The 255,275-nt window shown below is 43.4% G+C and overlaps 1 protein-coding gene across 2 annotated transcripts; it reads left to right on the plus strand.

The window, feature by feature from the left end:
* The first annotated feature begins 93,922 nt into the window (after nt 1-93,922).
* Nucleotides 93,923-233,079, plus strand: RARA (retinoic acid receptor alpha). 2 transcript variants are annotated; one of them, XM_033918476.1, is made up of 9 exons: nt 93,923-94,031; nt 137,896-138,423; nt 197,682-197,830; nt 198,424-198,565; nt 200,192-200,352; nt 200,469-200,645; nt 201,778-201,982; nt 221,116-221,274; nt 230,137-233,079. In XM_033918476.1, exons 2-9 carry the CDS (start codon nt 138,246-138,248, stop codon nt 230,328-230,330), a joined length of 1,365 nt encoding a protein of 454 aa, XP_033774367.1. In that variant the 5' UTR covers nt 93,923-94,031; nt 137,896-138,245; the 3' UTR covers nt 230,331-233,079. The 2 variants fall into 2 exon arrangements, with proteins under 2 accessions (XP_033774367.1, XP_033774368.1); XM_033918477.1 differs by lacking the exons at nt 93,923-94,031; nt 137,896-138,423 and adding an exon at nt 161,576-162,321.
* Nucleotides 233,080-255,275: the final 22,196 nt, after the last annotated feature.

The raw sequence follows: 255,275 nt of genomic DNA on the forward strand, positions 1-255,275 counted from the left end.
TATCTCCTCTGTGTAAGACACCAAAAGTAAGTTTGGTTTAGTTAGTAGATCCAGTGCTAACAGGAGTAGATTTAAATGTTATTAGGAGCATAAATCTCTTACAACCTTACAAAAATACTTTGGTACATAGTTGTTTCTTCTACCTGGTCACCAAATACAATGGCAGGGACCAACAGGGGAGTTTACTCCCAATACTCCTTTTGCTGAGCAATGACTAGCACAATATGTACATATAATCTCTGCCACCGCACAAACTGAACCCATTAAACATGTACAAATCGGAGATTAAAAAGACATTCCTTCAGTGGTAGAATTCTCACCTCCAGTAGAGTGATTTTTTCCTGTTGGTGGTTCCCATACTCCTAACCGCTAGACCATATGGGAGTTAGAAGTTTTATGGGGACCTATAGCAAACAACCAATTGCAGACACAGTGGTCCTGGCAACATTTTTATAACCCTTTTACCAACCTCCCACTCCTTTCCACGGCCAACTCATCACAAAGCTGAATGTCTTATTTATCACTACCTCAACAATCAACTCTACTGTTACCTCACCAAACTAGTACACAATAACTTTCTCCAAAACAATTACTGTACTGATTGGACACAGCACGTCTCACACTATGTGATAAGGAATTCCAAAAGAGTTCCTAAAAATTGCTTCATTTTCCAAGATTTGATTCATCAGTGTCCATTTTTTCCATAATCAATAGTGTATCAACTGAGAATTACTTTGAGCTGAAAGTATCCAATTTAAGAAGATACATTTTATGGTCAAAAGATGTTTTTTTTAAAGAAAACACCAGCTGCCTGGGAATGGTTCTCAGTCAGCTAAGTACCATTAAGCCAACTAACTGCCGATATTCAGCGGAAGATAGCTATCTCCTGTTGAACATCCCGTTCAGCAGCTTGACTGGTGACTGGCTATATCGTGCAACATAGCTAGTTACCAACAATATTCAGCGACTTGCCAATGAAGGCGCATGGCCAGATAGACCTGCCTAAAAAGAAAGTCTACGAGTATCTACAGTCACTAGGCCTTAGCTGGCTAGCCAATGAATATTGACTTGTTGGCTAAGTCTGCGACACTGAAACTTAACCTGGAAATTCAACACCAGTGAATGGATATGGCCTTGGTATTTGAATATTTGGGATTCCCGCTGACTGCAAGAGGTAGCGTACAAGATGCAGGCTATGTTTATTTTTATCAATTATTGATTGCGGTTAATATTACCACCTTTTCACAAACCAAGGGACCCGACAGGGTCTGTGTTTTGGTTAACATGCCTTCATCAGCTATCTCTATTTGTTAGGTGCAGAAGAACTGGTATTTAAGACTGGCGCTCAATAACACGCATGCAAACCCAGCATAACACAGCAAAGCAGTTTAGACATTTATTGTAAATTATATATTTAAATCATGTTTATTGCATATTCAATATACAGTGCTCTCCCGGTCATTCGCGGTCCCAGTTATTCATGATATTTTCCAATCACGAAGGAGGCAGGAGGGGGCAGCCGGAGTGCCGGCGAGTGAAGGAAATCACTCGCTGTATGCTCTGACCGCCTCTTCCTGTACTAAAGTCGGGCCTCATCAATCAGGAACTGCGTGGAAGAGGCGGTCAGAGCATACAGCGAATGATTCCCTTCATTCACTGGCGCTCCGGCTGCCCTCTCCTGCCTCTCCAGCTGCCCTCTCCTGTCTCCCCTGCCTAAAAACCGTATTCACGGTTTTTCGACATTCGTGGGGGTTCCTGGAATGGAACCCCCCGCGAATATTGGGGGAGTACTGTAATTCAACTACACAATCATTACCAACAGATGCAAATACAAGTTAATTGCAACCCAGTTCTATTCATTAGTCCAAAGTATCCACCAGCCCACACACATTTTGAGTATAACAAACCTATTCTCCCTCCCAAGTTCTTTCCCTCCCTTTTTTTGGTGAACAAATTGACCTAATAGTGTCCTCTTTGTGAGATCTATTGTCCACTATATTCAATGATTCAAAATCCAGCTCCTTCCTACATTATTTATTATTTATTATTATTAATTTTTTTTTTTTTAATATTTTTTATTCTTTTTTTAAATTCTTACATCAAGTGAAATACATGTAATACATTCAATTATGAAAAAACACTTGAAATTATTATTAAATGTTCTTACAATGTGAATTAAATAAACCCTTTATCAGAATTTTATATCATATTAATATTACAATAGTTTTCCCTCCCTATCCCTTCTATATGTTCTATACATGTGTTATTATATCTGATCAATAGAATAATTTGTCAATGGTCCCCATATTTTATTAAATTTTTTAATATAACCTTGTTGTAATGCCAATATTTTTTCCATTTTATATATATGACAAATTGAATTCCACCAAAAAGTGTAATTCAATTTAGTGTAATCCTTCCAGTTCTGAGTAATTTGCTGTATAGCGACCCCTGTTAAAATTAATAAAAGTTTATTATTGTTAGCTGAAATCGGACTTTGTGTTCTCATTGCTGTTCCAAATAATATTGTATATTAATAATGTATATACTGAATAAAACTATGCGGTTTCCATATCACATACATAAAATCTTGTTTCCCTCCAATTATCACATATAATAACATAGACATGTCAAGACAACATTGTTAATCGTCCCTGTTATCATAGGGATAGAGCACAAATTCAATCAATTCAGAAGTATAAACAAGCTTTAAATCATACATTGATGTCCAAAAAAATTCTAAAAGGCGATTATCAACTGCCCCATTCCCACAGATTCCTTCCCCATCCTTGCTGCCTCAGCACAGACTCTGTCTTCATTTGCAAAAGCATTGAACACTTATGATTTTATATTTACGGTAAATCTTTTTATTAAAGTATAAAAAGGGACAATATTCTATTTATAAATCACAAATAGAGCCTTCCATTTTCAATGTGGGTTTGGTACAACCTTCCCAAAGATGCAGTTACCTATGTTTTTTTACATCATCTGGGAAGGTAATTGGATTGTCTTTCAGACATGGGTGTAGAAGAGAACCTAAAACTGCATAGTGGATGAACAGAAAAATAAGAGATGATTAAATGCTGGAAATGTTCCTTGATGCTAGCAACAATGGATCAATCTGTTGCCGTAACAGTAAAATGCTTGAGCAGCTGGACACACGATGGAAGGATGCCATAGCATTGTATATTAGAAAGCAAAAAGATGTTATTGTTTTTAAGAGGCTTTTGAAGAGACATCTTTTATGCGAATGAAGCATGGGTGTTGAGCAATTTCATTGGGTAAATTATATGATATGTTGATGAAATGTATACATGTGTCTTATGACTGTTTGTAATGCTCACTGTGAATGTGGTTTTGTAATCCACCATGTTAAAGGGGGTCTATAACTAAATTAAACATAAACCATGTTGCAGATGGTAGGAGTCTGATCAGCAGACAAGACTCTTGTTGCTACATCAAAGGCAGACAAGACACAAATGATGTCATTTAAACCAGTAGTCTCAAACTCAAACCCTTTGCAGGGTCACATTTTGGATTTGTAGGTACTTGGAGGGCCTAAAAAAAAAATAGTTAATGTCTTATTTATTTATTTATTTTAAAAAAAAATTTATATACCGTTTTATTCCCAAAACGGTTTACAAATAGTTACATACATAAAATATTATAAAATTCAGAACAAGGTTAGAACAAAACAAACAGATTCAATCCTTACATAAAATCAATTCCTCAAAGAAATGCATCATAAATAATTGTGTTCTCAGCATTTTCCTAAATGAGCTCTTATCTCTACATTTTCGGATTTGACCAACCAGGATATTCCACAACTTAACCCCTGAACATGTAAAAGTCATGGCATCCGTTTCCACATATTTAGGGTTAGCTTTCATTTTCAGCAATGCTGAACTTTCAGAGTGCGATGAACTTAATGATTGATACTCTGACATCAAGCCTTTAAAAAATTCAGGGATCGTACCATATAAAAATGGGTGACATATCATAATTGCTTTGTATTGAATTCTGAATGCAACTGGCAACCAATACAAATTGTCAGAGATATGGAGTAATATGCTCGTATCTTGATGTTGCAGTTATCATTCTAGCCACAGCATTCTGTACCACCTGCAAAGGTAAAACTCTTTCTAGTTTATAAATTTTTCCTTTTGGCTAAGTCTAAATAATAATATTGTAATATATAGCTAAAGAGATATATGATCAATAAACTGTTTTATTTTACTTTTGCGATTATGATAAACATACCGAGGGCCTCAAAATAGTACCTGGCGGGCCGCATGTGGCCCCCGAGCAGCGGGTTTGAGACCACTGGTTTAAATCCAAAAGCAGCTTCTGCAGTTTTTTTTTTTAAAATCATTGAATTCAGTTTGCAATTGTCAAAGATGTGTTAAGTTTTTACATATTCATACTAGTCTCAAGTTTTTAGAGAATGACATGGGGAAAAAGGTTTGTCCCTGTCCCTGTGGGCTCTGCCCCTGTCTCCATCCCTGCAGACTCTGTCCTTATCCCCACCCTGTGGTTATCCTTAGGTACCTGTCCCTATGTCATTTTCTGTCTACAAATGGAGTTCCTCTTCTTATTATTTTAATTTTTACATTTGTATGTTTTTATCCTACATAAACTGCGCTGAAAGAATTTTTCTCTAGGTATATAAACTTGAAACCCAGATAAGCCGGAATTGGGCTTCTAGTCTCAGTACTGCTCTAGCTATGTCTTATTTCCTTTTACTTAAAAGTTACACTGAAAGCAGCAATTGCTAATATACGAGGGGAGGAGTGTATAAATAACTTCGGAGTTTAAACTAAATAGTGAGGTATCCTCAGTGTGAGGTAGTAAGCAGTACGGAGCAGAGTATTCAAAAGAATCACAGCCAATGCTTAAACTCCCAGGCTTTTCTAAGATAAGCAATCACTCACAATTCAGCCACACACCATCATAGATATACACCATGTCTGTCTACAGTGAATAAACTCAATTACTGTGATTTAAAGGATATAGCTCCTCCCTCGTAGCAGCCGCACAGAGTATAATGAATGAAAAAATCACGGGAAGAGCTATACTTAGCTTGTAACAAAATTAATGTCCAACGGCATGGCTTACTAGAGAAGTGAAAGAAGCCATAAAAGAAAAGAAAGACTCCTTTAAAAAATGGAAACGCACGAAAAGAACCGAAGCTTGGAACAAACACAAAGATGATCAGAAGAAATGTCACAAGGCGGTGAGGGATGCCAAAAAGGACTATGAGGAGAAAACAGCGCAAGAGGCCAGAAATTTCAAGCCCTTTTTTAGATACATAAAAGGAAAAAAACCTGCAAAAGAGACAGTGGATGACCAGGGAAGAAAAGGGTACATCAAGGAAGACAAACAAATTGCAGACAGACTAAATTCCTTCTTTGCGTCTGTCTTTACGAAGGAGGACACCGCAACAATACCAGAAGCAGTGAAAGTGTTCAAAGGAATAATAGAGGACAGCCTCACCACACTAGAAGTGTACTTGGACCAGATATACTACCAGATCAACAATCATAAAAGCGACAAATCCCCTGGACCTGATGGAATTCACCCAAGAGTCTTAAAAGAACTGAAGGTTGAAATCGGAGAGCTTTTGTAAAAACTTACCAACCTGTCAATTAGAACTGGACAGATACCGGACGATTGGAAGATAGCGAACGTCACAACAATTCTCAAAAAAAGGATCAAGAGGAGAACCGGGCAACTACAGACCTGTGAGTCTTACGTCTGTCCCTGGAAAGATGGTTGAATCACTGATTAAAGATAGCATAGTCCGGCACTTGGATACACACGACCTGATGAGAGCCAGTCAACATGGCTTCAGGTAAGGGAAATCATGTTTGACAAATTTACTTCAATTTTTTGAGACCGTGAACAAACAAATTGATAGTGGAGAACCGGTAGACATAATATACTTGGACTTCCAGAAAGCGTTCGACAAGGTTCTACATGAAAGACTTCTCAGGAAACTACAAAACCATGGAATAGAGGGAGATATACTAAGATGGGTAGGCAAATGGCTGGAGAACAGAAAGCAGAGAGTGGGCATAAATGGGAAGTTCTCAGACTGGGAGAAAGTGACTAGTGGTGTGCCCCAGGGCTCAGTACTTGGGCCCATCTTATTTAATATTTTCATCAATGACCTAGAAGAAGGAACATCCAGTGAGATCATCAAGTTTGCAGACAACACAAAGCTATGCCGGGCAATCAGATCGCAGAAGGATAGCGAGGAACTCCAGAGTGACTTGTGTCAGTTAGAGAAATGGGTGGAGAAATGGCAGATGAAGTTTAATGTGGAAAAGTGCAAAGTAATGCATTTAGGCAGAAAGAACAAGGAACATGAGTATAGAATGTCAGGTGCAACTCTGGGTAAGAGCGAACAAGAAAAGGACCTGGGTGTACTGATAGATAGGAGTCTGAAACCGTCGGCACAATGCGTGGCAGCAGCAAAGAAAGTAAATAGAGTGTTAGGCATGATAAAGAAAGGAATCATGAGTAGATCGGAGAAAGTTATAATGCCACTTTATAGGGCAATGGTCAGACCACACTTGGAATACTGTGTCCAACATTGGTCTCCCAACCTAAATAAGGATATGAAACTGCTGGAGAGGGTGCAGAGATGAGCAATGAAGCTAATAAAAGGTATGGAGAACTTGGAATTCGAGGAACGACTTAAGAGACTGGGATTGTTCTCCCTTGAGAAAAGGAGACTGTGAGGGGATATGATCGAGACTTTCAAAATACTGAAAGGAATCGACAAAATACAGCAGGAAAAAAATTATTTACAATGTCCAATGTGACATGGACAAGAGGACATGGACTGAAGCTAAGGGGGGGGACAAGTCCAGGACAAATATCAGAAAGTTCTTCTTCATGCAACGAGTGATGGACACCTGGAATGCTCTCCCAGAGGAGGTTATTGCGGAATCCAACGTTCTAGGATTTAAAAGCAAACTAGATGCACATCTCCTTATGAGAGGCATAGAGGTGACTAAAATTACGCCAGGTGTACACCTGGCTGGGCCTCCACGTGTGTGGATCGCCAGACTTGATGGACCGAAGGTCTGATCCGGAGATGTTCTTATGTTCATCATGGAAATTTAAACTAGAGAATCAGGAGTAGCAATCTTCATCCGAAACTCTCTCACTTAGAAGAAGCTCTATTGCTTTGGCAGCTCTAGCAAACATTTGCTTTGCAAATAGAATTTAATCAATTTGAGACATACAGCAGATCCAGGTGCACTAGATGCATATGTATTTTTTTAGATATTTGTATTCCACTCGATTTAAACCATTCTCTGTGGATTCTGCTTTGAAATCCTTGGCATACAATACTCCAAGCATCTACTAATGCTTTATAGAGATAAGACAACCCTTTGTTCCTTCCCATTCCTTCTTGAGTAGAGACAGATCTTTTATCTAGGCATGGATCAAAGAGTAGATTGAAATCTTCCACTAAAATCATGAGCACACCTAAGGATTGTGAACATTGGCATACCAGTGCAGCGAAGAAGGCATTCTCATAGGTGTTAGGGGCATATACCATAGTAAAGATCATGTCCCTGCACTGCGACTTTTGCAATTAAGAATCATCGTTTGGGTCCTTAATAATTTGATACACTTTACATGTTAGCACTTTATTACATACTGTAAAATAGCCATGCCCCCTTCCTCTCTCCAGATCAAGCATACACTACCTCACCCACTCGCTCACACCTTAGTTTTCAATGCTCAAAGTCAATAAGTCTGGCTTTCTGCAAGCACAGAGTATTGTAATGGGAGCGATAACACTAGACGCATTCCACGATATTATATGTATACAAATTCTTGCTATCCTTTAAGCCCACATACATATTGACTCATAGGTGTTTCTCTTATAAATCCTGACAAGCCTCTATCTTTACCAATACAGCTATTCCATAAGGACTACTGAAGAAGATGTCACATACTCCTATTCTTACTTCCCAAGCTGCTGGGAAGAGTATTGAAATGCCATCTTCCTCCCCCTCCTTTTATCTGCTCTTCAATTTCACCCCCCACATTCTGCACCCACTCCCACATCCATCTTCTTCTCCACATACATACATATGGGTCTATGTCCTACAAATGTTTGCTAGAATTGCTAAAGCAATATTCGGATCTCTCAACATTTCAGATGATATCCAAATGTAAATATTGTTGGACGGCTTAATGAGAGATCCCATATTTCACATATTTGTAATTTCCAGATTTGATTATTGTAATGTTATATAAGCAAAGATTACCTAGACCAGTGGTCTCAAACTTGCGGCCCGAGGGCCATATGCAGCCCGCCAGGTACTATTTTGAGGCCCTCGGTATGTTTATCATAATCACAAAAGTAAAAGAAAACAGTTTCTTGATCATGTGTCTCTTTAGCTATAAATTACAATATTATTATTAAGACTTAGACAAAAGGAAAGATTTATAAACTATAAAGAGTTTTACCTCATGCAAAATTGTAGTTTCTTTAATAAGACATTAACAATTTTTTTCTGAGGCCCTCCAAGTACCTAGAAATCCAAAATGTGGCACTGCAAAGGGTTTGAATTTGAGACCACTGACCTAGACCAATCTCAATAGACTACAGTCTTTCCAAAAGACAGCTGTTTGTTTTCTCTGTAGGGTGAAAAAGCGTGATCATGTTATTCCGTTATTCCTTCAGTTACATTGGTTGTCTAGTATTCAATTTAAGATAATAATCTTGACCTTTGAGGCATTGCATTATGACATCTCTAGCTACCTATCCTCACTTGCAATTCCCTATGTGCTTCACATTCCCTTCATTTACCCAGTGACCACAGACTAGTTCTTCCTGCCTCTCTAGTGCTAAATGGGAATCAACCCTTAATCATGCATTCTTCTTTTTAACACCTCACCTTTGGAATGGCCTGCTTCTTTCCCTTAAATCTGTGCTCTCATATAAACCTTCTAGAACCCTATTACAAACTCGTTACTTGAATATGGCGTTTGTTGAGCCACTGGGGGTCTAGGTAATTGGTCCAGACTGTTCATTGCATTGTAACTGTTTATATGTCTCTTGGTTGCCCATAACTTTTCTATTACTGTTATGGAGTTCCATTCCTTTTCCTGAAACTAGATTATATACCGCTTTGACTTGCTTTGTACAAATGAAAGTAAAGAAAGTTTTCAATAAATGATAAATAGCAATCACACATGATCCAAAGCAATCTGTGCAATAGAAAGGCCATACACTCATGTATAAAGAGCCATTCCTCTACTCAGCTCCACCACACATCTACTCCTTCTTCCATTCACACACTCTCTCATGCTTTAAGACAATGTCCTCCATCTATATTGACTGCCTAGTTAAACTAGTCAAGTACCCAAATTATTTCTACCTCCAGGTGTCTTTTCACGATGGAAGCAGCCAAGTCTCTATATTTTCACAGCATTGATGGGCGTTTCCAACCACACTGCTGTGGATTCTGCAGGTCAGCTCTACAATGGCCGATTCACAGTGTCTTTCAAGCTTTCCAGATGATTGGCATCATCTTGGACAAACAATGAGTCATGAAATCCTAGCCAGGATGGTAAAGAATGATCTCACTGTAGAGTCAGTCAGTCTTGTTTAATGTATAATCAAAATGGTAAAATGAGAATGGGATACGCCTCCAATCACCATATTATTAATAGTTAAGAACTAGCTTAGTTAACATACCACTAGGAAAATCCAACTTGCAGAGAAAAGATTTCATATAAGGTTACAACCAAGAACTAAACCAAACAACTAGAAAAGCATCCAGCAGAACTGACAGCAGTGCCTTGTCTCCAAAATCAGTAAGAGGAACCTCCCTCTCCACTTCAGTCAAAAATTCAGGAAGCCAGTACAGATGAGTCATGTATCTCAATCTGTGATAGTAGGGTTTTGGCATCAGTTCTTTCACATATTGTATACTTACCCTCATGGTACAATCTTAATACCACTGGATAGTGTAGGTAAAGCTTATGGTATTTGTTTACCATACAATTCACTACAATAAAAGGACCCCTCAATATCCTTACTTTCCTACTCTTGTTCCTTCTTTGTTTACACCCTATGCTCTCTATTGAAATGTTTTATTGCTATTCTTTTTTTTTTTTTTTCTTTATTGAGTTTTTAATGCCAACAAAAAGTGCAATACAATTTATATACAAATAATGATAATCAACCAAGCACTTATAATCAACCATAGTTTCTGTGGTTATTTGAATATTTTTATGTTGTAAATTGTCTATGACTTATGTTTCTTTTATTCTTGCTGTACACCACACTAAATAAATAAAGTGCTGCATCTTTATCACACCCAACAGAGCCTGGAAATTTTATGGAATTACTCAAATATATATAATTTAAATAATGAAAAACCATATTTTACCTCCACGCAAAATAGCTTCCACACACATTGACCTCAGCTAATGAAAACTGAAACGAAAGGCCACAGTGCTTTCACAATGGCTGACTTTATGCCACATTTGGAGTGACAGCCGATGTCATATTTCCACAGAGAGGCTAATTCTTAAGGAGCTTGTCATCCCAAATTTACAGACTTAGGATCTGATTCTAAAAACAGTGTCTAACAGATCAATTTGGATGCATTTTTTTAAAAAAAGCAATGAGGCGAACAAAGCCTACAATGTAGGCGTTGTTCACATCCATACAGAGACGTATAGACACACCTATAGATGTCTAAGGCCTGCGTAGGCATGGTTTACACTGGAAATGGCCTTAGGCGTTCATAGGTGTGCCTAGGCACTTCTCGTAGGCGCGAGTCGGATGCCTTAAATGTAGGCCTGTGAAATGCTGGCCTACATTTAAGGTGTCTGTAGAAGACAGTAGACACGAATCTGGACAAGGCGCCTACCAGTGATTGACACATGGTAGGTGCCCTTTTTGCAGGCACAATTTCCAGAATCAGGCCCTTAGATTCCTGCTAAAAACTGTTCTAGGCTTATGTAAAAATAAAGGGGGGTTGATGTTTTATATGTTTGTGCAAGTACAATGATTCCCCACCAAGAATGGTAGATTGCACCTTTTACATTTTTTATTAGTTAAATAAATAGGCTTTCCTGTCTAAACTCTCTTCTGTATCTCCTTCAACTCTCTCTTTTTATTTTCTTTCTTTTACCCTGTTTTACTGATGTTTAATTTTGGTTGCTAACCACATAGTTTAAAAAAGGCTTGGACAAGATCCTGGAGGAAAAGTCTATAGTTTATTGAGACAGACATGGGCGAAGCCACCGCTTGCCCTGGATCAGTAGCATGGAGTGTTGCTACTATTTGGGTTTATGCCAGGTATTTGTGACCTGGATTGGCCACTGTGGAAATAGGACACTGGGCTAGTCTTATGTTCTTATAGTTGCCTTCATTTGGCTCCCTTGTGGTATATCAAGTGTTGTGAAAGAAAGAATATATCTACCATGCCCTACAAACATGATCAAAAAACTACAGACCGTTCAGAACACAGCTCTCAGACTAATCTACTCCCTCGGAAAATATGACCACATCACCAACGCCTACCTAGACTCTCATTGGCTACCAATTAAAGCCAGAATTCAATTCAAACTGTACTGTCTAATCTTCAAAGTTTTCAACGGTACTGCACCTGCCTATCTAAACGATCGCCTAAAACGTAACCTTCCACCCAGAATAAGAAGAACACTGACACCATTCTCATACCCACCACTCAATGGCACTCATCGTAAAAAGCTCTATGATAACCTCATAGCAACGCATGCAGCAAAACTCGAACCCTCCATCACTAGATTGTTAACCTCAACATCTGACTTCAAAGCATTCCGTAAAGAAATCAAAACGCTGCTCTTCAAAAAGTATTTACAATCTACCTAATCTCCCTCCCCTCTTCCACCAACCAGGTTTGATCACTCCCTGGCAACATACCATCAATCGACAAAAAATACATATATATAAAAAAAATAAATAAATAAATAAATTATAAAAAATAAAAAAATAATAAAAATACCTGGAACCTAATTCACCCTACCGAAACCGATCCCTACCAACGTATGGAAACAGAATATTTGATATGTATAGTAATGTAACCTGATTTATCTTCCATTGTTATTATGTCTACACACTCTCTCTGTCATTAGTCTATACCCTCAATCTGTATTCTCCAATGTCATGTACCCTCCTGGAAATGTCCAGCTCTCTTCTTATGTAATCCGCTTTGAACCGCAAGGCACAAGCGGAATAAAAATCACTAATGTAATGTAAATAGACAAATAACTAAATCCTCAGCTTCCTCAGCATCTTCTTTCTTGTTGTGCTCCTCAGGGTTCACTCGTAGCTCCCCATCATTATTCCATATCTTTCTAAGTCACCTCACTGTACTCTTCTACAATCATGGAATCGGTGCATTCTGTTGCACGGATGATCTCTTTTTAATTGATTACATAATACCTCACACATCCAGATCACTAAAATTCAGTCCTGCTTAGATACCATTTCAATGTGGCTTTTTGAGAATCGCCTGGTGTTAAATCTAATCTAATCTAATCGTCCACTTGTGTGTCGCACTATCCTAAGCAGGCTCAAGGTGACTTACAGAGAAAAGGAGGGAGAGGAGAAGGCAGGGAAGGGACAAGAGAAAGGACAAGATGGAGAGGTCCTAAAGCGAGAGAAGAAATAGGCAATAGTATCAGTTGTCAAAAAGAAGAGTTTTCAGTTTCTTGCGGAATAATGTGCAGCTGGTTTCCGTCCATCCATCTAAAATCCATCTAAAACTGCAGCTGCTTGGCTTGCTGATACACCCATATCTCCTTCCGTAGATCCAAGTGTAGACAACGTTCCTATTACTCTTGTCACTTACTTTAAGTATTTAGCTGACCTTTGAAAATCATATTGCCGCTTTGGCCAAGAAAAAATGAAAAAGCTTCTGGGCCCTAGGGGAACTTCATTTGTGTTTGATTCTGCCTGGATGAACCTCCCAGAAAACTTTGCTTCATGCTTTTAATAATATCAGATTAATGATTACAATATCATTTATGCCGGACTACTTCATTACTTAAATACTTACAAAATTTACAAAACACAGCCATAAGAATATTCAATCATGCAAGAAGACAGAACCATGCCATTCCTTTTTTGATCCAATATCACTGGTTATGTGTAACATCACGGGCGATATAAGATTCTTACGCTGGTACTTTATAAGGTGACCCGTCAAAAGCGCGCTGGACTTTGGCAAACTGACAATCCCACGGTAACATTTGTACACCTCCGCTTCCACCACTTTTAAGGCTTTCTGTTAGCGCTGTAAGGGAGTGTGTACATTTACAAGTCCTCATGCTCCCAGGGCAGGATTAATTCGTCGAAGGCCCCTAGGCACACAAGTACACTGGGCCCCCTGCCCCGCCCCACCCCACCATGCGCCCAGGCAGAAACAGGAAGCTGCGTCAGAGGGAAACTTTGGGCAAGCAGCACCGCTTGCACAATTACAGTTCCCGTTGCCTTTCTTACCCGCGTTGCTTGCTTGTCTTACTTTCTGTCGATGGGGGAGGGCTGCGTTGCCGATTGGGATGGGGCTCATGTTGCAGTTCGGGGGGGGGGGGGTGGCTGTATTGCCGATCGATGCTGGAGGGGCCCATCGCCGTTTGGAAAAAACAATGTAGATGCCCTCCTTCATCAGGCCCCACTGACCATTTTGGGCCCTAGGCACGTGCCTACTTGGCCGATTGGTTAATCCTGCCCTGCACGCTCCCCCTTCCACTACACTGAAAACTCCTGAACAGCAAAAACGGAAAGAAAAATGGGAGTTTTAAGTGTACTTGGGGGGATTCCACCCCAAACCCCACCAACGGGAGCGTGAGGACTTGTAAATGTAGTGGGGGTTTCCCCCCACGCCCCCTCACAGTGCTAATGGAAAGCCATAAAAGCAGTGGAAGCGGCAGTGCGCAAATGTCACAGCGAGATTGTCAGCACGCCAAAGTCCAGCGTGCTTTTGACGGTGTACCCTTTATAAAGGCACTCCAGCCTATCTGATGACGGAAGCTAGATGTGATGACTTTACACACTCAGTTCAGAGCATTGCATTCCTTACTTGACAGGTGACTATCTATTTATTTAATTTGATTTTGATCCTGTCCTCCTGGGAGCTCAGAATGGATTACAAGCCAACATTCACAGTATATTACATTGGACAGTACGTTTGGCAATACAATATACTACAATACAATCTAAATAATGAAATGCTAAGCGTGCATGCGCACTCTTACCGTGTGTTTCCCTGATCCCTGATCTGTCGGGCTGTGGCAGCAAGAGTGCGCATGCACTACACCAGGACTCCAGGACGCCTTCGGTTCTGCGGTGGCAGGGATGACGGAAACATTAGAGAGGCGGCTGTCAGCTGTTGGTTTCAGGCGTGCGAGGCGGTGCGGAGCGGCGGCTGCCGGGAGGAGGGCTTTGAGGCGAGGTGGCTGTCGGCTTCAGGCGCGCGCGGTGGCTGTCGGCACCTGCAGGCCACGGCGGCTTGAGGTGACTGTCAGCGGAGGGTAGATACGAGAGGAGGTAAGGGGTGCTGCTGGACAGGGGAAGAGGTGCTGACGACAGGGGGGGGCAGAAAAAGGAAGGGAGGCCTACTGCTGGACAGGGGGAGCAGGAAAGAGGTGATGATGGACAGAGGGGAGGTAAAACAAAGGAGGAAGTGCTGCTGTTGGATAAGGGGAGCAGTGAAGGGGTGGTGGTGGTGGACACAGGGGAGGTAAAAGGAAGGGAGAATGGGCAGGGGGAGCAGGCAAGGGGTGGTGGTGGACAGCCAAGGAAAAAGAAAGACAGAAATACAGAAAGCGGCTAAGGAGAGAGAGAGAAAAAAATAAAGATAGACACACACACATATATGCTAGCACCCGTTAATGTAACGGGCTATAAGACTAGTACTATATAATACAGTAACATAATGACAAGGCTGGGCAGTGCAGTAACTTAAGGACAGCTTGGGGTGGGGACATTCATAGGAAATTCCTGGGGAAGTATTACAGTAGATTGGACCAGAGGGTCACCAGCTAGTGGTTGTTGGTGGGAGAGAATTTAGAGGGGATTGTTTGCGGCTGGACTTTTACTTGAAGGGAAAGGTCTTCACAGCTCTTCGGAAAGTCATTAATGAGTTCTATGATCTGATTTGAGGGGAGAGTTGGTTCTAAAGCTGTGGGATGAAGTGGCTGTAGGAGCGTTTACGGGCAGTTTCCATCAGGAGAGATCTTCTCATCCAGATTTGATACATCAACATACATTCTTGTGTGCACCTTTCTACTGTGGAACATTTTGTCTTTGTCCCTGCGAATAGAGCCTTGTTTTCTAACATTTAAAACACCTTTGGAGACCTATCCATTTCAGCAGGCCTTCAATCTTTAATGCCAGCCATGACAGATGATCCTGGAGCGAGTTACCTCGGCTTTCTTGTCCTAGCATTTCTATTTCCTGTTTGAAGAGACATGTTCCTTTCCTACTTCGTTGTTGTGCTCTGTAAACTGCTCTGTCGTGTTCTTATGAAGAGTGGTATGTATTAAGCCAAATAAACCATTAATTATAAGCCAGCACAATTCTGGCTCTGTGTAGGTAAACAGCTGATCCAGTTATTCTGCCTCCCCTCCCCCCCGTCCTCCTTCCCGGATCTTAGGGAACTTGGTTACTTGAGTGAAATCCCTTAATTGAAGTGCAGATACACTGGACTGATCAAGTTTCAAGTTTATTTTAAAAAAATTATTTTAAAACGCTTAATCAAATTTCTAAGCGGTGCACAATATATAAAATTTACATAAAAACAGATTAAAAATCAGGGATACTAGATACAACCAAGACATCTTAATCAAAACACATAATAAGACACATGAACTTACTCCAAACAATAGGAAAGAAAGAACATAAAAGGAAAATACAGTAGGTTAGAATAAAAAAACGATAAAATTTGTTTTTGGTTTTGTTTTGTTTTTTTGTCCTTAAGAGGACAATTATTGTCCAAAGGCGTCCTGGAACAAAAATGTTTTAAATTTTGATTTGAATTGTTTTATTTCGAATTCACTGCGCAAATGATTGGGCAGTGAATTCCAGAGAGTAGGGGCAGTGACAGCGAAATTATTGGAATGCAACGTGTTGATTAATCTTAAGGAAGGTATGACAAGAAGGTTTTGTGACATTGATCATCTGAGAAGGCCTTTCATGGGATAGTCCACCCAGAGGCACGGTGCTAGCTCTCCTGCACTGCATGAGTTCTCGGCCTGTGAAATAATACCTACACTCTTGTTTCTTGCCCTCCAAGTGAAATAAGATTTAGCCAAATTATCTGCTACGTCTGCCATGTCTATGCTAAGCTACTTCAGCTCCTATGGAACATATGTGTTAGATTGTACAATTAGATAAATTGCTCATTCTGCACACCCTGAATGCAAAGTGGTAACCCCACCCACTTCCAAATGGTAACCCTATGTAATATTTATTGTAATCCTATGTAATGTTATATTGTAACACTGTGAATGCTAAACTGTAACCTGTTCTGAGTAGAGGTCTGCACGGGAACGGGGATCGCGGGAATCCTGCGGGTCCCGTGGGGGTCCTGCGGGAATCCCCCCTAACCCACGGGACTCCCACGGGAACCCCCCTCTAGCCAACGGGACTCCCACGGGAACCCCCCTCTAGCCAACGGGACTCCCACGGGAATGGAAGGCTTTGGAAGTAGGGTTCATCCATGTAATATAATGGACACGTCAGCCTTAGTAAAAGAGGGGGTTTATAAGTTAATTACCTGAACAGAAAACAAAAAAAGGGTTCCACCAAAGAGATTTCACAAGGAAAACAGCAGCAAAAACACAAAAGAAACTGTGGAATTGATGATCCTGTCAGAAGTAATTGCTGCTTTTTATGGGGATGGGTGGGGATGGAGGTAATTCCTTGCGGGGATGGGTGGGGACGAAGAGGATCCGGGATTTCTGTCTCCGCGCAACTCTCTAGTTCTGAGCTCTCTGGGGAGGACGGGATATAAAACCAAGTAAATAAATACATACACTGGCATAGTGAGGGTGGGAGGCGCCCGGGACGGTGGAGCCCCCCTCGCCGTCCTCCCCACCACCCTGTCACGCACGCACCCTTTCCCTTCCCCCTTACCTGTTTAGCTTCCCCAGCACGAGCAGCATCTCCAAATTGCTGCTGGCACCTGCTCTCCCTCTGATGTCACTTCCTAGTTGCAGGACCCAGAAATGATGTCAGAGGAGAGCGCCGAGGCCAGCGTAAGCAGCAGGTTAGAGCTGCTGCTCGTGCCATTGAAAAGCTATACGGGGGGGGGGGAGTGATGGCACATGCACAGTGGGAGGAGTAGGAAGAAGCAGGGAGGGAGAGGGCAGAGAGGTGCCAGTGAGATGGTGCCAGGGTTGGAACCACCCCCCCACCCCTTATTACATCATTGAATACATAAATAGTTTGATAAAATATGGGGAATCTTGCCGCCTGATCTCTGCATAGCCTATTTGAATTATCTAAGAACTTTCTTGGTAAAAGTTGGGCCAATATTCCATTTTGCAGTCAGTGATTGGCTTAGTGCTGACCACTGCAAGCAGAACTTGACTTTGATAGTCAAGCCTCGACCTAATCAGGCCATTGGCTTTGAATCTCCAGCTGCTCTGTTATCTGGGTGCCGGCTGATATTCAGAGCAAAAAGATCTCATTCATATTTATTGTGGAAATCTTGAAAAGCCAACTGGGCTGCGACCCTCAAGGACCACGGTTGCCCTGGCACAGACTGTAGGTTCTCATGGACCTCAGGGAACTGACTTTTGTATCTGCTTGTAACTCACCTTGAGTAGAGAATGACACGGGGACAAATTTTTCCCTGTCCTTGCGGGAACTCATTTTCCCGTCCCGTCCCCGTGAGTTCTTTTCCTGTCCCTGCCCCATTCCTGCAAGCTCTGTCCTCATCTGCACAAGCCTCAAACACTTTAAAATCATAAGTAGCAACATTCTAGAGCTCAGATTGTGATGTCACAATGCCTCATTCCACCAATGCCTAAGCTCTGTCCTCATCTGCACAAGCCACAAAAACTTTAAAATCATAAGTAGCAACATTCTAGAGCTCAGATTGTGATGTCATAATGCCTCATTCCACCAATGCCTAAGCTCTGTCCTCATCTGCACAAGCCACAAAAACTTTAAAATCATAAGTAGCAACATTCTAGAGCTCAGATTGTGATGTCATAATGCCTCATTCCACCAATGCCTAAGCTCTGTCCTCATCTGCACAAGCCTCAAACACTTTAAAATCATAAGTAGCAACATTATAGAGCTCAGATTGTGATGTCACAATGCCTCATTCCACCAATGCCTAAGCTCTGTCCTCATCTGCACAAGCCTCAAACACTTTAAAATCATAAGTAGCAACATTCTAGAGCTCAGATTGTGATGTCACAATGCCTCATTCCACCAATGCCTAAGCTCTGTCCTCATCTGCACAAGCCTCAAACACTTTAAAATCATAAGTAGCAACATTCTAGAGCTCAGATTGTGATGTCATAATGCCTCATCCCACCAATGCCTAAGCTCTGTCCTCATCTGCACAAGCCTCAAACACTTTAAAATCATAAGTAGCAACATTCTAGAGCTCAGATTGTGATGTCATAATGCCTCATTCCACCAATGCCTAAGCTCTGTCCTCATCTGCACAAGCCTCAAACACTTTAAAATCATAAGTAGCAACATTCTAGAGCTCAGATTGTGATGTCATAATGCCTCATTCCACCAATGCCTAAGCTCTGTCCTCATCTGCACAAGCCTCAAACACTTTAAAATCATAAGTAGCAACATTCTAGAGCTCAGATTGTGATGTCATAATGCCTCATTCCACCAATGCCTAAGCTCTGTCCTCATCTGCACAAGCCACAAAAACTTTAAAATCATAAGTAGCAACATTCTAGAGCTCAGATTGTGATGTCATAATGCCTCATTCCACCAATGCCTAAGCTCTGTCCTCATCTGCACAAGCCTCAAACACTTTAAAATCATAAGTAGCAACATTATAGAGCTCAGATTGTGATGTCACAATGCCTCATTCCACCAATGCCTAAGCTCTGTCCTCATCTGCACAAGCCTCAAACACTTTAAAATCATAAGTAGCAACATTCTAGAGCTCAGATTGTGATGTCACAATGCCTCATTCCACCAATGCCTAAGCTCTGTCCTCATCTGCACAAGCCTCAAACACTTTAAAATCATAAGTAGCAACATTCTAGAGCTCAGATTGTGATGTCATAATGCCTCATTCCACCAATGCCTAAGCTCTGTCCTCATCTGCACAAGCCTCAAACACTTTAAAATCATAAGTAGCAACATTCTAGAGCTCAGATTGTGATGTCATAATGCCTCATTCCACCAATGCCTAAGCTCTGTCCTCATCTGCCCAAGCCTCAAAAACTTTAAAATCATTACTGTTCAAGGTTTGTGCGGTTAAGGCAGAGCTTACAGGAATGCGGCAGAGACGGGGACAAAACTTGTGGAGACAGGACGGGGAAATTGAGTTCCTGCGGGGATGTGGATAAATTTGTCCCCATGTCATTCTCTAACCTTGAGCTCAAATTTGAAAAAGACAAGTTATACTGTATATCTCAAATTCAAATCCAAATATCCCAGGGGTCAAGCAGCACCATAGGTTCCTATTCTTTTTTAAGGCTGCCACCTCCACCTGATCATTACAAGAGCCTGTCCCAGTCCTGGTTTTGCCCAGTGCATATGGGACAATGCAGTTCCTAATTTGCTCCAGGGGGAACTGGAGCTGCATCAGCTTGCATACATTACAGTGAGCAAAACCAGGACTGGACACTGCAGGTCATGTATGAAGGAGCAGTTCCCTAACTTCCCCTACTGAGCCTTCTGTGGGAGGATGGCTGGAGTTGCCAGCCAGCCAGAGCCTTGTTCCAAAGATCATCTGTAAAATTTAATCCATCATCCTCACTTCCAAAAAAAAATCCTAACTGGGAGGAAAGAAGGGGGAAGACCGCAGACAGGAAGTGTCTCAAGTTACCAGTGTCTGCGGGACAGCAGAGGGCGATGGCAGAATTATTAGGGGTGATATTTAAAAAGGGGTGGGCGCTGCTGGGGGGGGGGGAAGTCCAACTCGCAGCAGATGCTGTGTGTACTACTGGCACATCTGTACGTGGTGAGGGGTAGAGAAGCCAGCTGCTGTGGAAACACTGCCCCACTTCCCATCATATTGTTTGAATTTTGCCTTGTAAAAGAAAGTTGAAAGAGCCCATAAAATCTGAACCCTCCCCTCCTCCCCCCACCCTCCTTTGCAATCTCAAGCCCAAAGCACAGTTTAAAAAGGACGAAAAATAAATACACGAGCAGGCAAGTGATTTTGAGTTAACCATCTGTGTGCTGGGTTGAAATGGGTAGCTGGCGGGATTATTGTCCTGAAACAGCGGTCTGAAACTCAAACCCTTTGCAGGGCCACATTTTGGATTTGTAGGTACTTGGAGGGCTGCAGAAAAAAATAGTTAACTCCTTATTAAAGAAATGACAACTCTGCATAAGGTAAAACTCGTTATAGTAACTATAACAACTTTTACCTCATGCAAAGTTATCATATAGTTTAGTTTATAAATCTTTCCTTAATTGCTTCTGAATATTTCAGCTATACATAGCTGAAAGCAATGCAACATGCAGAAAGTGAAAAACTCTCAAAGTATCAACTGCAAGAGACAAGATGCCTCGATATTATAAAAAATGATTCTTTATGGAAAACTTGTGCCTTAAGTGTCCGGTGGTTGCGTCCACAACCGCCTTCAGCTCTCACCTCCTCCAGCACCGAACACATGCACAAGCTGTGCCGCCAATGGTTACCTTACGTTCTGGAACGTTGCCCGCCTCACTGCTGTAACCTCACGCAAACGCTTTCCTACGTCTGCACGCGATTGGACTCCACAATTGCGTACAGACACAGGAAAGCGCTTGCACGAGGTTACAGCGACCGCCGGACACTTAAGGCACATGTTACTGAGGGCCTCAAAATAGTAGCTGGTGGGCCACATGCGGCCCGTGGGCCACAAGCTTGAGACCACTGTCCTAAAAGGAGAGCCTATGGGGTTTATAAACAGCATTCCAGCTGTTCAGAGTGGGTAAGGACCCTGCTATTGGCACATCCATCACAGTGAGTTCCAGTTGTTTGACTCTTTTAACCTTGAAAAGCTTTATCTCCACAGGGGCCAACGCGGGTGCCACAAAAACCCTAATTAAGAACATAATGTAAGAGTTGCCATACTGGGACAGACCGAAGCCATTAAGCCCAGTATCCTCTTTGCCACAGTGGTCAATCCAGGTCACAAGTGCCTGACAAGATCCCAAAAGAGTAAAACAGATTTTATGCTACTTGACCTAGAAATAAGCAGTGGATTTTCTCAAGTCTGTTTTAATAATGGCTTATATATTTTTCTCAAACCTCTTTTAAACATTGCTAAGCTGACTGCTTTCACCACATTTTCTGGCAATGAATTCCAGAGTTTAATTACCGTAAATGTTGAGTGGAGAAATATTTTATCTGGTTTGTTTTAAATTTACTATTTAGTAGCATTATTGCATGTCCCCTAGTGCTAGCATTTTTGGAATGAGTAAACAAATGATTAATGTCTACCCTTTCCACTCCACTCAGTATTTTATAGACCTCTATCATATCTCCCCTGAGCTGTCGCTTTAGCATTTCCTCATAGGGAAGTCATCCCATTCCCTCTATAATTTTCATCGTCCTTCTCTGTACCTTTTCTAATTCTGGTATATCTTTTTTGAGATGTGGTGATCAGAATTGCACACATAGTATAACGAGGTCATTAGTATTAAAACGAGGTCATAAAATGAGCACTCTGACTGATGCACAAAATCTAGCGGCGACTTCTAATGACCCAAAATTACTGACAGGTTTGGAGGTGCCAGTAAGTGTGTTACCGACAGGTCTGCCATGAAATTGGAATACAATTTATCATCATATGGGAGGAAAGCCCCTTTTGCCTCAGCCAGCTTCAGGATCCAGCGGAACCCCCCCCCCTCCCCACGCCTCCAACCCATCTTTCCATTCCTTATTCAGAAGACAGCAGGAATCATGCCCACTTCCTCTTGCCGGCAGACTCGCCTCTTCAAAATTGTGGGCCTAAGACTTTGGCTTCCTCTGCCGGCTCTGGATCTGTGATGAGCTGATAGGGTCTTCCCCTGCCAGCTCTTGCACCGGAACCCATAAGGAAAGCTCCAATCAGCTGATACCGGCGCTAGAGCCGGCAGGGGAAACCCTGATCAGCTGATCATGGCTAGCCAGTAAAGCAAGACCTGATCAGCTGGGGCTCCAGAGTTGGCAGGGGAAGGTATTTCTTTTCTTATTCTTCCTCCATCACTGTCTTAGTTTAGTGTTACTTTAACTGGATCTCTTCCCATCTCTTGAAGCTCAACAAGCAAAATACTAAACTTCTCTGGATATGAACAGCTTTACCTATCTAGCTACGCAAAAGGAGACCTTGTGCTGACTGAAAAGGTGTTTTGGAAGCTGACAGCTCTGAAGGGTTTGATTTTGTTTTCACCAAAATCAATTTCAAATGTTGATTCAAGCCTATATTGTAACAAAACTTGATTATTGTAACTGACTTTACATGGACTGTTCTTGAAAAGTTATCCTTAAATTACAAACTCTTCAAATACTGCCACCAAATTGTTACGTCACTCAAAAAGGTTTGAGAAAATAACTTCTTTTCTTTGTAAATTACACTGGTTACCAATTATTGACAGGACAGTTTGTACCCCACCACCTTTTACAAAACTGCAATAGCGGTTTTTAGCGCAGGACGGCACACTAAATGCTCTGCGCTGCTCCCGACAGTCATAGAGTTCCTTTGAACGTTGGGAGCAGCACAGAGCATCCAGCAAGGGGGTAAATATAAAAATATATTTTCACAAACAATGGGATATCAAGCAGCCTTAATTTGAAATACACTGCCATTGGAAATGAGATCTCAGGATAACTATATGATTTTTCATAAGAAGTTAAAAAAACGTATCTTTATAAGAAATATTTACTTGTTTCATTATGTTTTAGATTTGATTGTTTAATCTAGGCATGCCTAATTCTGCTTGGTGATCCACATAAGACCATTTCTTTGTAGTTTGTGGAATGTGTTTTACTAGTATCGTACTGTATATGTTAAATTCAAAATCATAAGAACATAGGAATTTCCACTGCTGGGTCAGACCAGTGGTCCATCGTGCCCAGCAGTCCGTTCACGTGGCGGTCCTCTGGTCATAGACTAGCGCCCTAACTGAGACTAGCCCTACCTGTGTACATTCCAGTTCAACAGGAACTTGTCTAACTTTGTCTTGAATCCCTGGAGGGTGTTTTCCCCTATAACAGACTCCGGAAGAGCGTTCCCGTTTTCTACCACTCTCTGGGTGAAGAAGAACTTCCTTACGTTTGTATGGAATCTATCCCCTTTCAATTTTAGAGAGTGCCCTCTCGTTCTCCCTACCTTGGAGAGAGTGAACAACCTGTCCTTATCTACTAAGTCTTCAGTACCTTGAATATTTCGATCATGTCCCCTCTCAATCTCCTCTGCTCAAGGGAGAAGAGGCAACTCCTCCAGCCCCTTAACCGTCAGAGAAGATATCATTATCATAAGGCAGAATGGGGAGGTGGAAGAGGGAAAATGACAGAGCAAGATACAATAAGGAAAGTGCCTTCAGATAGGGGCGGGAGGTAAGGACATACCATTAGCTGGGTGGAAAGGTCAGGATGATGTAACGCATTTTCAATGCTTTCTTAAATTTAATGTTAGAGGTTCCTGCATGAATATAAAGTGGGGCTATTACATTAAAACAGCTATGTCATTTGAATGTACCTGAAGAAGGGAGGAGAGAACCAGGAGATTTTCATGAGTAGAGTGAAGAGGACATGAAAATTTGCAAGGGATCAGGAGGCTGAATAAGAATGAACTATGGACAGCCAGAATAGAAGGATTATGGGTTAATGTGAAGATTTTAAAAGGAAAATGTCACATGATAGGGAACCAGTATTGAACAGTGAGAAGAGGAGATACTCTGTTAGATTTTTTGGCAATATAAAGTAGTTTCACAGATCAGTTCTGTAATAGTCAAAGTCATCTAACTTGGGTAGGGGGGGGGTCAGCCTTGATACAGGGAATTGCAGTTATAAGCAAGGAACGAATTAGAAGACAGAGGACAGACTGTTTAAAAAAGAGCATACAATGCCCAATTATTTAAAGGGTAAAAAAAAGTTGTTTTTTTAAACCAAAATTGGAGATCTGTGTATGAAAGGTGAGGGGATTGTCAGGAATAAATCTCAAAACTTTAACAGAGACTTTAAGAAAGATAGGACTCCCATTGATGGCAAGAGTGAACATTCCTTGTAGGGTCATGTGTCAAGAGAAAAAGGTCCCCTTTATCTTCCCAGAATTTAATTTAAGACCATTTTTGCTAATCCATGTGGATATGTTGCCATGTTTTGCAGAAAGAGATGCAAGAAATTCAGGTGACATTGAATATCATTGACATACAGACAACAGGAGAGTTCTAGAAACCATATGAGAAGAGCAAATAGAGCAAGAAAAATATTAAACAGCATTAACCTAAGACTCGAACCCTAGGAAACTCTACAAGGCAAAGAGTGAGAAGAGTAGAAAACATCCTTCCAGTGAACTGTGAAGGATCTGTTTGCAAGATCGGAACAAAGCCAATGAAGAACTTTACTAGTAATACAGTTCTGAAAACCTGTGAATGTTGATGGATTTATCCACAAGATTCTCTTGCCAAAGCCTTAGAAACATGATGGCAGATAAGGGACAAATGGCCCATCCAGTCTGCCCATCCACACTAACCATTATCTCTTTCTCTCTCTAAGAGATCCCACATGCCTATCCATGCTTTCTTGAATTCAGACACAGTCTCTGGCCCCACCACCTCTTCCGGTAGACTGTTTCACGTATCTATCACCCTTTCTGATATTTTCTTAAATTACTCCTGAGCCTATCACCTCTTAACTTCATCCTATGCCCTGTCATTCCAGAGCTTACTTTCAAATAAAAGAGACTTGACTCGTAGGTATTTAAACATATCTATCATATCTCCCCTCTCTTGACTTTCCTCCAAAGTATACAGATTGAGATCTTTAAGTCTGTCCCCATACGCCTTATGATGAAGACCACATACCATTTTAGTAGCTTTCCTCTGGACCGACTCCATTCTTTTTATTTCTTTTTGAAGGTGCGACCTCCAGAATTGTACACAATATTCTATATTAGGCCTCACCAGAGTCTTATACAGGGACATCAATACCTACTTTTTCCTACTGATCATACTTCTCCCTATGCACCCTAGCATCCTTCTAGCTTTCGCCATCATCTTTTCAACCTGTTTGGCCACCTTAAGATCATCACATACAATCTCACCCAAGTCCCGCTATTCTGTCATGCACATAAGTTCTTCACCCCCTAAACTGTACCGTTCCTTCGGGTTTTTGCAGCCCAAATGCATGACTTTGCATTTCTTAGCATTAAATTTTAGCTGCCAAATTTCAGACCATTCTTCAAGCTTTGCCAGGTCTTTTCTTCATATTATTTGCACCATCCTGGGTGTCTATTGCAGATTTTGGTATCATCTGCAAAGAGGCAAATCTTACCTGACAGCCCTTCAGCAATATCGCTTATAAAAATGTTAAAAAGAACAGGTCCAAAAACAGAACCTTGAGGCACACCACTGGTAACCTCCCTTTCCTCAGAGCGATCTCCATTGATCACTACCCTTTGTCATCTTCAACTCAATCATTTTCAGGCGCAGCGCGTTACTTTGGGCCCACTCAGTTTGTTTATTATCAGTTTGTTGTCTGTGTGGAACACTGTTAAAGGCTTTGCTAAAATCTAAATACAACACATCTAGCACCTTGGTACCAGTGGCGTAGAAAGGAGCTCAGCTTATTGCTTAAATATCAAGCCTTGTTTATTTAACAGCTCAAAAATAAAATAAAAAATAAACTGTGCAGAATATTTCCCCCTCCCTTTCTTTTGAAAAATCCTCTTTCATACTCCTTGGCCTGTATTTGTGGTCTTATTCTTTGACAAAATACTTTTGATTTCATGGTTTTTTTGTGCTTACCATTCAATGATATTGGTGAGCATCTATCAATATGGCAGTCCTCCCTTCATGCTGACTGAACATTTCCTTTATGCTCATTCTTTTTAATTTTTTTTTTCTCTATGTATCAGCAAGTTGGATAGTTCTGGCATTGAGTGGGGAACAAAGAGGCTCCCCACACCTTTGCTTTGCACGTTTAAAAAAAATATCTGCTCATAGGGAAGGTTTTGTGCCCAGTACCTTGTGTCCTGAAATGAATGACAGCAAAGCCTAGGGCAGAAAATGAAGAGACTATCCGTGTTACAACACGGAAGCACGATTCATCACATTGTGCAAATACCTCAGTGACCTGACAAGACCTTATTCCCAGCAGCATCTGCATTGGTCTTAGAGAAAATCAGGCTCCCTTTAATTTTTAGACCCATCATAGTCTTATCATTCATTCCAGCTTCCTCAACCAGTCCTGCTGGAAAGTAACTGCAACTCCAATGGGTCACTCTCAGACTTGTGCCTGGGGCAAAGGCCCCAGAGCGCTGCTTTGTTTGGGGGGGCGGGTTTAGGAGCACTGCCCTGGCACACGACCTCTAAACAGCTCCTGAGTCCCGCACCCACCTCCTCCTGGCGTTTTAAATCTTCAGCAGCCGCTTCGCAGCGTCCACGAGCAGGCCTTCCCCCGGAAGTAGAATGAAGGGTTCCGGGGCAGATCTGCTGTCTGACGCTGCACGGTGACTGCCCGAAGATTTAAGCAGCACCACAAGGAGAAGGGTTAGCGGGAGGGCCCAAAAAAAAAGTGACCGAGAATTTGGGGGGAGGCCATGGCCCCTGTAGCATCCTTCATTCCGACACCTACGGCCTGGGGCAAAATGTTATTTCATGCTCAATAGTTGTGATCCAGATTTCCACATCGGTCTTGCCCATCTGCAGGCTGTGCCACCTTTTAGCACACCTCACTAATCACTAATGTAGGAATTATCTAAAGGGGGCTAGACAATTTTCCAAAGCACTTGCAGCTCCTTTGTATGGAAACAGTGGGCGTGGTAGGGCAAAAGTGAGGTGCATTGGAAGAGCTGTGAGCTGGGGAAATCACAGTGCTGGATTATTAGGGGAGTTTGTAGGGCAGGAACGATGCATTGGACGGGTTGTGTGTGAAGATCTAAGTACTGGAAAATCAGGGGGGGGGTTGCAGTGGGGCAGTCTCTTAGAGCAGTGGTTCCCAACCCTGTCCTGGAGGAACACCAGGCCAATCGGGTTTTCAGGCTAACCCTAATGAATATGCATGAAGCAAATTTGCATGCCTATCACTTCCATCATATGCAAATCTCTCTCATGCATATTCATTAGGGCTAGCCTGAAAACCCGATTGGCCTGGTGTTCCTCCAGGACAGGGTTGGGAATCACTGTCTTAGAGGACCACATACAAAATAAACTTATTAACGTTTAAAACACTTACTTCCAAGGCCCCCTCCTTCATAGTCTTCTTACTCAGATTGAATGACCAACACTTATTATCCATTCCTTCTCTGAAAGTTATTAATACAAGACGTTATAACATCACAGCACCTCAATTATAGAAATCTTTACCAGCTCACTTAAGAGAAGGAAGTTCTCTCGATCAATTTAAGGGTAACTTAAAATGTTTTTTTTATTTAAAGACGCCTTCGATTTATAACTCCTTGAAGTTGATTCCATCTAATACAAATTAGACATCCACCCCTTTCAGCTCCCAATTTTCTCCGTTATTTCCTAGCCCCTTCCACAATGTTTCCCCCTTTTTTTTTGTTTTCTATCCGATCGTAATTGTACTTCACCCCTTTTCACCTAGTGGTTCTGTTTGTCTGTCTCTATTCAGATTGTGAGTTTTATCAAATATGTTGTCTTGTCCCTACCTTTTTAACTATTTTAATTTGTTCATCGCTGATAAACGATTTAATTAAATTTTAACTATAACTTGAAACTTGAGTGAGGTGTACCGAAAAAGCTCTAGGTAATATAGGAAGCTCTCGCTGAATTGCTGTCTCTGGATCACCACATGGATGGAAGAGGGAAGCAGAAGGTAGCTCTGATGGGGGCTTTGGTGATACTGGGATTAAGCCTCAGGGGACAGAGATGAATGACTGCCTATTGCCTGGGTTATTGCTATTCATTAAAGCATAGTGGAGACAGGAGACAGATTCTTCGCATTATTTCAGGGCTTGCTTTCCGCAGTAGTATTACTTACAGGCAGAGGCAAAGAACACCTAATAAAACTTTATCTCTGCATTGAAAAAGCTCTCTCCGGTGTCATGAGCTGTATTTCATCGACCTTGACAAGTCTCTGATACACCATGGGAGGTGCGAGGGTGAATCTTTTGTTGCGGATGAATTTGGGCATAGCCATTCGAATTAAGACCCAGCTAGGCTGTCTGTCACCCTAACAAGATTCCCCCCCCCCCCCCCAACACACATTTTTTTTTTTTTTTTTTTGGAAAATGTCAAATTCAAACCCCTAGGGTCTAGGCAATATCTTTTGTCCCCTGCATTTATGAGACATTATGGAATGATAACGAATATCCTCTTAAAAGGAATCCACAATTTCTAGTAAAAAAAAAAACCAAACCAACCATACAAAAAAAATCTATAAAAGTAATCTCAAGAGGTTCACATAGGGTCTATAGGGACAAAGCTTCAAATTCTGTCCTTAGTCTGTGAAGATATTTTCTATAGGCTGAGAATGGGGATTTCCCTTTTAGAATTCCTTGTGGTGAAAACATGACAAAAAAAAAGAAATCCCGTATAGGGAATAGGTTAAAGAAAATGTCAGTCTATTCTCTCCCTTCCCTCTGGTTTATAATGTGTAACTTTCAATAGCCTGAGTAGATATAAATTTCACAGGTTCCTAATTTTCAAAGGGAAAGTGACTGGGTAATTTCCCTTTAAAAATCAACTAGAATATAGTATGTGTGCTAAAAGCACCCTTGTACCTTGCATACGCTATGTGGGTGGCCAGCTGAGGAGAAAATAACACTCATACCTTTGAAAATGGAGCATGCACATGCCTTTCTGTCCTTTTGAGGGACATCTCTTTTTAATCTTGCTAAATGATGTATTCTATGGAAGTCTGTGTTTGAGGGGAATTTTCAGCCAGATCAGTTGGCTCTTAATATAGGGCCACTGCCAGGCTAAATGGTGCCCTCTGATGATGCTGTAAGGGAAAGGGAATTGCATGATGCCTTTTTGTGGTTAGACATTCAAAGTTGTTTACATATATACAGGTACTTATTTTGTACCTGGGTCAATGGAGGATTAGGTGACTTGTCCAGGGTTACAAGGAACAGTGCTGGGATTCAATCCCATAATCGCAGGGTGTTGAGACAGCAGCTCTACCACTTGGCCACTCCTCACCACTAAGCTCAGGCAAGTCTCTCTGATGACACGGCCACCTCATGGGGCCAATCCCCTTTCGGTGATGTGGCTGCACTGGGGATTACTTCTAAGTTTCAAGTTTTCAAGTTTCAAGTTTATTAATTGGCTTGTTCAATCGCTTAATCGGATTTCTAAGCGATGTACAATAAAATTTACATAAGGAAACAAAAACATTACATACACTTAATTAATTATAATATGAACAAAAGGTAAGAGGGGATGAAATACATTTTTTTATAGTAAAGAAAGAACATACAGGGAAAATACAAAAGGAAGTTGTAAAAACCAAAAAAAAAAAAAAAAAAAAAAGCTGAATAATTCACTAAAATAACACTGGTAGTGGTGGTGGGCTGCTGGGGGCAACCAGCCACTGTGAGTCTAACCACTAGTGTGCACAGTATACTGCTTGTGCTTGTGTGAGTCTTGTGAGATTGCTAGACAACAATTTTAGCTAAGAGAAACAGAAGCAGAAGGCAGACAGGGAAAATAAAGAGTGTGAATATTAGAATCCCAGTGAGGATTTGTACATGTGGAGGGGCAGAATCAAAACAAACGTCTATGTCCGGTTTGGGCCTAGGGTGCTAGTCACACAAAGTTAGCAGCGTCCAAATTCCATTCTCAAAAAGTACGTCCCCCAATTTTTTATTTTTTTTTCCAAAAATCATCTACTTCTACGTCCAGCCAGGGCAGGACTAATTCGTCGAGGGCCCCTAGGCATACAAGTACACTGGGCCCCACCATGCCCCCACCCTCTGCCCCGCCCCCATTTATTTACCCATTTTCTTATTTACTTCTTTATTTCCACTTTATTTCTTTTATTTTAAAATTCAAAACAAACAACAAAGATTACCAGTGCCAGTGTACAGTTTTTCTTCTATGCAACCTCCAAACATCTTTGAACAAATCTCTCCTTCCTTCCTAGAGGAAGAGATCTACAGCTGGCAGGGCTTTGGGAAGTCCACCAATTTATATTTTGCATATGGGTAGGAGGCATGGGGCAAGAAAATTTAGTGACCGTCATTTTATTGGACTAATGCATTTCTCATTTAGCTTGCAGAGGTTAAAACCTTTTTCTTACAGTATCCCTATCCTGATCTGGGGAAAGGAGTTATGGTCTCTGAATTAGTATAAAAATGTATTAAAATTAGGCCAATAAATTGGATCACGTTATTTCCATTTTCTAATAATAAATGATTATCAACACAGCTACAATAATACTTTATCCTAAAACAAAAAGAAATAAATAAAACAAACAGAAATTTTTTTACCTTCAACTTCTTGCTCTGCTCAGGAAGTAAGTGACGTCAGAGGGGGTAGACCGGCAGACGCGGAGAGCTGCTGCAAGATCCCGCGATGACTGCGTCTGCCAGTCCACCCCCTCCGACATCACTTACTTCCCTGAGCAGAGCCAGCAGACGCAGTCATCGCGGGACCTTACAGCAACTCCCCGCATCTGCCAGTCTACCCCCCTCTGACGTCACTTATTCCAGACACACTGCCGTCGATACTGGGGAGTGTTGTTGATCTCCTGGGAGGGGCCCGGCATTGTTGATCTCCCAGAGGGGGAGCCAGGCCCAGCACTGCCAATCTTTCCTGAGTCCTCTGTTTCTTCAGTGGGCCCCCCTGACAAATTCGGGCCCTAGGGATATGCCTACTGAGCCTACCCATTAATCCGGCCCTGCGTCTAGCCATTTGATTGTCCAGACTGCTAGTACATCTATCTGTATACTACATTCTCGTCCAAAAAAATTGTCTTAGTCCCAAATGCCTAGGACAAGACCTTTTGAATGTGGGAGGGGCCAGCAAAATGATGGACTGGCCACCTAGACATGGCAATAGACTAGTAGGGCACCTTATAGGGCACTGCTGTGAACTTCACAAAAAGGGTGCCACATAAATATCTCACCAGAACTCCTGAGCCCCCCCCCCCCAAACACCCCTAAAACCTACTCTACCTACCTGTCTACAACCCCAATAGCCCTTATGGCTGCAGGTGGCACCTGTATGGCAGTACAGTAGTGTTTGGGAGGGGAGGGGGGTTGGTGGACTTACATTTTCTATCATGAATGTATTGGTTAGAATGCCTTATGGGCCTGGGTCCTCTTCTCTATGGTTCACTAGCCCAACCCCCAGACTACTTAAGCCACCTCTGTGCAGCTTTACTAGGCTTTCCTATGCTAGGTGTTGATGTTCTGAAGGCAGGTATGTACATTTTTATCCCGATTTTTATGGCGGTGTGTAGGGATCAGTGATCATTGGGGGAGCGTGTGGGGGTCTGTACTTTGTGTGTGCAATGGTTAACTGGTCACTTTGGATACCTTCTGGGCACTTAGACCTGTTTTAGGATTGCCCCTCGTAACATCATCACATAACTAAACTTGCAAACTGTTAACCCCAACCCCTAATCACTAACTACGATCACTCTATTCAAGTCACGGAATATTTCTACTTCTGAGCAAACAGCTTGGCACTTCTGGGCCTTGCAACACACAAACTGTTGTTAACATTATTAATATTATCAGATGTAGACTGCTATACTCTTTAATTCATTGTACGTAAAGCTTCTCTTTATTGTATTTACATTTTCTTTTATTATATTCACAATCTCTTTTACTGTAAACCGCCTAGAAGTCGCAAGATAGCTGGCGGTATATAAAAATAAAGTTATTATTATTATTATTATTATTATTAAGTTCCATCCAGGCAGTTTCATAAAATTTTCGATTATCCCTGAAGTGCGACTAAGTCTAGGTCGGCCCATATCTCACCCTAACCACTCCTTCAGAAACACCCCTTTCAGCTCTGGGCGCACAGCAGAATTCAGAAGCCTAAAAAGTCTCTGGATGCATCTAAAAACCCGTTTCAATTATCAGCACTTGGACAACCTGTCTTTTAGGTCTTCCAAGTGCTGATTTGGGTGGGTTTTTAGACATATTTCTGTTTCAATTATGAGCCCCATATCTAATCAAGTTTTATTATTAAGTTCAAGTTTTATTAGGATTTTATCTACCGCCTATCAAGGTTATCTAAGCGGTTTTACAGTCAGGTACTCAAGCATTTTCCCTATCTGTCCCGGTGGGCTCACAATCTATCTAACAAACCTGGGGCTGTGGAGGATTAAGAGACTTGCCCAGGGTCACAAGGAGTAGCACAGGGTTTGAACCCACGACCCCAGGGTACTGAGGCTTTAGCTTCAATCGCTGCGCCACACACTCCAGTAAGTCCAAAAGAGGCACCAGAAAGAATCCAGAGTGTTTTATCTTCCTCTTTAGCGTTGCTAACATTTAAAATTTTCATCCATTCTTGTATCAGTGCCTCCTGCTTAGACTATAGCAACCTGTTTCCCACTGCAGGGTCAATGTTAGACATTCAGGGGCCCAGAGCAGAAATTTGGGAGGAATCCCCAAGGTCCAGCAGCAGTCTGCACCTCCATCAGTTTCAGACAAGTGTGGGACCCCCCTGTGGCAGGGTGTCTAGAGCAGTTGCCCCTCCTACATCTCCCCAACACCAGCCCTGTCCCACTGAAAGCAGGCTTCATTTCATCCTATGCTCTCTCATTCATATATTTATTTGTTTATTTATTTCGTTCATTCATTCATTTTCTATCCCATTCTCCCCAACAAGCTCAGAACGGGTTACAGGTTAACATACATAATATACAGTTAATGGGTTACAATTTGCCAGTGCAATATTTTATGCCACCTAGGTAGTCATATATTTACCTTTTACTAAAGCTGAAACTACATGTTCATAGATGCAATGGGGTAAAACCAGGACCCACCTAGTTTATAATTAATGACCAGAGTTCTTGAATAACCCTACTTCTTACATTAAAGATAATAGGTCAAAATTTAGCAGAAGATTTACCTTCCTATGATGTTGCTACAAATATGTAATCCTTCTCCTGAATTCACTACATTAGCTCCCATCAGCTTCATTCACTCCCCCACATCTTATTACCAATCTTCTCTTTCCCTACATTCTTCCTCATACATTCCATTAACTCAACATGTTGCCCTTATCTGTGCCCATCACCAGCTGCAAATCTTGCAGGTTCCACTTTGCCGCACTGCACCCCCCCCCCCCCTTCTATCTTCCAGGCGCCTGGGCAATAGAAGGCCGCGAAGCAGCCTGTCTAGATTGCTGCTGATGCTGCCAGTTTGTTACAAGGTATTTATTTCGGTCTCGCGGTTTGGATGGGAGGGAGAGATGGGTCGGCGGGGAAGGGGGTGCACACGCGGCAGAGGAGGGATAGACAGTTGCTACACGGGGGGGATGGAAGGAAGGGAGGGATAGAAGCTGCAAGGGTTCTGCTGCACAAGGGATGGGAGGGAGGGATAGAAAGATACCGCACAAGGGGATGGGTGAGAGAGGAGAAAAGATGCACATGTGGGGAAAGAAAGGAAATAGGAAGAATTGGGGTGGAGGAGAGGAAGGGAGAGATGATCATTGTACATGAAAAAAATAAGACATCCCCGAAAATAAGACCTAGTTCCTTTTTTGGGCCCCAAATTAATATAAGACAGTGTCTTATTTTCAGGGAAACACGGTAGTACAAGCACTGATATTATGTAAGTTAGACTATTATCCTGCTCTCTATGCTTGTTGAGTCTTTGAGGCTGGTTTTCTATATTGTTATAAATATATGTCACACCCGCAGCAGGAAAGGAAAATAATAAAATACACATTAGTTGATTTGTATAATTGCTAGTTAGATTATTGAGAAAGTTGTGCACTGTCCCAAATCAGAGATCTTTTCAACTGATTTGTTAATGAAAAAATCTAAGTGAATTACACCTTGATATGTGCATTTCCATTGGCTTCCTATGGAAGCTAGGATTGATTTTAAACTTTATTGTTTCATATTTAAGATCTTGCATGGTCTGGCTCCAATTTATTTGGATCAGTTTATGGTGTTTTTTCACTCTAAATTTGGAACTTGTAATCAATTGAAAATAATGTCTGAAACGGACAAGATTCGTTTCTAGGTCCCGAAATAACATTCTGTCATCTGGAGGCAATTCCCCCCAGAAAGAAAGATAGATAGCCAGTATTCTGAAGAGATTTTTGCCTGATTTATTATGAGTCTGCAAAACATTTATATATCTGTTACATGGGTCAGTGGTAACCATCACAACAAAAGGGGGATGGACAAGAGAGGGGAAGGGGTGCGTGAGCAGGATATGTACTTCATTGTTTAAATCTTAAAGGTGTTAAGAGCTGTGGGGGGTTGAGCCTTCCTGTCTCAGACAACTAACCTAGTTAACATAAATTAAATGACCTCTTCCCAAACCATTAAGAAAGTAAACACCCAACATTCTACATTTGATTACTTCCAGCACAGGCAGGAACAAAAGACATAAAATATGTGTGTCCTTTTCAAATGTGTCCTTTCATAGACAGAGACAGAAAATCTATCCTTTCATTACAATCCCCTCTTACGTCATGAAAATGACGTCATAAATGCACAGCATGAGCGTGGAGGGAGAGATATTCTAGATATGTCTCTTGAGGAGGGGTTTTAGGGGCTGCAATGAGTCAAACAGCACAGGAACAGTCTAAAAATTACATAAGCAACAAGAGTGCAGATAATAATAAAGATTATAACAATAAGAAGGTCTAAGTTCAACATTCTTATTGATAGTAATAAGGGACTCAAACCTAGCCTTAACCTGGTCTCGGGCCTTGAATTCATCTGGGACCCCTATCTCATCTATGTATAGCTAAAGTGCACTGGCCTATCTACTGGCTGAGTAGTTTAATACGGAGCCGGAGGTCTCCACAGAGCCAGTAAATATCACCTAAAGAAAAATCTAATCCTGCAACAGTGAAGCATACCTATAATTTCCAAAAAAGAATACTAGGCTGTAGTTAAATTTCCAGTATGCCTCGGACAATAGTTTCTGATTAATACATTAACACATTTTAGCTAATCATGATTTAATCAGGACTACTTGAAACCGTCTTCCTGCCCTCAGGGTCTATCTGCATCCCCATGCCAGAGTCAGATTGATACAATTTCCCATAGGCCTTTGGTGACACCAGCTATGCCAACCGAAAATGCTGAACGCCTGTGGTACCCTTAGCCAGCTTGCCTCGCTTATGCCTTGCCAATCTCTAACAGTATATCATAGCTGTCCTCCAAGCTATGAAGATGAACAGTTCCCATTATGAGTTCAAACCTCTGTCTTAGGTTGCATAGATCGTATCTATATCTTACCCGTCGTTGAGCGAGTGAACGTGCATAAGGGTTGTAGGAAACTTTCTCAGGAGGCCCAGGCAAAAAGATACAAAGATGTCATAAGAGAGTATGTAAGTATGGGATAATATTATCTCTGACCCTGGTAATGGTAATGCAATAGGCCATGCCAAATTAAAACCAAATTAGAACCAAATTAGCAAGTTGTCAGAGAAGATACTGGAAATTCATGTATAACTGCCTTAAAAGCTAGAGGGAACTTTGTGAGAAAAGAAATGTACACGTGTTTCACTCTACAGCAAAGGAGAATCATAACAATACATAGCAAAATTTGTAGAATAGTTAAGATAGGATGAATTAAAACATTTGCAGTGGGCGAATACTCAAAGAAAAGTTCCAAAGCTTGAGACATGAGCATCTTGGAGCAAATTTTGTGCAATCTGTCCATTTTCAAAAGTGATAGTATGATTCACTTCTTTGGAGGTTTTCTTAAGTTGTTCAATGTAAGTATGGAGTTCAGTAAAGTTCAGCAGCTTTTGGAATGTCTCATTCCCCATTCCAAGAGGTAGTGGATGTACAGCATATGAAATAAAGTCTGAAATGTCCATAGAATAGGTTAAATAGGAGGAATTGTACAGCAAAGCGTTCTTAGGAAGGTGGCTATCTCCGATGAACAAGAAACATTGTGTACAGCATGTATGGAAAAGTCTTTGCAGTCAGGGTGCAGGAAGATGAATTACAGTCTAGCAGGAACCGGCAGTCTCTTTAAACTGGTGAGATGCACACTTGGGATGAAATGATGTTTGCACAGGATCTGTTGTTTGCACAGGATCACTGGAAATTAGTGGTGTTCACCCTTGAGATGAAATGATGTCTGTGCATACAGGGAGGGATTTGAAAAGAGTCCCGATATCATTCAGCAGCTGTACTCCAGTGTGATAGAAAATGGAGGAGAAACCATGTTGCCTGTACTGAATGTAGAGAGAGAGAGAGAGAGAGAGAGAGAGAGAGAGAGAGAGACCAGGTTGCCTGTACTGAATGTGGCAACATGTGACAATATTAATACATTTACTTGCTATAATTATGGCAAAAGAGAGACAATATTCAAGTACTTAAGGTTCTTAATCAGACATTTCAAAAATATATGTTTTTGTGTGCTGCATATAACTATTATGGCAATTCAGAGAGACCATAATTCTGTACTGAATGTATTTAAAAAATTATGTCAGAAATGTGTACTGAATAGTTCATATCAAGTGAGCACCATAGAATATAGATATAGAATAAAACCTTTTCTTAAAATATAACCCCTAACTAAGCTACATTTAGCATATGCAAATTATAGGGGAAAAAAAAACATTGCGCATTTGGACTAGTAAAAAGTGGGAAAAGAGCTTGCTCTAGAAATGGCCAATATTATGTATCCTGGGGTACCCCCTAAACAAATAGACAAAAGACAGACCACATAGCACAGACAACATAAAACACAAATTTTGAGGCGTCGGCATTATTCTTCCATCTGTCAAGTGTTCAGGGCTGAATTTAACTCTGCAAATAAACACATTGTTATAGAAAAACACAGCAAAGATGGACCCCTGAGTAGTATAAATAATGCATATCATAACCATCTCATATTTAGAAAAGCTAATGTCTCTTTGGATCGTCTTTATCTCTGCAGTGACAAAGAGGATCCCTGGAAAACACCAGAAATATCCTAGTGCCAAAACTGGGATGGGCATGCATACATCCGAACCGCTGCTAAGAAAAAGAAAAGAAAAACACATTTTAATTTTGCAACATCCTAATTTCAGCTAAAACAATAGGAAGGAATTTTTTCCATTCACAAATGTGCCAGCTGTGGCTTTCCAGATTTTATCTTTAATAGTCCTATTCATGCGTTCCACAATACCGGAACTCTGTGGGTGATATGGGAGATGAAATTTCCACTCAATGCGGAATGCGATAGCTAAATCTTTGCATACTCTGGCAGTGAAAGCAGGACCATTATCTGAGTTGATGTGTGTGGGACATCCCCACCTAGGGATGATTTCGCGAAGTAAAATGTTCACCATAGTCTGAGCAGTTTCATTTGTAGTGGGAAAAAACTTCAGGTTATTGGGAGAACATGTCAACAATAACAAGGGCAGCTGGTATACAGGGTTTCCCCTCTTTGCACCAAAGTCCGTCCAAAGGGCGGCTTTGGGCACCGGCCAGATGGGCATTGATTAAGCCAGTAACCAGGGTCTCCGCAATTAAAACATCCAGTACTTCTAGATGGATTATTACCATCTCAATCGGAGACAGGGGCCCGCCCGCTACGAAACCCGTGACCCCCTCTTCCGCGAGGAGCGGACAGGCACGGTCCCCAGGTAGGTAGCTGGTCCTAATAATGCAGGATTTCCCGAGGCTTAGAGATCTCAAAGCGTAGGAGAGTGTTGCGTAGTGGTTAGCGCTACAGCCTAAGGAACCTGAGGCTTGGGGGTTCAAACCCCGCACTGCTCCTTTTTTCAATCTGAAATTATGCACGAGAACTAGTGGGCCATTCTGAAATCATTTGTTTGACCAGAATCTGCAAAGGAGAACGGAGGTTAGAAAGGAAAGTCTGAATAAGTAGGGAATCCATATTTGCATGGGCACTAAGACTCATTAAGCCTCTTCCACACCTATCAAGCTCTGTCTGCAATCCTGATCGAATCACATTGGATTCCTGTTACTCATCGCATTACCTTTAAAATCCTACTTTTAGTTTTTAAAACACTGTCTTTGAACGAACCCCAATTCATTAATAACTATTTACTCCCCATAGTATATCACTTTCTTTAAGATCCATTAATCAAAAACTCTTAACAATTCCATTCTGAATTAGTTCTCCCACTGAATTAGCTCTTGGCACCTGGCACTTTGGTCTGTAGGAAAATTTCTGTTTAGTTTCTGGACTTCCCTTCTATCTCAGGGGTGAGTGTGCCACTTTTCTCACCAAGATATAAACTTGTAGGATTAGAAACAATTATAAAGAATTATTGAAGAAGAAAATGACCTAAACCATTTTAAAAGCAATCTGAAGAGCTTCCTTTTTAAAGACGCCTTTAATTTATTTATTCCCTATTCCTATTGCCCTCACCATTCACGTCTTCCCTTGTGTTCTATTAATACAATTGTAGTTCTGCCCTTTCTTCCTTATGCATCTGTTAGTTTGTATGTCAATATGTCAGGCTCATGTAATTTACTATAAATAAGCATATGTGTACACCTTTTGTTTTTTTTATGATCATATTAGCACTATAATTAAATCTACATTTTACAGATTACGTAGGATACGATCTATTGCAAAATTCCTATGTCAGAACATATCCATTAAACTCATCACTAAGTCTAGAAAATATGACCACGTTACACCCCTTTTGATAGATGCACATTGGCTTCCAGTTAATTTCGGATAACGTACAAACTCTGTCTGCTTGTTTTTTAAATCTCTTCTTCATAAGACCCCAGCATTCATATTTAAACATTTAATTCCTTATCATTCAAACAGAACCCTGAGGTCTAATGAGCAAAACTTATTAACCATTCCATCACTTAAAATTATTAACACTAGACGTCAATTTATTTATTTTTTCTGTAACTGCTCCTCAAACTTGGAACGATCTTCCCATTTATCTGCGGAATGAGCAGGATTTAGGAAAATTTATTTTACCCAATGTTATTATTTAAAGTTTGTTTTTGTATTGTATTGTCCTTATTTGACTATATTTTAATATGTTCATCGCTTAGAATTTGATTAAGCGATTAATCAAGAAAAATAATAAACCTGAAACTTGAAACTTGATTTGTAAATCGCTTAGCAAATTAAATTAAGCTATTCAATAAGTTAAAAATAAACTTGAAACTTGAATCTCACAAATTTCCATATTTTTCTTGCTCTATCTGTAAAACTAATTCTGGCACCTGTATTAATTAAAGTTAATTTATCCTGACCCTCTTTAAGACAATTGCCTCCAAATTATTCAAAATACTGCCATTAAAATCATTTCACCTTAAAAGCTCAAAAATTTGATCATGTCACACTATTTTTGATTAACTCCCATTGGCTTCCCATAGATCATTGATTTACTTATAAAATAATGTTACTGATACATAAAACCATAGCTTCCGGTCTACCTGATTTCATCAACAGGTTATTAATCTCCCACAACCTGCATCGCACATTACATTCTTCTTATCAAAACCTGTTATCCATTCCCTCTTTAAAACACCTTGGCACCGTGCATACTAATAAAGTTCATCACTTGATAAATTTAAAACTAGCTTTGAAGGCCTTTCTTTTTAAAGACGCATTTGGAGTATAATAGTCCTTTTAAGGACTGTAATGGGACTTTGCTCCTTGCTTTTCTTATTCATTTTAATCTTTTCTACAAAGTGCTAGATTATTTATTTTTTGTTTCCTCCCTTTTGTTTTCATCCTTCTCTCTTTCTTTTTCATTATAATTTGTTTTGCTTTGTTTTTAAATATATGCCTTTCTGACTGTCTGTTTTAATAATTACACAAATGTATTTCCTACCCTTTTTCATTTTGTTTCGGTAAGTTCCCCAAACAAACCTGAAACCTACTGGCCTACAAACAGTGCTGAAAACTAGTCAGCCTGCTTGTCACTACAACAATGGACAAAGACTGCCACAGAATCAGCTCTAGGACACCCACTGCAAAAACCAAACCTGATCCAATACATATTGTGACAGGGAAGTGCCTGTCAGCAGTTTAAACCCGGTTTTAAACCCTGCCTTGCAAAGGGCTGTCCCTATTCCTAAGCCCAGGAAACTGCCCAGCAACCCTGTGCCCATCACCAAGAGCCAACAGGTAGGGCAAGGCAGAGAGGCAAGGACAGAAACCATAGCGTTCTTTCTCCCTTAGTCTAACTGTGAACTAGTATGAATAAATTACTTGCCTGTGAAGATAGGGAAGGAGGTGAGAACCTGTAATTAACCTCTCCCGAAAGCCCACATGGAACCCAGAGTCCCGAGAATTCCCAACCCTTAAGAGCAGTCTGAAATGGTTGGGTAATAAAGTTCCCTAACCCCACCCTGGGAGCCCGGGGCAGTGGGGGCATTGGGCTTCAGGTGGGACAGTGCCAAAGTTTCCCAAAGATCTTTCAAACAGAAAAAGCAAAATCAGGAGAAAACGTTTTTGGTTTTATTTTTTGGCTTTTCTGCCTGGACAGCAGGCTGGACTGTATGAAAGTATGCTTTTGTCCAAGTCTCCTCAACACAGAGGGACTGCTGGAACCCCAGTGCTGCAAACTGAGGGAAATAAAGAAAAGCTGAACTTTACCACTAACGCATCCTCCACTAATTATTTCACTGTTTCCCAGTGGGAATCCTCCTGGGAGCGCCTGGTCCCCACGCCTGGGGCGGGAGCTGGGTTGCCAGCGCTAGGCTTAACCCCGGCCCCGCCACAATATATGCAGACGACATCTCCATCCTAACAGCATAACAAATGAAATCTCAAAATACATTACTCATATAATGACTGAAATAGAACATTGGACAAGCAACTTCAAACTGAAACTTAACACAGAAAAAACAAAAATCTTCCTTGCAAGCCCAACGGATAAAATTACCAATTCAACGCTACATATAAAAGACCATGATTACCCAATTACCAACACAATAAATATCGTTTATTTGGGTATCATTCAGAACTCAGCTGTCCGCTTGATATATGGATTAAAAAAAAGAATGACCATGTCATCTCCCATCACAAACCACTGCACTGGCTGTCAGTCGAGGCAAGAATATTATTCAAGTTCTCCTGCATATGTTTCTACAAACCCAAGCATAACCAATTGTAAATACAAAACCTTTCTGGACAGAACCTTCATGCTCCAAGCAAATAAACCACAACATTGGCTAGACAGTCACATTAATAAAGCCGAACTGACCTACAATGCCTTTAGAAAACTCATAAAAACTACCCTATTGGACAGATACGTCACCTAAACAGAACCTCACCAAGTACTCTTTTTTTTTTTCACATTGCTCTCTGAAATCCTAATTCTTGCTGTTTCTGAATCTCTAAACAAACTGTACATTGTAATTTTTTCCCTTTTTTTTTTTTTTTTTTTCTCAGGAAAGCTGTGATTTTTCTTTACAGGTCAGCTCCGAAATTCTTAGCAAACATTATATTTTGTAATTTTGATTCCTAATAGTCTGTGTACTCTGTACTCCCTCTACATATTGTAAATCGCTGAATGTTCAGCTCTCTTAAATGCAAACCGCCCAGAGTCGCAAGATTGTGGCGGTATAGAAGAACAAAGCCATTACCATTATTATTATTATTACTGAAGCGAACAAAGTCTCATCTGTCTAGGAGGTGGAAAATCCTAAGTGTCTTTATGACCCATTAGAAAAACAATATCACAATGCAGGAATTTTTTCAATAACAAAAACAATATAACAATGCAGAAATTTTCGCTTACCTTACCTTATAAGCGAGGTACATTAATAATATACAATATAATCTTATACTCTATAAAATCTTATCTAAGCAATAGACGAGAAAGCGCATGCAAAGAATAGCACAGATGACAGAATGCGCAGACGTTTCTATAAATCCACAATAGAGACTTTCCAAAAGTCTTCACTTAATTTCATTCTTCCCGAAAGAATGGCAGCTGCTTATTTTCGCGGCAGGAATTTACCGAAAACTCCACATTAATATTTGTCCTTACCAAAAAGACAATAACCGCGGCGGGTTTACCGAAAACCCTACAATTTAAATAAAGGGTTGGAACATGATGCCAATACCTGTGAGTATTAAAGAACAGAATTCAAAATTCAGAAATACTCACAAAATATTGGTAATGTCAAGTCCATCCCGGACGTAGCCCCCAAATTGAAACGGACAAGATTCGTTTCTAGGTCCCGAAATAACATTCTGTCATCTGGAGGCAATTCCCCCCAGAAAGAAAGATAGATAGCCAGTATTCTGAAGAGATTTTTGCCTGATTTATTATGAGTCTGCAAAACATTTATATATCTGTTACATGGGTCAGTGGTAACCATCACAACAAAAGGGGGATGGACAAGAGAGGGGAAGGGGTGCGTGAGCAGGATATGTACTTCATTGTTTAAATCTTAAAGGTGTTAAGAGCTGTGGGGGGTTGAGCCTTCCTGTCTCAGACAACTAACCTAGTTAACATAAATTAAATGACCTCTTCCCAAACCATTAAGAAAGTAAACACCCAACATTCTACATTTGATTACTTCCAGCACAGGCAGGAACAAAAGACATAAAATATGTGTGTCCTTTTCAAATGTGTCCTTTCATAGACAGAGACAGAAAATCTATCCTTTCATTACAATGTCCAGGCATTAAAAAGATACAAGGAGATTAACAAGGTCAGCATCTATGAGACAAACTTGGTTCTTTTTGTTACATAGAGTTTTTTGGACCCCAGTTCGTTTACAAAAGTTGGATAGCTCTAGGTCTAATAGATGATGGCATTGTAATTTAGATGCTGGGACTCTAGATCATTTACTTTTTTTCTGTCCCTTTGTCAATGCTTTTTGGAAGTTAATTTGGTCCCAAATGAATTCAATGTTAGAAAATCATGTTGCCCTATCCTATGATATTATTTTATTTGGAACGTCTATGATATTCAAGAGTCAAATTTCAGCAAATAACAATAAACTTTTGTTAATACTGACGGGGGATGCCATTCAACATATTACTGGAAATTGGAAGGACTATACTAAACTTAATTATACCTTTTGGTAGAATTCAGTTTGTCATATATGTAAAATGGAGAGAGTGCTTGCTATACAACAAGGAAATTATAATAGTTTCAAAAAGATTTGGGGGCCATTGATTGCATATTGCACACCTTGGACACATTTTTATTACATAGGACTATATTTAATGTGGGGACGGGGGAGGTATGTTATGTGATTTAATGGGTTTATTCCTGATGAATGGGATTTGCGGGGGAGGGGTCTTTTTTATATGCATTTGACAATAATTGTTAGAATGTCAAGTGATTTGTACGAATTGTTTCATTGAATTTTGTACACTTGTTGCAAGAGTTAAAACTGAATAAAGAATTTAAAAAAAAAAAAGAAAATAATGTCCAGAGTGGGGGGGGGGGGGGGGAATATTTCATGATTTCTTTTGCTTATGAATAATTGTTGGGCATAAAGGAGGGGAAATATTTGATGAGAGTTTGAATTTGATGATATATTAAGTGATGTTAAATTATAGAATGATTGTATTTTATGTTACACTTATTGTGAGTTTTATAAATGAATAAAGATTTATAAAAAAATAATAATGTTCCCTTCTGTAATGGGTATTAGATTTTTTTAAACATTTTTCTACATCTTTTTCTTATTGTGCAGCCAACCTGTGGAAGCTCCTTCCCAAATTCTGTTATACAAGTACAAACAAGTAATTATGTTCAATTTCAAAAAGTAATTAAAATTATTTTATTTCAGAAATGAATGCCTTGTCTTAAATTGAATATATCTGTGATAGGATATGGGGGCTATCTAATATTGCTTTAAGTTTCTATTTTTATGAAGGATTGTGTGTATTATACCATTGAACTGTATCTGTATACTTCGGGGATTAATTGTTCCTGCTTTACTAATCCACCATGAACCTGCTATGTGGTGTAGGCAAAATATACAAATTGGATAAAGTGAGGTAAAGAAATGATAATAAGCAGTAGTAGACCTAGAAATCTGATGTCTGGGTTACCAAATATACAGAAGGGTTAGCTGTCTTTGTCCCTTAACTCTGAGGGGTCTGATGCTGGAGGGATTGAAGACTCTCTTTATACCAATGAGTCATTTGCAGTACTACTCCTTGGGTCTTGTTTTTGATGGCTCCGCCCTTTATCTCAGGTTCTTGTCATTTACATGGCAAGGAAAAATCCATTTATCAAAAAAATATACAAGCTGAATATCCAAAAAATCAAAAAAATAACCAACAAATATTCAAAGTAAAGCTGCTACTAGTGGAAGGTAACAGGCTGAAAGGCAAGCATCTAACATGGAGAAAAAGACCTCAGTGTTTCAAGGAAAAAACCAAGAAACTATATGCTCAGTTATAAACTGTCATACAAAACACATCCCAGGTCAAAAAACTCCATGGAAAAGATATATAAAGTTACAGTTTAAAATACACAAGTTAAACTGCAAATAACAGCAAAAAACTGTAAAAACTTGCACTTATCTTCCATTCATCTCCCACAGGCAGTGGAATTAGAAATCCGTTGCTCCAATACGGAACCAAACACACTTTTCTGAACTCAGTATTCCCGACAGGCCCTGTTTCGCCAAGTGGCTGAGTCAGGGGAATATCTGAAAAGACAAAAAAATAGTCAGTTATGGAAAATATACAAATGCATAGAGCTTTAAAAGTTAAGGTTACCTTTAGAAAGAGAGCAACTGCTTCGAAAAATCTTCTGCGGGAAAATGGCACCCCGGCATTAGTCAAGAGCTTTAAATCCATACGTGCTGACGTAAAAGGAAAAATCCATACCAGTTGGAGCTCCAAATGTGCTCAGGGTTTGGTCCCGAAACCAAAACAAAAGAGACTGTGGAAAGAGATGCTCCTGATGCAGGTTTATTTATTCAACAATCCACATACCGTAAGACTTGAAAGGAGCTGGCCCAGGGGTTGGTCCCCACATCTAATCTAATCTAATCTTTGGTTTATATACCGGGTCATCTCCCAGTGGAGCTCGACTCAGTTCACATACAATTAAGACTAGAGTACATAGCAGAAAACATAGGAGAAGGAAGTACTAATTAAAAACTACAGTACATAAGAAAAATAACTATAATATTATCATTTTGTTGAGGCTGTAGTTAAACCATTTAAAAATTGCGAGAACAACAAAGTTTTCAGGAATTTATGAAATAATTGCAGCTGACCTAAAAGCCTAATGGTGTTGGGAAGTTCATTCCAGATCTCTACAAACTTGAAAACAAAAGATCGACTGAGCTTCCCAGCAGATTTAATTCCCTTAAAGGAAGGGAAGGCTAACATATCTTTGTGTGTTTCTCAAATGGCAAAGTCTAAGGGTATTCCAATATAAGGGGACAAGAGGATCAAATATTCCACAGAGAAGCTTGAAGATTATGCTTGCGCATTTCAACTGGATCCTAAAGCGAACTGGGAGCCAGTGAAGCTTTATCAACAAAGGGGAAACATGATCATACTTTTATTTCCCAAAAATGAGCTTAGTCCTGAACCGTGTGACTACAACTCCTTGACAGCTCAAGTAAAAAGTGAAGGTGATTGGAATGTCCCATATTCAGCATTATGACAGTACAATTCAGTACTAAGAGCTAAGGCCATTGGAGAAGCTGTATTATTTATGCATTTATTGTCTGGGTTGTTTCTTCCTGCGTCTTTGTTGTTTCACCTGGGCTTAGATCTAGCACTATGAGCTTTCATCTGCAACTACTTAGGAATTTTTCTTCCATTTTATCCCCTTCCAACTTACTTTAGTTGGGTCATTACAGCCATAGTCCTTGGGCAAGGGCCATACATAAGGTGACCATACGTCCCGTTTTCAACGGGACAGCCTCGTTTTCGGGCTGACCGTCCCGTTGTCCCGACCCACCGCTTCGGGACACCAAAAATGTCCCGTTTTCAGGGACAGCGTCCCGAAGCTGTGCACGGGGCACCAGGACAGCCGATCACTTTCCCTCCCTGCCACACCGATTGAAACGCTGAGCCGCCACCGCTGCTTCTTGGCTTCTTCCCGATGTCAATTTTGACGTCGGAGAGGAAGTTCGGGCCAGTCAGGCAGCGATTGGCTGGTCCTGAACTTCCTCTACGACGTCAAAATTGACGTCGGAAAGAAGTCAAGAAGCAGCAGCGGCGGTCCAGCGTTTCAATCGGCATGGCAGGGAGGGAGGCAGACTGGCAGGCAGTGGCGGTACTTGGGCGGGCAGGCAGGGGGTTTGAATCCGCAGGGGGAGAGTGTTGAATCGCGGGGGGGGGGGGGTGAATCTGCAGGGGGGGTTGAATCAGGCACTGGAGAGAGGGAAGGAAGTAGGCAGGCAGGCTGGCTTCGGGGGGAGGGACAAAGGCAAGAGAAGACATAGGAAGGAGGCATTGGGGGGCACTAGGGACACAGGGCAGGCACTGGGGATACTATGGACATGGGAAGGAGGCATTGAGGGCACTATGGACATGGGAAGAAGGCACTGGGGGCACTAAGGACACAGGACAGGCACTGGGGGCACTATGAACATGGGAAGGAGACATTGAGGCACTAAGGACAGAGGCACCGGGGGCACTATGCACATTGGAAGGAGGCACTGGGGCACTAAGGACACAGGACAGAGGCACTGGGGGTACTATGTACATGAGAAGGAGGCACTGGGGGGCACAGGACAGAGGCACTGGGGGGCACTATGGACATGGGAAGGAGGCACTGGGGGCACTAAGGACATAGGAAGGAAGGAGGGAGGGAATAGAAAGGGACCATTGTTGGGCCTGAGTGCAGAAATAAATGAAAGAAAGGATACACAGTTAGAAGGAAACACAACCAGAGACTCATGAAATCACCAGACAGCAAAGGTAGGAAAAATGATTTTATTTTCAATTTAGTGATCAAAACCTGTCAGTTCTGAGAATTTATATCTGCTGTCTATATTTTTCACTATATTTGTCTATTTTTCTATAGTTACTGAGGTGACATTGCATATTTTAAAGTCATTTGCCTTGACATCTTTGAAAACCCCAAATGATAATTAACATTTTCTCTGCATATAGTGTGTTTTGTAGTTTTTTTTAATTTTGAGGTTACCATTATGAATTAATATGAAGATATTATGTGTACATGAAAAATGAATGGAAAAAATTTGGGGCAGGATTGGGGGTGGGGCTAGGGCATGATTGGGGCGGGACTAGGGTGGGATTGGGGGCGGGACTGACAATTAATAGATGTCCCCTTTTGATGAAAAAAATAAATGGTCACAGTAGCCATACAGCAAGGCTTCTCAAATTAACTCTGCAATCATAAGCACTAACTCCAGCCACTAGGTGTCACCATTGCAGGATGACTATCATTGCCTTCCTCGGAGGCTGTCAGTGACTCATGGAACTGGATCTGAGCCAGGTATAGAACCCAGACCCCTTCACATGGCTTTGTATGGCATTGCCACTGAAATACTGGGCCAGGCTGATTCGTTCCTGAGTTTTACTCCATTTTATGCAGGTGATTTGTAATATCAATGTTTTTTCTTCTACTAAAGCTTGCATGGTAGCCATGTTAGTCCACTTTTAAAATTAATAAATAGAAAGAAGATAACATTATTCCTTTTTCATTAGACTAAGAATACATTTTTTTTTTGTCTGGCTTTCAAAGGCCATACCTTCTTTGAGCCAGAAATGAGTCATCTTTTACACATTGATTGATTTTAATAATGTGATATACCGATTGTTAAAGCTGTATAACCCCATAGACATCATATACCTAGATTTCCAAAAAGCCTTTGACAAGGTGCCTCATGAACGTCTACTCTGGAAACTGAAGAACCATGGGGTGGACGGAGACGTACATAGATGGATCAGAAACTGGTTGGCGGGTAGGAAACAGAGGGTAGGGGTGAAGGGCCACTACTCGGACTGGAGGAGGGTCACGCGTGGTGTTCCACAGGGCTCGGTGCTCAGGCCGTTGCTATTTAATATATTTATAAATGATCTAGAAACAGGGACGAAGTGTGAGATAATAAAATTTGCGGACGACACCAAACTATTTAGTGGAGCTCGGACTAAAGAGGACAGTGAAGAATTGCAAAGGGACTTGAACAAACTAGGGGAATGGGCGACGAGATGGCAGATGAAGTTCAACGTTGAGAAATGTAAAGTATTGCATGTGGGAAGCAGAAACCCGAGGTACAACTATACGATGGGAGGGATGTTATTGAATGAGAATACCCAAGAAAGGGACTTGGGAGCAATGGTGGACATGACAATGAAGCCGACGGCACAGTGCACAGCGGCTGCTAAGAGAGCGAATATAATGCTAGGTATAATCAAGAAGGGTATCCTGCCATTGTATCGGGCAATGGTGCGCCCGCATCTGGAATACTGCGTCCAATATTGGTCGCCGTACCTTAAGAAGGATATAGCGTTACTCGAGAGGGTTCAGAGGAGAGAGACACGTCTGATAAAAGGGATGGAAAACCTTTCATACGCTGAGAGATTGGAGAAACTGGGTCTCTTTTCCCTAGAGAAGAGGAGACTTAGAGAGGATATGATAGAGACTTACAAGATCATGAAGGGCATAGAGAGAATAGAGAGGGACAGATTCTTCAAACTTTCGAATAATAAAAGAACAAGACAGCATTCAGAAAAGTTGAAAGGGGACAGTTTCAAAACGAATGCTAGGAAGTTCTTCTTTACCCAATGTGTGGTGGACACCTGGAATGCGCTTCCAGAGGGCGTAATAGGGCAGAGTATGGTACTGGGGTTCAAGAAAGGATTGGACAATTTCCTGCTGGAAAAGGGGATAGAGGGGTATAGATAGAAGATTACTGCGCAGGTCCTGGACCTGTTGGGCCGCCACGTGAGCGGACTGCTGGGCACGATGGACCTCAGGTCTGACCCAGCGGAGGCATTGCTTATATTCTTATGTTCTTAGAAAATGAGTCAAAAATGAATTAACAGGAAGGTCATAGCTTCTTTATTTTGTTTTATTTATATTTACATAGAAACATGATGGCAGATAAAGGCCAAATGGCCTACCCAGTCTGCCCGTCCACAGCAGCCTCTACCTCCTCCTTCTCTTTAAGAGATCCCACATGTCTGTTCCATGCTTTCTTGGAATTCTTTCTGTCCACCACCTCTACCAGGAGATTATTCCATGCATCTACCACCCTTTCTGTAAAAAAAAAAAAAAATATTTTCTTAGTTTACTGCTGAGCCTAGCATCTCTTAATTTCATCCTATGCCCTCTAAGAACATAAGAATTGCCACTGCTGAGTCAGACCAGTGGTCCATCATGCCCAGCTGTCCGCTCACGCGGCTGCCCTCTGGTCTAAGACCAGCACCCTAACTGAGACTAGCCCTACCAGCGCACGTTCTTCTTCAGCAGAAACTTGTCTAACTCTCATTCATTCATTCATTTATTTTGTTCATTTCCTATCCCGTTCTCCCCAACAAGCCCAGAACGGGTTACAGGTTAACATACATAATATACAGTTAATGGGTTACAGTTTGCCATAGTTACAGTACAAGTTTTTATCCTAATTTGACACATATTTGGGATCTAATACAAATATACATAATATATAGTTTAAAATTGCCATTGTTATATATAGCTTAAATTTGCCATTGTTATAGTGCAATCTTTTCTTCAAAGGTCTCCATCATATCTCCCCTCTCCCGCCTGTATATTTACCTTTTACTAAGGCTGAAACTACATGTTCATAGATGCAATGGGGTAAAACCAGGACCCACTTAGTTTATAATTAATGACCAGAGTTCTTGACTAACCCTACCTCTTACATTAAAGATAATAGGTCAGGAGTTTTTCTGTGATTAGGGACAAAGCACAGGCCCTACCTAGCACCTACTAATCTCTGCTGGAGATGAATCCTGCACAGCCCATCATACCACTTCGGCCTTTTGACTGTGACCTAAATGTGGATTAAGAGCTTTGTGCACCGGTGTCTAGATCTCAGCACTGAAGTGTGGTGTGCGTAATGGGCTGGAAGGAAGTTTAGCCAGTATGCACTCTGTGCACCTTCCTGCCACAGATTGGGAGGTGAAGCGTTACAGCCAGGCCTGGGGAGACCACATCTGTGAGTAATCTGAGACATTCCTGGAGGCTTACGCCATGGTTTGTGATGGATTCAACCTGACGAATCCCTTCTACTGACAGCTACGAAGAAAGGATGAGGGGGGAGGGAGAAGAACAATAGCTCAGAGCCTGTAAAGGCTTTCGGAGATACAGCCAGTGTTTTTAGGAGTCTCTATTCTTGATGCTGGTTATAAAGATTGCTGGCCTGTGGTGCGGGAAGAGGTAGGGCTAGTAGAGCAATGGATAATGCTGGCGGAGCAATGGTTCATGATGGTGGATATCCAGCAAAGTGATGGTTAGCACCGGCGTTGGAGAGCAGACATACAGGGCAGGATTAAACAATAGGCCAAGTATGCGCGTGCCTAGGGCCTGAAACGGTCAGGGGGTCCGATGAAGGAGGGCATCAACATTGTTTTTTCCAAATGACGATGGGCCCCTCCAGCATCGATCGGCAACGCGACCCCTCCCCCTCCCCCCCCATCGACGGAAAGTAAGACAAGCAAGCAACGGGGGTAAGAAAGGCAACGGGAACTGTAATTGTGCAAGCGGTGCTGCTTGCCCAAAGCTTCCCTCTGACGCAGCTTCCTGTTTCCGCCTGGGCGCATGGTGGGGTGGGGCGGGGCAGGGGGCCCGGTGTACTTGGGTGCCTAGGGGCCCTCGACGAATTAATCCTGCCCTGCAGACATAGGGCTCCTTTTACGAAGGTGCGCTAGGGCCTTAACTCGCGGAATAGCGCCACGCGTGCTAGCCGCTACCGCCTCCTTTTGAGCAGGCGGTAGATTTTTGGCTAGCGCGCGCGATAAAACCGCTAGCGCATCTTCGTCAGAGGAGCCCAAAGGGATGACAGTGGTTGCGGATTTGATGGTGATGGTTTCTTAGCTCTAGTTCTTGATGGTTCTGATCCCCAGCACTTATTTTCCAGGCACGAGTGTTGTCTTTATGGGCTGTAATTCGGTGTTTCTCGACTCGGTCCTGGAGTACCCCCTTGCCAATCAGGTTTTCAGGATATCCACAATGAATATGCATGGAAAAAATGTGCATAGAATGGAGGCAGTGTATGCAAATCAAGTTTATGAATATTCATTGTGGATATCCAGATCGAGTTGAGAATCACTACTGTAACGCACAACTAGTCCTCTCCAACCAGAGACAGTCCTTGTATATCAAGTCTGTAAACCTGATAGTAAAGCATACAGAAGAGACAAAATCCAGGATAAGTAACTAGTGCATCACCCTTTCATTCTTGTCCAATTGGGAAAACAAGGATTAGCATTTGGCATGCAGCATAAGGGCGGAGGTGGGGGGGGGGGGGTGGATACAAAGATTAACCTAGTCTTGTTCAAATTCAGTCCTCCGGGGCTGTAACCAGGCCAGTTTCTCAGGATATCACTAATGATTATGCATGAGAGAGATTTTCATGCCCACTACATCTATTGTATTTATTAGGGTTATCCTGAAAATCTGACTTGTATGAGGACCTTGAGGACTAGGACAAGCTTGGATTAACCTCTCAGTTTAGCTTAGTTTATTTGTTTGGATTTAACTCACACCTTTCAGGGTAAGTTACCGTATATCCAGGTACACAAGGTATTTCCCTGTCCCTAGAAAGTTTGCAACCTAATCTTATACCTGAGGCAGTGGAGGGTTGTCTATGACGGATTTAGGAGTTTCCAAGTTTATTCAACACTTGATATACCATCCATCATCTAGTACCTAGACGGTTTACAATAGAGTGGAATATTAGCGTGGGGTGGTGGCGCCCTCTTCCCCACCCCACATTGTGCACACACCCTTCCCTTCCCCTGTACCTCTTTAACTTTCCCGGCACAAACAGCATCTCCAACGTGCTGCCTGCACTAGCTTTGGCTCTCCCTCTCATATGGCCTGCGACCAGGAAGTGATGTCAGAGGGAGAGCAGAGGATGATGTGAGCATCAGGTTGAAGCTACTGCTTGCGCCGGTGAAGAGCTAGAGGTACCCGGGGGGAGGGAGGGGAAAGTGAAGGCACATGGGGGGGTGATGAGGTATTCCCCATCCCCCATTACTACACCACTGCTCCTCCACTCCATAAGTGCTCACTCTGCCCTCAGACTGCCCACAAAATAGCCATCTTTGAGTCTGTGGTACTAATCGGTTAAGTGCTGCAGGATATCAGCAGATGGCTCCGTACAAACAACTTAACTAGTCAAGAGGTGCTTCTGGCTAGTGCTGCCCGATTCACGATTCAAATTGATTCACTGATTCACTTCTGGTGAATCGATTCGAATCAATTTTTTTTTTTTTTTTTTTAATTGGCCTGGCCAATTCAGTGACTGACCCTTCCCCTCACCCCCTTAAGCAGGAGGGAGAGATGCTGGGTGAAAGGGTGGTTAAGAAAAGGAGAGATGGTAGTTCTAGGGATGGTGGGGTCCATCGTTAAGCTGTGGGGATGAAGACAAAAAAAAGGAAACATGCCAGATCTCCGGGAGAGGGAAGGGAAATGGAAGGGGAGGACAGAGATGGAAGATGGATGGTTAGCACGGAGAAAGAAGAAAGAAGGAGACCCTGGCAATACAAGTTATCAGACGACAACCAGAGCCTGGGACCAACATGATTTGAATAATGACCAGACAACAAAAAGGAAAAAAAAAAAAATTACTTTCTGTTTTGTGATTACAATATGTCAGATTTGAAAAGTGTATCCTGGTGTTAGACCGCAAACGTGAGCTAGGATTTAACAGAGAGAGGACAAGTCTTTTTTGTTTGTTTATTTTGTTTACACCACAGCGCCAGTGTGGGTAGGAGAGGGCAAAGGGGGTGAAGAGGCTATAAAATAAACCCACCAGGATGTTTGAAAAAAAACACCCAATTGGGCAGGAAAATCGAATCGAAAAACCAATTCAATAGGCTGAATCGAATCGAGATTTTTTTCCCTGAATCGGGCAGCACTAATCACATTGAATATCAACCCCAGTTGTTTACACAGGGCCTGAATCTATAAACGGCACCCTAATCATGGACACCTAGTGACGCCTAACTTACCCCCTTTTACAAAACAGTAGCGCGGTTTTTAGTGGTAACAGGAATTCTATGAACGTTGGAGCTGTTACCGCTGCGACCAGCACTAAAAACACTAGCGTGGTCTTATAAAGTGGAGGGGGCTTAGTTCTGCATGCAACCTAATTGTTTTTAATTGGCTTAAATGATGTGGTAATTGATCACACCATTAAAAACCAATTTTTTTAAAACATTATTTTAATAACCAATTTAGGTGGCATGAAGATATCAGCCCAGCTCCAAGCAACGCCTAAGTTGAGGCGCTGTCTGATGCCTAAAGATGCCTACCTGAAAAGTAGGTGTGGTTAGGGGGGTGGGGAATAGGCATGGTTGACTTATTCGGCACTAAGCGTTGTAGGTAGGTAGGAAAACCCTGGCCTAATATACCGGTGCCTACCACAAGGATGCCTAGGAATGACTAAGCATGCCTAGGTACCACCAGGTATGATTCTACAGAGGATGCCTAGTGTTTGATTGACAACCGCATGGAACGTCACCTACAAGTTAGGCACCATTTATAGAATGAAGCTCACAGTGTCCAGTTCATGAGGCATGCCACCTTCTTGTGTCTTACTGGATACAGACTTCTGATATCAGCATATCCCAGCAGTCTCAAACTCAAACCCTTTGCAGGGCCACATTTTGGATTTGTAGGTACTTGGAGGGTCACAGAAAAAAATAGTTAATTTCTTATTAAATAAATGACAACTTTGCATGAGGTAAAATTCATCTTAGTTTATAAATCTTTCCTTAATTGCTTCTGATAATTTCAGCTATGCGCAGCTGAAAGCAGTGCAACATGCAGAAAGATGCAGGAAAGCGCATGCATGAGGTTACAGCAGTGAGGCGGGCAACATTCCAGAACAATGGTAACATACCGAGGGCCTCAAAATAGTATCTGGCGACCCACATGTTGTCCCCGGGCCGCGAATTTGAGACCATTGGCATATCCCAAGCAACAAAGGAGAGGGAATCAAAAGCATAACGAATAAACCACTACAGGAAAAAAGCATGATGGGCCTGAAGAAGTGGTGTGAAGGAGAAAAAATTATTAAAAGACTTGACACTTGCAAATTGCCTGCGACAGTTGGAGGTATACACCAAAGCTCAGGAAATCGTTCAGGCAAATAAAAGAGACAAAATAGTCCAATGTCTTTATAAAAACTTAAGGACACAAAAGTTTTTGGTCAGCGAAGTAAATATTATAAATCCAGCTAATATTCAACACTATTTAACCAGCCAGAAATGGCGCTGACTGGTTAAATAGCACTTAACTGGCTAAATCTGAATATTCAGCGCGAGGTAACTGGTTATCTCCACTGAATATTGTTGGTTAGATGCTAAATGCCATAATAACTGGAAATTTTCAGCGCTGATTGGCCAAGTTTAGCAACCATATTGGGCCACACAAATAGCAGTCCAATTTTTGGCTACTATGAACTTAACTGGGCCATTTTGAAGAGGCAAGCCCTTTCGACAGAAGGGAATGGGAACCCCTCCTCTCAGTCTTCAAAATAAGGTATGGGGGAAGGTTGAGGGGGTGTCAGGGGTGTGGGGAAGTTCCCAGCCCATATGGAGGGAGGGCTGGGTCCTTTAGCTGGGGGGAGGGAAGGGCCAGAACTGGTCCACTAGTGTTCTTCAACCTTTGTACACCTGTGGACCGGCAGAAATAGAAGAATTATTTTGTGGACCGGCATCGGTCTGCAGACCGGTGGTTCAAGAACACTGGACTAAGTCGTGGGCAAGATCCCACCCATCTCTACCAATCTCCACCCCAGGCCTCACCCCCATAATAGTACTAATTGTAACACTATTTTTTCCATTCATTTTTTATAGATACACATAATATAATCTTATTAACAACACATAATGGTTAACCACAAAATTAAACTACACAAAAGCACACTGACAGCAGATGTAAATTCTCAAAATTGACATAATTCAATCACAAAATTGAAAAATAAAATTATTCCCCCTACCTTTGCTGTCTCCCTCCCTCCATGCTATGCCTTACCTTCTGGCCTGCTCCCTCCTGGCCATTTTATGCCGCCCCTGGTGTTATCTTCAGGCCGGCTCCCTCTTCCTCACTGACGCAGTGCACAAAGCTGCGGGCAGCGGCTCCTTGCGTGTCCCGCGCCTCATCTGGAATCTTTCCCTCTGACGTTGTGAAGGCTTCCGGTTCAAGCACAGGACGCGGGTAGGAGCCAATGCCCGTGGCTTTGTGCACTGAATCAGTGAGGAAGAGGGAGCTGGCTCGAAGATAACGCCGCATCGATCACACCATGAATCGGCGGCTGAAGATCACTCTTTTGGGCCTGATGCACATGCCGGCCCTGTGGACCGGCAGGAAATTTCTGTGGACCGGCACCGGTCCATGGACCGTTGGTTGAAGAACACTGCACTTGGTCATAAGCGATTTTGTGTGTATGGAAGGGGGGGGGGTATTTTTGGAGGGCTGGAGGGCTCAGGAGCATCACTTGGGGCCTCAGAGGCAGCAGGGGTTAAGGAAAATACCTGGGATAGACGCACAAGAGTTGTGCCTCTTGCGGGCATGTCCTAGGAAATTCCAATCATTTAACGACAGATACTCAAAACCAAGAGCATGCATATAATTTGCATGCTGTTAGTGTTCAGCATCTGTCACTAAAATTAGTCTGGTGTTTCTCCGATGCTGTAGCTTTACAAAACCTCCACAAAGCCTCCTCTCTTCTTCCGGATGAACTCCGGCCACATCTGGAGGGCCTGGAGTATGCGCGGTTGTGTGCGACATCATCCGTGCATGCTCAGAGGCCCTCCAGACACGGCCGGAGCTCGTCAGGGCTTTCCAAAACCCGGACAAATGCCAGGTTTTGGAAAGTCCATCCAGGAGCCTGGACTGTCCTCTAAAAAGAGGACATGTCCAGGTTTTGGCAGATGTCTGGTAACCCTACACCCACCACAGGAGTTAGCCAGCCAGCCTCCCGCAGTCTGAATATCAGCTGGAATGTACTCGGCTCCTTCACAGTCTCACACAGGGATGTGATGTGTAATCCTTTCCAGTTCAGTGCTGTAGAATTACTATTTGTCTTTTTACTATATTTTTTTTTGTTGGCTGTAAAACACCTTGGCTGGCCTCCACTGTTCTGTGCTGCAACAATCTTCCGGTTTAAATTGGTGATGGGACAATCGCGCGCCAGACACCAGCGCGCCGACAATCGAGCGCTGACAATTCGGCGCAAGACACATGCGCGCCGCAGGAAAACTTAGTTTTAAAGAGCTCCAATAGGGAGTGTGTGGGGGGAAACCCCCCCACCACCACCACTTTACTGCATACTGTTCGCGCTGCCGTTGGGGGGGTGTGAGGGGTGCAACCCCCCACATTATAGAGAAAATGGAACTTTTCCTGAAAAAAATCAGAAAAAGTTCTGTTTTCTCTATAATGGAGGGTTCCAACCCCCCAACCCCTCCCCCAACAGCAGCGCAAACACTATGCAGTAAAGTGGTGGTGGGGGGGGTTTCCCACTCACACCCTGCTTCGGAGCTCTTTAAAACTAAGTTTTCCCGTGGCGCACTGGTGTCTCCCTGTAACTTAATCGACTGTCCCCTAGTCTTTTTCCATTTTTGATGGAGTAAAAAATCGATCTACTTGTTCCTGTTCTACATCACTTAGGATTTTGAAGACTTTCCCCTTTTGTAGATATTCCCCTCAGCCGTCTCTTTTCCAAGCTGAAGAGCCCTACCCTCTTTAGTCTTTCGTCATATGAGAGGAGTTCCGTCCCCTTTATCATCTTGGTTGTTCTTCTTTGAACCTTTTTTAGTTCTGCTATATATTTTTTGAGATAAGGCGACCAGAACTAAATGTAATACTCACATCATGGAGCAAAACAAAGGCATTATAACATTCTTTAGTCTTGTTTACTATCCCTTTTCTAATAATTCCTAGCATCTTGTTTGCGTTTTTTTGACCACCACCGCATATTGGGCTGAAGGTTTTAGCATATTGTCTACAATGGCACCCAGATCTTTTTCTTTGGCACCGACCCTCAAGCATTTGGTAAGTATGATTTGGGTTATTCTTCCCAATGTGCATCACTATGTATTTATCAACATTAAATTTCAGCTGCCATTTGGATGCCCAGTCTTCCAATTTCTTAAGGTCTGTCTGCAGTTTTTCATAGTCTGTATGCCTGCAAATTTAATCACCTCACTCGTCCCCATTCCCAGATCATTTATAAATAACTTAAATAGCATTCCACTATTTACCTTACTCCATTGAGAAAAATAGGCATTTAATCCCACCCTCTGTTTTCTATCCAATAACCAATTCCTAATCCACAACTGAACATTGCCTCCTATCCCATGACTCTTTAATTTTCTCAGGAGCCTCTCATGAGGAACCTTGTCAAAAACTTTCTGAGAATATAGATACACTACATCAATTGGCTCACCTTTATCCACATTTATTCATATCTTCAAAGAAGTCAAGCAAATTGATAAGGCAAGACCTCCCTTGGCTGAACCCATGCTAATTCTGTTCCATTAAATCATGTTTGTCTATATGTTCCACAATTTTCTAAATTTCCCCTGGAACCCTGTTTAAAAATTGACTTAACATTGGCAACTCTCCAATCTTCAGGTTCTACAGATGATTTTAGTGACAGGTTACAGATCACTAATAGCAGATCAGCAATTGAATGTTTGAGTTATTTCAGTACCCTGGAATGTATGCCATCCGTTCCAGGTGATATATAATTCTTTAACTTTTCAATATGACTTAGTACGTCTTCCAGGTTCACCAAGATTTTTTTCAGTTCCTTCGCATAATCACCCTTGAAAACCATTTTTGGTTCAGGTAGATCTCTTACATCTTCTGTAAAGATTAAAGCAAAGAATTCATTCAGTATCTCCACTATGGCCTTATTCTCTATGAGTGCCCCTTTTGTTCTTTGATTATCCAACAGTCCCATGGATTCTCTCACAGTTTTTTTTTTTTGCTTCTGATGTACCTCAAAATATTGTTAGTTTCTCTTCATATTCCTTTTTTTAGCTTTCTTTATCAATGCTTTGCATCAAAATTGCCAGTGCTTATGTTTCTTCTTATTTTCTTTATTTGGATCCTTTATCCATTCTTTTAAGGATTTTTTTATAGCTCTTATAGCCTCTTTCACTTCACCTTTTAGCCATGCTGGTTCTTGTTTCCTCTTCTTTCCACCTTTGTTAATACATGGAATACATCTGATCTGGGCTTCCAAGATGGTATTTTAAAATAACGTCCATATTATCGTTTTTTAATTAATGTCCATATTATCATTTACTTCATTGGCTGCCTTTGGAGACAAGAGTATTATTCAAATTTTCCTGTATCTGCTTTAAGCTGATATCGGGATTGTCTCCAGCTTACCTTTTTCCTCATTTTGTGTTGCATAGAATATCAAGAGAAACTAGAAACTGCTGCTTATTTGCTTATCTAAAAATTAATGGGTGTAGATATAAGACCTTCTTAGATAGGACCCTAGCATTTCAAGCTGGTAGGCAACAATCTTGGTTAGGTAAATGTATTCAGCAAGCTATGTTATCCTATTGCAGTTTTCGGAAATTAATTAAGACCACTTTGTTCGCTAAGTTTATTACTTAGTGAGTTTTATTACTGAAATTCTATTTTACAAATATTTGTATTTTTTACTGTATTATTGTATTTCGCTGATTGTCCAGCTCTTTTTACTGTAAACCGCCTAGAACTTTTGGTTATGGCGGTATAAAAGAATAAAGTTATTATTATTAGACTCTTAACTTTTGCCACCAATCCTTTTAACTTCTTTTTAACCATTTTCCTCATTTTATCATAGTTGACCTTTCAAAAATTAAGTGCCACAACAGTAGATTTCTTTGGCAACGTCACTCCTGATATCAGCTCAAATTTGATCAAGTAATGATCACTGTTTCCCAGCAGACCTGGCATACTATGTCCTGCATTCCGCTAAGGACCAAATCTAAAATAGCTCCCCCTCTTGTCAGTTCCTGGATCAGATGCTCCAAAAAGCAGTCATGTATGACTTGTAGGAATTTTACCTCCCTAGCACTCCCTGATGTATTGTAACATTTATCCAGTCAATATTGGGGTAATTGAAATCAAACAGTCTTAAAAATGACATACATATTTCAGGATGTGTGGGAGCCATTTACAAAATATTGTACCGATTAGATGACATTTTATTTTTTTTTTCCCCTCAAATTTACAAGTTTGATTGTGAAGGGGGGAAGGGAGGGTAAATTTATTGTTACATATTGTATAAGGTATTGATTATATGATAAGAAAGGGTGGGAAGGGTGGGAGATAAGAGCATATTATTTGTACCATTGATGATTATTAAGTGTTACACTTATTGTAAATTTGAAAATGAATAAAGAATAAAAAAATAAAAAAATGACATACATATTCAGCTAAATCAAGGTGTTGATCCATAAGCTTACTCTTAACAGCCAAAAAATATTGAAGGAGTAACAGAACTTAATCACTAGATTAGTACTGTTGAGTGACTAAAGAACAATGCTTGGATATGAAAAAGTCACTTCATAAAAAATCACTTCATGAAAGACAATCATGAAATTTTAAACATTATACTTGTCAATATGTATATCGAATGAAACTCTGCTCAGAGACATGAAGGCATAATATTCCGCCTCACCACAGTGTTCAAACGAATTGCTCCAGGTTTCCCTGACAAGTACTGTATAATGTTTAAAATTTCATGATTGTCTTTCATGAAGTGATTTTTTATGAAGTGACTTTTTCATACTCCTAACAGCCAGCACTACCAATAATAATTACAAATACAAATGCGAAAAAATTAAAGGAGTGTTTGTTTTTGTTTTATTTTATTTCTAACCAGCCTTTCACAAGACAGCTCACAGTATAAACATGCACAATAAAATATACATAAAATACATATATAAAACTCAAAACAAATAAGCAACCAGCGCTTACACCATCACAAAAGCCTTAATGCCCATATTTCATGTTACAGAATAAGTGTCTTTTCAGTAACTTCTTATAAACATCGAATTACTGTGCTCTGCTTTCGAATGTACAGAGGTAACCAGTTCATTCCTGGGGGCCCCTGCAAGAAAACATGCTTACACGTGAGGTATTCAGTCTCAATTCCTTATTGAGTGAAGAAAAATACCCCAGTTAAGCGTCATGGGTCTGAAAAAAACTCTACTCCTCAATGAAAAAAATAAATAAAGTATGGCTGGCATCTAGGAGAAGGCTTGGAGAACTCACTCACCAACAACAAAATTGAATACAGCGACACTGAAGACCACAAGAACTCAGCTGCGTCCCCAGCAAACTGTTTCTCTAATATCCTCCTCAGATTCACTTCTTTATCTGGATGCTGCAAGTACCCAATACCGAACTGCATCCTCAGTGAACCACTACTTTAATATCCTCCAGAGATTCGCTTCTTCATCCCGACACTGAAGCACCCAACATGGAAGCTGCTTCAGGAGTTAATATCTTGTTCCAAACTTGTACCTGTTGGATAAGAATGGGTGCTAAGAGCTTAGTGCCCATCATGTTAAAATAAAGGGGACATCCTACACCCCTCTTATCTTCCTACGTGTTTCTTGACTCTATCCTCGTAAACTGATCTTATTCTGTATTCCCATTTCCTTGTATATTTTTTCTCAAAGACATTCTTTATAATATTTTCAACTCTTGTTTGGGAGTCTGAACCATAGTGCAAGACCTCTGTTGAGCCAAAGTATGACCTTCCAATAGGTATGAAGGCAATCCAACTTTGGGTCAGAGCTCTATGGTTCAGAGAATTAGAAACTGTAGTGTTCAGTTTATTTGTACTCATGATATAATAGTAATTGCCTTCCATAGCACCCAACATGGAATCTCCATTTCGCCAGAGGCTGCTTCAGGAGTTAATATCTTGTTCCATACTTGTACCTATTTGATAAGAATTGGTGCAATTATATCAACCTGGTTTACTATATTTAGTACATGATATAATATAATACAATAAAACACAGAAGAAAAGAGAATTAGGACTTGGGGAACAAGTTTTGACGTAACCACTGTTATTGACACCTGGAGCTTACAAACATAGAGCATAAGTGCTGAATTTCTGAACACTGCGGTATTCCCAAATCCTGAGAGTAAAGAGGGAAACTGCCAAAAGATAAACCAGAAAATGGAAGCAACAAGGAGTTGGCTACAGATGCCAAGTGATAAGCTACAGGAATCAGTTGTCAAATCACAATTTTGTTGTATGACCTGACATGGATCGTGTTTCAGCCTTTGCCTGCATCGAGGGATCTGTGCGTGATGGTAGTAAGACTAAACAATAACCTTTGGCATCTTCTACTATGTGATCAATTTGGTGGCCAAGGTTTTACTCCTAATAAAGATATTTTCAAATCTTGGCCTTGCCGGGTTTTTGGCTTATCTGATTCAAAAAGACTTTAAAAGTTTTTTTTCATAGGGCAGATATTGTGCGTGTGTAACATTAAAAAATGTTTCCTACCCCAAACAGATGAGTGGCAGGAGGCTTCCCCTTCCAGCTCTTTGCATGCGTGCGAGTCGCTCCCACAGCAATCTATCGGATGGGAGAGATGGGGATTACGGTGGACCTCCATGCGAATCATTTGCAGGCAACATTTTTAGTGCATCAATAGCTCTTTTAGAATCAGCTAAAAATCACCCACACAGTCTTACCAATCCTGTTTAGTGCATCTAGCTCCTTGTTTCTTCTGTTTTGTGGAATATAAGCAGAACAGGACTAGTTTTAGAATCCGTTAAATAGATGAGATCCTGAATTCTACACCCTGCTAAGTCCAGGATTTTGTAAGGAAAGAGTTGGGAGCCACTTTCCCTTGCTTTGCCTCAGGTTTCTGTCCTCTGTGCCGGCCCTGGAGAAAATTGTTTTCTGGGCTGGATGAGATAACTGACTAGTGAAGTAACAGAAGTTTCTGAGAGTTGGTACATGCAGGGCAGGATTAATTTGTCGAGGGCCCCTAGGCACACAAGTACACTGGGCCCCCTGCCCCGCCCCGCCCCACCATGCGCCCAGGAAACAGGAAGCTGCGTCAGAGGGAAGCTTTGGGCAAGCACCGCCGCTTGCAAAATTACAGTTCCCGTTGCCTTTCTTACCCGCGTTGCTTGCTTGTCTTACTTTCCATCAATGGGGGGGGGGGGGCGCGCGTTGCTGATCGGGGGGGGCACGTTGCCGATCGATGCTGGAGAGGCCCATCGCCGTTTGGAAAAAAACAATGTTGATGCCCTCCTTCATTGGGCCCCCCTGACCATTTTGGGCCCTAGGCACGTGCCTACTGGGCCTATTGGTTAATCCTGCGCTAGGTACATGAGCTTTGGTGATCACATACACACTCCATCATTCAACTGTAACTTTTCATTAGGGCAGCTGCACAACTTCACCAGCCCTGAGGGGCCCAAGGAAGAAGGGGCTCCAGTGACAGCTGCTCTCTCATCTTCGGTACTGGGGTTTAAGAAATGATTGGACAACTTCCTGCTGGAAAAGGGGATAGAGGGGTATAGATAGAGGATTACTGCACAGGTCCTGGACCTGGTGGGCCACCGCGTGAGCGGACTGCTGGGCGCGATGGACCTCAGGTCTGACCCAGTGGAGGCATTTCTTATGTTCTTATGTTCTGAGGTGGGGACCTCTAATTTAAACTTCTGTCAGAAGAGCAGATTATAGCATCTGTGTTGGCAACCAGTTATTCTGAAGTGCTTTCATATGCTGTTTATAAGAAAATGGCGTCTTTTATTTACTTTTGTTTTGGAACATGCATTTTTAACAAGTGCAGCTCCAAAGCAGCGGGGCCTGAAGGCAAGTCCTCAGCCACTTTTCTGTCACACAGCCAACCCCCGAAAAGGCTGACTTGCTGCATGTGGGGACTGTGAGTGGTAAAGTGCAGCTTTCTTGCTGGCAGGAGCCCAAATCAAACAGGTGAGGTGAAGAGAGAAGCTGCTTAGACAAGCAGGGACTGCTGGGAAGAGTTCTCCCTTGCACAACCCTCTGATTGGGACACACCAAGACGTGTTTTCAGGGCCTCTGACTTTACAGGATGCATGGCTCACTGTCACCGCAAGCCCCATTCATTTCCCCTTCTGGTGACAGCATTGGGAGGAGGGTTCGTGGCTGGCCTCAGTCTAGAGTGGGGGGGGGAGGTGGCTTTCCTAAGCGCTGTGCACCACAATTGGTCCATCTTCGGTCCTTGACCTGTGGCTTGTGTATTCTCCCAGGCATTCTGTTAAGCAAGAAAAACATCCTGAAAAATACACACTGAACATATGTAGCAAACCCTGACACACTAAACCAGCCACAGAAACCACTCGCTAACTTGAATTTCACACCTCTGTCTAGGGGTGTGCATAGAAAACAGGGCCTGTTTTGCTTGACGTTTATTTTCAGTTAGTGAAACTTTTACTAAGCATAACATGGGCACTCCCAAGCATGTATTTCTTTGGATTTATACAAGATCATGAAGGGCACAGAGAAGGTGGAAAGGGACAGATTCTTCAGCCTTTTGGGAACTACCAGAACAAGGGGGCACTTGGAAAAATTGAAAGGGGACAGGTTTAGAACCAATGCTAGGAAATTTTTCTTCACTCAGAGGGTGGTGGACACCTGGAATGCGCTTCCGGAAGATGTAATAGGACAGAATACATTAAGAGGATTCAAAGAGGGATTGGACAAGTTCCTGAAGGATACGTGGATTGAGGGATATAGATAGAGACAGAGATAGGATGATGAAAGGGTATTGAAAGGTTTTAGACAAAGGATCACTTACAGGTTATGGACCTGATGGGCCGCCGCGTGAGCGGACTGCTGGGCGTGATGGACCCCTGGTCTGACCCAGCGGAGGCAACTTCTTATGTTCTTATATCCCGTCCTCCCCAAAGAGCTCAAAACGGGTTACAGTTTACATTCACAGTGTTACAATATAGGGTTGACATACAGTGTGTTGCAATATATCTTCATATAGGATTGCCTACTGCTGCTGGTGAAGGGTTGAGGGAGTGACTAGGCAAAAAGGTAGGTTTTTGCAGCTTATCTAAAATTAAGAAGTCTTTTAAGGGCTCCGATATGAGGAGGTAGGCTGTTCCAGAGGGTTGGTAAGAAATGGGAATAGGATTGTTTCCAGGCTGTTTGGAGTTGGAGAGAGTGTTCTGATGGTGTACGTAGGTGTATTTCATCTTGGGAGCATAGCATCATTCATTAGCTTTTACACGCACTAAACATGTGGTAATTACTTTTGGGGGGGGGGCCATGTCAGAGGTGGATAGTGGATGTTCCTGCGCTAACCAGTTAGCAGCGGAGTAGCGAGGGTAGGAGGAGCCTGGGCTGGTGGTGCCAGGCAGTGGCCTAGCAAGGGTAGGAGGCTCCCGGGGCAGTGGTGCTCCTCTGCATCCTCCTCTCCACCCTCCCCACTCCTTTGCACCAACCCCTTCCCCCCCCCCCGCTCCTTTCATCTCACCACTCCACACTCACGCCCTCCCTTACCACCCCTGTACCTCTTTAAATCTTCACCAGCGCAAGCAGCTTCTCTGGCCTGCTGCTCATGCTGGCATTGGCTTTCCCTCCGATGTCACTTCCTGGCCCCACAACCTGAAAGTGATTTCAGAGGGAGCCAGGCTAGCGCGAGCAACAGGCTAGAGTAGTTGCTTGCACTGGTGATTATTTTAAAGAGGTATGGGGGTGGGGAAGGGAGGGCGTGAGCATGGCCTGGGGTGGGGGGGGGGAAGAGAGGTGTTGGCCAGTAGCTCAGGATGAGAAATGTATGAAATAGTCGAGGTCTAAACTGTTTAAGCCTTTTCTTGAAATTTATTATTGCAAAATTTTTTCCCAAATTAACTATTTCTCTCTCCTATAGTGCTGTGGTCTGAAGAGGAGATTTTTTCCAAAGTATTATTTACTTAGTTTAATAATTTTCTTTTCTTTTTCTATTTTGGAATTTACTCTGTATTACTAGAACGCGTGTTATAACTTGTAATAACTGAATAAAGTTATAAAAATAAAATAAACTAAGTGGCAGCATCTTGTTGGCTCCTTTTGGTCCATTAGCCTTGTTTTAGTTTGGTGGAAGGTCCATTGTCCCGTCTCACTTGCTTCTTGCTCCTGCTCTGATTGCGTGGATTCGTTTTTTTGCTGAACTCCCTGAGTTTTTTCCCTCCTGTGTAGGGTTACCATATGGCTCCAGGAAAAGCAGGATGCATTGAGACATCTAGGTTTTACTTCCATTGAATGGGTGTAAAACCCGGATGTCTCAATCGCTTCTCCTTTTTCTGGAGCCATATGGTAACCCTACCGCACCTGTTGGGTTGTCGTAGTTGAGAGGGGCAGGAGGGCATTTTCAAAATGGTGCTGGCCAATGCTAATGCTGCTGCCATCTTTATAGTATGTGGCCGTACAAGAAAATGGTGCTGGCCACAAAGCAGAGAGGGGAACAATTGGGAATCACTCCTATTTCATTTCAACTATAGAGACATTGGTGTAGACTGGAGATTGGCATCTCAGTGGGTGGAGGAGCATAGGGCAAGGCCTGGGAGAGCTTTCGATTTTTAAAGTAGGTGAAGCACAGTTTTTTTTAATCCTTATTTTGAAATAAAGGGACATAAATCATTTTGTAGAATTTTTTTTTCCTTTCATCTTCTAACAAATGGGAACAAGGATTTCCACTGTTTTTCAGGAAACAAATCCACATCCTTCAGTCATTCACACAGCACATATACAGCTCTTTACTCAATACAGATTAAGGGACCACAGACTAGAATTCAACATGTGCAGACATGATCTGAACTAGAAACCCCAAGAATCCAGATGCTGCATGGAGTGGAGAAACAGACATGCATTTCCCCCTGTGATGTGCAAAATACAAAGAGAGATAAGACACACATCCCAAAACTAACAACGAAAATTAAAGCGTTCCCATAAAATCATGAGCAGAGAAAACTGTATAGTCCTGGAACTAAACAAAGGAGAAACAGCAGCTGTTATCCTGCTACCAGGCCAGAAATGGAAGCAGTCCAGGGAAAACACGACCAGCATCAGAACCCAAAAAGCGTCTTAATTATCATTTTGTCCTCATTTTACTTTGACGGTATTTATTTGTTCATTTACTCTGGATTTTACAAAGTCGCGGTAGAGGTTTCTACTGTGGGCCAGTGAGGTAAATGCTACAATGCTCGTTGAATTTACCTTGCTGGCCTGCGGTAGAAACCTTTACCACAGCTTTGTAAAAGGAGCCCTTATTTATTGGGATTTATTAATTGCTGTTATGAAGAGATTCACCCAAGTATAACTCAACATAAACCACCTATATTGTATCAACAGCATAAAGGCTCGGATTCTCAAATCGGTGCCAATTTTCTAGGCGCTGGTGGGTGCCCATACTTCCGTTAAAAACGCCATACAGTTTTTAGGGGCTCCGACGGGGGGTTTTGTTGGGGAACCCCCCCAGTTTACTTAATAGACATTGCGCCGGGGTTATGGGGGTTTTGGGAGGTTGTAACCCTCCACATTTTACTGTAAACTGAACTTTTTCCCTAACCCCCACAATGCCCCCACAACGCGGCGTGATGTCTATTAAGTAAAGTGGGGGGTTCCCCCCCACGCCCCCCCCCGTCGGAGCGCTAAAAACAGTAATTTAGAGCGGTGCGCGCGGCGCTCAATTGTCTGGGCGCGCCTTTGTCCCAGCACGCTTTTGACCTGACACCAAAGATAGGTACCAGAAGTGTAGGCCTGGCAAACCCTGGCCTACATTTCCGGCACCTATCCTTCACCTTGGCACAATTCTAAACCCGGCGCCAATGCATGATTGACACATGATTGGCAGCCGCTTTTAAGGCTGCTGCCGATATTGGCACCGGTTCAAGAATCCAGGCCAAAATGTCCAAATGTCAGCATAATTCACAGAACAGTGCGATAAAGTGGAAATAGGCAAATTAAATCCCAGTAGTAGAATATAGCACATGACAGGTAAGACAAAGGTACTGGGGTGATTAGAATTGGGAGGATAAATTGAGGATAAATTATATGTACCGAATGTATGGAGCTGGTCAGGGTGGGTGACTGAATAGCCAGCCATCACAGCCATTAAAGGCCTGGGAGAAGAGCCAGGCGTTTACCCACTTCCTGATGCGTCTTGAGAGGACCTTAGAAGCCTCAAAGGATTAAACTATTTCTTAGGAATTGCAGCCCATGTCATCTAAGGTCCAGAGACCCAGATAAATTTGGCCTTATGTGTCAGAAAGAATAGGTGCATAGGGGTATATAAAGGGAAAAATACTTAAGAGTACTGATTACTATTCAATGTATTGTAAACTGCTTTGGGTGAATCTCTTCATGAAAAGGTGGTTAATAAAGCTAAATAAATAAATATTTTATAAAGTGTGACCATAAAGTTTCAAACTTGCCCCTGCTGCACCTATAGTCTACCCTAAGAACACCTATACATATAGCAGATAATTCTGCTAATTAGCACCTGGATGTACATACCACATACGCAGGGCCGCGGCCCTCCCCCCTCACCGCAGCTGGCCTGTGAAGCTGCACCCTGCCGGGACAGGGCTCCAGCATCAGAAGAGGGAGGAGGAGGAGGGAAGCTGCAGGGTAGCTTACCGGATAGGTTGGTGATTTCATGGCCTTGGGCGTTTGGCATCTTTTAATGCCGGTGCCCTGAGCCAGAGCCTCACATGGTCAATAGGCTAAGCTGGCCCTGCACATATGCATGCCACAGATGCTAATAACTGGTAGTTATGTGGAATAAGTGCTATTCAATAAGGTAGTGTCTAAGTTCTATAATGCATAACTGCAGGTAGAGCATACTATCACTTACACAAGTCACATGGCGCATGTAGGTGTGCCGATTTACACCTGTCATTGACATGGCGTAAATAGTCATACCTAAACTGAGGTGCACCCAAGACAACTTATGCTAGCATTCTATAATGACATCTCGGTGCAAGACGCCATTAGAGAATTGGGGCCTAGCTCACAGCATCGGTGTACCTAAATTGCCTCCATACCAAGTAAATTTAAATGATATGTTGTACAACATGTGTGGCAACATCTATGAGTTGAATACATGCTCAAATAATTAGAATAATGGCACATTCTGGCAATAATGTGAAAGTTCTAGAAACATGATGGCAGATAAAGGCCAAATGGCCCATCCAGTCTGCCCCATCTGCCTAAGTATATCTTCCATAATGCATATTTCACAGGTAGGTGGACACATGGGCGGAGCCTGGGTGGGGCTCTCCCTTACGTGTGTAACTTTCCTAGGAGACCTGTTACAGAACTGCCCTCTACGTGTCTATGTTCCTACTTCACACATGCGTATACCCCTATGCAAGTTTATGCATAAAACACTGCTGATTGTGCTCAATCCCCTTTATTTTTCTTTGGGAGATGGGTTGGGAATTAGTGCAGGTTGAGACTGCAGGATTGTAGATAGGAGGTCGTAAGAATCCAGACCTTCACTGTCATCATGTGTGTAGAGTTGTGATTATGATATTTCTATTTGGAGTGGAAGAGTAGTTTATTTCTTCATCTATTGTTGGAAAATATTGACACAGATTATTGTTATTGTTGCATTGTTCTCTGATTTGTAAGAATCGATGTTCTTTGGCATCAGTAAAAAAGAGTTTCCTCAAAATTACTCTCTTTGTGTGTTACTTTGCCAACAAAAGTGAAATTATTTCAGCATGGAGGAAAGGCCTCATAGTTAGTACAGTGGCCTGAGCACCAGGAGAAATGGGTTTGTTTCCTACAACAACTCCTTGTGACCCTGAGCCAGATACAAAACAGACTGTGAGCCCTCTAGGGGCAGAGAAAGTACCTGCATGTAATATGTAAACCGCTTTGGTTGTACAAAAAAACGCTAAGACAGTTACAGTACACTGGCTGGAGGCTGCACACTGACCAGGCATCATGCAATAGAAGTCTCACTGGGGTAACAACTCCCCCCCCCCCTTCCTTCAACTGACAAGAAGACAGCACAGAATCAACACCGTCAGTGGCATTGTATTCTTAATTGCCATAATTACCCCCAGTGTGCCTGCTGCAAGTCAGGAGCATATTGGGGCATTATAAGGAGTGTACAGTAGTTGATGCAGGAAGTCCTGTGCTCCCTTAGTTGAAAACCCAAGGTGTTGCACACAGTGATGCTGTCATACTAAATATCTCAGAGCTCTTCCTATACTGCTCTCCATAAACTGAAGACCAGAGGGGAGCTGATGGTTGCAGCAGTGGCTTCAATTGAGGGATAGACATCCCATCCCTGAAGCAAGCCCTCTCCCTTTCCAGCCTCCCCATGTTGAGTTCAGGGCTCTTTATAATCTTGCCCTCATGCTGGAAGCATCTAACTCTACAGATAAAAGCTGTCATGTTTCTAACCCCGAGGTAGTGAAGAACACAGGCTGGCCTGATTTGAGAATGGGGATGCATCCTGAGCCAGTATGAGGTGCAGAAAAGGAGTGGAGCCAGAGTCTGCCATACTTATGCCACCTGAGGATGGACCAGATCACAAATCACATGGCAGTCAGACTCATTTGCAAGGCAGCAGCCGCAGATAGTGAAACAGAGAAGTAGGAGAGACTGAAAAGAAGCAGCAGGACACTGGGCCCCCAGATTCTCTAAACTTTAATGCCGTCGCCAAACTATTTTCCGACGGTTTAGCCTGTAGCGGTGGATTATCTTTGTCTTTAGCGAGGTTTCTAGCAGTCTATGATAATGACATGCAAAAGGGCTCTTCAACATTGAAATGAGCCCTCTAGGGATTCTTATAAATTGCCGAGCCATTTTCTAAAAGCGGCATCAGCTTTTAGCTACAAAAATAAGTAACAGGTCCAGGGGTGCCGGTACAGTGACTGCACTGTTTTAAACCCCGGCATGGCAGTGTAAACTGCTAAAAAGCCGTGTTGTGCTGCAGTGGGAGAGATGCTCATTCTCTCCCCTTGCATCACAACACCCCTCCCTAGCAGCGGTGGCGGCAACCCCCCCCCCCCCGCTCCCTTGCAATGGGAGAGATACTGATTCTCTACCACTACCAACCAACAACCCCCCCAGCAGTGTGAGAGATGCCCAATCTCTCCCGCCACAAACATCCCCCACCCCCTTTGCAGTGGCAGCAACTCCCCCTTGCAATGGGAGAGATGCCGATTCTCTCCCACCGCAAACAATACACCCTCCCCCGCAGTGGGAGAGATGCCCACTCTCCTCCACTGCCAAACAACACCCCCTACCTCCGATGCCCCCCTTACTTCCATGTAGATAAGTGACCTGAGGGATGCAGATTCCCTCCACCCTGCTGGCCTGTGTCTTCCAAAATGAGCCTTCCCCTCTCTGGTGCATCTTGGGATGCACCGGGAAGGGGCCTGAGGCTCTTATTGGTCCAAGTTGTTTAAGACCCTTCCCATGGGAGGGACCTTATACAACCTGGGCCAATCAGAGCCTCAGGCCTCTTCCCAGATGCACCGGGAAGGGCCTATATGGCCAATCAGAGTCTTAGGCCCATCCCAGACCAAAACAGGACATGACATCAGAAGAAGGGCATAACCACAGCAGAGGGAACATGCAACAGAGGCCAACGGCAGACTGCTAGAATCACTACATCACCAGTGATCCTCTGCAGCCGTAATTAGTTTTGAAAGTGAGACTGGGAGGCCAGGGGGATGGTGGAGAGAAGGGGGACACATGCTGGCCTTCGGGTGGCTCCCTGGTATAGCTATTAGAAGTACATGGAGGGAGGGGTCCATAGAGAGGGGCATATGCTGGACTGAGGATGGGGGGAAGGGGAAGGGGAAGAAATAATGGGTCTTAACAGAGGAGAGGGAGAGAGATGGTGGATATTGGAATGGAGGGAGGGAGGAAGGGAAAAGAAAGGGAGAGAAGTTGAGCCCAAGGGATGTTGTGGAGGGAGGGGGGATTGAAATGCTGGATGGGGGGGAGTAGTCATTAGAGAAATGCTGGACTGCAGGGATAGAGACTAAAAAAAAGGAGAGGTGCCAGCCCTCGGGGGGAGGGAGAGGAAATGGAAGGGGAGGACAGAGATGGAAGATGGACGGTGAGCATGGAGAAAGAAGAAAACGTCAAATGTGCTGGAGACCCTGGCAAGCGAGTTAACAGAAGACAAACAGAAACCAGAGCCCAGGACCAACATGATTTGAATAATGACCAGACAACAAAAGGTAGAGAAAATAATTTTTTTTTCTGTTTTGTGATTACAATATGCCAGATTTGAAATGTGTATCCTGCCAGAGCTGATGTTAGACAACGAATGTGAGCTAGGACCTAACAGAGAGAGGAAAATGTTTGTTTGTTTATTTTGTTTACACCACAGTGCTTGTAACCCAATCTGGGCTCTTTTGGGAGGACGGGCTAAAAAACTGAATAAATAAATAACATAAATAAATAAATATATGTATGTATGTTTGTATGTTTGTATAGTGCAGCTGTTGGAACTTTTCTGCCATAGAAATATATTGGCTTTAATGCAATACCAGTATGTTAGTTGTCAATTCTAACACCAACCCTTCTTAAATGATAGCAAAGGGTAAACAAGGTTGGAATATTCAAAAGTAAATGGTTTTCTAAAATACCTCAGCCCCACCACTCCACCGCTATGTTTGCTTCAAAACAGCGGGAGATTTACGTGGCAACTCATCATAGGTATTAAATTTTTTTTCTAATTTCTCAGTGGTGGGGCTGAGGTATTTTAGAAAACCATTTACTTTTGAATATTCCAACCTTGTTTACCCTTTGATAGAAATATATTGGGGCATTTTTTTGGAAGGGGTTTATTTCTCTCCCTCTCCTTGACCTAGGGTTACTATACATCCTGGAAAATCTGGACATGCTCTCTTTTTAGAGAGATGTTTTTATTAAAATGGGAAGTCTTTCAGGGTTTAGCCGACTCTCCGAATTCCCCCACCTACCTCCACCCCAGCCCCTGTAATTCACTCTTCAGGTAGCCAGCAGAATCAACGAGGTGAGCCTGTTGCCACTGGCCAGCCGCAGAAGTTGCCTCTCTGCAGGTCCCACCTACACAGGAACAGGAAGTCGCTGCAAAGACAGGCCAGTAGCAGTAAGCTCTTCTCGTTGCTGCTGCCAGCTGCCTGAAGACTGAATTACAGCGGATGATGTTAAATATTTCTGATTTGCTTTTGGATGTCCAAGTATTGTAATATATGAAGAAATCTTAATAAAAATAAAATTGTGCACAATTGTAGTTTTAAAAATGAATAAAGAATTTATAAAAAAAGAAAAAGAAAATTTTAAAAAAGAAATGTTGGCCCCCCTCCTACATGCAAATGGCTTGTTTTGGATGTTTTTAATTGGGACTTTTTTTTGATAATGGCAAAAAAATTAGATATCTAGCTGGACAAAATATCTAGCTGGGCCATTTAAAAAAAAAAAAAAAAAATAGATGTCTTATGGTTTTGAAAATGGACATGTTCTCCACCCAATTTTTGGACGTTTTTCTCAGAACATCCAAAATCAGACTTAGACGTTCTATCGAAAATACCCCCTATGGGTCCTGAGGGGGGTGAGTAATTCTGCAAGCGCAGAATTCCATCAGGAATAATATGAGACAGCCGGCCACATAAACCTGGATAGTCAATACCAGCAGAGGCTAAGAAAATGCTGGCTGAATTTTGACCTTTTAATTTCCTTAGATCACCTCTTCTCTTCCTGTGACTAAAGCTGATTCCAGTTCTCCAATGAATCTCCACCCCCAGTGCCTTCCCAGTGGCTGCTAGTTACAATTGGTGCAGGTAGGGCAGTCTCACTCGGTTCATAGACAACGGCGCGAAAGACAAAGGCGCGCCCGGACGATTGAGTGCAGCGCGGAGGTGCGCACCGCTCAAAATTACTGTTTTTAGGGGCTCCGACGGGGGGTTTTGTTGGGGAACCCCCCCACTTTACTTAATAGACATCGTGCCGGCGTTATGGGGGGTTTGGGGAGTTGTAACTCTCCACATTTTACTGTAAACTTAACTTTTTCCCTAAAAACAGGGAAAAAGTGAAGTTTGCAGTAAAATGTGGGGGGTTACAACCCCCCCAGCCCTCCACAACGCCCCCACAACGCGGCGCGATGTCTATTAAGTAACGTGGGGGGTTCCCCCCCACACACCCCCGTCGGAGCCCTAAAAACAGTAATTTTGAGTGGCGCACGCCTCCGCGCTGCGCTCAATTGTCCGGGCGCGCCTTTGTCTTTCGCGCCGTTGTCTATGAACCGAGCTTTGGATTCTTACCCAGAAATAGCTAAGAAGAAAAAATTAAAAAAATTTACATTGAATCAGGTTGGGCAGACTGGATGGACCATTTGGGTCTTTATCTGCCGTCATCTACTATGTTACTAGGTTACCAGTGTGCCTTGTTCTATCTTCCAGCGTCATTTGCTCTGTCAACCCTTGCATAGTAATGTGGTAAATGATGGCAGCCAAAGACCAGCATGGTCCATCTAGTCTGCCTAGTAAGGTGGTTAGAAATTGTACCCTGCAGGTTACTCCCTTTATGTCTTTACATAGGTTTGTATGTGTGAAAGTAATTTAAGCTTTTGCTTTGGGGAGGAGACTCAGAGGAAACAAGAACAGATATTTAATTGGCTTCAAGTAGGTGCTAACAGATATTCAAGGTAAGGGGTGACCCAATGAGACACTAGCTTGGGGCGCTCAAGTTTAGGGGCACTGAAAGGCTGTTTCACCAGCTTGCCTTAACATAAAAACTTAAGAATTGCCATACTGGGACAGACAAAAGATCCATCAAGCCTGATATCATGTTCCCAACAGTGGCCAACAAAGGCCCAAGTACCTAGCTAGATCCCAAGTAATATACCAGATTTTATGCTCTTATCCTAGGAATAAGCAGTGGATTTCCCCAAGCCATCTCAATAATGGCCTAGGGACTTCGCTTTCAGGAAATTATCCAAACCTTTTTTAAACCACGTTAAGCTAACTGATTTCACCACATTCTCTGGCAACAAATTCCAGCGTTTAATTACATGTTGCGAGAAGAAATATTTTCTCCGGTTTGTTTAAAATCTACTACTTAGTAGCTTCATCGCATGCCTCCTAGTCCTAGTATTTTGGGGGGGGAAAGAGTAAACAAGCAATTCACATCTACCTTTTCCACTCCACTCAGTATTTTATCATTATCACCTCTGAGCCATCATTTCTCCAAGCTGAAGAGTCCCAGCCACTGTAGCCTCTCCTCATAGGGAAGTTGTCCCATCCATTTTATCATTTTCATCACCGTTCCCTGTACCTTTTCTAATTCTGCTATTTTTTTTTTTTTTTAGATATGGCAACCAGAATTGCACGTAGTATTCGAGGTGCAATTGTACCATATAGTGATAACAAGAGCATTATAACATTTTCATCTTTGTTTCCCATTCCTTTCCTGATAATTCCTAACATTCTATTTGCTTTCTTAGCTGCCGCCGTACATTGAGCAGTGACTCCTAACGTGGAACCCTGCATCAGGTAGTTATATTTCAGGTTCCTCTTTCCCACATGCATCACTTTGCCCTTGCTCAAATTAAATGTCATTTGCCATTTTGATCCCCAGTCTCCCAAGGTCCTCTTGCAATTTTTCACCATCCTCTTGCGATTTAACAACTTTGTGTCATCAGCAAATTTAATTATCTCATTAGTTATTCACATCTCTAAATCATTGATAAATATGTTAAAAAGCAGCGGTCCCAGGACAGACTCTTGGGGAACTTCTCCACTGAAAATATTGACCATTTAAACCTACTCTCTCTTTTCTGTCTTTCAACCAGTTCTTAATCCATAATAGGACATTACCTCCTATCCCATGACTTTCTAATTGCCTTAGAAGTTTTTCCTGAGGTATGTGGTCAAATGCGTTTTGAAAATCCAAATCCACAATATCAGGTGGCTCACCTTTATCCCATATTTATTCACGCCTTCAAAGAAATGCAGTATATTGGTGAGGCAAGATTTCCCTTTGACTGAATCCATGTTGGCTTTCTCTTATTAATCTATGCTTATGTATAAGTTCTGTCATTTTGTTCTTTATAATGGTCTCTACCATTTTGCCCAGATCACTTCTGGAACCCTTTCTAAAAGTTGGGGTCATGTTGGCCACCCTCCGGTCTTCTGGTACTCTGCTGGTTTTTAATTCTATCAGCACTCTTGGATGTATACCATCTGGTCCAGGCAATTTGCTACTGCTCAGTTTGTCAAATTGACCCATTACATCATCTAATGCTATAGAGATTTATTTGAATTTCTCTGATTCATCAGAATTGAATACCATTTCAGGCACTGGTAACTCCCCTACATCTTCCTCAGGGAAGACTAAAGCAAAGAATTAATTTAATCTCTCCGTTATGGTCTTGTCTTCCCTGAGAGTCCCTTTTATTCCTTGGTTGTCTAGTGGTCCAACTGATTCTCTTCTCAGCTTCTTGCTTTTAATATACCTAAAAAAGTTTTTACTCTGTTTTTACAAGGTCTCTCTTTGCCTTCCTTATTAGCACCTTGTATTTGACTTGCCATTCCTTGTGCTATGGATAATTATTTTCAATCAAAACCTTCTTCCACTTTCTGAAGGTTTCTTTTTTAGCTCATTCCCTCTGTAGCCCCTACCCTCACTACCTCTTCTTCCCTTGTTTGCCACTTCATCAGCACCATATATTGATCCACCCTGTCCTGTGTATCTGTCATAACTTAGATTGTAAATTTAATGTTTAATGTACAGCACTACATGCATCTGAAATAATAAATAATAGCAGTAAAAGTAGCTCTAATAGCTTCCTTTACCTCACTCATTAACCACATCGGCTGCCATTTAGTCTTCCTTCCTCTTTTTTAAATACATGGAAGATATCTAATCTGGGCTTTTAGAATAGTATTTTTGAATAACATCCACTCCTGGTGTTAATTTTTGACCTTTGCAACAGCTCCTCTTTCTTTTTTACCATTCTCCTCATGTTATCATACTCTCCTTTTTTAAATTAAATGCTGCTGTACCAGATTTCCTGTATGAACTTATTCCAGGGATTATAGCAAATCTGATCATGTTATGATCGCTGTTATCAAGTGACCCCCCAATACCATTTTAAATTGAAATTAAATACTGAAAAACTAAATTCTTTTTAGCAACGCCCAACGAAAAGATAAAAGTAACTACGATTCATGTGAGTGGGCTGGAATATAACATTGAACAATCCATAAAAATATTGGGTGTAATTCTGGATAAACATCTGACTCTGGAAAACCATACAGATTTACTGTTTAAGAAATGTAGTTCTATAAAGTTGCTTCTGAAACTATATCATAGCTCCTCTCTGTTCCCATTTTCCCATCTTTCCTTTTTCATGTTCTCACTTATTTTATTAGATTTCATTTCATTTCATTTATTTATTTATTTATTTGTCTTTTCTTCTCTTTTATCCGTTCGATATGATAAATTGAGGTCCTACTATATTGTGCCTGTAATTGACATATCTTGTATTGTTATATTTTGATACAGCGGATTTATGTTTCCTTATGTAATCTTGAAAATAATTCAATAAAAAGTTTGAACTAAAAAAAAAAAAAAAAAAGAAATGTATTTCGGTTCTCTGGAAGCGCTGCACCATCAAGAAGTTTTTTGATGAAGTCTCTTTTCGTTTGCTGGTGCAGTCATCCATTTTGAATATTTTAGATTACTGTGATATTATATATCTAGGGGCTTATAAAAAATACTCAAAAAACTAAGACTGAGCCAGAATACTGCTGTTCGCCCCATTTTTGGATTACAAAAATGGGAGCACATTACTCCTTTCTACCAAAAACTTCACTGTTTGCCGGTAGAGTCCAGAGTTCTGTTTAAGTTCTCCTGTATTTGTTACAAAGCAGTTTTTGGTGTGCTAACAGACTCTCTTGCTTCTCACTTTTCCTTGAATTATTCCAATAAGAGTACACAGAGGATAAATCTACAAAATCCTGTCAATATAAAAAGTTCTTTGACAGAATTTTTTCATTCCAGGCCCCTAGATTGAATACGTGGCTTGGAAAATCAATGTTAGAGGCTACTTCCTATTCTGATTTTAGAAAATTGCTTAAGACACACCTGTTTGACAGGTTCATATCTTAATTGTATTCCTGTTTTATTCGTCCAGGTTTCCTAATTGATGTATTTCAATTTTACTAGTCTGTTGTATTTTATGCTATTTCATCTACAGTGTATGTATTGTTTGTTGTGAACCGCTTTGAACCTTTTTTGGTATAGCGGTATAGAAAAATAAATTATTATTATTATTACCTCCTTCACCATTTCATATGCTCCACTAAGAACTAGATTTAGAATTGCTTCACTTCTTGTCGGTTCCTGAACCAGCTATTCCCTGATGTCACATTTACCCAGTCAATATTGGGGAAGTTGAAATCAGAAAATATATAAACAGCAAATACTCGACTCTCTTCCACAGGGAGGGAACAGAATGACGCTGCAAATTTAGCACAAAAAGTGGAGAAAAAGACCTCAGTACATCCTGCACAAAACTAATATAGCATAAGCTAAAAAAATGGCAATTGCAGCCTAATCATAAGTCAAAAAACTCCACTCAACAAACAATTTGTAATGCAGCAAAACAGTCTGAAACCACCCTCGGGCAGATCAGAAAAATAGTAACACTGTCAAGTTCATAAAGATGCAGGAACCCCCCTCCCAGCACTTATCTTAATGGCAAAACCAGCCATTCCTCTTCTTAGCACTCAAATCCTGCACACTGTATCTCGCCAGGAGTACCCTGTTTCGCAATTCACGTCTTCAGGAGAAATCCACAAGAGAGAACTGCACAGCAACAACTGTTTCGCTGCATTAAAGTTGTTTGCTGAGTGGAGTTTTTTTGACTTATGATTAAGCTGCCATTGCTGTATTTTAGCTTATGCTATATTAGTTTTGTGCAGGATGTACTGAAGTCTTTTTCTCCACTTTTTGTGCTAAATTTGCAGCGTCAGTCTGTTCCCTCCCTGAGAAAGAGAGTCGAGTATTTGCTGTTTATATATTTCCATTTATTACCTACTCTTGCTTCGAAGATATTTTTCCGGTAGTTGAATCACTCATTATTATTGTGTTTCCCAGTTTGTTAGCCTCCCTAAATTCTGATATTTCAGCATCTGTCTATTCATCCTGGTCGGGCGGACCTATCGCTATCCTTTTCCCCCTTACACATGGAATTTCTGCCCATAGGGATTCCAAGGTGTGTTTCTGCTCCTGTAGAATTTTCAGTCCATTCGATTCAAGGCTTTCCTTAACATACGCCTCCACCGATTTGATCCACCCTCTCGCTGCGATATAACTTGAATCCCGATATGACAGTGTCCCATTGGTTATCTTCCTTCCACCAGGTCTCGGAAATGCCTATTATATCTATCTTTTCATTTAGGGGTTCTTTTACTAAGGCGCACTTGCTGATTTAGCGTGCGCTAAATCGGCTAGGGTGCCTCAGTAAAAGAGGGGGTTAGTGCAATATATTCTAACTCTCCCCTCTTGTTTCGTAGGATTCTGGCATTTGCATTCAGATATTTCAAACGATGTTTGTCTTATCTATTTACAATGTGCTTAACAAAGTAACATAGTAGATGACGGCAGGTAAAGACCCGAATGGTCCATCCAGTCTGCCCAATCTGATTCAACCTAAAATTTATTTTTTTTCTTCTTAGCTATTTCTGGGCAAGAATCCAAAGCTCTGCCTGGTACTGAAGTCTCCGTCAAAGCTCACTCCGGCCCATCTATACCATCCCAGCCAATTGACGCCCTCCCCAGCCCATCCTTAACCAAACGGCCATATAAAGACACAGTACTGGCCTTAGTTCTTAGCAGTCGGTATGCCAGGAGCTCTTTGCACTGAGCACACACATAAGACCTCTCACCACCTGAGAGATAATCAAACATGGAACAGTGCAAAAAATTGGATAGCCCCCATCTTGCTACTGGACTGCTGCCTGCATCTTAATATTGGCGATTTCTTTGTTGAGTTGGAATATGTACTCTAAGGTCCCCCAAGATTGCTAGGTATATGTTAGGCTATGATAATTAATTTTTCACTGAACAAAAGTGAATGTCAACTCCTGTACATACCCAAATCAACCGACACCACTCCCCACCCCCTCAGAACAGTCCAGGTCTTCAAACCAAAGGAAATTGAGTAACAAGCATACAAATGAAAGAATGTCGTGACTCGACTTGACATGGGCCGTGCTTTAGCTAAAAAAAAAACCTGCCTCAGGAGTCCTGGAGTCTATAATTAAAATTAAAATTATAAACTCAATATTTGAACCCTCCAAGTATTTCTTAGACTATTTCTTAAGCGCTAATGACTGGCTAATAGAGATTAGCTAATTACTTCAAAGCAGGAGAAGCACCTTCCTTCAACTGGGCCACCTTGCAGTGCTGCTGCTGGCCCCTGCCATTGTAAATTGGGGAAAACAAACACTTCCTGTGTATTGCAAGAAACCGGAAGTGCATGTTTAGGTGTATGTTTATTTAAAATTTGATATACATACATTTCTGGAGCACAGATCGCAGCATTTTACACAATAAAACCAAATGCCTAGGGTTACATGAAAGAACGCCATAAAATGGTAAGACAGAAATCACTTGTAGAACATACAGAAGTAGAAAACAAAAGTGCTTGGTTTTCTCCTTTTAAAAATACTGTGAGAGTGTGACACTGCAGAAGCCTGCGGATTGGGTAGAGTGGAATTTAGAGATTAGATTTGTATGTGTGTTGGGGGGGGGGAGGATAGAGGAGCAAGATTACCAAGGGAGCGTGAGATGGAAAGAGAAAGGGAAAAGAAGCTTTAACTTTTGGTCAACCACCAGTTAGAAACATGATGGCAGATAAAGGCCAAAGGGCCCATCTAGTCTGCCCACCCGCAGTAACTCCATCTCTTCCTCTCTCTAAGAGAGCCCACGTTAGAACATAAGAGTTGCCATACTGGGACAGACCAAAGATCCATCAAGCCCACTATCCTGTTTCCAACAGGGTTCAACCCAGCGGTCACAGGTACCTGGCAAGATCCCAAAGAGTAAAAAAAAAATTTATGCTGCTTCTCCTAGGAATAAACCGTGGATTTTCGTAAGTCCATCCCCGTAATGGCTTATGGACTTTCTTTTAGGAAATTGCTCAAACCTTTTTGTTTTAATCCTTGCTAATCTAACTACTTTCACCACATTCTCTGGTAATGAATTCCAGACTTTAACTACATGTTGAGTAAAGAAATACATATTTTCTCCAGTTATGTGCAGGGCACTTAGGAGAATGGGGGCCTGTGTGGTCCACCTCTGTTGCCAAGCCCTGCAGCTTCTGGATGGGTAAGTGTATGTTTGTGGGGGGGGGGGGGGAAGGGGGTAGCAAAAAAGCCAGCTCCTTTCAGAGCAAAACTAATCCTGACAGCTACACAAACTCAAAGAACCATCATCACATAGTTTTATCTGCAGATGGGAGGAAATAGCCCATTTACTTCAGCAGATAAGTTTTAGAAATACCCCTCCTTGATATGTACCATACATATAAGACAAAGTTTAATATTTTTTTTTTTTTTAGTATGATGTCCAGTTTTGTATTTTATAGAATTATTTCAGGATGTTCATGGTTGCAGAGTTTAATCATCAAAATTTTGAGTGGAGAGCAGATGAATTAGGGACCTAAAATTTAACTGGGGGGGGGGGGGAGTCCTGCCTTAGAAATTAACTGAGGATTAGGAAGATGATGGTGGCTAAGTGATTGGGTAAGGGGTATGAGACATAGTACAGAAATATGGGAAAGGGACTAGGAGGAGCTGGGAGGTAATTGAAAAGGACAAGGCTATGGAGCTGAACATGACAAAGGAAGAGGCAGGTTGTTGATGGAGGTAAGTGAAGGTAGAAATGGGGAATCTGGTAAGGAATAAGACGTAAGGAAGAGACTGGAGGTGGATTGGATAAGTGAAAGGAGGGAATCTAGGACCGATGCTGTGATAAGAGGCAGAAAAAGGTCGTTGAGGCTGGGAAAGGAATGAGACAGATGTGTGGATTGGGAGGAATAGCAGGTAGATAGGCAGTGGCATCTCTAGACCATGTAAGTTTTCAAGTTTCTTTATTCTTTGATATACTGTTTATCAAATATGTACCTAAACCATTTACAATAAATAATGTTAAAATAAATAAAAATAAAAAATATTAAAAAGGGAGAGCAATACAAACGGACTTACTAGAACCAATGTGGAAAAGAAGGTTAAAAGAAACCATAATATGGAGGGAAGAGTGGGGAGGGATAGAAACAATAGGGTAGGGGTTGCTTCTAAAGAAGTGTTTTGATGTCCAGGGATCTCAAAGTCCCTCCTTGAGGGCCGCAATCCAGTCGGGTTTACAGGATTTCCCTAATGAATATGCATTGAAAGCAGTGTATGCACATAGATCTCATGCATATTCATTGTGGAATTCCTGAAAATCCGACAGGATTGCGGCCCTCAAGGAGGGACTTTGAGACCCCTGAATTGTAGTATTAGTAAGACCATGGAAGGACTAAATTCAGTCATTGGAGTTTTCACTAAAAGCTGAAGACTTTTTTTTTATATGAAACTGCCTAGAATATTTTGTTTTAAGTTGATTTAATGTGAATCTTGACTGGTCCACGTATTTTCCCATAGATTATGTATGCTTTCTTACAATTGTAAATCACCTTGAACCTATTTGATATTACTGCAATTAACAAATCGTGTATTAGAATAGATAAAAATGTATGGAGTAACAACAGGAAGGCATGCAAAGTATTGGGGGAGGCAAGTTAAAGTCATAATTCTGCACATGATGCCTATCGTCACATCTTATACCTGTCGCCCCCACTTTTAAATTAACAATACAAGACACCAGGGCTTTCTATGCATAAAGAAAACCATCTCCCTTCAGCCAGTTTCAGCTCATCACAAAACTGGTCCCAACAGCAGTAGGAGGTGACATCTCATTAAATGCATCTCCTGCTGCACAGAAATAATGGCTGGAAATTAAACATACCAAAACAGTGCCTTTACTATCTCCCTGGTGTAATTCCTGTACTTCACCATGTCTAAGAACTATTCATGGAACATAGGTTCCACTACAAGTGTCACACTGGAGAGTCATTTATCTCTTCCTGTTCATATTTCACAATTGGAAAGGAAATCTCTTTCTATGCTCAACATTCAGCCTCTCTGGTTTCTTACTCATTCTCATGTAATATCATGTTTAGACTATTGTAATCAGTGGCGTACTAAGGGTGGGGTGGGGAGGGGGGGGGGAGATCCTCCCCAGGTGCAGGATGCTGTTCCAGGGTGGGGGACCAGCAGAGCCAATGACCACAGGAGGTCAGGTGCCTCACTGATTGTAATTCCTTATGACTGGGTTTACCCTGGATTCAACTCGGAAGACTGCAATCCCTACAAAACAGAGCGGTGAAATGAATCCATGCTGCAAAGCAATACGATAGAATTACCCCACTTCTTGTAGAGGAATATGAGCTTCCTGGATTCTTTTGCATCAAGTGCTAATCTTGACATACCAAAGTTTCTGCCCAGGCCTTTCATCTTTTCTCTTCGCTTCACTTGTTCCTTACATTCTTTTACGTTCTCTGAAATTATCCCACCAGTCTACTAGTCATGTGCTCTTATTTTCACATACAACTTAACCAGTCAATCATGTTTAAGTACTTCCATTTGATGTTAATTTTGGGAAAACACCTTTAGGAAGTTAATGGAATCTTAAATCCCATCCTTTTTCATATGAAGGGCCACAATATTTTTTATTTATTTTATTACTAATATACCACTTATATCCTAAGGGGTTTACATTCAGGTATTTTATCATATTTCCCTCTCTGTCCCAGCGGGCTTCAACCTGGACGTACTCCAGCCATAATCAAAGCTTTCCTAGAGGGAACGTAGAAGTCAGTGGTTAGACCTGTTTGAGTTGAATCTAAGTTCCACAAGGGTACCCAAAATAATAAGAAGATCACTGGAGGATTTAAGGCATGACCTCCCCTCCATCCTTACTCCTCCATTGGTCACGACCCCCTCCCACCACCCAAAGAATGAAAAAAACCAAAAACCTTAGGCTTCCCATCAGCTGATTGTGGCAGAAGGAATCCCCATCAGCTGAGCCAGTTTCAGGGATTCTTGGCAGCTCATCTGATGGGGTCAGCTGAGCCGTCACAGTGTCCTACACCCCTCCCCCTGACACCCCATGACATCCCCCTGCCCCCCCCATTCCTGTGCCCCTCTTCCACATCCACCAACATTCCTGGGCTCCCCTCCCACCTCCCCAATACCTTCAGATGAGAAAACAGCAGGAGTAAAGCTCACTCCATCCTGCCTACAGGGCTGCATGCTGCAAATGACGGGGCTTCCCCATCCCAATGCATCTTGGGATGCAGTGGTAGGGGCTATCAGGGGGATGTCGCAGCTGTCAGGGGGAGGTTTGGGGATGTCAGGGGGAGGAGTGTAGGGTTCCATAGCTCTGCTGATCCTGGTAGGGGGAATCCCCATCAGCTGAGCCACTAGGAATCCCCAAAATTGGCTCAGCTGATGGGGATTCCTTTTGCGGTGATCAGACAAGGTAGTTGGTGGGTATGTCTATAAAACTTGCTTTTGTATGGTTTTCATGTGGACATATTTATTTTTGAAAATGGGCAAAAACGGTAGATGTCCTAAGGACCAAAACGTATACCTAGCTCATTTTCAAAAATAAAAGATAGATGTTTGACAGCTTTGAAAATGGACACTTTTCTACTGGGTTTGTGGACATCTTGCACAAAACGTCCAACCTCAGACTTAGGCACACTTTCAATTATGTCCCTCTCTGTGTTCAATCCCAACCCGCAATCCAAGAGTTGCAGAAATCCAACACTTTTCTGAGCACATGCTCCTCCCCCCTTCGATCGAGAGCTAGTAACATATCCAGTTTTAATTTCTGCAAGCAAACTGCAGAAGTCTTTTGTAGTTGCTCTGCTTCTTTTCTTATTTTTTTTTCGCTTCAGGTTCATTTTGTTCGGTGGCTTCAGTGTCTTGAGACCCCTTCTGGTGGTCCCCTGTCGGAGGAAAGGGCGCAGTCCCGCGGAGCTGGACTTCTGCTTCATAGAGAAACTCTGGTGGATATGTGGAGCCAGCTTGCTGTATGCCACCCTTCCTAGACTTGGGGTCCATTCCCCTGGGAGTTTGCTTGCCCGCTGACATCGTCACGGGTTTTAAGTGCAGGCTGTATGCGTCTGGAGTGAAACCTACCTTGGGTTTCAAGGTGCAGACTTGGAATCCTAAAGGGACTAACAGAAAGAAGATCATCGAAGGTATCCAACCACTGCGCCACACACTCCTCAGTAGCAAATTCCATAAATGAGACACCTGCGTAACACACTTGTTTGCAGTTACAATATCAAGTGATGGGTTAATATGAAATATTGATTCTACAACACAAATAGGATATATTTAAACTCATTTAACTGTGGCTTGTCAACTGTAGCAAATATCATTAAGGAGTTAACCCTTTCAGGACCATAAGGATCGTAGACCAATTTTTGTGGTTTTGACGACATTTTTATGGTAAAAAGGGCTTGCAGATGCCAAAAAATTGATTTTTTTTGTGAAATATCATTATTTTTTTTTTTTAAAAATCACACTTCTGGCTTATGGACAGTGTGGCAAGTGAATCTTCTCGTCAATCTGGCAACGACGCTAATGAATGAATGTCGGAACCAGTTTGTTTACATAAAGGAATCCGTACATATCAAATTTAGAACTGTAGACTATCCCAATCAACATTTATAGGATTTTAAAGTTATGGGACAAATATGTCCCTTGGTCCTGAAAGGGTTAACAATGTCAGCATATTGTTTAGCAGCATAGCAAATCATGGCTTATAATCTGTCTTCCACGTTCGTAACAGACTTAGACTGTTTTCAGTTAGTCTGTTTCTCAGTTTTCACTTTAAAACATTCAAGGTTGAAAAAGTCTGTTCACACAGATAAGTGGAGCCAAAATATGAAGAAACTTTCCTGTACATATACAGTATCTAAATATGAATCTTGGCCTTTGACCTGTCCTACGGCCTTACGTACTTATTAGAGAATGACATGGTGGCAGTTATCTGCGGCTAGCCGCGGATAACCCGCAGAAACGGTGGGGGGAGGGGGGGGGAAGTGCTCACTGTGGGCATGGGAACAAAGCCATCCACTGCCCCATGGAGCGGTGAATGGCCTTGTCCCCACAGTTAAGGGAGGGAAGGCGCACAGTCACCGATCGCGCACGGCCCCCCTCCCTCTCTCCCTCCCTCCGGCCAAATCTATCGCCCTCCCTCCCCCTTACCTTTGCGGCGCTTTAGTAAAGAAACTTACTGAAGCCGGCAACGTCAGAGGAGAAGCTTCCGCCCACACAGACGCGGCTGCAGGCACAGGCAGGCAGTCTCCGCCGACTTCAGTAAGTTTCTTTACTAATGCGCCGCAAAGGTAAGGGGGAGGGAGATTCTCGGGCTGCTGAAAGGCGGTGAAGTGGCGAGAGGGAAGGGTGGATTCTACAGGGATGGGGCGGTGAAGGGGACGGTGGTCCGTTGACGGGGCAGTGAAGGGCACATACAGCACAAGCATAGTAGGTCTTATGCCTGCCCTATGGCAACCTACATACAATCCCGGTCTATAACAGTCTTTATTTTGGATATTTAGGAGGAAATTCTACATATAAGAGGCACCTAAGATTAGATGCCACTAGAGCAGGGGTAGGGAACTCCGGTCCTCAAGAGCCGTTTCAATGCATATTCTTTGGGGAAATCCTGAAAACCCGACTGGAATACGGCTCTCGAGGACCGGAGTTCCCTACCCCTGCACTAGAGCCTGGATTCTCTAAACAGCACCGGTAGGCATCCATACTCAGTATAAAAAAATGCTATTGAAACAATGTTTTTAACTTTCAAGGAGTGTACTGACGCCTGAATAATCGGCGCAGGAATCGCACCTCCGTAGGTGCTTTAGGCTGCCTAATGCCACTGAGGTCGTGGCTAATGCCAGAAGTGGTGTTAGGCGGCCTAAAGTGCCTGCGGAGGCACGATTCACATCTTAGGTAGGCACCGGAAATGTAGGCCAGGAAAACACAGGCCTACATTTCCAGCACCTACCTTTGCTGGAGGTGTGATTCTGTACCCGGTGCCGTCGTGTGATTGACATGCAATTAACATAGAAACATAGAAAAAGCGGCAGAAAAGGGCTATAGCCCACCAAGTCTGCCCATTCCAAGTATCCCCCCCCTGAATTTACTCCCTTAAAGATCCCACGTGAGTATCCCATTTTTTCTTAAAATCCGTTACGCTACTGGCCTTTATCACCTGGGGTGGGAGTCTGTTCCAATGATCCACCACTCTTTCGGTGAAGAAGTACTTCCTGGGATCGCCATGAAACTTCCCTCCCCTGATTTTCAGCGGATGCCCTCTGGTGGTTGAGGGTCCCATGAGCCAGAAGATATCATCTTCTGACTCGATGCGTCCCGTGATGTACTTATACGTTTCAATCATATCTCCCCGTTCTCTTCTTTCCTCAAGTGAGTACAGCCGCAACTTCTTTAGTCTTTCTTCATACGTGAGATCCTTGAGCCCCATGACCATCCTGGTGGCTGTTCGCTGAACCGACTCGATCCTCAGCAATTGACGGCCACTTTTAAGACTGCCACCAAACACGGCACTGGTTACAGAATCCAAGCCTAGGTACCTACCTTGAGGACACCTAACTTAAATCCATGGATAAGTTAATTGTTTTTTTAATGGGTTAAAAAAACCCCATTAAAAACAATTATTTTAATTGTTAATTTGGTTAGTGTGCGGTATATCATGTGGCACCTAGCAAGGCCTAAGTCAGGACACAACAATGCCTACCTGAGAAGTAGGCGTAGTTAGGGGTGGGGAATAGGCATGGTTGATTTAGGCCCATTGTTAGGAGAGGTTTTTTTTTTAATATTTAAAGTTTTTTATTAGATTTTCAATCTTAATTACCAAGCATAACTTGTACAGAAAGCAAAATTAGACATATCAAATCCATCATATAAAACAATATCAAGAAAACAAAAGTAAATTTGACAAATTATGCTCAAGTCCTCAAATTGAATCCAAGATGTTGTAGAGCTCCTTTTACGAAGCCGCGTTAGCGGTTTTAACGCAAGCAGCTTTTCAGCGCACACTAAACCCACGCTACGCAGTTAGAACTCATGCCAGCTCAATGCTCGCATTAGCGTCCAGCGCAGCCGGCAGTTTAGCACGCGCTATTACACACGTTAAGCCGCTAACGCAGTTTCGTAAAAGGAGCCCATAATCTAGCGAGAAAAACTACAAAAATTCCATTAAGATTAAGGCTGGCCAAAGCATTGAGTTAGGCGTATATTCCATCAAAATAGGGCTCAGGATTGTTCTTGTTCCAAATGGGTTAAGGACAAAAAGGTTGTCAACTGGTTTGGTTCATAAAAGACATATTTAACAGCTTGATTTTAGAACAATACATTTACAAGGGTACCACACGTAAAAAGTAGCACCCAAAGATGTAACCCCAGCCTTCAATAACAACAATTCTCGACGACGACGCTGCGTCTCTCGTACTAAGTCAGGAAACATTTGTACTTTTAAACCTATCAATTCTTTTTGCCTATTTTTGAAGAAAAGTTTTTACAACCACGTTTTATCAATTGAAAGAGCTACTGATATGATCAAAGTGGATGGCACTGCTGCCTCTTGATCAGATATTTCCAACATTTCAGATACATTTAATGAAGATTTTTGAACTTGACTTTTTCCAGGAAGGTAGTATACTAAAGAAAATGGAGGCAAGATTTCCTCTGAAATGTCCAGCATTTCTAGTAAACATCTTTTAAGCATTTCCCTAGGGGTTACAGACGTAAGCCTAAGGAAATTAATCAATCTTAAATGATTATACCCTGAGTTGTTTTCAAGCATTTCTACTTTTCTTTTAAGATTAACATTATCTTTTATCAAATTCTCATGCAATTGCTTAAAAGTTATGTCCTGATCATGTTTCTGAAGCCAAAGATTAGAGGCAGTCACTTCAACTTTCATATCTTTTAACTCTTTTGAATGTTCCAATAGTTTCCTTTCAAATTGCTGGAGACTGGGGCTCGTGGCCTTCACGAAACCAGCCATAAGATCCCATAAAGACTCCAGGGTTACCACTTCTAGTTTCTCAGGTAATATCAAAGGTTTAATAGTAAGAACACTCTCACCAGTCTGTAAACCTTCCTGTTGTCCGCCCGCTTGGCCCAATCCATCCTCCGGTGTTATCATAGCCTCAGATGATCCAGCTGGAGTCCCTAAGATTGGGGTTCCAGCTTCCAGGCTCTCCACTAGGATATCACTCGCCTCTAGGGAAGAGAAACCGCCAAGTTCCGAGGTTTCCTCGCCCCTGGGGGAGCTAGTGCTCTGAGGCTGCGGGGGCAGGGCCCTAACGTCGGAGCTCAAGGTTGTTTCTAGCCCAGGAGGAACTGCAGCGGCCTTGCCTATTCCCTGCGTCCTCAGCAGGCCTGCCTCCCGACTCCACCGACACCTGCTGCATACGTCGTAGTAGTTCATCAATCGTGCCGACAACGGGCACCCCGGAGTGCCGTGAGGCGGCAGCGGCGCTTCGGCCCCTCCATTTCGTCATATCAGCTAAGAAATCTTCCTTCAAAGCAAAGCGCTAGGACGGAGCTCTCAGTGCACGTCCAGTCAAATCGCCATCTTGGATCTGGGTGATTAACCTGTTGGGAGAGTTTTCTTGGAATAGCCTGGGAATGTTCTATAGTCCCCTCTGCTTTTCAACCTCTATATCAAACCAGTGAGAGACATTGGCTTAAAAAGCCAAATAAAGATCCACTCATTTGCCAATGACATACAACTATACCTACCACCAGGCTTAAATCAAGATGCTCAAATCTCCAAGCTACACAAGTACTTCTCAGAAATAAAAAGCTGGATGACCCAAAACAAGTTGCAACTAAATGCGGCGAAAACCGAGCTCCTCTGGATACAGAGAGATGACTCCAAACTCACCCGCCCGTCAATCTGTTGGGAATTTGTCAAAGACAAAGTACGCAGACCATGGGTGATCTTGACAACAACCTTTTGCTCTCTGACCATATCTTCCAAGTTGTATCCGCCTTGTTCTACTACCTTCGGCAGCTAAGGAAAAATCAGACGATACTTCTTGGAACCAGACTTCGCTCATCTACTCTATGCCTTTGTCCTCTCCTAAATGGATTATTGTAATATGCTCCTAAATGGGATCACTTACAAAAAACATCCTTTGACTACAACAAATACAAAATGTCGTCATCCGACTCCTAACGAATCTTCACATACGAGACCCAATCACCCCAGCGCTGCCTACTGCCCACTGGCTGCCGATCGACAAACAATGTAAATCCAAAGGCCTAATAATGGCCTACAAACTCTTCCATGACATGGTACCAGCCTATATGGCTTCCAAACTTCCACGCTATGCCCCAAATCGACCACTTCGTTTGCAAGAAGAAAACCGATTACACATGCCCTTAGAACGTGCCCTCCAATTTGAGACTGCCTGGAAAAGATCTTACTCACAATACTTACCACGCCTCTGGAACAAACTACCACCCACATAAGATCATTAGAAGGTCTACTGCACTTCAGGAAGGCAATGAAAACTCACTAGAGGAGTGTGTGGCACAGTGGTTGGATCTACAGCCTCAGCACCCTGGGGTTGTGGGTTCAAACCCCGTGTTGCTCCTTGTGACTCTGGGCAAGTCACTCAGTCCTCTATAGCCCCAGGTACGTTAGATAGATTGTGAGCCCACCGGGACAGATAGGGAAAATGCTTGAGTACCTGATTGTAAAAACCGCTTAGATAACCTTGATAAGCGGTATATCAAATCCTAATAAACTTGAACTTGAACTTCTTCCCTTGACCCTCTATGAAAGTGCACCAACCCACATTTCCCGGACCTTATGAAAAAGGGCACCAACCCTACCATGCCATGTACTGTCACACTTTGTATTGCTCAACATATAATGCTCTACCGTACCAAGTCCCCACCAGTGACCTAATGTATAGCCTCCACTGCTATGCAAGTCTCACCATACTATGTACTATGTCTGACCAGGCCACGTTTTGTCATACAGTCACCATTTCTCTCACACATCGTATTTTCCATATGATATCTGCTATACTATGTCTACCATGCTATGATTGCTCACGCTATGTCTGCTACACAATGTTTGCAGTTCCATGTCTACCGTGCTAGGTTTTATCATGCTACATGTCACACTGTCGTGTCATACTAGGTTAGCCATGCTTGTAATACTATGTTTTGCCATCTTTGTCAGACAATGTTCGCCATGCCATGTTTACCATCACTTTGTATAAATACGCTTTATTAAGTATGTAAACTAGTGGTGCCTGATTCAGGGAAAATTTTTTTAGATTCAATTTGATTCACTTTTCCTCCTTGGAGCGGCTGGGGCACGGGCAGTGTGTCTGGGAGGGAATGCATGGATGGGAGAACATCTCAGGGGAGGAGACATAGGCATCCTGGGACTGTCGGCCAAGTCTCTTCCCTGAAGAAGCCCTTTCTGGAAACGTCAATCGCTCCTCCTAAACTTACTTGCTCCACTTCATCACTTCATCATGCTTCTATTCTTTTCTCTCCTCTCTTCTACCTTCCAAAGTATTTAGATCAATGCTGTCTTGTTAAAATGTTTATTTTTCCTCTAACTCTACTTTTCACTTCTCTATTACCCTCCAGGTACTTTAGTTAGATTGTGAGCCTTCGGGACAGTAAGGGAATTTTTCAAGTACCTTTCTGATTTCTAATCTTAATGTATATTTTCTGTAAACCGCTTAGAACCTAACGGATGTAGCGGTATATAAGAAATAAATTACATTACATTACATTACAATTGGGCTTTTTTAAAAAAAAAAAAAAATTTAAATCCTGGTGGGTTTATTATGTAGTCTTTTCACCCATCTTACCCCCTTTGCCCTTTCCCCTTTCCAATCTCACACCAGTTGTAGTGTAAACAAAATAAATTTTCCTCTCTGTTAGGTCCTAGCTCATGCTTGCTGTCTAACACCAGCTCTGGCAGGATACACATTTCAAATCTGACATTATAATCACAAAATAGAAAATAAAATTATTTTTTTCTAGCGCTGCGTACGCCTTTCAGCACTAGAGAAATTATAAATAGTACTAGTAGTACCTTCCACTGCCATATCCAACATTTGTTTCTTTCCCACTGTCTACCATCTTTCTATCTCTCTCTTTCTCTCACCCTGCTTTGTGCCCTGGGTCAAACCTCTCTATTCCCCTCCATGCAGCATCTTTCCTTTCCTCCCCTCCATTATCACGTGCAACAGTTCTTTCTCTCTCCCCATGCACCATCTCTCGCTGCCCTCCACCTTATGTCCAATAATTTCTCCTTCTCTCTTCTCCATGCATGTCTCTCTCCCCTCCACCGTATGCAGGATTTCTCCCTCTTACCCTTTTCTAACTCTTTGTTTCATCTCGCCCTTCCTCTCTGCCACCCCAATTCTTCCTCTCTCCTCCCCCCCATGTGTAGCATCTTTCCATCCCTCTCTTCCATCCCCCTTTGCAACAGCACACCACTGACCCTCCCACCATGAGACCCAACATGCCTCCAGGCCTCCAAAAGCAGCAACAATGGTGGCGGTGGCCAGCCTTGAAGAGGCTAATTGCAGCCTGCCTTGCCAGGGCTTACTCTGACGCATCATGGGGGGGGGGGGGGGGAGAAATTGGTCACTGAATCGGTGAGTCTGATTTTTTCATACAATGAATCGATTTAAATTGATTCACTGAAGTGAATCGGTGAATCAATTTGAATTGGCGAATTGGGCAGCACTAATGCAAACTTGTAACCTGTTCTGAGTTCTTCTGGGAGGATGGGATCTAAACCCAAATATATAAATGAATAAATATACTTTATTGAATCAATTCAAAGGCAAGTATGTGTTCACCGTCAAACACATAATTAGCCTGTGATAATGTGTTATCTGTATATTTGTGGACTGATTTGGGGGAGGAGCAATGGCAGGCAAAAAGAAAAATATATATTTTTTTAAATCTCCAGATAACAACAATTTTCAGTGACTATCCATCTAAATTATACATTTAGTTTAGCTACCTATCTGGATAGTGGTGCTTAATATAAAGAGGAGGTGTTGGCATAAACGTAATCCAATGATCGTGATGACTGCAAATTATACCTGTATCTGCACAACTCCTGTTGCAAGGTTGGCCCATAAGCAAAAGTTGTCTCAGGGCACCACAACCTCTTGAGCTGGTCCTGCAACCAATGGTAACCGAACAGGGACCTTTTCTCCACTGCAGTTAAAGCGGAAGATTGATGCTGCCCTATGCCCCTGATGAAAAATGGGGGAAAACTCAAGGAACCAGTGACAGCAACCAAACCCACAACAGAATCTGGAAATGCTTGAGACTAACCTACTGTGTGGTGTTTAGGAGAAATGAGGTAGATCTTGGAGCTTGAAGGATTGGGGGGGGAGGGGGGAGGCTATAAGGCTGCTGGTATTGATCTGGAGACACAGGTGTCAAAGTCGGTCCTCAAGGGCCGGAATCCAGTCGGGTTTTCAGGATTTCCCCAATGAATATGCATGAGATCTATGTGCATGCACTGCTTTCAATGCATATTCATTGGGGAAATCCTGAAAACCCGACTGGATTACGGCCCTCGAGGAGGGACTTTGACACCCCATCACAATATCTTACTTAACCAAGGTGTTTATGTTTATTTAAGATTTGAGATACCAGCTCCTGCATTTTACTGACCTAAGCGTTTACAATGTATAAAACTAAAATGAAATTAGGTACTTGAGAAAAACTACCCTATCTATCCCGAAGGCTCACTATCTAGCTAAAACAGTGGTTCCCAACCCTGTCCTGGAGGAACACCAGGCCAATCGGGTTTTCAGGCTAGCCCTAGTGAATATGCATGAAGCAAATTTGCATGCCTATCACTTCCATCATATGCAAATCTCTCTCATGCATATTCATTAGGGCTAGCCTGAAAACCCGATTGGCCTGGTGTTCCTCCAGGACAGGGTTGGGAATCACTGAGCTAAAATATCTGATAAACTAAAAAATATATAATAGCAGTCCGACAGAGGCAGAAAGCCTTAAATGCAGACCCTTGAACAGTGTGAACGCCTGCTCCACTCCTACAGCTGCTGGCGGCCGGCGGAGAAAGGGTTAAGGCAGGGCTCCGCCCCGCCCCCGGGCAGCGATTGGCGCAGGGCTCTAGGCGAGGCGGGGCTTGGCGCGGGCCGGAGCTGCGGGTAAAGTTTGGGAGCACATGAGCGTGTGTGATCGGAGCGGAGGTGCCGGGCCGGAGGCGCGGGTGAGTGCGGACAGCTGTCTACGCGCGCGCGCTGCTTCCCTGGGCTTCTGGCGTGGGGGGGGGGGGGGGGGGTCGCTCAGGATTGAGCTGATCGCTTTGGGTTCGCCGCGGGAGAGGGGAGCTCTCTGTCCCCGTGGCCGGGTGCTATGGGAAAGGCGATGCCCCCATAAGTGCGTTATGCTTCGAGGAGGAGCCCCCCTCCCCCACCCCCAACGCACATTTACCTTGCCAACTGTTGCAATGCTGATGAGTTTGATCTCGCGCGTGTAGTGGGAGCTCTGCTATTCTTTTTTTCTCCTTCCCCCACACTGAGAAGGTGGGGGAAGGAGGAGATCTCCGCTTTAGATAAGAGATTCTTCTGAACTTCCTTAAAGGGCTCCTTTCTTCCAGCACAAAGGCAAACGTCGTCTTCGGTGTAACACTTAAAACACAAAACAGTCCTTAACCCTTTCAGGACCAAGGGACATATTTGTCCCATAACTTTAAAATCCTATCAATTTTGATTGGGATAGTCTACAGTTCTAAATTTGATATGTACGGATTCCATATGATACTGCCTTTAGGTAAACAAACTGGTTCCGACATTCATTCATTAGCGTCGTTGCCAGATTGACGAGAAGATTCACTTGCCACACTGTCCATAAGCCAGAAGTTTGATTTTTTAAATAAAAATAATGATATTTCACAAAAAAAAATCAATTTTTTGGCATCTGCAAGCCCTTTTTACCATAAAAATGTCGTCAAAACCACAAAAATTGACCTACGATCCTTATGGTCCTGAAAGGGTTAAAGGCTTGGGGGGGGGGGGGGGGAAAAATATTAAGGGTGAGTTGTGATTTCACTTTTTTTTAAACTCTTGTCTCGTTTTTATATTGGAAGAAGGACGTGGGGAATTTAGAAGCAGAATATTCTGGGAAATGAAGCTATTAAGGCCCATCCAGTTTGCCCAGATGGCAACTGGGAACACTGGGTGCGTTCATGTGTATTCCAGGTGGTCTTGGCTGATGGCCTTAGTTTCACTAGGCACAAGATCCTGGAAGTGGGGGGGGGGGGGGGGGGAGTCTCCGGGTGGCATCTTTTACTTAAGGTACAGACATGAGCACAGCAGAAAAGAGTAAATGAGTCTGGATTGCGATACAATAGGAGGCTGAACTCCTTACAGTTGATATGGGGGAACCTCGGAAATGGATACTCTGAGGCTAAACCTAGAAACAAGTCGACTCATGGCTTCTCATGTCAGAGAATTGAAACTGAAGTGATCTGACTTGTGCTCACCCTACTTGTTTTAAAGTGATTTCACTTTTCAGGGAGGGTATTGATGAAGAACAGGACCTTGGATTAAGTGGAATGGGAGGAATTATTTATCAGCTCCTGAAGGGTAATAGCAGTGATCTTATACTTCAGGCAAGGGCAAGCTGAAGGAGGTGGGGGGGGGGGGGAGAGAATATTGCCTTTTAGTGTGTCTGTTAGGTTTATGGGCCTTTTTTTTTTGGTTGTCTGACTCAGAAACAGAAGTCCCCTGTTTATTCTATAGACATCTAAAGATTTACTGGCTTGCTGTTTCAGCATGATAAAAGCAAAACCTCACTCTGCCAATATTACTGTGCTTTTTCTGTCTGCCTTGATTATTACATTGTAAGTTTCAAGAAGCTGGTATTGTTTATCAGATGATGTCATTGAGAGCTTTGCACACCTGGTGGGAACGTTTGAGGATTCTGAATGGAAATATCAGTAAAATTTCAGTATTTATCATTGCTTGGAGCAGAGTTGTGGCTAGATAAAATATTATAAAGCTTAGTTTATCTCCATGATCTAATACAGTGTTCTTCAACCACCGGTCCATGGACCAGTGCCGGTCCACAGAAATTTCCTGCTGGTCCACAGGGCCAGCACGTACATCAGGCCCAAAACAGTGTTCTTCAACCGCCGGTCCACGGTGCGATCGATGCATCGTTATCTTCGAGCCAACTCCTTCCTAACTGATTCAGTGCACAAAGCCACGGGCAGTGGCTCCTACGGGCATCCTGCACCTGAACCGGAAGCCTTCTCTCTGACGTTGCAACGTCAGAGGGAAGGTTTCCAGATGAGGCATGGGACGTGCAAGGTGCAATTAGTACTATTATGGGAGTGGGGTCTGGGGTGGAGATGGGTGGAGTCTTGCCCATGACTTAGCCCAGTGTTCTTCAACCGCCGGTCCACGGACCGATGCCGGTCCCACAGAATAATTATTTTATTTCTGCCGGTCCATAGGTGTAAAAAGATTGAAAAACACTGATCTAATATATAGGATAGCCTGGGTCTGTCAGTCTGTCTCTCCCTCCCTTATAAGGATTATTACATCTTGTAATAGATGTTGTTCTTGCTATTTAGGATTCCTTTTACAAATCCGCGCTAGGGCCTTAATGCATGGAATAGCATGCGCTAAATTGTCGTATGCGTTGGCCGCTACCGCCTCCTTTTGAGCAGGCGATAGATTTTCAACTAGCGCGTGCTACAGCGTGCACTAATCCGGTGCTTGTGGTAAAAACGCTAGTGTGGCTTTGTAGTGGAGCCCTTACTGTATGTTAGAGAATGACACTGGGACAGAGCCCGTGGGGCAGGAACAGGGACAAACTTTGTTCCCATGTCATTCTCTAAAAACTTAAGACTAGTTATCAGTATGTGAAAACTTAACACATCTTAGACAATTGGCAACTGAAATCAATGATTAAAAAACAACAACCTGCAGAAGCTGCTTTTGGATTTTAATGAACTACTGTTAAATGATATCATTTGTGTCTTGTCTGCCATCTGCAACATCCTTCAATCATGTGCCCAGCTGCTCATGCATCTTAATGTTATCCATGGCTGCTGGCATCAAAGAACATTTCTACCATTTTAATAGACACTTATTTTCCTGTTCATCCGCTACACAGTTTAGGTTTTTTTCTACACCCATGTCTGAAAGACAATTCAATTACCTTCCCAGATGATGTAAAATCAAAGGCAATCTTTGGGAAGGTTGTGCCAAAACCAGATAGAAATGGAAAGCTCTATTTGTGATTTATAGACAGTGACAGAATATTGTCCCTTTTTTATATTTTAATAAAAAGTTTTAAATCTAAACTCGTAAGTGTTTGAGGCTTGTGCAAATGACAGTCTGCAGGAGTGGGGACAGTGCTTGGGATGGGCAGGGACGGAGATGGTGCCTATGGGGACAGAGCTTGCGGAGACGGGGCAGGGATGAACTTTATCCCCGTGTTATTCTCTACTATATGTCACCTGAAGCTTTAAAAAAAATATATTGTTCCTGCGGCTGCTAGATTTTGAGGCCTTCCAAGACTTTATATTCACCAAAGTTGCTATGATTGGAAACTCACTTCTAGGTAGCTGGGTAGCCTTAGCAGTAGGGAAACTGCTCACTAGCGCCACCATTTAGAGGCTGGTGAACTAAACTTTTTGTTTTTCCTTTTTGGGTCTGTGGGGAAAATGCATAGAGACTGGTTAATGGAAGAACAATGCAGCAATCACTGCTTCACTACAGAAAAGGTACAATAAGAGCAACGGACACACATGTTGTACCCAATGTGGACCACATTAGAGAGTTGCGTGGGGACAGAAATCCCACCCGTCCCCACCAGTATCCCATCTGTTCCCACCTGTCCCCGCCAGAATCTCTTCTGTCCCCACCCGACCCCATGAAGAATCCCCTCTGTCCTTGCCTGCCCCCCCCCCTAAAAGTTACCTGTCCCCATAAAAAGTAGCAATTACTTCTGACAGTTTTGATTTTATTTTTTTTTTAATGTCTTAGTTTATTTAAACCAGCAATAAAATACAATATAAACAAATAACAGTGAACAGAAATAAGAGATGCATACATCACCGGAAAGAAGAAGAATAGACATTACGTCATATGACTGTAGGGTAGATGATTTCTTGTTAAAAAAATAAAGAGTTGGATTTTTTGGCAATATAAAGCTCATATCTGTAGAGCAAACAAATCTGGATCCACCATCTGGCATAGGTAACTTGTGAGAGGTCCTTCCAAGATTCACAAATGGTTTTTAATGCAGCAATGAGTAAAGAATCAAACAATACAGCATCAAAATCATTTAAAGCCGAATTGAGAGAGGCACTTTTCAGGACAATGGTTGCATAAGAAACATGTGCCAAAACTGAACTGGAAACATAAGAACATAAGCAATGCCTCTGCTGGGTCAGACCTGAGGTCCATCATGCCCAGCAGTCCACTCTCGCGGCGGCCCAACAGGTCCAGGACCTGTGCAGTAATCCTCTATCTATACCCCTCTATCCCCTTTTCCAGTAGGTAACTGTCCAATCCTTTCTTAAACCCTATTACCGTACTCTGCCCTATTACGTCCTCTGGAAGCGCATTCCAGGTGTCCACCACACGTTGGGTAAAGAAGAACTTCCTAGCATTCGTTTTGAATCTGTCCCCTTTCAACTTTTCCGAGTGCCCTCTTGTTCTTTTATTTTTTGAAAGTTTGAAGAATCTGTCTCTCTCCACTTTCTCTATGCCCTTCATGATCTTGTAAGTTTCTATCATATCCCCTCTAAGTCTTCTCTTCTCCAGAGAAAAGAGACCCAATTTCTCCAATCTCTCAACACATGAAAGGTTTTCCATACCTTTTATCAGACGTGTTGCTCTCCTCTGAACCCTTTCGAGTAACGCCATATCCTTCTTAAGGTACGGCGACCAAAATTGGACGCAGTACTCCAGATGCGGACGCACCATCGCCCGATACAACGGCAGGATAACTTCTTTCGTTCTGGTCGCAATACCCTTCTTGATTATACCAAGCATTCTATTCGCTCTCTTAGCGGCCGCTGCGCACTGTGCCATCGGCTTCATTGTCGTGTCCACCATTACCCCCAAATCCCTTTCCTGTGTACTCTCATTCAATAATATCCCTCCCATCGTATAGTTGTAACTTAAGTTTCTGCTTTACATTTCTCAACGTTGAACTTCATCTGCCACCTCGTCACCCATTTCCCTAGCTTGTTCAAGTCCCTTTGCAATTCTTCGCAGTCCTCTATAGTCCAAGCACCACTAAATAGTTTGGTGTCGTCTGCAAATTTTATTATCTCACACTTTGTCCCTGTTTCTAGATAATTTATGAATATATTAAATAGCAGCGGCCCGAGCACTGAGCCCTGCGGGACACCACTCGTGACCCTCCTCCAGTCCGAGTAGTGGCCTTTCACTCCTATCCTCTGCTTCCTGCCTTCCAACCAGTTTCTGATCCATCTATGTACATCTCCTTCCACCCCATGGTTCTTCAGTTTCCGGAGTAGACGTTCATGGGGCACCTTGTCAAAGGCTTTTTGGAAATCTAGATATATGATGTCTATGGGGTCTCCTCTGTCCATTTGTTTGTTAACTTCCTCGAAGAAGTGCAATAAGTTCGTTAGGCACGATCTCCCCTTGCAGAAACCATGTTGGCTGGTTATCAGAAGTTCGTTCCTTTCGAAATGTTCATCGATGTTTTCTTTTATCAGAGCTTCCGTCATTTTTCCCGGAACCGAGGTCAGACTCGCTGGTCTGTAGTTTCCAGGGTCACCTCTTGATCCCTTTTTAAAGATGGGCGTAACGTTGGCTATCTTCCAATCCTCCGGGATCACGCCTGTTTTCAGGGATAGGTTGCAAATTTGCTGTAGTAGTTCCTCTATTTCCTCCTTTAATTCCTTCAGAACCCTTGGATGTATTCCGTCCGGACCCGGGGATTTGTCAGTTTTTAGTTTTTCTATCTGCCTGCGTACGTCTTCAAGGCTCACTTCTATGGATGTTAATTTTTCTGCTTGACTCCCATGAAAGAATTGCTCAGGTTCCGGTATGTTTGATGTGTCCTCATTTGTAAATACAGACGAAAAGAACATGTTAAGCCTTTCTGCCACTTCTTTCTCCACTCCCTTCCTGTCTCCGTCATCCAGTGGTCCTACCTCCTCCCTAGCCGGCTCCTTCCCTTTAACATATTTAAAGAACGGTTTGAAGTTTTGTGCTTCCCTGGCTAGCCTCTCTTCGTACTCTCTTTTGGCTTTTCGAACCACACGGTGACATTCTTTTTGATTTTTCCTGTGCTCTTTCCAGTTCCCCTCAGTTTTGTCCTTTTTCCACTTCCTGAATGAATTTTTCTTATTGCTTCCTTCACTATTTTGGTTATCCACGCCGGGTCTTTTGTTCGACTCTTTTTGCACCCCTTTCTGAACCTGGGGATATATATATTTTGCGCCTCGCTCACCATGCCCTTGAAAAAAGACCAGGCATGTTGTACCGTTTGCCATTTTTTGGAAGTATTCCTAAGTTTCTTCCTTACCATTTCCCTCATTGCCTCGTAGTTTCCTTTCCTGAAGTTAAAAGTTGTCGCTATGGTTCTCTTTCCTTTCGGTATTCCTACCTCAACCTTGAACTTGATCATATTATGATCACTGTTTCCCAATGGTCCCACTACTTCTACTTCCTTTGCAGGTCCCCTTAACCCATTTAGGATTAGATCCAGAGTGGCATTTCCTCTCGTCGGTTCTCTAACAAGCTGCTCCATGAAGCAATCCTGTGTAGCTTCCAGGAATTCTGTGTCTCTAGCGCATTTTCAGCTTCCAAGGCTCCAGTCTATCCCGGGATAATTGAAGCCTCCCATAATAACCGTGTTGCCACTTTTACATTCTCGCTTCATCTCAGCTTCCAATTCTTCATCGATATCTCCGGTTTGCCCGGGTGGGCGATAGTATAGGCCCACCTTTATTTCAGGTCCTTTCCTTCCGAGTATTTTAACCCATAGCGATTCCAGCTTGTTGGTCGTCTCTGCTGTGTCCATTCTTGTCGATCGAATGTTTTCTTTTATGTATAGGGCTATTCCACCTCCCTTCTGTCCTGATCTGTCCTGGCGATAGAGCTTGTACCCCGACAGTGCTGTATCCCATTTGTTTTCCTCATTTTACCATGTTTCAGAGATTCCAGTGATGTCTATGTCTTCTGCATTGGCCATGGCTTCTAGTTCCCCCATTTTGTTTCTCAGGCTCCTTGCATTGGTATATATGCAATTTAGATCCTGGTATTTTGTTGTCTTCATTTCCATTCCTGTGCTTCGGTCTTTAGTTTCTTCTCTTTTGCTACAGTCTTTCTAATCTCCTCTTCTGGGTTAGTCGACTCTTGCAATTTGTCCCTTGCTTCTTCCTGGCCTTTTTCCCCCTCAGTATCTTCACAGGATACCTTCTTCCGAAACGTCGACGCTTGGTCGACTGTCGGCTTTCCTCTTCTTGTTAGTTTAAAGCCTGTTCTATTCCTCTCCTGACGTTGTTTGCTAGAAGTCTAGTTCCTTCCATGCTCAAGTGCAGTCCATCTCTCCTGTAGAGCTTGCTCTTGCCCCAGAACGTTGTCCAGTTCCTCACGAAGTGGAATCCTTCTTCCTCACACCATTTCCTCATCCACGCATTTATTGATTGTAGTTCTTCCTGCCTTTTCACATCTGCCCTTGGTACTGGTAGGATCTCTGAGAATGCTATCTTCTGGGTCCTCATCTTCAGCTTCCTTCCCAGAATCTTGAACTGTTCTATCAGCGTGCTTCTTCTGTAGTCTCTCCTGCTGACATCGTTCGTCCCGATGTGGATCATTATTGTGGTCTCTTCTGTCTCCTCTCCGTCCAGGATCTTTCCAATGTTGTCCTCTCTCCCTCCTGCTATGTGGCTGTCCACATGCCTCAGGATCGAGTCTCCCACTAGGATCGCTGATTTTCCCTTCTTCAATTTTCGCTTCGGTCTCAGGTCGATGTCCTTGGTGTGCTTCGCTCTTTCTTCTTCTGGGCCTCGACTAGCCAATTTCTCCCCTTCATGCAGTATCCCTCTGTGGATGTCTTCTTTGAGGTCATCTGCTTCTTGTTCTCCCTTACCCCCCAAAACAAACTCAGCAAATACCTCATTTTGTACTAAACATAATTGGTGGCATAACCATGAGAGGGGGCTGGGCCTCCCAGTCTGAGTTTAGACCCCCTCAAAATGAACATCTCCCTTGCAAAAGCTGGAGGGATATTTTGTTTTTCCATCATCTTGATCCCAGTTTCTGCTTTTGCCTATCTTCAACTAATTCTCTTTCCATGCCTTGGGGACCCCAGTTCCATCTCTGTGGGAGTCCCGTAGACCTGAGAGGGATTCCCGTGGGAGTCCAGTAGACCTGAGAGGGATTCCTGCGTGACCTATGGGATTCCCTCAATCCTCGTGCAGACCTCCATACCACATATCCCATCCAGCAGCAGTGCTTGTTTCATTTGACATCTTGGAGTCTATAGTTCATTTTTAAACTTTTTTTTTTTGGGGGGGCACCTGACATATTTGGGAGTCGGAGTAATCTATTCAGTCCCATTACTGAGTCACTGAAGGTGGTAACTATGGTATAGTTTCTGCCTCGTTCCCCGGAGGAACTAAGACTTCCTTTAGTGGAAGGAGCCTTTTCAGCTTCCTGGAGGGAGAGTAGAGCTATGCCAGCCCTTTCTCTGTTCTCTGATGGCTCATTCTGGGCAAGCACTTTTTTCTTCCACATGTGGGAATGGTCTGTTTCACGCTCTGTTTATGCTGTGTCAGTCATCGGCTGATCAGTGCTTTTACTTGTATCCGGGATAACTCTGTTTACTTGGCCTCCCAGACAATGCCAGGAAAGTGTGTGTGTTTTTATGCTGGATGAGTCTATAGAGGGGAGATTGTTGCTGGGGGGGGGGGGGGGGGGCACTGGCACTTATGTGTTAGAATCCAGTGGCTTCACTCCTCTCCAGTTAAAATCACTTTCCTTAGTCACTTAAAGCTTAATTATCCTATCTCAATTGCATGGGACTGAAGTGACAGACCAAGGCACACTCTCACCTCTTTTCTTTTAGAAGTGGAGACAACTGGGACACACCTTGAAGGGGCCTCCTTAACTTCATCTGTTTACATATTGCAGGTGCTATACTGACTGCACCTTGGACCTGCTGCAGAATCTGGCAGTGCCTGGTTGCTGGCTGTCCTCCAGTGAGAAAGGAGATCCAATTAATGTTATTTGTTGGCCTAGATGAAGTCTCATGATATGCTAATGACTGGGTCTTGGAGTGAGCAAACTACTTTCTGAGTTGGTGGCAGAGGGGAGTTAAGCGCTCCTGAATGACAGAGCTGTGTCTTGGGATGTTCTAATTTTTCATGCTGTCCCCCCCCACCCCCCATTCTAGGCAATTGTTCCCATTCTCTGAAAACAAAAAGACCTTTGCACAGGGCTGGGTGTGAGCAAGATGCAGGTAGTGGTGATATGAGTGCTTGGCTTAGGCTTGACCAGGAATCCTCATAATGCTGGTTAGGGTCCTTCATATCATACTCACCTCTGAGTAATCCCCACCTCCTGCCACCAGCGTGAGCCCTTTCAATTATCTGTGGCTGGAAAGGTAAAAGTTTGTGTATGCTGCTCACAATTTTCTGTATTTGTGGGGGCCTAGGTTTTGCACATATGTGTGTTTTTATGTCTGTTTATGTGCCCTGCTGTCTTTTTTTTTCTTTTATCTTCTTGCCTTATGCTATAAGAATAGCTTTAATGAGTCAGACCAAAGGTTCATCTAGCCCAGTAGCCCATCTTCATGGTGGCCAATCCAGGTCACTAGTACCTGGCAAAAACCCAAATAGTTATTTTTTTTGCTGTCTATCTTTCTCAGTTTGTCTCTGTTCCTTTTTTTCCCCCTTGCCCCCTATCTATCCCTGTGCGCCTGTGTCTGTAAATTAAAGGAGAAAAAAAAGTCATTTCTGGTTGTCTGTCCTGTGCTGTTACTACACTGCCATTAGTGCTGATGGATGGATCTGCCCCTCAGATGTTAACTGCTCTGCCACTGGAAATGTGATTACCCTTCTGCCCCCTGCCTAGCACAAGAGGAGATGCTGCTAATATTTCTCTGTAAATGGAAGGGAACACATCTTCTGCCGCTACCTATTTAACACCTCTCCGCATGTGCACAGGGTAAGTGGACGAGGGTGAGAGCACAGCACATTTTAAAAAAGGGCCATGCTGGGTCAGACCAAAGGTGCATTGAACTCGACATCTTCTTTCTGACAATGGCCAGTTCAAGTCACTGGAAGTACTGGACAGATCCCAAGGGGGATACTTCTGCCATGTTACTTAGAGCAAGATTCTCAAAAGTTTTAACGCTGTCGCTAAACGGTTTTCTAGCGGTTTAGCAGCAGATTATAAAAATGGATTATTTCCGTCTTTAGCGAGGTTTCTAGCAGTCTCCGACAGTGACATGCAAATGGGCTCTTCAACATTGAAATGAGCCCTCCGGTGGATTCTTAAAAAAAATGCCGATCCATTTTAAAAATGTGGCGTCTGCTTTTGGCAACTAAAAAATAGACTGATCTAGGGTGCCAGTCAGTGTCGGAGACTGCTAGAAAACCCATCTGCACTGCCCGACTTGACCCGAACGTGCTCCCCTTCCCCACTGCAGGAGAGATGCCCACTCTCTCCTGCTGCAAAAAAAAATAAAATTTAAAATCCTACCTAGTGACCCCCCTCCCCCTTACCTGACAGATGAGCCGGCAGGACGGATATGGACATCCTCACTGCAGCTGCTGCATCGTCTAAACTCCCCGGTGCATCTTAGGATTTAAAGCCCTCCCTGGGCCAATCAGAGCCTCAGGCCCCTCCCTGGATGCATCAGGAAGGATCCTAAAGCTCTGATTGGCCCAGATGTCTAAGACCCTGCCTTTAGGGTGTCTGGGCAAATCAGAGCCCTGGGACAATTCCTGATGCATCCAGGGAGGGGCCTGAGGCTCTGATTGGCCCAGGGTGTTTAAGACCCCCAACCATAGAAGGGGACTTAAATTCCCTGTGTCAATCAGAGCCTCAGGCCCCTCCCCGGTGCAACCCAAGATGCACCGGGGAGGGGAATACCCAGTTTAGACGACACAGAAGCTGCTGCAATGAGGATGTCCATCTCAGTCCTGCTGGGTCATCTGTCAGGTAAGGGGGAGGGGGGTCGCTACTAGCAGGAGAGAGTGGGCATCTCTCCTGCTGCGGGTGGGGGGGAGGGCGTTCCGGTCAGGTAGGATTTTTTTTTTTTTTAAATTATTTTTTTTATTAGCAGCAGGAGAGAGTGGGCATCTCTCCTGCTGCCAGGTGTCACAGCCAGGATGTTAGGGAAGGGGTGTTGTGCTGCAGCGGAGAGAATAGGCATCTCTCCCGCTGCATCACAACACAGGGCCAGCAGGAGAGTGTGCTTTTGTTTTTTACAGATTTTTTCTGTGCATGTGCCCATCAGTGATGGACACATGCAAATGTAGGAAACCTTTGTTGCTGTCCAGTGGTCGATTTTTTAAAGAATGTCTCAGGTTTATAGATTCAGTATCAAAACGGCTGCTTTAGCAGACCCTCGCTTTTTAACACAGGTTTTTGAAAATCCTGGCCTCACTCCAAGGCTAGTGTAGATAATCTGCTAATTCCCACAATGGTTCAAAGTGGATTACAGAGATTACCGTATTTTCACGTAGATAACGCGCACACGGTTATAGTGCGTGGGAAACCGAAATATATGTAAAAAAAATTTTGTATACCGCGCACACCCGTATACCGCGCATGCTGCCCTGACTCTCCCGTCGCCGCCAGACTCTCCTTTCGCCAGCCCCGACTCCCCTCTCCCCCTTGAAGTCCTGTCCCCACCCTGAAAGCCTGATGCCCCCCCCGACATCCAATTCACCCCCCCCGCAGGACCGCTCGCACCCCCACCCCGAAGGACCGCTTGCACGCACCCCCACCCCGAAGGACCGCTCGCACCCCCACAGCCTCCCGCCCCCCCCCCCCATCATGTAGAAGCTCCTACCGGTGTCCTGCTGCTTCCTCTTGGCGGTCCCGGCCCTTCTGTGAGCCCTGCGCCTGTGCTGCTTCCTCTTCCGGCGGTCCCACCCTTTCTCTGACATCAGAGAAAGTGTGGGACCGCCAGAAGAGGAAGCAGCGCAGGTGCAGGGCTCACAGAAGGGCCGGGACCGCCAAGAGGAAGCAGCAGGACACCGGTAGGAGCTTCTACATGATGGGGGGGGGCGGGAGGCTGTGGGGGTGCGAGCGGTCCTTCAGGGTGGGGGTGCGGGTGGAGTGCGTGCGAGCGGTCCTTCAGGGTGCGGGTGCGTGCGAGCGGTCCTTCGGGGTGGGGGTGCGAGCGGTCCTTCGGGGTGGGGGTGAATCGAACGTCGGGGGGGGGAACTATGTAAAAAAAAATTTGTACAACGCGCTCACGCGTATAACGTGCAAGGTTATGCACGGTTTGTAAAATCGTGTATAACGCGCACGTTATATGCGTGAAAATACGGTAACTAGTTATCACAGGAAGTACAAAGACTTTAAATTAACCATGCTGCTGTTTTTAAGATAAATCTGTAAGAATATTTTGAAAATCAAGGTTCTAGAGCTCCCATAAAATCTTTCAAACAGGAGGATCTATAAAGAGTGATGAAATGGTGAATCGTTCTCCTGCTTGTATATCGATTGTAGAAAATGTTCCATATCTGAGTTGCTTAGTAAGAAAAGGAAGTGGTTACTGTATAATCTTTTTTTTTAAATTACAATTTTTTTTTATCTGGAAACGGTAGAACAAGATGGCCTTAAGATCTTAAGGATCTGGTTCCAATCAGATAGGAAATAAAATATTTAGGGTGGCTAATATAACTGTTAATGGGTTGTCCTCCTGAAACCTTTTTCAGACTTGGTTGTTCGACTCATCGTGTTCACATCTTCTGACAATAAATTCTACTGTGTAATTGTGTGTTGATTGAAAACATACTGTATTAAATCTGCCACTAGCTAGTTTCATGGAATGTGGCCTAGTGCTAGTACTGTTCAAAAGAGTAAATAACCACTTCCTATTAACTTGTTCCCCCTTCCGCATGGACCTGAGGAGACTCCGAACAGGAGGTTAACTCTCTATAAGGTGATCTAGTTCCTTCCTTGCACCCAAGCAAACTCAGGTAGATTGTGATCACTCATTCTCCCACCCCATCCAGAGCCCTAATGAGTTATTTGGTTGCAAGAAATGCCCAGAGCACTTTGCTGTTAATGCCCTACCTAGGGATGTTTTGTTTCTTGAGCTCTACCTTGAGGAGATTAGTGCTCATTTAAACTACAATCTATTTGAATTCTAAAGATATGCAGGATTTTTATTTTTGTGTGCTAAAACAGAACCCTAAAACAGTTGAGGGATTGCAACTTCTGCTCCAGGAGCATTATCTGGTGTTGCAGCCAGTTGGGAGTATGTTCTGTGTGGAGCCTTTGATCTTGCCCTATAGCAGGGGTGTCCAATGTCGGTCCTCGAGGGCCGCAATCCAGTCGGGTTTTCAGGATTTCCCCAATGAATATGCATTGAAAGCAGTGCATGCAAATAGATCTCATGCATATTCATTGGGGAAATCCTGAAAACCCGACTGGATTACGGCCCTCGAGGACCGACATTGGACACCCCTGCCCTATAGTATCATTATATTTTCTGTTGAGGGAAAGCTGCTAACACAGCTCTGGGATGTGTTCTGAGCCCTTTTAAATCCACAAGGACAAAACATGTTGGCTTCTGGGGTTTAGTTCAGCATGAAAAATAGAGATAAACTACACAGGAGCCTGGCCCAAAGGATTACATTACATAGAGCAGGGGTGCCCAAAAGGTCAATTGCGATCAACCAGTAGATCACAAAGGCAACACGAGTCGATCGCGGAGCCGATAGACTCACATTGCCTTTGCATTCTGTTCTCCCTGCTTCCCTGACACCAAGCCAAGCGTGTACAAGCGCCGGGCCTCAGCCTTCCCCCTCCCCCTGCCATCAATTCTGACATCGGAGAGGAAGTTCCGGACCAGTCAATCGCTGCCTGGCTGGCACGGAACTTTCTCCCCAAAGTCAGAATTGATGGGGGGTGGGGGAAGGCTTGTGGGCCCAGCACTTGTACGCGCCTGGCGTCTGGAAAGTAGGGAGAAAACGGTGACGGTACTTTGGTGGGGGCAGGGAGAGAGACAGACAGACAGAAAAGGGGGGCAGGGAGAGAGAAAGAAAGATGGGACTCATGGAAAGATAGAGATGTTGGTTGGGGAATGGAATGAGGTCTGGAGGAGAGGAAGCATGCAGGAAAGGCAAAAAGAAGAAATATTGGATTTACAGTCAGAAGGAAGTGTAACCAGAGACTCATGAAATCACAAGACAGCAAAGGTAGAAAAATGATTTTATTTTAAATTTAGTGATCAAAATGTGTCTGAATTTATATCTGCTGTCTATATTTTGTACTATGGCCCCCTTTTACTAAACCACGATAGCGGTTTTTAGCGCAGTGAGCCTGTAAGTGTCGGGAGCAGCGCGGGGCATTCAGCACAGCTCCTTGTGCTAAAAACCGCTATCACGGTTTAGTAAAAGGGGAGGGGGTATATTTGTCTATTTTTGTATAGCTGTTACTGAGGTGACATTGCATATTTTAAAGTCATCTGCCTTGACCTCTTTGAAACAAAACCTGAATATAAATGATAATTAACATTTTCTCTGCGTACAGTGTGCTTTGTGTATTTTTTATATTATTGTTGGTTGATCATTTTGACTTGGTCATTTTAAAAATAGCTTGCAAGCCAAAAAATTGTGGGCACCCCTGACATAGAGCAATGGGTGACTTTATTTATTTATTTTTTCTTAGGAGCTTGTCTGTGGGTATAGAGAAGAGTCTCCAGGGAGGGCAGCATTTCTCTCTGGGAAATCTCTCTCCTTCTGCCCACAGACTCTGTAGGTCTCGTTCCAAGAGGCTGAGGATGACAGTACTCGTTCTCTTCTGCTTTTGTGGTGAAGTGAGGGACAGGATGTACTGAGAGTCGGGGGTGGGGGGGAGGGCACTTTACCTCCACCCACACTTCTGCAGATGTGAAAGCACAGAAGATTCATAAGCAGCTTCCTCTTGTCCTGAAGTGACTTCACCTTTCTTAATTCAGTACTGCACCCAGATTTTTGGTGAGATGGTAGGGCACGCCTCTTGTGGTTATAAGAGAGCTGTTTCAAAGTTTGTGCTAGATGAGGCTCATGTAATATAAAAGATCTCCTGCACAAACAGCCTGGTAAGGATTTGATTTGTGATTCAGGCTGTCCATTTGTCCACGGAGAGAGGAGGGAGTTTAGGTATGGGGGTTCTAAATGGGTATGTCATGTGAATGGGGATGGATAAGGCCGTGGATTTGCAGGACAAAGTTCAGGGGCTGTAGCTGTAGAGCAGTGGTCTCAAACTCAAGGCTCAGGGGCCACATGCAGCCCACCAGGTACTATTTTGCGGCCCGCGGTCTATACTAGTGCTGCCCACTCTTTTCAGCATCCTCCAGCTTCAGATAATTACCGAAGCCTGCAGAGAGGATCGCCAGTGCTGAAGCAATCCTTGCAGGCTGCCGTTGTCCTCGGCAGCACGTTTCCTTTGCCGCAATCCTGCTCCTGACATCAGAGGAGGGGTGGGAACGTGGCAGAGGGAACGTGCTGAGGAGGCCGATGGCAGCCTGCAAGGAACGCTTCAGCACCGGCGATCCTCTCTGCAGGCTGCGGTAATTAGCTGAAACTAAGACCGGGAGTCCAGGGGGGAAGCTGGAGGATGCTGCAAAGAAGGGGGGAACATGCAGGCCTTCGGTGGTGGGGGGGGGGGAGGAGAAGATTTATAAACTATAAAGTGTTTTACCTCATGCAAAATTGTCATTTCTTTAATAAGACATTAACTATTTTTTCTGCAGCCCTCCAAGTACCTACAAATCCAAAATGTGGCCCTGCAAAGGGTTTGAGTTTGAGACCACTGCTGTAGAGGTATACCATGTGATGAGTGATGGTGATGGGTGTCAAATGTCGGTCCTCGAGGGCCACAATCCATTTGGGTTTTCAGGATTTCCCCAGTGAATATGCATGAGATCTATTTGCATGCATTGCTTTCATTGTATGCTAATAGATCTCATGCATATTCATTGGGGAAATCCTGAAAACCCAAATGGATTGCGGCTCTCAAGGACTGACATTTGACACCCCTGCTGTAGAGGTACATAGTATCGGGGTATCTATAAGGTGTTTTGTGTGGGGTTAGAGCAGGGACAGGCAACCTGCAGCCCAAATGCGGCCTGCATTGAATTTAATGCAGCCCCCTGAGACCATGAAAAGTATACTCTGAAAACGTTATTATACAGCATTTTGGCAGCTTTAAATACTTCACAAATATTTTCATCTTAGCTACGCTAGCAATTTATTTTCATCATTTTTAGTTAAAGATTTACGTAAGCCTCCTTTTACCAAGCTGCGCAGCTGAGTGCCACTTAGCAAATGCTCTGATACCCATTCAGTTCCTAGGGGAGTTGGAGTATTTACCACTCCAGCCCATGTTGCCAGCTTTTGTAAAAGAGGGGGCTGTTTATTCATCCCAGACAGTCTATAGAGCTCTGCATTTCCAGTTCTCACATATAATGTGGCCCTTTAGGGGGTAGTGTTGATATTCACTCAGAGAATAGTTAAGCTCTAGAACGCGTTGCCAGAGGTTATGGTAAGAGCAGATACCGTAGCTGGTTTTAAGAAAGGATTGGACAATTTCCTGGAGGAAAAGTCCATATCTCTTATTGAGAAAGACATGGGGGGAAGCTCCTGGATTGGTAGCATTGAATGTTGCTACTCTTTGGGTTTTGGTCAGCTACTAGGGACCTGGATTGGCCACTGTGAGATCAGGCTACTGGGCTTGATGGACCATTAGTCTGACCCAGTAAGGCTACTCAGTCCTGGGATAGAGGGTATAAATAGTAATACAGGTAGATGACGGCAGATAAAGAAATGCATGGCCCATCCAATCTACCTAACAAGGTAGCCAGAGCTGCACCTACCACTCCATGCATGTTACATTCCTTCATAATCTACAAACGCAAACAGGGCAGTTGTAGATTCACTACAATGCCATCCACATAAGAGCAGTTATATTTGATGCACTTTTGAAAGAGTGGTTTTATAGTTTGGTTACAGTCTAGTCACGTTCATTATCAATATTTGATTAGACCCATTCCCAGTCTTGCTAACCGACAATATTTTACTCGGTATCCAGCCTAAGATGTCTTCCTCTCCCTCTCTCAGATACACTCATATCTTATGATATGATATGATGTGATGTGATATAAAATGTGCATACTTGATCTTAATCTGTATTTGCCATTTTCAGGATAAAGACCTTAGAAATCTGTCTGGCACTGACTGGCAAATGTGCCCAGTGGGGGAGGGTAGAGGCCATAGATGTACCCTGTGAGTTAGAGGAGAGGATGGAATTGTAGAATTCCTTGTGTTGGGGCTGTGGGTTATAAGTAGTGTGACCATATGGCTCCAGAAAAAAGGGGACGGATTGAGACATCCGGGTTTTACTTCCATTGAAAGCAACCAAGAGGTCTCAATCTGTTCTCCTTACTTCCATTGCTTTCAATGGAAGTAAAACCCGGATGTCTCAATCCGTCCCCTTTTTTCTGTAGCCATATGGTCACACTATTTATAAGGTGCCCTGGTAGGGGGGTAGATAGACTTGACTGCTCTGAATCAGCACAGATCTGAAGCTCATGTACCCTAAGTAACTCCATATGGTGGGGTACTGTGACTTCCGATGCCTTGAGTTTCCTGTATGTGTGTCTCCCAGTGGCTCCTGCCTCTCTCTGCTGGCTCACTGGGCATGACAGTAGGGAAACTATCCCAGTTTTGTTTGTCTAGAGCAGGTGTAGGCAATTCCGATCTTTGAGAGCTCAGGTAGGTCAGGTTTTCGTTGGTATTCCTAAAATATAAAGAAACCCAAGAAGAGTACAGAAAGGACTACTGGGTGAAACTGAAAAAAGCCAAGAGGGAGATACGTCTGGCGAAAGCGTAGGCGGAAGAGCAAATGGCTAAAAATGTGAAAAAAGGGAGACAAAATTTTTTTCAGATATCAGTGAAAGGAGAAAGATGAAAAATGGAATTGCTAAACTAAAAGATACTAGAAACCAATATGTGGAGGGTGATGAGGAAAAAGCAAATGTGCTAAACAAATATTTCTGCTCTGTGTTCATGGAAGAAAATCCTGGAGAAGGACCGAGATTGTCTGGCAAAGTTACACAGGAAAATGAAGTAGATTCTGTGCCGTTCACAGAGGAAAGTGTTTATGAACAACTTGAAAAACTGAAGGTGGACAAAGTGAGGGAGCTCAGAGAGGTTCTGGCGGGTCCTATTAGAGACTTGTTCAACAAATCTCTGGAGATGGGAGTGGTTCCTGGGGATTGGAGAAGAGCGGATGTGGTCCTTATTCACAAAAGTGGTCACAAGGATGAAGCGGGAAACTACAGGCCAGTAAGCCTCACTTCGGTTGTTGGAAAAATAATGGAAGTGTTGCTGAAAGAAAGGATAGTGAACTTCCTAGAATCTAATGGGTTACAGGATCCGAGGCAACATGGCTTTACTAAAGGTAAATCTTGTCAAATGAACCTGATTGAATTTTTTGATTGGGTGACCAGAGAGCTGGATCAAGGACATATGCTAGATGTCACTTACTTAGATTTCAGCAAAGGTTTTGACACAGTTCCTCATAGGAGGCTCTTGAACACACTTGAAGGGCTGAAGTTAGGACCCAAAGTGGAGAACTGAACTAGAAACTGGTTGACGGACAGACGCCAGAGGGTGGTGGTTAAAGTTTGTCTTTTTGCGGATGATACCAAAATTTGTAACAGAGTAGACACCGAGGAGGGAGTGGAAAACATGAAAAAGGATCTACAAAAGTTAGAGGAATGGTCTAATATCTGGCAACTAAAATTCAATGCAGAGTAATGCATTTGGGGATTAATAATTGGAAGGGGCCTTATATGCTGGGAGATGAGAGGCTGATATGCATGGAAGGGGAGATGGACCTTGGGGTGATAGTGTCCGAAGATCTAAAGGTGAAAATATAGTGCGACAAGGTGGTAGCTGCTGCCAGAAGGATGTTGGGCTGTATAAAGAGAGGCGTAACCAGTAGAAGAACAAAGGTGTTGATGCCCCTGTACAGGTCATTGGTGAGACCCCACTTGGAGTATTGTGTTCAGTTTTGGAGGGCATAGAGAAGGTAGACAAGGATAGATTCTTCAGACTATGGGGAACCATAAGTACGAGAGGGAACTCGGAGAAACTGGAAGGGGACAGGTTTAGAACCAATGCCAGGAGGTTTTTCTTCACTCAGAGGGTTGTGGACACATGGAAAGCGATCCCGAGGAGGTGATTGGGCAGAGTACACTACGGGGATTCAAAGAGGGATTGGATAGATTCCTGAAGGATAGGGGGATTGAGGGGTACAGAGAGAGGTAGGTAGGGTATAGAAAGAGTATAGATAAAAAAAATAAGGGGGCTATAGGGCTAAATCAAGAAAACCTGACAGGTCATGGATCTGATGGGCCACCGCGGGTGCGGACTGCTGGGCGCGATGGACCTCTGGTCTGACCCAGCGGAGGCAACTTCTTATGTTATGTTCTTATCTGGCGAAGGACACAAAAAGGTTTGAAGTGGTCCAGAGGAGGGCAACGAAAATGATAGGAGGTTTGAGACAAAAGACATATGAGGAGAGACTGGAAGCCCTGAATATGTATACCTTAGAGGAAAGGAGGGACAGGAGAGATATGATTCAGACGTTCAAATACTTGAAAGGTATTAACGTAGAACAAGAGGACATAATTTGAGGTTGAGGGGTGGTAGACTCGAGAGCAATGTAAGGAAATTCTTCTTTACAGACAGGGTAGTGGATTCCATGTAATGCGCTCTCGAGAGAGGTGGTGGAGATGCAAACGGTGACGGAGTTCAAAAAAGCATGGGATGAACACAGAGGATCTAGAATCAGAAAATAATAGTAAATATTGAAGAGCTAAGGCCAGTACTGTGCAAACTTGCACGGTCTGTGTCTGTATATGACTGTTTGGCGGAGGATGGGCTGAGGAGGGCTTCAGTGGCTGGGAGGGTGTAGATCAGTGGTCTCAAACACGTGGCCCAGGGGCCACATGTGGCCGCCAGGTACTATTTTGAGGCCCTTGGTATGTTTATCATAATCGCAAAAGTAAAATAAAACAGTTTCTTGATCATATGTCTCTCTAGCTATAAATTTCAAAATTATTATTAAGACTTAGCCAAAAGGAAAGATTTATAAACTATAAGAGTTTTACCTCATGCAAAATTGCCATTTCTTTAATAAGAAATTAACTATTTTTTTTCTGAGACCCTCCAAGTACCTACAAATCCAAAATGTGGCCCTACAAAGGGTTTGAGTTTGAGACCACTGGTGTAGATGGACTGAAGTGAACTTTGATGGAGACTTCAGTAGTTGGAACCTAAGAATAGTACCGGGCAGAGCTTTGGATTCTTGCTCAGAAATAGCTAAGAAGAAAAAAAAACAACAACTAATTTTTAGATTGAATCAGGTTGGGTAGACTAGATGAACCATTCGGGTCTTTATCTGTTGTCATCTACTATGTTACTATGAATATATATGAGATGGATTTGTATGCGCTGCCTCCTTGAGATGCAACTCTATCGCATGCATATTTATTGTGGATATCCTGAAAACCTGACCTGCCTGTGGCTCTTGAGGACCGGAATTGCCTACCCCTGGTCTAGAGCAGGAGGACACAAGTTCATTCTGCCAGGGCTGTAAACCACTCAGGTTTTCAAGATATCCCTAATGAATATGCATTCACCTAACACAGCTAAATACACCTTATTAAATAGCATTATACATACACAGTGTACCTCCTCAAATTTGCTATTATTACAACACTATTAATTGAAATTTCAAATATTTATTTAATGTCTTTATAATAAATTATAACATCATACCATCCACAATATAAACAATATCATTCACCCACCCCACTCTTATAAATGAAACCCTCCCGTTCCTTTCAATCACCCCAAAGGTCACTCATTCATAGAATCTGAAAAATGAATGAGTGACCTTTGGGGTGATTGAAAGGAACGGAAGGGTTTCATTTTTAAGAGTGGGGTGAATGATATTGTGGATGGTATGATGATATAATTTATTACAGTATAAAGATATCAAATAAATATTTGAAATTTAAATTAATAGTGTTGTAATAATAGCTAATTTGAGGAGGTACATAATGAATATGCACGAGATTCTGTTACATTGAAGGTATTACATGCAATCGCATCTCATTCATATTCAGTGTAGATCTGGCTTGTGGTGCGGACATCAGTGGCTTATCTCTGGCACTTTGCTGTGGTGCTGTCATGCAAGAGTATTATTTTTCCCTTAAATAGAATTTTGTTAAAGGAGCTCCCCTGCTCCCTCGCCCCCCCATTCCCCCTGAGTGGAAGCATCACTATACATGGGGACTCCTTGATCCCATTAACTGATCCAAACAGGTGGAGCATGAGATATACTCCCCTCCCGGCTTCTAGTGAAAAGTGTGTTTCCCCAAACTGGAATCTCTGACATTTGATACGCTGAAGTGTAAGTCTGGTGCTAAAAAAATGGCTGTGAGCCTGTCCCTGATGGGAAGGGCGAGAGATATGGGGGCAAAATGCAGCAAATACTTCCCCCCAACGTGTGTCACTTCACGCCTTCCTCCCCCCCCTCCCCTTTCACTGTGCAATGAACTCACTTGGGACATGCTTAGTTCCTTCTCTCAGGGGCCCTGAACACTCTTCTTTACCTCTCCCCTCCTTCCTTTTTATCACTGTAATCGCATTCTGAGTTTAGTGCAGATTAAGTTGCAGGCACCTGTGCATTTACCAGCAGCTGCTCCAGGGGCTTACAGGACGAAAATGAGGGCTATTTATTGCCATGTCAGTGACAGATTTTCTGCTTGCTGCCCTGAGGTGAGCAGATCGCTGGTCTGAATGGAGAGGTCCTGGCAGAGTCTGTTTTTTGCTATCCATCCTCCCTCCCCAAACCCCCCTATTTCTTTCCTTATTTTTAAAATATGTTCTATTTTTTAATATTGAACTGAAGATGCTGAGGGTAATTTTGGTGCTTTTCAGAGCCCTGTTGTGCAGAGCTGTAAAACTGTAAAATTTCACACACATACTAAAGAAAAAGTTGAACCTGTATGAATGGTGGGTGGAAGTTCTTTGCTTCCTGGAATTAAGACCTGCCAAGGGTTAATAGTCACTGCTTAAAGGTCACACATGAATCTGCTGCACTTGCTGGTCTGTGGCTTTTCCACTGTTGATTGGATCATTGCCATCGACATAGTGCCAAACAAGTTATGTGTAGGTAATGGCAGAGTGCAGTGTTTTGACTTGGGGTGCTATGTGCTCATCAGCATTGTCCTAAAATGTGAGACTATGAGAGCAAGCTGGGAATCATTAGTGCTGTGTACGCTTCAATACCGCATGAGGAAAAAAAGATGGACCATTGTAAGGATAGTGATCATCGATGCTGTGTATGCCTTAGTATCTATGATGGCTGTGTCCGATTTTTGGACAATGGTGCAGAGTCTGGTGATAACAAAACTTGATTTCTGTAATGCATTGCTTTTAGGTATCGTAAAACACAGAGTGAAAGCTCTGTAGGTTGTGCAAAATACTGCAGCCCGATTGATTTTGGGGGTACCTAGATATGAGTATATTTCGCCTGTGTTAAAACAACTACACTGGTTACCGATGGAGTTTAGGATTGAATATAAAGTTTTGACAATTGTGCATGAAATAATCTACAGCACAGCACCTTGGTATTTAACACATGCACTCAGGAAGTACCTGCCAACACGGTCTTTAAGATCTGAAACAGCGATGCGATTGTCGATTGCGTCAGTTGGGGGAGACTCATTATTAAAGGACACAGACAACAGCAATTTCAGTTGCAGGTCCACGATTGTGGAACCAGTTGTCAGGTCAGCTGAAATTATGTAGGGCGTTAAAATCTTTTAAAAAGGAATCGAAAACTTACCTATTTGTATGAGCTTTTTTCTCGAGCAAAATGTTGTGAAATACTCCTTTTTGATTAAAATGTCTTTGTGAGATTTTAGATTTGAAATTTTAAGAGGGAATGATGTAGCAGGGTTACTTGCTGCAGTTTGTTTGGCTGTGAAGATTATGTGAAATATTCTCTGTTTGTTTTATCGTAATCCGCCTAGGTTGTAGGTGGAAAATAATTTTTTTTAAATAAATAAGAGGGTGGGGATCCATCGGTGCTGTGTGAGAACGAAGGAAAGATGATTGCGCACAGGATCAGGCTCGGTGGTGCTGTTCTGTTCTTGCTTAGATAAGAATGGCGATCTTCTGTTTCTTGGCTGCAGCGAAAGCAGAAAAGCCCCTTTGATCAGAGATGGAAAAGAGGAAGTTCAGGCCTTTCCTTCCTTGACCCCGGGCACTCAGGAAGCCTTGTGGTGTAGAGAGGAGCTGGCTTGCCTTTTTCACCAGCTGGAGTAGAGTGGGAAAAGAGTAGATCTTGTGTGTTTTATTCAGTGTTAGAGAGCAGGTATATGGGTTTGTAATTCTGCATTATAGCACAGGAGGGAATCTGTAAGAGCCTCTATTCATTCCTGACCAGGAACTAGAAAAATGTTTTTAAAATGCGTGCCGTTATCCCAGTAATATCTATTGTAGTACTCTTATGTGTAATCCACTGAGGCCAGTATTTATATTGTATTATTTACAGTGTGCTGAATACCCTTTTTTTTATCTTATATTAAAGGGTCATGAATTTGATATACTGCCTTCATGTGTTACAGTTAAAGTGGTTTACATTTATTATATGCAGTTATTATTTTCTCTGTTCCTTTTAGTTTCATAGTCTACCCGGGGCATGGCGTGTTAAGTGATTTGCAGTAGAAAACAAGCCTAGTTCCCCAAGTTCTTAGCCCACAGTACTAACCATTAGGGCTGTGACCTCTCATTTTCTACACACACCCAACAGACCGCTAAAGCCTGTTGCTTCTAGCTCTACAATGTCGCCAAAATTCACCAATTCCTCTGAGCACTCCACTCAGACCCTTGTCCACACTCTCTTAACCTCATGCTTAGACTCCTACAATTACTTCTAACAGGTATCCCGCTGAACTGCCTCTCCCCCCCCCTGCAAGCCGTACAAAACTTAGCTGCACGACTTATCTTCTGCCAACCTCGCCTTAACCCTCTCCTCAAATCATTTCACTGGCTCTCTCTCTCCACACACAGTTTAAACTCCTATTATTAACCTACAAGTGTGCTCGTGCCGCAGCCCCTCAATATCTCTCCTCTCTTTATTTATTTATTTTTTATTTATTTAGATTTTTATCCCGTCCTCCCAGTAGCTCAGAACGGTCTACAAGTGAACATACACAATTGAGGGTAATTAGACATATAAGAAGTGCAACAGGTTTGGATGATTGGACTTACAAGACTGTGATGTGAGTTTAAGTACAGGCAATACAGCAATTTAAGAGTAGAGTTCAAATATAAGTAGTTAGTTTAAGTACAGTTAAGTGAGATTAGGTACAGTTTGTCAGAGGATAGACTAAGAGATGACTGTACTGGAATTTAGGGGGAAGGTAGGAGAGGGGGGTGCTTAAGGGGGGGGAGAGACAGAGGTGATCTTTAGTTGAAGAGGAGGGTCTTTACCAATTTGCGGAATGTTAATAATGAGTTCTGTTGTCTGAGTTGGGGAGGGAGTTGGTTCCAGAGGTGTGGAATGAAGTGACTGTAGGATCGTTTGCGGGCTGTTTCTGTGAGGAGGGACCTTCCGGGGGAGGTGCATAGATGTATCTCCGATTTTGAACGGAGGGTGCGAGTGGGGGTGTAGATGGGAAGCTTGGATTTTATGTAGGAGGGGGTGGTGGAATGAATTCTCTTGTGGGCGATTGCCAGGGCCTTGAAAGCACATCGCTGGCTAATTGGGAGCCAGTGTTCAGCACGGAGTGCTGGGGAGATGGGATCGTGGTAGTTGAGGTTGTGTAGGAGGCGGATGGCTGCATTTTGGACCCGTTGGAGGCGTTTGAGATTATTTTTGGTTAGTCCATTAAATAGGGAGTTACAATAATCCATTCTGGAGAGGACATATGCGTAGAGGAGTTGGGTGAGGTCAGGTTTGGAGATGTAGGGTTTGATCCTTTTCAGCTGGCGAAGGTAGTAGAAGGAGGTGGAGATTACTTGGGATATGTGGGCAGATAGGGATAGGTGTCCGTCTAGGGTTACTCCTAGGCTGCGAACCTGATCTGTTGCCGTTAGTAGAGTGGAGTCCCATGCTAGTGTAGGACGTGGGTATTTGGTGTTTTTTTTTCTGATCCATAAGAGTTCGGTTTTAGAGGCGTTAAGTTGAAGTTTGTTGTTCGACATCCAAGTTTTCATGTCAGTGAGGCAGTGTTGGAGGTTAGCAATTTGGGATTGCCGGTTCTCGCCTAGAGGGAGGAGCAGCTGGATGTCATCTGCATAAGAGTGGATTTTAATGTTATATTTCTGTGCTATATCGATGACGGGCCTGATGTAGAGGTTGAACAGGAGGGGGGATAGAAGGGCTCCTTGAGGAACACCATATTTGATAGGCTTGGGGCTAGATTTATGTGTCCCTAGAAGGACAGTCTGGGTTCTTTGATGGAGGAAGGAGGTGATCCATTGGAGGGCTGTGTCTTTGATTCCGAGGTCGTAGAGTCTAGATGTGAGGAGGTCGACTGTGTCAAAGGCAGCACTGAGGTCTTTCCTTATATACCTCCCAGAGAACTCAATTCCTCAGATAAGCTGCTTTATCTGTAACCCTTCTCTACTACCAATTCCAGACTTCGTTCCTATCATCTAGCTGCCCCATATGCCTGGAATAAATTACCTGAGCTTGTCTGCCACGCCCCTTCCTTTCCATTGTTTAAAAATAGACTGAAAACTCACCTTTTTTATATAGACTTCATAACCTTACTCCCCACTGCTCAGTACCCTAGCCAGCAGATTAACCATCCTCCCCTAATTGTATCCCCCCCCCCAAGCATCCTGTTTGTCTGTCTTGTCTGTTTAGATCAGTGGTCTCAAACTTGTGGCCCTGGGAACACATGTGGCCTACCAGGTACTATTTTGAGGCCCTCGGTATGTTTATCATAATCACAAAAGTAAAATAAAACAGTTTCTTGATCATATGTCTCTTTAGCTATAAATGACAATGTTATTATTAAGACTTGGCCAAAAGGAAAGATTTATAAACTATAAAGAGTTTTACCTCATGCAAAATTGTCATTTCTTTAATAAGACAGCTATTTTTTCTGAGGCTCTCCAAGTACCCACAAATCCAAAATGTGGCCCTGCAATGGGTTTGAGTTTGAGACCACTGGTTTAGATTGTAAGCACTTTCTAGCAGGGACTGTCTCCTTGGACTGTACAGCACTGCACACACCTGGTAGTGCTGTAGAAATAGTAGAAGTACTCCTCTACTCCTGAAGGCCCGTAGCTCATCTATCAAATCCTAAGTTAAAATGCTTTCTTTTTAAAGATGCTTTTGACATTTAACTCTTCAAGTCAACCTTCGACCTCTGATTTTTTGGGCAGAGTTAATCTTCCAAATTTCTTATTCTCTTTTTATTTACTATTCTAAATACCTCCTTTACATTCCATTCGCTATTCTCTCCTCTTATTTTTCCGTTTTTCCATAACCTTCCTTTTGATTTTCCCCTATTTGTCTTCTTTCCTATCTAATATTGTATTTCTCACCCCTCCTTTCCCAATGGCACTGTAAGTCCTGTACGTTAAGTCTATGTTTCAAATGTACTCCCTGAACATTGTACATTTTTATAGCTATTTTCATCGCTTAGAAGTATGATTAAGCGATCAATCAAATTTTAAATAAAACTTGGTATCTAGGCAAGTCCCAAACTTCTGATGGTCTTTCTTAGCTGTGTTGTCCATGGCACGACAGGTCTCTCTCCTCTACAGAACACAGGTCAAAGAAAGAAATTGAAATCCAGAAGAGCTCATGGGTCTATGGGTGTAATGTTTCTGATCCACATGTATGCACTTAGAGCTACCAAAGAATCCAAATTCTGAAAGTGGAGACCATATGATACTGAATATTGTTTTTTAGTGCACCAGCAAAATATAACTTTCCAGTGGTGCTCCCCCAGTGAGCGAGTGGTCCAAGCTGAAGAGTTTTCCTGTGACCAGGTTGGGCTGAAGTTCACCCTGCAATTCACTGGAGAAAGTCGTGTGCCTCTTTGAAATGAATTTTGTTTGCTTGAGTGAGAGGACAAGAGTATGCCCTGGAGGAGGTGCACTTCACAAGTTTATTTATAGCTTGATATACTGACCATCATAAGAACATAAGAACTGCCATCTCCGGATCAGACCTTCGGTCCATCAAGTCCGGCGATCCGCACACGCGGAGGCCCTGCCAGGTGTACACCTGGCGTAATTTATAGTCCACCATATCTTTATATGCCTCTCTTAGGGAGATATGCATCTAGTTTGCTCTTGAAGCCCAGGACGGTCGATTCCGCAATAATCTCCTCTGGGAGGGCATTCCAGGCGTCAACCACTCTCTGAGTGAAGTATCTGGTCGGTTTATAATAATAAAAATTAAAATATGTTACATTTTAAAATAAAAAAAAAAAAAATATATATATATATATAAAATAGCTTAAAAAAATTGAAATAAAAATAGGGGGAATTGAGGCCAGGACAAGGACAAAATTAAGATGGGCTGGAGATGAGAGGGACGGGGGAGGGAGATTTTAATTACATTGTGTAAATAAAAATAAAAGGAAGGGAAGAAGGAAAGGATAAAACGGGAGGGGGAGGTGGTTCTGGCACCTAGCAGTGCTGTAGAAATAAGTAGTAGTAGTATAGGGGTCACTGAGATAGGATGCAAAATCCCTGCTTTATACCTTTCTCTGCTCCATAGCCCAACTCATCTTTCCTTTTGCTCCATTCTGCCGTTCCATATTCTTCTCCTTGTTAAGTCTGCTTTCAGATACCACCAGAGTGTACCTAGGTACAGATTGGTGGTAGCTGAGAGGATTGACCATAAGGAAGGAAAGAGCCTCATGAGGTGTCTTAGAAATCTCTAACTCTCTACCAGCCCCCTTCACTGTAACATGTTAATATTATATTTCTTACTAATTTGTACTCTGTAATCACTGACTGCTCAGTGACATCTTCCCTATTTGTACGTTGTAATTTGCTGATTGCACTGCTCTCTTCACTGTGAACCGCCTAAGTCGCAAGATTATGGCGGTAAAGAAAAAATAAAGTTATTATAATTATTATTAGTTCTCTGCTACTCTTGTGTTTTAAACCAATTTTGAGGCCATGGAGGAGGCCAATAAGCATCCTCACCACTGCCCCCATCAGGTGTTGAATTGCTTAATATATTAGTTTTCTTAAAAAGTAATTAAACCATGCAGAAAGGTTGAGAGCTTCCTGGAAGTTCTTCTGTTTTCCTTAAAATTTAGAATAAAATGCTTCACAGTCCCAGGTCCACTGCAGTTTGCATTCCAGTTTTGGACTCGGTTTCCTTTCTGGTAGTGTGTTTTTCCTTATAACTGTCCAAAAGCCCCCGACTGTGTTCAAGTAATGACACCCTCACTTTGGATCTGTTACTGCATTTCACTCTGCCCTGCAGCACCATGCGACTGTACACAAAAAATGAAACTGGGAGGGAAAGGGTGGAAATATGAGGTTGAAATAACATCATAGTTTCAAGATGGCTTTGGGTATTGGTTAACGAAAGATTTCATGATATGCGGATCATTTGAACCTAAGAATAGTCGCACTGGGTCAGGCCAAAAGTCCTGTTTCCAAGTGACCAATCCAGAGCACAAGTACCTGGCAAGATCCTAAAAATGTAGAAAGATGCCATCTTGCCCCCAGTGAAAGACCTGGGGAAAGCCACTGCTTATCTTAATAACATTTATAGACTTTTCTTCCAAGAATTTGTCCAAACCATTTTTTAAAAACCCAGCTACACTAACCTTTTTTCTATTACAATAGGTGTTTCATTTTGGACAGTAGGATATTCTCCCCATACTCACGAGCTATGCAGAAGAAATCCATTTCAGGTTTTCAGCTCCTCCTTCTCCAGAGGGTTCTGCTGCTTCCTTCAGGTTTTTTTATGCACGTGAGCCAGAAGGTGTCTTTTTGAATTCTGATCTGCTGTGTATATTTCTTCATTAATAATTTTCGTTTTTGTGGCTTTTGGTGCACCAGAGTTCCACAGTGCAGGGGGAAAGCTCTGCCTGCTTGGAGAAGAAGCAGACTTGGATCTGCAGCTGGCAGGTTAATCCCTTGGGCACCTCTTTGGCCAGCCTGCAGAGAACTTTGTGGAGCTCTAGATCCATTTCCCTAGTAGCTTAGCTCGCCTACTGAATCGCAGGGGCTTGAGTGCAGGCCATTAGACATCCACAGGGGGCTCTTCAGAGTGCTGGCTGCGATTTCACCGCCCACCTTTGTGTGCGCGGTTCCATGGGGATTGAGGATCAGTCCAACTGGCCGCCCAAAGATCTCAGCATTTGGAGGACTGGCTGATTGAGGCAGGGATTCTTTTCCCAGATTCAGCTATTTCTTAGAGCTGAGGAGGGCTACAGCACCTTCAGAGCACATGTCCAGTGAGTAAGACACTTACAACCTATGGGTAATCTTGGGGGGATGTCTGAAAAAACTATTTTGAAGGTTTCTGCCACGACCTGTAGGGTTCTCCTCCTCTAAAATCCCCGTTTTCTGAGTTTTTATTAACCTTTAAGTTGTTTTTGAGACCTTTCTAGGTACCAAAATACTTAGATTTTCTGATTTCCCCCCCCAAAAAAAAAAGTTCTCCAGATCCTTCAAATCACTTCGTTTGGCTTCAGAACTGGCAGGGATGGTATCCTCAGGCTCTTTTACCCTTAATTCATGCCAGATTTGGTTGGACACTGGAAGAATGTCCTTGTGCCAGGTATCTGCTACATGTGAAGGGGGAGATAGTCATTTTGGGCTTAGCCTCCTCTTTGGTCTCTAAGGCTAAGGAATCTTTGGGGGGTAGGCTGTATACCAGGAGAAAATCCCTCCTGGGGCTCTGGAGCAGTGGCGTACCTAAGCATAAGAGCATGGAAGCCATGGATCTCAAAAGACATAAGGTGGAGTTAACTAAATAAAATCTTTTCTCCTGAATTTGTTAATTTAATATGGAGAGCTTATTTGGAGAGCTGAAATCCTCATATGAAGTCTGGCAATGAGCCAGGGGTCGTGCAAGGGGGCTTGGGCTCCCAGGGCACATCAAGGTCATTGGCAGAGGCTGACCAAGAACCTGTGGCCCTTTCTGGCAGGGACTCGGAGGGTGAGGGATCAGTTTGTATGCCCTTGCTGTCACAGAGTGAGCCTTTCCTGCTGGACAATATGGGGTCTCAAAGAGGAGCAAGTACACAGGAAGCAGTAGTAGTCCTCAACCAAGGGGAGGATCCCACAGTACACTGACTGTTCAAGCCTTCGGCATTATTAGAGCTCATTACTGACTCTCTGCAGGAGTTAGACTCCCAGCAGGCCCCTTCCATTCAGTATTCTATCTTGGACAGAATGAGAGTGCAGACCATGTCTTTTCCATGGCATCCTGATACGAGTGTTTTAGTCACGGAGCACTGGGATGCTCCTGAGGGCTCTTTAAAGGTAGCCAAAACAATGTCTAGGCTGTATCCTATTACACAGGAGTATCAACAGATGTTCGCTCAGCCTAAGATGGATTCCTTGGTTGCTCAGGTAACCAAGCGCGCACTTCTGCCAAGTGAGGGAGGCATAGTATTAAAAGACACGCAGGATCGCAGAGTTGATGTGGTCCTTAAAAGGCAGTTTGAAGCTTTGTTCTTAGGGATCAAAGCAGCTGCAGCAGCCTCTTTTGTGACATGTGCTTGTCATACTATGATGCGTAGGCTCACTCTGACAGAGGACATACCTTTGTTCCAGCTTATGCTAGCAGGGGTGGATTATGTGGCTGATGCTCTCTACGACATCATTGGAATCATGAGCAAAATTTTAGCCTATTTCATTCCAGCCTGCAGAATGTTCAGGATTAGGCAGTGGGTGGTAGATTCTACCTCAAAGGCGACTCTTAGCAGACTCCTTTCTAAGGACAGATGTTGTTCGGAAAGAGTCTGGATGATCTGATGACCAGCATGGTATATCGCCGGCCAAAATCTCTGCTTGACAGCAGGCTACTAACCTTTGGAGGTTCGGGATGGTCTAATTTTCATAATTCCATGTGCTTTTGACAATACTCTGGAGGAACGTCATCTCAGAGATCCTATCAGGCAAGGATCAAGACAGATTCGTAGGACCTAGGCAAAGCCAAGCCTCCGGATCTCATCCCACATCAATCTTCAAGAGGGTGCAATGACGCCAGGGCCAAAGTCTTCTCCCTGAGGATAGGAGGAATGCTCTCGGCATATGTGGAGGTCTGGGAGCAGATCTCGTCAGACTGTTGGATGCTGGAGATCATTCGGGGAGAGTATAAGCTCAAGTTTGCACATATCCTAACAGACTGATTTGTAGACTCCCTGGTGGGGTGCCCAGAAAAATCATGCAGAATCTTGGCAACAGTACAGACTTATAGAAATTCAGGCCATAGAGCCAGTGTCACCAGAAGAATTGGACTCAGGCAGATACTCCATATACTTTGTAGTGCCCAAGAAAGGCTCAGAAGATTAGAGACCCATTCTGGATCTCACACACATCAATGAGGCCCTGAAGCTTCCCTAGACTTGATAGAAGCCTACCTGAACATTCCCATATTTCCAGAACACAGGAGATTCCTGAGTTTCCATGTGCTGGAAAGACATTATCAGTTGTCGGTGTTCCCCTTTGGGTTGGCAACAGCACCCCGCACGTTCACCAAGGTGATGGTGGTGATTGTAGCACATCTCCACAGGGTAGGATTGCAGGCACATCCATATCTTGATGACTTGCTGGTCAGAGTTCTGTTGTTATCAGAAGGGGAACAAGCAGTGGCTCATGTGGTCCAGCTCTTGCAGAGCCTGTGCTGGATGTGAATTTTCAAAAGAGCCAACTATCCCTGGAATACCTGGGAGTACTATTCAACATGGCAGAAGGCTGGGTCTATCTTCCAGAGGCACGCAGACAGAAGTTTTGCACTCAGATAATGGACATGATGGCCAAGCCAGCTCTGTCTGCATGGCATTACCTCCAAATAGGTTCCATGGCAACCACTATAGAGGTAGTCTTTTGGGCACATGTGTCCTCTACAGAACCCACTACTGTGTCAGTGGTTCCCACAAAAGGACTCCCTTCAAATGACTCTCGGAATCATAGAAACATAGAAAATGACGGCAGAAAAGGGCCTCGGTCCATCAAGTCTGCCCATTCTAATGACCCACCCCCCAACTTCACCCCCCAAGAGATCCCACATGCCTATCCCATTTTTTCTTAAAATCTGGCACGCTGCTGGCCTCAAATCACCTGCAGTGGAAGTTCATTCCAATGATCAACCACCCTTTCGGTGAAGAAATACTTCCTGATGTCACCATGAAATTTCCTGCCCCTGATTTTCAGCGGATGCCCTCTTGTGGCCGTGGAACCTTTAAGAAAGAAGATATCATCTTCCACCTCGATATGGCCCGTGATATATTTAAACGTCTCATTCATGTCTCCTCTCTCTCTCTCTCTACGTTCCTCAAGTGAGTATAGCTGCAATTTACTCAGCCTTTCCTCATATGGGAGATCCTTGAGTCCCGAGACCATCCTGGTGGCCATTTGTTGAATCCCGCTGCAGTATGAGTTGGTGGTTCCATCCACAGTCAATATTATGGGGCATGCCCCTCAGAAAAACTGGGTGATTTTCACAACAGATGCCAGCTTGTTTGGCTGGGGAAGCCATTGTAATGGATGCCCAGTCCAGGGGCGGTGGTTGGCCTCCCAGAGAAAGTGGTCCATCAACAGACATTGGCATTACAGAAGCTGGAGAAGATTCTAGAAGGGCAGGTGGTCGATGCGAGGAACTGGAGGGCCTGAAGAAGCAAGTCAGTCTCCTGGAGGGCAGAATACTGGAACAAAGAAGCACTTCAAGCAGTGGAAGAGGAGGACAGAGAGGCAGAAAACTTCATGACAGAGGAAACCATTGAGGAAGAAGTCAGGGAGTTAGAGAAGTTCATCGAGGAGGCATACAGGGAGGCCGTGGAAAATCAGCAACAACAGTGGAACTACCAAGTTATATGTACAGTGAGTGAGGAGCACCTGGAGGACAACCACAAGGATGGAATAGGTGACACAGCAGCGAGACCTGGAAACAGTGGAGGGAACCCACAGGAAGACGTGTCTGGTGCAAGCCAATGCCAGGATGAGGGAAGATGGAAGTGCATAGAGCAGGGCTGTGGAGTCGGAGGAAATTTTGGGTACCTGGAGTCAGAGTCGGAGTCAGAAGTACAAAAAACTGAGGAGTCGGAGTCTGAACATTTATCTACCGACTCCATTTTTGAACTTGGCATACCAATCACGAGTGATTCTTTCAGCTATAGCACCCACTATATACACAGCACAAATGTTGCGAGCAGCTTCTGCTGCCTTAGAACCTTGATTAAAAGCAAAAAGAAGGTGGTGTCGAAAATGCTCATTTCTCTCAACTTGACATTCCATTTTAACAATCTGAAAATTAACCAGTGCTGTGAAGTCGGAGTCGAGGAGTCGGAGTCGGAGGAAATTTCGGGTACCTGGAATCGGAGTCTGAAGTACAAAAAACTGAGGAGTCGGAGTCGGAACATTTATCTACCGACTCCACAGCCCTGGCATAGAGGACACGGACCTACGGCTGGAGAGATGGACATACACCGGGGACATGGACCTGCGGCTAGAGAGACAAGAGAAGATAGAGAGGACAGCAAACATCGTGGGGGACTCCATCATCAGACAAGTCAACAGCTAAATAGCGGGAGGAGGAAAGGATCGGCTGGTGACCTGCCTACCAGGAGCCAAGGTAGAAGATATAATGAGCTGCATCGGCAGCGCGGAAGAGGGAGATACGGCGGTGGTGTTCCACGTGGGTACAAACAATGTGAGCAACAGGAACTACAATAGGGAAGCACTGAAGGACCAGTTCTGGATGCTAGGAAGGAAGCTGAAGACCAGAACGACAAGGGTAGCATTCTTGGAGATCCTGCCGGTACCTAGGGCTGACGAGAAGAGGCAGACGGAGCTGCAAGCAGTCAACGCATGGTGAGGCGCTGGTGTGAGGAAGAAGGATTCCACTTTGTGCGCAACTGGATGACGTTCTGGGGGAAGAGCAAGCTATACAGGAAGAATGGACTTCGCCTCAGCGGAGACGGAATGAGGCTACTTGCAAGCAACATCAAGCGAGAAATTGAGAAGTTTTTAAACTAGGAAGAAGGGGAAAGCCGACAGTTGTGAGATAGAAATCCTGACAGATCAAAAGGAGCACAAGAAGGAAGGAAATGCAAGAAATAGGCCGCAAACTCAAGTGAATGTACACAAACGAAGGAGCCTAAGGAATAAGATGGGGGAATTGGAAGCTATGGCACAAAAAGATAACCTTGACATCATCAGCATCATGGAAACATGGTGGAACGAGGAAAACATCTGGGACACTGTGCTACCGGGATACCAGCTATACCGCAGAGACAGAGTAGGACAAAAAGGTGGGGGTATTCCCCTATACATCAAAGAGGGAATCGAGTCTACCGGAGAGAACATGCCAGAAACGAAAAATAAGGAAGAGTCTCTGTGGGCCAAAATTCTGGGAAAAAATGGAACGGAAATGAAGTTCGGCATCTACTACCGACTCCCAGGTTAGTCAAAAGAAACTGATGGAAAAATGACAGACGAGATTAAACACAACTGCAAGGGAGGCAATGCATTTATCATGGGCAACTTCAATTATCCGGGGATAGACTGGTGATCTTCGTTTGAGGAGGTTTGTAGGACAGTGACTTGGTCCGCTCTGCACAAGTTCTATAGAGTGGACCTGGCAGTATGGGAGGACACCGTCTTTGGGTCCCACCCTAAATTTCTGGGACTGCTTTTGTACATCCCTACTGTCCAGAATGACACACCTTTTGCACTAGAAAAAGAGATTAAGTTCTTACCTTGCTAATATCTTTTCTAGTAGATAGGCTTGTCATTCTGGAACCCCACCTTATCCACCTGCCTATTGTCTCAATCAGGAAGTTAGAGTCAAAACTGAAATTTTGATGTCAGGCAGACCTCAAGGTTATGGAGAATAATCTATTGCTATAATATATTGAGGGACTGTTTGAGCTCCATAAAGGTTTCTGATTGGTATGGTTATTTCGATGTTTTGATTGTTCAATTAAAATGTTTTATGTGTTATACTTTCAGAGCAGGACAGATTTGTAGTTCGGGGAGTCTCCCTGTACCCTTCCTTCTTATGTGTTCCTATAAAGGACTGTCATCTGCTTTGGTACAAACTGAAGGGGGCAGCTGAGCCTCTGGAGAAGGAGGAGTTGAAAACCTAAAATGGATTCCTTCTGTACAGCTTGCGAGCATTGGGAGAATACCATACTCTCCAGAATATACCTATCTACTAGAAAAGATATTAGCAAAGTAAGAACCTAATGTCTCTCTCTTTTTTTTTTTTTTTTTTTTAAATCTCATCCCAGTGTTCAGATGGGAAGGAAGGAGACTTGTACTGCACTTGTACTCAAGGTCTTGGCATTTGTAGAGTATTTTCTTGGTCAACCCTGGAAAAATTGCAGTTTCCATTCTCCTCATGTGAGATTTAGTCACAGTGCCACTCCAGTGGTTAAAATGAAGAGGTGCTGATTTCAGCCAAGTGAGATCAGTGAGGACAGCAGGCATGCCACAGCCTCTGTCTAATTATTCCCTACATTAAAGGTTTCAGAATGATTTGGGGGTGAGAAGCTTTAAACAAATTTCCTGACACACTGAAAGAGTTTGCCCGGTATTTGAGTTGCTCAGTTGTCCATGGGACCCACAAAGCTAATGCTTGAGCTAATTTAAACTGTGATGGTCTTTGGGGATGCAAGACAGCAGGATGTTTTTGAAACATAGGCACTATTGCAGCTTCTAATACTGTCCCCATCACTTTCAGCTGGTATAGCAGCATTGAGTTGTCTGGACAGAGGTTTGAGGGTGGGTAGGTTTCCAGAACTGTAATAACAAGAATGCTGCGGAGTAAGACTGAGGTACAAAGCTGAGTGTGGGGTCTCAGCAGGATCTGCTGCAATTCAGGATTGGGATGCTTTTTACCCTTCCTTGCTGCTTGTCTTCTGCAGGGGCGGCATCTAAAGGATATGCTAAGGTTATTTTGATATGTGTGTGATCAGCCTGTCACCAGAGGTTTATCCTGTGCTGTCTTAAGTGTGGAGTGGAAGAGATCTCCTTTTGGGCGGGGGATGGTTGTGCTTCAGTCCCTAGTGCTTCCAACACTTATGTGGCAGATGATATTGTAGATATGTTCACAGGAAAGTTGGCAGGTCAGGAAGTAGCTGTGTAATGGGATATAAGCCTTTTCACCTTCTGTATTTCAAGAGTAGGCAGTGGGAGTTAATCTTGATAAGAGCACCCCACCCGTTCTCTTGGCACACTGAAAAAACTTGTAAAGCCATAGACTTGTCTTTCTACTAACACTAGTAATACCTTTTCCCTCTAATAAATTTTAGATCTGGGGAGTCTTCAAACATCTCTCTCCCAGACCCACCCATCTCTAATAAAACTCCTAGAATTGGGCGGGGGGGGGGGGGTGTATGTGGAATTTCCATGCAGGACAGGGGCACCTTCATATCTTTCTCTCAGCCTGGCTCAGGACTTTACATTAGTAAGTATCTTACATGTGGGTGTGGTCATGCATGTATTTGACTTATCCCAAAATCATTTAGAGGTGGGGGTGTGAAGTTATCCCTCTCTGGCTCATGATTAAGAATCCCTTCAGAAAAAAAGCCCCTCAGATAGGTGAGGGTACTGGGAAGGAAAAGAGGCAGGAATGATCTTTCCTGAGGGTTCAGGTGACTAATTTCTTCCATTTGGGAAAAGTGAGGTTCTCCATATACAACTGGATAAATTAGACAATTCAAATGTGTTTGATTAATTTTCCCACACTGCTGGGGAGGAAAGGCGTTGGTGTAGACAGGGGTTCTCAGTCCTTGCAACTCTCTAAACCAGAGTGGCCTGGTGTGCTCCATGGAGATAGAAATTTCATCCAGCCCCAATGGATTCTAACCCATACCCACCTGTACCAGTGCTGCCTGATTCAGGGAAAAGTTTTTAATTCAATTTGAGCTATTGAATTGATTTTATGATTCGATTCATGTTTCCTGCCAATCAGGTTTTTTGCTTTTGGTTTTCAAATGACCTGGTGGGTTTATTTTTTGTAGCCTCTCCAATCCCAAACAAAAAAGACTTGGCCTCTCTCTGTTAGGTCCTAGCTCATGCTTGCTATCTAAAACACCATCTCTGGCAAGGTACACATTTCAAATCTGACATATTGTAATCACAAAACAGAAAATAAAATTATTTTTTTCTACCTTTAGTTATCAAGTCATTTTATTGTTTAAATCATGTTGGTCTCAGACTCTGATTTCTGTTTGTCTTCTGTTAACTCGCTCATCAGGGTCTTCTGCCCTTTTGACATATTCATCTTTCATCTCTGTATCTTCCCTTCCACAGCCATATCCAACATTTCTGTCTCTGTCAAACCTCTCTATTCTCTTCCATACAGTATCTCTCCCTTCCTCCCCTCCTTTATCATGTGCAACATTTTCTTTCTCTCTCCCCATGCACCATCTCTCCCTGCCCTCCACCCTATGTCCAACATCCCTCTCTCTTCTCCATGCATTTTCCCCCGCTCCACCATATGTAAGATTTCTACCTCTTTGTTGCATCTCTCCCTTCATCTCCTCCACCCTATGTCTAACAATTCTTCCTTTCTCCTCTCTCCCCCCCCACCCCAGTGTGCAGCAGCTTTCCATCTCTCCCTCACATCTCAATCTTCTTATAGTCGATGGATCTCTATCCAATATGCTCTCTTGAACCTAATTCTGATGTAATAACTGATTCCAATCTTATTGTAAGCTGCAATGATTTCTTATTGAAAATTGTGGGATATAAAAACTACATGGTATGGTATCTAACATTTTTGTCTCTGGAGCATACCCAGCTAGTTAGGTTTTCAGGATATCCACAACGAATATGCACAAAGGAGGCACTCCATGCAAATCTACCTCCTGAAAACCTGACAGGCTGGAGGTGTCCTGAGGACAGGGTTGAGAACCATCCCTGTTTGGAAACATACATTTGCCTGTTTCTCTGTAACGACAGAGGAGTAAATGAGGGACCGGACAAAGCTGATTTGCTTAGAGCTGGCAGTGTGGCCCCTTGGAAGAGGTTGCAATGGAGATGCGGTTTAGAAACTGAGAGGAATGGTAGGCTTTCCAATATGGGTGGTAGGATAATTTTAGTTGCACTCCCCAGTTCAGAATTACTACTGCTGCTATTTATTATTTCTATAGAACTACCAGACACATGCAGCGCATTAAAGATGCAAGAGATGGTCCCTGCTCAAAAGAGCCTACAATCTAATTATAACACAGTGAACAAAAAATATTGAATATGCAGTTCATGTAGGGAAATACAAAGGGGTGACGAGGTAGAGAGGGTCAGGGACCACAGAGGGGATGACAGACAAATATGGTGCTTTACAAGTTGGTGGGGTTACGCAGCTTCGATTTGCCTGGATTTGAATACCGCCAGAGACAAAGCCAAACATACTAAGTCAGGTGGGTTGTTCTAGTCATAGGGGACAGAATCAGGAATTAAGAGGAAGAAGGGTGATGAGGGAGACCTTGAAGGGCCTTCAAGCTTTCTTGATGTCTGCATGAGAGGTAGCCGCTTAGCTAGAATGGTGTAGGTAGGATTCAACTGGGCAAAGTTGCTGTAATAAAGGTTCTAATATGATGTCATCTATTGAAGTGTTTCTCAACACGGTCCTGGAGTACCCCCTTTCCAGTCAGGTTTTCAAGATATCTACAATGAATATGCATGAAAGAAATTTGCATATAACAGAGGCAGTGTATGCAAATCAAGTTTATGCCAATTCAGTGTGGCAAGGGGGTACTCCAAGACCGAACTGAGAAACACTGATCTATTGTGTTGCTTCTAGGTCAGGGGTTTTCAGCCCAGTCCTTGGGACACATCAAACCTGTTAGGTTTTCAGGATGTCCCCAATGAATGGGTGTGGGATAGATTGGCATGCACTACCTCCATTCGGTGCAAATCTTTCTCATGCAATATTCATTTTGGATATTCTGAAAACTCGACTGGCCAGATGTGTCCTGAGGACTGAGTTGAGAATCCTTGTTCTACGTTTATACAAACATTGCCATGTTAAAGGTAGGTTTTCAGAGAGGAAAAGAAAGAGCTGGGAATTGGGTTGGGGGAGCAGATAAGCTAGTGTAAAGCTAATGGAGGATTTTTGGCCTTTCACCTGACACAGACTTAGGAGAGCAATAAGTATGGATGGATATAGGCCTGGAGCTTCGGTCAGTGCGCTGTGGGCTGTCCGGTCAGAATTTGGTCTGATCCTAGAGAAAGCATTAGAGGAGCCTGTCGCACAACACAGCCTGCCAAGGGGATGTGTTTGTTTCTCCTTGGTTCTGGAGTGGGTAGCCTGCAGCAACCTCTTGACTTTAATAACACACACGCACTGCACCATTGTGCTTCACCCCCCCCCTTCCTCTTATCTTTATGAAGCTGACATTGATTTTCTGGGGTGCAATAGATCTTCACGGGGTCATTAGTGAGGTGTAATGGAACTTCAGAAATGATTCCTTTCTAATGCTCGCAGGAGATTTACGGCGCTGTAAGCCACACATCAAATAAAATTAACGAAACCCCAGGCAAACGGCACAGTAATCGGCGAGATGAATGGTCCAATGCAGCTGCGTAATGAAATCTGCTCTCGTGTTGAGGCAATGCAGGGTGATGGGTTGGGTGAATCGGGAGGGTGGCAGCTCTGCAGTTTTCTGGACTGGGTGCAAGGAGCAACAAGGAAGGATAGAGTTAAAGTCGGGAGCTTGGATAGAGCATTTAGAGCTCTCTTTCCCCTGTCTAATTAAAATCAATCTCTCTTCCTTCTCTGATTAGGTTACTCAAGAAAGACCATGCATCTATGTGTGCATGCCTGACTGCTGTGTGCACAAGAGGCTGCCTGCATAGGGAAGAGGGGTGGCTCATGGCCTTTGATTTGACTGGAGGAAGGGAGGAGACCTCAGATGGAAGAATAGCATGAACATGGAATGTGTGTGTTGGGGGGGGGGAGTAGAAACAGGATAGTTGCAAGATCCTTTGTGTCTCAGGACAATACAGTCATCAGTCTGAGTGGGTCTCATTACCCTGTGGAGATTATATATAGTCGTCTTTTTTTTTTTTTTGGGGGGGGGGTGTAGGGTTTTTATTAATACTGTAGTGGTTCTTTTCTCTCTCTTTCCTGTGCCATTGTAGTTCTTCTCTAAATGCATGTTTTCATTACAATGTAAACTGCTTTGATGGTTTTCTCCTAAGTGTTTATTAAGTCCTTAATAACCTTGAAACCTGAGATATAGATTATACACTAACAGCCCCCCCTCCCAAAATACCATTCTGTTTGAGGTACCTTGAGCTTTGCTCCACATGCACAGAATAGGGGAGAGAAAGTCTGTGTGAACCAGGCTGTAAACTGTCATCCTCCCCCACCCCCAGAACACACATCCTTTCTTGTGCTTTAGCATTTTTCCTGTGCAGCAAGAAAAAAAGGCCATTTGCCATGTTCTGACTCTGTTCTCCCACATTTTTATTTTTTGATTTCTTTTGAGTTTGATACAGCTGTGCAAACAGAAGTGGTCACATTATTTACCCAGTGAAAAGGCCTGAGGCCTGTGTGTGTGTGAACGCATACGCCTGGCCCGCTTCCTAGCTCTGTGTATGTGTGTGTGTATTCTTTTCCTGCTTGTATGTATTGATAGCTGAGATAAACCTCCCTATCCCAAAATAGACCTTTTTTAAAATTCTTCTGTACTTCGGGGGAGGGGGGAGGGCACGGGAGGAGACGCTGCACTGCACAGGTGGTGTCTGCTGGCCCTACACAAAGTTTAATAATACAAATCCATGATGCTTTGCTCAGGTCTGGTAGTTCCCAGTGTAAATCCATGTGCAGTGTCTTACCTCCTTTCTCTCACATTGGTTTGTGAGTTGGTGAAAATGGTTGTGGCTTTGTCTTATCAGACTTTTGACAAGGAAGGGGCAAGGCAGGCAGGAAGTGGAGTGAAGTTGGGATACCTTTTGGTGCTTGGTTTAGGGAAACCCCCTGCTTTTGGCTTTAGGCCTGTTCTGCGTTGTGAAAATGCCCCCAATATGACTGCTCGTAGACCGACTCAGGCCAACTCCTTTTCATACAGCCAGGTTCACTTATTTCTTGGGATTTATTAACTAGCCTTATGAAGGGAATTCACCCAAGGTACACCCAGGTACAAGTTTTCATGTTAAACTTGCTATTTTGTTAACAGTGTAACAGTAGTAAAAAGACCAAATATACAAGCATAAAACAGTCAATGAGGTAAACTTGGAACTGGCACGTTGAATCCTAGTAATAGGATTAACATGAAACGGTATCAGAAATATAACATTTAATGGCACTGCAAAATAATCATACAAGAAAAGTCCTGTAGGATAAATGTCAACAGAATGTGAATGATACTGTAATAGGCAGCATGGAATAACATTCATATAACATATGTATGATACAGTTCTCCTCCAAGATTTTGGGAATACTTTTTGACTCTTCCCTTACCTTAAGGATCAAATAAACTCTCTGGTTAAGAAATGTTTTTTCAGTTTACAAATGCTGAGGAAGGTTAGATCTCTTTTCCATCAACGTCATTTTTCTGTCTCGGTCCAATCAATTATACTATCTCGGCTAGATTATTGTAATGCCATTTATCTTGGCATCACAAAGATCTGCCTCCAAAGACTACAATTGATTCAGAATACCGCTGTGAAGTTGATTTATGGAAAAAGCGAATTCGACCACGTGACTCCGTTGCTTTTGAGTCTCCATTGGCTCCCGGTTTATCTCAGAATCCAGTTTAAATGTTTTTGTATTATTTTCAAAATTTTATATGGTATTTTTGTTCCTCTTGTCCTCTTCTATGGAATGTTTATAGATTTTCATATGCGAGAGGCACTCAATGATTTAAACTTTCCCTCCCTTCTAGGAAAGGAACTCAAGAAGTCAAGAATCTTAGCCTTTCTCTGACTTTTAAATTTTCCCAATTATGGAATGAACTTCCTTTAATTTTGAGGTGTCCCAGCTCTTTTCAATCTTTCCGTAAATCTTTAAAAACTTTTCTATTTGCTAGATAAAATAAGCGACTGGCTTCATACAAATAAACTCTCTCTTAACATCGACAAATCATGCGGTCTCCTATTCCCAACAAAAAATAATGGATCTTTATTGGGGAAGATTTTTATCAAATCCTCCCCAATAAAAATCGAAACAAAAATAAAATTACTGGGAGTAATCATCGACAAAGATCTTACCTTCCACGATCATATCAGCTCAGTGGTTAAAACCTGTTTTTATAAGCTTCGCATCATTTGTTCTCTTACCTCTATTCTAGACACGGATGCAATCTCAACTCTGGTTCACTCTTTAGTCATCTCACATCTTGACTACTGTAACTCTCTATATAACGGAATTCCTCAAAAAGAAATCCAACGTCTACAGTTAATCCAAAACACAGCTATCAAGTTCATCTTTAAATCAGGGAAATATGACCACGTTACCCCCCTCCTGAAAGAAGCCCATTGGCTTCCCATTACCCACCGAGTTACTTATAAAACAATCATGTTGACCTTTCAAATTCTACTTCCCCACCAACCTTCCTACCTTGATAGGCTCCTCATTCCACAACGCCCTACACGGATGCTTAGATCTGCAGAACAGAACTTCCTTTCCATTCCCTCCATAAAGGATTTCTTCTACACTAGGAAATCAAACTTTTCAGTAGTTGCCTCTACCTTATGGAACGCTTTACCATCTCATCTCCGTCACGAAAAACAGCTCGATAGATTTAAGATAAGCTTGAAGACTTTCTTATTTCAAGATGCTTTCAACTGCTCTTGAATTATCTCTTTCCCATTCAACCAACCGCTTCTATGAAGCGATCCCATTCCTAATGTTTTATCCTCTCCCTCCATTTTTCATTCAATCTTTTTTTTCTTCTTTCTTTCCCTCCTTTCTTCCTCATTTATTATGTAACTTTACCCCTCCCCTTCTCCTTTATCCTCACTCTCAAGTATGTCCTGTCTATGTCATTAATTGTACACCTCTACTACTTCTCTTTTTAAGTGCTACAATCTTTTATTTCTATTTTTAATATTTTATTGTAAACCGGCTAGGTACCAGTTGATGGTCGGTATATTAAAAATTAATAAACTTGAAACTAAACATTTTGAAAATTAATCCTCTTGTATTTTAGCTTATTTTTTAACTTATTGTTAACCGCGTCGAGCTTCCTCTGGTTGAAGACCTGGTATATAAAATTAAGGTTTAGTTTAGTACAGAAGAAACACCTTTATAGGTTCACAAGTAATATAGATATGATGCCAATGCTATTTGTAGAATTCATTGCCCTTTGTCTGAATGGTCCTAGAGCATTTATACCAAAAAACCTCTAAATGGTAGAGTACAGCCACCTCTATGGTGGGGTCAAGAGGCTGCAGGGCTTCACCTGCTGTACATTCCTGTCTGAAGTTGGGGGACGACGACAAGTGAAGCTGAATAACCTTCAGTGACAGTTTCATGTCCCTCTCCCCATTGTGCTCCTGTTTGTAATTAATTAAGAATAGGGTTTAATTTGCACCCGGTTGGGACTGGGAGACTGATCGAGGCATCTCATGAGAAGGTGAATCTTGATGCTCTGTACCTGCTTCTGGCTCTAACAGTCTTCTTTTCACCTCTCTCTTGCAGGAGGGAGAAACCCTGGAAGCCAAGAAGCTTCATGTGAGACGGTGGCTCTGGATTTGGGAGCACACTTGGAAGAGAACGCGTGTTCTTCACATGGCCTTTCCTCTCTTCTGCTTGATGCCAGCAGGACCGTGGGGCTCGGCTGCCTGGGAATTAGCTAAGCTGGATTAAGAACTGTGGAATGCTGGAGCTGTTTTACAGCTGAGGAGGGGAGCACATGGATGCCTCCTGAAGCTTTGACTAGTTTATTTTCATATTTATATTTTTTTGTGTGTACTGCATCTGGTTTTACCATTCACATGTGAACTCCCTCTGCCCTCTCCCCCGCTCCTGGGCTCGGTCAGTGACTGGGTATGGCAAGTAACAGTGGCTCTTGTCCCACGGCGGGGGGTGGGCATCTCAGTGGATATTCTGTTCCTCACTACGCTTTCTTCTTCCCACACATGCTGGGGGGGCTCTCTCCGCCAGGGCCGTTGGCCGGTGTTCAACACCAGCTCCCTGTGAGTGGCTACAGTACCCCATCACCAGCAAGTAAGTGCCTTTGTGCTTTGATCTATGAGCATTTGGGAGCCTTGTAATGTTAGGGACTGGAAGGGGCACAGAGTATGATATTATGGTTGGCATGATAATAACATAAGAATGAAAGCAGATACAGCAACCTTTAATGTAACTTTTAGTTTTCAACCTCCCCCTTTCTTCTTACATGTCTTTGAATATTGAACGTGTGGTTTTTTTTTTTTTTTTTTTTAAATGAATGATGTATACATTTGAATGATGTCTTGAGGGTGGTTTGACATGGATTGGTGTGATGTCACAAGTGTGGCATTTGGATACCTGGTTATATGAGAGTTTCTGCAGATTCTATAGAGAAGAAATGGACTTTGGTAGGGCATCTTTTCTGCCTTTGTGTTTTATAACGTATATCTGAGCCATCTCTAGCACTATGGCAAGCAGTACCTCAGCAGATTGGAACTGTAAAGCTGCAAGGCTGGGATTTTTCCAAAGAATACTGGAGTTAGTTATTTCTGGTTAACTATGAGACCCAAGGTTTTGGCTGTGAGTCATGCTGGATCCCGTGCAAGGAGGAAGGATCCCAGCAAGGGAGACTTCCCTGCAGTGCATCTAGCACAGGACAGAGGGGGTATTGGACTTTGTAGAGGGAAGCATACATTGTGTCCAGTGCTTTCCTGGCTGAGTCCCTATGATATTGGGAGAGCAGCTGGGACCTTACTCACATGCGCTCATACCTGGAGAAGACCCTGTTTTCCATACTCTGCCTCCTATTGTAGAAAGACAGATCCTCTTCGGAGGTTTAGCAACAAGTAACTGTTGAATCCTTTTTTTCACAGATGTGTGAGTGAGGTGAGGTATAGAGCGTGTGGTATGGGAAAGGATCTGAACATCTCTTCCCACCCCTTCAGTTACTGGCCCCTTCTGGGCTGTTGATTAGCAGAGTTGGCTGAACCTTTATGCACTGCTCTGCAGCTCTTTGTGCTGTGGTGAGCCTCCTCCCACCACCCACAATGACTGAACCCCTGGAACTGTTCTGATATATCTGTACTGAATATATATATATTTTTTTTCCTTGGTAAGTGCATTATAAAAATAGTCAGAGGCTTAGAAAACAAAAGCCTTGACATGGGAAAAACAGAGCACTTAAGAGCAGCCACACAGGGAACTGAGTGACCTGGTACGCCAGGAGGAGGAGAGCACAGCATTGCTGCCTCCCCACACCAGGCGAGACTGCAGGGATTGAAGCCTGGGGCTTAATATTTCTAATGCTCTACATTGTACGACTTGCCTTTCAGCACAATTTTTAATAGGTTGTAAAGTGTATATGTGACTGCCTCTGGGCGCTTGGCAGCACAATGTCGGCATTTGAACTGGGTGTCGGCTTCCAAAGGGGCAAGGACTCAGCGACCTCCAACTGCATTTGGATAACTGTAGGCCATAAGGAAGTAAAGGGCTAGGTTTAGTAAATGGCGCCAGAAAGATCCATGTTAAACTTGAATTTTATAAAGGGCGCTCTGCACTGTGCACTTAGTGCCAGTTCCAGTGCCCCAACATTGGGCATGAGGGCTTGTGCCTGCTGAAACCTGGTGTGAATTCTGACGTGCAACCTAACTATTCTGTAATGCTGCCTAAAATTTTGGAATGGCCCTGCCCTACTCATAGCCATGCCCCCTTTTGGTTTGCAAGTAAAACACTGGATGTGCAACATTACAGAATAGTGATTAGGCAGATGTGTGCGCAAGTCCAAATTAGTCCCAATTAATACCAATAATTGATTAATGGCTAATTAATTTGTGCATGCATCTGCCCTGCACACCTAAATTTGCCTGATTTATATTGAATCAGGGGGGGGAGGGAGGGGGGGGGCGTGTAACACTTATGATCACATACAGAGTTGGTGACAGAAATGGAGCTTGGGGAGGCCAAGATTTCCTCATAACTTGTCCAAGGCTACTCTGAGTTGGTGAGAGAAGGCAGGTCTTGAATTCATATCCCATAGCTTCCCTTGATCTTTGGTTAACTCTCCGCCCCTTGATTTTAGATGTGAGTTATTGAGTACTGGAGGGGATTATTGTCACTTAAGGCTTTCCCTGGTTGGAGAAAACTAGCCTGTGTCCAGCCCCAAACCCAGGCACCTTCCTCTTACCTGAAACATTGTCTTAGGGCTGCACTGTTTAACTGTATCAGAAGATGATCTGGGATTTACTGAAGGGTCTGTAATAGAGAATGACACGGGGAAAAAATTTGTCCCATCTCTGCCCTGTCCCCGCGAACTCGGTCCCCATCTGCGTCCTGTCTCCGTGAGCTCAGATCCCATCCCCGTGAGCTCGGTCCCCGTCCCGTCCGCGCAAACCATCTGATCCCATCCACACAAACCATCTCCCTTTTGTGTTCCTGTTTTCCCCATTTCTAATTTCTCCCCTCTGTATCTGGCATTGCCCCCCCCCCTGTGTCCATATACCATCCCCATGTATTTGTCCTTTATGTCTCTGTCCCTATGCCCCCAAGCCCATAATTTTCCCCAAATGTATCTCTCCTTCATGTCTCTTTCCCTATGTTCCCATGCACATAATTCCCCCACCATATATCTCTCCTTTATGTCTCTGTCCCTATGTCCCCATGCACATAATCCCCCCCCATGTATCTCCCCTTTATGTCTCTGTCCCTATGCCCCATGCACATAATTTCCCCTTTGTTTCTGTTACCCTCCTGTGTCCAGATTTCCCCTCTCTTCCTCTTCCACACCAATATGTCTTTCTCCTCTCCAACCCCATCTAGCTACTTTCTCGCTTTCTCTCCTCCCCCCTCCCCCCGCTTCCATTATCTGGCTCACTTGCCTGTCCTCCCCTTTCTCTTTCCTGCTGTGGATTTACTATTTGTCTCCCTCTTCATCCCCTTGGCCCAGCATCTCTTTCCCTTTCACTCCCTCCTTCCTACTGTAAGGGAACACGTGCGGTCATGGATCGCACGGTCCAGCAGCCCCCTCTTGCCTGATCGCCGCATCCTGCCATATCCCTCTCCTTCACCTTATGTGCCAAATTTAATTTTTCTTCTCCCAGCAACACGCTTTCAATAAGTTGCGTTTGCGCAGCTGCTTGAGTTGAATCTCTGATGCAATTTCCTATTTTCAGTTGCGTCAGAGGAAAAGATTCAACAACTCAAGCAGCTGCGTGCACGACTTGTTGAAAGCGTGCCACTGGGAGAAGAAAAATTTAAATTCGGCACATAAGGTGAGGGGTAGGGAGGGAGGGAGGTGGCGGGATGTGGCGATAGGGCGGGAGGGGGCTGCTGGACTACATGATCCGTGCTTCATTGCGGAGACAAGACCATTCACCGCTCCATGGGGCGGTGAATGGCCTTGTCCCCATCCCCGCAACAACCACTATTTTTTCTCTCCCCATTTCGGTGGGTTACCCGCGGCTACCCGTGGGTAACAGCTACTTTGTCATTCTCTAGTCTGTAATTCTCTTCCTGCCCCCTCCCATCACCCTTTTGTTAACCCCATCTATAGAGAAACAGGCCTATTCGCTGCACTGTCTCTGCCCTCTAGAGCTTGAAATGAGGGAGAAAGATGCATACAATTTCTCTTAACGAGAGAACACAACATAAAAGGTCCACCAAGATGGTTCCACAAACGCAAAAGCAAAAGGCAAAAAACCGTGGAACCGATTGTCTTCCAATAAAATTTAATGCAAAGGTATATATAACAAATGTGGCATAGACCCGACACGGGCCGTGTTTTGGTCGTGACGATGACCTTCTTCCAGGGTCCGGTCTTGCTATGAGCCACAAGTATAAAAATGTGAAGCAGCGCAGTAAGAGCTGTGTGTACGCCAAACGTCTGTAAATCAAAATATTTTTTTGTTACTGTACAATTTTACTGTGTATACCTTTGCACCATTTATGAATAAATTTTATTGGAAGACCATCAGTTCCACGTTTTTTTGCCTTTTACAATTTCTCTTACACAGAAACCCATATATAGCTGTGTTCATGTGTGGTTGTGAGTTTGTTTCGTTTCTTTTCTTTATTTTGTATATACTGCTAGTCTTCCCCTGTTTTAAAAAGGGTAGTGAATACACATGAGAGATTTGCATACCAAGTAGACAGTGCATGAAGACTGATCTTGTGAATATTCATTAGGATATCCTGAAAACCTGAATGGCTGGGGTTCCCACAGGACAGGTTTGGGAATCATTGTTATATAACAAGAGGCTGGAATTGGTATAAAGCAGTGGTTCTGGAGCCATTCCAGCTAGTCAGGCTTTCAGGATATCCACAATGAATTTTCATGAGATAGATATGGAGGCAGTGCATAGAAATCTCTCTCATGGATATTCATTGTGGATATCCTGAAAAGCTGACTGGCAATGGGGTATTCCCATTAACTTGTATTGTAGACCATTTCTGCATAAGGGAGGGGTTAAATTTACAGAGTGCCAGTATCAACCCTAACCACCTGCCTGAATGCGCCATGCTGGCCTTTATCTGCCATGGTTTGCTGTGTTCCTGGATTTATTGAGATTTACTGGCACAGTATTCATATGGGTTTTGTTGCTCTCTTTACCTGCTCGCTTTGATGGGATGTTATCTCACCTCCTGAGGATACTGTACATGGAGACTGGAAGCTTGATTAACTGTTCTTGTTAAGTCTCCCTGGCTCTGTTGCGGGCTTGCTGCTTTGATTGCATTGCTCTACTGGCTTCTGCCTTCTGAATAATTCCAGACCCAGCTGTTTCTGCTTAAAAATGTGGGCAATTTGGCTTTAAGTGGGGGCTGCAGTTGGCCAGTGTGCAAATGAAGGCAAGCTGTGATGATGGGCCCCTTCTCACTTCTATGGGCAGAGGCAGCGAGGGGGTGAGACTAATAGATCTGTGTGTGCCTTGTATGCCTTCTGTACTGAGAACTGGTGAACACTGCATATACACTGGACAGATAGTTGACCGTAATGCCCACAGGTATGAAGGTGGTTATTTAGATTGCAGGCATGCATGCCTTATGCCAAAACACCCACCTTTTTAAGTTCTGTTTCTGCTGTTCCCTGCCAGACTAGGACAGGAGAAACTCCTTAATGTGCCTTTGATCCCTGCAAGATTCTCCCTTTTGTGCTTTGCCTTCCTCCCTTCCCTGTGCATCTTGATCTGGCACTAGTGGTGGGATGCGAGACACTCTTTTGGAAGGAAGTTTTGCAAAGGACTGAAGGTGGTAAAGGAAAGGGATTTTGGATTTTGCTTACACTTTTCGAGTTGTAGCTCGGGGTAGTAAGTGGCATAGTAAGGGGAGGGTTTGCTTGTTGGTGGGGGTGCCGGCACCCCTCCTCACCACGTGCATATCCCCTCCCCCCATACCTCTAGCTGTTCACTGCTGCGAGCATCAACTTTAATGTGCTCCTCGCAACCGTGCTGTCTCCCGCTGACATCACTTCTGGGTGCTGTGCAAAGGAAGTGACATCAGCGGGAGAGAAGAAGGGGGTCGCGAGGAAAACGTTGAAGTTCTTGTTGCTTGCGGCAGTGAACAACAAGAGGTACAGGGGAAAGGAAGGGGGCACGCAGGGGGATTGGGTCAAGAGTGGTGGGGGCATAGACAAGGGAGGGGCGCCACCGCTCTGGGCACCTCTCACCCTCGCTATGCCACTGTCGGGGTGACTTATGTTCAAATACTCTAGGTATTTGTCTGCCCCTGAAGTTTATACTTAAGGCAGTGGAAGGTTAAATAATTTGCTCAAGACCACAAGTGCATGCCACTGCCCTGATACAGAAACCAGCATTTATAAAAACATGAAGTTTAAACTTTCCAGATTCCTTCTTCTGAGGTATCTTTTCTTAGGAATTACAGTGATTTAAGCCCAAAACTTAGTATGTGCCTGGATCAGTTGATGACTGTACTTCCTTAGTAGTGCTGCCCAATTCGCCGATTTGAATCAATTCACCGATTCACTTTGGGGAATCGATTTGAATCAATTCGTTGTCTGGAAAAAATCAAACTCACTGATTCCGTGACCAATATTCCCCCCCCCCCAATAGAGACCTGATATACTTCTGTGCCTCTTAAAGCATCATAGCAGTGATGGCTGGTCAGCAGAGGCAGCGGAGGCAGCGCTGTGAACAGGCTGCTCATGGCCTGCCTCACCGGGGCCTTCCCTCTGCCACATCACTGATGATGCCGCAACAGAGGAAAGCTCTGGAAACTTTCAGAAAATTCTTAAAAGTACAGTTGTTCGTAACTGCTTTTTTATAGGGTCTGACTCACCTTGATAGAAGATTTATTGCGAATTTAAATCCTGATGTTTGTTTGTCTTTTTGTATTGTTTTAAGCATTATGTATGTTTGATCTTATATAAACCACCTCAGGGCAGGATTAATTCGTCGAGGGCCCCTAGGTACACAAATATACTGGGCCCTCCACCCGGTCACCCCTCTCTGATGTCACTTATTCCGGCCGCATTGCCGTCAATGCCGGGGGATTGTTGTTGATCTCTCCCCCCGAGAGATCAACAACAATCCCCCAGCATTGACGGCAACGTGGCCGGAATAAGGGGGGGGGGTGGCTGTTGATCCTGGGGGAGGGGGGGCACTGTTGATCTTTTCCGGGGGGGCCCGTGTTGCTGAAGAAAAAAACAACAACCCCGAATCCTCTGACAACTTTGGGCCCTAGGCACGTGCCTACTGGGCCTACCCATTGATCTGGCCCTGAACCGCCTAGGGCTAGATGGTATAGAAATTTTAAAAATAATTAATTAAAAAGCAGCGGTCCCAGCACCGATCCCTGGGGAATCCATTATTTACCCTTCTCCACTGAGAATATTGACCATTTAACCTACTCTGCTTTCTATCTTTAACCAGTTCTTAATCCATAATAGGACATTACCTCCTATCCCCTGACTTTCTAATTTCTTCAGAAGTCTTTCATGGCGTATTTTGTCCAAATATCTTTTGAAAATCCAGATTCACAATACTGACTGGCTTACCTTTATCCACATATTTATTCAACCCTTTGAAGAAATGTAGTAGATTGGTGAGGCAAGATTGTCTCATGAATCCATGTTTATGTGCAAGGGGGGTTTCAATAATTTATCTACCTCAGTAGGAAAGAAAAGAATTTTCAAAAAATGTTTGTTTTATTTTTCAATATAGTCTCCTGATAACTCATAGAAACATAGAAACATAGAAAGATGACGGCAGAAAGGGGCTACAGCCCATCAAGTCTGCCCACTCTTCTGACCCACCCCATCAAGTCTGAGTGCTAATGACCCAGTTCCCTAGCTCGACCCCCGTAAGGATCCCACGTGGATGTCCCATTTGTTTTTAAAGTCGAGTACACTGGTGGCCTTGACCACTTGCACCGGAAGTTTGTTCCACTGATCCACCACCCTTTCTGTAAAGAAATACTTCCTGGTGTCACCATTAAATTTCCCTCCTCTGAGTTTGAACAGGTGCCCCCTTGTGACCGAGGGACCCTTAGGGAAGAATATATCGCTTTCCGCCTCGACACGACCTGTGATGTACTTAAACGTCTCAATCATGTCTCCCCTTTCTCTACGCTCCTCAAGAGTGTAGAGCTGCAGTTTATCCAGTCTTTCCTCGTATGGGAGACTCTTGAGTCCGGAGACCATTCTAGTGGCCATTCGCTGGACCGATTCAGCTCAAAGCACATCTTTTCGGTAGTGTGGTCTCCAAAATTGCACACAGTATTCCAGGTGAGGTCTCACCATGGTTCTGTAGAGCGGCATTATGACTCTATACACTTCATCCATTTTTCCTGAAATGACTTTAACCCAACCCCTTTGAAAAGAGTTCTTCGGTTTGACCTTCAAACCAGGACATCAACAGCTTTCTTGTTGTCTTCATCACTTGAAAACAGCTGTCCATGGAGAGATTTCTTCAAAACTCATAACGGAAATAATCCGAGGGAGCCAGATCAGGACTGTAGGGTGAATGGTTCAGCTACTGAAACCCACATTCTCAGATGGCAGCCTGTGATTGTCATGACATGTTCACCAGCACATTAATGTGAAGAAACAGAATGCGTGCTGTGAGTTTTCCTCGTCTTTTCTCCTTGATTGACTCCTGCAAAGCGATCATTGTGTTGGTGTAACTCTCTCCGGTTGTGGTTGTTTTCTGTGGCATGAATTCTAGCAGCAAAAATCATCCTAGAAGACAGTTGTCATGACTTTGCCTGTAGATTTTTCTGCCTTGGAACTTTTTTGGGGTGTGGGATGACTTGTGCTTACACTGCATTGACTCCATTTTGGACTCAGGATTTCTGTGATAGACCCAAGTCTCATCTCCAGTCACCAAATGATAAAAAAATTCACTTGTTCTTCACGGAGCATCTCCAAATTTTCCTGACAGCACTGGAGCCTCGTGGCCTTCTGACGTAGTGTTGGCATTCTTGGAATCCATCTTGCACTAGCCTTGGACATGCCCAACTTTCATGAATTCTTTTCTAAACTGTACCTGCCAAGATGCCCATTTCTTCAGCTATTCGGAAAACCTTAATTCGTCTGGCCAATGATTGGAGATTAAAGGAGCAAGTATAGCTACGCTGAATTCCCCAGTCATTGAATGGCTACGCATAGGCTCCATTACTGAGGCTAACTCTCTTAGATTATGATAGATATTACCTTATTCATAGTTGGTTATTAGTGGGAAATATTGGGCATAGAATACTATTTATACGTTTTCCCATTGGGGATCTTCATCTAGTAATCTTGAAACATGCCACAATATGCACAGACTTGTTTCAACACGGTTGCTACTTTCTTTCACTCTCAGGTAGATAAATTGAATGTCCGTCATATATGCTCTGTAATTTTATTCTTTAGTCTACCATTTTGCCTGGCACCAACAATCAGACTCGCTGGTCTATAATTTCCTGGATCACCTCTGGAATCCTTTTTAAAAATTAGTTGTTATGATGGCCGCCCTCAGTTTTCCAATATCATCCTGGATTTTAAAGATAAATTACTAATTACTAACATTGGCTGCAAGCTCATTTTCATTTCTAGGAATACTCTGGGATGTATACCATTTGGTCCAGGTGATTAGCTATTCTTTAATTTGTCAGATTTGCCCCTTTACATCTTTTAGTGTTACAGAGATTTGTTTGTTTTTCTGACTCATCTACATTGAATACCATTTTTGGCATCGAAACAAAAAATTAATTTATGGCTCCTTTTACAAAGGCGTACTAGCAATTTAACACGCGTAATAGCGCGCGCTAAACCACTGGACCCGCTAGCTGCTACCACCTTCTCTTGAGCAGGTGGTAGTTTTTGGCCAGCGCAGGGGTTAATGCGTGATAAAAAGTCACACGCGTTAACTCCGCTAGCGCACCTTTGTAAAAGGAGCCCTTAGTTTCTCTGCTATGGCCTTGTCTTCCCTGAGTTCCCATTTTACCCCTTTGGTCATCTAGCTGTCCGACTGATTCTTTTTTCCAGCTTCTTGCTTTTAATATACCTAGAAAAAATTTTACTATATGTTTTTGTCTGCAATGCAATCTTCTTTTCAAGGTCTCTCCCTTCCTTATGAGCTTCTTGTATTTGACCTGTTTCCTATTATTTCAGCCAGATCCTTCTTCCACTTTCTGAAGGATCTAATAGCTTCTTTCACCTAACTTGTTAACCACACTGGCTGCCATTTGATCTTCCTTCTTCCTCTTTTGATACATGGAATATTTTTGAATAAAATCCATGCCTAATGTAAATTTTTGCCCTTTGCATCTGCTCCTCTAAATTTATTTTTTACCATCCTCCTCATGTTATCCTAGGGTTTGATTTTTTTTTTTTTTTTAACTAAATGTTATTGCATTAAATTTTCTGTGTCTACTTATTCCAGAGATTTATATCAAATCCGATCATGTTGTGATCACCGTTATCAAGTAGTCCCAGCACTATTACCTCCTGTACCAATTCATGCACTCCAAGGATTAGGTCTAGAATTTCTTCACCTCTTTGCGGCTCCTGAACCAGCTGCTCCATAAAAACATTTCTTGATGAATTCCATCTTCCTAGCATGCCCTGATGCTACATTTACCCAGTCAATAACTGAATAATTGAAATCACCCATTATTATTGTGTTGCCCAGTTTGTTAGCCTCCTTAATTTCTGATAACATTTCAACATCTGTTTATCCTGCCCAAGTGGACGGTACTTGGTAGTACACATCCTTTTCCCCTTTACACATGGATTCCAAGGTGGGTGTTGGTTCTTGTAGAATTTTTAGTCTATTTGATTCAAGGCCCTCCTTAACATATAATGCTATGCCTCCAATAATTTGATCCACCCTATCCCTGAAATATAATTTGTACCCTGGTATCACAGTGTCCTATTGGTTCTCTTCTTTTCACCAGGTCTCAGAGATGCTTTATTAAATCTATCTTTTCATTTAGCAGTGGCTCCTAACTCAAAAACACCCCCCATGTTATTCAAAAAATTTATCAAGAAATCCAAGTTTCCAAGTTTATTAAATAGTTTGATTTATCGCCTATTCAAAATTTTAGGCGATGTACAATTAGTTCAAAAATTTAGATAACATATCATTCAGACATACAACAAATTAGGGTAAAAAAAGTAAACTTATTTAAACAGTTATCAATACATTTACATCTACGTATAATAATAAAACAAAAGGGAAGTTATTTAATGGTTACATTCATTGTTAAATTCAATAATAATTCAAGGGAAGTACATTAGGAAGGGAGACAATGACAATTAACAAAAGAAGATTAGATAGGCAATGCGGAAGATTTTAATCATTGAAAGCATCTGTAAATAGAAAACTTTTAAGTTTGGTCTTAAATTTGTCTAAGTTTTTTTCTTGTCTTAAATAAAGAGGGAGATCATTCCAGGACTGAGGGGCTGTTAAAGAAAAGATTGTATTGCGCCTTGTGTTAATAACTTTTAATGAGGGGATAGCTAATAGATGTTGATCTTGTGATCTAAGAGATCTAGAGGTAGTATAGGGTATTAAGATTCTAAAGATAAAGGCAGGAGTTTTGAATGGTAAAGCTTTAAATGTAAGTAAGCATAACACATCTCCATGACTATCCCCACTCTTGTAAATTTCCCATCGGCGAGCTGTGCAAAGCAGTATTGAATGGGACTATGGGTTCCTTCTCCTGGGTCTGCAGACATCCCTCCAGGATCAGGGTTTCACCATCCCCCAATGTAGATTCTTTTACAATGTAATACTTGTAGTGAAAAAACTGATTTTGACTTATTGGATGTCGGAGGAGCCACCTCCGCTCCCACATTGGAGGAGCAGACTTCGGGAAGTATTACAATTCGAAATTCGACTACATGCTCGGTCTTCAAATGTGCTCAAACAACATTATGTCGGTCTGTGGGAGAGGCTGAGGGACTTGGTGCCATCGCATGACCATGGAGGGGGACGGGTGCCTATCTAGTTTTGTCACTTCATGCTCTTCCTGTAATGCCCATACTTTCGCCCCACTGCTTCTACTCACTTTTCTTGCTTGTTATCTCAGGGAGGGGTGGGCGGGTGGGGGGGAGGGAAGCAAGGGTCTGTGTGTTTTGTGTGAGAGGTATGGATGGTGTAGTGTGTGATTGGAAAAAAGAGAAATGGGTGTGGGATCGCCGCCCCCACGGGACGACATTGTCTTCTTCTGTTGTCCTTTAACACTTATGTCTCAAATGACCTGGACGCCATTTGTATTTGCTGCATTTTGTTTTTGTACAGGGGGATATGTTTGGGAGATTCTGCATCTGTTATTGTTCCCTTGCCTGATATGGACACTTATCGTCTCGTTGTAGTTCGATGTTGCGCCCTGTTGGGTGGTGTATCTTTCACTGCTAATAAATATATGTTTAAAAAAAAAAAAAAGACACAACCATGTAAACAGCACCCTAATTTGTAATTTTCCTGGAAATGTCTAGTTATCTTCTTTTGTAATCTGCCTAGAACTGCAAGGTATTGGCGGAATAGAAGTCACTAATATAATGTAATTTAGTGCAATATATTCTAACTCTCCCATCTTGCTTCTTAGGCTTCTGGCATTTGCATACAAACATTTCAAACAGTGTTTGCAAATTATCCTTGTCAAGTCCTGAGCAAGTTGTAAATAGTAATGACAAGACTTTAAAATCAGTTTGCGTTGTATTCAAGGAAACCTGATCTATCTACTGTGGTCTCTATTGTAAGTTTGCTATCGGGATGTTCTAACTCCCCTATTTTGATGTTATCTTTTAAAGATACAGTAAAACCTTGGATTGTGAGTACTGGTAATTTGGTGCGCGAGTGTTTTGCAAGACAAGCAAAATGTTTTATTAAATTTAAAATTGATAAACAAGCGAGGTCTTGCAATACAAGTACATACAGTATACGCATGTCATGTCATAACTAAGCCGATGGTTCTCTCTCTCTCTGATGCTACGGGAGTGTAGCGACTGCTCTAAAACGAGCGAGGTCTTGCAATGCAAGTATGTACAGTATTAAAGTTTTTGGGATGTGGAACGAATCGTCTGAGTTTCCATTATTTCTTATGAGAAAATTTGCTTCGATATACAAGTGTTTTGGATTACAAGCATGTTTCTGAAACAAATTATGCTCGCAAACCAAGATTTTACTGTACCTTGTTTCGAGCCTTGCTCTACTGTCAGCCTTACCCCAGTTTCTAGTTTAAAAGCTGCTCCAACTCCTTTTTAAATTTTGATGCCAGCAGCCTGGTACCAACCTGGTTCAGGTGGAGCCCATCTTTGCAGAGTAGGTTCTCCCTTCCCCAGAATGTTGCTCAGTTCCTAACCAATCTAAAACACTCCTCCCTGTACCATCACCTCATTCACACACTTTGGTCCTGCATGGGGTTTGGGGGAGCACTTCTAAATATGCAACCCTGGAGGGTCTGGATTTTAGCTTCCTACCTTGGAGCCTAAATTTGGCTTCCAGAACCTCCCTACTAGTGCTGCTCGATTCAGGAAAAAAAAATTTGATTCGATTCAGCCTATTGAATTGGTTTATCAATTCGATTCGATTTTCCTGCCCAATTGGGTGTTTGAAAAAAAAACATCCTGGTGGGTTTATTTTATAGCTTCTTCACTCCCTTTGGCTTCTCCTAACCACACTGGTGCTGTGGTGTAAACAAAATAAAGAAACAAAAAGGACTTTTCCTCTCTCTGTTAAATCCTAGTTTGCGGTCTGACACCAGCTCTGGCAGGATACACTTTTCAAATCTGACATATTGTAATCACAAAATAGAAAATAAAATTATTTTTTCTACCTTTTGTTGTCTGGTCAATATTCAAATCTTGTTGGTCCCAGGCTCTGGTTGTCTTGCTTGCCAGGGTCTCCTTCTTTCTTCTTTCTCCGTGCTAACCATCGATCTGCCATCTCTGTCCTCCTTTTTCGTTTCCCTTCCCTCCCCCGGAGGTCTGGCATCTTTCCTTTTTTCGTTTCCATCCACAGATTCACCTTTTCTCAACTACCCTTAAATCCAGCATCTCTCCCTCCTTCCCCACCACCCCAGGGTCCACCATCTCTCCCTTTCTCTTCCCAACTACCCTCCTATCCAGTATCTCTATTCCCCCTCCACACCATCCCTTGTGTCCAACTTCTCTCCCTTTCTGTTCCTTCCCTCCCTAAATCCTATTGTCCATCATCTCTATCCCTCTCCTCTATTTTTAGACCCATTATTTCTTCCTCCCCAAAGTCCAGCATATGCATGTCTCTTTGAACCCCCTTCCCTCCCTTCCTACGTGTACTTCTACACCAGGGCCCCCTCCCCTGAAGGTCTGTCCTCCCCTGAAGGCCTGTGCCACCATCCCTGAAGGCCTGTTTCTCCCTTGAAGGCCTGTCCCCCTTGAAGGCCTGTCTCCCTTCCTTGAAGGCTTGTCCCCCCTTAAAGGCCTGCATCCCACTTCTGAAGGCCTGTCCCCTCCCCTTGAAGGCCTGTCTCCCCCCCTTGAAGGCTTGTCCCCTCCCTTAAAGGCCTGCCTGCCTGTCCCCCCTGAAGGCCTGTCCCACCCCTAAGGACTGCACCCCCCCCAGAAGGCCTGCATGTTCCCCTGGCCTCCCACTGGTGTCCGGCTTCCCCCCTGGCCTCCCCGCACCATTTACCTTTGAGGAGCAGCCTGCAGACAAGATTGCGGTGCTAGTGATCTTTGCAAACTGCTTTGGAGTTGTTTCCTCTGCCGCGGTCCCGCCCCTCGTCTGACATCAGAGGCAGGATCGCGGCAGAGGAAACAACTCTGAAGCAGTTTGCAAAGATCGCTAGCATCGCAATCTTGTCTGCTCCTTAAAGGTAAATGGTGCGAAGAGGCCAGGGGGGAAGCCAGACAGCAGCATTTCCCGATTGACCCTCACCCTCTAAAGCAGGTATGGCAGCGGCCGGCCAGCAAGAGCAGCACTGCCGCTCTTGCTTTAGGGAGTAAGGGGGGGAGGGTCAGCCGAATCAGGAAGCCGATTTTTTTTGTTGTTGTTGTTGTAAACCGATTCAAATCGTGAATTGGGCAGCACTACTCCCTACCACATTTCCCTATGTCTTTGGTACAATACTCACTTGTACCAAGACAGCAGGCTCTTCCCCAGAACTATCTAAAAGCTTATCTAGGTGACGTTTGAGGGCCACCACCTTTACACAGCCCGTGCAGGGGCTGGTGGTTGTGCAGGACGGGGAGACCCTGCTTCAGTGTATGTGCCACCCCCTACTGCACCTCTGGGTGGCGAAAGGGTGCAGCCCTGCTGGTACCCACAGCAGGCCTGTATGTATAGTTCCATTGATGTATGCATATTAGCTGGCATAGGTACTAGTTATGTTTTGATGAGTGCAACTGTTATGTTAATAAAGCTGCGGCCTAATGTTTTTCTCAGCAAGAAGCTATGCATATGTGTCAGTCATTTAGGTAAAGTATATATTCTCTTGAGGAAAAGAAACTGAGTGGGAATGAATGTATGGTTGGGCAAGGGAATGTCATGACTTTGTGTTTTATGTATCCTATTCCTGTAATCTGAACTGTAGTGGGGATTTCATCCAGTCCCTCAATCCTCTCACCCCCTTTGACATGAAGTTAAAGATTAATCTCAGTTTGATTCTTTTCCTGACTTCCTTGCAGAACGGATGGGAAAAAGCCCATTAGGGCTGGACAGCCCTCTATCATCCTGTCAGGGAGATTTTTTTTGGGGAGGGTGGGGGATGATGCAGGTTTTAGGGGAAAGACAGATCTGGTTGGAATTTACTCTTTAGAAGCAGAGCTGATCCGGATAAATGATGTGCTTTTGAAATGTGTAGACGGGAGGTGGGGATAGGGGAGGGGAGGGAGACAAAGGAAGGAATATTTTTGATCTGAGGGTCTTTAAAAAAAAAAAAAAAAAAAAAAAAACATCCCAAAAAAGAGAGAAAGAAGCAAGTGTGTAGGGTGGGGTGGTGGTGTATAATGCATCACAATGGGACTGAAAATGCTTGAGGGGAACCTGGGGAAAAGAGGTGGGGACTGTGGTTGCTGATGAGTTAAATATTACCCAGGAGGAGGGGATTCTCATAAAGACATGCTGAGCTTTTACATTTCTGAAGGGGGGGTATAATATTCCCTCCCCTGGGTCTCTTGAAGGTTTTGATGGCATCAGCAGATCTCTCTGGTGTGCAGTGGCTTCTGTAGAGAGACCCTTGGTTAAGCACTGGGATAATTCAGAGGGGCCCAGTAATGTTCCTTCCAAGAGAGCTTAGGTCTTGCTTCCCAACTTGATTTTGATAACAGGGTTGCAATGGTCCCCACTCCCACAGCACAGGCAGGGCTGATTGGGGTGGGAGAGGGTACAGCTAGGCGCAGGATTTCAAGCATGGTAATATGGCGAGGGGGAGAGTAGAAGACACATGGAAGTAGAAAATAGCCATGTTTTCTTACTGTAATAAAGTACAGTGGTGCCTCGCATAACGGACGCCTCGCACAGCGAACGCTGCGCACAACGAACTTCAGGTCTTGCTTCCCACAACGAACTTCGTTTCACACAACGAAGTCACCCGAGCTGCATCGCTTAACTGCCCTCTCTCCGCCTGGCTCCCTGTGCAGTGGCGCTACATATTTTAAACCCCCCTGCCGCCGCTGCTGCATATTTTAAACCCCCCTGCCGCCGCTGCTGCATATTTTTAAACCTCCCCCCGCCACCGCATATTTTTAAACCTCCCCCCACCGCCACATATTTTTTTAAAAAAGCCACCACTGCTGCAACTTTAATCTCACCCGCTCACTCGTGGTGGTCTAGCAAATTTCCCAGCCAGAAGCGCAGACAGAGATCAAGAGCAAGCCTTCTGTGCTACTGCCTGGGCCTGCGCTGATCTCTGAATGGCTGCAGTCAGCTCTCGCGGGACTCACAAGAACTAACTGCAGCCATTCGGAGATCGGCATGGGCCCACACAGGCGTGCAGAGGAATTGCTCCTGATCTCTGCGCTTCTGGCCTGTACGCCACTGGCTGGGAAAGATGGGAGGAATTAAAAAAGGTACTGGGGAGTATGTGGGGGGTGATTATAATACACAGCAAGGATCAACAAAACCCCTGTCTCCCCTCCCCTTCACATATATCCCCTCTATATCATGCTAACAGCTCTAACAAGATAAATTTATCTTTTTTTATGTCATCTTAGCATATTTTATGCTACAGAACGAATTATTTTTTTTAACATGTATTGTTATGGGAAAACGCGTTTCACATAACGAACTTTTCGCATAACAAACTTGCTCCTGGAACGAATTAAGTTCGTTGTGTGAGGCACCACTTGTAAATTTCTTGACTAGCTGCTAGAAATTACTACAACAGTGCTACCCTGGCCACACGCTGATGGGGGAGAGAGGTTATTAGTAAGGCACTGGGGCCCTCTGCTCCCAAGGTGCATACCTTGGTTTGTTTGTGGGCTGCTGTGTTGTCGATCTGTGCTTTACACCTCAGGAGGAGAGAGAAAGCTGGCTAGGGCTGCCATTATCTTATCAGACAAATTCACATTGGACTTAGAAGGTTCTGCCTCCTGTAGATTAACTCTTAGGAGCTTCTCCCTTTCTCATCCATTGCTCCAACTATGGCATGTCTCTTATGTTTTGCATTAGTGTTTAAAGTGCTCACCCCTTTCGTTCTTGATGTTGGGAATAGCTGTGTAAAGCCATATTTTTGTTGTGTAGAGGATAAGAGGGGAGGAACTGGAACCTGTAGAAAGGTGAATGTGTATCCTATCTGCGAAGAATTAATCTTTTAGATCCATTCTTATCACAACCCTTTTTTTTTTTTTTATTGGCATAGGTCAGAGTTACGGTACTCAGTTCCACTCCTCGAGGTCCACAGGCATGCCAGGTTTTCAGACTATCCACAATAAATATGCAAGAGAGAGAGATTTGCATACATTGCCTCTTGCTATGTAAATATCTCTCTACTGTACATTAATTGTGGCTAGAATAACACTGATTGAGAGGCATAACAGTGTTTGAGATAAGTAAAATAACTGTCAATTTTCTCTAATTAAAGGAGAAGTGCATTTCAAATGTTCTTTGCTTGCTTGGGAAAGAAATTAAAAGAAGCTTAGAACTTAGAAGTAATAATGAAAGTAGCTAAGGAATTATTTTAAGAAGATATTTAATTGAGATAAAATTAAAAATTTGAAAAATTTGAATAAAATATTCAGTTTTTGTGGCCGATGACTGGAGCTTGGAGCAGTGTAAACTAGGGGGGATCACTCTGGTCTATGATAAGACAGTGCATAGGCTCCGTTTCTGAGGCCTTTTTCTGAATTAGGACAAGAAACTGTAGTAATATGCACTGATCTGATCAAGTGAATCTACTATAAGGGGTGTTATATTGGATATTCTGAAAACCTAGCCTGCCTGTAGACCTCTAGAACTGGAATTAAGTAGCCCCGGCATAAGTCATTTATTTCATCTTCCTGATTCTGTTGGTAATGGTGTAGCCTGATTGCCAGTACAAAACCCAGCAGCAACCCATCACCTCCACTTTTGCAGAAACCTCACCAATAAATGCAGAGCAGAACCAGGATATTTCCATTTAATGCTAACCAGGCAAAAGCTGCTGTGGCCTCAGTAACAAAGAGTCCTTCCATCACTGGCCATGTTGTAACAACATAAAAAACAACAACAAAACCCATGCAAACTAAAATGCACTAATTCCTAGGACTCAAACAGCAGTAGCTCTGGGTATGAAAAGGCAGCACTGCAAATAACACTCAACCCCAAAACACCAGTACTACATCTATTGGGAAAACAGAAACCACACGGTAAGGCCTTCAGCAAATACAGACGAAGAGATCACAAATAATATGCAGTCCAATGTAGCACGGCCTAGGGCAAAGTACAGCCAGATGAGATACAGAAGACAAGAAAGGGGATCCACCAAAAAGATTCCACAAGGAAAACAGCAGCGCAGATAAAGGTGCAGATAAAGTAAAAAATAAAACACACTATAAACATATTAAATATAGTAAGAAGATTGTGATATAGAGCCAACATGGGCCGTGTTTCGATCACAAACGACCTTCTTCTGGGGTCCGGTACTTCTGTAAATCACCAATTGAGATTGCAAAAACAGAGCAAACCAAGATACTGTTTACAGTAATGCATAGCCGATCAGAGTAGCGCCAACGAATCGACAGAGAGGATAGGCACGTGGTATCTCTCGGACAGAGAAAGAGATCATGGTTGCTGCGGATGGGCAATTTGGCCTTTATCTGCCGTCATGTTTCTCTGTTTCTAAATTAGATAAAGAAATAAAAATATACAGCCAAAACTGAACTGGGAACCCAAGAAGCCAGGGCAACCCTGGAGAAATGAAAACAGAAATGTATTTCCTCCTGTACCATGAAAAGGGGCAGTTATTGGAAAAGTATCTTAGCTCCAACTTATGACGAATGGCTTACTCGCTTGTTGTCCTTGGGCAAGATGGAAAGGACTGTGGCACAGCGCCGTGCTAAATGTGGGTCTCAGGATTTTACTTGGAAAAAATTGGGGGCTATACTGGAAGATATTTCAATGTAAGTTATTCTCCTACAGTGCTCCTTGACCAGGGCGGGGGTTGATAGGGGGAGGGGGGTGGCTGGGACTTATGGGATCTGTCTCCGCTGTCTGGGGAGGAGGGGGTATTGGGGAGTTGTTTATCTGGGATATTGTTATGTTATTTTTTTCACTCATTAGTCATTTCTCATTTAGACTACTGCAATTCTCTATATAATGGAATTCCTCATAAAGAATTATGTCGTCTGCAGCTTATCTAAAACATAGCAATCAAACTTATTCATAAGGTAGGGAAATATGATAATGTTACTCCTCTTGTGAAAGAAGCCCACTGGCTACCCATTACACACCGTATCACTTATAAAATCTTAATGCTGGTCTTTAAAATCAAACTTTCCCATCTTCCATCTTTTCTCGATAAACTCATCATTCCTCTTTGCCCTTCTTGGACATTTAGATCAGCAGATCAGAATCTATTGACCATCCCTTCCATCAAAGAATTCTACTACACTAGGAAAACTAAATTCTCCGTAGTTGCTCTAACTTTATGGAACGCTATGCCACCTCAAATCCGTCTCGAAAATTTCCTCGACAGATTTAAAACTAAACTAAAAACGTTCTTATTTCAAGATGCATATCACAGCCCTTAAATACTTCCTCTCCAACAGCCAGTAAAACTTATCATCAACTGCTTTCAAGAAGCGATCTCCACTCCTAATGTTGTATCCCCCCCTCTTCCCTGTTCTTTTACTTTGTTTTTAATGATGTATTTATTGACTCCCCCTTTCCCTTTTTACCCTCAAGTCTAAGTTTGTATTTGTAAATTGTCCTTAATGTTCACTCTTTCCCCTCTTATAATTATTATACGTATATACATATATTTTTTTTAACCTTTAAATTTTTTAGCATTGTAAACCGGCTAGATGCACGTCGATGGTCGGTATATTAAAACTTGAAACTTGGTATATTATTTCTTCTTCATATCTGTATTTTCTTTTGGGTTTTAAAATACATGCTGTAGTATAACTATATTGTCAGCCTAGGAGCGTTTCCTGAATCTGAGAGCAAAAGTTGTCAAATCATGAAAATCTGAGTCAAATCAGGAAGGGAAAGTTTCCCATGAAAGCTAAATTGTGGCAGATGTACTTTGGGTTGGTGGAAGGTTACCGACCCCTGCTGCTATCTGTTTATGAGCCCAGCTTTACAGCACCCTGACAGAGGCCTGTTCTTTTTCTCCCCCCCCTAATTTCTCTGGGCTGGCTATGAAGTATGTGCAGCCCTAAACCTGGAGAGAGGTTTCTAGTCACTGTCGTAAACCTTTCCTGGTATTGTCCTGTTCAGCTGTACTGGGCCCCCAATTTGAAAAGAGGGGAGTAATATATACTGTTTTTTATTGCACAGTGCACCCCCCCCCCCAATATGGTGTGACCATTTGGCTCTGAGCACTAAAGGAGAGGCTGTAAAAGTGCTTTCACACGCTCAGGATTCAGTAGAAACCCCCCCCCCCATTCCTTCAAGCATACAAAGTGAAATGGATCCTAGACTTGCCCCTTTAACTTTCTCTGAGGCCTGTTTACCTGCCCAAGATTTCAGAGATTGAGCCTTCACCTCTTTGGCTTTGAGCAGGGCTAGTAGGGTAGGGAACAGAATGATTCAGTACGGTTGTTTCAGCGCAGGATAGTTCAGCGCAGCCCTTTCATCTTTTAATATTAAGACGCCCTTTCAAAGTCAATCTTTTATCCCGTAAGAGTTCACTCTGGACCACTTTCTGTTCCAATATACGTAAAGAGAAACCTTACAATGCACCTGATTGGATCTGTGATGATGCCCCCCCCCCCCACCACACACTTTCAAACGTTTAAGGCACCAGATGATGCGGAGGCAGGAGAAGAAGACCATGGGCGGGTGAAGGGAAAGGAAAGAAGCACCAACGGGGCGATTGAGGCTATTCCTCCCGCTCTTTCAAACTTGGTAAGTGCTCGCCCGTACGATGGCTGTGATGAAACAGCCGTACTGAATTGTCCTAAATCCAATATGGTCAGGATTCAGTAGAAACCCCCACTCCTTCAAGCATACAAAGTGAAATGGATCCTACACTTGCTCCTTTAACTTTCCCTGAGGCCTGTTTACCTGGCCAAGATTTCAGAGGCTGAGCCTTCACCTCTTGGGCTTTGAGCTAATAGGGTATTCCCAGTTGGTTGCTTACGCCTATTTTGCCCTGTACAACCATCAAAGGCCACTCCGTGACTAGGCAATAACTATTCTTGGTTGAGAATGGAGCTGTGTTGCTCTAAACTGAAAAAAAAAAACCATCCTTTACTACTACTAATCGTTTCTATAGTGCTACTAGACATACGCAGTGCTTATGCCAGTGTTCTTCATTGCAAGGCCTGGGGGCCAATGGTGGCCCTCTTCAGTGGGGTTAATAAGGGAGGGCATGGGGGGGGTCCACCCTAGGTGCCATGGAGGGGATGCTGAGGGGCTCTTCTCCAACCCCCCTCGCCTCTTTCCATTCCTTCCCTCCACATGCATGCGTGCCCCCCCCCCTTCCCCATAATTCTAGTTCAGGGATCTCAAAGTCCCTCCTTGAGGGCCGCAATCCAGTCGGGTTTTCAGGATTTCCCCAATGAATAGGCATTGAAAGCAGTGCATGCACATAGATCTCATGCATATTCATTGGGGAAATCCTGAAAACCTGACTGGATTGCGGCCCTCAATGTGCTCTCCTGCTGATGTCACTTCCGGGTGCTGTGCATAAGAATTGATGTCAGAAGGAGAGCTGATTGGGTCATGAGGAGCATGTTGTTGACAGCTGCACGTAACAACTTCAAATAGTGCAGGGTTAGGCAATTCCGGTCCTCGAGAGCCAGAGCCAGGTCAGGTTTTCAGGATATCCACAATGATGAGATGGATTAGCATGCATACTTCGGGACAGTAAGGGAATTTCAAAGTACCCATTCTTTATTTATTTATCTTATTTTATTGTATCCTTTATTGTATATTTAATGTATATTTCTCTGTAAACCGCTTAGAACTTAACGGATTTAGCGAAATAAATAACATAACATAACATGTATTGTGGATATCCTGAAAACCTGACCTGGTTCCGGCTCTCGAGGACTGGACTTGCCTACCCCTGAACTAGGGGGATTGGTGCCTCTCACCCTCACAATACCACTGGCCCTCATCATCCTTGTTTTTTCCTAATACTCTCTACCTCTCTAAGGAGTTTGAGATAAAAAGGGGGAAATAGATGGTAGGAAGAGCCACATGCTTGAAGGACAAGGCATTTCTCGGTAAAAAGAATGCATTTGGCAATGTCCACCTTCTAAGGATATGCCCAGGAACTAGCCTGAAGGTGGGTTGGTGACCTCACGTGCAAAGATAGTTGGTAGCTGTCCTTCAGCTTATTCGATCCAAAGTGGACTCAACTTAAAAATTAGTCAAGACTACTGCTTTATGCCAGTCAGGATTTATCAAAACCAGTCCTTGTCTCTCCCCTAGCCCTCAACAACCCTCAAGTTTTTAGGGCATTTGTAATGAATATGCATGCAAAATCTGCTGGGGCCCTGTTATTTGCAGATATTCATTGTGGGAATCCTGAAAATTGAAGTAGCTGTGGAAGCTTTGAGCTTTAATTAAGTTAGGAGGGACAAGGGGGGGTCTAAGGCTTAGCTATATCAAAATTCTGATTCAAAGCTGCCTCCCTCCAACATCTTCCTACCTTATTGAGCAAATAAAAGACCACAGCTCAAGACTGGACCTGAACCTGAAAGTGAGAGGTGTGTCACAACCAAGCCCCTTCGCAGGGCAGGTGTGTTATCTTCTGGCCCTGTGGTAGATATACTGAGGTGCCCGGTGACTTGCTTGTTGGAGGGAGAGCCAGTCCTGGCTTTCTGCAACACACCCACCGCCCTGATGCAAGAATAGGACTGCTGATCCCAGCATGCATTGGGATGCAATATTAAGCAAAAAAAAAAAAAATCAAGGACCCCATGCATTCATTGCATTGTTTGGTTTTCGTTTTGCAAGGCTTGGGCGGAAGCGGAGGCTGAAAGCGCCTTCCCAGCTGCATTTGGGCCAGGACCCCCAACTCCCCCCCCCCGGCTGGGTCTGCTGACGTCATGGATAGGGAGGGGGGTCATGGGGAGGTGAAGCTGTATGCAGGGGGAGGTCAGTGAAAGTTCAGCCGCATAAAATTAGGCAAATGAAGAGAAAGCATGGAAGGTGGCGAGGGTAAGGAATCGGGTCACCTCGGAAAGAGCGCAGGCTGGAACCCCGGATGAGAGCCGGCAAGGAAGGGGTTACAGAGGGGGCGGGGCTTCTCCAGCTGCTGTAGTCCATCAGAGAGGCAGAGGCAGAAGGAAGGAAAGCGGCGAGGAGCCGGCCCCAGCCTGGCAGAGAGTGGCCGGGTGCCCCGAGGAAACGGTCCTGCGAGCCCTAGATGCAAGCGGAGCCACTCCGGTTCGCGGCCGCCGCCAGAGAAAGTGAGCCGGGCTGGGAAAATGTGCCTTTCCTGCTGGCCGGCCTGGGAAATGTGCGCAGGGACGTCCCGGCGGCATCGCAGCGCGGACTAGGATGCGCGGTTGGGAGCCTGGCCGCGGAGTTCCCCTAGAGCTTTGGATCGCAATGGAGGGGTGAGGGGAAGAGCCACTTTGACTTATAGGGGAGCTTTGGAGTTGGGACTAGGTGAATGAAAAGAGAGCCACTCGTCTATGTAGGTCTAGAGAGAAAATAAACTTTTTCTCCACGCCCCCCCCCCCCCCCCCCCCCCCCCCCAAGAAGATCATGTATGAGAGCGTGGAGGTGAGCGGAATGAATCCCGGCACAAATCCTTTCCTCATGATGGATTTCTACACTCAGGACCGGAGTTCCCTGATCCAGGAGAAGGGCCTGGCCGCTGCCACCCACTATGGGACCTCCGTTCGGAACCAGCACTGGAGCAGCTCCAGTCACTGTACGTATGCTGGGCTGTTCTGGGGAGGGAATAAATGGGGATCCCTAGGTTGCAGATGGGGAAAGGGGGATCTTTGCTTTCTCCACCCCTGTGGCTGTGTCTTGGTGCATGGTTTCACTCTTTTCAGGCACTTTAAACCTCGGGTGGTTTTTTTTTTTTTTTTTTTTTTTTTGCTTTAGGTGTTGTTTTGCTTTAGTTGTTTAAACTCATTACTTGTCCTTTGGCTGTGTTTACAGCAAAGACACTGTCCAACTAGCTATTAGGAATCCTTGTGGGTGTTATGAAGCCTAATTACACCTAAATAGAAGTGTGGATGAATGAATTGTGTAAAGAACATTTGTGTGTGTTTTGTAACACAATTTGAGATAAGAACCACAAAGGGTGTTAAGTCTAAAAAAAAAATCGTGTGCATCTCTATGTGTGTATATATAAAAACACACCTGCACTGGCTCTATTATACATAGATGTGTGTGACTTCAGATCTGTATTTTCCTATATTTCTTAATGGTGATTGTGGTCGGGGGTATTTTCTGAGGAGATGGGCTGAATCTGTGCTAATTTGGGGCCTGATGTGTTCCCCATTCTATGGGTGAAAGCTTAACCTACCCTGTTATACAGCATTGGTTGAAATCCCCCCTCCCCAATTAAACCAGCTGTAGAAAAGAAAATGCTGCCAGTTCCCTCTCCTTGTCCTGTCTGCTTTTTGGGAATTATTTGAAAGATGTGATTAAGGACCTCTCATCAGAGCCCCGTTTCCTTTCCTGCCCCTTCTGGGACCCTTCGTGCTGTTTTCAGGATGAACTCGGGTGCCCTGTCGCAGATTTCCAAGGAGAAGATGTACAAAAAACCAGAAACTCAGCAGCCTTTTATTTCTCAAAGAACGTTCCGTGCAGATGGGGGGGGGGGTGAAAGAGGTGTGTGGGCATTAGTTAAAGGTTTAGGTACATTATTTTTTTATTTTTGGTAACGGTTTAGAGCAGAGTGTGATCACATTTACTTTTGACACAGAATAATATGGACTTCAATGAACAGGGACTTGAGATGTTTATCCTTGAGCGCCTAATCATCTCTGCTGTTTTCCTCTTATGATAGTTGGGTCAGATATGGGCTGTTGCTCCACAAACACTTCTGAGGGCAGATAAGAGGGATGATGAGGCTGTTGGTCCATCCCTCCAAAGTGTGCCTTCCCTTCTGGCTGCATGCCATGTTGGGAGGGGAGGGGGGAGGTGGAGCCCACAGGATTTCTGGAGCCTTTTTCCTATAAAAAAGCAGAGCCAGATCCGTCTCTCATTTTTGCTTTTTGGTGACACAGAATAACTGTATTCCACCTCTGGCAGTGGCTGTGTGCAAACACTGGAAAAGCACACAGGTGTTCATACGAATTATTGTTAAGCCAGTTCTTTCAAAGAGAAAAGTATAAAAGTGGTTTAAAGTCGGATTTGTGCTGACAACATTTGTACAACACAGGCAAACTGAAAATCAGTTGGTGGATGGGATGGCATTTATCTAATAACAGACACCCTTTAATCTGGGAAAAATAAATCTCAAGAGAGCTGAAGAAAGGTTATGAGAGATCTCAAATGCTCAGACCTACGTTAATAGCACTCTATATGCCCACCTGCAGGGATTGAGTTGGGAGGGTGTGTTAGATCCCCCCCCCCCTCTCCTGCCTGCTGCCCCAGTGTTTTGGCGCCCTGGCAGCAGCATCTCTCATAATCAGCCGTTTTATAAATTGGGCTTTGTCAAGTTGCGCAGCACATCGGAAGAGAAATGTTAGCGTATGGCAATTAAGAGACTCCATACTGTCCTGAGTGTGCTGGCGAGAGCTTGGCTCTCCCAACCATGTGCACATCTGGTTTATGTCGAGCTGAGGGGGGGTGGGCTGGGGAGAGCAAGAACATGGAGGGAGTTTGAGATTATAAAACAGCCGTGACAGGAAATGAGGGGGCTTCCCCACCCCCCCCTCCAATTGAAATAAGTTGCTTAGAATCAAGGTTTTAGATACCGAGCTCAATCTTGGGGAGATGTTGGCTGATAATTCCCCTACGTTGACTATGGTTGCAGTTCCGATTACATGGGAGGAGTGGATGCTGTTATCGGAGACTCATGCAGGCATCACACTGATGCTCATAAAGCATAGATACAACTCAGACAGCTGAAGAGGAGGGAAAGGGAATGGAGACTTGTGTACCGCCTTTTTGTGGCTTTGGCATTTCAAAGCTGACATTCAAAGCGGTGGGCACTGGAGGATTAAGTGACTTGCCCAGGGTGACAAGGAGCAGCACTGGGATTTGATCTCACAACCTCTGGGTGCAGCGGCAGCAGCTCTACCAGTGAGCCACACCTTCAGTCTGTCTTAGTATTGCAATTCTTATATTCTTATGTGAGCCAAGCATACACCAATCAAGCCATTGTGACATCACTGATGAAGCTGGCTCTTAGGCATTGGTGGAATGAGGCATTATGACATCACAGTCTTAGCTCTGGAATGTTGCTACTCTTTGGGTTTCTGCCAGGTACTTGTGACCTAGGTTGGCCACAGAATACCGGGCTTGATAAAAGGGAATGGGGATTTTGTATACTGCCTTTTTTTGGCTTTGGCATTTCAAAGCTGACATTCAAAGCGGTGGGCACTGGAGGATTAAGTGACATGCCCAGGGTCACAAGGAACAGCACCGGGATCTGATCTCGGAACCTCTGGGTGCAGAGGCAGCAGCTCAACCAGTGAGCCACAGCCCTTCCATAGAGAAGGAAATGTCTTAAAAGACAGAATAAGTTTGGCCATAACAAAAGGCACAAATATGTGTAAAACATGCACTAGAAAGAAAGAAGAGCAGAAAGGAATGAGTAGTGGAAGTGAAGAAAACAGAGGAGTGATATTGAAGCAGTGGTGTCTGTTGCTGTATTTTTAGAGAGTGGGCTGTGCAGAAAAGAACAGGGACGGGGTGGATGGACAGCGGTAAATTGTGGCTAAAACCACAGGTGCTAGCTCTGTAGGTGATTGAGCATCTCCAGCTTGAATACAGCAAGAGAGTTTGTCAAAGAAGGGGGTCATTTTTTGTTTAGCAGGTCCCGTCATTGTGAGAAATTAGAATAAAGAAACACAGAAAAATGAAGGCAGATAAAGACCATATGGCCTAATCAGTCTGCCCATCCGTGCTATCTGCTAGCCCTTCCTCTTTCTTAGAGATCCTAAGTAGAGAATGACACAGGGACAAATTTTTCCCCGTCTCCGCGGGAACTCATTTTCCTGTCCCGACGAGTTCTTTTCCTGTTCCTGCAAGCTCCGTCCTCATCTACACAAACCTCAAACATTTTAAAATCATAAGTGTTCGAGGCTTCTGTGGTTAAGGCAGAGCTTACAGGAATGGGGCAGGGACAGGGACAAAACTCATGGGGACAAATTTGTCCCCGTGTCATTCTCTAATCCTAAGTTTGCTTGAAATCAGATAGCATCCGCCAATTCCACTGAGAGGCTGTGCCATGATTTTACCATCTTTTCCACGAAGAACTATTGCCTCGGTTTGCCCCCTTTCATTTCAAAAATTGAGGGCTGACCAATTCCCCTGCTTAGCTGCTCAGATAATCCTGGTGTGGGTCGTAGACTTGAGAGTGGTGCTATAGGAGCTGAAGGATCCGTTTGGAGACTGGAGAAGAGAGGATTCAGTCCCTCTTCATAAAACTGGAAATGCAGAGGAGGTTGGCAACTAGAGGCCAGCAAGCTTTTATTTAATGGAAACTTTAATGAAATGGAAACTGCCTGTAGTCAGTGGACTTCTGGAGTTAGGGTGGCGTGGCATTAACAGAGGCAGGTTGTGGCAAATGAATCTGATTAACTACTTTGGGTGACTGGAGAGCTAGATTAAGGGTACGCAGTTGAATGTCAGTGCTTCAGATAAACTTTAAATGGCCTTCCCACCTAAAAGGCCTTTCAAAAAAACTGCAACTTGGGGGTGTCTCAAGCTGGAGGACTGAATTAGAAGCATAGACTTGGAATTTGCACAGAAGAGAGAAAAGCGAGCAGTGGAGTGCCTCAGGGGTTGGTCCTGGAGCCCATTCTGTTCAATACATGAGCTGATGGGTTAGAAGGGATAGGTTGCCTTTTTGCAAATGACACCAATACCTGCAACAGAGTGGATATTGTTGAGAGACTAGAAGACATGAGAAGTGATCTACAGAAGCCAGAATTTACAAACTTAAATGGGAAATAATTATAGACTGAGAGCAGAAATCCAAAGTAATTGGGTTGTGCTGGGGATGAAGAGCTGATGTGCACCCACCAGAAGTGACACTTTGGAGTGACAGTGTCTGAAGAATCTAAGGTGATAACGAGGCAGTGACTAGAGCCAGACAGATCCATGGAGAGGCACAACTAGCAGAGACCAAGCTGGCAAAAAATGCTTTTATAGAGTTCAATGGTGACTTCAGTTCTGGAGGACCTCTCCCAGAAAAGAGAGAAACGACCGGGGTGCTGGACCTGTATTGGAAGTTATATGCAATAAGACCAGGGGATCATGAGAAGAGGGGGAATAGGAAAGAAACTTTTAAATGGCTGAAAGGTTTGTTTTCTGAACATTATTAAAACCTTTTTCAGTGGGATGGAAGCTCTATAACTAGGGTCTCAAAATGTAGCACCAAACGGGGTGATCATGGGAACAATATTGGGAAATGCCTTCTCATAGACAGGGTGATGGATGCCTGGAATGCCCTTGTGGAAGAGGAAGGAGCAGAGACAAAAACAGAGTTTTAAAAAAAGTCCAATGGAATCAACATAGGTTGCAAGGGAATGGAGATGAAGTGCTGGAGGGAACGGTACACCGTCAATAGCACGCAGGACGATTGCGCCCTGACAATTCCACGCCGTCAAATGCGCGCACGGACAAGGGCGCGCATGAAGGAAGCGGAATTGTGGAGGCGTGTGTTGGTTGAGGGGGTTTGCAGCAATCTTCTAATTCTGAGTGCGTTGGCATTGAAGATCCCATTGTAAAGGTTCCCTCCCACCCCCCCTCTCAATGCATAAACAGGAAGGCATAGGATGGCAGAGCAAATTGTAAGTGTAGTGGAAGTTCCCCCCCCCACACCTCCCTCAAGGAGAGCATGAGTGTAGTGGGGGGTTCCCCCCCACACACACCCTCAGAGCACAAACAGGAAGGCATAGGGCGGCACGCATTTGTCCTGCATGCAAATGTCATGGTGGAATTGTCGGCGTAACAAAGAAAAATGGGGAGACCCAATGATCCGCAGTGAAAACAATCCACCGATGAAAACAAAAACTGGATACAGATGTTCTGGAGATAATTTATTAAACACTGACATATAAAACCATGAAAATTCAATTAAAAAAGTACAATGATAAAAAATACTGTGATAAAAATCCAACCGGACCCTACACGGTCCGTGTTTCGGCGAACACGCCTTCCTCAGGGGTCCAATGGTTTGCAAAAAAATGCATTTTTTTGCTACTTCAGCTTGTCTGCAGTGTTCTTTGCTCACATGTTTAAAGATAATTGTTTTCAGTCCAATTCTTTATATGTGAGGTTGCAAACCATTGGACCCCTGAGGAAGGCATGTTTGCCGAAACACAGACCGTGTAGGGTCCGGTTGGATTTTTATCACAGTATTTTTTATCATTGTACTTTTTTAATTGAATTTTCATGGTTTTATATGTCAGTGTTTAATAAATTATCTCCAGAACATCTGTATCCACAGTTTTTGTTTTTGTTTTCATTGGGAAATTGTCGGCGTGCCAATGTCCTGCGTGCATTTGACAGGTCACCGGGGGGGAACAATCCTAAAGCCATTGAGTGAGGTAAACCTGAAGCCAGCAAGTGGAGTAACCTGCATGGAGCATCAAGAGTTACCCTAAAAAGTTACCCTAAAAGTTACCCTATTGTTTTCCCCACTGAACCTTGTAACTACTTGAACCCTGTCAAGTTATTCTATCGATAAATCCAGATATCTTATACTTGTATTTCTATACCACAACATGTAATTTACTTAAATCGTTGTAATGTAATTCTCTTGGTAATGTCCTGATCTCTTAACTGTAATCCGCTTAGAACCGCAAGGCACAGGCGGAATAGAAATCACAAATGTAATGTAATGTAATGTAAAAGGTAATTTATTACTACTTGGATGGATTAGATGAGTGGCAGGGGGTGAAAGAGGACTGCAGTTTGACTTCTGTATGGGACTTTGGCCATCTGGAACTCATTGCCAGAGAAGGTGGTAAAAGCATATCGAGTATCTGGGTTTAAAAAAGGTTTGGACAAGTTCCTGGAGGAAAAGTCCATAGCCTGCTATTAAGATAGCCACTACTTATCCCTGGGGTTGGTAGCATGGAAATTTTGCTATTCTTTGGGATTCTGCTGGGTATTTGGGACCTGGATTTGCCATTGTTGGAAGCAGGATACTGGGCTGGAGTGGCCACTGCTCTGACCCAGTATGGCTAGTTTTATGCTCTTATAACCAAAGTGGACAAATTGCTTCAAGGCAAAGTAGATGATCCATTTTGGTCTTTTATCTGCTGTCGGATAGCATGGATGATGTTAATTGGGGCGGGGGAAGATGTATCGAACTAGTTAAGGTTTTTATGTGTTTAACTGGAAATGAGAGAGATGCTCTTCAGCATAGGCTTTAGAAAGAAGAAATGGGCCTCAGGCCCTACCTGTGTTGCAGGAGTGAATTGGGAGGGAGAAAGGTATAAGTAATGAGGAGTTATGAAGTGGGATCTGTTGGAAAAATAAATCCTCCACCCCAGAGGTGGCTGACCAGGTTTCTGACTACATACAGAGCTCTCTTGGGGGTTCTGTGGGGCTAACATGCCTGCAGTCCAGGATGCCTCCTGTGATTTCCAGGCTCCTTCCCAGGTGACCTCTCTGCTCTTTGACCTCCCTGTGCCTCTTATCTTGCATGATGAGAACTGCTCCTTGGCTGTATTGTCTCTCTTGAGGCATCTTGACCCTTTGCACTGGGGAGTCAATAAAAGATCTCCTTTGTTCCAGGGTCAGGAAAAGTGTTCAATACTTTATTTAAACAGTTAGCTCACGCCTTTTCCCAAGGTGAGTTACATTTAGGTACAGTCTAGGTATTTTCCTCATCCCTAGTGTGATGTTTAATATTTACTTGGGAACTACCACTACTGTTTTTATGTATTTCTATAGTGCTACCAGGCGCACGCGGCATTGTGCATTAAACATGAAAGAGTCAGTCCCTGCTCAAAAGAGCTTATAATCTAATTATGACAGACATACAGGACAAATAGTGAATCTATGTATGTTTAGGTATGGGAATAATGAGGTAGAGAGGGTAAGGGACTACAGAGGGAATGGCAAACAGATTTTTGTGCTTTGCAAGTTGGTACGGTTAGAACTTACAGGGAAGTGTGTGTGTTGCCAACTAATGCATAACCTACACCCCTGAAAAGAATTGGGCACCATAACTCTGAGATAAGGCACACAGAATTGCTGTAATGTGTGAGGGCTTAGGGGTGTCACGGGCAGGAGTGAGGTGAATTGGCAGAGCTATATGTGGTTTTTTTTTGGGGGGGGGCGGGTCTCAGTACTAGAAAAGCAGGGAGTGCTGCAGGGCAGGCGTGAGGTGAATTGGCAGAGCTGTATGTGTTTGGGGGGTGGTCTCGGTACTAGAAAAGCAGGGAGTGCTGCAGGACAGGAGTGAGATGCATTGGCAGAGCTGCATGTTTGTATTTATAAAATACTTATGTAGTGCCTTTCTTCGACAGTCATTCAAAACGGTTCATGGTCCACCCAATAATTAACATTTAAAATTTCAGTCCTTTACCAAAAATAGCACAACCAAATGATATGGAGAAGTGATATCTCATTGATTTTACTCGGGCTTGCATTTGGTCGTTTTACTATTTATGAGCTCCTTTTACTAAACTGTGGAAGAGCTTTTTAGTACAGGCCGGTAGGTAAATTCTCCGATGCTTATTGAATTCCTATGAGTGTCGGTGCATTTACCTCGCTGGCATTGCCTGTTTTAAAATATGAAGTTATTCCTGCTGTACACATCTTAGATGAATCCCTTAATAATAAATCAATCAATAAAAATAAAATAGATTTAAACAACAACAACTCCCCCCCCTAGGTTTGGTAAAAAGTACCTAGACATCCCAGGAAGAATAGCTGCCTCCACAGCCAAAGCATTACCAAAACTAATCTGCTCCACCCCCTCAATGACACCCAGCTAATAATTGAGTGAAAAAGAGATGACGGTTTTTTTTTTTTTTTTTTTTTTAATTCTTTATTCATTTTTTAATCTTACAACAAGTGTACAAATAATAAAACATTTAAAATTAAATACATCACTTGAATTTCTTTCTAGTATAACATCAAATAAATACATTTATTCCCTTCCCACCCACCCTTTCCTTTAGCATTCAATCAAAAATATACAAATATAAATATTCTTTACTATTGATTAAACCTATAGTAAAACTTTAATTCACCTCCTCCCCCCATTTGCAAATATACTTGTTGGGGGAGGGATGTCGGTCCTAGAATGGCAGCGTTACTTCAAGGCAGCATTAAGGTGCATTGGCAGAGCTGCATGTGTGTGTGTGGGGGGGGGTGAGGGGCGATCTCAGTACTGGAAAAGCAGGGGGAGCAACAGAGCAGGACTCTCAAAGATATGTCCTAATAAGGTGATGAGGGTATGTCATGTCTGAATAAAGAGTGGTTAATGTAGCTGGTTTTAACAAAGGTTGGGCAAGTTCCTGGAGAAAAAGTCCGTAGCTACTGCTGGGCAAGTTCCTGGAGGAAAAGTCCATAGCCACTGCTTGCCCTAGATCGGTAGCATAGAATGTTGTTACTCTTTGGGGTTTTACCAGATACTTGTGACCTGGCTTGACTACCTTGAAGATGGGATACTGGGCTAGATAGACCATTGGTCCCAGTAAGGCTATTATGTTTCTTTTCAGAGGTTTCCTGGCCTGAGGAGCTGCAGAAAATAAGGCTTACAAAGTTGTTTCTGGGTTGTTGTTTTTTTTTTTCTCTGTTCAGCCAAGTTATTTGAAGCGGCTGTTTACTGAAGAAGCCTATTGGGCCCTCCCGGTACAGGAATTTCAGCCATGTGGGAGGCTGGAAGGGAGAAGATAGTTATCAGAGAGAGATTTCAGACTCTTCCCTCCTCTCCCCCTTTCCTGCTGCCCATAAGAAGGAGTGGGGGGGAATAAAGCCTCTCCCTAGTCCATCATTGTAGGGGCCTTGGTTCAAATCCCTACTCTCCCACTTAACCTCCTGAGCTCACAACCGATCCTCCCTTCCCCCATTAGATTGCTCTGTCTCCACCAAGGTGTGTCAAAACTTGGGAGCTTTCAAGAGGTGATACAGTGGAAAAGATCTTTTGCTTTTGAGTATTATGTATCCCCACCTCTCTAACCCTCAAAGAGAAAGGGCAGTTCTGTTCTGTCTCTGTCTCTCTAGTGTGTGTCTGGCTGGCTCACCCTTTTTTCTCCGCCCTCTCTGCTGTGGGAGGTTTGCCTGCCAGAGTTTAACCTCAAATAAACTCCTTAGCACTGACAGTTTAAAAAAAAAAAAAAAAGGTTTATATTTTAAAGAGCTAGCCCTGTATCTTAGACACAGCTGAAGCACAAGAGGGGAGGAGGCGGCAGCAGCACCCTGAGATACATAAAACTTATATGCAAGCACGGAGAGCTGAGCTGGAGAATGACCTCAGGAAAAGCTGGCAATGTCTAGAGACACCAAAGCATGAATACTACTCGGAGCTGAAATGTTCAACTTGCTGGGACATCCACAGACCCAGGAAAGTGTGCAGTAGTTAAGTTCTTTCAACAAAAACTATAGATCCACAGGACATGAAATGAAGCTGCAAGTGGTGGTGGTAGTGGTGGGGGTACTGAAAAGCAGTATAAAGAAATACTTTTTGGGTGGTGGATGCCTGGAATGCACGCCTGCAGGAGATAATGGAGAAGAAAATGGTGAAGAAAAAGGCATGAGATAAATAAACACAGAAGGTCTCTGTATAGGAAGAGAATGGAATAAAAGTGTAGATTACCGTAGTTCCACTCAAAGTAAAACATAAATGACTCGCAAAAAAAGAGAGTGGGGGAAGGTAACCTGCATGGAGAAGTGGGTGCAACCCTGGATCTCCTTTCAGGGCAGGCTGGATGAACCCTGCTGGTCTTGATCTGTCATTTATTCTGTTAGGCGTGCGATCAGGTTCCTGACACCCTGTCCCTCTGATTTCAGAGTCATGTATAATTGAGAAGGAAGCGCTTTCTCTTCTCTGTTCATTTAAAAGTTACCCATGTGACTAATGTATGAAGAGTTCTGTTTTTGCTGCTGAAAAAAAGTGACTGTTTGGGGTGGGCGGGGGGGGAGGGATTATTGGGAAAGATTTTGGATTGATAAAGATGTCAAATTGTCTATCCCCAAACCCAGGTCCCCCAGGAGAGGCTAGTTCATTTCTACTTTTGTCACAGTCTCTGTTGCAAATAACTTTGCTAGCAAGTAGAGATTACTTGGGGGGGGGGGTCATACTGTTCCCTCCCCACCACTGCGCAGGCCTGGGATTAATGAGGAAAAAAATAGAGGCAAGAGGAGTCGAGCTTCCCTACGCAGGAAGTCTTTAAATTATAAAAGAGGAAAGGTGATACATGAAGAAGACAGGGCTCCATCATTTTAATGGCTCTGTGTCCTCAAGTGGAATCGTGAATCTATTGATTATTATTGCCTGTAGGAGGGGGGACAAGTTATGATGTACCTTAGCTTCTGTATGTCACTTGTTAAAAATGGGATCAGCCTGCCACCACGCCATCCACTGATCTGCAAGACAAGCCTGGTGGGGTGGGGGGAGCAATGGCAGTTCTGGCTTCACCTGACCAGAATTGTTCAGGTATACAGAAGCTTAAGAGGGGCAAAATGAAATATAGGAGTAGAATGAGGAATTAGAAGTGAAACACAGAGGATAAAGCAACTAGGGCAGAGCTGGGATTGGAACTGAGCAAACCAGACACTAAAGTGATTCACACCATGGTCACTTCATTGGGCATAGTTAGGGATAAGAGATGGGATGCAAGGGAGCTAAAAAGGTGGTTAAAGGGTACAGAAATCTTTCCCTGAGGAACCCATCTCTTTTGTGGAGCTTAAAATGGGTCCAAAATGTGCTCTTATATTTCCTAAAAGAATAGGAGGAATCATCCTAATACCGTTAAGAGAGACAGGATTTGAAGTTTACAAGGTGGCATGTGCTGTGATCAGGTGACACGATAGGGGTGTGTGTGTGTGTGTCATTTGCTGGTTGAGCTATGTGTGCGTGTCTATGGTGGTTGGAGGGGAGATTGCAGGGAGAATCCAATAATTGGACTTGGAGCCTTCATAATAAGTGAGATAGGGTAACCAAGTGATTCCATTTCAGCTAGCACACACTATTTCAGGCCTGGGTTTACTCTACAGCAGGGATCTCAAAGGCCCTCCTTGAGGGCCACAATCCAGTCGGGTTTTCAGGATTTCCCCGTTGAAAGCAGTGCATGCACATAGATCTCATGCATATTCATTGTGGAAATCCTGAAAACCCGACTGGATTGCGGCCCTCAAGGAGGGACTTTGAGACCCCTGCTCTAGAGCATGCAGGAAGACATGGCACTGCATTTGTTAGGGAAATCAGGACTGTGCTTGTTAGGTGTTTCATAAGTATTTTGCTGACATTGTTTTATATCTCCCTTATTTAAATTTCACTAGTGTTAATAAATATATTCTTGAGACTTTCATGGTAGTCCTGTTAAGTTTTAATTTGCTGACTTTGAGTTTACCTCAATTCATTGTACTGCTTTTATGTTTATATTTGGTCTTTTTACTACTGTCATGCTGTTAATAAAATTGTTGTACTTGCTGTACACCACTTTGGGTGAATCTCTTCTTAAAGGTGGTAAATAAATAAATAAGATCTTTGAACACAGTGGGGTAAAAGCAGGCCTGGATTAGCCTGTCCTAGCTGATTTGGAACTCTGGTCACCCTAACGTTCAGCTTTCATAGCAATAAATGACTTGTTGCAAGGGTGTCATCAGTGCTGCAGGCTAGATCTATATTCAGTTCCCTTCTACTCCTACTCTGACCTTGATCCCACAAGTGTCAAAACCTCTGTTGTTGAGGGAGCTGCTACAGTAGAGGACTCCAGCGATATCTCTTAGAGCTGCACTACAATGTCTGTCCTGCAAACCATAGTCCACTTTTAAAAGTGCTAAACAGGGATATCAACTGCATAATCCTGCCAAATTTTAGCCTCGGACATGAACTAATTATATCTTTTAAAAAAAAAAGAGAAATATCAATAAAAAATATTTAAACATAAAAAAGCAGGGCTGTGGAGTCGGTAGATAAATGTTCCGACTCCGACTCCTCAGTTTTTTGTACTTCTGACTCCGACTCCAGGTACCCGAAATTTCCTCCGACTCCGACTCCACAGCCCTGTAAAAAAGTATGGCTCTTGGAAGAACATTTGCAACTAGCAAACTTGAAAACATATGTGTGTGTGTGTGTAATTTCTGTGAAAAAAAATTGCATAGTCCCTTTCTACTGACCTTAGTACAGTAGACTGAGTTATCCGGCACCCATGGGGATTGATGGATGCCGGATAAATGTAGTTTCTGGTTGCTTGAGAGTTACTATTTAAAAGAGGCCTAACTAATATTATACCTCAGTGGTCTCAAACTCAAACCCTTTGCAGGGCCACATTTTGGATATGTAGGTACTTGGAGGGCCTCAGAAAAAAATAGTTAATGTCTTATTAAAGAAGTGACAATTTTGAGTGAAGTAAAACTCTTTATAGTTTATAAATCTTTCCTTTTGGCTAAGTCTTAATAATAATACTGTCATTTATAGCTAAAGAGACAATATATCAAGAAACTGTTTTATTTTACCTTTTTGATTATGATAAACATACCGAGGGCCTCAAAATAGTACCTGGCGGGCCGCGAGTTTGAGACCACTGCTATAACCCATACTGTGCCATACCATTAACTGTTCCAGATAAACTACTGGCTATGTAGTAGGCAAAGCGTGGGCGTACTCAGGTGTGGTGTGCCAAGTTTACACTTAAATTTCTGCCTGAAATTGATTTTATTTAAAATATTACAGTATTTCTTTAGATTTTTTTCTGGTTGCATGAGAGTTCTGGCTAATTGAGTTTCGGTTAACAGAGACTCTACTGTACACAAAACTTTCAAAAATGAAAGTTGTCCAAATTTACCTCTACAAACCTATAGTGTTTGTAACCCCGTTTTTGGTACCTTTTTACTCTAGGTCACATAGGGCAGGTGTAGACGTGGATTTGCTATGGATGGGAGCCTCGTACAGAGTTTCTAAGTGAGTAGGGCACAACCTTGTTCTTTTGCTGCACGAACCACTGGAAGCTGACCTGCTGTTCAAGCCACAAGGGAGGGGGGGTGCCCCTTTTTTTAATAACCTCTGCATATGGATAGTACTGATTTTGGGCTTGTTGCTCTGTGGAGATGAGCTTTTGGGCTGAAGTTGAACACACCGTTAACTCGAAACTTAGACACCCAGTCTCTGGTTTGGTTTAAGGCCTGGGTGGAATCTGACAGTCCTGTTGTGGAGCTCTAGACTGAGAGAGGTTGCAGTATGTACTGCACTTTGGCAACATACATCGAACTTGCAGCCTTGGCAGTCCAGCCTGACCTCTGGACACAGACGTCAGCTAAACATCTGTGACATGGTTTGCTTTTTCTGTTCATCTTGAGCTTGAGGGTTATTGCCTTGTCTGTCCTTTCCCTAAATATCTGTGCCCTCCGCAGTCTCTTTGGGAAACAGGCCTCAAGCTCTCAGCTGTTGGGGATCAGTGATGGAGCTCCAACAGTGCAACTCTGCATTCTGTCTGTCTGCTCAGCTCTCTGGATTTATTTTAGTCTTTACACTTTACCTACTGCTGAGAGACAAAAATCCAATATTAGAGAGATGTTCTAGTCCCAGCTTTTGGGATGCGCTGCCGGGGCGAATTGCAAATAACCTTAGGGTTAGGGTTTCTCCCTGCAGCCTTTAGGGCTGCTTGACTTCCTGAATCTGTCCCAGTGTGTCTTGGAAAATTTGCAGAGGGACAGACGTCCCTTTGTGTTCCTTGATCTTGCTGTCTCTGCCCTTTAATACCCCCCCTCCCCCCAACTCCTACAGCTGCTCCCCCTTTCTGTCAGTCGCTTTCACTAGTTTGTCTAATTTGCACACTTTGGAGGGACTCTCCTGTCGTATGCTTTGGAGCTTATTCAAGTTCTTGACCTTGGAGTTTGGAAGTCTGGAAGGGTGACAGTTTTACATGGCATCTCTGGAATCTGCGGTTAGTCTCATCTCCACAACACATCTAGCACAGTCAGCTGCTCTGTGATGAGGGAAGGCCAGGGGGAGGGTAAAAAGAAAACACAGGATTAAGTCAAGGGTGCAGATCTTGCCTGGTCTGTATACATCATGTATAAGTCCTGCTGCTGTGAAGAGTGTAATTTTCAAAGCTATTTACATAGGTAAATTAATATGTATGAAACTTAAACCCCCCCCCCCCCCCCCTTAAGCAGTCAAAAAGCACCTCGGGTTTGTTAGTAGCTGGATTGATGGAAAGTATTCATTGGGGCATGTTTTGTATAGAATCAGATTTTTTAAATAATTAAAATTCCTTATCGCCAAAATGAGGCAGTGAATAATATGTGGGTTGTAGTTTCAAATCTGTGGGTTAATTTTACATAGAAATTTTACACTCAAGAAAACCAGTCTGTAGTTATTGTATTTGTGGCTGTTTTCCCTTAGAAAATTAGAGACACGGACTTCTGCTTTGTCTGTATCTAGATCAGTGCATCGCAAAGTGTGTGCCTCCTGAGATTCCAAGTGTGCTACTGCACACTGAGGAGGAAGAGAGGCACCGGCCAGCTGACTTGCGGTGCTAGCACTGCATGTCTAGCGACTTACTGCTGCTGTCGCATATCTCCCGGGACTCCTTCCTTCCTCATCTTCTCTCATCACTCTGGACCAGCAGCAGAAGCTCAGTTTGCATTTAAGTTTGACACACAGCTACTGCTAGCATTAGTTTAGATGCGGTTCCATCAGCCAGCCTCTGGGCCTTTGCTAGGCCGGTCCGCTTTGATGATGCAACTTCCTCTTTCATCAGAGGTGGGCCAGCCTAGTAAAGGCCTCAAGGCTGCCGGATGGAACCGCATCTAAACTAATTCTAGTGGCAGCTGTGTGGGGAAATAAAAAGCACAGTGAGCTGCTGCTAGAGAGAGGAGAGGTACTGCTGGACATGGGGAGAGGGAGATGTGCTGCTGGACAGGGGGGAGGGAAAGTAAAGAGAGAAGAGGTGCTGCTGGACCTGACAGAAGGGGAGGGAAAGGAAAGGTGATGCACATTGGTGGGGAGGGTGAGATGGTGCATGGGAGGGGATCATGTGAGTGGCTTTGGGGGAGGGAAAGAAAATTGTTGCAGAAGGAGTGAGAGTGATAAGAGAAGGAGAAATGGACATGGGGTGGAGGAGAGGGAGAAATGATGCATGGGAGAGCATGTTGGGTTGGGGGTGGGAAGGAGGGATGTCACTCGAAGGACGAGGCAAAGAGAGAGAGAAAGTGTGCAGGAGGCAGAAAGTGTTGAACTCATGGAGAGAGTGAGATGGATGGGAGGACATAAAGGAGGGAAGGAGAAATGTCACACTTGGGGGAAGGGGGAAGGGTAGAGTGAAAAATTGGACTCATGGAGAGAAGTTAGTTGGGGAGGGAAGGCAGACTGAAGGAGAAGCAGCATGCAGGAGGAAGAGAGAAAGAAATGTTGGATTGGTGGAAAGGAGGGAGAAATGTTGAACTGGGAGGAGGCAAAAAGGAGGAAAGAGGGAGATGGACTGCAGGGGGCAGAAAGGAAGGAGAGAGAAATGTTACACTGGGGGGGGAGGAGAGATGAGTAAAGGAAGGGAGAGATAACATATCAGGGAATGGAAGGGAAGGAGGGGAGTCTGGTAGTGCTATAGAAGTAGTAGTAGTAGTAGTAGTAGCAGTAGAGAGATGCCAGATTATGGGAAGGAGAGAGATGCCAGCATTGGGAGGAGGGAGGGAATGAGAGAGATGTTGGACCATGGAAATGGGGAGGTCAGGAGAGAGAGATAGGAAGGGAGGTAAGACATGGAAAAGTAGATTTTGAGAAGAAAACAGAAAAATTGAATGTTAAGTTAATGCCAAAGATGGATGCAGGGCAGAAAGTGAAGAAGGAGAGAAAAACAGTCAATGTATAAGAAGGCCCTGGAAACAGTTAAAAGCACAGAAAAATAGTCACCAGACAACAAAGGTAGGGAAAATGATTTTATTTTCAATATAGTGATTGAAATGTGTCAGTTTTGAGAATTTATATCTGCTGTGTATATTGTGTATATGAAAAATGAATGGAAAAAATTGCATTTCAATTAATAAAAGAGGTGGGACCTGGGGCAGAGCTTGGGTGGGCCTAGGGAGGTCTGTGGTTGGGGTACTCAGTTTATATTTGTTAGGCTTAGGGGGTACTTAGCTTGAAGTAGTTGAGAAATACTGCTGTAGGCAGTCAGCCAGTGCCAGCACCTCTCCTTCTCTCCGGCCCTCTTCCTTGCTGACACCCCCTACTGGCATCTCAGGGCCTGTCTGGAGGGCCTCTGCCCATTCATGGACGTCGACGTGATGTCACGCATGCGCGTGATGTCATCACAGAGATATCCACACACTTCCAGGTGCCTCAAGCCGTGGCCACTACCTTTTAGTGAGCCCTGGCTCAAGAAAGTTTTAGAGACACTAATCTAGATGGATAATTTGAAAATGTTCCTCTTTAACTGGTACAGTGCTTAACTAACATATCTATAGTGTCGGTCTACCAGTGTATATGCCCGTCCCACTGAGGAGCAAACCCAGCCTGGCTCCAGAACTGCCCCTCTGATACACGAATCCAGCGGCTGTGCATGGAATTAGAGTTGTGTGGTGGGGGGGCTGGTGGGAAATGTTCTAACCAGCTGCTGTGCTCTAAGCAGAGGTGAATAGGGTGGAATTAATTGAAATAGCTCAGCCTTGATCCCAGTAAAGAAACCATTGCTGGGTGTTCAGCAAAAAGGTCAGATGAGGAGCTGGTGGCAATAGTGGGATTGTGTGTAGAGCTGTTCTTCATTTTGGGATGGCAGAAGCAAATGCAGTCAGATTTCTCTTGTTTCTATATTTTAATGCATCCCTGAACTATCGTTGTATCCAAACACTCTGGTGTATGACATGTTAGCATCCTATGGAACAGGAGGTTAGTAGCCAGGTTATGCTAGAGATTTTGCCAGGTTTGTTAGAAAGGGTTACTGTGCCCTGCAGCTTAGGACCCAAGTGACAAAGAGGGATGGTGGTGGTGGGGTGTCCATTCTGTGTGGCATATGACCTGGAGAAGGGGCTCAGGAGGGGATGAGCTGCAGAAGGATGAATTTCACAGCCTCTGCTGTAATCTGTGGAGGCAGCACAGTGGCTTCTGAGACAGTTGGCCCATTCAGTCAGGAACAGATCGGTCATTGTTGATGCGCCGGCCTCCTCTCCCCTTTTGTTTTGTGCCATGCTTGAAGGCCTGGGTGATGGGTCATATTGACAGTGGAGAACTGGCAGACAGACTTGCCACAAGCACTGCAGAAGGGGTATCTGTGCTTTAACTTGTGGGTGGGTGTGGCATGTGTACTGTATATATGAATTTTTCCCTGTCCCATTCCTATTTGTGAAATTGTTTAAACTATTACACATATATGCACATATGTGCATGTATACAGGGTGAGACACACGCACACGTGTGCAAATATACAGGGTAGGCCAAAAGTAGGTATACAGTGTTTATTATGAAGAACAACTTGCCAAAATAACCATTTTTGTAGGTAAATCAAAAGCAGAAAACCTGTGAAGGAATCCTTGGGACTGTTACATGATCAAGGAGTAAAAGGTGCGCTCAGGGAGGATAAGACCATAGCAGAGAGACTGGATAAATTCTTTGCTTCGGGCTTTACGGAAGATGATGTGAGAAATCTTCCTGAACCGGAAATGGTTTTAAAGGGTGATGAGGTGGAAGAATTAAAAGAAATCTTGGTGAACCTGGAAGACGTACTAAGCCAAATCGACAATTAGAGTGATAAATCATCTGGGCCTGATGGTATACATCCCAGGGTACTGAAAGAACTCAAACATGAAATTGTCTGTAGTACTTGAAGATTAGAGGGTGGCCAATGTTACGCCTATTTTTAAAAAGGGTTCCAGGGGAGATCCAGGGAATTACAGACTGGTAAGCCTGATCTTAGTGCCAAGAAAAATAGTGGAAACAATTATAAAAAATAAAATTCTGGGACATGTAGACAGTCAAAACAAACAATAAAAGTCCAATAGGACAAGAAACCACAAGTTCAAAATCGCACAAAAGAAAGTGGGAACGGACAATGGACACTTAAAAAAAAACAAAAAAACCAATATGTAAAAACAGACTTGTTTATTCCAATAAAAAGTGACAAACATCATCTGTGGATGGTCAGCCTCTACCAAGGGAGGTCTTGCCTCTCCAATTTGCTTGACTTCTTTGAAGGTATGAATTAATGTGAATAAAGGCGAATCAGCTTATCTAGATTTCTAGAAAGCTTTTGACAAAGTTCTTCATGAAAGGCTTCTGAGAAAATTAAGAGTCAAGGGATAGGAGGCAATGTTCAATTGTGGATTAAGAATTGGTTATCGGACAGAAAAGAAAGGGTAGGTTTAAGTGGCCACTTTTCTCAATGGAGGAGGGTAAATAGTGGTGTGCCACAGGCATCTGTATTGGGACCCGGTGCTATTTAACTTATTTATAAATGATCTAGAAATTGGAACTACAAGTGCGGTGAATAAATTTGCAGATGACACTAAATTGTGCAAAGTTCTTAAAATGCATGCAGACTATGAAAAGCTGCAGGAAGACCTTAGGATATCGGAAGACTGGGCGACCAAATGGCAGATAGAGTTTAATGTGGACAAAAGCAAAATGATGCATATTGGGAAGAATAATGCAAATCATAGTTACCAGATGCTAGGGTCCATCTTGGGGTCAGTGTTCAAGAAAAAGATCTGGGTGTCAATTGTGGACAATACACTGAAACCTTCTGCCCAATGTGCGGTGGCGGCCAAGAAAGCAAACAAGATGCTAGGAATTATTAGAAAAGGTATGGTAAACAAGACTAAGAATGTTATAATGCCTCTATCGCTGTGTTGAGTTCAGTTCTGGCAATTTTGTTTTTCTGATCTTGCTCCCACTTTTGCTGTTTCTTTCATCTCCTTCACATCGTGCACTATATCCACCTTTGGCACTGATTTTCATCTTCAGTTTTCTTCCATTTTTTTGCCTCCATCTCAAATCTATTTTTCTAGCTCTTCCCCTGTCCTCCATCCATGTGCACCATCTCTTCTCTCTCACTTCCCTCAGTCCACATGCACCATCTCTTCCCCTTCCCTCCATCCATGTGCCACCATCTCCTTCCTCTCCTCTCTGCCCCTCCCATTCAGCATCTCTTACTTCTTTCCCCCCCCCTTGGTTCCACCGAATGTTCTCCCCACCCGGTTCTGAAGCTCCCCTCACCACAAAAACTACATGGTTGCCAGCATGGGAGTAATTCTCTTGCGCTGCCCACAGCGTCCTGTGCTGCGGTCTGCCCAAGTGGAAACAGGAAGTTGCTTCAAAAGGAGGTGGACCGTGGCTAAAGAACAGTACAGAGGAGGCCACAGCAACACTGGAGAATTGAAGAACAGTGGCTTAGGCTCCCCCCTGCTCCAGACTGACATCATACTTACAGTTCCGGGACTCAGGAAGCCAACACCAATGCTCTGTACTGGTGAAGGGCATTGAGCGTCTGCGTGTGCTCTAGGAATTCTGGCTCATGCCTTCTCCTGGATTCTCGAAGGGAGTCCAGCAAGCCTTGAGCACGTGCATTTTACGCTCAAGGCCCTTCACCAGCACAGAGTGTTGGCATCTGCTTCCTGAGTCCCGGAACTGTAAGTGTGATGTTAGTCTGGAGCGGGTAGTGGAGGATAGGAGTGTTGGTTGTCAGGGTGGAGGGAGGAAGATAGCAGTGCCAGTCATTGGGGAGGGGAGGGGGTAGCAGTGCCAGTCATCGGAGGGGGGGGAGCCAACAGTGCTGGTCATTGAGGAAGGGTAAATGATAGCAGTACTGGACATCAGGGGTGGGGTGGAAAATAGCAGCATTGGTCATCGAGTGGGGAGGGGAGGAAAAAAGTACCATCATCAAAAAGAAGGCTCGAATATAAACTGAGATTTGCAAGCAGTGGAGGCAGTTATACAGATATCTCTCATAAATATTCATTGTGGGTATCCTGAAAACCTGACTGGCTGGGGTGCCTCCAGGACCAGGTTTGAGAACCACTGCTTTAACCCTTTCAGGACCAAGGGACATATTTGTCCCATAACTTTAAAATCCTATAAATTTTGATTGGGATAGTCTACAGTTCTAAATTTGATATGTACAGATTCCATATGATACTGCCTTTATGTAAACAAACTGGTTCCGACATTCATTCATTAGCGTCGTTGCCAGATTGACAAGAAGATTCACTTGCCACACTGTCCATAAGCCAGAAGTGTGATTTAAAAAAAAAAAAATAATGATATTTCACAAAAAAAATCAATTTTTTGGCATCTGCAAGCCCTTTTTACCATAAAAATGTCGTCAAAACCACAAAAATTGGCCTACGAGCCTTATGGTCCTGAAAGGGTTAAGGATATTGTTTCAAAGTCATGAACATTTCCTACATGACCAATTTAAAACTTTAGTTGTTTTCATTATATGGGAACTGGACCACTGGAATGTATCGTACGTTGGCTATTCAGGTAGACTGCTAAAACCAATTGCACACACACACAACAAAATGATTTAACTCATCTGGTTTGTGGTGCAAAAAAAAAGTCTCCAGCTTCTACTGTCTTCAAATACAGCACTGTCACTCATTCTGTATTTAAGCTATAATAATAATAATAATAACTTTATTTTTTTATACCGCAATACCACAAAACAGTTCAGAGCGGTTTACAGGATAAGAGACTGTACATTTACAGCGAAGTTACAGCTTAGTTATAGCAAAGTTACATCGAGGTTACAGCATATCGAAACACAGTTCAGAGCGATTTAAGTGTATTTAAGCTATACACTTTCCAAATTATATTCGTGTTAACACGGGATTATACAGTATGAAACATCTACTACTATGTCGTGCTTATATCAAAGCTGTTTGATTTTAAACTTTATATTAGTAAAAGAAATTAAGTTGAGTAAAATGCATTTATTAACATTCCTCTACCAGGCCGCTGTTACCCAGGATTCACTTCTGGTAGAAGTTAGGTAGGAAAAAAATTGTATGATACCTGTATTTCAAAACAAGTTTTAAAGACATATGTTTTTTAAATAAGTGATATATTAGGGAGAAATTTCTATGTTGTTTGTAAATCCTACTAACTCTACTTTTTGTACCCTGCATTGAATCAATTTGGTGGGTAATATAAAACAAATATTGTATGTGTATAGTGTGTGTGTTTATGTATTTATGTATATCAGTCTGTGATGCAGCCATAGTATTGTGTGTGTGTTTGTGAGTCTTTGACGGAATAGGGGTAGAAGAGAGGATTTTGTCCAAGGTAGGTTGAGATGAGGAATTTTGAACTTGGGTCCCAAGATGTCTGAGCAAACACTAAGAAGTACCAGGTTTCTTCCTCCTGGCTACTGGTTGCCTTTCCTGCCGCCATGGGCCTCAAGGAATCCTGTCTGCAGTAGGGTGGTGTTCTAAAGGAGTCACCACTGCTTCCTGCGGCTCTAATTGGAGCAGTGTCCTCTGCCTTTAGATGCCTTTTGATCCTGGGGGAAGGGAGACGGAATCTCTGTTTCTTCAGGGCAGAGGTTTAATATCCTGTCAGGGCTGCTTCCTTTTTCCACTCAAAAATCTCTTGAAAGAAAAAAAACATCCCAGAGCCTAGTACAGGAAAGAGGGATGGCTATGGGAAGAACAGGGCTGTGCTGATTGTAGCTGGGCTTTGAATGCTTAAAATGCAGGACCGGGATGCCAGTCTTTTTTATGACTCTGTCACTTTGTTCTTGAATTTTAATCTCTCATCTTTGCTGTATGTATGCATAGTGTGAGGGCGAGGATAGGATGAGCTGGAGTGGGCTTCAATGGCTGGGAGGGTTTAGATGGGATGGAGTAGGTTTTAACGGAGATTTCGGCAGTTGGAACCCAAGCACAGTACCGGGTAGAGCTTTGGATTCTTGTCCAGAAATAGCTAAGAGAAAAAAAATTTAAATTGAATCAGGTTGGGCAGACTGGATGGACCATTCAGGTCTTTATCTGCCGTCATCTACTATGTTACGATGCAGGCCCAGAAGCAGTTAAAACCTGCTACCTCAACCATAGAGCTTATACCTGTTACATTAAATAGGACTGTAACATTTACTGGAAATTAATTACCCCCCCCCCCTCTCCAGTCTGTTATTTCAAGTGCTGGGTTTGGAGCAGGAACTCTTCTCCCCTGCTACTCATAAAAAACAATCCCAGGGACTGTGAAGGTTTCTTGTGCATTTCTGGTTCTGGCTGGCCCCAGCTGCAGTGGCCTTGCTGGGAATGAAAGCTAGACCCAATCAGGCTGTGCACAGCACTGTCGCTAAGCCTTGATGGTTTGTTATATAATGAGAAACTTTATTTTGGGTGAGATGAAAAACTGAGAAGCGGGCCTGGGGTAGGCCTGGTGCTTCTTCCTTGCCTGGTGCCTTCCTCACCAAAGACCTTGGCTTAAGTTGTTGTGGGAGAAGTCATAGAACCTGATTTCAGATAAATCTCACATGCTCCTGACCCTAATCCCAAAATGTTTCATATCATTGAATTGAATCCATGCCATGAGTTGTGCTGCCAGGTCCCTATACTTATAACATAGGCACTGGGATGGGTGGTGGTGGTGAGTTCACAGGGTCACAGGCAGAATCGCATCCCTCTGCACATGGGGAGAAGAATATTGAGTTCAATATGTTACTTTTTTTTTTTTTGGACTGTGTGTACCTCAAACCCAGTACTGGAAGGCCACAAAAGAACTGGCTTTCTGGATAGTAGTGATAAATATAGTATGAGATTAATCTGTATGCTGAGGCTCTTAAGTGAATATTCTGAATTTGAATGATTGTGGACCCAGGAGACCTGGATTTAAGGCACTGCCTTTCCCCCCACTGTTCCTGTCTTGGTTGTATGAGCGGGTGAGAAAAGAGCAAACCAGAACAAGGAAGTATTCCAAATTGTAGATTGGTTGATGTCACAACACAAGCTGAAACTAAGGGTGAGAGAAAGTTACTTCCTTGTTGGCGATTGTAGGCATACTCGTACATCTGGTACCATTACCCCTGAGGCAGCTTTAGGTAGGGTGAAATTTGGCCCAAGTCTGACATTAGTTTGAACCCCTCACATGTTGTCAAATAAATCTACAATCTGGAATACTTTTCTGGTTCTGCTTAGTTCTCCTCACTGGTCTGGCATTTGTCAACCAGGTCCTTTTTGCTGGCTGTTTGAATGAAGGACACCAAGCCATCTGACTTTGTGAATACTAAGTGAAGGGTTTATATTGGAGGTGAGTGGGTGTGGGAAGGGAGGAGGGAGACAGCCCTACAGTCCCTTGTGGAGAGCAAGTGACATCTTCTAAATGTGCCAAAATAGAGTAGTTCTCAAAGTTCAAAGCACCTAGAATATTTTTCTGAGTATGTGTGGGAATTCCTATGCAGCTACTGCTTCCTTTGTGCTCTCTGTTTTTTCTTTCTGAATTATATCATGGATGCAAGAATGGCCTTGTAGTGTCTCTAATAGCCATCACTGAGAGGGAGGTCTCTCCTATTAAATTCCCTATTAAAAAATCCCCCAAAACCTATAAAATCCCTTTTTTAACTCATCCTGTCTTTGTTAATTTAATTTAACTGGCAAAGTTCAGAAATGTAAACCGGGTGTGGATGCTGTTTAAAAATACCATTATGGAAGCCCAGACCAGATGTATTCCACGTAAAAACAATGCAAAGAAAACAAGAGCCATTGTGGTTAAAATGTGCCGTGAAAGAGGCTATTAAAGCCAAGAAAACATCCTTTGCCCCAGGTACATTAGATAGATTGTGAGTCTGCCAGGACAGATAGGCAAAAATGCTTGAGTACCTGAATAAATTCATGTAAACCGTTCTGAGCTTCCCTGGGAGAACGGTATAGAAAATATAATGAATGAATAAATAAATAAATAATCCTTTAAAGAATGAAAAAATGATCCCAGTGAAGAAAATAAGAAGAGACATAAGCACTAGAGAATGACACGGTGAAAAAATTGGTCCCCGTCACCGCCCCGTCCCCGTCTCACCATCCTCTGCACCGCCCCGTCACCGTCATTCCCTTCACCGCCCCGTCACCGCCACTGCCACCCCATTCACCGCCCCGTCACCGCCACTGCAACCCCATTCACCGCCCCGTCACCGTCACCGCTGCATACATAAAAGCCTCAAACGGGTACGATTTTATATACTTTTCTAATATCTCCCCTATGTATCTGCCATTGCCCCCCCCGTGTCCATATACCATCCCCATGGCATGTCCCCTTTTTGTCTCTGTCCCTATGCCCCATGCACATAATTTCCCCTCTTTCTGTTACCTTCCTGTGTCCAGATTTCCCCTATCTTCCATACCAGTGTGTCTCTTCTTTTCAACCCCATCTAGCTTTTTTCCCTCTTTCTTCCCCCCCCCCCCCTGCTTCTAGCATCTGGCTCACCTGCCTGTCCTTCCCTTTCTTTCCTGCTGTGGGTTTTTCTTTCCGTTTTCATCACCTTGGCCCAGAATCCTTTTCACTTTCACTCCCTCCTTACAGTCTGAGCCGGGAACACGGGTGATCGCACGGTCCTCGCAGCCCCCACCCGCCTGCCCAATCGATCCTAGTGTTTAGCCAGTTCTCTCCCTTCTCCTCACCTTATTTAGCAGGCTTTCTTTTTCAGCGACCTGCACGCTTTCCCAAAGAGCCGCACACGCGCGGCTGCTCAGTGTTCAATCTTCTGCTCTGCTGCAACTTCCTGTTTCCGGTTGCGTCAGAGCAGAAGATTGAAACTGAGCAGCAGCGGCTCTTTGATAGCGTGCGGGTCGCCGAAAAAGAAAATCTACAAACTAAGGTGAGGAGAAGGGAGAGAGCTGGCTAAACACTAGAATCGATTGGGCAGGCGGGTGTGAGCTGCGGGGACCGCGCGATCCTTCATGCCTCACTGCGGGGACAAGACCCATTCACCGCCCCGCGGGCGGTGAATGGCCTTGTCCCCGTCGCCGCAGAGACTGCTAGTTTTCTTCCCCGTTTTCGGCGGTGACCCGCGGCTGAAATGCGGTGGTCGCGGGTAAACCGCCACCGTGTCATTCTCTAATAAGCACCAAGCTTGATGCAAAGCATTGTTAAAGAAAGCTAAACAAGAATATGAAGAACAACTTGCCAAAGAGGCAAAAACTCATAGTAACAATTTTTTTTAGGTATATCAAAAACAGAAAACCTGAAAGGGAATCCTTGGGACCATTGGATGATCAAGGAGTAAAAGGTGTGCTCAAAGAGGACAAGGCCATAGCAGAGTGACTGAATAAATTCTTTGCTTCAATCTTTACGGAAAAAGATGTAAATGGTTTTCAAGGGTGATGAAGCAGAAGAATTGAAAGAAATCTTGGTGAACCTGGAAGATGTACTAAGGCAAATCAATAAGTTAGAGTGATAAATCATCTGGACCGGATGGTATACATCCCAGAGTACTGAAAGAACTCAAACATGACATTGTTGATCTGTTAGTGATCTGTAACCTATCACTATAATCATCTGTAGTATCTGAAGATTTGAGGGTGGCCAATGTTATGCCAATTTTTAAAAAGGGATCCAGGGAATTACAGACCGGTAACCTGACCTCAGTAACATAGTAAATGATGGCAGATAAAGACCTTCTAGTCTGCCCATAAGTTATACCCATAAAAAAAACACATGATTAGATTAACTTGTCTATTCTGTGATATTTCTGGACCGTAGACTGTAAAGTCTGGTATTGTCCTAGGTTCCAAATGCTGAAGTTGCCGTCCAAGCTCACTCCAGCCTATCCAACCAGCCCATTGTTTACAGGATATCTACCGTAAAGTCTGGCCAGTAACATCCTCATGTTCCATCTTAGTGGAGTTCACATTGATGCCCACCCCATCCTACACCGAATCACCATTTATGGGACACAGACCATTCAGGTCTGTCCAATACCTGCCTTAGTTCTTTAATTTATATCCTTCGTTTTCTAATTAGAGATCCGCCATTTTTATCCCACGCTTTTTTGAATTCCATCACCGTTTTCCTCTCCACCACTTCCTCGGGAGGGCATGAAGAATTTCCTAACATTGCTACTGTCTTCCTCCCTGTAACCTCAAATTATGCCCTCTAGTTTTTACCATTTTTTCTTCTCTGGAAAAGATTTGGTTCTATATTAATACCTTTAAGTATTTAAATGTCTATTTCATGTCTCCCCTGTCCCTCCTCTCCTCCAGAGTATACATATTTAGGTCTTCCAGTCTCTTCTCATACTACTTTTGGTTCAGACCCCTTACCATTTTCATCACCTTCCTCTGAACTGCTTCAAATCTTTTTATATCCTTCACCAGATACAGCCTCCAAAACTGAACACAATACTTAAGTGCGGCCTCACCAATCACCTATACAGGGGTATCAACACATCCCTTCTTCTTCTGGTTACTCCTCTTTCTATACAACCTAGCATCCTCCTGGCTACAGCCTCCGCCTTATCACGCTATTTAGATGCCTTTAGATCCTTAGACACGATCTCCCCAAGGTTCTTCTCTCCATCTGTGCTTATTAGTCTTTCACCTCCCAGCACATATGGTTCCCTCGGATTTCTACCCCCAAATGCATCACTCTGCAATTCTTCGCATTGAATTTTAGTTGCCAGGCGCCAGACCATTCTTCTAACTTTTGCAGATCCTTTTTCATGTTTTCCACTCCCTCCAGGGTGTCCACTCTGTTACAAATTTTGGTATCATCCGCAAAAAGGCTAACCTTACCGTCTAAGCCTTCAGCAACATCACTCACAAACATATTGAACAGAATCAGTCCCAGCACCGATCCTTGAGGCACTCCACTACTCGCCTGACATTCCTCTGAGTGAATTCCATTTATCACTACCCTCAGCGTCTGTCTAACAACCAGTTTCTAATCCAGTTCACCACTTTGGGCCCTAACTTCAGCCCATGGAGTTTAAGAGCCTTCTATGAGGAACCATGTCAAAGGCTTTGCTGAAATCTAAGTAAATTACATCTAGCGTATGTCCTTGATCCAATTCTCTGGTCACCCAGTCAAAGAATTCTATCAGATTCGTTTGGCAAAATTTACCTTTAGTAAAGCCATGCTGCCTTGAATCTTGTAATCCATTAGATTCTAAGAATTTCACTATCCTTTCCTTCAGCAACTTTTCAATTATTTTTCCAATAATTAAAGTGAGGCTTACCAGCCTTTAGTTTCCCTCTTTATCTCTGCAACCACTTTTGTGAAGAGGGATCACATCCGGTCTTCTCCAGTCCTGTAGAACCTCTCCCGTTTCTAAAGATTTATTGAACAAATCTTTGAGAACCCACCAGAATCTCTTAGAGCTCCCTTAGTATCTTGGGATGGATCCCGTCCGGTCCCATAGCTTTGTCCACCTTCAATTTTTCAAGTTGTTCATAAACACTTTCTTCTGTAAACGGTGCAGTATCCACTCCATTCTCAGGTGTAACTTTGCTGACCAATTGCGGGCAAAATAGTGGAACATGTAGATGACCATGATTTAATGAGACAGAGTCAGCATGAGTTCAGCCGAAGAAGGACTTGCCTCACCAATTTGCTTGACTTCTTTGAAGGTGTAAATAAACATGTGAATAAAGGCAAGCCAGTTGATGTAGTGTATCATCTAGATTTCCAGAAAGGTTTTGACAAAGTTCCTCATGAGAGACTCCTGAGAAAATTAAAGAGTCATGGGATAGGAGGCAATGTTCAATTATGGATTAAGCATTGGTTATCGGACAGAAAACAAAGGGTAGGGTTAAATAGCCATTTTTCTCAATGGAAGAGGGTAAGTAGTGGTGTGCCACAGAGATCTGTATTGGGACCGGTGCTATTTAACTTATTTCTAAATTATCTGTAAATTGGAACTATAAGTGAGGTGATTAAATTTGCAGAAGACTCTTAAGTTGTTAAAATGCAATTTGACTGTGAAAAACAGCAGGAAGAATTTAGGAAACTGGAAGACTGGGGTGGTCAAATCATAGTTACCAGATGCTAGGGTCTACCTTGGGGGTTAGCGGTCAAGAAAAAGATCTGGGTGTCATCAACACGCTGAAACCTTTCACTCAATGTGTGGCAGCTGCCAAGAAAGCAAACAAGATGTTAAGAATTAGAAAAAGGGAATTAGACTAAGAATCCGCTATAATAATTCCCTTAGCGCGCATGCGCACTTCAATTTTCCCTGCCCCAAGGGTTTGTTTTCTTTTTCTTCTCTCCTCCCATTGTGGACTATGTGAAATGTAATATTACTTTGTGTTAACTTTTTGCTTATCAGCAAGTGCTGATTGCATTGTATTTCAGTATTTCCTTATCATTGTGATGTAATGATAACTTGAAATGATAAATTAAAAAAAAAAATAATAATAATAATTCCCTTAGTGCGCATGCGCACTTCAATTTTCGTGGCTCTGTGCGTCTGTAGCTCCGTGGCCGGCAGAATGTTAAAGGATGCGGTGCGTAAGCACGTTCGGGGTTGACATCGGGGAGAGAAGGAGGCAGCGGCAACCGAGCTCTGGAGCTAGGGGAGGGAAGGCCACAACCATTGCAGCTCCCTGGTTGCACAGCCTTCTCCTCTGCCTCCACTCTCCTCTCTGGGTCAGAGCACCGTTGCAGCTCGCAAGAGACGCGCTCTCTGCCCGCCCAGTGGCGAACCAACACCCCTTACCTCTGAATTTGTTCGTTGGGTGGGTCAAGGATGAGCATTTATTTATTTGCGCTGGAGGCTGGTGGCGCTACTGCGGGGGGGGAGGAAGGGAAAGAGACAGAAAGACAGCGGCCAAGGAGAGAGAGAAAGAGACAGAAAGACAGACACACAGACAGCGGCCATGGAAAGAGAGAGAGAGAGAGAAAGAAAGAAAAACAAAGAACATGAATACAAGATGTCGGGGGTGACATTAGCCAAATGCGAACAAGAAAGGGATTTGGGGGTGCTGATAGACAGAACCCTAAAGCCATCGGCTCAATGTGCGGCGGCGGCGAAGAAAGCAAATAGGATGTTAGGCATGATTAAGAAGGGGATCACGAGTAGGTCGGAAGATGTTATAATGCCACTTTACAGAACAATGGTTAGACCACACTTGGAATACTGTGTCCAACACTGGTCTCCATACCTTAAGAAGGATAAAATTCTGCTGGAGAGGGTGCAGAGGCGAGCCACGAAACTGGTCAAAGGCATGGAGAATTTAAGCTACAAGGAACGCCTCGGGAAACTGGGACTGTTCACCCTCGAAAAGAGAAGACTGCGTGGGGATCCGATAGAGACTTTTAAAATATTAAAGGGTTTTGATCAAATTGACCAGGAAGCAGCATTACTGACATTTTCAGATGTGACGCGGACACGAGGTCATAGCCTAAAACTGAATGGCAGCAGGTTCGGGACAGATGTCAGGAAGTTCTGTTTCACACAGAGAGTGGTGGGCGCTTGGAATGCTCTCCCGGAGGAGGTGGTGGCAGAAAATACTGTGCTGGGTTTCAAATGCAAGTTGGATGCATACCTTCTTGCAGATCATATTGAGGGATACGGGAAATCTGGGTCTCCAAAAAGGAGCACCTAAATGGGCCTCCGCGTGTGCGGATCACCGGACTAGATGGACCTCGGTCTGATTCGGTGAAGGCATTAAAAAAAAAAAAAGGGAGAGAGAGAGAAAGAAAGACACACAGACTGCGGCGAATGAGAGAGAGAGAGAAAGAGACGGAAAGACACATAGACAGCGGCCAAGGAGAGATAGAGACAGAAAGAAAGACAGCGACCAAGGGGAGAGAGAGGCAGAAAGAAAGACAGACAAGACACATCTATTCTAGCACCCGTTAATGTAATGGGCTTAAAGACTAGTGTTATAATATTTCTGTATCTCTCAATGGTGCAAGCTCATCTTGAGTACTGTATTCAGCTCTGGTCTCCTTATCTCAAAAAAGATATAGTGGCAGTAGAAAAGGTTCAAAGAAGAGCGACCAAGATGATAAAGGGGATATAACTGCTCTTGTATGAGGAAAGACTATAGAGTTTAGGGCTCTTCAGCTTGGAAAAGAGATGGCTGAGGGGGAGATATGATCAAATTTTACAAAATCCTGAGTGGTGTAGATAGGGTATAAGTGGATCTAATTTTTTTTTTGTACTGCATCAAGATTTACGAAGACCAAGGGACACTCGATGAAGTTATAGAATAATACTGTACTTTAGAAACCAATAGGAGGAAATATTTTTTCACTCAGAATAGGTATGCTCTGGAACGTGTTGCTAGAGGATGTGGTAAGAGTGGTTAATGTAGCTGGTTTTTAAAAAAGGTGTGTCTCAACAGCAGACTATAGACTTTTCCTCCAGGAACTTGCCCAATCATGGGAGAATCCACTTCTTGCCCTGGATTGGTGGCATGGAATGCTGCTATTATTTTGGATTTTTGCCAGGTACTTGTTACTTGGATTGGCCTCCATGAAGACGGTATACTGGGCTAGATGGACCAGTGGTCTGATCCAGTAAGGCTATTCTTAAGTTTTTATATTCATTAGGAGATTGTTCTTCATGGAAACATAGAAATAGACGGCAGATAAGGGCCACGGCCCATCAAGTCTGCCCACTCCACTGATCCTCCCTATCTATCTTTGCGGATAGATCCCACATGTCTATCCCATCTGGCCTTAAAATCTGGCACACTGCTGGCCTCAATAACCTCAAGTGGAAGACTATTCCAGCGATCAACCACCCTTTCAGTGAAGAAGAACTTCCTAGTGTCACTGTGCAGTTTCCCACCCCTGATTTTCCACGAATGCCCCCTTGTTGCCACGGGACCCTTGAAGAAGAAAATGTCTTTTTCCACCTCGATGCGGCACCTCGATGTTGGCACAGTCGGTGGCTTTGAAAGATGCAGGTCTGATTTGAAGTTGTCCATTGTGAATGTTCATGTCGTGCATTGGTGAGAACCTGTTTGGAGTCAAATTAAAGGCCACTGCTCTACTTGTTGACCCCCTCATCAGCTACAGCAAAGCAGTCCTTCTAAAACCATAGTTCTTTTCTTGTAAAAACAAATCTTTATCAGAAAAATTACCTCCATATTGAAGACAGAGGCAGTAAGAACTGCAGCAGACATTTCCCAAAACTCCATCCAAGACTCAGAGCCCGAGACTCAGATTTTGATGCAGCCCAAAACACCTCTGAGATTTTGAAAAGAGCTGTATATTCTTTCCACTGGTGGGATGCTGGATGCAACTTTTCATCAAAATCCTGGCAATTTAATAACAAAGTACACAGATGCTTTTCTCTTAATAATTTATTCAATTCAGATCTCTGAATTGGATTCCACCCAACAAAATTACCTACAGAAAAAGTTGAGATCCTCCTGTCAAGAAAATGCGGTCGATCATGCCCCAAAATTGGTAATCAGTAGAGGCTTCTACTCCAGATGTTACTTAATTCAAAATAGTTGAGAAAGTTAACCAATATAGGACATGAAAGTTCTTGACAAATGGTTAGTCTAATAGAAATTCAGAATAAATTCTTTATAGTCTAGACCCCTCTACTAAATGTGACAGACTGATTATTTTTTCTCAATCTCAAGGAAATATATATGCTCATTTTCTTCCAACACTTAACCCCAAAAGTTTTTTTTGTTTTTTTGTTTTTTTTCCCCACAGTGACTCGTGTCCATTTCTGTTCAGACTCCCACCAACACCAAGAGTTTTCATGAATTTGTCTATTAGTAGTAGCTGCCTCCCTTTGAAGAGGACGTTTATTTTGTTTTTCTTTACCTAGATGAGTGGTTGGTGAAGGAATTCATCAAAAAGGCCAAGAAGTTTGTTCAAATGATGGTTCAGCTGCTAGAGTCACTGAGTTCATCATAAACAATGTGAAAAAAATCTATAACCATCAAAACTCCAGTATATTAGAGTCCTAAATTGATATCCAAGTGGAAAAACTTTCCTCATGGATCAGAGGACAAACACTCTGATAGGGATCACTAGGGAATTCATGAGCAGAATAAAATCTTTTTTTGTTTTCTGATGGTTCTGCTCAATTCTGTAGCAACCACCATCCATGTGACTCTGCATAGGCGTCTCTGCAATTATCAGCCTCAGTGAAGCCTAACGTTCTAGTGTGGTCGGTTGACCCAACCATTATCTACTCCTATAGAAATGAATGACTGGGTAACTTTTGTCTCGGGTTGTTCTAGCAGTCTCAGCACCAAGTGATATTAACCACAGATCTATCTGGCATAGGATTTGGAGCGTTTGTATGTAAGAAGGTGAAATAGGTTAATCCAATGTGATACTTCCTTCTAGAGCTAGGAGCAGTCTTTAGTGTTCTGAGATTCAGCAGCATAGTGCTGGAGAATCTTCCTTCAAACACACAATAAAGTAATGAAGCTTTATATAACGAAATGAGGAGGATCTGACTTTATATTCTCTGCAAAGAAGCACAGATGATCAGAAATGTGTCTCAACGGATGTGGCTTTCAGCAACACCTCCTGTTGGCACAAAATACAATTGCAGACAAATTTGATGTCTGACATCTTAAAAATGGTTCTCATCACAGGTAATAGATGATTGCCAGATGCTCTACAGTTGATCTCTTTGCAAATAAATTAAATCAAAAGACAAGAAGAGACTTGCTGTTCTTCTCCAGAAGACCATGCAGCCAACATACACGGGAGAACAGGGCTGTCTTCCAATTTTTTGTTCTCCAAAACATTTTTGAAGATACATGAGGGCTCAGTGGCCCAATGCTGATCTTGTGAAATCTGGCTAAAGATCCAGATTTCATATCTTCACTGATATCTCAGAATTGATGTAGGCTACTTGACCCAAATATCTTTTCATTAGCACTAACAGAAGCTTAGATGTTGACTGGTCATTAGTAGCATCACAATATCCTTACAGTCTCTAGGAAGAAGTCACTGGAAAATCCTAAACTCAGGTGAAGAAGATTCTCTTTGAGGTGGGTGAAAGGAAGCTCAATTCCATTATGTTTCACCTTTCTGGTCTGGGTACCACTGAAGTGCCACTGTACCTCGGTGCAACATTGTCTAAAATTCAAGTTTCTGAATACAAAACTCCTAAATAAGAGACAACTTGTGCTTTTGGGATTTTAGCTTATAAAACCTGCCTCTGAGCCCATGGAAGTTGTAGAACTAAAGTACTTCATTTGGGAAGGTCTTTTTGCAATGGCACAAAGAATAAGCAGTTTTGAAGCACTCATCACACATTCCCAATATCTGCAATTCTTACACAATAGGGCAGTCTTGCAAACTCACCCTAAATTTTACCAAAAGCTATAGTGGTTAGCTTTTCAGGAGCTTCCCACTTCCTTCTTAGGGCTTTATGTACTGAAAGTAAGAGCCCGGTCCTGCCCACACAGGACTGTAAAAGAACGCTGGTTTACTATATTACCTATTTCCCCTCAAAATACGTTTAAAATATGGGGTGCGTCTTATGTGCTGGTAATCAAAATTATGAGTTGAAATTTCAGTCAGTCTAAAACTTCTGGCTTATATTAATACTAGTCTTATAGCCCGTTCACAGAGTGAGTGAACGCGGAGTCCTGCCGTCCCTCAAACGTAAGTCTCCTCCTTTGCCCGACTCCAGCCTCTGCTCCTCACCAGTCCTGCCTTCGGTCCTGTCCCTGTTAAACCGGCTGCCAATAACAAAGCCAGATGCCATGGGTTCTTCCCTTTTGCCAAATTGCTAAAGGCTCTGCCGGTCTCGATCCTGTCCATCTCTGAAGTACACTCCAGAGTCTTCTTTAAATGTGCCTGCTTAGCCTTCAAGATTCTACACGGCATCCTTCCTCCCGTTATTCCACTCCTTTGGAACTCCTCTAACCCTAACTCCACCAGATCTTCCCAAAAACTGAAACTATCATTCCCTTCTACAAAAGGTATATCCCGCGCAGGAAAACTAGGAACATCCCTCCCCTTTAGAACCACAGAACTCTGGAACAACCTCACATCGCCGCTCAGAAATTCAAACTCCCTCCAATTCTTCCGCAAACACCTGAAAACTTGGCTCTTTTCAAAAATCTAACACCTCCTGCTTTCTGGGACCCTTGTCCCTCTCTTTCTTCTTGTTCCTTTCCTATAACTCTTCATTGGAGTTCCTTTCTATCCGAGCTCTACGCTTGTGGAAATGGCGCGGTATACAAACCTAAGGTTTAGTATGATGGGAAGACAGCCACAAGACCAGTCTGCTCAACTCTTCATATCTTTTGGATCTTAATAAACTGGGGAATGTAGCAACTGAAATAAGACTCACATATCTCACTACTACAGCCCAGCAGGGTTGAAACTAAGTGAATCGTTAAGGGCACCATCTCTGCTCAATTCTTGTGGAAGAGATGTTCACAGCTTACATACCACTAGTATCTGGACGGTGTCTAAGAGGCAGTGCTTTTGCAAGCAGTATTACAAGGCTGTTTTATGTAATAGCTGACTTCCCTATAATTTTGTGTTTGATTTGCCCGGAGAATTCAGTCAAATGAGAATAGGGGGAAGCCTCAGCTCTGGGATTTCCCATTCCTGTGACTGATTCATCCTGCTTGTTGATAGAGAGTGCGTAATTGGTTACTTGTAGCGGAGGCTGTCAGTAGACGGCAGGATAACCCAGACACACATAACCCGCCCACGTTTCTGGAAAGTTGTCTCCTGAGCTTTGTGAGGTAGCAGCTGTGTGGCAATCCCTGCACATGCTCATAGAAACCACCTAGGGTTTTCCCAGTGCCGTGCCGGCACCATCAGATTATGTCACTCACTTATGGTTTATTATGCTGTCTATCAAGAACCCCCATTATAGGTAAGCCACTGCACTTTCTTCATTGTGCCTCTCTCAGTGTGTGTATATGTATATAGGAGATGGGGTATTGCCCCAGTACATGCATTCTCAGGAAAGGGGGAGGGGGAGAGACCCTTCATTGCTAAGGCAGCATTGTCTTGCTATGGATCACAGTTGATATATCATGATGGGTATATTCCAGGAGTAACACCTTTTTTTTTCCCTCTCTCTCTCTCCTTAGCAATAGAAACCCAGAGCACCAGCTCAGAGGAAATCGTGCCCAGCCCTCCATCTCCACCCCCGCTGCCCCGCATCTACAAGCCCTGCTTTGTCTGCCAGGACAAGTCCTCAGGCTATCACTATGGAGTCAGCGCCTGCGAAGGCTGTAAGGTAGGTCATGTCACAGTATTGTGTTGTGTTGCTGCTGGTGCCCTCCTGCCTACCCTTGTTGTCTTTAGCACAACAGGGTCATGAGGTATTAACTGAAATGAAATGAAAATTCTGTGTTTTTTAAAAAGCTGTTAAGACTTTCTCCTGACTTTTACACCCCCTCCCCTCCCCAGCCAGAGCAGACAGATGCCCCTGAGGGATGGATAGAAATAGAAAGTCGAGCAGTGCTCTGGCATGCCTGGCCTCTGCCTGCTCCACTGACCTTCACATTGTGTTTGGGAAGTGGCAACTCGGGTTTCATGCCGCACCCTGCGACAGCGTTGTCAGTCCAGCAACTGACAGCAGAGTGAGGGAAGTGGTGTGGGGCGGGGCCTACCCGAGATCACCCCAGCGCTCTGGGGACTCTGGCAGAGGCTATCTAAGAGAAGGAGATTTGTTAGCTGACTGTGTAAAGTCTTTTGGTAGTAATACTAATTCTGCCTGAGGTCATTGGCCAGATATGAATATAGAGTGCCGTGTGCGAGTGCTGCCCCCTGGCTGCTGTTGTGTTGAATAGCTTTCATTCAAACCAGTTGTCTCTCTTTACTGGGCAGGGTTTCTTTCGGCGCAGTATTCAGAAGAACATGCTATACACATGTCACCGGGACAAAAAGTGCATCATTAACAAGGTGACTCGGAACCGTTGTCAGTACTGCCGGCTGCAGAAGTGCTTTGAGGTTGGCATGTCCAAGGAATGTGAGTACCGTAGACCTATACTGTTCTGAGCCTATATAGAACTACGTAATGGGTTGCTGAGGGGGAAATCTGGCCCTTCCCCCCGCACCTTCTTGAGATGTGACTTGCATGCACAGTTTTTAAATCTTGGACTGGCAGGGAAAGTGATGTTAATAAAAGACCTGATCATTAAGCTGAGGGTTTTCCAATTTTGAAGATGGCAAAAGGGAGGGGGAGGGTGTTGCATGTATTGAATGGGGGGTGGGTTGTCCTGGCAACGCGTGATTGATGATGTCAGAGATAAATGGCATGGACGGGCTGCTCCCAGCGCCTCCGTGCTGGCTGTCCCAGAGCCAGATGAAATTTAGATTCTAATGGGGTTTCTGGGCTTGGGAGGGGTAGGGGGTAGGGAAATATTGAGGGAAGAAAGGGTAAAGTGAGCAGAGAGAGGGCTGCATATGGCCAGAAGGATGTGTACACCTACACACAAAATCATTAAAACTACCCCCTTCTACCATTTGAGATTAATGTTCCTGCCTCTTACAGTAATAATATGCTCTCAGATTGATGGAAGCCTGTGTATGGAGCCTGGGAGCAGAGGCAGAATGAATCCCATGTCCCAGAGATTTGAGCATCGTGGCTCATTTTCAGGGTGATTTGTGCTTGTTCCTCATACACGGGCCCTCTGCATCTACAAGGTAACGGGGCATTACAGGGAGCAGGAGAGAGGTGGAGCCTAGAGAGGGGTCAGCACCTAAACCCCAGGGAAGGGAGCACCACATTGAAAGTTTATGCTAGCGTTGCATTCCAAAGATTTGCAGCTGAGCTTTAAGGGGACATGGTTTGTATCATTTGGAAACGCAGCCAGTCTGTAGTAAGTCTCCTTCGGGCTTCCCAGTCTGCCAGAGGGAGGAAGGAAGGAAGGAAGGAAAGAACATGTATTCAGTGAAAGAGTGAATGAGTCGATCGCTCACCCAGTGCTTCCTGAGCCCTGCCGGCGCACCCCAACCCCCGCTCAGTGGCACTGAAGCTCTGGACTGATGAGGCACTGTCTCAGCTGCAAATTTCTCTTCCCAAATTATCCCTCCATTTATAAAAAAAAAAAAAAAATGTAATTATATATATTTCCCCCCCTCCACTTTATTGGATTTGCAGAAAGAGACATGAGTGATTGGTGAATTATTCCAGCCCTCCTCCCCCTCCCCCTCTGCACTGTTATTAAATTTACCCTCCTGGTCCTGAGCGATTACGTGTCTGGGGGTAATCGCTTAGCAATGACTTTGTCCCGATTTCTTTTTCGTTTTAAGCAGAGCTGTGTGGCTGAGAACGTGTCAAGGCAGATGAAATAATGGGCAAGAGGTACAGGACAGATGTGGCTCCCCCCCCTTACTCCCTACGCCCTCCCACCACAAAGCTGAGCTCCTTTGAAATCACTGTTCAGGAGACACGCAAGAGCTGGCTTATGGAAAGGGAGGGAATTGGAGGCACCTTTTCTCCTCTTGTTGAAGGTTCCATTTCCTGCTGTATATCACTATCTTCATAATGATTCCACAGAGGCCTTGGCTATGGTGTAGGCATGTGACTCTCTCTTGTGGACACATTGAGACCTTGCCCAATTCTTTTTACTTTGTCTTTCTCTGTCTCCAGCTGTGCGGAATGACAGAAATAAAAAAAAGAAGGACCCGTCCAAACAGGAGTGCCCAGAGAGCGTTGCCATCACGCCAGAGGTGGAAGAGCTTATTGAGAAAGTGCGCAAGGCACATCAGGACACCTTTCCCGCACTTTGCCAACTGGGCAAATACACTACAGTAAGAACCCCTCCAATCCGAGAGGCTGCATCCAACTGCTGCCTCATCTCAGACTCGCTATTCAGTGCTGAATTTCAAATTTTTCTTTTTAAGTTGGGCTGTGTTTTGCATTTCAGAACAACAGCTCAGAGCAACGTGTGTCACTGGACATTGACCTCTGGGATAAGTTCAGTGAGCTCTCTACCAAGTGCATCATCAAAACAGTCGAGTTCGCCAAGCAGTTGCCCGGCTTCACCACGCTCACCATTGCCGACCAAATCACCCTCCTCAAAGCAGCCTGTCTAGATATCCTGGTGCGTTTTGCCAACCGTGACTCATAAGAGTGCAGGGAGCTGTTTCCTTCGGCTGTGTGAGGGACGCTTGCTGCTGCCTAAGCTGTGGTGGGGCATTGTGTGGAGCTTGTGATGCTGCCACCTGTGTTGTACGTGTTTTGTGATGGTGGGGGTGAGGGAGTGGAGCTTGTGATGCCGCCACCTGTGCTGTATGTGTTTTGTGATGGTGGGGGTGAGGGAGTGGAGCTTGTGATGCCGCCACCTGTGTTGTACGTGTTTTGTGATGGTGGGGGTGAGGGAGTGGAGCTTGTGATGCCGCCACCTGTGTTGTACGTGTTTTGTGATGGTGGGGGTGAGGGAGTGGAGCTTGTGATGCCGCCACCTGTGTTGTACGTGTTTTGTGATGGTGGGGGTGAGGGAGTGGAGCTTGTGATGCCGCCACCTGTGTTGTACGTGTTTTGTGATGGTGGGGGTGAGGGAGTGGAGCTTGTGATGCCGCCACCTGTGTTGTACGTGTTTTGTGATGGTGGGGGTGAGGGAGTGGAGCTTGTGATGCCGCCACCTGTGTTGTACGTGTTTTGTGATGGTGGGGGTGAGGGAGTGGAGCTTGTGATGCCGCCACCTGTGTTGTACGTGTTTTGTGATGGTGGGGGTGAGGGAGTGGAGCTTGTGATGCCGCCACCTGTGTTGTACGTGTTTTGTGATGGTGGGGGTGAGGGAGTGGAGCTTGTGATGCCGCCACCTGTGTTGTACGCGTTTTGTGATGGTGGGGGTGAGGGAGTGGAGCTTGTGATGCCGCCACCTATGTTGTACGTGTTTTGTGATGGTGGGGGTGAGGGAGTGGAGCTTGTGATGCCGCCACCTGTGTTGTACGTGTTTTGTGATGGTGGGGGTGAGGGAGTGGAGCTTGTGATGCCGCCACCTGTGCTGTACGTGTTTTGTGATGGGGCGTGGTTTGTGTCCGTGTGTGTAGCTTGTGTTGCCATTGCCAGTGAAGGATGTTTGTATGTATGTGTGTGTGGGGGGAGGGGTTGTGTAGCTTGTGCTGCTGCCTATAATGATGTCAGCATGTGAAGCTTGTAGGACTGTAGCTGTGCCTGTATCTGCTTCAAGTGCCTGTACTTATCTTTGCTCGACTCCCTCTGGCACACAGATCTTGCGAATTTGTACGAGGTACACACCGGACCAGGACACAATGACGTTTTCCGATGGGCTGACGCTGAACCGTACTCAGATGCACAATGCAGGCTTCGGGCCCCTCACTGACCTCGTCTTTGCCTTTGCCAATCAGCTGCTGCCTCTGGAGATGGACGACGCAGAGACTGGGCTTCTGAGTGCCATCTGCCTCATTTGTGGAGGTAAGGGGGGCATTACAGATGGCGGTTTAGCCGTAGTTTTCGCGTGCCTCTTTGTCAGTCAAAGCATTTGGTTCTGTATCGTGTCTCTTTCAAACATATAAACATAGATAGAAACATGACGGCAGATAAAGGCCAAATGGCCCATCTAGTCTGCCCATCTGCAGTAACCATTATCTCTTTCTCTCTCCGAGCGATCCCACATGCCTATCCCAGGCCCTCTTGAATTCAGATACAGTCTCTGTTTCCACCACCTCTTCTGGGAGACTGTTCCATGCATCTACCACCTTTCCTTAGATTACTCCGATTCATGAATAATAAGAGGAACAATTCCAGCCTTTTGGGGCTGGCCATATTCTTCCCAATCAGATCCTGAAAGAATTCAAAAAGGCATGGGATAAGCATGGAGGATTCCTTTTTAGCAAGAAGATGGAATAAAAGTGTACAGCATTTCTGCTCAAAGAAAAACTTAAATGACTTCACACTTAAAAAAATAAAGGCATAGAGGGAAGTAACCTGCATAGAGCGGCATTTCAGCCTTTAAAAACAATAGGTGAGGGGGCTTTCATGGAGTGACAGGTACAACCCTAGCCATCTTTCTAGGCAAACGAGATGTCATGGGGCTTCTATCTGCCTTCATTTATCGGATTACTTTGTTACTGTGCCTCTGGCCTGGTGACAGGTTAACACACATTATACCGCTGTGTACCCAAGGACCATACAGAAGTTTTTATGCTCAGTTACAGGAAATATGAGATGAACATCTTTGTATATTGCTCAGTACTAAAGCATTTCTGTGGCTTCTTAGGGTTATTTCTATTTCTTATTCTATAGTGGAGGAGTGGCCTAGTGGTTAGAGCACCTGCCTCAGCACTCTGAGGTTGTGAGTTCGATTCCCACTGCAGCTCCTTGTGACAAGTCACTTTTAACAATTTACTGCCTCATGTAAACCGCTTTGATTGTGTAAACCACACAGAAAAAGTGGTACATCGAGTCCCATCTCCCTTTACCCTTTTTATTTGGCGAGGTTCTGTCCATGTTCTCCATGGACAAGCTACAGTTATGCTAGTGAGGTGATATCACTGGCATGAAGCCAAGTCAGAATCCCCCTTCCAAGCTTAGAAAACATCTGGCATGACTGAGCCTGTGTGGAAATTTTTTATTTATTTATTTATCCATTTTAAACCAAATTTACAAGAATCCTCTTGTGACAGAAAATCAGAGTATACATATATAAAGTAATCTGAAAAAATTACAAAAAAACACATATTGAAAGCAAAAAAAGAGGAAAAAATAATTTCCATTTGATAACATATCTTTTAAACGCCTCCTTAGACCACCAAAGCACCCCATGGAAGACAAGTATATTAATGAGACAAGGAGAGCTCAACTTAAACTAAGAACCTAAAGAAAAAGCTTGGCGTATTACCAGCCAAATTCTCTTTATTTATAATTTAACATTTTTTGTGTCCAAAAAGTATCGAAGCTGATCCAGGGCAAAAAATAGATATTTAGTTCCAGCATATCTCACGAGACATTTACAAGGATAACTTAGTAAAAAAGTGGCTCCCATTTTTAATAATACTTCATCCCGCATAGCTAGAAACATCTTTCTGCGATCCTGAGTGGATTTTGTTACATTGGGATAAATCCAAATTCTTTGTCCCAAAAATAAATTTTGTGAAGATCGAAAGTAATTCACGCTGTGACTTTCTACTGTGATTATAGCTGGCTAGGTTTTCCCTCTTTACATCCATTCAATCAGTGATCTTTCAGAAACAGAATTCAATCTTGCTTAAATCCTTTTTAAAATGCTGTAAAAGACTGTAAAAGAAAAATGTCTGTAATGGACATGTGTGACTTTTGTGTCTCTTGAGTGGCACCTTCTCATGGTGTCATTAATTGTTCAAAATATGCAAGGTTGTCTCTGAGGACACAGGAAATAAAAAATCATCAGCTAAAGGAATTTTTAGAGGAAAATAAAATAATTATTGGATCAGTTCACCATTTCAGCTAGCTCCTCCCCTTCTCTGATCATTTGATGCCGTTCCAGTAAGTCATCTCAGTGCCATCATCACTTGGACTCCTCCCCTTCACACCATAAAAGGCGCTTGGATAATTCTAGAGTAATCAAATACAAAACTATTCACCTTACAACCTTTCCATACCTGGCAGCAAAATGATGAAATCCTTTACCAGCACAATTAAGGAACAACCCCTCCTCCTAGCAAAATTTTTCGTAAAGGCCCAAGACTAACAAACCAAACAAGACACCTCTCCCATCGCGATAGATGAGCAAGCTCTTTACATATCCATCACTCCACAAACCAGGAAAGTAACCAGAGCCCGTAATATCAAGATTACAATACCAGATATGGCCAATCTTCTCTTCAAACCACGTACCATAATCATACGCCTACACAAACTAAGATATCTATGTCATGAACCCTAATGAAATAATGTAAATCCTGGACATGACCAGGCTCTTTTAAATTGTAAATCACATTAAATTCCTTCTGGGGCATATTAGTAATCTAAAAATTTTCATGTAATCCGTAAGCATAAAGCCCTGCCTGCCTATATAAGGAACCCCACTCAAGAGTCTTCTCAACTAGGGGGATTCTCCCAAATATTACAAATTCTCCATTGTCATGACAGTATCAGAGAGAAGAAGAGCTAAAATGCACAAGCCACAGTGACTTACAGCATAGTAGCAAGCACAAATTGAGGTCTTATCGCCACCTTCTTTGGAAAAATATTCCAGATCTCCCTCTCAGCCTTGCCTGGTTTTCAAAGAGCTACGGCGAGAATGTTTGTGAGAAGTATGGACTGTAGAGACTCAGCTCCATTACTCCCAAGAATCAGGAAGTTGCTTTGAAAGGACAAGTTGTTGGGGACTGTCTGTCTTGCAAGAGGGTCACTTCTGGTTCAGAACTTTCTTTACTCTTACTACTGGAGCAATATTCTCGGTGCAACTTTTTTGTCATTATTCGTTCAGTACAAGCCTGAGTTTTAGCCTTGGATCCATAACAGTAACTGCTGAAGAACAAATTGCAACCATAAGATTTGGAATTGTTCTCTCGAGTACAGACTGATTACCAGCCTCTGTTCTATATTCATACTGTTTTTGAGCCACTTGCACATCATCTTGATTCTTCCAACTTCCTTCATCCCTTTCAGTCAGGCTTTTGTCAAGGCCATGCAACTGAAACTATTTTAGCCTCTCTTTTAAATAATCTACATGCCTCCCTCGACTTCCCTGGATTGGTAGCATGGAATGTTGCTACTCCTTGGGTTTTGGCCAGGTACTAGGGACCTGGATTGACCACCGGTGAGAAAGGGCTTCTTATGTGAGCCAAGTATAGGACAATTAAGCCATTGTACCATCACTGATGAGGTTGGCTCTGAGGCATTATGACATCACAATCTCAGCTCTGGAATGTTGCTCTCGTTGAGGTTCCAGAATGTTGCTACTCCTTGGGTTTTGGCCAGGTACTAGGGACTTGGATTGGCCACCGTGAGAACGGGCTACTGTGCTTGATGGACCATTGGTCTGACCCAGTAAGGCTATTCTTATGTTCTTAAAACTGGTGATTATACTCTCGATCTTGGTGCAGGCTTTGATTTTGTCTGTCATAATCAACTGCTTGGAAGATTAGCTTCTTTTAATATTTTGGGCACAGTACTTGCATGGTTCTCCTTTCTCTGATTATTCATTTTCAGTGACATTGCCTCACTCATACTCATCTTCACTTTTGTCATTGTGGAGTTCTTCAAGGCTCACTGCTTTCGCTGGTGCTTTTTAATGTCATCTTTGAGTCCTTTAGCATCTCTTTATCCAGTCCACCTACATTAAATTATATATACAGTGGTGCCTCACATAACGAACGCCTCGCACAGTGAACGCTGCACACAACGAACTTCATGTCTTGATTCATACAACGAACTTCGTTTCACACAACGAAGTCGCCCGAGCTTCCACGATCGCTGCCGATGTATTGCATCCTTCCGCGCAGGCACTGCAGGCAGTCGTTAGTCACTGCGCTTAACGCGTTTCACATAACGAACTTTTCGCATAACAAACTTGCTCCTGGAACGAATTAAGTTCGTTGTGTGAGGCACCACTGTACTGTATATATGCCAATGACATTTTATGTGTTTTTCCTCAAAAACCTTCATGCTTGGATCTTTCTGCCCTACAATCATGTCTAGGCTGAATAGACACACGATTTTTGACCAATCACCTACTTCTTAATCCTCTAAAATCCGTTGCATTTTGCATCATGGTCCATCTTATTCTTAACTTATCTCGCCTTCAGTTTGAATTGTTTCTCTGCATTTAGTTCAACAGCTTAAATACTTTGGAGTTATTTTTTGTTTCTTATTTTTCTGTCCTCGTATATCGTCTATAGTAAAGTCTTGTTTTCAATCACTTAATTTTTACATGAACTTTACATAGCTCGCTGGAAGATTCATTTTGTGCGGCTTTTCTTTGTTTTTTTTTAGTTTCTTCTTGACTAGATTACTGTAACATTGTCTATGCTAGTCTTCCAAAACCTTTACAAAAATTACTTCTTACAGTTCAGAACGCAGTGGTTAAAGCTACAGCCTCAGCACCCTGATGTTGTGAGTTCAAACCCATGCTGCTCCTTCTGACCCTGGGTAAGTCACTTAATCCCCCTATTGCCCCAGATAGATTGTGAGCCCACTGGTTCAGAGAGGGAAAAATGCTTGAGTACCTGAATATATTCATATAAACAGCTCTGAGGTCCCCTGGGAGAACAGTATAGAAAATTGAATGCAGTAAATAGTGTGAAAAGTTTCAGCCTCTGATAACCAGAGCTGGTATTGTGATGTCATAATGCTTCATTCCTCCAATGCCTAAGAGCCAATCTCATCAGTGATGTCACAGTGGCTTCACTGTGCTATACTTGGCTCACTCTTACTACATTTTGATTTCTAGAGTGACACAGTGGTTAAAGCTACAGTCTCAGCACACGGAGGTTGTGGGTTCAAACCCACACTGCTCCTTGTGACCCTGAGCAAGTCACTTAGTCCCTCCATTGCCCTAGGTACATTAGATAGATTGTGAGCCCACTGGGACAGAGAGGAAAAAATGCTGGAGTACCACAGTATAGAAAATTGAATAAATAAATAAAGCTATATGATTATTATGTCATGTTCATAGATCTGATTGTTTCCCTCCCTTCTTATATAATATCACTGGCTTCCTATCCCTTTCCATATTCAGTTTAAAATCGTCACTCTTGCCTATAAGGTACTACACGCTGGTGTATCCTCGTATCTTTCTCTGCTTCCTCCTTATATTCTGCCAGGTCTCTTTTATGCTCAGTAGCCGCATCTCGATTAGCTATGGCTCCACTTTACTGTTCACTTAGTCAACACATCATTCATCTTTTTTTGTATCGCTTCTGTTCTTTTCAAATGCTCTTCCCATAGAAGTTTGTTCTGCTCAAATGCTCTCTACTTTTTATACCATTCTAAAAACTCATCTATTTACATTAGCATTTCAATTTGTGACGGCTGCTTAACTCTAGCTGACCCCAGTTCAGAGTCTCTCCTCCTTTTTTCTATCTGTATTATCCCTATTCTTTGTTTTTATGTAGTTTCATTTTAACATTTTAATTGTGCACTCCTCTGATTTGTATCAAGCCTGAAATAAACTAAACATCATATTTGAAATGTCTTAAAAAAAATTCACTAAGGAGCTATCCTTAACATTGCAGGAGAATCCAGACACTAGAGCTGGGGGGGGGGAAGGTGTTGGAGTGATTCCCCCCCATTTCTTAAAATCCTATTCCTTGATTTCTTTTATTATTATTATTTTTTGTTTTACTCTCTAACTCCCACAGGCTGTTTTTGCTGCCAAAATGGCTGCCATGGTGGCCAACATAAGATTTCCTGATTTGTAGAATAAAAGCCTCTATCTGCCTCAAAGCATCTCGATTTGGCTCAAAATCCGTCTCGATGGACTCCTCAGACCAGGATTCATGCCAGATTTGGGCTGAATGGCTGGCCGAAGACTGTCAGTGTCCCAAATGCCAAGCGGCACGTGTGGTGGCTGGTGCCACTGGCTTAGCTTCCTCTAGTCCCACTGACGGTATGGGGTCCCAGTTGGCTCGAATTCCAGGTCAAAAATCCCAGTTGGAGCTGGGAAATGGTGAAAGTGCGTCCCTGGTGAAGCGCAGGCACGCATCTGCCATTAAAACCCTAGAAAGGAAGACAGGAGCACCTGGAAGGGCCCTCTGGGTGTCCTGGTCAGGGTTTTGCTCCAGAATTTTAGTATGATGTATGACGTGTACTTGAATTACTGTGGTTGCATTGACTCCTTGGGGATTGTGGTGATGGTAGCTCACAGTTTCCTCACAGCAGAGCTACGTGCAAGAGATGGAGGTTCAGTCAGGACTGAGATGAAGTGGATTCTGTATCTATGCTTTTACTTTTTCAGTCTGGGTCCTCAGTAGTAGGAGATTCTGCATCACACCTGGGAGGACCAGGCCCTGACCAGGGGCAGCCCTGGATCTCGGAGAAGACCTGACAGTGCGCAAGCTGTTTTAAGCCCACAGCGCTTTTGGAGATAATTAGAGTCCCTTCAAAAATTAAACATAGAGCCTCCACAGCCCTCTGCTGCTCAGTGCAGCACTAAGGCTTGGATCACATGATTTCCCTCCTATCCAGACATTACTAAGATGTTGACAGACTATTGGGTGGTAAGGTCATGAAAATTACCTTCAGGTGGTAAGGTCATGAAAATTAGTGTCCATTGGCTGGAGTTTTGTCATCAGCTGTTGCTTCTTCCGAAGGTGGCACAGGTTACCAAGCGTACCTCTATCCCCAAGGAAGGGGGAGTGGTGTTGAAAGATGCAGAGGACCACAGGCTGGACTTTGTCTTTAAACAATTTGAGGCTGCGGCGTTTGTGTTGAAGGCGACGCTGCATTGTACATTGCATGTGCTTGCCACTCGAGGTTATGTCGTGTTTTGGGAGCAGATGCCAACACAAATCCCCAGTTCTTATGTCATGAGTGGATTATATGGCAGATGCTGTATATGATCTTTTAAGAGTCCTGATCAGGGTCTCCGCATATGCTGTTTCCGCCCATAGAATGGTTTGGATCAGACAGTGGGCGAGAGATTCATCCTCTAAGGCTAATCTGAGCAAATTGCTTTTTAAAGGTCAATTGCTCTTTGGTAAGGGTCTTGATGATCTAATGGCCAGTGTGCAGGATCATAAACTAAAATCTTTACCAGACAGCAGGACAAGGGCCTCTAGGGGGTCAGGTCAAGGTAATTTTCGTGGCTGTAGGCAGTACTCGTGAGGATCTTCGGTCCAGAGATCATTTCAAGGCTTGAGAGTGGCACCACCAAATCTCTATCATCTCCCATCATCAGGATCCCCAAGAAGCAATTATGACGCCAGGCCAGGAGCTGTACCTCCAAGAATAAAAGGAAGTTTGTCATCTTATTGCTGGAATAGTTCTTCCTGTAGAGATTCCAGGATCTCTCTTCTCCTAGAAGCCCCCACAAAATGGATGCTCCATATTAAAATCACCCACTAGTGGTACTCGCCTTTCACAGCTATATTTGAATGACTTCAATTAAATCCCTCTCCACTTCTGTATGTGAAGGAGACCTTTATATCGCAGCAATGTAAAATTCACTTTCCAGTTTCTCTTTCCAGATTAACCCACAGTGCCTGTTCCTTACTCTGTAAGTTCTGCAAGTATTTTTAATTGTTAACATATAATGCTATCCCTCTCCCTTTCTTCCTATCTTGTATTTCCTGAACAGATTATAGCCCGATATAACTATATCTCAGTCATAATTTTCTGTGACTGCCACCAAATCCAAATCAACCTCTTCCATCACAGCCACTAGATCCAGAACCTTATTTTACCATACTACAGGCATTAGTATGTATTGCTTTCCAGATGTTGCCTTTTTTCACCTTTGTGAGAGCTATTTAATGTTTCACTTACCTGAGGAATTATAGTAACATAGTAGATGATAGCAGATAAAGACCCGAATGATCCATCCAGTCTGCCTAACCTGATTTCAATTTCAATTTTTTTCTTCTTAGCTATTTCAGAGCAAGAATCCAAAGCTCTACCCAGTACTGTGCTTTGGTTCCAACTGTCAAAAATCTCCATCAAAACTCACTCCAGCCCATCTACACCCTCCCAGCCATTGAAGCCCACCCCAGCCCATCCTCAACCAAAAGGCTATATACAGACACATACCATGCAAATCTGCCCAGTACTGGCCTTAGTTCAATATTTACTATTATTTTCTGATTCTAGATCCTCTGTGATCATCCCTCGCTTCTTTGAACTTCATTATCATTTTCCTCTCCACCACCTCTCTTGGGAGCACATTCCAGGCATCCACCACCCTCTCCGTAAAGTAGAATTTCCTAACATTGCTCTTGAATCTACCACTGCTCAACCTCAAATTATGTCATCTGGTTTTACCATTTTCCTTTCTCTGGAAAAGATTTTGTTCTACAGTGAAACCCTTCAAGTATTTGAACATCTGAATCATATCTCCCCTGTCCCTCCTTTCCTCTAGGGTATACATATTCAGGGCTTCCAGTCTCTCCTCATACGTCTTCTGGCGCAAGCCTCGTATCATTTTCATTGCCCTCCTCTGGACCGCTTCAAGTCTTCTTGCATCCTTTGCCAGATACGGTCTCCAAAACTGAACACAATACTCCAAGTGGGACCTCACCAACGACCAGTACAGGGGCATCAACAGCTTCTTCCTTCTACTGGCTACGCCTCTCTTTATACAGCAGCCACCGCCTTGACACACACTGTTTTTTCGCCTTTAGATCTTCGGACACAATCACCCCAAGGTCGCTCTCCCCATCTGTGCATATCAGCTTCTCACCTCCCAGCATATATGGTTCCTTCCGATTATTAATCCCCAAATGCATTACTCTGCATTTCTTTGCATTAAATTTTAGTTGCCAGGCATTAGACCATTCCTCTAACTTTTTTGCAGATCCTTTTTCATATTTTCCACTCCCTCTTCGGTGTCTACTCTGTTACAAATCTTGGTATCATCCGCAAAAAGGCAAACTTTTCCTTCTAACCCTTCAGCAATGTTACTCATAAACAGGATTGGCCCCAGCACCGAACCCTGAGGGACTCCACTACTCATCTTTCCTTCCTCTGAGCGACTTCCATTAAGTATCACCCTCTGGCATCTGTCCAACCAGTTTCTAACACAGTTCAGCATTTTGGGTCCTAACTTCAGCCCTTCAAGTTTGTTCAAGAGCCTCCTATGAGGAACCGTATCAAAGGCTTTGCTGAAATCTAAGTAAATTACATGTAGCATATGTCCTCGATCCAGCTCTCCAATCAAAAAAATTCAATCAGGTTCGTTTGGCACAATTTACCTTTTGTAAAGCCATGTTGCCTCAGATCCTGTAACCCATTAGATTCAAGAAAGTACACTATCCTTTCTTTCAGCAACACTTCCATTATTTTTCCAACAACCGAAGTGAGGCTTACTGGCCTATAGTTTTCCGCTTCATCTCTGTGACCACTTTTGTGAATAGGGACCACATTCTCTCTCTTCCAATCCCCAGGAACCACCCCCGTCTCCAGAGATTTGTTAAACAAGTCTTTAATAGGACCCGCCAGAACCTCTCTGAGCTCCCTCAGTAACCTGGGATGGATCCCGTCCGGTCCCATATCTTTGTCCACCTTCAGTTTTTCAAGTTGCTCATAAACACTCTCCTCCGTGAACGGCGCAGAATCTACTCCATTTTCTGGTGTTACTATGCCAGACAATCTCGGTCCTTCTCCAGGATTTTCTTCCGTGAACACAGAAGTATTTGTTTAGCACGTTTGCTTTTTCCTCATCGCTCTCCACATATCGGTTCCCAGTACTCTCCACATATCAGTATCCTTATGGAATTCTCTTCCTATCAAATGTATAGATCCTTCCTTTAAAGCCTGCTTGTTTGAGAAAGCTTTTAATCTGTGGCTCTGGGGATTCCCTGATCATCAGAAGTCAGACGAAAGCATTAATGGAAGGTATTTTTCCCTCTCTTTTGCTAACTGAATCTTTCCATTTACGTGTTATAAATTGGTGTTTCCTTTCTGCTTTTAGTTTTTACATATTGTGAACTGCTCTGTTATTTTTTAAAGAGTGGTATATGAAACCAAATAAACCATACTTAACCTGGGGACTTTGATCACCCAACCCATGACTGCGTGAGACAGTAGACATTGCATCCTTGTCAACAATATAATAAGAGACAAAAACTGAGGGACAAGAAGCCTGAGAATCAGGGCAACCGGGCTCATTCTTAACCTGGGTCAAGTTTTTAATTACAACCTCATACGCAATTTACCGATAGGTGGAAGGTTAACTCTGTTTTTGGACACTGGAAGAACATAATAGACAAATGGATATTGAACATGATTCAGGTGTTCGAAGGTTTACTTTGACCCTCTACCAGGGAGTCAGAAGCCAGCTTAATCACAGATCTTCTGTAGAACTTAACATCATTTTTTTTCTCAACAGATCCAGGGCTTTGCTCTTAACCAATGCAATAGAAAAGGTACCACACAGTGAAGTGAATTGAGACTTGGTTTCCGTTCCAAATATTTTCTTGTACCAAAAAATCTGGGAGAATGTTTCCAGTTTTAGATATTTGAATATATTGTAAAAGAATGGTTCAGAATGAATATTGAAGCTACCATATTACCCTTCATTCAAACTAACAACTGGATAACATAAGAACATAAGCATTGCCTCTGCCGGGTCAGAGGTCCATCGTGCCCAGCAGTCCACTCCCGCGGCGGCCCCCCAGGTCCATGACCTGTAAGTGATCCTTTGCCTAAATCTTTTATTCCCTAATCATTTAATATCCTGTATGGTAATCCTCTATCTATACCCTTCAATCCCCTTCTCCTTCAGGAAATCATCCAATCCCTTTTTGAAACCCAATATCGTACTCTGTCCTATCGCCTCTTCTGGAAGCGCATTCCAGGTGTCTACCACCCTCTGAGTAAAGAAGAACTTCCTAGCATTTGTTCTGAATCTGTCTCCTTTCAATTTTTCTGAATGCCCTCTTGTTTTTGTTGTCCCCGCTAGTCTGAAGAATCTGTCCCTCTCCACCTTCTCTATGCCTTTCATGATCTTATAAGTCTCTATCATGTCCCCTCTAAGTCTCCGCTTTTCCAGGGAAAAGAGCCCCAGCTTCTCTAGCCTTTCAGCATATGAAAGGTTTTCCATGCCTTTTATCATCCTTGTTGCTCTTCTGTGGACCCTCTCGAGTATCGCTATATCCTTCTTAAGGTATGGCAACCAGTATTGGACGCAGTACTCCAGATGCGGGCGCACCATCGCCCGATACAGTGGCAGGATAACTTCCTTCGTTCTGGTTGTGATACGTTTTTTGATAATGTCCAACATTCTGTTCGCCTTCTTTGAGGCCGCTGCGCATTGTGCCACCGGCTTCATTGTTATATATCCACCAATACCCCCAAGTCCTTTTCTAGGTTGCCTTCCCCCAGTACCCTCCCTCCCATCGTATAGCTATACATCGGGTTCCCTTTCCCTATGTGCAAGACTTTACATTTCTCTACATTGAAGCTCATCTGCCATTTTTTTGCCCGCTCACTCAGTTTGTTCAGGTCTCTTTGTAGTTCTTTACCTTCCTCAACAGTTCTAACCCTATGGAGAGTTTTGTGTCGTTCGTGAATTTTATAACTTCACACGTCGCAATCCTTTGCCTTTATCAGCTCAGATGGCTTCGTCCCATGGCCTTTACTAGGATGAGATGTCAAGGACAAACAACAATTATCTGTTCTTGTATCATCAGCATTGGGCTTTTCATTAGGGAAGAAACTCCTCCATATGCTTTTTTTCCATTATGAAGATCCCTGAAAGACAGCTCCTCGAGCAGTCACTTCCAGTTGGTGACATTATGCACTCCTAGCTGCAGCACTTTTTGAAGCCAGCCGCTGTTTTCTCTTTTACAGATAATAAGAAAAATTAGCTACAATAAAACTGAATGACTCAATCATGAAACTCAGAACCAGTGTTGCTTGGTGAACCCAATACAGGTGTAGAACTATAGCTATGAAAAATTTAAACAAAAAATTTAGAATCAAGCCAACAGAGGGGTCCCAGCATGACGATGATGATATGGTGTGACCTTGTTGTGCTCAGTACAGCATGTAAGAGAGCTCAGGAAGTTTCATTCAATAACATTTCCCATTCTCTAACAAGATGTGTTCATTTATTGAAAACATCCATCTTAAGAGGCATTACCATTAATTCTTCCAAGGAAAACGGCAGCATGGCCTGTCCAGTGGCAAAGGTGGGGAACCATTTTTAAGTCCAAATGGGGAAGGGCCCTACTATAGGCCAGCTAATACTGAGGGAAAGGTCCCTACAGCCTCAGGGCCTGGTCCTACCCCCTCCTTGAAATACAACTATCCCCATCTACCAATTCATCCTGGGTATAAAAAATCTCTATACTTTGTTTCTCCATCTCCCTTTTCCAGTACAGAGTCATTCCTTTCGGTCTGTTGCCTCACCTTTGTGTTTTTACCAGATGTGATATTGATAGGGGCTTCCTTAGGGAGGATGGGCATTTTTGTTTACCCTTTAACCCAATTGGTTAATATTGAGAGACTCTAAATCCAGTTTGTATCAAAAAAGCATGGGACGAACACAGAGGATCTCTAATTAGAAAATGAATGGTATAAAACAAACTAAGGCCGATACTGAGCATCCAGTATATGGTGATCTGGTTTAGGATGAGTTGGGGAGGGCTTTGATCGAAGCTCCAGTGACAGGATGGTTAGGTTTTGCTGGAATGGGCTTCAATGGCAAATCCAGCAGTGGGAACCTAAAGACCATATCGGATGGCTTTCTATGATCTATTGCCAAACAATTCGGATATTGTGAGAAACCAATTGTAATAAAATAACACTTCCACAAAGATCAGATGTACACTGTCTGAGAGTGTATAGAAGTCAAAGTGCAGGTATAAACATCCGTTCTCAATGGAGGAAAAAGCCTCAGACAAGGGCCCTCCCACCACCACAATGGTGGAATAAAGGTGGTAGAGCGGTCACCTCATTGGCTTAAAAAACCTCCTTAAACTAAAAGGACACTACACTAGTTTGAAATGTAATAAATGTACTGGGTGATAGATGAAAAAACACCTTATCAGACTTAACTTGAATGATCGGTACACCGATCTACCACCTTTATTCCACCATTGTGGTGGTGGGAGGGCCCTTGTCTGAGGCTTTTTCCTCCATTGAGAACGGATGTTTATACCTACACTTTGACTTCTATACACTCACAGACAGTGTACATCTGACCTTTATGGAAGTGTTATTTTATTTCTATGATCTATTGCCCAGAAATATTATAGAAAAGACAATTTAAACATGAATATATAATGAGTGTCAATGTTGGGAAGACTGGATGGACTGTTCAGGTCTTTATCTGCTGTCATTTACTATGTTACTATGTTCTCTTTCGACCACCATGAATACTCGCCAAAGCCTAGGCTTTGAAATCAATATACTGAAATCCATACCGATTCTAACTTGGATCTTAGAATTTATAGTTGCTGTCATTCATACAAAGAAATTCCTTCCTGTGAAAAAGCAGAAATGACAGTTCACAACATCTTGTCTCATTGTCCAGCTAAAGTCCATATGTCCCCTTTAGCCAGACTTTATACACAAGAGAGCTTTAGTAGTAGCTCAAGCTCCAATGGAGCCAATTCTTGTAACCAAAGTTTTCACCAAAACAGACCAATGATAAAATAATAAAAATAGCTTTATTTTTGTATACCGCAGTGCCACAACAGTTCAGAGCGGTTTACAGAGGAAGAGACTGTACACAGACAGTGATCTTACATACAAGACATTCAGATTAGCTTAGCAAGTCGAGAGTAGTCGGGTATATCCGGAGGCATATCAGAGAACAACTTGCTCAAAGGAAGAAAAATTCATTCACTAACACCATCCTTGACATTGACAAGAGCAGACTCAATGTTCATGGACTTCTAGAGAGACTTCGCCACATAATCAACTATGTTCCTTCTAAGTGGGCACGTGAGCAATCACTCATACATTTCACATGGTCACTCACAAAACTACTGACCTGACTCAACTTTCAAACAAAATTAAATTAGTTACCATATATGTGATTTTTTTATTTTTTTTTTATTTTTTTTTTTTTGCTATATACAAAAATGCATTTTAATACTAGAATCAAAAATAGTTGGGTTTTAGAACTTGTCACTCACATGAAAAAAAATTTGCACGCACTGGGCCAGTCTTTAGAGGGAGCATGATAACCAGTTAGAGCTCAGAGCAGTTCAAAATCCTCTTCCAACCTTCAGAGAAAGGGCTGCCAATTTAGTCTTGCAAGTTCAAGCAACCAAGTAGTCATATTTTATACAAACAATACAAGGAGGCATAGGGTCCCTTTGTCAGGAAGGTTGTGTTGACCATGGGACTATTTTTAGTAGTCACTTACCTTCTGGGAACACAAAACCTCTTAGTCAACAAACTGAGTTCCTGATGAATGGTCTGTGGACTTTCAAACATGGAAGACGTTTTTCAACAGGTGGAGTCATTTCAGAATAGATAACTTTACAACATAGTTCCCATTTTGGTGAATGAAGTTTTTCTCACAAGCAGTTCAGCACTTAACCCCTCATGAACCTTCAAACATTTGGTGAAATGGAGGCCCCTTAGGGTTTAAAGGAGTAGAGCTGGCGTTCAAGTGTGGCATTTGTTCTACAGATGAGTGCTGTCTTTAAATTTAAACTTTAAATTTTGAATTGTGCTTTTCTATGAACAAAAATTGAATTTGAAATTTAATAAAAATTCATATTTTGGGAATTTTTATGACCAATGATTGAGACATGACCTATGTAAGTCAAGAACGCTAATGCAGGTTTTTGATCATCAAGGTCTCCGAGGTCTATTGCTTATGTTCACATGTGCTTTTGAATCACTGGGTTGGTGTTCTTTGGTTATGCCCTTTGGATTTTGACACTTGTAAATTGCATTTGTTGCTGGTGTTAGTTCTCATCCCAGTCCTCAAGACATACCCAGCTAGTCAAGTTTTCAGGATAGCCACAGTGAATATGCAGGAGATAAATTTGCAATGCCAAACCCCATGCTGGATATCAATACTTATTTAGCACACAGGCCTCAGACCCACTACTCCACCGCCTAGCAAAAACTTCAAGCGGGAAGAGTTATGTGGCTCGTCATCACTGGCCCCAGCACTTATTGCTTATACTCCAATTTAAATAATTGAATAATTTATAATAGATGATATAAATATCATTTAATAACCTTTAAATAAGATTTTGCTTGACTTGTCATGCTAAATTTTAACTTTACTTATCTTATGCGTGGCCCGGGAGGGAATGACCCGACATGTTTTGCACTGGTGTGCTTTATCAAGGGTCCCCCCCCCCCCACGGCCGCTAATGTCATTCGACTCCTAGAATGCTGGATATATTCTGGCTTTAACATCAAGTTTTTGAGGCTGTAAGTGAGATAAATTTGCATGCAGTACCTTCATTGTATGCAAATATATCTGATGTGTATTCATTGTGGGTATCCTGAAAACCTGATTAGCTGGGTATATCTGAGAACGCCGGGTCTAGAAACCTTCCTTGATCTTTGCTTTATAGGGTTGTCTTCTGGGGGAATTCTGCGCCCAAACAAATTCTGCACAGCAGTTGTGCAGAATAATAGAAATCATTACAATGTGCATGCAATAATTGTTTTGTACTGCAATTTAAACCTCTTACCCAAATACAGAATTTTTATACAGTGATGCAGAGTATGCTAATAATGCACCAGAAATAGGACTTCTGGTTTCAGGGAATTTTAATTTGACATACCACAGGACCTAATAGGAGGTTCAAGCAGTGGTGACTTTGTGCAGCTGTCTATATTTATGCAACACAGCAGTACCCCTGGTTATTGCATGTTGTTGACAGTTGTGAGACATCAGCACTGATTGTAGTTGGGGGTTTGGGTTTTTTTTCCTGTTGTACGGATTCCAAACTTCTCATGAATCTCAGGATATAATGCCATACATCGCTCTAGCCACACACTACACACACACTGCCCACCAGTAGCTGTGGCACCTTGTGCTGCTCTAGAACTGCAGATACCCTCCATAAGAGCAGTGTTGGAGTCACTGGCATAGCGAGGGTAGATGACGCCTTCCTGTATGCCCCCACGCCACACTCGTGCCTCTCCTTCCTGCGTACCTCTTTAAATTTTTGCCAGCATGAGCAGCTTCTCCTGCCTGCTGCTTGTGCCAGTTGGCTTCCTCTCTGACATCACTTCCTGACCCCATGACCCAGAAGTGATTTCAGAGGGGAGCCAGGCCGGCGTGAGCAGCAGGCCTGAGAAGCTGCTTACGCTGGAGAAGATTTAAGGAGATACACGGGGGTGGGGGGGGGGAGCAGAGAGGTGCTGGTGCCCTTACCAAGTTAGCAGCCAGGGCGGTCTCCCCCCTCCTTACTACGCAACTGGTGGGAGTGAGGTACCAGAAGGCAGAGGCTGCTGTTGGGGGAGAGGGGCAGGAGGACTCTAGCACATTCTCCTCATTGCCAAACGTGCCCTACTGTCTTAGTTTTGCATAGGTTTGATCTCTTTCGAGAGGCACTGGAAATGCCCAGACTAAGTTTTTATGTATTTGGGATTTAAGTTCTTGTTCCTGAACTCTCTTCCATTTTAGAGAGGAGTACAGATTTTTCTGTGTAATTTCTGTAAATCTTCCTTGGGTGAGCTACTCTGTACTGTAGGTTAAAGAATTTTTCTTTCTTGGTTGTTTTTTAAGCTTTGAGGTTTCTTATGAAGCCAGATTACCCTTAGCGTGTGTTTTACCAGCAGTTCCTCTGGGACTTTGTGGATCTGGTGTATGGTTTGGTTATGCTTCCGGCACACACTCCCTCACATCTTACATTCAAGTCCAAGTGATGAATTAAAATAAGGAAGGCAGGCAGCAATGACCTTATCCTATATAATAAAAAGCTAGCCGCGCATGCGCACTCAGACCTGCGTGATCTGTCTTCCCTGATCCGTAGGTCCGTGGCCAGAGTGCGTATGCGGCGGACAGATCGGGAAAGCACAGCACAGCCGGCGACTCCCCCCCCCCCTCCCGCCCTCACTCAATGCCAAAACCACCACCTCCTCTTTCTCGCCGGCTCACCCGCTTTTAAAAATAAAGAGACAAGCGCTGCACTGCGCCAACGCTGGCTTTGCTGTCTTCTGTCCACTGCGGCCCGCCCTCTCTGACTACTTCCTGTTTCCGCTAGGGTTGGCCGCAGTGGATAGAAGACGCCGAAGCCAACGACTGTAACTGTCGATCTCCGTTCCTCTGTTGGGGGGGGGGTCTGGGAGGAGAGGGACCGCGGCCACTCAGCGCCCCCACTGAGGAGCCCAGCAACTTTCCGCTGCCCGGGACCCGGGAACTTACCGCCTCCCCTCTTCCCTTACCGCGGGCCCGACTGGCGATTTAAGCAGCTTGTGTAGCAGTCTTCACTTGCTGCTTCGGGCACTTCTACTGCCCTGATTTGCTCCGGACGTGCCAGAGTAAATCAGGGCAGTAGAAGGACCCGAAGCAGCGTGTGAAGACTGCTGACACACTGCTTAAATCGCCAGTCGGGCCCGCGGGAAGGGAAGGGGGGGGGCCGCACGTTTGTAGTTGTGACTGTGGGAAGGGAAAGGGGGTAGAGGAAACGCTACAAGAAGAAAGACACAGGGGAAGGTGCACAGGGAACTGGTGTGGGGGGAGGGAAATGGAGGGGGAAGGAATGCTGCTTTGGACAGACAGACAGAGGGAGGAAGGGAGACAGAAAGACAAGAAGAAAGACACAGGGGCAGGTGCACAGGGAACTGGTGTGGGAGGAGGGAAATGGAGGGGGAGGGAATGCTGCTTCGGACAGACAGAGGGAGGAAGGGACACAGAAAGAAAAGAAGGCAGGGAGATACACAGAAAGACAAACAGACAAAGGGGGCCAGGGACAGAGACAGACAGAAAGAAAGACAGCGGGAGTCATGTCAGGAGGGGTGTGGGATGCCGCAGAGGAAACTTTTCCAATGGGTGCAATTGGGCGGCTGTCAGGAACCTCTGATCAGGGGCAGAGCAAGGTAAGTGTATCATAGGGATAAGAAGGAGTAGGGGGGGAGAAAAAGGAAGGGACGCCTAATGCTGGACAGGGGGAGAAGGAAAGAGGTGCTGATGGACAGGGGGGGGTGAAGAAAAAGGAACGGAGGCCTAATGTTGGACAGGGGGGAGGTAAAACAAAGGGAGAAGGGCTGCTGCTGCATAAGGAGAGCAGTGAAGGGGTGGTGGTGGACACAGGGGAGGTAAAAGGAAGGGACAATGGACAGGGGGAGCAGGCAAGGGGTGGTGATGGACAGCCAAGGAAAAAGAAAGACAGAAAGAAAGAAAGCGGCTAAGGAGAGAGAGAGAAAGAAATAGAGAGAGACACACACATATATTCTAGCACCCGTTAATGTAACGGGCTATAAGACTAGTTTGCTATAAACACATTGTTTAGAAACCATTTACCCTTCTGGATGCCAGCTTTTAACAGGAGCATGCCTGGTAGAAGAGGAAATCCCACACAGCTGTATCTATTATCCCAAAGTCACCTAAGGATACTGTTTAGAATTTGGGGAGTAGACCATATCCTAGGTAACAATGACCCCTGCTGGACATCCAGGATCTATACCTGTAGAAGTTCTAAAAGCAGTACAATCTTCCTTAAAAACTTTTAAAATCCTTGAACATGGAAAACCTTTTACTGTCCTCAACTTCAGTTCACACATTTTGATATAATAATAATAATAATAACTTTATTACAGAAAATGTGAACAGATCTGCCTTTTAAAACAAGAGCAGGGGATTGTAAGATTGAGATACATATGCATCAAAAGTAAACCACTAAAGACTTTTTAAACCATCTAATTGTCATAGCAGGAGTTTATGGGAGCCCCTTCTGTAAATAAAAATGCAGACTGCTGCTTATTGTGGCTGGGAATCGACATATCTGTATGGAATGACTCTGGTCTCTTCTCTGCTTTAGATCGACAGGACCTAGAGCAGGCAGACAAGGTGGATAAGCTGCAGGAACCACTGCTAGAGGCCCTGAAGATCTATGTGCGGAAGAGGAGGCCTTCGAAGCCTCACATGTTCCCCAAGATGCTGATGAAGATCACAGACCTGCGCAGCATCAGTGCCAAAGGTAGGCTGGAAGGGACCTCTCTTGGAGACAGTAGTACAGAGCTGCACCTTTTAATAATAATAATAATAATAACTTTATTTTTCTATACCGCCATAGTCAGGCGACTTCTAGGTGGTTTACATTGTAAGAAGGCTGGACATTCAGCGAATAACAAAAGGTCTTAATACAATACAATAAGTCTACTTACAATACATTACAATGAGTCTAAATACAATACAGTACAATAAGTCTAAGTACAATACCATACAATGAGTCTGAATACTAAACAATAATCTAAAAGGGAAACTTACGAATTAATTGGAGTTCTATGGGTAGAGAATACCTGAATACATGAAAGGAGCTTCTTGAGAGAAAGAAAACTCAGAAAGGTAACGATGTACAGGGCATCATGCTTTCTTGCGAGTTGGGTCTGTTTTATTGCGACTGGGCAGACATTTACAAGAGTGTGCGTGTGTGTTAAGGGTGCATATAGGAAGTATGGGGGATGTGAAATAAGATTTATTGATCACAGTGCTTGTGCCAACATAATGGGTGGTTTTAATACTCACGAAAAGGTCTATGGCATTTAAGGAGACAACTTGCTTAGAGTCCTGTTACAGAAAGTGTAAAGAAAGTTTATTAAACTCTCCTAAATTTTCACTAGCTCTTTATTTTTTAATCAAATAATTGGAGAGAAAAAACGGTGGAGAGGATATCGTGATCTCTGTGGCTTCTTGGACTAGATATGCAACACTGGAGGCAGACTCTTCATTCTGCGAGAGACCGTGGGCGATGGGATATATAACATCATAAATGTCTGCACCCCAAATATGAACCAGGGGGCTTCTTTGATGATTTGGGGAGTAAACTGATGGGTTTGGAGAGATTCAGTAATCATTGGAGGTGATTTAACATGACCTCTCTTCTCTCCTCTTGCTTGTACTGCTGGGGTGCAACATTGAGCCTGTAATAGAGCTGGTTTAAAGCTTTTACAGATGTGCAGAGAGTTGTAGTTTTCTGGAGAATGAAACATATGTTGTATGAAATTCTAGTCACCACATCTCAAAAAAAAGATAGAGCAGAATTAGGTAAGTTACAGAGAAGTATTACCAAAATAATAAAAGCAGATGGAACGACTTCCCTGTGAGAAATAATGAAAAAGGTTAGGGGTTTGGTTTTTTTTTTTTTAGCTTGGCGAAGACTGCTGAAGGCAGATTTGATACAGATCTATAAAATAAGTGTTTCAGTTGTATTCGTTAGTTGTGGTTTATTGAGATTTGATTGTTTTAGAGTTATTTTATAGTTTTTATTATTAGAATTGTTACTATTGGGGTCACGTGATGCGTCTGACTTGAGCAGATGTGTGTTTGTGAGCTCTCCGTCCCGCAGTCTTCAAACACCGGCTTAACTCACTTTTTCGGACAGTTCATCTGCTTCTGCGCTTCCCGGCCCGTTCCGCACAGGGGAGGGCGTGTGTGGGACCGCAGGACAGCTTATTTCTCGGCGAAAACGCCAAAGCACAAGACAGTGGTTTCTCTGCCCAAGATGGCGACGTCCCCGACTCCCGCCCCTGCTCCGGTGCAATGGGGTGAATGGGCCCAGGAGATATCATGCATGGTGACCGTGGCCCCGGAGGACAGGCTACATAAATTGCAGTCGGCTGTAGACTGCATTCATGAGCGCTTTGAGGCGCAAGTGGGACGAATAGCGGCGGTGGAGCAGAGGGTGTCTGATGGGGAGGATGCAGCGCTGCAGGACCGAGCGAGTGTGGTTGCTCTGCAGTCCCAGGTGGCCACACTGATGGACCGGCTGGATGACCAGGAGAATCGCCAACGCCGGAATAATTTACGCGTTGTGGGGCTGCCTGAGCTACGGGCGGACCAGGATCTCTATCATTTTTTTCAAGTTTGGTTCCCCACGCGGTTTGGTTTGGAGATGCCGGCAGCTGGGTTCACCTTCGAGCGAGCGCACCGTGTGGGCCGGAGCGTGGGGGATAACAACCGACCCCGAGCAGCGATTGCTAGATATCTTAATTGGAAGGACAAAGAGCTTATTCTGCAAGCCTTTAGAAAATCTGGACAGCTGGAATATGAAGGGAAAAAGCTGTTGCTGTTCAATGATTATTCTTTACGTGTGGCTTCCCTTCGCAAGGAAATGGCGCCGCTTTGCTCCACGCTTCATCGCCGGGGAGTGCGGTATGCACTTGTGTACCCGGCGTCTCTGCGCATCTGGAGAGATGGGAAGCCACAAACTTTCACCGACAGAGCTGCGGCACAGCGTTTTATGGACTCCCTGCCAGTAATAGCGAATGGTGGAGCCCTGGCGGCGGATCCAGCTGTTTAAATTTATCTGTTATCAGCCGTGCTGTTCTATTTGCGACAGTTCCTGGTTCTCGTTGGACTGTTGAGGACAGTTCTGATTGGCGTTCGTTGCCCTGAGCGGGAGGCATGTTGCCCTGTCTGGAAGGCTCTGGGCTTGGTGTTCTGCTTGGGCCACTGGTCTGTTTCTGGTCCTGCGAGATGGACTTTCTGCTCCTGGATACAGTGCCTATAGTCCCTGCCTCTGCAAGTATTTTTGACTGGTTCCTAGTGGGTCTGGACTGCTGGTGAGATCAGTGAGGGCTTCAGGGAAAGTTGAACGTTCTCCCAAAATGGCGAAGGCTGTCTTTGTGGGAGACTGTGGGTCTATGAGAGTTCAGCCCTGGACTTTAGGATGTTCCTTTTTTGGGGAGTGCAGTTTTGTGTTCTTAGTTTTTTGTTATGTGGGGGGCTGGAGTTTTGGGGGGGCCTTTGGAGACGGGGTTCTCTGGGGGGTTGGTTGGGGACGTGGGAGGGAGGGGTATGGGAGTGGTGTAGGGGGGCTGATAGATGTGTGTGACTGTTGGTATGAGTGGTGGGTGTGCATGTGGTCAGGGGGGAGGAATGGATGTGTGGTGGTGCATCACCCTTGGGAGGCTTTTGCTTTGATCTTGAGTCACTGGGGCCTTTTTGGGGTGCTGGTGTCCTAGTTCATCTGGGTGGGAGGCCTAGCTGGGGGGCTTTCTATCCACTCTATATTTGGTTTCTATCCACTTTATTTGGTTTCTTACTATGAAGTCTGGAAGTCTCTTTCCTACATGCCTAAGTTGACTATAGCCACTTTAAATGTGGATGGGATCCACTCTCCTGTCAAGAGGAAGAAGGTTCTGAACTGGTTCAAACAGAGGGGAATGGATATTGCATTTGTGCAGGAAACCCATCTCTCCTCGGCAGAACATCTCAAGCTTCGCAGGGATTGGGTGGGTGAGGTCTATCATTCCTCCTTTGGTACCAGGAAACGAGGGGTTGCAATACTTATTCATAAACAACTGCCCTTCCACCTTCACAAGGTCCTCCAAGACCCGGAGGGACGCTATGTTATAGTGTTAGGGGAGCTATGGGGGCACAACTGGTTATCCTGCAATCTGTATGCTCCTAATGTGTATAATCATAAATTTTTTTCAGCTTTGCTTGCCAGATAGCCATGTATCCTGATTACCAACCGGTGGTGGGAGGGGACTTTAATATCAGATAAGAGATTGTATCAAAAGTTAGAATTGTTTCTTGTTGAAGAATTTTCGGATTTGTCTTAGGTTTCTCATAGTCACGAATGATGCTTTTATTACTTTGTTGATTTGAGGTTGCATGGTACAGCCTCTGTCAATCAGTACTCCAAGACGTTTTAGTGTGTGTTGAATGGTGTATGAGATCGAGTTTATTACTAGGTTTGTTAAGGTTGGAGTTTTGCTCTTTTCTAGGAGGATGAAATTACCTGGTAGGATGTCCTTTCTAAAATTCTGCTTCATGTGTCCTGCGTCAAGAAAAAAGATTTGGAGACAGCAGAAGAATAGGCCAATGTAACAATGTGGAAAGGCACGTTGTCTCCCCCAGTTAGAACAATGGGAACAGGCTAGGCCAATGTAACAATGTGGAAAGGCACGTTGTCTCCCCCAGTTAGAACAATGGGATCCTGCCCTGGACTGTAGTCCGGCAAAGACAGTGGCAAGGGCCCACGGAGTTAAGGGGGTAAATTTTCTGCTTAGTCAGTTGCAGTTGTTGGACATTTGGAGGATTTTACATCCCACGAACGCACTTATAAATTTTATTCCCACCCCCACAATGTATATGCTAGGTTGGATTATCTGCTGGTATCGCCCTCTCTGCTCCCAAGGGTGTCTGGGATAGCTATCGAGGAGGTTCCTTTGTCGGACCATGCGCCTGTTGTCATGGAGCTTCAGTTTACGCCGGAACTCGAGGAGCGACATTGGAAATTTCCGTGTTACCTTTATAGAGATCTTGACTTTCATAAATATCTTCGGGAACAGTGGTTGGAGTATAGTTCTCATAATAACACTGCCGATGTTCATCCAGTGACCTATTGGGAGGCTTTCAAGGCGGTTCTGCGGGGGTTCATTATTGCTTATCTCTCTCGCAAGCGGAAGTTCCTGGATGCGGAGTTCCTGACTATCGGGGGAGCTTCGGCAGTTGAGGGCATGCCACTGTACTTATCTTTCAGCGGACGATAAACTTCGTTTGCTGACCGTCCGGCGGCAGATAAATACAATCTTGACGCAGTGGGCTTCTCGCGATATCTATTTTCAACGGTATAAATTGTATGCCTGGGGGGGTAAGACAGGGAGAGATTGTTAGCCAATTTGATCCGGCCTCCGCGCACCCGTCAGGTTATCCTGTCCATCCGGGACCCGAAGGGTACTTGTTACATGCAGGAACGGCAGATTCAACAGCAATTCGTTTATTTTTATGAATCTCTGTATGCTAACCAACCGTTCTCGGACGCTGATAGGGATGCTTTCTTTTAGGGGCTCAAGCTCCCTAGGTTGACAGAAGCACAGTTGGAGCAACTGAATGCCCCTATTAGTTCCGAAGACGTACAGATTGGTATTAAGAAGCTTAAGTTAGCTAAGGCACCGGGCCCAGATGGGTTTGGATCTGAGTATTACAAGATTCTGTCGGATCAGATATCTCCTGCTTTGGCGGGGGTATTTAATGCGCTCTCTGAGAATCGGGGTTTGAAGACTCCTAATATGGCCCATGTTGTGCTTTTGCCTAAGCCTGGCAAGGACCCGGCCCAGGTGGGTTCTTATCGGCCTATTTCCTTCCTTAATCAGGATCCTAAACTTTTTGCCGCGATCTTAGCGCATAGATTGAATGCCTTTTTGCCGCTGTTGATCCATGAGGACCAGACAGGCTTAGTGCCAGGCCGATATGTGTCAATGAATCTGGTCAGAGCTTTGATGGCCCTTCACTCCAGGCGTGGTCTGGAGGGCGAATCGGCTATTGTAGGCCTGGACATGGAGAAGGCATTTGATAGTATCTCTTGGCAATATCTCTTCTGGGTTCTGCGTCAGTTTGGCATAGAGGGTTCTATTCATCATTGGATCAGTAGCTTATATATATAGCCGCAGGCCAGACTTTTAGTCAATGGTCAGTTTACTGCACCGTTTGCTTTGGGAAGGGGGACGCGACAGGGCTGCCCGTTGTCCCCGTTACTTTTCGTGTTAGCTATCGAACCACTGGCTGCTAGAATTCGAGGCGATCCGAATATTCAGGGCATTCGCATTGGGAGCAAGGAGAGTTGCATTAATTTTTTTGCCGATGATATTCTCCTTTATCTGGACCAACCCAGACGGGATTTGGGACGGGTCCTCGCTTTGGTCCGTTCCTTTGGAGATCTTTCTGGTCTGCGCGTTAACTATGACAAATCTGAACTTCTTCTGTTACGGTCCACTAAGGTGGAGTTCTGGCATGCGAGTCTCGAGATTCCACCGGTGAAGGGGCCGATGCGTTACCTTGGTGTATATTTAAGCCCGGACCTCAAGCTTCTGTACCGATATAATGTGACACGTCATCTGGAGGCGATTCAGCACTTGTGTGATAAATGGAGAGATCTTCCGCTGGGTGTTTGGGGTCGTGTGCTTTGACTAAGATGGTACTTCTCCCCAAGATTTTGTATCCGTTGCAGGCTGTGCCACTTTGGGTTACTGATAAAGAGGTGTGTCTGTTTCGTTCGATTATCTCCTGTTTCATTTGGCTTCATAAGGGGGCCAGGATTAGCTATGCCACCTTGGCTTTGGATAAATATAGGGGTGGTTTGAACCTTCCCGATCTTCGATATAATGTCGCCGCTCTGTTTCGCTTTATTCATGAAGGATGGTCGGGTTGTTATAAATTCTCTTCATAAGGTTGGGTAGAGTCCTGGTGTGCTCCTCACTCGGTCCTAACCCTTCTGCACACCCCGTTGTCGGCTATACCGGGGGGAGGGGCTAAGTTTGCGTATCTTTTACCTCTGCGGCCTGCGTGGCGGTGGTGGCGGCGTCGGCAGGGGGAAACTCCGGCAGCTTCCCTTTTGTTACAGTTGTATGGAAATACTGACTTTCCTCCAGGAGTGGGCCACGCCTGGTTTCGGCAGTGGGAGCAGAGAGGGGGTAGAACTCTTCAAGATATTCTTACCGTGGGGGGGGTCATTTTCCTTCTTTTGCCCAGCTGCAGACTCACTGGCAACTGCCTCAGACTCACTTCTGGGCTTACCTTCAGGTCCGGCATTATTACTTGTACTTAGACCGTCGCTGGGGGGATGCTTGGCTCTGTGGTCCCTTGGATGTTCAGTTTTTTTCAGGTATCTCCCGCTTCTAACAAATTAGCTATCTGGTATCAGATTCTGAAGAACGCATTGGACCTGGGATCTATTGATCGACTGGCTTCCCAGTGGCAATCAGAGCTTGGCACTACCCTGGATCGTAAGGCCTTTCTTGATCTCTTTGCCACTGTGCACGCCTTGGGGGGTTCCACGGATTTTCGGGAAATGCAATTTAAAATTTTGCATCGGGCTTATATTTCTCGGGCTCAGGGAGCTCGTATGGGCCTTTGGGAGGAAGCAGTTTGTACCAAATGCAATCGTTTCTTAGGTACACACCATTTTTTGGAATGCCCTTCTTCTGAATTATGGCTGCAAGCTCTCCTTTTTTTGGAGCACATTCTCCAACGAGCTGTGCCATGGTCTTATGGTTTTCTGCTCTTGGGAGATCAACATGAATTGATTGAGGGGGGGCTCACGCTTCCCCAACGCAGGGTTCTCTACATGGCTGTCTTGGTGGTAAAAAAGCTCCTGTTGCAGCATTGTGTGGACAATTCTGTGGCATCCTTTCCGCAATGGATGGCTCGTTTGGTTGAGGTGGGGGTGGTGTGAGCTTCAATGTGTCCCTAGTTCTGGGACTCTGACCCACCGTTGCTATCGAGATCTGTGGTAGCGGGCGTTGAAGGTCTGTTCCAGCTTGGAGACAGTGGGCACGGAACCCTCATCTTGATTTTTCTTCTAGAGGGGGCTGTTGCTCTCTCTCCTTTTTTCTTTTTGTGTTTTTGTTTTTCCACGGGTAGCTGCACCTGTGTGTGTGAGGGAGTGAGCATTTGGGTGTATGGCTGTCTAGAGGTTTGAGTGCGGAGTGTTTGTTGTGGTCTGCGGTGAGGGCTTGGGGTTTGTGTGTGTTTTGTTTGGAGGGGTTTGATATCTCAAAATGTCAATTGCGATGGGCATCCACCCATGGGGTTTTTGTACTGAGCACCATTTGTTGTCATTGTCTCCCGTGTTGTTTTCTGGATGCTCTGTTTTATGCTTGTTCTGCTCATGGTTGTATGTTCCTTTGCAATTGTTAATAAAGATAATTGGAAAAAAAAAATTGTTACTATTGAGATGCTGATTATAGTATTTTATGAAAAAAAAAATTAACTTGCTATTCTTTCCTTTCCTATTTTTAATTGGAGATCTTTTCTTAATGAATGTGAACTATATATTGTAAACCGCTTAGATCCTTTAGGCTGTTTTGCGGTATATAAAGTTTTTAATAAACATAAGTGACATGGAATAGTTAAATGTGAATTTAAGCACAAAGACTAGGGTACATGCCCTGCAGATACAAAGCAGTACGTGTCAAACAAATTAGAGAGAAAAATGTGTACATTTTTGCTCAATGTACAATTAACCCTTTAATTGGCAGATGGTGAAACTGCTGCTTTATGTAACTTGATGTTGAATGAGAGCAGTGATGCCAAGTAACAGGCATTTGGAGATGCAGATTTCCTTTAAGAGCCTTAGAAGACACGAGTTGCTTCTGAGCAACAATGCCAAATAATTTGATGATGGAACATGTGTTAAAAGCTGTTAGTGTGGCTGGGTTTAAAAAAGTTTTGGATAAATTATTGGAGGAAAAGTTCATAAACTGTTTTATTAACCAAATAGACTTGGAGAAAACTGTTGCTTATCCCTAGGTTTAAGTAGTATGGAAACTTGCTCGTTTTGGGGGGCTTGTTGGTTAATTGTGCCCCTTATTGGCCACTGTTGGAATCCAAGACACTGGGCTTAATGGGCCTTAGTCTGGCACAGTGTGGCAGTTCTATTAAGACTTAGCCCTGGGAACACATCCTGTAACTCCAGTTAAGTCTAAACATGTGAACTTTGAGGAAGAGTGGTTTTCAGACAGTAGGTTAAGGTGGCTAAGATGCTTTTTAGCTCTTCCAATAGGTCTACCAACTTCTGTATCGCTTGTTTTCTCTCACCAATGTTTTAAAGAAAAATCGCTCTTACCAAGAGAAACTGAAATAGTGCTCCCAAGAACCATCAGCTGCCCTAATTTAAGATGCAAAAAAGCTTATTAAATGAGACAGGAGCTATCTGCAGTGGGTTTTAGTTACAGAAAATATGTCTGATTCTGATGATAAAGATCAGTCTAGAAATGAGGAAAACCATTTGAGTAAGGACCAGTGCCAGTTGTACTGTTAGATATAGATAAAGTTCTGTTAAATTTAATAATTCTTTCCCCCCCCCCTAACTTACCTCTTTTTCTGACCTTAGGTGCTGAACGTGTAATCACCCTGAAGATGGAAATCCCTGGGTCCATGCCCCCCCTCATCCAGGAGATGTTGGAAAACTCGGAAGGTCTGGACAATCTGAGCGCGCAGGCCAGCGGAGCTCCCCGCACTGGCAGCTGCAGCCCCAGCCTCTCCTCCAGTTCCAATGGAAGCAGCCCGGCCACTCAGTCCCCGTGACCCTCACACCACCACCATGCACACGGGAGCCTTTGTGCAAAGAGCCGGAGGGAGGAGAGGAGAAACCAGCAACCCCCCCCTCATCACCGCCCTCACACAGCAATTCTTCCTCCACCATTGCTCTGATCTTCCTTGAGGGACTCCTGGCCGGGGAGAAAGGAAGTGAATGCCTGTAAAAAGACAGCAAAGCCTGATCACGTGGCAAGGGGGTCTTTTGTTGAATTTCATCATGCAGTATTGCACAGAGGACCATGACCCCTCGGACTGTTTGAAATCCACTTTGGTGACACAGGGTTGTGTTTTATAACTAGTAACGGACTGCTTAAACAGAACTGAATGCAGACATCACCACTCCTGGGGGTGGGAGGGGGGAGGTGGGTAGGGTACTTTTTCTCTTTAAGGGAGTGAAGGCATACTTTCTCCCCTTTTTTTGAGGGAGGGTGCACCTGAATTCTGAAATAAAGAATCGCCAGGTAAAGTTGTCCTCCAAACCCACAAGGTTACAGGGCTGAATTATAGGACAGTATCAAAATTGAGAGGCTCTTCCCTCCCTCTGCCCCCACCATCATTCCCTGCACCCCCCACACCACAGAACTGTGAATAAACAAACATTTAAAATTATGAAGTGTTCTGTTCACTTATAACTTTTCTCACTTTTTTAAATGTTTGCATACACATTTATCATGTGTGCAGTCTTCATAACCAGATTTAATTAGTATATTAACATGAACACAGTGACAATCCATGCCCCCTCCCTCCCTCCCGCCACCCACTACAATAATTATGAAGCCAGCAAAGCTCCCTCCATTTCAAATAAGTTTTCAGCTGATAAACGGTAGGAAAAGAAAGTCTTCTCTTCCCCCCCCCCCCCCCCCAAAAAAAAATATTTAATTTTTTCTTAAGAAGCAGCACTGTGGTTCACTTCAGGAGCCAGGATCTGCCTGAACTGCTATTTCATAGGCAAAAGCTGCAGCTTCTCTAGAAGTTATGGAGGGCAGCTGGATCCTGTCCAGTAATAACTTCCACAACAAGCTGGTTTTTATTTTTCCAACAACCAAGGTGGCCTTTGGGACCTAATTATGCCAAAACAGCTTTCCTTTTCCTTCCCACTCCCAAAGTCACAGGTCTGTCCATACAAAAATAGGAGGGAGGGAATAGAAAGAAAAGCTGACCACAACCCAGCAATCCTCAACTTCTTAAGGCAGGCTGCATTAGAAACAGTCCAAATTTGTGCCACAGACCTGCATGAAATGGGTTCCCTCATCTTTCACCCACCTCTCACTCTGGATCCTTTACACTTGCCCTGTTTCTAATGCAAATGTCAGGAAATAAATTATTAATCCACATTCGATCCTAGTGTTATATTTCATTTAAATATATCTTCTCAAGGTCTAATATACTGTACTTATTTCCACTTTTCTCTTTATATTCATTAGAAGGAGGAGCAGCCTCAGAAATCGGAGCTGTATATCTCATGCAGAGAAACACCTTTATTTTATACAGGGGAAAATGGCTCCAGCTTCAATCACTGGCAACATAAGTAAGATATATTTAAATGAAATATAACACTAGGATCAAATGTGGGTTACATAGTAACATAGTAAATGATGGCAGATAAAGACCTGAACAGTTCATCCAGTCTGCCCATTAGCCATTCTCATTAAAAATATATGATTAAATTAACTTGTCTCTTCTTTAATGATATATTTTCAGACATTTGCATTAGAAACAGGGCAGGTGTAAAGGATCCAGAGGTGGGGGAAACTATTTCATGCGGGTCCGTGGCACAGTTGGGAGACCCCTTCTTAGTCTGAATGCAATTTTAGGTTATAAGGAGGAATGCTGCAGCCCTCCCCACCTATTTGCACAGCTGACCCCTCTGGGGGGTGGGAGTGTAATAAACCGGAAGGCAAATGTAGATCAGCTAAGAAGCACGAGCCTTTAGGAATGTTTGGGAGTGAGATGGCAGAGGTTACAAATTGATTGTGTGCCAGGGGCACATCACTGAATAGATAGTGGGGTACTGCATAGATAGTGGTCTAACTCCCCAAAAGGGAGTTGTCATTTAACAGCCAATGTGGAGTGGGAAAATAAATTGTGCATCTTCCCTTTGGCCTGTATGCCAGTGGCAGAAGTTCAAATTAGAGGCCTGTAAGCAACCATTTTGACAGGGTCCCCGGGGTGGGAGGTGAAGAATCCAACTCCAAAAGCTTCAGATGCTGCTTGGGCTGAATTAAGAATGTAAGAACAGCCATACTGAGTCAGACCAATGGATCATCTAGCCCATTTTCCTGTTTCGAACAGTAGCCAGCCCAGATTACAAGTACCTGGCAGATACCCAAACAGTAGCAGCATTAATGCCACTGATCCTAGGGCAAGCAGTGGCTTCCCCCATGTCTGTCTCAATGGCGCACTATGGACTTTTCCTCCAGGAACTTGTCCAGACCGTTCTTAAATCCAGCTCTGCTAACCGCTGTAACCACATCCTCTGGCAAGTTCCAGAACTCAATTATTCTTTGAAAAAATATTTCCTTCTATTTGTTTTAAAAGTATTCCCATGTAATTTCATTGAGTGTCCCCTGGTTTCTGTACTTCTTGATAGGGTGAAAAATCCATTCACTTTTACCATTCTATTCCACTCAGGATTTTGTAGAATTCCATCTTATCTTCTTTTTCCAAGCTGAAGAACCCCAGCCTCTTTAATCTTTCCTCAGATGAGAGGAGTTTCATCCCCTTATTATTCTTCCTTGAACCTTTTCTAATTCTGCTATATCTTTTTTAGAGATAACGGTGACCAGAACTGTATGGTGAGGTTGCACTATGGAGTGATACAGAGGCATTGTAATATTCTTGGTCTTATTTACCATCTTTTTCCTAATAATTCCTAGCATCTTGTTTGCTTTTTTTGCCACAGCTGCACACTGGGCAGATGGTTTAATTGAAGCATTTATAATGACATCCAGGTCTTTTTCTTGAGTGCTGACTCCTAAAGTGGACCCTAGCACAAGTAACATTTGGATTATTCTTCCCAATGTGCATCACTTTGCATATGTCCACATTCAATTTCATCTGCCATATGGATGTTCCATCTTCCAATTTCCTAAGGTCTTCCTGCAATTTTTCACAGTCTTTAAATGTTTAGACAATTTTGAATAGTTTTGTCTCATCTGCAAATTTAATCACCTCACTTGTTCCAATTTCCAGATCATTTATAAATAAGTTAAATAGCACCAGTCCCAATTCAGATCCCTCCGGCACTCAACTAATTACACTCCTCCGTTTAAAAAAATGGCCATTTAATTCTACTCTCTGTTTTCTATCCAATAACCAGTTCCTAAGCCATGGGGAACTTTGTCAAAAGGGAATGGAGACTTGTATACTGCATTTTGGTGGTTTTGGCAATTCCAAAAGTGGTGGGCACTGGACTTGCCAGGGTCTCAAGGAGCAGCACTGGGTTTGATCTTACAAACTCTAGGTGCAGAGGCAGCAGCTCAACCAGTGAGCCACACAGCCCTTCTTTTCTAAAAATCTAGATAATCCACATGTTTATTCACACCTTCAAAAAAATTGAGAAAATTGGTGATACAAGGCAAGACCTATCTTGGTTGAACCAGTACTAACTCTGTGCTATTAAATCATGTTTGTCTAAGTATCCTGTAATTTTATTTTTTGTATTAGTTTCTACTATTTTATCTGATCTCAAATCACCACGGAACCCTTTTAAAAATCGGTATAACATTAGCTACCCTCCAATCTTCAGGTACTACAGATGATTTTAGGGACAGGTTACAGATCACTAACAGCAGATCAGCAATTCATGTTTGAGTTATTTCAGTAACCTGGGATGTATACCATCAGGTCCAGGCGATTTATCACTCTTTAACTTGTTGATTTGGCTTAATACAGGGATGTCCAACCTCAGCCCTCACCAGGTCAGGTTTTCATGATTTCCCAAATGAATATATGCATGAGATTTATTTGCATATAATAGAAATAGTGTATGCAAATTCATTGAGGAAAACATGACCATATTGCAGCCCTCAAGGATTGACTTTGGAGAACCCTGGCTCAATATGTCTTCCAGGTACACTGAGATTTCTTTTAGTTCATTTGCATTATCACCATTGAAAATAATTTCTGGTTCAGGTAGATTCTTACATCTTCTTCCATAAGACCAAAGTAAGAAATTCATTCAGTCTCTCTGCTATGGCCTTATCCTTTCCAAGTGCCCTTTTTGCCTTGAAGATGCAGCGGTCCCACAGATTCCCTCAGAGGTTTTCTGCTTCTGATATACTTGAAAAAGTTGTTACTATAGGTTTTTACTTCTTTGGCAAATTTTTCTTCATATTCATTTTTAGCCTGTTTTATCAATGCTTTTTAGCTAACTTGCCAATGCTTAGGTTGCTTCTTATTTTCTTAATTTGGATCCTTTTTCCATTCTTTAAAAGATGTTCTTTTGGCTCTAATAGCCTCTTTCACTTCATCTTTTAATCATGCTGGCTCTTGTTTTCTCTTCTTTCTACCTTTGTTAATATATGGAATACATCTGGTCTGGGCTTCCATGATGGTATGTTTAAATAACATCCATGCCTATTTAAAGGCCTAACCTTTTAGCTTCTTTATAACCATTTTCCTCATTTTATCATAGTCACCCTTTTGAAAATGAAATGCTGCTACAGTAGATTTCTTTATTGACCACTCCAGATATTAGCTCAAATTTGATCTTGTTAAAATCATTTTTTCCCAGAGGACTCAATACAGTGACCTCTCATACTATGTTCTGCATTCCACTAAGCATTAGATCTAAAATAGCTCCCCCTCTTGTCGGTTTCTGGACCAGTTTTTCCAAGAAGCAGTCATTTATTACGTCCAGGAATTTTACCTCCCTAGCACTCTGAGGTACTGTAACATTTATCCAGTCATTGCCGGGGTAACTGAAATCAATAATATCTACTATCTTACCAACATACAAGACACCAGGACACTAGTCTAGCAATGTAATACTGCTTCACTTCTGCTTAACACCCTTATAAAGACCCTTCTAGAAACTCAAATATTTGGGTGAAAAAAGGCCTCAGATGGGCTTCATAGGCCAAAAAAAACCTCTCAATACATGCTCTGTTTAAATCTTATAGTTGTATTGAAGACACCAATCCTAGTACACTTTCCAGTCTGAAAGGATGAAATTCAACATAGCAGCACAATGCAGTCAAATCATTCTCAAAGCCATGCACAGCAAGAATAGAAAACCAAAAGCACATAGCTTTCCCGCTGTGAGAACTGGACTTGTGGTTTGAAGTGAAAACGCCGCTGGAAACAGGCATTGAATGACCAGTGGAGGACAGTTTGGAGCCAGAACAAGCTACGTGCTTTTGGTTTTCTATTCATGCTGTGCAAGTCTTTGAGGATGACTTGCCTGCATTGTGAATTGCCTGCATTGCTATGTTTTTGAGAGCATGTATTGAGAGGTGGTTTTTTTTGCCTATGAAGCCCATCTGAGGCCTTTTTTCTCCCAAATATTTGAGTTTCTAGAAGGGTCTTTATAAGGGTGTTAAGCAGGAGTGAAGCAGTATTACATTGCTAGACTAGTCTCCTGGTGTCTTGTATGTGGGTATAATGGATATTATTGGTATAATGAACTTACTCGCCCCTCAATGATAATTGAAATCACCTATTATTATACATTGCTCAATTTTCCAGCTTTCTTAATCTCTGAAAAAATGTCTTCATCTGTCTGCTCATTCTGCCCAGGGGGATGGTAATACACCCTTATCTGCATATTCTTTCCCTCCAGACTGCTAGCTATGTCATGCAAAATGTTTATTTTGTTTGATTCAATTCCCTCTTTAACATATAGTTCAAACTCCACCCCCTCCTCCAATTTGATCTACTTCTATCAATGCAATATAATTTGCACCATGGTAGCACAGTGTTTCATTGATTGTCCTCCTTTTGCCAGGTCTCTGGGATGCCTATTATATCTACCTCTTCATTATATCTACCTCCTCCTTATTTTTTTAGGCTTTTAACATTTGTATACAGATACTTTAAATTGTGTTTTTTCTTGCATCTACAGGCTGCTTAGAGGTTGACAGGGATAATTTACCTCCTTTCCTCTTAAAAACTCCTGGTTTTCTTTCACCATTATTGAAATCTCTATTGGGATTCTCCAAATGACCTGTTTTAATAGTATCCTTCAAGGATACTCCACACTGAACCATCCGCTCCTGCCCTCCCCCCATCTTAGTTTAGAAGCTGCTCTATCTCCTTTTTAAATGTTAACGCCCATAGCCTGGTTAAGGGTGGAGTCCATCCTTTTGGAATAGGCGCTCCCCCTTTCCCAGAACATTGCCTAGTTCCTAACAAATCTAAATCCATTATCCTTGCACCATTGTCTTGACCACACATTCAGACTTCAGTTCCTACCACTTTATCCCTCATGTACTAGATGTTATAACATCAACTTAAGCAGAGATGACATTTAAGAGAGAGAAAGAGATAATGGTTACTGCAGATGGGTAGACTAGATGGGCCATTTGGCCTTTATCTGCTATCTTTGAACTAGAAGGTGTTTTGACTGGCGCTTCAGAGAAAATATCCCAGCATTTAATATTTTTAAAATAATACATACATTATGTTTCCTGCAGTGGATGTGCAGGGAGCCCACTGCCATCTCATGTAGTACATAGTGTTTAAAGGGTTTGTCCCATCTTTACATAAATGGGAAAAATGTCTGTGTAAGTGAAATGATTCACGGCCCACTCTCTCCACCTGTAGAAGAGTAGAAAGAGTGTCAACTTCCCCTGTAGCTCAGAGTCCAGCAATGGTGCCTCAAGTACTGTGTTTGGAAAAACTCAAAGTACAGAACTGCACTGTTTTTGAGTTTTATCTCTATGAAAAGAGGCAGTTAACTCTGCAGTCTACCTGCCTTCTGATCCCCTGAAATTGTAATGGTTGTGGCCAGTTCAGAGGAAGAATTGGAAAGAATGTACCCAGATCAAGTTGGATCTCATACAGTGCTCCCCTGTACCCACCCACACACTTAATATAATTTAAAAGACCCATTTTAATGCTTAGGCCACCATACTTGGAAAGCAGAAGACAATTTTTAAAATCACATTTCAGCAGTAGCAGCCCTTGCCAGTCTGCTACCATCCTCCTTGATAGTTAAATTGAGCCCCCAGCCCCCAAAGTGCTGAAACCTCCATATTGGATTACAGGCCTAAGGCAGGGCCACTGACATAGGCCTGGTTTTAGTCGGTAATTGCTGCTCTCTGGACCCAGGTCACTGGCAGGACTCTAGTCCCCATCACCCCCCTCCCCCCCCCCCACACACTGTGTTTTTGCATATCTAAAAAGAAACAGAACAGGATGACTATGAAAGGAACCATGTTTCAAAATGAGGCCTTGTATTGTGCAGAAATTACTGTTGGCATTTTCATAAAATCTAGCTAAGGAATAAAGTTATATTTATTCTAGAGGTGTGGGCTATTTTTTTATTTTAAATCTTTCTTCTACCTGTTGACTTTCCTTTTAAGGGGAACAGAATACCACCTCTGGAAGAGAGGGGCTTCAAAGGCCTTTCTGTGGATACCTTGTGGAGTTCTCCGTGAATCCTGTAGCTCAGTCATAGACTGGCTCGGTGTAGTCTGCTTAACAGCCACTTCTACCACAGGAGCAATTATGGCAAAGAACTAGGCCTTGCTGTTCTAGAGTCAGAGTTATGCTTGAAACTTAACCCTGATTTCCCTTCCCTCAGCCCGAAGCAAAAAAATTCTAACTAAAATCTAGGAAGAAGAAAATAGAACAAACCCTGTCAAGCATCCATATGCAGAGAGTGCCAACGCATGTCAAGAAGAATATGAACTCCAAAAGGAAGGTCTTTGGCATAATGCAAGGGGGTGTGTGTTAGCGAATGTGATCGTATACCTTGGTTTAGGAGTGAAGTTCAATACTGTCATGGTATGTACTGAACTAACCTGTTTGGAGAGATTGTCCCCAGAAGGCATTCAGCACTGAAAAGTCATATGCAGGCTTCTCAATTAATGTAGTATATACCGTATTATCCAATGCAGAACATTAAAAAAAAAAAAAAAAGATTCACTCTTCACAAAGGGAAAGATGATTGGGGGAGGGGCAATTTTTGTAAGACTGAAGACGCAAGACTAATCCAGATTATTTTCCAGGATATCTGCATCCATGCCAGAATCACATAACCTTTATATTTTGTGGCAAAGGGATTGAAATGAAAACGGTGAGCTCACAAGCCTTTTTCTTTGTTCAGTAAATTTTATTATTATTTTAAAAAAAGTTTTATTAAGTTTTTAAGTTTTTATTAAAATTTGATATTTCACTAATCAATCTTCTAAGCGGTATACCTTTCAAATCTAAAATCGGGATGACATAAAATCTGACATAAAAGACATACTGGTACAAAAGGGGGAGGGGGAGAACTACACTACGTATCAATATAGGACAGAGAAACCTTGAAGGGTAGTACAGTAGGAAGGAACCCGATTTGATTAAAGGGTGAATGCGTCTTTAAATAGGAATGTTTTTTAATTTGGCTTTGAAGCAATCTAAAACTGTTTCTTCCCATAGTTCTGTGGGCATTGAATTCCATAGTGTAGGGGCGGTGACCGAAAATATGATAGAACAGGTCGTGCTACTGCGACACATCGATGGCATAGACAGCAGATATAACATGCTGCTTGGTTCTTAACCATTGAACACAGACTTACGATATCTAGGTGCTGCTTTGTGGGAGTAGAAAGTTGCTCTTCCTCCAGCATCTGGAACCAGCTGATACTTATCTGTATGAGCAAGTCTGTGATGGATATTATGCTATAAGAAATTTAATAAAAATTGAATGCATCCAGCTATAGATTAAAAATTAAAATTCTAGGACACTGCAAAGATAAACTCTTTTTGTATTTTGAACATTTGAAAATTTATATATGGACATCCAAATCCTGATTTTATAAAGTTAGACTATGGATTTTTAAAACTATAGTACTTTCATGTGGGCAAGGGGCTGTGGCCAAAGTATGGATGTCCATCTTTTATTTCAGAAAGAGGGACATCCATGTCCAAAAAGATGGCTGCCTGACTAGATTACAGAAGCCTGCTCTGACTGAGCAATTCTTCACTGGCTGGAGTAAGGGACTCGCGCCCTTGGAGAGCTCTTAATAAAACAAAAAGCTGCAGTGGGATTTGAACTAGAGAAGTCTGGTTCTGTACCCTGGTTCTCAGCTAGCTGCTCTAACAGTTAGGCCACTCTTCACATGGATGTCCATGTGGTCATTTTATGATATGGATATTTGCTGCTGTCCATGTCCCTTGTTTTGATCTGTTCATAGTTTGAATATTTCAGTTTGTAAAATGGATGTTCATGCTACACATAGCCAGAACTTGGATGTCCATTTCTCATGTATTTTTAGAACAGGTTGTATATCAACAGATCCTGTTCCAATACATGAGAAATGGATGTCCATATGCGACATACAGATTTGGATGTCTGTATTCTCAACAACAAAAGAATAGCCATAGTGGGTCAGATCGATGGTCCATCTAGCCCAGTCTCCGGTTTCCAACAGTGGCTAATCCAGGTCACCGTTAGAGAATGACACGGGGACAAATTTTTCCTTGTCCCCGCGGGAACTCATTTTCCCGTCCTGTCCTGATGAGTTTTTTTCCTATCCCTGCCCCATTCCTGCAAGCTCTGTCCTCATCTGCACAAACCTCAAACACAAAGTGTTCGAGGCTCGTGCAGTTAAGGGTGAGCTTACAGGAATGGGGCAGGGACCATGACAAAACTCGGGGAAATTGAGTTCCTGCAGGGACAAATTTGTCTCTGTCATTCTCTAGTCACAGTACATTACATTACATTAGTGGTTTCTATTCCGCCATTACCTTGCGGTTCAAGGCGAATTACATAAGATTTATCAGGAGGTTAAAAGAATTGTAACTTTACATAAGAATTGTCATAGGAATTACATAGGAGTTACATAAGAATTGTCGGGAACTTAAGGTGATACATGTTGGGTAATTAGAAACATTTTAGATTTGAAAGGGGTAGATGGTGTGGTAGGTGGAGATTGGGAAGGAACTGGTCGTGTTAAATAGGTTTTATGTATTTTTTGAAGAGTAGGGTTTTAGTTTCTTTTTGAAGGCTTTGTAGTCTGTGGTCGAAGACAGCAGATTGGTTGGTGATTTGTCTATCTAGTTTTTCTGCTTTGGTGGCCATTAGATTGTCATATAGTTTTCTTCGTTTGACAATTTTGGTTGGTAGGTGTGTGAATAGTGAGTGGGTTCTCCTGTGTCTGGTTGAGGTGGATTGAGTTAGTCGGTTGTTCCAGTAGGATGGGCTTTCTCCATTAATAGCTTTGAAAAGTAGGCAGTAGAATTTGAAATGTATTCTTGCTTGCATTGGGAGCCAGTATGAGTCGAGGTATGCTTCTGTGATGTGGTTATATTTTTTCAATAAGTAGATGAGTCTTAATGCTGTATTTTGTATTGTTTGTAATTGCTTTATCATGGTCGCTGGGCAGGGGAGGTATAGTATGTTGCAGTAGTCAATTAGTCCAAGGATAAGAGATTGTACCAAAAGTTGGAATTGTTCTTGTCGAAGAATTTTCGGATTTGTCTTAGGTTTCTCATAGTCACGAATGATGCTTTTATTACTTTGTTGATTTGAGGTTGCATGGTACAGCCTCTGTCAATCAGTACTCTAAGAAGTTTTAGTGTGTGTTGAATGGGGTATGAGATCAAGTTTATTACTAGGCTTGTTAAGGTTGGAGTTTTCTCTTTTCTAGGAGGATGAAATTACCTGGTAGGATGTCCTTTCTAAAATTCTGCTTCATGTGTCCTGCGTCAAGAAAAAAGATTTGGAGACAGCAGAAGAATAGGCCAATGTAACAATGTGGAAAGGCACGTTGTCTCCCCCAGTTAGAACAATGAGAACAAGCTAGCAACCACTGGAAAACAAAACAAGAAGGCCCAAATTTCCACAGGATAAAAAGCAAAGCAAAAACAAACAAAAACTGCAGAAATCACAATGTTCTGGACCTCTTTTATTTCTTCCAACAATCTTTAAAACAGTCTTTGGAACTGTACACATTTATTCCTGGCGGACCTAAGGAAAAAACACCTTCCTCGGGGGTCCAAATATAGAATAAAAAGGTTGCATGCAAATATAGGTGAAATAATTGGCCAACCAAGTATGATGAAAACTCTGAAAAACAAATAGCTTTGGTGCATAAGTGGCTGAACACAGGCTAGCAACACCACTGTTTCTTTCTAGAAGTTTGTGAAATCTCCCACTGGAGCATCTATTTACTATGGGAAACACCTTCCCAAATGGGCCAGAATGTGAATTAAATGAGGAACCCTACATAACATAATCCACCAGCATGGGGTGTTTGCAAGGCCTGAAGAGCTACAGCTCACAGATCCAGATGTGGGTGTCTTTAGAAAAAGGTAAGACTAAAAGTAGCCTATTTTTCATATCGTAGGTCCATAAGCAGTCTGAAAAAGGTATATATTTGAGTTTCTGTAACTTGTTTATTTTTTCACATTACAAATTGTTTGCTCTAATGGAATTCATTAAAACTTCATTTTTTGTTTCTGGTGACTTTAGTCATCTTTTCCCAGAGATGATCACCTATTTTAAGAGGCTTTTTAAATTTATTAAGAAATGCAAAGTCCTCAAGATCATCTCTTTTGCCCCTATGAAATGCTTCAGGGTTTCTGCTCCCTGCCATTTATATTAGAAGCCAAGAAACATTTTAAATGAGTTGTATGTTGAAATTCTGCTATTTCATAGGTGCAAATCAGTTCTTTGGTTTCTACAGGCCTAAGTTTTTGGTGAATTTTTCAGCTGTTAAAATGGCAGAGGAGGAGGGTGTCCCCCAATGTTATTCATTGGGAACTACAATTGAAGATTGTACTGTGGCTCTACATCTCACCTGAACAGGCATCTTGAATGGGAATCACCTATACCCATAATTGTCCTGTGTGCTCTAGCTCATGCTTCTTTGGGACATATGCTTTGGACTTGTCCACGTATTCTTCAATTTTGGAGCAGCCTGGGTAACTATATTACATTTCTCTGGGGTAGGCGTTGGTCCCCTACCCCCAGAGCTCTATTCGGATATTACAATATTGTAACGCCAAAATGAAAGGGATGACTGCTTTTGTGACAAGGGCGGTGCTCATGGGAAAGAAAGCCATTTTGACCAACTGATTGTCCCAGGAACCACCACCATCTTACAATCAGTGGAGATCTTCAATGATTGTGCATGCTTCTTTGGAGCGGAGACAAGCTGGTGATTTTGACCAGATCCCGGGTTGCCGCTTTTGTCAGATCTGGGAGCATTTCTGGATGGACCTAATGCCCCAGACCCATTGCAGACTATTAAATTTGTGAAGGGGGCCACAAGCTACATGGTGGACTGTTGGATATTGATTTTTAATCAAAAACAGTGTCATACAAATGAAAGAACAAAAGATATTCCACTATTATCTATACAGGTAACATAAATATCATTCAATAATTTCATTTTCTTGCATATAATAATATCATAATATATCCTAATATACAATACAAATAAACAATAAAGTTACCCAAATATCACTATTTGATGCAGGGGAGGGGGGTGGTTGGGGTTTGGTTTGTGCATATGTAAAAGTATTCGGTTTGCATTGCTGTGTGTAATTTTTTTTGCACTTTATTGAAAATCTTAATAAATATATTTAAACATAAAATAGCAGAGTGTTAGGATTTGTAGAAGGCTCTTCTGAGATTAGGCGATGGAGCTTCTAAACAGTAGATGAAATTTGAATGTGGAGTGACACATGTAGATAAAAAATAATCCCAGCTACAGGACTAAGTGCCCGGTTTTGAAAAGCCGTTCAGATGCCTGGACACTCCTCTAAAAAGAAGACATGTCTGGGTAAATCCGGATTCTGATAACACTATGCAAAACCTATACCAAGGACCCAAAAGAAACATAGCAACAGTACCCTTAAATTTGTAAAGAGCTTTAACAATATGATAACCAGTATTCCCCACCCAAAAACTAAACAACTCCTAAACCACAACTTTGATAAATAAGAAGTGCTCTCTCTTCTCCCACTTAGGCAAAGCCTGTCTCTGATAAGCCAAAACATAACATAATAATTTATATTTATTAAATCTAATGTCTTATTACTTTACTAAACACTCTTCAACTAAATTGTTTTCAAATAAATATTAACTAAATTTTGTGCCATGATGGTTCCTTAATAATCGTGGCCAATGTATCTGCTTTTAGATAGGACCGTGGTGGAGGTGACTGAGCACAATACAGAAAATTTAGTTAATATTTATTTGAAAACAATTTACGTGAATAATATTTAGTAAAATAACAAGACCTTAGATTTAATAAGTATTAACATTTGAATGTCAAGTTTATATATTTTTCCAAAAAAGTTTGGATGATGATTTATATACCACAAAAACCTTGCCGTTTGATGCAGTTACCGGTAATACAATAACAGGACTGAAATACCAGTGAAATACAAAATAACCAATCTAATAAAATCATTTAACTGATAAAAACTTAGGGCTCATTTTACAAAGCCCCAGTAGAGGTTTCAACCGCAGGCTGGTGAGGTAAATGCTTTGATGCTCAAAGGAATTCTATGAGCAGCGGAACCTTTACTTCGCCAGCCAGTGATAGAAACCTCTACGACGTTATAAAATCCAGCATTAGTATACAAATTCCTTGTTACCTGTTCTGAGATCGTTGGGGAGAACGGGATATAAGACTAACCAAATAAATTTTCAAGAAACATCTAAATTGCATATAAGAAACTGATGACACAGTCATAGGCAAAAAAGTCTTGGCCCAATCAGGCTACTTGAAAAAAGATGATGCTTTACAAATGTCCTCCGAGTAATCTCTTTCATTGCAGAGTAACATAGAAATATGATGGCAGATAAAGGCCAAATAGCCTATCCAGTCTGCCCATCCACAGTAACCATTATCTCTTCCTCTCTCTTAAGTGATCCCTCGTGCCTATCCCACACTTTCTTGAATTCAGACGCAGTCTTGTCTCCACCACCTCTTACGTGGAACATTCTCCCAGAACTACCACCCTTTCTGTAAACAAAGTACTTCCTTAGATTACTCCTGAGCCTCTTAACTTCATCGTATGCCCTTTCATTTCAGTGCTTCCTTTCAAATGAAAGAGACTCGACTCCTGCGCATTATGCCACGTAGGTATTTAAACATCTCTCCTGCCATTCCTCCAAAGTAGACATATTAAGATCTTTAAGTTTGTCCCCATACGCCTTAATACGAAGACCACACACCATTTTAGTAGCCTTCCTCTGGAGTGACTCCATCCTTTTTGATATCATTTTGAAGGTGCAGTCTCCAGAAAAAATTTACTCTCTCCATAGTAGAGGTTTCTACCTCAGCTTGGAGCGCTAAATGCTCCAACACTCGTAGAATTCCTATGAGCTCTGGGCCGCAGTAAAAACCTCTACCGTGGCTTAGTAAGAGAGGGCCTTAGTTTTTTCTGCATTAAGGGTTCCTTTTACAAAGCTGCAGTAGTGTTTCTGCTGCAGTAATCGCTCCAACGCCCTTAGGGATTTAATGGGCATCGGAGCATTTGCTGCGCAGCAGCTGCTACCACGGCTTTGTTAAAAGGGGAGGTGGGGGGGACGTTTCAGCTTATAATCCAACATCCATTGCTCCACGCTTTTCATTACAGCCCCCAACTGTGAAACCTCCTGAGATGGTACAGGATGAACTGGGAGAAGCACAGTTATGTCATTTGCATAGCTATAGGTTCTCCATGCCACAAGTATACCAGATAAATCCTTTAAACAGGGTCCACTAACCATATTCAACTAGCTATACATCAAAGTTCTATACAGTGAAAAACAATACAAATAACTTGTTATTCCTCTATATTCCTTATGTATTAAAACCAGATTCAGCATTATTTTTTTCCTTATATGTATTAGACAAAAAGGTACGCAATAATGCAACGGGTTCACAGAATAGATCCGAATACAAACAGAGTAAAGTAATACATAAACCTGTTTGTCATTTCCTCCCTTTTTTAAACCCTGCTAAGCTAACTGTTTTCACCACATTCTCTGGCCACGAATTCCAGAATTTAATTACACATTGAATGAAAAAATAATTTCTACAGTTTTAAATCTACTACTTAGTAGCTTCATCATATGCCCCCTAGTCCTAGTATTTTTGGAAAGCCACTCACATCTACCCTTTCCACTCCACTCAGTATTTTATAAACATCTATCATCTCTCCCCTGAGCCATAACTTATCCAAGCTGAAGACCCTAGCTGCTTTAGTCTTTCTTCACAGGGAAGTTGTCCTATCTCTTTTATCATTTTCGTCACCCTTCTCTGTACCTTTTCTAATTCCACTATATCTTTTTTGAGATGTGGTGACCAGACTTGTACACAGAAGTCAAGGTGCGGATGCACCATAGAGCAATACAAAGGCATTATAACATTTTCATCTTTTGTTTTCCACTCCTTTCCTGATAATTCCTACCATTCTATTTGCTTTCTTAGCTGTCGCTGCACACTGAGATTAGAGAGTTGCACGGGGACAACTCCCACCCATCCCCGCCAGGATCCTCTCCGTCCCCATCCATCCCCGCAAGGAATTACCTCCATCCCCACCCGTCCCCATAAAAAGCAGCAATTACTTCTGACAAGATCATCAATTCCACAGTTTCTTTTGTGTTTGCACTGCTGTTTTCCTTGTGGAATCTCGTTGGTGGAACCCTTTTTTTCTTCTCTGTTCAGGTAATTAACTTATAAACCCCCTCTTTTACTAAGGCTGACGTGTCCATTATATTATATGGATGAACCTTGCTTCCAAAGCCTTCCATCCCCGTGGGAGTCCTGTTGGCTAGAGGGGGGGTCCCTGTGGGAGTCCCATGGGTTAGGGGGGATTCCCACGATCCCCGTTCCCATGCAGATCTCTAACTGAGATGAGGGATTCAACATATACTCAATGATGACACCAAAATCCTTTTCCTGGGTGGTGACTCCTAACGTGGAACACTGCATCATGTAGCTATAGTTTGGGTTCCTCTTTCACACACACTGCCTGCAGGCTGAGCCAGGCTGAAGGTCCATCAAGTCCAGTATCCTGTTTCCAACAGTGGCCAACCCAGGTCCCAAGTACCAGACAGAAACCCAAAGAGTAGCAACATTCCAGAGCTGAGACTGTGATGTCATAATGCCTCATTCCACCAATGCCTAAGAGCCAAACTCACCAGTGTTGTCACAATGGCTTGATTGGCTCACATAAGAACATCAGAATAGCACTTGGTCAGAGCAATGGTGCATCTAGCCCAGTATCCTGATTCCAATAGTGGCCAACCCAGGTCCCAAGTACCTAGCTAGATCCCAAGTAGCAAAACAGTTACTATACTGCTTAGCCTAGGCAGTGGATTTCCCTAAACCATCTCAATAATGGCCTATGGACTTCTATTTTAGGAAATTATCCAAGCCTTTTTTACTGGATGAAAATGTTCTTAAGGTTCAAGGTTATATAAGATTTCAGAAGTTTCAAAGAAAATATGACCAGAGACGAAGCTGGTAGCACGTTCTCCATAGGAATAAGTTTCCTGTGTAAGCGTCACTTCTGTTGATCTATTAAAAACAAGTTTTGGAAAGCAATTATAATGCTGAATCTGGTTTAAATACATAAGTGATATAGAGGAATATCACAGTTGTTTATATTGTTTTCCACTGGCACATTACACCAATCAATCTTGGCTTTGGTTTTGTCTTAGACTAGCAACAACAGGTGAGATGTGAACATAGGACCTCTGAGTAGGTCGCTGTGACTATGGGGGTTGCTGCAGGGCTCATCCCTTTCCTTGGTTTTGATTAATATTTTTCCTTCAACCACTGGGGGCAATTGCTGTTAGAGAAGGGTGGATCTACCGAGAATATTTAGGTGGTGAACCCCATTAAGAGTGAACTGGATGAGACAGGGAGAAAACTGGGGGTTAAAGTTAGTGGATTTATAGTTGAAGTCTACATTTGCTGTCATTGAATTTGGCTAAAATGGACATTCTGTGGATATAGGCTTGCAGGTGTGCTAAAGGTACCTTTGCTGATGAAGATACTGAGCTCCACTGGTTAACTTACTACAGTGCCACTCTTCCTCTTCTGCTCCTCTAAAAGGAGGACATGTCTGGGTTTTCCCAGACATCTGGTAACCCTAACCCAGATTCTCTCCCAGTATTATAGTTCAGTGGTTCCCAACCCTGTCCTGGAGGAACACCAGGCCAATCGGGTTTTCAGGCTAGCCCTAATGAATATGCATGAAGCAAATTTGCATGCCTATCACTTCCATCATATGCAAATCTCTCTCATGCATATTCATTAGGGCTAGCCTGAAAACCCGATTGGCCTGGTGTTCCTCCAGGACAGGGTTGGGAATCACTGTTATAGTTGATGGATAATAACAGAAGTAAAACCTGGCTGTCTCGATCCATCCCCCTTTTTCTAGAGCCATCTGGTAAACCTATTCCTGGTTCAAATGCGGCTGCTACTGCAGGGTTCCTGTAACCCTTGGCTCTTGACACGTATGATCATGGGCCTCAAAATCCTGTGCTGGTCCCACAGTTTTGCAAGAACAGCACAAGATTTCTGCCCCTAGTACTAATTGAATGCTGGAAGAGCCACAAGGTGCGGAAAGACCACAGGACTTGGGTTTTAACCAGGGCTCCATTTCCCCGTCTAAATTCTGCATTTAAAATCTGCGACCCAATGGAATTCTGCACAAATCCAGCAGAATTCCTCCAGGCATAACATCCACACCTTCCTTTCTAGTTATTCATTCATTTTTCTAAACTGTTCTCCCAGGACAGCTCAAAAGGGTTTACATTAATTTATTCAGATACTGAAGCATTTTTCTTTGTCCGTCCCAGTGGGCTCACGATCTATCTAATGTATGTGGGGCAATGGGGGACCAAGTGACTTGTTTAGGGTCACAAGGAGCAGCGTGGGTTTGAACCCTCAACCTCAGGGGATGGAGGCTGTAGCTTTAACCCCTGCACCACCACACTCTCAGACAAAGTATGGTAGAAAATTGCATGGCAAACCTAGGGGGTCTTTTACTAAGGCACTCTAGCCAATATAGCATGCGTTAAATGCTAACTCGCCCCTTATATTCTGTGGATGCGTTAGCATTTAGCGCACGCTATAGCGGCTAGCGCAGTGATTCCCAACCCTGTCCTGGAGGAACACCAGGCCAATCGGGTTTTCAGGCTAGCCCTAATGAATATGCATGAGAGAGATTTGCATATGATGGAAGTGATAGGCATGCAAATTTGCTTCATGCATATTCATTAGGGCTAGCCTGAAAACCCGATTGGCCTGGTGTTCCTCCAGGACAGGGTTGGGAACCACTGGGCTAGCGTGCCTTAGTACAGTGATTCCCAACCCTGTCCTGGAGGAACACCAGGCCCATCGGGTTTTCAGGCTAGCCCTAATGAATATGCATGAGAGAGATTTGCATATGATGGAAGTGATAGGCATGCAAATTTGCTTCATGCATATTCATTAGGGCTAGCCTGAAAACCCAATTGGCCTGGTGTTCCTCCAGGACAGGGTTGGGAACCACTGCCCTAATGAATATGCATGAGAGAGATTTGCATATGATGGAAGTGATAGGCATGCAAATTTGCTTCATGCATATTCATTAGGGCTAGCCTGAAAACCCAATTGGCCTGGTGTTCCTCCAGGACAGGGTTGGGAACCACTGCCTTAGTAAAAGACCTCCATAGTTAACAAAGCAAGGTAAAACATGACAAAACTTTTTTTTTTTTTTTTAAGTAATTTGTATATCTTGTGGTATCTCCCCCACCCCCAAGTATCCCCCAGATTCCCGTACGTTTGCAGTCTGGATTCTTTTTATTTATTTATTTTTAGTATTTATATGCCACTTATAGTCCAGGGGTAGGGAACTCTGGTCCTCGAGAACCATATTCCAGTCGGGTTTTCAGGATTTCCCCAATTAATATGCATTGAAAGCAGTGCATGCACATAGACCTCATGCATATTCATTGGGGAAATCCTGAAAACCCGACTGGAATACAGCTCTCGAGGACCGGAGTGCCCTACCTCTGGTCTACTCTAAGTGGTTTACATTCAGATTCTCAAGTATTTTTCCCTGACATTATTTGTGCAGACCCTACACACCATATGATTCGAGTGCCAAATTGATTTCTTGAAGAATAAATAATCAAACTTGCCCTATTGCAGTGGTTCCCAACCCTGTCCTGGAGGACCACTAGGCCAATCGGGTTTTCAGGCTAGCCCTAATGAATATGTATGAGAGAGATTTGCATATAATGGAAGTGACGGGCATGCAAATTTGCTCCATGCATATTCATTAGGACTATCCCAAAAACCCAATTGGCCCGGTGGTTCTCCAGGACAGGGTTGGGAACCACTGCCCTAACGTATTACTGTTGAAACTGCTGTGCTACTTGTCCAAGCCCTAATTAGGAAAAAGTGCTTTTAATTGTTCCCCTTTGGTTGTTGGCCTCTGACGCAGCCTAATTTTAGGCAAAACATAGCCATGTTGGGCAAGTTTTGATTATTCTTCAATTTGGTACTTCTGGTCTGCTCCTTGTCTGCAGGGCTTTTGTACTGGCAGATAAATGCTTATCATTGTTGCTGTGTATCTGGATTATTCATACTGTATGCCATCTTGGGAAAACGTCTTGAAAAAGATAGTAAATCATAATTAAACACATACAAATTGAAAATGAAAAGTTATGGAAGAGAAAAAACAAAGCTAGTACAAATGCTAATAGGGGCCGTACAAATGTTGAAAAAAAACAACCAAAACCACTTGGAATCACTGAACATCAAATGGAAAACACCCTGCCAGTTTTGTTTAAAACGTCATTCTTAATTAGACGCTACCTATATTATTCCTAAGCCTGTAGGTAGGGCTCAAATTGCCACTGCATAAAACCTGTCAAAGACTGAAAAAGCAGCTTAAAGCTTTGATGAATATCTTACATATACTGGTCAATTGATGGTGGTCAGTGTGCTTTGTAAATGCTGACTGCTGCAGGCAGAATTAGGTCTTGCAATTCAATGAATATTTGGGGCCAAGACAGAAAGTGCTGTCTGCTGGATCTTATGCAAGGCCAGGCCCATAGCTGAGCTGAAAACATATACTTTTGGCACTAGATGGCAGCAACGTTGCTTCAAAGTAGAAATCTACCTGTAGTACTGCATAAGAGCAAAAAAGAACCATGGCAAGTGAGACCAAGGTCCATCAAGCCCCGTATCCTTCTTAGACAGTGGTCTGTCTGGATCACTAGTGCACAGCAGATCCCCCAGTAATAATTCTATGTGGTGCAGGGGTTAAAGTTGCAGCCTCAGCACCCTGAGATTGTGGGTTCAAATCCCACGCTGCTCCTTGTGACCCTGGGCAAGTCACTTAATCCCCCCATTGCCCCAGGTACATTAGATAGATTGTCAGCCCACCAGGACAGAAAGGGAAAAATGCTTGAGTACCTGAATAAATTCATGTAAATAAATTCATGAGCTCTCCTGGGATAGAAAATGGTATAGAAAATTAAATAAATAAATAACCATCCCACCCCTAAAACATTCTCCACAACTGCCCTCAGCATCCCCAAACTACCACCATGACCCAAACTGCTCCCTGCAACTGTTTCACCCCCCATAACCTCCTCAGCCCAACAACTATTCATAAGAACATAAGAAATGGCTTCGTCGGATCAGACCCTAGGTCCATCCATTCCGGCGACCCGCACCCGCGGAGGCCAAGCCAGGTGTTCCCTGTTGAGAAACCTTGGTTACTCGTATCCCTCAATGTGATTTGCGAGAAGGTGTGCATCCAACTTGCCCTTGAATCCCGGAATAGTGGTCTCCATCACGACCTCCTCCGAGAGTGCGTTCCAAGCGTCCACCACTCGTTGTGCGAAGCAGAATTTCCTGATATTTGTCCTGGGCCTGGTGCCCCTCAGCTTCAATCCATGACCTCTTGTCCGAGTCACATTGGACTCATTGAATAACGATGTTTCTTGCTCTATTTTGTCAAATCCTTTTAGTATTTTAAAAGTCTCTATCATGTCCCCTCGCAGTCTTCTCTTCTCGAGGGTGAACAATCCCAGTTTTCCGAGGCGTTCTTTGTAGCTCAAGTTCTTGATACCTTTAACTAGCTTCGTGGCTCGTCTTTGCACCCTCTCCAGCAGGGTTATATCCTTCTTTAGGTAGGGAGACCAGTGTTGGTCACAGTATTCCAAGTGTGGTCTGACCATTGCTCTGTAAAGCGGCAAATTCCTTCCTTCTCTCTCTGCAAATGGAGGAGTAGCTAGTGGTTAGATCACCAGGGAAGTCTGGTTCAAATCCCTCATGTGATCTTGGGCGAGTCTTCTTACTCTCCATGGCCTCAGTTACCAAATTTAGTTCATAAGCTCTCTAGGGACAGCATTATCTTAATGTAGCTCACCTTGAGCTACCACTGAAAACCCACTATCAGCTAAATCAGAGACACAGTCAGTCGGTTATTCAGGATTTCCTCCATGAATATGCATGAGATCTATTTGGAGGCAGTGCATTGAAACAGGTCTTGTGCATATTCATTGGGGGAAATCCTAAAATCCTGACAGTTTCAGGGCTAACATTGCCCACCCATGAGCTAAATCCATATAAATAACTTCCAAATCTACCTGGCTAAATTATGGCTTTCATTACTTTTTGTATACCAACAACTCCTAGTTTTCTCTCTCTACTCACGGAATTCCATTAGGAATCCACTCACACATCTCATCCCGCTTGTCTGCCATTGCCACATAATGTTCTACTCAGCAAGGCCAAGACAGAACTTCTAGTCTTTTCCACACTCTCTAAATCTGTGAATACAGTACATCTCATTCCCTTAATAGTCCCCTACCACCTATTGGCCCCCTCTGTGTATCTGTCATAATCATCCATAATAATAAAAGGCTAAGCGCGCATGCGCTTTTCAAAAATCGTGATTCCTGGTGGCTTGAGGTGTGCTTCTGTGTCACAGCTCACGGCGCCTGCGCTAGCTGGAGGCGCGTGTTCAAGAGACTCCTCCCTCCCGCTGCTGCTGCTCTTCAAAGCGGCCTGCTGAGGTTCGCCGGCCGCTCTCCACCTTCCCGATGCAGATAAAAAAGGAAATCCAGGTAGGCTGCGATCGGCAGCGACTGCTGCTACTCCTCCAGCCGCCTAGCTCCTCTCCGCAGGCCCCGGACGGCAGCCCCCCTCCACCCCGTCCTGATCACGAGGGAGACCGTGCAAGGGAAAGGGGAAAGGGAGGAAGCGTCTCTAGCACCCGTTAATGTAACGGGCTTAAAGAGCTAGTTAGATTATAAACTCTTCTGAGCAGGGACCATCTCTTGTATGTACAATGCTGCATGCGCCTGGTAGTGCTATAGAAATAATAAGTTATCTATAGCAGTGTTCTTCAACCTTTTTACACCTATGGACAGGCGGAAATAAAATAATTATTTTGTGGACTGGCGGTTGCAGAACAATGGGCTAAGTTGTAGGCCAGACCCTGCCACCATATTAGTACTAATTGTAACACTATTTTTTCCATTCAGTTAACATCACATAATGGTTAACCACAAAATTAAACTACACAAAGCACACTGTATGCTTCTCAACATTCATTCCTATCAGAACACAGATAACCCCTATGCCAGGGGTGTCCAATGTCGGTCCTCGAGGGCCGCAGTCCAGTCGGGTTTTCAGGATTTCCCCAATGAATATGCATTGAAAGCAGTGCATGCAAATAGATCTCATGCATATTCATTGGGGAAATCCTGAAAACCCGACTGGACTGCGGCCCTCGAGGACTGATATTGGACACCCCTGCCCTAAGCAAATACGGGACCAAAAACTAAAAGTACTAATATATACAAACGAAACCCTAAGATTCAAGACTCTGCATGCAGTACAACCCCCAGAAAAATAGAAACAAATGCCTTTCTTCATGAACAGGTCCCACAAGGCATCTAAAGTGACTTCTTGGGGCTTAACTATGGTAGGAATTTGTAAATGAGTACGGTAATCAAAAGTTTGTGCTCACCATTCGACCGCTCTCCTCCACTTCCCTCCGCTTGAGTAGGTCCAGTTTCAGTTGTTACAGCACTCCCGACCATATTCAGGCTCCCCTGCAAAACCTGTGAGCCTGAATCGGCTTCCTCAACACAGCTCCGCGCAGCCTCTAGGGGAGAGCTCATCCCGACTTCCGGTGAGCTCTCGACCCCTGGGGAGCTGGTTGCACGGGAGTGCAGAGGAGGAGGTCTTACGTCGGGGCTCAGAGTGGTCTCAAGACTTCGGTGAGACACCTCCGTTCCGTTCCCACGGGGCGTCTCTAACTGCAATCCCGACGTCATCATGGTGCCCTGGAATCGCCGAAACAGCGCTTCTATATTGCCGGAGGTAGGTGTTCCGGAGCGCAGGGAGGCCCCACCGGTGCTCTTTCCCCTTCTTTTCGGCATTTTAGAATGCAAGGAAACCAAATAAAACAGCTCAGTAGAGCTCAGAAACTTTCAGCTGTAGCGTCTGTTCGGCAACCTGCTTCAGCGGCTTGCATCCGCGGCCATCTTGGATCATCCAGACATATGTTGTATTTCTAATGTTTTAATAGCGTTTTCTAATTCTTTTTCTTTTTTCATGGACTGTTTTTTTTTCCAAGAGGCAATTTTTATCAATTCACCTCTAAGTTTCCCGCAGTATGTCATGGACGGGTAACTTGAGAAATTCTTTGGGAGGTTGTTCAAAATCCAAGGCCTCTAGAAAGGCCTGGGACTTCTTAGAGTCGGACTCTAAAGGAATAGAAAGAGCCGCCGACATCTCCTTGAGGAACCTGGTGAAAGAGGACTGCTCAGGCTTAGAAGTGGTATCGGGCGCTGAGGGTTCCTCGTCTGTTGACGAAGCATCCTCCTCGGTACCGGGTGGGGATTCTTCCCATAAGTCCGGGTCTCTGATATCAGTGTGTGTGCGCCGAGATATCGGGATGGAAGGCTCGGTGTGATGGGTCTTAGAAAGAGACTTGCCAGAGCGCATTGAGACGGTACCGGGAGAGGAAGATCGGTGCTGATCCCGGTCCCGGGAAGAGCGGTGCCGTTCTCGGCCCCGGGGAGACCTGGTCTCGAGGAGGTTCGGCTGCAGCACGGATCTGAACTACAGGATGAGCACGGAGTGGTTCAGCCGAGAGGACTGGCATGGAAGTGTTGAGTGGTACCGAGGGAGTGGACACCGGTGGGACGTGCGAGGCTCGGGCCGGTCTGGTACCGAAAGGAGTGGTGCCAAAAGGGTCGGTAACAGGTGCTGGAGTTGTTGCTGCAACTGTTCCTGCAATTTGTCTTGGAGTATGGCCGTGATGCGGTCATCCAGGGGTGGCACCGGAACCGCTTTTTTCTTTTTCGGTTCCATAGGTGCTGCTCCACGCCCCGGCGATGAGGAGGCCGATGATGAGGCGCTCACCGAGATCGGGGCAGAGCGTTTGCGGGGTCGGCGTGAGGCCGGGAGGACTGGCGTCGCCACTGTGGCAGGTGGGCGCTCAAGGGAGGTGGAAGGCTTCTTAGCCGGCTTACCTGGCGCCAGCGACCCCGAGGAAAGATCGGGCGTCGTCGAAGTAGTCGGTGCCATCTTTTGCGGTACCGTCGACGTCGCGGCAGGCTCCATAGCAGATCCGGTACCGAAAAGGATGTTCTGCTGGATCTGGTGATTCTTTAAAGTATGTTTCTTAAGAGTGGCACAGCGGGTGCAGGTGTCAGCCCGATGCTCTGGACCCAAACACTGTAGGCACCAATTGTGTGGGTCAGTGAGGGAGATCGGGCGTGCACACCGCTGGCACTTCTTAAAGCCCGGT

The sequence above is a fragment of the Geotrypetes seraphini genome, chromosome 13 (genome assembly GCF_902459505.1).
Source record: "Geotrypetes seraphini chromosome 13, aGeoSer1.1, whole genome shotgun sequence".
NCBI classification, from domain to species: domain Eukaryota; kingdom Metazoa; phylum Chordata; class Amphibia; order Gymnophiona; family Dermophiidae; genus Geotrypetes; species Geotrypetes seraphini.

Excerpts from the sequence above, each read along its gene's own strand:
- RARA (XM_033918476.1), top strand. The coding sequence starts at position 138,246 with ATGGCAAGTAACAGTGGCTCTTGTCCCACGGCGGGGGGTGGGCATCTC. Across the intron at positions 198,566-200,191 it reads GGTTGGCATGTCCAAGGAAT|CTGTGCGGAATGACAGAAAT; the intron begins GTGAGTACCGTA and ends CTCTGTCTCCAG. Across the intron at positions 200,646-201,777 it reads CAGCCTGTCTAGATATCCTG|ATCTTGCGAATTTGTACGAG; the intron begins GTGCGTTTTGCC and ends TCTGGCACACAG.